This window comes from Drosophila novamexicana, unplaced genomic scaffold, assembly GCF_003285875.2.
Source record: "Drosophila novamexicana strain 15010-1031.04,08,12 unplaced genomic scaffold, DnovRS2.1 tig00001059-arrow-arrow-pilon, whole genome shotgun sequence".
NCBI lineage: Eukaryota > Metazoa > Arthropoda > Insecta > Diptera > Drosophilidae > Drosophila > Drosophila novamexicana.
In genome coordinates, this window is record NW_020824837.1 from 387,319 (window position 1) to 675,676 (window position 288,358).

Genomic DNA, 288,358 nt, shown 5'->3' on the forward strand with positions numbered 1-288,358 from the left:
TTTTTTAGAAACACACGCGCTGTGCAGTATGTTAGGCGTTTAATAGCATTACATAAGCTATTTGCCTAGGAGTTACCCTGTAATATGTTTTGAAGGATGTTATATAAAAATATTTGTTCAAGCGCATTGTGTTCTATTGTTTTTATTTAACACCTCAAATATCCACTTGCGTTAGCTTCAGCTGTAATTGTTTTTAACAAAGCATCAATTTCACTCGTTTCTTGATTCCACATTTTTTCGTGAATAACATTTTGATGCCTAGAATTTTATATAATTTGCTTTATAGGAAATTGTTTTTCATAAATGATATAAGCAGATAATTTGTATATGATAAATTTCGTTTTTCCTAAAATTCCACATGCTCTCGTAGTTCACAATTTATTAAATAGATACCCAGATAGATAAAGAAAGATAAGCCTCATATACCCGCTTTAGACCTTTAGAACAGGGTATTCAACTTATAACTAACAAGTTACTAAAGCCTCTAAAGACTCTTAGAACCTTAGTACAGGGTATTAAACATGTGACTAACAAGATACTAAAGCATTTAAAAACCCCTTTGAGCTTTAGTTTAGGGTATTACATATATAACAAATAAGATACTAAAGCCTCTGAGGTCGCATATACCCACATTCGAATTTGAATACAGGATATAACACATATGGCTAACAAGATACACACACACACACACACACACACACATACATAAGCGCTGCAGAATATTAAAAATATCGTCGCAGACTTTTCAATTTATTGACAATTTTGCACCAGACGCTGCTGCGCTTTAGGAAAAGTATGCTGTGAAGAAGAATTTTGCCGCCAAGTATGCTGCAAAATGATGTAAATTATTTGCGCTTGATAGCGATTGATTATTTGTACATACTTAAATCATTTGATGCAATTCATGAGCAGTTAAATTTGTGAAATTATTATTTAAAGTTTGATTTAAGTCAACATCAGCAGGCAACTGAAATGTTTGGCCCCAGTTTCTGGTTCATTTGCCGTCACGTTTTCCAATGTTGACCAGTTTCCGGACGGCGTTGCCCAACGGCTGCCAAGATAAGCCGCTTAGCGCCCCGTTGATGGATACGAGCTAATGGCTTGTGAAAATGTCTGTAGCCAGCGCAGTCTTGTAAAATATACGAGCCAAGTTGGCTCGCTGCACGGCACAGTTAACTGGATTGAGTTGTTTTAGCCTTAAGCTGGGCGAGGAAGGGGAAGATGAAGTCAGTCATTTGGGCATAGATATGGTATTGCAAAGGAAATATGTTCAGTTAGTCGAATATTTAAGTACCCTGAACATTTAATTAATCTACGGTTTGAACTGTTGGTTGTGGGATATAGAGTAGAATTGCAAGGTGTAGGGGGCACAATGGAGGAGGGTCTAAGACTTAGCTTGTCGAGTGAACGGATTTTTGAGTGCAGGGTATACTATATTGTAGGGTATAGAGTGTAAGCTGGTTCAGGTTTGATTGCAAGGCTTGAATGCCTCTAAATTTGTATACGATATTCTGTAGACTTTCAGGTTCTGTTTGACAAAACTTTACCTCAGCTAGATATATGGTTGGGAAACAGGGAGAGAAAGACTTTAATTTTTTATACAACATTTTGTAAGGTCTAGAGCTTCTGTGGACAAAACCTTACCCTTACCACACAGAAATCTCTAGAGACTTTGGAAATAGTTGGCTGCAAATCTCTTCAAGAACCCATCGTTAACATAGAAATTCGAGAGCTTTTCATTTATCAGATTTGTGTTTCCGAAACAACAAAAATGGCAGCTGATAGTTAAGCAAGCTCTTAACTAAACTAAACGCGACAAAGGACTAGAGTCTTAAAGCTTAACAAAACAAAGCCTGTTTAACTGAGTATAGAATTTGGCCTTATGTTGGAAGTTATTTGTGTAATCGAATATCCTGCATATTTACCCAAAATCGATTAGACGCATCATGTTAACAAATTCAATTATGACATTTTATATATAACTGGGTCATGATAGCACAAATATGAAATACGATAAAATGCCAAACATATCAAATGTTCAGCTCAATAAATGCACACCTGCTGTCAACATCCCCCCCCCCACACACACACACACACAAAAGCATTGAATGCTTCATAATTTTGCAGATTTTGCACATATTTTGTGCTCTGTAATCGTTATCGATTGGCCGTGTAAATTATGCATATGCACATTCCCAAACAAAAACGCACACATACAAACCGAAAACAATCGCAACTCTTTGAATTTATGCACTCTACTAAGCCCCTCCCCCTCACCAGCCCCCTCCGCCCCCTCCCACGTCTTGCACGTTAAATGTTATTAATATACATGGCTAGCTACACACACCCCAACCTCATGCATGTGTATATAAATCGATAAATTTTATTTAGTTCCGTTTGCCGGCTTTCACTTTGCCTCCCACACACCCCTCGCCACCTTCCCCCCGCTGCTCTTCCGTTGCCGCTGTCAGGCTAAGGACATGCGTTGGCGCTTAACCCACATAACAGAATTTTTAGTACAGTGCGCCCCCACTTTATGTGTACATTGTCATATGCTGTACCTTTTTATACCCTGAACCCATTAAAAATGGGTATAAGGGTATATTGTATTTGTGCGAAAGCCAAATGTATTTAACAGGCAGAAGGAAGCATCTCCGACCCCATAAAGTATATATATTCTTGATCAGCATAAATAGCTGAGTCGATCTAGCCATGCCCGTCTGTCTGTCCGTCCGTCCGTCCGTATGTATGAACGCATAACTCTCAGAACCTAAAGGAGCTAGAGACTTGAAATTTGACATTTTTTTCCAAGCAATCGATAAAAATCGATATCGATATCCTGTTTTTTGGGCAATTTTGGGAAATTATAAGAGCTAGAGTCACCAAACTTGACATATAGCTTCTAAAATAGAATATATATATGATATAGGATTTTTCTTCATGGTTTTCCCTCTAGATTAATCTGGCATTCAAATCTGAACACCGATTTTTTAGTCGAAATTCATGTCCAAATCTTACCCCAAGATTCGTATCTAGACATGGGTCAAAAATTACCACCCCCATAACTCGGTCAAATCTCATCCGATTTGCACGAAGCTTGGCTTTTTCTTCATGGTTTTCCCTCTAGATTAATCTGGGATTCAAATATGAACAGCGATTTTTTAGTCGAAATTCGTGTCCAAATCTTACCCCAAGATTCGTATCTAGACATGGGTCAAAAATTACCACCCCCATAACTCGGTCAAATCTCATCCGATTTGCACGAAGTTTGGCTTTTTCTTCATGGTTTTCCCTCTAGATTAATCTGGCATTCAAATCTGAACACCGATTTTTTAGTCGAAATTCATGTCCAAATCTTACCCCAAGATTCGTATATAGACATGGGTCAAAAATTACCACCCCCATAACTCGGTCAAATCTCATCCGATTTGCACGAAGTTTGGCTTTTTCGTCATGGCTTTCCCTCTAGATTAATCTGGCATTCAAATCTGAACACCAATTTTTAGTCGAAATTCATGTCCAAATCTTACCCCAAGATTCGTATCTAGACATGGGTCAAAAATTACCACCCCCATAACTCGGTCAAATCTCATCCGATTTGCACGAAGTTTGGCTTTTTCTTCATGGTTTTCCCTCTAGATTAATCTGGCATTCAAATATGAACACCGAATTTTTACCCCCAAGATTCGTATCTAGACATGGGTCAAAGATTACCACCCCCATAACTCGGTCAAATCTCATCCGATTTTCACGAAGTTTGGCTTTTTCTTCATGGTTTTCCCTCTAGATTAATCTGGCATTTAAATCTGAACAGCGATTTTTTAGTAGAAATTCATGTCCAAATCTTACCCCAAGATTCGTATATAGACATGGGTCAAAAATTACCACCCCCATAACTCGGTCAAATCTCATCCGATTTTCACGAAGTTTGGCTTTTTCTTCATGGTTTTCCCTCTAGATTAATCTGGCACTTAAATCTGAACAGCGATTTTTTAGTAGAAATTCATGTCCAAATCTTACCCCAAGATTCGTATATAGACATGGGTCAAAAATTACCACCCCCATAACTCGGTCAAATCTCATCCGATTTGCACGAAGTTTGGCTTTTTCTTCATGGTTTTCCCTCTAGATTAATCTGGCATTTAAATCTGAACAGCGATTTTTTAGTCGAAATTCATGTCCAAATCTTACCCCAAGATTCGTATATAGACATGGGTCAAAAATTACCACCCCCATAACTCGGTCAAATCTCATCCGATTTGCACGAAGTTTGGCTTTTTCTTCATGGTTTTCCCTCTAGATTAATCTGGCATTTAAATCTGAATAGCGATTTTTTAGTCGAAATGCATGTCCAAATCTTACCCCAAGATTCGTATATAGACATGGGTCAAAAATTACCACCCCCATAACTCGGTCAAATCTCATCCGATTTGCACGAAGTTTGGCTTTTTCGTCATGGCTTTCCCTCTAGATTAATCTGGCATTCAAATCTGAATACCGATTTTTTAGTCGAAATTCATGTCCAAATCTTACCCCAAGATTCGTATATAGACATGGGTCAAAAATTACCACCCCCATAACTCGGTCAAATCTCATCCGATTTGCACGAAGTTTGGCTTTTTCGTCATGGCTTTCCCTCTAGATTAATCTGGCATTCAAATCTGAACACCAATTTTTAGTCGAAATTCATGTCCAAATCTTACCCCAAGATTCGTATCTAGACATGGGTCAAAAATTACCACCCCCATAACTCGGTCAAATCTCATCCGATTTGCACGAAGTTTGGCTTTTTCTTCATGGTTTTCCCTCTAGATTAATCTGGCATTCAAATATGAACACCGAATTTTTACCCCCAAGATTCGTATCTAGACATGGGTCAAAGATTACCACCCCCATAACTCGGTCAAATCTCATCCGATTTTCACGAAGTTTGGCTTTTTCTTCATGGTTTTCCCTCTAGATTAATCTGGCATTTAAATCTGAACAGCGATTTTTTAGTAGAAATTCATGTCCAAATCTTACCCCAAGATTCGTATATAGACATGGGTCAAAAATTACCACCCCCATAACTCGGTCAAATCTCATCCGATTTGCACGAAGTTTGGCTTTTTCTTCATGGTTTTCCCTCTAGATTAATCTGGCATTCAAATATGAACACCGATTTTTTAGTCGAAATTCGTGTCCAAATCTTACCCCAAGATTCGTATCTAGACATGGGTCAAAGATTACCACCCCCATAACTCGGTCAAATCTCATCCGATTTTCACGAAGTTTGGCTTTTTCTTCATGGTTTTCCCTCTAGATTAATCTGGCATTTAAATCTGAACAGCGATTTTTTAGTAAAAATTCATGTCCAAATCTTACCCCAAGATTAGTATATACACATGAGTCAAAAATTACCACCCCCATAACTCGGTCAAATCTCATCCGATTTTCACGAAGTTTGGCTTTTTCTTCATGGTTTTCCCTCTAGATTAATCTGGCATTCAAATCTGAACAGCGATTTTTTAGTAGAAATTCATGTCCAAATCTTACCCCAAGATTCGTATATAGACATGGGTCAAAAATTACCACCCCCATAACTCGGTCAAATCTCATCCGATTTGCACGAAGCTTGGCTTTTTCTTCATGGTTTTCCCTCTAGATTAATCTGGCATTCAAATCTGAACACCGATTTTTTAGTCGAAATTCATGTCCAAATCTTACCCAAAGATTCGTATATAGACATGGGTCAAAAATTACCACCCCCATAACTCAGTCAAATCTCATCCGATTTGCACGAAGTTTGGCTTTTTCTTCATGGTTTTCCCTCTAGATTAATCTGGCATTTAAATCTGAACAGCGATTTTTTAGTCGAAATTCATGTCCAAATCTTACCCCAAGATTCGTATATAGACATGGCTCAAAAATTACCACCCCATAACTCGGTCAAATCTCATCCGATTTGCACGAAGTTTGGCTTTTTCTTCATGGTTTTCCCTCTAGATTAATCTGGCATTCAAATCTGAACAGCGATTTTTTAGTCGAAATTCATGTCCAAATCTTACCCCAAGATTCGTATCTAGTCATGGGTCAAAGATTACCACCCCCATAACTCAGTCAAATCTCATCCGATTTGCACGAAGTTTGGCTTTTTCTTCATGGTTTACCCTCTAGATTAATCTGGCATTCAAATCTAAACAGCGATTTTTAGTCGAAATTCATGTCCAAATCTTACCCCAAGATTCGTATCTAGACATGGGTAAAAAATTACCACCCCCATAACTCGGTCAAATCTCATCCGATTTGCACGAAGTTTGGCTTTTTCTTCATGGTTTTCCCTCTAGATTAATCTGGCATTCAAATATGAACACCGAATTTTTAGTCGAAATTCGTGTCCAAATCTTACCCCCAAGATTCGTATCTAGACATGGGCAAAGATTACCACCCCCATAACTCAGTCAAATCTCATCCGATCTGCACGAAGTTTGGCTTTTTCTTCATGGTTTACCCTCTAGATTAATCTGGCATTCAAATCTAAACAGCGATTTTTAGTCGAAATTCATGTCCAAAACTTACCCCAAGATTCGTATCTAGTCATGGGTCAAAGATTACCACCCCCATAACTCGGTCAAATCTCATCCGATTTGCACGAAGTTTGGCTTTTTCTTCATGGTTTTCCCTCTAGATTAATCTGGCATTTAAATCTGAACACCGATTTTTTAGTCGAAATTCATGTCCAAATCTTACCCCAAGATTCGTATATAGACATGGGTCAAAAATTACCACCCCCATAACTCAGTCAAATCTCATCCGATTTGCACGAAGTTTGGCTTTTTCTTCATGGTTTTCCCTCTAGATTAATCTGGCATTTAAATCTGAACAGCGATTTTTTAGTCGAAATTCATGTCCAAATCTTACCCCAAGATTCGTATATAGACATGGCTCAAAAATTACCACCCCATAACTCGGTCAAATCTCATCCGATTTGCACGAAGTTTGGCTTTTTCGTCATGGCTTTCCCTCTAGATTAATCTGGCATTCAAATCTGAACACCGATTTTTTAGTCGAAATTCATGTCCAAATCTTACCCCAAGATTCGTATATAGACATGAGTCAAAAATTACCACCCCCATAACTCGGTCAAATCTCATCCGATTTGCACGAAGTTTGGTTTTTTCTTCATGGTTTTCCCTCTAGATTAATCTGGCATTTAAATCTGAACAGCGATTTTTTAGTAAAAATTCATGTCCAAATCTTACCCCAAGATTCGTATATAGACATGAGTCAAAAATTACCACCCCCATAACTCGGTCAAATCTCATCCGATTTTCACGAAGTTTGGCTTTTTCTTCATGGTTTTCCCTCTAGATTAATCTGGCATTCAAATCTGAACAGCGATTTTTTAGTAGAAATTCATGTCCAAATCTTACCCCAAGATTCGTATATAGACATGGGTCAAAAATTACCACCCCCATAACTCGGTCAAATCTCATCCGATTTGCACGAAGTTTGGCTTTTTCTTCATGGTTTTCCCTCTAGATTAATCTGGCATTCAAATCTGAACACCGATTTTTTAGTCGAAATTCATGTCCAAATCTTACCCCAAGATTCGTATCTAGACATGGGTCAAAGATTACCACCCCCATAACTCGGTCAAATCTCATCCGATTTTCACGAAGTTTGGCTTTTTCTTCATGGTTTTCCCTCTAGATTAATCTGGCATTTAAATCTGAACAGCGATTTTTTAGTCGAAATTCGTGTCCAAATCTTACCCCAAGATTCGTATCTAGTCATGGGTCAAAGATTACCACCCCCATAACTCAGTCAAATCTCATCCGATTTGCACGAAGTTTGGCTTTTTCTTCATGGTTTACCCTCTAGATTAATCTGGCATTCAAATCTGAACAGCGATTTTTTAGTCGAAATTCATGTCCAAATCTTACCCCAAGATTCGTATATAGACATGGCTCAAAAATTACCACCCCATAACTCGGTCAAATCTCATCCGATTTGCACGAAGTTTGGCTTTTTCTTCATGGTTTTCCCTCTAGATTAATCTGGCATTCAAATCTGAACAGCGATTTTTTAGTCGAAATTCATGTCCAAATCTTACCCCAAGATTCGTATCTAGACATGGGTCAAAGATTACCACCCCCATAACTCGGTCAAATCTCATCCGATTTTCACGAAGTTTGGCTTTTTCTTCATGGTTTTCCCTCTAGATTAATCTGGCATTCAAATCTGAACACCGATTTTTTAGTCGAAATTCATGTCCAAATCTTACCCCAAGATTCGTATCTAGACATGGGTCAAAGATTACCACCCCCATAACTCGGTCAAATCTCATCCGATTTGCACGAAGTTTGGCTTTTTCTTCATGGTTTTCCCTCTAGATTAATCTGGCATTCAAATCTGAACAGCGATTTTTTAGTAGAAATTCATGTCCAAATCTTACCCCAAGATTCGTATATAGACATGGGTCAAAAATTACCACCCCCATAACTCGGTCAAATCTCATCCGATTTGCACGAAGTTTGGCTTTTTCTTCATGGTTTTCCCTCTAGATTAATCTGGCATTCAAATCTGAACACCGATTTTTTAGTCGAAATTCATGTCCAAATCTTACCCCAAGATTCGTATCTAGACATGGGTCAAAGATTACCACCCCCATAACTCGGTCAAATCTCATCCGATTTTCACGAAGTTTGGCTTTTTCTTCATGGTTTTCCCTCTAGATTAATCTGGCATTTAAATCTGAACAGCGATTTTTTAGTCGAAATTCGTGTCCAAATCTTACCCCAAGATTCGTATCTAGTCATGGGTCAAAGATTACCACCCCCATAACTCAGTCAAATCTCATCCGATTTGCACGAAGTTTGGCTTTTTCTTCATGGTTTACCCTCTAGATTAATCTGGCATTCAAATCTAAACAGCGATTTTTAGTCGAAATTCATGTCCAAATCTTACCCCAAGATTCGTATCTAGACATGGGTAAAAAATTACCACCCCCATAACTCGGTCAAATCTCATCCGATTTGCACGAAGTTTGGCTTTTTCTTCATGGTTTTCCCTCTAGATTAATCTGGCATTCAAATATGAACACCGAATTTTTAGTCGAAATTCGTGTCCAAATCTTACCCCCAAGATTCGTATCTAGACATGGGCAAAGATTACCACCCCCATAACTCAGTCAAATCTCATCCGATCTGCACGAAGTTTGGCTTTTTCTTCATGGTTTTCCCTCTAGATTAATCTGGCATTTAAATCTGAACAGCGATTTTTTAGTCGAAATTCATGTCCAAATCTTACCCCAAGATTCGTATATAGACATGGCTCAAAAATTACCACCCCATAACTCGGTCAAATCTCATCCGATTTGCGCGAAGTTTGGCTTTTTCGTCATGGCTTTCCCTCTAGAATAATCTGGCATTCAAATCTGAACACCGATTTTTTAGTCGAAATTCATGTCCAAATCTTACCCCAAGATTCGTATATAGACATGAGTCAAAAATTACCACCCCCATAACTCGGTCAAATCTCATCCGATTTGCACGAAGTTTGGCTTTTTCTTCATGGTTTTCCCTCTAGATTAATCTGGCATTTAAATCTGAACAGCGATTTTTTAGTCGAAATTCATGTCCTAATCTTACCCCAAGATTCGTATATAGACATGGGTCAAAAATTACCACCCCCATAACTCGGTCAAATCTCATCCGATTTGCACGAAGTTTGGCTTTTTCTTCATGGTTTTCCCTCTAGATTAATCTGGCATTCAAATCTGAACAGCGATTTTTTAGTCGAAATTCATGTCCAAATCTTACCCCAAGATTCGTATATAGACATGGGTCAAAAATTACCACCCCCATAACTCGGTCAAATCTCATCCGATTTGCACGAAGTTTGGCTTTTTATATCCTGAACCCATTAAAAATGGGTATAAGGGTATATGGTGTGTTTTTTGGGCAATTTTGGTAAATTATAAGAGCTAGAGTCACCAAACTTGACATATAGCTTCTAAAAAAGAATATATATATATATGCATTTGATGTTGGAAAAAGAGGGTTCAGGGTATTCCCTAGTCGGGAGCTCCCTACTAGAACTTCTTACTTGTTTTTATTTGTTATATTAAAGCCACCCTCTTTATTTTTTTTTGTGTTTTTTCCTTTGCTTTTTTCTGTTTGACTTTGCTTTCCTTTCCGTTTCCTTTATCCTGCGCTATGACAATATTTCAGAATTTTTATTTTGTTGCGTGCTGCGTTTGTTTGCTCCCCATTTTTTCTTGATGTTTTTTATTGTCTCCTCGCCAATTGCCGGTTTTCGACAGCGTTACAAATATATTTGGATTGTTCCATTGTTGCCACAAATATTGTGGCCCAAATAAAAAATTTCTTCGTTCCTTTGTTTTGTGGCTGTTGGCATTTGGTCTTGTTTAAAAGGCTAATAGATTTTTAGGAAATTCGCCATAATTTAGATTTTATGTCAAGTTCATTATGAAAAGACAAAAGGATGGGAAATAAGTATGGATAGATAGATGGATGTACAGATGTATAGATATATTGATAGCCTGAGTATCGACCCTACAGATAATTAGAGAGTATTCGAGTAGTTAAATTTTTTAGTTTTTGAATGTTAGGAAAAGACAATATATAATACATATATAATATAGCATACTTTCCAGCTGTAGTCTAAAAATTATTGCAGTCTTCAAAAAGTATGCAATAATAAAACTAGTTTAATAAATCCGAGTTTCCAGAATTGAATACGCAGAGGTAAATTTTCATCAAAAAAAAAATAAATAAAAATTGTGTACCATTAAATTTATAATTTTCGTGAAAAATTAATAAGAAAAAAACAACATTGAGCCAAACAACATTGGGCATGGATGTTAGTGCATCCACGCCCTCTCAACCGAGAGAGCTGCGACCAGAATTCGCTAAAATGATGAGAATTGCTGGCGCTACACCTGCGGAAATTCGTGAAATGATTTCCCTAAATACTGTAAGTGCTTCAAATACTGCAATTAAGTGCAGTAGTAGCAATTTTGCAGCAACGACATGCACATTGACGTCGACAAACTCCATCTACGCGTCTACCTACACTGTCACAACTTCAAGTGGAGGAGTGTGCACCATCCCAAAAATTAACTACAAAAGTGTAGTTGCAGGCGCACCAGAAAGTAATATCAATGAACTAGGAAAGTCATCAGTTAAATCACTCAGCTGGATGACGACCAAAATAAAACGTAAGCTGCCTTCAAGCTTTCCAAAAGCAAATGGTAAAAAAGGGAGGTTAATTGCATCTCAGATATCGATGGACAGACGTCTAAAGGAGATCCCAATAAACTCAAAAAACCAATTTGCAATACTGGATAATGAAGAGAACGATGATCCTACAGAGGAGGAAATAGCCCATGCCGAGGCACTGGCAGAAGAGATGGAAGTAGAGCTGAATGCGGAAAAAGAAGCCAGAGTACCCAGATCCAGGAAGCCACCCCCCATCTTCATTGAAAATGTAAATAATGTGACCCAGATGGAGGCAGAGCTTGATACAGTCATTGGGTCAGATAGTTATACCCTCCACGTTGGAACACAAGGAAAAGTAAGAGTTCACGTTGAAAACTCGAATACATATCGAAGCCTAGTGCAGTTTCTCAAAGAAAATAATGCACACCACTTTACATACCAACTGAAGGAAGACAAGGCCTTCAGGATTATCGTCCGCAATTTGGCTAGCACCACCCCTGAAGATAGCATTAAAGAGGAGTTTATGCGATATGGACACAATGTCCTTCGTATCCACAATCCTCGTCCTCGTAAGGCCCAACAACAGGAAAACGGTGAAGCTATTGAGGAACTAATACAAAATAATTTCTTTTTCATTGATTTGGCTCGCGAGCCTAATAATAAGGATGCGCTGAAAATCAAGCAAATAGGGCGACAAAGAGTCTTGGTTGAAATACCAAAGAAAAATTTGAATGCCATCCTGTGCCACAGATGCCAAGGATTTGGACATACAAAAAACTACTGTATGAGGCCTTATACCTGTGGAAAGTGTGCTCAAAATCATCCAACAGCTCAATGCAAAGAAACCTTGGTTGAGAATCTTTGCTGTATCAACTGCGGTGGAAACCATGAGGCTTGGCATAAGGGGTGCAATGTGTTCAAAGCTAGAACGCAAGAAAGAAGACCAAAAGTAAGTCTAGGACTTAAAAGTAATGTCAGTGGCAAAAAAGACCGTCAGCAACACATTCCAGCAACCTTAGTGCGAGGAAATATTTCGTACGCCGATACTCTGCGTACTGGGCTGGAAAAGTTCAATAAAGAGACGTCAATTAGGAACCCTACCCCCAAGCACCAAGATACCCCACCCCACAATAGTTCAAGGCTGGAGGCTGCAATAGAAGCACTCACTGTGAAAGTCGACACTCTACAAGCTATGTTTAAGGAACTTCAGGAGACGAATCAGTTCCTAAAACAAATGTGTCTGAGTCTATTGAACGCCAAAAAATGATGCACAATTCACTAAGCCTCGGATTGTGGAATGCCCGTGGTATCTCTGGGCATGTGGAGGAGCTTAAGCACTTCCTAACTGAACATAATATTGACGTGATGCTAATTACAGAGACCTGGCTTCAGACCGGTGTATCCATCTTTATTCCAGGCTACAAAATTCACAAAGCGGATCATCCTAGCGATAGAGCAAGAGGAGGAGCGGCGGTGCTTATTAAGCAGGAGATCGAATATTTCCAAAACGAACCGGTAAGGATGGAGAAATTGCAAATGGCCAGCATCCAGATTGCAACTAGCAGGGGTGAATTAACCATTGCTTCGGCATATCTCCCGCCGCAACTGTCGTGGTCAGCAATGGAATTCCAGCAACTTTTTAGCGGACTAGGAAGAATGTTCCTTATAGGAGGCGATTTTAACGCAAAAAACAGATGCTGGGGTTGCTTTAGAGCTAACGCAAGAGGCACCTGCTTACTGGACGCGGTGCAAAACTCATCATCTGAAATACTAGCGACTGGGCAAGCCACTCATTTCCCGTTTGCCCAAAGTTACACGCCGAGTGCCATTGACTTCTTTATTTATAACGGACTTCACCCAGATGGCTTAAGTATAAGGCCTGAGTTTCAGCTATCCTCTGATCATATCCCACTAGTAGTTGGTTACGACTGTATTCCAAAGGGCAAAACAATTAAAGGTCGTCTGCTGCCTCCTGGAGCCAACATTGCTGCTTTTCGACGAGATCTAGAGGAAACTCTAGACCTAAACTTGGAAATACTTGCACCAGAAGACATCGAAGATGTATATGCGCTATTCCTGAACAAGGTTCACTCGGCAGCCCTCATTTCTGCGCCAGTAAGCCGATCAGAAAGCTCACGACCACAAGTGAGACTTCCGCCAGCAATCCATACACTACTGCTGATTAAGAGAAGGATTAGAAGGCAGTACTGTCGAACCGGAGATCCAATTGTGGACAGGATCTACCGTAGAGTGTCGAACCGTGTCAAAAAGCTGCTGCAGCTGAATAGACAAAGGGAAACCGACCGTTTTTTGGAAAATGTTTCTCCAGATGAATCCTCAAGTCACTCCCTATGGAGACTGACGAGAAGGCACAAACAGCAAGTGTCCCCCAAATTTCCGATCAGAAAGCCTGATGGATCTTGGGCCAGATCCCCAAAGGAACGGGCTGATGCATTTGCCGAAGACTTGGAGGATCGCTTCAAGCCTTTTAATACAAGTTCGGCAAGCATGAACAGAAGGGTTCAACTCACACTGGAGAGCCCAGGCCAGCTAAGCCTCCCAGTTGCTCCAATCACTGTCAACGAAGTATCAGACCACATAGCAGCACTTAAGACAAGAAAAGCTCCTGGCGATGATGGCATCGACAACATAACACTAAAGGCATTGCCGGTCAGAGCAGTCCTATTTTTAGTGTTAATCTTTAATGCGGTATTGAGATTGGGGCATGTTCCAAGCCAATGGAAAAAGGCGAGAATATGCATGATCTATAAGGCTGGAATGAGCCCCTCGTCCCTAGACTCATACAGGCCTATTAGTTTGTTGCCCACGATCGGAAAACTATTCGAACGTTGTCTGCTTACGAGACTGCTGTCTTTGGACAGAATTAAAGAAAAAATTCCCCCCTTTCAGTTTGGGTTCCGAAAATCTCATGGCACACCGGAACAGCTAAATAGGGTGGTGAATTTTATCCTCGAGGGTTTCGAAGCCAAAGAGTACGTAGTGGCAGCGTACTTAGACATAAAACAAGCCTTCGACAGAGTCTGGCATGATGGGCTACTCTGCAAAATTAAGCCCTTACTGCCACCTCAACTATATTTAATAGTGCAGAATTATTTGACAAACCGGTCATTTTCGGTAGTACTCGATGGAGTTGAGTCAAACATGAAGGCCATCGGGGCTGGCGTTCCTCAAGGGAGTGTGCTAGGGCCCACGCTCTACACCCTCTTTACCTACGATATGCCCACTGGCTCTACAATTGAAGTCGCGGACCCCCACGACCTTACAATCGCCACTTTTGCAGATGACACAGCCATCTTGTCAAGAAACGATTGTGTCTACGAAGCTACCGACGTCCTGCAGCAATATCTCCACCAATTTGAAATGTGGGCCAAGCGCTGGAATATTGGCATTAATTTAAATAAATGCGCCAATGTGACCTATGCGCTACGGAGGGACATGTGTCCGGGAGTTTTCTTGCGCGGCCAATTGGTGACGCACTTCAACAGCCACAAATACTTAGGTGTGCACCTAGACAGACGCTTGAACTTTAACAAGCACATCACAAGTGTTTCAGTAACCCTAAAGAACAGAATAAGAAAACTAAGATGGCTTCTGAACAGTAGAAATGCGCTATCTTTGAAAAATAAAGTCACCATTTATAAATCCTGCATAGCTCCCGCCTGGCGTTATGGTATCCAGGTATATGGCATTGCTGCAAAGTCCAGTCTTTCAAAAATCAGGGTGCTCCAAGCAAAAACGCTCCGATATCTGTCTGGTGCCCCCTGGTATATGAGAACCTCCGACTTGGAAAAAGACTTAGGAGTGCCCAAAGTCGGGGACATAATAAATATACAGGCCGCAAATTATATAGCGCGACTGAGAAGTCATCCTAATCGACTGGCTAGGCGTCTTCTGAATAGGCGCAGAATTGGAGGACTCCGAACGCGGAGGAGACTACGAAGGTCTCACCCAATAGATCTCCCAGATCGATTTATATAGTTGACACTGTAAATTTGTATATAAGACTTACCAGTAGAATAAGTAGATTGTAAATATTCATACAAATTTAATTTAAGTTGTTCCAGATAATAACAGAAAAATTAAAATAAAGCTAAACTTAATAATCCAAAAAAAAAAAAAAAAGAATTGAATAAAATACAAATATGAAAATCTTCACATAGGCAATGCCCATTTGTATATGTGTATATACATGTGTACTCCAGACCAAAATCAGTATTCGAGTTGACTTATTATTATCGATTAAATGAATAGATAACCATACAATAAAAACATATATATAGATTATTTATTTACTAAATATATTGTGGTTGTCTGCAACTATTCTTTCCCTATTCTCTGTTCTTTTTGTTGAACGCTTGTTACAGACTGACTTTCCTTAACAGTAATGCTTAACATAATTCTTAACATACATGGGATCTGCTGCCAGAGTGACCGTAAATACTTCTGTGAATGCAAGGCATTTATAAATGTACATTACAACCCACTTAAATTTCTAGATATCTCTCCTTTTGCTTTCCAATTAAAAACTATCATAGACAACTGTTAAAAAAAACTCCCAGATTAATCAGTTATTTATGGCAGTCATTGCAGTCCCCGCTGGATATATTTGCTCATATATATTTGTATTTTTATCTTTGTCAATAATAAAACTTGACGTTATGCTGCGAGAAATCCTTCATTATGGCTATTCCCGCGAGTTCATATCGATGCCATTTAGCGAAACCAGCCCAGTTGCAGCTGCTGCGTGTCATATTGCAATAATTATGGCCCACAGCCAGTGCCACATAGGCTGCTGGCGAAATGAGCAATACGTTCCAACTCCTGTGGGTTTAAGCTAACGCCACGCCCCTCACCGCACGCCCCATGCCGGGCTCAACTTTGCTGTTGATAACAATCATTGAGCTGTGTTGGTTTTGGTTCGCTCAATTCAGTTGGGTTTTTCTGTTTTATGTTGTTGCTTCGGATGAAAGTTTCCACATTTTCTCTATGTGGCACGCGAAAAGTTCAAGGACATACCGAAGGCTTTGCACTTGTGGGCGGCCAAAATGTACCCCAATGCTTGTTTAACTTGTCTGCGCTGAAAATTGCATTTTCGATTAAGCCAGCTATGTAAACTGCATTTTTGGGCACATTTAATATTGCGGCTCCATATACATTATACGTTTGTAGCATATTGTCGAAACTTTTCTTGTCGGCGGCCCCTAAACGATAAGACCGAAAGTTTTTGCGCCCATTGAGATTCGTTGTAAACGTCTTGTTAAACTGAATTATTTCGAGCTTGAGTTCATATACGAGCAGAAACTTGAGTTATTTTGTTGCTTAAACAGCTTGGGAATTGCAAGAGCAGAAGGAAAACAAAAAGCAAGCATGTGTGTCTTTAAGGCTTGCAATTTGAAGTGAAAATTGTAGTAAATAAGTTAAGTTGGACTTAATAATTTTGTGAATAATAATAATAATAATAACAATAATAATTCTTAAATAATTTCTCTAAATATCTTTCGAGTTCGAATCTAGTTTTGTCTTCGCCAAAACACAACTACTGCAAATAAATAAATCTGAAATATCTTAAATTCGTTTTCATACATTTAATTTTCAATAAATTAAAAAATACTTCTAGTTATGTATTTTTATTGCGCTACAAAGGAGAATTTCGAATGATAATTGATGCCACAAAAGTCCTTTGCATAATCATTATCAGCCCCAACTCTCGCCCATTTAATCATCCCTTTCTGGCACAAGCCCCACGTGCTTAATTACCCAACTCCCTTTTCCAACTGCAATTATATAATTACAATGTGCAAATATATATCATGTATGTGTAGATATAAAATTCCATATAGAAGAAGCTCGGGACATGTCGCATTTCGTAAGGAACTCAGCGTAACCAAAACCTGCCCCCATTTAATTATATTAGACTGCAATTAGCTGTGCGTTTAGCTTGTACGTAAACAACCCCAAAGAAAGGCGGGCTGAACAGAGTTAAGAGTATGCGTATATATAGATATCCTGTAGTAAGAGTTTATGAGAAGGCGGAAATAATAATAATAATATTTAAACATATAAACAGAAATGAACATTTTAAATACAATATATATATGAAATGATATTTTCCTAGAGTAGATGGAGCATATTATTAAAAAACTCTTAAGAACTAAAACCATGGTATAGATAAATAGGTAAAGTAAACGAGATTAGTTTAAGCATAATATACCGAAATCATTTGTGAATAAAGCATATGAAAATATGATAAATGCGGAAAATTATTTAAAATCAAGGAACACTTCAACATTTTCAAATATAAACAGATCGAAAAGCTATAATAAAAGGCTTAAGAATGAAAGAGAATCAAATAAAGAGTAGATCGAAACATCTTAGACTAATAATAATCTTTATTGGATATTAACGCTCAATTATAGATAATTATTATCTAAATATCTATATGTATTTATATATATGAACATATTTCGTATGAAGAGCGGCACATTATCGGACTGCATACATAATAATAACTCAATCTGGCCAAAATGACATTTAAACTCCATTTACAGGGTATACAAAACCCACCGAAAATTGCATATGCTGATGACATCAGCAGCAGTCAACCCCTGCCGTTTATGTTGACTGCTGTTCGCTGTCAAAACCCGCTCCCCCAACACGCCCGCCGCCACACTCGCACCGCAGCTACCCTGTTTTAAAGTGCGTTGAACTGATGCCAAGTGGAAACGCCCCAGTGAACTACATTGCAGGGTGGCGCCTGCCAAAAAACACAAAGTCTAAGCACGTGCGAAGCGGCGGGTGGGAGAGTCGAGGGTCGGACAACAGACCAGTTGGCGCCACGGCGCAAAAATAACTACGCACTTTACGATTCGCGGACGCCTGCTACAGGGGGTGGCAAGGGCAGGGGGCAGGGCTTGCGGCTACAGTCTTAGGTCAGCCGACAGCTGTCGCAATCTGTTGAGGCATTTGCCAGATTTGCACACCCTGTACACATTCAAGCGGATATGTAAAAGGGTATATGGGAGTTGTATATTATATACGCAAATCAAGTCTATTTTATGATATCGATAACTCTCGACTTCTCCTAGTTTGAAAAATATGTTTCATTATAAAAGAATATCGATAACTCGAAATCCAAAAAAATGCATAACAAAAATCGAGAAATATCAAATACTTACCTTATGCAGATCAACTTTATTTAAAACTATCGATAACTCAATTTGCCCAAAATCGATAAATTTCGATTATTCCAAAGTTCGTACCCCATATACAGATAGGTTTATAGTTTAACTATCGATCACTGCTGATTTGCTAATATTAATAAATATCGATGCTCTCGATTAGTACAAAACATGCAAATAAAGTTTATAGGTAAACTATCGATAGCTACCGATTTTTTTCAATTTCAATAAATATCGATCAATATAAAAGCTACATATATCATAATCGGTATGATCAAGAATATTAAACTGTTCGGACACCTTCTGACATGCATCTGTATACAAGAATAGAGCTCGCATCCAGGTTATCTTCCAGTCGGACAATGTCGACTAGATGACGATGATAATAATATGATAATAATTGTTTTTGGAGTAGTGTGAGATGTGTGATTAGTTTAAATTAATTCATGAAATATTTTGGTTGTTTATTTTCCTTGTAGGATCCAGCTACGACACGCATACCACGCCTGGATGGCAACTCACGCATACCACCGCCGGGCAGTTTTGGTGGCACCACCTCGCACATACGCCCGCCCACAGCGCTAAAGTCGAGCACACAAATCTTTCGGGCGCCCGCCGCGCCGGCCAATGGGAAGGCGCGTCCCATTAGCTCCTATCATCCGGCGGCGGCGCCGCTGCATGATCTCGGCGCCAGCATCAAGAAGAGCGCCTCCGGCGAGCGGCTGAACAATGCTGTCAGCTTGATTAGCAAACGCACCACCAATGTGCTCAAGAAGTACTTTGGCCAGGGCAAAATGATGGGCGCCAGCGTGGGTGGAATACAGGGAGCAGCTGCATCCGGCCTGATGACCAGTTCGCTGCCACACACCCCGCTGCCCGCCGCCAAGCAGCCGCAGCCGGAGAAGCAGCAGCAGAGGCAACAGCAATGTCTGTTAACCAGCAGCACGCCCATGCCGCTGATGCGCTCCGAGACGTTTGTGTGCGATGAGGAGGAGCAGCAGTTAAGGGAGCGGGAGCCGAAGGGGGAGCAATCACAGATGCAGCTAACGCTCTCGGCCACACCCACGTTGAATCGCACACGCCTGGAGAATACGCGTCTCTCCAGCGTGGGCTTTGGACGCACGTTGGATTTGGATGCAACACTGATCGAATCGAGCTCTTCAATGAGCCGTACTCGAACTGTCATTGTGGACAAGAAGGAGCAGCCGGAGCTGGATCCGAATGCCACACAGCTGGTGAGTCCTTTGAGCTGCACCCGGCTAGCAACTAGCTCTGCTCAGGTGGATCGCACACGCACTGTAATCCCCGCCAGCGTCGAGCCAGCCGATGCCACACAGCTGCTGGCCAATCTCAGCGGCGATCGAGCGGATCGCACGCGTCCCGTAATCCCTGCCAGCGACGAGCCAACCGGACAACCGGATGCCACACAGCTCTTGGCCAATTTGAGCTGCTCCCGTGCGGATCGCACGCGTCCCGTTGTCAGCGAGGTGGCCGATGCCTCGCAGCTCAATCGTGCCGATCGCACGCGCACCTTCAACGCCGCCGGCGGCGAACTAAGCCATGAGCTAAACCTGGACTTGACTAGGAGCGTGGAAAAGCTACCGCTGCTGGAGCACATGTCCATGCCCTCGGGCCTGGATCTGCTGATGAACGGCGTCAAATCGGAGTTGCCGCTGGACGCGGAACTGGACAATACCGAGTTGGATGTGACGCTAACCGCCTTGGCGCCGGACAAGAGCACCATGAAGCTGCCCCTCAACTCGACCATCAACACGGAGCGCCTGCTGGACATCAGCGGGCTGCAGTCACCGGCACGGCACATTCAGCTGCTCAATTTGACGCGCGAATTTCTGGAACAGACGCCGCAACGCTTGCCACAGCACGGCGCCGGAAGTCGCTCGATGCCGCAACATTCGCTGGTCTGCCTGACGCCGCACTCGGCGACAACGACGCCGCATGGCACCGGACGCTATCAGCAGACGCCGGTGCCGGTGCATCTGCTGTCGCCGCTGTTGAAGGCGGCACGCAGCGATCTGGTGCTGCCCACGCGCACGCCCGAGGGTGAACTGTTGCCGCTGGGTGCAGCGGTGCAGCTGCGTACGCCGCGTACGCGCTACAGTTTTGGCCTGGAGCTGCAGGAGAGCACGCTGGACGCCTCCTTAGAGCTGGTCGATAATTCGTTTTCCGCATCACAGCAACAGCTGCAGCAGTTGCAGCAGCAGCTGCTCAAGAAGCAGCACAGCTTCGATTTGGATGAGAGCTTGGGCATCCTGACGCCCGATCAAATGAAGGAGTTCCTGGACTCATCCTCGCAGCACAACAACAGCAACAATCCTAATACCAATTCCAATCTCAGTCATCATCTGGAACTGCAGCTGGTTGCCGCCGCGGCACAGCAGCAACAGCAGCAACATTTTCAGCAGCAGCTGCAGCAGCAGCAACAACAGCAGCAACAGCAGCAACACTTGCAACTGCAACAGCAGCTGCGCCTGGAGCAGACACCTTCGCCGGAGGAGCTGCCTCTCGATCCCATAGAGCCGCAGCTGGCGGCTGCTTTAGCAGCACCAGCGCCCGTCGCCGCCGCCACCGCGGCCGTCGTGGCTGCGGCCGCTGCGCCCGCCGCGCCCAAGCTGAGCAACAGCTTTATCACCAGCGTGACCAGTGTGACCAGCCTGGATACGGGCTATCAGGGCGACGGCGAAATGTCGCGTCCGGCATCGCGCGGCGCCTGCGATCATTCGCCCAGCAATGGACCACATTTGGGCCGCGTCAGCCGCCAGCCCAGCTTTCCGCCCATGCCGGCAGCACCGGCGGCGCCGATGCGTCGTCAGGATCCGATGACCGATTCGGATTTCTTTACCGAATCCGATGCGGACGATGTGCTGCAGCGCGGCGATCGGCGTGCCCAGGTCATTGATGGCCAGCTTTATGGTCCGGCCATGCAGCCCAGCGCCTCGGTGCCGCAGCTCGAGGATTCGTGCATGGAATCATCGGGCATTTTTACGGATGTGGAAAATCGCTGCGATGAGGAAATGCGCCTGCCCGAGCTGGAGCCGGACATCGAAATGGAGATGGAGATGGAGATGGACATGTCGCCCGACGAATCCACGCAGACGCTGCGCAAAGCTCAAGGTCAAGCGCAGAGAGCCGACCACCAGCAGCAGCAGCACTCGCACTCGCAGTCGCAGTCGCTGTCTCAGTCGCAGCCGCGTCCGCTCTCTTCTTCGTCGGCCGCAACGACGCTCTCCAATCGCACCTCCTACTGCAGCGTCGACGGCGGCAGCGCCAAAAGCTTTTGCGACGAAGCTTTCAACCAACAGCAGCAGCAGCAGCAGCGATCGTCAGTACAGCGTGCAGCGTCGCCGCGTCCACACGCATCGTTAACGTCGCTCAGCACAGTTGAGAATTTTAACAGCGCGTCGCTATCTTCCAGCTCGTCGCTCGCATCGCCCAAATCGTCGTGTAAAATAACAACAACAACAACTGCAACAGCGGCACATAAAAAATCGCCCCTAACCGCGCGCAGTGTTAAAACGCCCAATAAATGGGATGCAGTTATGCATAAAATCGCCAGCAATAAGTCAACCATCAAAACTAATTACAATGATGTGAAATCCAAAGTTTCTACCACGCGCAACATGGCCGGATCCGGATCGGGAACGGGATCGGGAGCCGGTGGCTCGGCTCCGCGCAGCCCCTCGAGCAGCAGCGGCAGTCCGCGCATAAGTCCCACGGTTAGGCGTTCGCCTTCGGGCACGCCGCTGGTCAAGCGCAGCAGCAGCGTTAGGCCAACGAATGCCACGCCCACAACGTCGACGTCAACGCGGCAGCCACAGGATAAAGGCTCTGTTGGCGTCGGCGTCAATGTGTTTGCGCGTCTCTCCAAATCGCAGTCACCCACATCGCCCACTGCAGCCGCAGCAGCAGCAGCAGCAAAGCGTTTGCAGCCGGTCTTAGTTAAACGGTAAGTCTCAAGTAAATGCTCCACCTCCATGTTCAGATTATAAGCATTTGTTTTTGTCTTATTGGTTTTAACTCTTCTTGAAATCATTGTAGAGTATATTTTACAATTAACATATTTAATTTGGCTTTAGCTCCAAACATAAGTGCATATTCCACCTCCATGTTCAGATTATGGGCATTTGTCTCTGTCTTTGAAGATCTTCTTAGTTTTTTCTCTCACTGATTTTGTTATGGATATATTCTCTTGTCAATATATTTCATGGGATAACATAGCTCCTAACTCAAGTAAATACTCCACCTCCATGGTCACATTATTAGCTAACGCTGCTGTTTCACAAGTTCTCCTTATTGATTTTGTTTTTGGACCAACTCGTCAGTCTCCTAATACCTAATCATAAATGTTTCCCAGAAATAGTAAAATGTTTTGTTAAGCCTCAAAGCTTTTCATCAATTTCCACTTGGCGTGCATTTCCATATCAAACGAATGTTAATAGGTAGTTCCGTAGTTGTTTTTTTTCCCCACCCTCACCGATCATCTTTTTCGCGTATTTATTGTTACCAAGAATCTTATCTGCTTGTCAAGTGGATGCCTAGTTTATCGAGGCGTCTACCACATACCTTTGCCTGCGTCTTCTCTTATCAGTTGCGCCTGCTGATTGATTTCTTGTGTTCCACTTTCTGTTTATAAGGCTATCGAATTCTCAGTTGATAGCCATCGTTCACCTGCTAGCGATAAAGTCGCACCCCTCATATATATGCGACTAGAATGTACATTAATAAAATTGAGTTCAGGGTCAGTTACGAGTTTTTGAATAAACTGGCGCAACAGGCTGCTTAATTGTTGTTCCCAACTGGAAATTTGACCTAGAGGTTGTAGAGTTTTAACTAAATCTAATTAACATAAACAACTTGATTAAAGGGCAGCGAATTTCATTTCAAATGCCAATTTAGTTGAAATGTTAAGCGTGCTATTTGTTTGATATTAATTAGAAAATAATTTTTAATGTTGAATCTTATAAAACAAATGGTTTAAGCGTTGAGCTTATGAAACGGGCAAGCGCTCGCATTAAAAAAAAATATATATTTAGAAGTTCTTGTTTAAGCTTTTTCTATGCTGATAAAGCTTTTTCGCTGGCAGAGATTTCAATTTCCAGATATTTGTTTTTATGGAATTATCTTACATTTTTTGAAATACTTAAATTGTATTTAATTTGAATCAATTCTAAATTAAATTAAATTAAATTATAAATTAAATTATCTAATTTTCTTAGAACACATATAGAATAATCTCTAAAAACGAACATAGAAAATGTTTCTAATAGTCCCACGGTGTCATCCTTAGCCGGGCAACAGTTACTAATTGCTCAGATCTTAATTATTTATCTTCTCACCGTGACATTATGCACATTGTGGCCTGTGAATGTCAAACATAAACAAATTATCCACACTGGACTAACAGAATGGACTTCAATATGACCAAGAAAAAACGAACCCTTACCCCAAGATCCACAACATAGTTAAACAAAATTGTTGGGCACAAAAGTCAAATTCAACTATGTGCGAGAGAGAGGGCGAGCGAGAGAGAGAAAGAGAAGCGAAGTGCGGGAAGCGAGAAGCCAAAGCAAAGCGACGCCAAGTTTAACAATTTATTGGACCCGTGTCGTGTATAATAAGCATCATTTGTCGGTCTAGGGGGCGCCTAATATTTAAGCATAAATTAGGGCGGGGTTCAAGGAGAGTTATGGAGTGCCTGACTAGGGGCTAACCCAGAGGGAGTGATGGCGAGGGGGGGGGGGAGTTGCGGGTCTAGAGGCTTATGCGTGTGCGCTGTGCTTAATTTCACAGTAATTTTTTTTGGCATTAAAAACGAGACGCACATGAGTTGAGCTCAACATTTGTTTTGTCATGTGAACCAGGCCCCACGCCCGCCTCCCCCCTTTCCTCAACCCCGTTCGTTCCGGCCGAAGGGGCGTATGTGCATTATACAAATTAATACAAAAGGCAACAAAGAGCAGCAGATTGGCAAAGAGAGAGAGAGAGAGAATGGGAGAGAGAATGAGACACATAGATGTAGCAAAAATTCATTCCACTGAACTTTGACTTTTTTGCTGTTTTTTGTTATAGTTTTCTTTTTTTTTTTTTGGGTTTAGTTTAACAGAAAATTGTGTACAATAAAAGCAGAGCAAATGCTCAATTAGTTTAATTGCGCGGCTCGTCGTTTGTGTCTATTTTATTTGTTATTTAATTTTGATTATTTACACATTTTTTCAACAATTGGCATTAACAATTTGATGCTCTGTAGAATTGCAACATCAAAAACGTGGTTAAAGATATATATGTATGCTTATTTATTTATTATATACAGGTAGATATCTACAGGTATATCTACAGCTAATGATAAATACAATGCGCAACCACAATAACAACGCAAACCGCAAATTAGTCACAAATCTTGCATGAACCTGATGCGCCTCTCTCTTTATTTATTGCGTACTCCCCTCTATCTGTCTATCTTCTTCTTATTTATTCTGTCTGAACGATAACGAGTTATGCACTTTTTATTTGTATCCGTTTCTTTTTTTTTTTTCGTAAACATGCCATCAAAATTCATTAGATAAAAGCGTTTTGATTAATATTATCGCATTTGATGCATGCACTTGGTTTTTGCTCAAGTCTAGTACGCTGCAAATTTGGCAAGCAAAATCTACAAAAATTGCTTTGCCTCAATTATGTGCAAAATCTTCAATTATAGCTGTCAAAATGTTGACAATCACTTTAACATGCTGTCAGGTTTGCTTTTGTTTATTTTACGTTTTTGTCAAAATGTCAAAATGAAGCTAGCACACCTTACATTTTTGACATATTAATAAATATGCAGCGTTGCCAGATTGCTAAGAAATTAAAATTTGAAAGCACCTAAAACAGTTTTATAAACATATATACTGGTGTATGTAGCTAGCCAAATTTTCGTTAAGTTGTTGCCAAAATTTTACACAAATGTAAAAATCATAAGATAATTAAATTTATTTTCTAAATTCTTAACTAAAGTGAATGTTATTGGCAAAGTTTACGTGTAGCTCACGGAAATCCACAACAATTTAATAGTATGTTAAAATAAACTGACTGTCAACAGACGTAAACTTTATTGCACATGCAAATTTATTCTTCATTATATTAAACTTGCTGTCAACTTACTTTGGCATTATGGTCACGGCGTTGCCACATATGCTAACCCCTTTATATATTTTGTGAGTAAGCTAGAAACAATTTTACATATATTCTTGTTGCGACATTTATATACACACGCAGCGCATGGGCTTAAAGGTTTAATAGAAACTGAAGTAAGAGTACAAAAATGAGCAAGTACTCAATTACAGAATGAGTACTAAAACAATGTTGCCAGATTATAAGAATTTCTAACAGCTTTTACTATTTTAACAAAAGTTGCTTGTTTCTTTTGTTAACTTATTGATTTACATGCACTTTAATAGTAGCTTGAGCATAAATATTATTTTATTGATATAAATAATAAATATCAATTATTTATTTTATATTATTATACATATTTTTTTTTTTATAAATAAATATTATTTTTTATTTTATTTTATTTGCATTATTATTATTATTATTATTATTATTATTATTATTATTATTATTATTATTATTATTATTATTATTATTATAATTATTATTTTAAATTATAATGTATATTATTAATTTTATTAAACTAGTATTATTTATTGTTACAAAGCTTATAAGCTATCAAAATAATGCGCGTCACGCGAGCTGCGTACCCCGCTTAAGATGTAATAATTCAATGCTGCTTATTATTATTGTGTTGTTATTTTTTTGCTTACATTGAAAACCACAAGAACAACAAACGCAAAGCAGCCGCCAATTACAACAACGGCACACACGTAATTACAATGTGTGTGTACGTGTGTGTGTGTCACATTTGACAGCGTAGTGCGAGAACATATCTCTCGGGCAAAACAATCACAACAACACTAAAAATAACAACAACAACAACAACAACAACAGCTGCTACTTCAACTGTGAATGGGTGTGAATGTATCTTGAAGTGTGCGCCGCGCCGCTTTTGCCTTTTCGAGTGTGTGAAAAACGCCCAAGCTCAAAAACACACACACACACACACTCAACAGTGCTGTGTGTCTCTGTATCTTTTACTATGTATCGGCGTATCTGTTGGATACCGCACTTGGTATCTGCGAATTGGTTTCAAGTCGCAAAAGTTCAGCGCGCGCGACTGTGAAACATGCTGAAGATATTATCTCGGCTCAACTGAAGCCTTAAAATTTGCTATAAATATTTCATATTGCTTTGGCATTTCACATATCATTAAATATTGTATTTATTAATCCGTTATCTTGTGGAATTTATGAATGAATGCCAACATCTTGTGAGTCTCAAGACAAATTAGACAGTCGTTGGAATATGATATCATATGCCCAAAGATATTATTTGCCTAACTACGCTTGAAATGCATTCACAACAATGGCACGCGCGCTGCCTAATGCATTACCTACTATATAATTCAGATTTTGTTTATGACTCAAACAATGAGCTAATATTCACAGCTTTGACCTCCACTCGAGATGAGATAACCAACAAGACACGAGTCTAGCAATGCATGCACTCTGACTGCAATTGATAACAAGTACTTAGAACTTAAAGCAAAAATAAGACATCTACAATTAATCATAAAATAATAATTATCTTAAAAGAGCATACGTATTTAATGTATTATAGATGTATTTGCAAATTTTACTATATTTTGATACATATATTTTATTATTATATTTAAAAATCAACATTATATATTTATTATGTTAATTTAACTGAGCTTTCAGTTTCATTAAAAAGGTTATATTCGTGTGATTTAAGCTTAATGTCTTTCTTCTTCATTTCTGAATATCTTTGAATATATAGTAAACATTTAGCTTTAGATTAGATATTTAAATTTAAAGTCCATCGTATTATGTCGTCTCCCATCGACTTTTGTGACATTTTTTAGATTTTCTAATTTAATTTAGGCTCCTCTTTTACATCTACATAATTTCTTATGTCCTATCAGAACACATTAGAGGAGTTATTCATTAAATCATTTGCTTTATATCTAGTTAATTTTAGTTCAGCTTTACTTTTCTCACATATTTGCAATATTTTCACAAATTCAATTTATTCCTTGCACTGGAATTATTTAACTGCTGAAATTAAACAAAAGCTATCTCTAGCACATTTCTATAGTCCAACAACAAAGTCTTGATGTCACGTCTGTGAAAATTGTGATGTTAACTTTTCTACTGGAATTCTGTATCTTATTAAATTATTAAACAAAAGTTATCCTTAGCGCATTTCTTAGAATTTATGTTCTTTTCATTTAGCAGCAAAGCCTTTATGTCGTTAGTTTTTATACGCTTCTCTTGAAAAATGATTTCGTCTGTTTGATAACATTTGAAAAGAAAATGTGCTCTTCATATTTGCTCATAAGTTTTGCTTTTGCTTTTAGTTCTTAGCCCACATAAAGTTTTGGTTATCGTTTTTATTTCGACATTTACTAAAGAAGTTTTCTAGTCTTTTCACATGGAGCAACATTATCAAACAGTTGATTGTCTGCTCGAAATATATTTCGAATTTCATTTGAACATTTAGCAAAGCGAAAAACAGGCCACAAAAACCAAATGCCATTAGATCCATTAGAGACTCGCATAAGTCCTGAGCTTAACTAAAATTGTCGATACGGAAACATAAATGTGGACAAGAGTCAGAGACTCTGACCAGGCCACGGCACTAATTGCTGTATTTTGCTTTAGGACGGGGCTCGACTCGCTCTGGCCCAGCTCTGGGGATTGGCTCGCAGCACATGCTATCGAGCACGGAGCAGCAACGTGTTAGTTGTAGATAAACACACATGGAAACACAGCTAGCAATAGACTGAACAATTTAGCTAGATAGTAGCATGGATGGGCATGAGAAATGCCATAAATTTCAACAAGGTCGACCAAAGAAACAGAACAACAATTAAGCAACACCAAGAAACACACACGGAGCAGCCCAAAAGCTAAACAAACCAATATTGATTTTAAGTTAAAATAATTGACCGAGGCGTCTGGCAATGATTCGAGCCGCTTTGCAAGCTAAGCAAAAGAAAAAAAAAATAACGAAAATTGTAAAAAATATCACTAATCCAGCTAAAAATTTATGCCTTGTAAGCGGCTTCATTAACACGAGTCTGTGAACAATTTCTTGTTTTTTCTTTGTTTTTTTTTTTTTTTGCTAAGTAATGAAAACAAGCCGCTTATGCCCGATGCTCATACAGATAGAGAGAATGCAAATGTACACTAAGGAAAATTACAATGAATTCTATTGGAGAAAGGTATGGAAAAACTTCTCCAAGGTGGAGTTATTACGCTAGATAAGACAAAACTGAGGCAATTAATGCTTAAAGAGTTGAGATATGTCTCACAATTTATGTCTTAATCTATTTAATAAACTAAGCAGTAGAAGATGGCAGAAATTTTAGTTAGATTCCATGGCAATCTGTAGAAATTATAAGTGAGAAACATTCTTAAACTTTGTCTTTTGTCTTCATGTGCGCTCGCAGTCTAAACTTCTTGCTCGGCGTGTCGTCGCAGGCAATTAAAAAACTATGTTAAGCTTGAGATCATAAAATCGTTGTATGCTTTAGCCACAAAACACACAATTTAAACATAATTAACTGCCGTTACAATCTAAATTTAATCGTAAAAAATGATAAACTCTTTAGGCAGATATCTTTCTTAGACGAGAGACAACATCAGCTTGGAAAAATGTTAAAAGATTCTCATAATTAGAACTAGATCAAGTTAAGATTTAAAACAGATAGAAACATAAGATTAAAGACACCGTCTGTAAAACTGTAAACAATAGACCCTCGACTCACAGACTATAGGGGAGTATTACTACAGAAAATACTTTTCAACCTTTCTAAATAATAATATCTTTCCATTAGGAAAAGCTAGAACCTAAGTTTCCGCCAGACTATATGAGGGGCATTATCTATCTTTTCTAAGTTCAAAGATATTCTATTTATTGGCAAAAAGAAGAAGTAAGACATTCGGTTCCCGCCACACTATATGGGGAGTATTAGCTTTCTAATTTCAAAAATATTCTATTTATTGACAAAAAGTAGAGATATCAAACATTTGACACCAAGCAGCAGAATTCCAAGGATTTAAATTTCATTTAGGCAAATGCCATTCCTTTTGGAATTATTATTACATATCTCATATAAGATTAATTGAATTTCTCTACGTTTTTTTTTCCATCTCATTTTCGTTAGGTGTAGACATAGTTAATAAAAAGTGTTTGTTTGTTTGTTTCTCTGCATCTGGCGGAGTTTTTATGGCTTTGACCTTTGAATGATGCTGTCAATTTAATGTTAATGATCATGACTGCTGCCATACTGGCCATTAAATATCATTGAGGCGGGGTTATTAATAACAAAAAGTTGCCCATCAATTGGTAAAAGTTGAGGCTGCCTGTCGATGACAAAACATTCAATGATAATAAAGTTATCTATCAACGGCACACAGACACAGAGAAAGAGAAGGGTAGAGATATAGAGAGAGAAGGAGAAAGAGTGAAAGAGTCTGCGCCACAGATATGTCTCTGCCTCCTCTTTTGCCATGTCGCCCAGCTCTAAATCAATTGCGAACCCCAAACCCTGACCCCCTGGTCCCAGTCACAGTCCCAATGCCAGTTCCATTCCCGGACCCGGGCCATGGGGGCAAATACTCGTGGCGCTGTTTTGACAAGTGTCGCAAGAGCTGTCAACACGTTCCATTCAGATAAAATGCATGCAAACGAATCCACCCGGCAAAATATGGCTTGAATTTAAATGATGATCGACGGGGAGATGCGCTGCGAGATGTTTAAATCATGAAAAACTAGAAAACTCCATAGAGGGAGAGTACCATAAAAGAGTTTGCCTCGATGAAGCATAAGTTGGAATTATGGGATGTAGAAAACTAGAAAATTGCCAAAGGATGAAAGCTTTCGAGATTTAAGATAAAGTAAAGTTGGGTTGGATGATGTTTATTTAAGGTTAAGTTAGTATAGGTTAGGTTAGGTTAGGTTAGGTTAGGTTAGGTTAGGTTAGGTTAGGTTAGGTTAGGTTAGGTTAGGTTTGGTTTGGTTAGGTTAGGTTAGGTTAGGTTAGGTTAGGTTAGGTTAGGTTAGGTTAGGTTAACCTAACAGGTTAGGCTAGGCTAGGCTAGGCTAGGCTAGGTTAGGTTAGGTTAGGTAGACTAGAGTAGAGTAGGTTAGGTGAGGTGAAGTGAGAACATGATATGATATGATATGAAGGAAAGTAATGTTTAGATTATATAAGGTTATAGAAAACAATCCAATTTTTAGTTAGATTAGGTTTTTATGTGCTTAATAGGATATAAAAGGGAAAGAATAGATTATAATAGGTAAAAATTATTTACCTTATATAAGGTTAATTAAAAGTATTATAGAAATAAATAATAATTAATGTGATTGTAATTATAATAGCAATTATATTAGGTAAAGTAAGGTTATGTTTGGTTAGCACAGGTTTTATAATGTAATGTTAAATCTCTCAAATAGAATATGTTGCTTTACATTTTCTGCACGTTTTCTAACAGATGCAAATATGAAATAAAAACAAAACACAACGAAACACTCCTTCAACGCGTTATCTGAGATTCAAATTGTGAATTCTTTCAGACCTAATCTAATCGGTAGCCTGAAGTATAATCACATTTTTTATTGGCATTATCATTTCTGTAGGTTTCATTTAAAAAATGCTGATTATGGGTTTTGTCTTGCGAAATATTTTGTGGCATTTTTTTTTTTGTTTGCCTCAACTTAGAGAATGTTAGTCTTGAAATTGAATACGACCCGCAATTGGATTGTCTTACATTAGGTTGGGCAATTATGAACCCGAGCTGAAATTCAATTGTGTTTAGTTCTGGTCTGTTATACCCCACTTGTGCTGGGTATATGTATTTTTATCACACAGCCACTATTAAACGCCCACAAAAACTGCAAGCGCGTTGTTGTAATTAAAAATACAACCAGTTTTTTTTTTTCATTTTCATTTTGTAAATTATTTTTTATATTTTGCCGCTTGGCTGTTGTTTCAAACTTAATTTCATATTATGCAACATTTTCATGGGGGGGTTTTTTTTATGCCTTAGTCGTTCGCCCGTCGGGCAAATGCGTGAAAAATGTTAAAAACCGTAACAAGTACGACGCACAATATATATTTTTTTTTGTTAAATTTTTTTTGCCGTCTAACGACAGACAAACGCCCCTCACCCCCTACTCCCCCCCGCCGAACCGCTTCTAACCTGGGGCGGCTTTTTTTAATAGCTGCAGAGTCAAGCGAAAAAAGTTAAAAAGGTAACAAAAACAAATGGCAAACGTGTTTTTTTGACCAAAACGTTGAAAAGTAGCTCCCAATATTCAATACAAGCGGGCCCCCTTCCCCGCTTCCCCCTCTTTATCCGACAATACGCACGTCAGCGCTTTGAGTAATATTTCTATATTTTTTTCTTTTTCACCTTTTGTTTATATATTATCAATATACAATTTAGTGTATACAACTTTTGCGCGAATTGGCGAATTTATAAATTTGCTTAAGCATTTTGTTTTGATAATTGTTTATAAATATTAAATTAGCTGCCAGCTGCTGCTAAATTAGGTTCAATTTTGTATATTGTCTAAGAATTTATGAAGCAAATCTAAAATCGCTAAAGATATTTTTTTATAACGCGATCTTTATCGAAGCCAAAAAGTAAGATATGCGATTGATTCATATGAGCTTTAGAGGCTCTTTGATGAAATTTAATTGAGTCTTTTGAGTTGCCCTGCGGCTTTTTTTCTTCACAAAATGTGAGACTTTTAAGAATTGGCCTGTTCGAATGGAAATGCGCACGAAAATAGCCTTTAAATAGAGCATAGATTGATTTAACATATTGATGAACATCAAATTAAATATGCATGTTCAAAATTATGCAATGTGGTAGCTTGCGTTTTGCTTTAGAAAGGTTAAAATTTCAACTGTTTTGAAATATTATGCACAACACCTTATATAACACACTGGTAAATTATTTATAAGGCGCAAATTTTGTATAAATTCATGCAAATACCAAATGCGACACAAGCGCAGCAAATAGATTTAGTTACAGTTCAATACTCTGCAAATAAACAATGGGTAGGAAGGGGGGAAACGGGTAAGACTGTAGAAATGTTGGGCTGGATACAGATTGGAGATATGTTTGAGTACATATATATATTATATTATATCTATCCTTTGAGCAACAGACAAGTCTTTTAACTCTGGGGTTATAAGAACGAGACAGCGCAAAATCTGCACAAAAGGTTTATTCTTATCAAAAACTTTTTACGTGGTATCCGCTAGTCGAACGCTCTCGCTTGCAGTCTACTTGTTAAACATTGGTTTGTTTGCACAACAAATGAGGTAAAAGTTAAACGATTGTTGGCAATTGCAAGTGCCGAAAAAAGTTTTTTCCCTAAACCAGAAAACTGAAACTTTTGCCACAGCAGCTACCTTGTGGCAAAATGTAATTCTCAAGCGGCCACGCCCACAACGGAAACGCCTTCGTTGAAGTGAAAATTTGTAAGCTCTATTTGCGCTTGTAATTCGTAAGTGAAAAATCAACAAAAGAGTTTTTACGCACAAAACTTGTTTCGAGACAAAGATTTATTTATATACATGTAAATTTATGCAGCTAAAATATATATTATCTATATACTATATGTGTAGCTGTGTATGTGTGTTTATATATCTTTGTTGACCCTGAACTTGCGGCCAGAATGCCGCCAGCTAACCGATTGACAGCTGGAGCCCAAGTTTGGATATCGTGTGAATATTTATACGCTAATCAATGAGCCTCTCTTTATTTATGGGCGTGTGTTTTTTTTTTATTTTTGGCTGGTTAAATAAATTCACATCAAGCGTTTGCGGATTACGTGTTTTGTTATAAATTTATGAGCCACAATTCACAGGTCCAGTCGCAAACTCTGACACGTGGCCCACAGTCCATATTTATGTTTTATGATCTGTTGAAGTTCAACAATTCATGAGCTCTACAGTAGTTAGTTTATATTTGCAGCATATTTTCATTTTATTGAAAGCTTGTAGAACTTCCTTTGTACTTCAAGTGCCACAATGCAGTTAGAAGAAGATTAGATTAGATATGTTAGCTTAAAGCTCCTTTCCATTCAAAACTTTCCGCTGCAACTTTTGCAAACTCTTTAAGCCAAAAAAAGAAAAACTTCCACTTTAATTTAAGTCTACTCTGTTTATATTAAAATTATTCAAGTTTATTTTTGCCAACGCTTTCGAACTTAAGCAACAACTTTTGCCCATTTCAAACATTTCTCGCGGCTTCGCCTTCAGCAGGCTAGCAACATTTTGGCCAGGCTAATAAACAATTTACATTGGCCAGGCAACGACTTGCGGCTAAAGTTTACAACCACCAAAGTTTGCACTAAAAACTAACTTCATTATAATTTCAAATTTGACGTTTCTTATACGCGGAATCACAAGTTGTATTCCCTACACTCGTAATTACTGTGCAGTAACTGAAAAAGGAAGGACGAAAGCAACATAGACCCCTGCATAAATTTTGAATGCAAATTCTATCAACGGCAACGATTTGGCATTTTTTGTGGCATAAAATTGTTTCCAAAAGCGGACTTGAACGTAGAATCCCGTACTTAGCTGGGGAAAAAAAAAACACAGTTGGTGTTTTCTGTGTGGAAATGTTAATTGACATCAAAATGCAACATTGACAAATTGCAACGGGAATTGTATTTCAATTGTTTGGACGTTGATTTTGGTTGCACAAAACGAATTGGCAGAATTAACAAGTCAAACTGAATTTATTGGCTACGTTTCCGATTCAATAAATTAATTACAAAAAAATAAAATAAACAAAAGAAACGAATACATTAAAATTAAATAAAAAAAAACAAGTTAAATAAATAAATATAACAACATAAAAATAATAAATAAAACAAAATAAGAAGTGACATTAAACACGAAAATAATTAATAAATTAATACATAAGATAAAAAATAAAGATATAAATAAAATAGAATAGTACGAAAGAAATATATAGAATAATAAATAGTATAATTTATAAAATTAAATTTAACAATAAAAAAACCAATGGAAAATAATATATAATAAAATAAAATATTCAAAAAAAGAAATAAATAAATAAAATTAAAAACAAAATAAAAAACAAAAATTAAATAGAATAAAATGAAAATAAAATGAATCAAAATGTATAAAATAAAATAAAAAAATAATAAAAATTAAAAGAATATAATAAAAAATAAATAATAAATAAAATAATAAGTACAGATTATTAAAATGATTAAAAATGCTTTTTCTTCACTTCATGCTCAGGGCGCAGAGCCTAACGCGCTACTCAAGCGTCAAAAGAACTTAAAATTATAAATGAAATGTGCTGTTGAGTTGAGTACGCAATTTGGCACTTGTAATTTGTGCTTCTGCTTAATTTCGTCGCAACATTTTAATTGTATAAATGTCGCATCAGTAGAACCGGCTCACAAAAAGCAGATAAATCAGTTGCCCCGGGCCCAAAAGTTGCTCACAAATGAAACCAAGCAATTAATAATATTATTAAAAATCAATGGAAATGGAAATCCAAAACATAACAAAAAAGAAATTGAAATTCAGCACAAAAGGCATATTTAAAACGTTTCTCAATGAAACTCGTTACAGCGCTAAATGCAAATGTGAGAACAAAGATTTATTGTTTTCCATTAGAATGCGTTAAGCCTATGCCATATTTTATATATATATATACAGTTTTATCTATCAATAGTTTTACTTTTATTTTTTGCCAATTTTAGGTCGCCTTTTTCAGCCGTTGTCATTTAGTCATTTATCTCTGGCAAACAAATTGTCTATGACATATTTTACAGATTCAAATTCAATTAGCTAAACAAAAAACAATATGGGCCAAGATTAATAATGGCAATATTTTGTTATACAGGGGAAACTATTAAAAAATGTTCAATCTCTCTTAGATTAGGACATTTATTTACTTATATTTTTTTAATATTTTTTGCTTTTATTGATAATCAGATTTAATTAGGAAAAAACCTTAACTGGTTTAAAGTGTATGGAATATTTATATTAACCCTTATTTATTTGAAAAGTCTGGCAACCTTGGCGTCTGCACTTGACGCATTAATATGTCATTTTAAATTGAAATTTATTCAGATTTAATTATAAAAAATACTGAGCTAAGTGCAAATTAATGAAGTATTTCTTTTGCCAACTTTCTTCTCTTATATTATTCGAAAAGTCTGGCAACTGCGGCGTTGCCACTCGGCGCATTAATATGTAATTAGCAACAAGTGAACCTCAGGCTAAATTAACCTCCAATTTGTTGTTTTATTTTTCTATCACTCAAAATGAAATTAAAGTATCCATTACTTACTTATGCGCACTGAAAGACTCCCAGAGGTCCAATGCAATTTGATGGTATTTTAAGTGCCGTATCCAGAAAACAGCTGCGATATTTGGGCGTCAGCTCATCAACATTATCATCAGATGATACTCTATAAAAATAACCCAGGCGACATTTGCAACGAAAAGCCAAAAGCCGTAGGGAAAAGTCAACAAGATGAGAAAAAAAGCGTATAAAAAAAAAACAACAACAATTTATGTGGCGCGTGAAAACAAATTGCCCAACGTATGGAAAAATTATTGCATACGGAGGCCATATAAACTGAGGGAAACAGACGGGGGGAAGTGGGGCGGGATTGAGTTGGGCGTGAGAGGAAGCGCACTGAGCAACTGCACGCATAGGAATTGATGACAAATCATGAATTTGTCACAGCTCACAACTCAACGTGGGCCACAGCACACACAAACACGCTCACCTGTGCATGGTTTGGGGCATGTGGCGGGGGCAGGGGCGTGCCAGGTAAACAAGTCACAATGACCACTTGCATGCCACATGCGTCACGTGAGGCATTTACGCAATCAACGCAACGGCCTCAGCTTCTGTTGCTGCTGCTGCTGCTGCTTTGGTCTCTGCCCCTGACAGTGCAGTTCCTATTGTCTGTTGCTTGCTATGTTTATTGTGTATACCCTGTAGTAGCTGCTTAAGATGGGCATGCTGAAATAAGCGTGCGTATGTGAACGACAGCAAAATAATTAGCTATTAACTTGTTTTATTAACAGTTACGATTTGTATACAGGGTATGTGAAAGGTTGAGGTGTTTTATAGCTGTTATAAAACTAACTCGATTTGGCTAATAATGAAATGTGATAAGCTTTATCAGTACTTGAATACACTCTAACCTAAAGAGCAGGGTGTATTAGGCTTAAGTAAGATCTAAATTATATTGATATAGAATTCTTAACAAGATTTTGTCTTAAGACAGCGTAAATGAATACTATGAAATAATCTATCAAACGTATTTAGAAAATGTTTAATTTTAATAGTTATTTACTTCATGGAATTCTTCAACACTAGAATTCAGCGAGTACAGGGTATCTTATAGTCTTCAATGTGCATGTCTTGGTGCTTATTGGTTTAATTCTTAGACATTTTGGCTTGGCTACATTTGTGGCACTTCCACACACTGACAAGCACACACACACACACACACACACATACACACATATATACAAATTTTAATGCCTCACATGCGTTTTCGCACGTTTCGCAATCTTCAGTCAACGAGTGTCAACAGAATCTAGACCCCAACTCTGTCAGTTCGAATCTCCCAGCCCGATATATCAGCCCATTTGGCTTCTGTCGCAAGCGCTTTTCGACTTTCTTTCCTTGTATTTGTCGCGGCCAACCCCCTTGCCTCCACTTGCCTCCCCGTACCCCAATTTGTTGTTTCGAAAATGTTTTACAAGTGAGTAAAATTTGTGTCTCTTTTTTTTCCTGCTGCGTCTGTTTTTTAGTCTTAGTTTTTCTTTTCTTTCAATTTTCCCTTGCTGTTGTGATATGTGATTGATGTTGTGCTGCGCCCTCTGCTCTGCTCTTTATAAATTGGATATTAACTAATGAGCTTAAGCGATTCTTCTCCGGGCCTTTGTGAAAGCGCCAGTTGAAAGAAAATACTTATCATCTGTGTGGGGATTATGTGAACTGAGCGATGTGTGTGTTCGTCCGCATAGAAAACCAAATTAAAGAAGCTGTCGAAATATTGTGAAAGTCTTTCGTAAATAGAATATATGCCAATGTAAACTTAAAGCAAAGTTTTTTTTAATACAATTTTTATTTAATGTTGTTTGATTTATGTCTATATTTGTATAATTATAAAGTTTACAGATTTTATTTAAGTTAATTAAATATTGAGCTGGGCGCATAGAAATGTGAGTTTCAGAGGATGCGGCTTGACTCAGTTAAAAAAAAGACAACCAATATTTGAGCAGGTGCTAAAAGAAATAAATTTGCTCTGGTCGGCAGTGCTAGACGAGAAGATACCCTATACATTCCAGCTTCTTTCTATACCAAAACACACATAAGACATACATATTCGCAAGCTAAGCTTCTTATAAAGCGACTGTGCCTCTGCTCTTTGCCACACACCATGTCTAAAAAGTGTATTCTAGAGTAACTTCGTTGCTTATGCTCCGATCCTTATCAAATTAGACTATTCTATGTTAGGCCGAGCAGAGAGGCGGGCCACGTAGCTGTTGGACTGCTGTCGTAGAACGTGGCTCTATAAAGGAAACCTTAAGAGCCCTTTTCCAAGGCCCGGTTGCGAATGGGTCAAGGTGCCGTTGTACCTGTTCTGAGAGCTTTGCCTTAGAGAAACTGTGTTCAAATCCCCGGCCATGACGTGCCTGTTGGCAAGCCTGCCTTTAGTAGCTTTAGTTAAACAGAGATCAGGCTTCTAACACTGCTGCCAGTTCTTAAAACTCACTTAATTCCTGCTTTTATCGTCAGGCAAGTCCCCCAGCCTAACCCAAGGCATCTATTCCAAATGCACCTGCCTGCCTCAATGTACACCCACTTGGGCGCCCACGCAGCAGCTCCATTCACATGCACACAATCTCTCGCTGTCGCACGGGTACTTTGGACATTATTAGACACAGGCATATTGCGAGTTTGGCAGCGTGCAACAGACACATTTAATACGAACTACAATACATAATTCCACACATGAATCACGTGGCGTATTTATAAAATTACAACACACGCGGGGCATCATCATCATCATCATGATCATGATCATCATCCCGAACCAAATCCAACATCAACTCGGACAAACTCTATTTTTGCACCGTGTGTGCAGCTCGACGGGATACGGCCTCGGACTCGGACCCGGACCCGGACGGCGGCCACTTCACCGATGAAGCATCAACAAGATGCAAACAAGCGAAATTAGTTCAAATTCTAAATTTAAAACTAGGACTGCCGGCCAAAATGTTGCACTGCGGCGGCGTCTCGCTTTGCGTCGCGTCGCGCCACCGTTTCATGCCGCAAGTTTTTCCAAGCGTTGGAAAACACTTGTTTCTGGTTTTTTTTTTTTTTTTTCGGTATGTTTGTCTTTTCCGACCGCAAATGTTGTGTGTTGCCGGCATGCATAATGGACACGCGCATATGTTTGAATATACTTGAATATCTAAACAACGCTGACCAGGTAACCGACACAAGGTGGGCATTTGAAACTTTACAGACCGCATAATGAGAGTGCGCTTAACAACTTTATGCATACCCTGTAAAATGGGCAGTTGAAGAGCCCGAAGAATTGTCGTAAAGTTGCAGCTTTTTCATAGAGAGAACATTAGGAATTATAGAATTCGGTATGTAAAGCTTTAAGCTTCAAGCTTAATGAGAGTTCAGTTCGATTTATATCCTTGCAACGCATTCGCATTCACAAACTTGTGGAAATACCTTTTTAAAAGCTTTCGAGAGCTCTAAGTGTGATTAATATGTTTAGCCTATATAAAGTTCTTTGAAATGGTCATTACTCTACCTACTTTTAATCAAAAGCTCGCCCAAGAGCTTGAAATTAACGACGAAATCAACGCAAAAAGCTCTTAAAAGCTTTTGTTATAGTTGGTAGAGTGCTTATACAGTTGATATATTTGATTATATTTGAAAAGCTCGTCCGAGTGCTTTTAATTATCAGCAACTTTTAAAGCTGTTGAAATGTTTAAGCGTAGTAGGTTGTACGCTCATCAAATGGATATTATAATTTCTAAGCTTAAAAAAGCAAAAACAAACAAAACAAAGCTTAACCAATTAATAATAAGATTAAGCTAAACATTTATACTCACTTCCAACTAAAAGATCGACTGACTGTTGAGCAATAAATGCTTTTTGTCGTAGAGCAATTATTAAAGCTGCTTTTAAAGCTTAAATATATCGAATAAGATTTTAATTTATTCGCTTAGATTTTTATGTCCCAGCTCAGAAAGTTTCAGTTTTAATTACAAACCTGTATATATGTTTATGCTCTAAGCCTGTGGCTCATTACAAATTCGTAAGGCTCTGAAAACTATTTCACCCAACGCTAACGGGCATTATCTCTGCCAAGTTGTTGAAATGTTTACGCTCAGTTTCGTTCATTTTACATGGGTAGAAAACATAAACGGGCGCTCAACCAAAACCGACGCCGGTTGTTAAGGCCCAGAATCAATTAAGTTCTTGTTGTGGCTGTGGTTGTTATTTGTGCTACATCCTCATGAATACTTTGCTTACTTTGCTTCACCATTTTTTCCGATGTTTTTCGGGGGGGCTAGCAAATTGTTGTTGTACGTCTTTCAATTAATACGAGTTATGGACACTTTTTGCACCAAAATTTTCGCGCTCAAGTTCCAGCTGAGTGCGCTAATGTTGAAAAGCAGACAGTATTTGTATGCCCTGTATATATTCAAATGGCAAAGAGGGGTATTTTAGTTTGAAAATAAGACAGACAAGACGAAAGTAAAAACAATCGCAAAGTAAGTTGAGAAAACGATAACAGAGCGCTAAGCTTCGGCTATAAGCGATACTCATCGCAGTAAAGACATTGCTAAACCCAACAGGGTATCTGCCAGTCGATCAATCGAGCACATGTTGCTGCTTTTCTACGTTTCTGAGGGCCAATGGCGAACAACAAAACCGAATACCTGGCACTCAGCAGCTAAAATCTGGGCGTTATTTTATGTTTGCACTCAAACAAGAAAATATATGTAAATATATATATCGTATATATATATACGATCCTCGGCTGGAAAACAAAGAAACATAAAATCGGTTACAACCAAAATGGCATTTTGGTCAAAGCCATGCGGAATGGCAGAACAAATAATAATTTTTCGTGTGTTTCTCGAATGGCTATTTATAACGTAATTCTCGGTTGACCGCAATTTCGAATATATCTCCATATGTTGTTGTTGTTGTTGTTGTTGTTGTTGTAACATAAACTATACGAATTGGGGTTGCGGTCTTTGGCCATGTTGCGTCTGGAGCTGATGATGTAATTAACCAAAGATTTTGTTTACGTTTTGCATTTTGGGTAGGGGAACGAAAAAAAAGGAAGGAAGTGCATGTCGTAAAATTGATTCAGTCATCTTATTTAATGGGGCATATTGCGATTGATTTTTGGGCCGAAGAGCTTTAAGTATCGATATTTACTAACCTAACAATGAAACTGGGCAAATGTATGTAACAGACAGAGCGAAGCTATAGAGCATATATACTCTTGATCAGCATCAACAGCCGAGTCGATCTAGCTATGTCCGTTTGTCTGTCCTTTCATCTATCTATCGGGATGTATGAACACTTCGATCTCAGAACCTTTAAGAACTACAGACTCAAACGTGCCCGCGAAGTGCGAGTTTGTTTCTCATAATCGATAACTTGCCACGTCTCCAAGCAATCGATAAAAATCGATGTCAATCTCCCGTTTTTTGAGCGAATCTCTTTGGCCTTAAGAGCTCGAGTTACCAAAGCTCACATGTAGCTTCTCGAATGGCATATACAAATCAAGTACCTTTCATTTTATAGCTACATTTTATTTAAAACTGTAACTAAATGCTACGAACAATTCAATAATTTGCTCCCAGAGAAGTTTTCCCGTGAGCTAACAACAAATATTTAAGTATAAGAATAAACTATTTCTTTTTTCGATTTCAATTTTATTAGAATAATATATAACACTATAATACTTTCTGCACTATGCAACACTAACGCTCCTTTTTCACATCAAACCGTTTTAGTCTTGGCTTAATACCATTCATTGTAAAATATAACCAAAGGGTTATGCGACGCCAACAACATCCATTTCTATTGTCGGCTTTGATGCTGTAAACGCTTTTTTACAACCTGACAATTGTTCCGTTTTATTGATGCCACCGGCTACGTTTTAATTGCTGTCGTCACAAAAATAAAAGAGAGACAAAAAAAAAGTGGTTGGAAAAAAATTATCACTTTTTTATGGCATTGAGTGGGATTTCTTTTTTCTTCTTCTCTTCTTTGGATTGAGTTTTGGCCTCGTTGGCCCTTAAGGAGCCATTCAAATTGATGACAACTAAGCGACTTCCGTGCGCCGTGTTGCAAGTTGCCAACTAGCGCAGCTTCCTCAATAATTTCTGCAACTTGCGCGTCCCAGCAGCGGGACAAAAGCAGTCCAAAAAGAAGGGGGGAGGGGCGGCTGCGAATTATGCAATTCGCTGCAATTTGCTAAGCAGTCGCCCCCAATGCCCTCTCGCAGCCCTCGAACCCAAATACAAGTCGTACGCTTAATGAGCTTCCATTAAATTTAATTGCAGTTGCAACTGTTGGCCAGAGGCAGCAGCCAACTTTGGCTGGGAGGGGGTAGCTGGACGATTGGGGGAGTTGTTCTCCTCCTTCCGCTCACCCTTGCTTTCTCTCTCTCTCCCTGTCTCTCTCTCTGTCTTTTATTTGCCTGTGCCAAACACACACAGAGGGCCTTCAAATTTCTACTGGTCATTTAATTGAAATTCAAGCATCAACTCTTTATACCCTATAGAAAAAAAAGCTGAAAGGAAATACGTAACTTTTAATTGAGCTCATCTTTTTAAGAATACAGAATATAAATATATAGAAAAGTAAATAGAAATAAGGAGAATCTATTAGATAGATTAGATGCAAATTGAAGTTACAAATTTAAAACCATGAAGTTTTCAAGCTTAAGAAATCTTTAAATCTCAAGCAGGACTTCCTCGAATATGGATAGGAACAAGGAATCTTATAAGCAATAAAAATAACATGTTATATATATAATATATTAAATGCCTTGTCACCAATGTTTTAGCCAAGAATGAGTTCTTAATTGATATAAACCTAACGAAATTGAATCTTGAATAGTTATATATTGCTGTGGGGTAAAAATATGTTAGTAAGAGTTCGGAAATTTAGGAAATAAATGTAGAAGATCATTAACTAACCATACAACAAATTTCATTATGCTGGGCCTTTACAATATTATTTTGAAGCTAAATGTAAAATTTTACAATGCTCAAGGATTAAATGATAAATGCTTGTGGTTTGAGTCTTTGCTAAATGTTAGCCAGAGGGCGCCTCGGCTAAGAGTTAGAGACTTTAAACCGAATTCAAACTTTAAAATAGCTAAAGCATGTATAAGGCAAATACTTTTAAGTAATGGGTAACTCGTAGTCGTAAACTCAGTTTGGATTCTGAGTGATTTGCTGCTGGGGCAATTGCTTGAAATTGATTCGAGTGGCTTTTGAAGTTTTCGTTTGCATTTGGAGCATTATTTGCCTTTGTATGGATTTTTATCAGTTTTTCAGTTATTAACCACAATTTGCGTACTTTCACTTTGGACCACAAACAGAATTTGCTTGATTCATTCGCCCCGGCCCCGGTCGGCGCTCTGATCTGCTAACCTCAAGTCTCGGCATAATTTAATTGCCCACTTCCTTTTCCATGGATCGGTCCGGCCGAGCGGCACAATGAGTTCATTATGCGCGTTCTTTGCAAATATTTACATGAATGTGTGTGTGTTTTTCTGCTTGTGAAAATTCACATTAATCAATTCTTTTGTTCTTCGCATAACTAGGTGACCTTTTCGGCTAATTTATATGCTGCTTAATTAGTCAGACATCATGACGGAAAAATTCTTTTCGGCGCTTACAAAGCTTTTTTTTTTCGTATGCACTCAAGATAACTGCAATTTTCTTGAGAATACATTTCAAATATCATGGAACTGCAAAAATGCAAATGTCTACAAACCAAAGAACTCAGCAATTCGGAACAGAAACTCAGAAAATTTGTCTGTCTTTATGCCGACTCTCTCAGTTCTTTCACCTGCCAAGTTTACACTTGCCTCTTCCACTGGCGCATTGTCACGACAGCTTGCAACAGTCTAATTCACAATAGATCATGTGAATGAGTATACTATATGGTCATACAACTTAAATAATTAAGAGCGCAAGTTAGCGAGACAGAGAGGGAGAGGGAGAGGGAGAGGGAGCGGGACAGGGAGAGGGTGTGGGAAAAAGAGGGGCAGGCAGCGGCTATTGCACTAATTTTGTTCAACGCATGAGTTATTAATGGAGCATCAACAGAATTTGAGCTCAAAGTGAAGCACATACAAGCCTCACATAATGGATTACAATAACAAACGGCAAACGGAACTGAATTCATTACCGAAAACCTACTACGAATGCGAAATGCTCTTAGAAGTCTCATTATGAAAGCTTAAAACGAAATAACTAGAAGAATACGGATATAGAGATAGATATTTAATGAGGATATATAACTTTCTAAAAATTAAGGAAATTTCTTTAGTATTTTGGGGGAATGGGAATTGGTATTTTAGATACAAAACGAAAACTTACATTTCATTTCGATATAGTTCTTGTATTCATTGAAATACACTCAAAGAGCTGGGAATAAATATTAATGTTTATCGATTTCGAGAAATATTTTGGAGTTTTGTAATAAAGAAAACCCTTTAGCAAGGCCCAACATTTAAATTTCCTAAGCTATCACTATCCTTAAGAAGAGGACAAACAGCTGTTACTATAAATCGATAATTATCGATTATTTGAGAACCTTTTTGGAGTAAAAAGGGGGCAAGGCTTACCAATTAAGTTTCTCTAGCTCATTATCGTTAAGGGTATGTTTGTTACACCTACAATTTAAATATACCAAGACCTTTTCTTCTATGATTTTGCCAGCCCACTGAAAGGCTTTTGTCTCTGCATTACAAAGCTTATAAAACTGCCATTTGAACTTATGCTTGGTAAGAGTATAAAAGCAGCAACAAAGGCAATTACGATAACAACGACAACAAACTCCCCTGCTACCGGTTGTTGTTGTTGTTGGCGGTGGCATGCAACATTGTCTGCTGCGATAGAAATGGCAAATGTGCAACCTGCTCGCCCGCTTTGCCACACATTTTTTGCTGTGCGTCATAAATGGGCTGTGTGCCTAATATGCGATAGATACTTATGCCATATACACACACTCATATATGTATATTTGTATATTTCTTACAATGGAGCGTTGTCAACACTGGCAGACGGCTGTCAACATTGAGGTTAGGAAAACGTCGCGCATGTTGTTTTTGTTATTGTTGTTGCATTTCTTAATGAGACACGACATGTGCAGTCAGGCGCAGATATAAAATCAACTTCAGAGCCGACCGCCGACTTCGGTTCTCTATTGCAAAATGTGTAAATTGAAATAGCAGCGCGATAAGAAATGGTAATTATTCTGCTGTTGACAACAGTTGCTGTTGCTTGTTGTTTGTTGTCTGGCAGCTAATGTTCTTCTCTGTTTTCTTTATTTTATGTAGTTCAATTTGAGTTGGAGCCATGTTTATCTTTCATTAACAACTCTGTTCTAATTACACCTCTGAATATGGATCAATGGAACGTGGCTTGGAAGTGAAGTTAAAAGTGTGTAACAAAGAGAAAAACTGTCTGTTATTTTCTTGATTTAGCTCAGCTGTTTTTCGAAGTCTTTATACTACTCTGAGCTTATGCAATTCGATGTAATGTAAAGACAGAAAAGCTATTAACTATTGGGTTTTCGTTTTGGTTTCTCTTGCGTTAAGAATCTTGATCACGAATGTTACAAAAAGTCCTTCAATCTGTACAGCATTATAAACATCATTCGTTCAAATGGTTATTATCTTGTCTACCTATGGACTTGATGCTAGGTTCCTAGATGTTCAATCATATATTTTCCAAGATATTTTCATCAAACTCAGTTTGTCCGAGCTTCACTATTTTCACATATCTTTAAAATCTTCAGAGAAATGTTTGGGTATCAAATCGTCGACATGCCAAAGATATCCTTACTTTCTCGCTTTATTTTTATTGATGTTTTTATTATATTTTCCCAGATCACAAATATCGTATTTTCTACTTCTGCTGAAAAACAGAAAAACTCATATAAAATGCAACTTTATAAGCACATAAATCTGCCTTTGTTTAGTTATTTTGACTACATTTTCCTCTCTTGATGCCATGTTCGCTTTTATTTAAGTTCATAAACTTATTTCCTTACAATTCCCATTATATTTTAGAGCTTCAGATTCATTTCTTGCATTTTCTTCAGACACTTTGGCACATTCCGTTCTCCGGGAAAATGGCAATGCGCGCAACCCCATTTTCACTCTGCCCAGCACATTTTCACTGTCAAGGTTTCTGCATTCGTTTTTCTTTTTCTGTGCCGCTGCCCTTTTTAGGGCGCCGCCACGCCCACTGAGATGCAGCTTCCGCAACAGGCAACAGCGAAGTTCATAAAAAGCAGGTAATAAGTGCGAATTTCGATGTGCACCAAGGAAAATGGGGCTCTGGGCAAGCGTGCAGGGAGCAGAGTGGCAGAGGGGTAGGTGAGTGCAGGGTTTAGGAATGGAGGGAATGAAATTAATTATGCAAAACGAGAAGCGCAGAGGAAAAACGCATCGACACGCCGCCAAGTGAACTCAAGCATAAACAATGTGCGGAAATTAAGACGAAGAATTTAAACTTGCACCAAAAGTGTGGGCGGGGGGAGGTCGAGTGGCATAGTGTAGACGGCGAGGGAAGTGCGGCTGTTGAGGGACGGTAGGGCACTGAGTTATAAACAAATTGCACTTTAAAATAGCTCACAAGTTTTGTCTGTCTTCGCATTGCGTTCGTGACGCTTGTTATAAATATTTATTATATCATCAGACACTGAAAATGTAACAGACTGTGGCAAGGGAAGGGGGCATGTGGTTTGCAGTGCGATGTAATTAAAATGCATTATTAATGAAATGCAAATATGAAGAAATCAATTAAATATGCAATAGACGGCGACAACAACAAAAAACTTTGCACCATAGTGCACACACACATATATCAGTTGCAGTCAACCCCCTTTAGAGCACATAAGGGATTGGTTTAAGTACAGGGTGCATCATGCGGCTCGTAAACACCCTGTCCTCGTTGGGGTATGACATATTCCAAGGAATTTCTTTAGTGTTTCCTTATACCAAATGAAAGGATTTACTTAAAGATTTCTTGTACGGCTCACAGTAATTGATCTAGGCCTGTGTTAAAAAAAAAAAACAATATGATGGCAACCCTAAGGCAAACACACTTTTTCAACAACTGTAGGCTAAACTGTACTTTAGTTGCATGTTATGTTGGCAACTCTGCAGCAATGTGTTTCTCAATTTAATCACAGAGTTGACAACCCTAAAGCAAACGCGCTTTTTCAACTAGGCAAAACTGTGCTTCAGTTGTGTGATACGTTGGCAACCCTACCACAATGTGTTTCACAATTTAATCCAAATGTTGACAGCCCTACTGCCTTTTCAACTAGCCACAACCGTATTGCAGTTGTATATTATGTTGGCAACCCTGCCACAAAGTGTTCTTCAAATTGATCAAAATGGTGGCATCTCTACAGAAGAATTACTTTTTCAACGGGACACAACTGTATTTTAGTTGTATGATACGTTGGCAACTCTAACACAATGGGAATTACCATATAACCAAATTCGTGGCAACCCTACTGCCTTTTCAACTAGCCACAACCGTAATGCAGTTGTATATTAAGTTGGCAACCCTGCCACAAAGTCTTCTTCAAATTACGTCGGCAACCCTACCCTCAATTTAATGAAAATGGTGGCAAGCCTTTTCAGCTAGCCACAACCGTAATGCAGTTGTATATTAAGTTGGCAACCCTGCCACAAAGAAACTTGCAATTGAAATGGTTTTCTTTTGCGCTCCATAAAATGTTAAATAGTTTTCTTTGCAACATTTATTGGTTGCACTCAACTTTTTTCCTATTGGATTATATCTTTTTTCAAAAATGTTGATTTATAACCGGATAATAAAAAAGTGGTTTTCTTTAGCGGGCATCTTCTTTGGTGGATTTTTCGCACTGGTTGGCTGACAGCAGGTCCAGATGCATTGACAATTGCGTTATAATTGCATTTAATTATGCGACAACAAGTAAATTGAATTAAATGCCGTGAACGGTGCATTTTTCACTTGTCGCTGCACAAAGAAACCACAAAAAAAAACCAAGGAAAACAAGAAAAACAAACACAGCTTAGCAAGGGTTGTCGACACTTAAATGCCCTTTGCTGGAATATGTGTTTGCATGCAATAACTCAAGTTTAAGCGAAGTTTTCCATAGTAGCTAGAAGATATAGTAGCCCGATCCGAGCTAACCAGCTAGTCCTTTTACTACCTCTTTAGGTAGCTGTGCAAAGTTTTATCATGTATGGCACATTTTGTTCTTCATCAAGATATTTGAACCAATCCCAGTATATACTAGTTAAACCATGCTGCTTATATATAAGTCAGATCTTATCGATATCGCACTACTATATTATATAGCTCAATAGAAAGAATCGGCCGAAAAGATATGTCTGTTTCTCAAGATATGAGCTTCAGTTTCTTCATACATCTGCAAATGCAAATGCCTACGAGGGTATTTGCCTCCTCAAGAAGTTACAACTTCCATGGCAATACTATGGTATCCAATGCAAGGGTATCGAAAGCTGGTGAAAAATGTGGCATACAAGAAAACTGTCGCCTTGTTGACAACTGCGAGCGACGCAACAACTCTGACATTTGCCAGTTGTTGTTGTTGCTGGAGTTGCTTGCACATAAATTACAGTTATGCCCGCTGGCTGCCAACGGAAACGCAGTTGGCAATGCTAATTCCTTTTGGCCATTTGCTCGCTTCTCCGTTTCCTGCTACAAAAAAAATCCCTGCCCAACCAATTTTTTCCCCCTTTTTTCTTGCAGCATTTTCAATTAGCGCAGCGAGCGGAAGTTGCATGTCGAAAGCCGCCGCAAATAAAAAAAGGGAAATTTCAGAGCAACAGAAAAAAAAACCTAAAACAAGTAGCGCATAATTTTTGGGCAAATTGATTTTATCTACTGGCATTTTCCGATTTTCACCTGGTTTTTATGATTGTTGTTTTGTTTTTTTTTCTTTCTTCACTTTTTCATTTGTTTTTGTGATTGTGCAGCGTAGCGATTGGAAAAAAATTTCACAGCTTTGCGCATTTTTGAGTGGGCGCCAGTTTTTCACAATGGGAAATCCAATTGAAAATTCAAGAAATACAATTCATGTGCACGCTCATTAATTTTTGGCAAATATTTTGCACAAAATTTTCATTTCTATTGCATTTTTTGTATAAGCCACAATTAAATTGTGCGTTTTCGTGAATTATAAAGTTAACAGTATTGCTGTTAACATTATGTTAGTAAACAGCACTCGACTGTGCTATTAAGTAGTATATTACTTATGCAATTGTTATTTATTTTGTTTATTACAGTGGTCGCTCCTACAGCAAGGACAGCCAGAAGAGCTCGCACAGCGACCTGAGCTCACTGTGCAATGGCAATGGCAGCGGTTCCCCAAAACTCTTGGCAAAAACTCCACTGCGTAAGTAGCATTTTTTAATTACATAGTATTTTATCATATTCTCGTTTTTAATATGAAAAACAATATGTTAAGTCAACGATTTTGCTGTGAATTTGAAAATTTGAAGATGTTTTGATCTCTTTCGCGCTTAATTCCCTCATGTAATATAGCTGATGTAGTTACTTTTCTATTACGCTTAAAATTATGCTACTCTTTTTTAACCAGCAAATGCGGTGCTGTTCGCACTGCTTGCATGCAAGCAGTTCAATTCGAATTGCGTTGCCTAGTCATATATACATCAGGTGGAAGTCAGTCAGAACAGTTTTTTCAAACCGCACAAAAGTATGCTACAATTTGCAAAGTTCTATGATGCCAAATCGTATGCAAGCAATGCAAAAAACAAATGAAACTGCGTTGTCATGTATTCATTATGTTAAGAACTTAAGTTTTATCTAACAAATTTAACCAAATAACGCTTGAAAGCATGTTATATAAGAAATATTTGCAGCTTGCAGTACTTTTAAGAGTTGAAGTACGCATCATAAAAACTTTTTCACATCAGCACGAAAGTATGCAACGATCGCTGCTGCATGCATTGCATAGGTAAGCAGTTCAAATGGAGCTGCATTTCTTACTGATGTATTCTTCAAATTGACAGTTTAAGCGTTTATAAATAATTGAACTATAATACGCTTGAAAACATGAAATATAATCAAATAGTTGCAACTCGTATTGTTAATACTTCCGAAATAGTTACAACTCGTGCTCCTAACACTTTTACACAGCAGCACGAAAGTATGCAACAGCTTGTAAGGAACGATCGCTGCTGCCCAATCGTATGCAAGCAGTTCAAAAGACAAGCAGTGCACGTGTTGCCGCAACATGTTGGCAACTTAAGAGCATATAAAACTTGTTTTCAAAGCCTTTGGCTTAAAAGCAAGAAACATACCAAGCGGCCAAAGCGCGCTTAATAAATGGTCAATACAGAATAGCCTATAACAACGCGAACCGGCTTTTTGTCTCATTTAGAGAGCTGCTTGCCGCGCAGAGCTTAAGAGTTTTTGTTGTTGCTTGGGAGCGTGTCGTGTGTATCTAGATACAAATGTATCTGCAGCGATAAAAACGGCACAACACAAATTCCATTTGGAGTCTCTTTAGTCTGCGGCGAGTTTTCAATGTTGTCGCGCCGGCAGCGCTCGCATTTTTTCTAGATTTTCTTTTCGCTGTTGCGTGTTTTATGGCGCGTTCTTTTAACCAGAAATCTGCAATTAACACGTGCCTTTGAAGTTATGATAATAAAGTGTTTATAAATTACACAAAAATTTACAGAAGTAAATCAAAATAATAATAGTAAAGAGAGTGTGAATCAAGTGTGAATACCAAGTGAATGTGAAGTGTTCAAAGATGTGCCGGGCTACTAATTAGGTTTCTGCTTTGAAGGGTTTTCCTTTATGATTACTCAACCCCTTTTGAAAAGCTGGCCAATGCAGCCCCTATTTAAGCCAACTCTTTTGTGCTGCCAAAAACAGGTTTCTTTGTTTTGTTGTTGTTGTTGTCTATAGAGAATGCCGGTTTCTCAAATGTATTCAACATATGTGAAACAATCGAAGTCAAAGCAAAAACACCTGAACCTTTACCTAAAGCTTTTACCTGTGCTGCATTTGACGTCATTTTTGGGCTGTAGCTTTGAATTTTTGGTATCAGGGCTATTATTAACATATGTAAAGGAAGTTTATGCCCGATAAGGATCCATGCAGCCTGCCTGGAATAGAATTGCAGTCTTATGGAAAAAGAACTACAATAAGAACTTCTATAAAAAAGTTTTACTTGTTCTACTTTTTGTATTTTGTTGTTTTTTGGTAACCTCCCTCAAGGCGATCGAGTTGCGTTCATTGAATAACCAAAAAGCTAACGCTTTAGCTTGGGCGCCCAAGCAAATAAGCTATCAGTCAGTCAGTCAGTCAATCAATCAATCATTCAGTCAGTTCAGTTCAGCCAGTCAACTCGGCTTGACGCTGTTCTTGTTAACGTCTTGGCCTGGCCATAAATTATGCGGCTAATCATTTTGTTACATTTTACAGTTTGTGGCCAACTCGATTCGTTCTCACGACAGCCGCAAAATTGTTGCTGCCACGAACTGAGCTCGCGCCTGCCTCTCAGTGATGCCCCCCCCCCTGCCTCCCTCCCTCCCTCACTCTTCTCTCTCTCTCTCTCTTTCTCTCCACTATTTGTCTCTTGAAAGCGCCGTTAGCTTTTGTCTGCAAGTTCATTTACCTAGGCAACAGTCTTAAGGCTAGAAACGTGCCTCATTCTATAAACTCCGAGATCAGATACATTAAGCAGGAAGGCTGCTCGAATCCCGCATAATGATCTTAAGTTCTTATGTTTTATACGATATTCGAATCGGTAAAAACAGAGCAAATAAATTCACACTCTGCCATATCTCTTTTATTTAACTACCTCATAATCCAGTCCGAACTTTCTGTCTGCGTTCTTAATAAAAAGAACTAAGAAAAAAAACTTTAAAAAGAAAGACAGAAAAAATCAAGAATTAAAAAGTGAAGATATTGAGTCATAACAGAGAAAAGTAGATATCGTATGCCAAATATCATTAACTGGAATAATTCTTATTTAAATAATGAACAAAACGCTTTGTTTGCGTCAAAATTTCAGGTTTTCATTTAAATTCGTTTCAATTAACAAATAATTTTTAATTACCAAAATGTCAAGTTCCCCAATGTTCAATTTCTTTATGCTTTGATATTTTTCTCAACAGGTTTTAGTTATTTTTAACTGTGATATAAAACGCAATACCCGTTCAGTTAATATTCGCATAATACAAGAATCAGTGCAAAAGTTATTAATTTGTATTTCTTACTTTGATTCGCCAACAAAAAAATCCACTTTAAACAAATTGAGGTTGAAATTGACTTGGCTAGAAACGAGTTCTATAATTGCCTAAATTATGGTATAATATTATATATGAACCAAATTAATAGAAAGGCTCAGCGAAATGTGAAAGTTTTCTTTTAAATATGATTAATGACGATTGATATAAAAATAACATAAAAAAAAAAGAAGAAAAAGAAACAAAAATTTGCCCAAATCAGGTCGAATTTAATGTGATCTTGAGATTTCTTTTCTAGGTTTTATAAAGATTCGTTCTAAGACTAATCCCGCGGCATTTGAGCTCTCTAAGTTTCTTCTTCTTTTGCAGTTGATAACATGTTCTTACGTTTATCGATTTTAATTGATTTGTTATCGAAAATAAGTAGTTCACATTTCGGAATCAGAACTCCGTTCCAAATGTGTTTTTCAACACTAAAATAAAGTGAAGAACATTTAATCAACTAAAAAGAAGAAAAATCTTCATCTAAATCATTTTGATAGAATTTTGTGAAGATTTAAAATTCGAAAATAAAAAACAAACATTTAAAAAAGACGTAAATACAAATTTTGGAAACGAGGCGAGACTCTTCCTTTTACTTGCTAATTAGTTTAAATTAGTCATTAATTAATAAGTCATTTTTTGTTAGTTCTAATTAGTTAAAAATTCTAGTTAGTAATTAATAAAAAAAAGTGCATTGTACTTTCATTTAATTCAGTTTAGAAATTCGTAAAATTTACAAATTTAATTTAGGCATTTTACTATTATAATTGGAAAAGAACTTGAAATTAAACCAGATCAAACTAAATTAAAACAAATTAAGAGCAACAACACAACGTGATAATTTCTAAACTTTTCCCAAACCGAAAGCGCTTTCTTTAATTGCTTTCGGGCCGCCAAAGTGCTCAAGAAGTTAAATCAGAGCACAACACTATCGCCAAGCTATCTTCCTGTTGATAAAGATAAGCAACACTTCAGGGAATAATGATGTAAAGTTTTGTTCTCGTTGTTTTAGACAAGTGCAAGTGCGACACCTGTTTCCGGCATTCGTGAGTTTCTCAACTGCTTCAATTGCAACTGGCTCGCGGCTGTGCGCGCTCTCTCCCCCTCCCCTCTCTCTCTCTCTCTCTTGCTGTTGCTCTCTCGCTTAGCTTTGCTCTGCCGTGATTCTACTGCGTTTTCTAAAGCTAACTGCATCTTGGTGTGAGCGTGTGTGTGCGTGTGTGTGCATGTTTATCATTGTGACGGCTATTATTTTCATTATGCAGTCAAGAGTTGTCTGCGTTGCGGCTTCTTTTTTCTTCTGCTTCTGCTTCTTCTATTTTTTTTTATTTTGCTCTTTCTTAATTTTCACTTGACGTGCTTTGTGCTTTTTACATTATTATTATCATATTTGCATTTTTGCGCTCCCACTCCCGCTCTCTCTAGCTCTCGCTCTCGCTCTCGCTTGCATGCATTTATAATTTACAATCGCGGGCTCAACACAAGCGTGTAACCAGCAGCGGTTACACTGCTTCCACTCGCTCCCTCTCTCGCTCTCTCGCTCTCACTCACTCCTGACAGCTGAGAGCTCAGCTGTCTGTCAGCAGGCGCTTTGTATAGCTGACGTCGGCTTTTGTACCCGTGTGCCAGTGTGTGTGTGTGTGTGTGTTTCTGTGTGTTTATGCTTTCATTTGCGCTGCACTGCTTGCCCTGCCTCTGCTCTCCCACTCGCACTCACGCGCTGATATGCATTTCATTCCACTAGCTATAATTATGTGGGAAATTTGCAAAATGCTAGACAGAAATTTTTTTGCCCCACTCTTATTTTTTCTGTTGGGTTTTCTTTAATTTCTTTTCATTTACTGCTATTTTTTTCTGATATTTTGCAATTTTATTTATTTTGTATTTTTTTCGCAATACGCTTAACTATGCGAGAAAGTGTTGTAGGCGTTATTCACAAAAAATACATGCTCTAAAAAATGTATTACAAGGAAAAAAAAGTACAAATATTTTTTTTTTATTTTTTTTCTTGTTACATTTTCCAGCATGAAATAGTTTGATACTCGACTGAGCGAAAATTGCTTTTAACAATTTGCTTGGGCGCCATGGCAAAAAAAAAAAGGAATTTTTTATAGAGTAGGGCGTCTGGAATTATGGGATTTTTTAGCAAATATTTTGTTGTCATACTTGATTTTCTTTAATCCTTTTGGCAAGGGCCAAAACCTTAATTAACTTATTTTATCATGCATCAAGTTGATTTGCTATAAAATGTAATATTTATTTTATATCTTATATTTATTGTATTTGTTTTGCCAAGAATCGGCCGTATATATATATAGCTTGTAACATTTGTAGCTTGTGTTACGCTAGACTAGAATTTGCCATTATTTTTCTCCAGCATTTCGAAAAAAATATCCAAAAATCCAATTCTAATTTTTTATATATTTTTATAGAACGTTTCTTTATGCAGGTTCCAATTTCACATATTTTTCAACACAAAAGTTTTTATTTATATTTTTATAGAACATTTTCACATAATTAGATATTTTCATAGAAAACTGCTCTAAAGAACATTCGACATTCGAATTTCAAATACTCTTTTTCGCAAAAAATAAACTGTGCTGTTTTGCTCTAAAAAAACATTTTGTTGTTGCCAAAAAAAGGTTTATTTTTTTTTTCAAATCTGGAAAAAGTGTTTCCATTTGATTTCTGCGCCTTGGGCCATATGAAACACTTGTTTTGAAAAGTGGACCAACAATTTTGTTAATCAGCTGGCAACGCCCAACAAATTTGACGCCCTTCGCAATTGTTAAATTACCTCAGGAAATGGCAACAATAACATTATAAAATCTTGCTGTCAACTTTCACTTGAGTGCATATGGACAAAATGCATTTGCTGTTGTAATTGAATTTCTGGCGGGGGGCTGTTGAACGTTGTTTTTGCTTTTTCCTTAAGTTAGCCATAAGCATATTTTGCATAATTCCGTTGGCGTTGCTTTCTTGCATTGTATAAGAAGCAGCAGCAGCGGAAAACTAAACTTAAACTCGGCCACTTTTCATTTTGGCATAATGAAGCGTCCATAAGCCAGCAAAAGGGTTGCTTTAAGCAAGCCGAAGATTGAATACCCTTGCGGACATATAATTTCGTAAGGATTTCATACGAAAGCTTCATTGTTTCTCTAGAGCAGACCTGAGTACAAAGGCGTGTAATTGCGGCGCTCTGTCGCAAGAAATAAAAGAAAAGTTGTACAAGATCTATACATAACTTGATAACTTTTCAATATCGGGCGTCTATATCATGTATAGATCTTGTATGTTGGTTAAAATTTCCCACCTCCATAACTTGATCAAATCGCAGCAGAATTGCACGAGGTTTGACTCTTTGCTCATGAATTGACCTCTAGATCAATTTGGCAGCTAAATCAGGCAATATTATTCTTTGTCGAAATTCATGTGAAAATGGAACCCTCAAAAACATCCTATATAGGCCAAAATTTCCCTCTGCCATAACTTGGTCAAAACTCCATAGATTTTAACGAGACTTGGGCTGGTTCAGGCAAATGTAATGCCTGCAACGGAAAGACGTAACTAAGCTAAGTTTCATATTAAGAGCTTTAAGACTAAGAGAAGAGGCAGACACATTCGACTGGATCGAGTCGGTTGTTGATGCTATATATATATATATATATACTCTATGATTGCAGCTGATGTCTTCTTCTTTGCGTTACACGTTTGGTAACAAAATCATAATAGCTCGCTATAAGGGTAGCAAAATCAGTTAAGAGTCAGCTAACTGAAACACTTTTTCAAAGCGGGCCAACATATCAGTTAACAACAACAACAGCAACTAGGAATTTCTAGTGGTCACTGAACCAACAAAAAACTCGTTGTTGTTGTTGTTGCTGTTGTTGTTGTCTCCTCTAGTGTGTTGATCATCTACACGACAAATGCTTGTTGTTGTTGTTGTTGCTGTTGTTGCATCGCATTTCAATTCTAGCGTGTCCCGAACTATGCCCGCACTTTGCAGCCAAGTGTATGTGCGACTAACTTATAAATTGAGCATGTTAAATGCTTCTTTTTTATCGCTGCGTCTAACTTAACTCAAAAAGCAGAAAAACATAAAAATCAAATTGAAGTAAACGAGCACATTAACAGATTAACAGCCAACGATTCGCTTTGATCTTGGGAGTCAATCGTAAAAAAAAAAATGGGAGACATTTCGAAAATGTAGAAAATATTCAATTTTTAGATTGCAAATGAGGCTAAAATCGTTTTCTGATTTGTTTCAGTTGCATATTTTGATATTTCAGTGTTGTAAAACATGAACTGCAGCTTTTTCTTATGCAGCTTGTAATTCTCAAATAGTTCTAGCTCCGAGCAACATTTCTTCATTCTCCCATTTTATTAAGAAATGTTTCGCAAGCATAAAATATGTTTCTTGGACTGATTTATGTTTCCCTTTGCTTGACGCTCATATATGTAGATGAACTGTATTTTATAGTGTATTTTGTAGTCTTTGTATTTATGATTAGCTTGTTTCTGCATGTTGTTGTCGGCATTTGGTTTACTTTTTGATTGATCGCAGCGGTTAAAGCCACCAGCAGCTGGCTCCAAATGTTGTTTGTTGTCGTTGTTGTTGTTCTCGTTGTTGTTGTTGTTGTTGCTGAATTGTTGAACGGCCACGCGATAAAAGAACTGAGATCCGTTGACTTGTGGCCACAGCTTCGGGGCAGCTGTTGTTGCATTGAAGGCATTTTGTCAGCGTCTCATCAATGCATTTTCTATTGACTTCGATATGCGGAGGCATGCAACGCCTTGCGGCTAATTTGCATATCAAACTGAGTCAACGCGAGGCTTTTAGTGTGTGTGACTCAAGTGGTGCAGAGTGCCGGGCGGGTGCTTGGGGCTAGCGCTCTCAAGTGCTTTCCACTTGGGTTAAGCCATCAAAGTGCATTTGCTTTCAAGTGGACCCTCCTCCCCCCTGCCCTCTTACGCGCTGAAAGCGGCTTAATTTAATAAATTAATTGTGTCGTTAGATGCGCGCACAACTTTTACCCAATGCCACTTCCTGTGGGCCAACTACAACAAAAACAAATTTCATTCATATTGTAATATAATGGCCCGATTGCCCCAGACACACACAACACACACACACTCACACACACAACACACACTCACACAGGGTGCCAAAAGTTGCTTTTGGAGGTCGCACGTGGTTGGATACCATTGTGGTTATTGTGCTTTATTTAACGACTCCAGACAGCCGGAAGCATTTGGCCAATAACAATTACAATAAAAAATCAACTTGTCGACATTCATTAGACAAGCCTAAGTACTCACTGAATATAGATTTGTATAGAGAGAAAATCATGTTTATTGTCAGCATATTCAGAAACCTTACTTACTTTACCGTGGATTAAAAGTCGTTGGCGTTACCAAATAGAGCGCGAGTACTGTGTTTAGCCCTAAAGAGAAGCATTCAACTCATTTCAATTTATACGCATTTATGAGTAGTTTTCCATTTTCACAAAATACGCAAAAGTACTCATGAACTTGAGCACAACTACAAACTGGCTGCAAGTTCCCAAAAATTGTATAGAATAAATTTTGATGATTTTCTTTAGAAATAAGATTGAACCCAAAACATCGAAGGAAACACTGAGGAGGAAACATGAAATTTCGCTCGAAAACCGATCTACTTCCCACTTTCCACTCTATGTGGATTTGGCGAAAAAGGGTGAAACACGTATCGAATAAATTTTCATAATTTTTGTTTCCAATTTTCCAGTCGAGGGCCAAGTTATGCCAGAGGAGAATAAATTGCCTCAAAGATCTTTCAAGCCAAATGAATGATAAACAAAAAATGTTTATAAAAGCATTTTCCGCAATTTTTTCACGTTTGCGAGTGGAATTTGACACAATTCGTCCGTCAGTCAGGCCAAGCTATACGTTTAGGAAATAAAATAAGTCCACATTTGATTTAAGGAATGTGCCAGCGCAAATTTAGATGCTCTCTAGCTTTGTGAATTCCTTATATCAAACGATAAGACATTTTATTTTAATTAAAGAGAAATGCAATGAATTTCTCTTTTCATTACGATGTACACTGCATCAAATTAAAAAATTTAAAAATATCATTAATTACTCTTCTGTGGCCAGGTTCAGCAGGGTTTCTTGCATTCGATCATGGCAGTAAAACAGTAACCGGGAAATTGAACGCACTTCAAAAGGAAATCCGAGATTTTCTGTGGATCGTGATCGCAATATGTATAATAATTGTTAGATAAATTGTCGTATTTTTTCAACGTACGCCACAGGGATCAATGCATTGAGAGAAAAGATAGGTCCACACGTAGAAAAATGAGCACAAATATGCCACAAAGAATGAGAACAACAAGAATATTAGCAGCCAAAAGACGAAATAAACCGGATTACGCATATTTGCAAAACTATATCTGAAATAGAGAATTTTTTGGAACTAAATATTTTGACTGAATGTTTAGTCTAAGGGAAGTCTTAGTCTTTGTTTCGATTAGATCATATTCGTGTATGTCAAACTGTTTAAATATTTTAATGTCATTTCTTAAAGCCTTGAAGAAGGTATTTATCGATATCGATAGGTATATTATCGATTTTATAGCCCTTTCTCTCTCTCTCTCCCTCTCTCTTCTCTCTCTCTCTCTCTCTCTCTCTCTCTCTCTCTCTCTCTCTTTCTCTCTCTCTCTACCATTCTCTCTCTCTTTCTCTCTCTCTCTACCATTCTCTCTGTTTCGCTCTCGCTCTCTTTCTCTGTCTCTCTCGCTTGCTCTCTCTCTTTCTCTCTCCCTCTTGATCCCTCTCCTTCTCTCTCCCTTTTGCTCACTCTCTCTCGATATGTTTCTGTTTCTCTCTGCCTCTCTTCCTCTTCCCCCTCTCCCTCTCTCCCTCTCTCTCCCTCTCCTCTCTCCTCTCTTCTCTCCTCTCTCTCCCCTCTCTCTCTCTCTCTCTCTCTCTCTCTCTCTCTCTCTCTCTCTCTCTCTCCCTCTCTCTCTCTCTCTCTCCCTCCCAGTTTGGTAGCATAAACGGAACCAACAATGAATTATATATTTATTTTTATGAACCCTGATATGCGTTCACATTTATTGTCATTGCTGAATTATATATTTTGAAATTTTTAGTAATAGCACAAAAATATTTGATAGTCCCATAAAATGCAGCACACAAAAACTTGATGAATCAGAACGTTTCCGTATGCTTTCTGTATACCATAAATGATTTTGCTTTTAGCATCTGTCTCTGCACAAGGGCACACAGTCTTTGTAGGTATAAAAGCAGCGACGTGGTAACTGTGCACACCTCCGTATCATATTACCAAAGCTCTATAGAAGAGAACTCAATTAAGATCGAAATAAAATGGGTTTTCTTTATGCTTACCTCACAACCGCTGCACTGTAGAGAATAATATGGAATGAAAAAGCACTGAAAAGCTATGTACCAAATGTACGCAAAAACTATGCACGATAAGGCAACTGAATGGAACGGATAATTCATTTTTGCAGTAGCTTAGTCAAATTTTCAATGAAATATTGGTTGTCCACTGAGAAAATAGTTTTCTTTTCTGTTGATAACTAAACAGTTTTGGAAGTGAGAGGCAAAGCCAACCGAGTTGAGAGACTATTTTATGGCATTTAGTGATAGTTATAGTTCTATCGATTATTCGATTAGTCGATTGTTATCGATACAATTTCTTGGGTAGCTATGAAAACTGCAAACAAATGCAAATGTCTTATGATTCCTTTAATTACAATTCTCTTCAACGAATACCACTTTGTAAAACCAAAAAAAAAAAGCAAAAATTGCAGAGTTTATAATTCCTTTTTTCAATATTATCGTAAAGAAAAATAGAAAAAGATTGATCATTAGTAGAAACCGGTTATATTTGTGTTGACACTCACAGAGTCGAGATAAAGCTGATATGGTATTTATTTTTCGGCTTGGATCTTGACTTTCGATGCTGACGATGATCACTGATTAGTCTGGAAAGTCATGTTGTTGTTGTTGCTCTTGAAAGTCAATACAAGAAATCTTAAAAAAAAAAATAGGTATATATATGCGCAAGTTTCGTGAGGATGATTCTTCAAATAATTAGGTAGAAAGTGAAAACACTTGAAGAAATTCCACGAGCGAGTGTGAGAACTTGAGAGCTGCGCTTGGAAACTGACCTTAGCCGCAGCAAGCGAACTTATTTATTAAGAAAACTTTAATAGTTTTGAAAAGAAAGTTCATAGAAAACCAAAATTTGAGAACTAAAGACAAGAAAGAATTTTTCACCTAGAGCTTTAACTTAACTTTCCTAGTTATTTACATTTTTAAAGCTTTTTAGCCTTACAAGTATACGTGTTTAAAGCTATAAGTGCAAGCTTTAAGTAGTAGCAGAAAATTGAAGGAAACAACAGCTTTTTGTAAAGCTTTTGCGCTTTAAGTATGGTCAGTAACGACTCAATCAGTCTTAAAGCTTCAAGCGCGCTTTAAAGTTGTCTTAAACTGAAATTTAATAAATGCTTTCAGCAGATACTCGAGCAGATTAATGCTTTAAACGAACTTTAAGTTGGGCTTAAACTCGAATACAAGTGAAGCTTTTTTGCAGCAAGCGAGCTTTAAGTGTCGCTTCAACTAACTTAAAGCTCTTCAAAGAGTTACAGTCTTTAAGCTTTTTGCTTAATCAATGCCTTTTATTTTTTTGCGCTTTAAGAATGTTCAGTAAAGACTCAATCAGTCTTAAAGCTTCAAGCGCGCTTTAAAGTTGTCTTAAACTGAAATTTAATAAATGCTTTCAGCAGGTACTCGAGCAGATTAGTGTCTTAAACGAACTTCAAGTTGGGCTTAAACTCGAATACAAGTGAAGCTTTTTGTAGCAAGCGAGCTTTAAGTGTCGCTTCAACTAACATAAAGCTCTTCATAGAGTTACAGTCTTTAAGCTTTTTGCCTAATGAATGTCTTTTATTTAAAAGCTTTTTGGCTCACAAATGTATTTTCGCTGCATTTCTCAGGCCCATTTGACACAAATTAAGCAAATTAGCGGCCCCCACTTGTTGTTGTCAACTTAGTTGGCCAGCAAAATTGAGATTTGTGTCGCTGGCAAATAGACATTTACCCAGAAACTGTGTGTGCACAGTGCATTAGCCAACATACAAAAATGGGCGTATGTTCTGTTGGCTTATAAATTCGCACCAATTTTTTGCCCAATAATCGTTGCGAAAGCGGCAAACATACAGCTACAACATTTACTTATGTCTACATCCATGTTAATCTATGCAAATGGATATTTTTATAACAAATTGCCGCCACTTGCTAGTTGGCAGCGACGATGGCCAGGCCAAAAGTGTGCCAGGAGCCAAGTGCCAGAATCGCACAGAAAATACGTGAAATTATACTAGAATATAAAAAAGAGAAAGAGAAGAAGCAGAAAAAATACCCCCTAAGCGAGATGACAGCCGACGATTTAAAAATAAAATTGCATTATGAATGCATTTGGCTGTGCGCTGCGCCTTTTGTATGCAGTTGCAATTTACTCAACGCTAGACAAAACCAGACAACGCAGGCGTTACAAAGAAAGAGCTGGCGCGACTATTCAATACCCTGTAAAATTTGAAAATGTGCCAAACAGAAAACTATATATATATATATATATATATATTTGAAATAAAAAGTAAAGTAAAAATAAAAAGTAAAGTAAAATTTAAAAATAAAGTAAAGTAAAATACCCACACCCAGGCGCTCATCCAATGTTTACAGGGTATTAAGAACACAAAAAACGTATTTTGTGTTTTCAACGATTTTGTTTCATACAATCCGTAGCCTCTTTTATTTTCGCATGCCCACTCCCTAGTCGCAACTAGCCCAGGCACTAATTTTATGTTTACAGGGTATTAAAGACACACAAATCTATGTCAAACATCTAAATTTGTTTTGTGGCCCTGCGCAGTTTTTATGAAATTTACTGGAGCAAATACGGGAAAGAATAAATATTTCAATGACATCACCGAGTTTTCTTCCTCTTGAGTTTTCCTCAAGAAAATGCAAAATTTGTGCGATCAAGGAATTCTTTCGATTATATAAAGAAAATAAATATAATTATAATACCATAAAATACAAATATATTTAAAAGCTTTTGCTTGTATTTAGTTTATATAAAGGCAGCTGCTCGATTTAATGACTGCTTAACATGGCTGAATAACCCCTCCTACACCCCCCCCCCCTCCCCCTCTCAGAGTACAGTTTATATCCGGCAGACCCCAACCCTTCCTTTTGTTGTTGCTTTTAATGGTGCACAATTTTTTATGTTTATGTGCGGCACATTGATAAAAAAAAATGCTAAAAAAAAGTGCAATGGTTAATTTTATTGACCAGCTGGTTCAGTTGGTTCATTTGGCTGAGCTAGTTCGGTTCATTTCAGCTCAGTTCACTTCAGTTCAGTTCAGTTGAGTGAGTGCATTCACCTCCTGCATTCGCTTTTATGGCTTTGCAATAGTTGTGGCTATTTGAATGTGCCTCACAACTTCGCATTCGTGTCCATTTGAATAATCAAATTTGCAATTTGTGAAGTTCGCTTTCGGTATTTAGTGCGATCATTAATTTTCGCCGGCCAGACATATCATTTTATGGTTGTGTGGGAAATTAATTTCGAGACCGGAAAAATCACACAAATAAATTGAATGCATCATAAAACTCGCAAAGACTTTCTGCATTAAAAGCGCAAGCCACGACTAAATGGATAAATATTCAAGAGAACTCAAGTCTTCAAGTGAAGTCGAGATATTTACAATCTTACCTAGAAGCTACCTTTAATTGTTTTAAAATTAGCATTGAGCCATTTAGTATGATAAAAATGTATAAAATTATTGGCAGTATTTAAAGCTAACAATTTTATTTTCAAATATTTGAAAAGCTTTTTTTTACTTTACAGACTTTTTTTCATTAAAAATATATTTGAGACATTTTAACTTTAATTAACAAGTTTTTGAGTGTTCTTAAATAAGAAATAATACACTTTTATGAAAAATAAATATAATACTGGGAAATTTAATATGCTTCTGATCTATCTGTCTAACTGTTCTGTGTTATTAGCTGGAACCTTAGCTTTTCATTATATCTTATATTTTAAACAAAATGCTTCCCTGTTTAAAAGAAAAAGTGTGAATACTGGCAAATTTTTTATATGTGAAATATTTCTGATAGAAAATTAACTAAGTTAACACAAGTTCTTAATATATGCCTTGGCTCTTCTTTTATGAAAATTTTCTATAAATAGAACATTTTTCTTACTCTTACACGTGTTTATACAAAACATTACTAAGATTTGCTGGAATTTTCATAAAAGCCTCGATGTTACTTAAACAATTATCTTGAATATGATTTGGATTGGACTCAGTATCAGCTTCTCTTTTAAGGTGCTTGATTCGATTTAAGCCTCAGTTCAAGGCATACGAAGTGTGTAAATTTCGTTTCCAGGCTTGTCATTTGCTCAGAGGCTCCACTTCTCTTGGGCTTCTCTCTTCTTTCATCTGTATACCCTTACCATTCTGTTCTGCTGCTGTGCGCTCCATTTATTCCGTTGATTTCTGCTACCTTTTGTGTGGCAATGGTCTCAACAGCTTTTCCACCTGCCTCCTGTGCCCGCGCGCTGGTTGCCACCTGAATTATGCATATTTATGCTCACCTGTGTCTACTGCTTCACACACCTGCAGCCCTTGCTGCCCGCGTCTGCTCAATTAATTACTTTTGCTGCGTGTCTGCAGTTGGTTTTCCTGTTGCTACCGGAAAATTGCTGCGGTGGAAAACTGCAGACGCCCACGCAATGAAGCGAACAACAGCAGCAGCAGCAGCAGCTTGGAAGCGCCAACAACTTTTAATTAAAAGTCAAATTGAATTTCTGCATATTTAATTAAATGGAGGCGGCCGCTCCAGCAGCACTTGTCGTAACTTTGCTTCGATCAGGCAGAGCACTCACTGATAAATGACAACAGCAACAACAACAACAACGGGAGCAATTGCCCTTGAGAATGGGCCGCAACTTCCGCTTTTAGTTGAAATACTTCCGGCATTTGAGGCTCTATTGAGGCTGCCTGTTGGCCGTGCTCAATCATGTGCCAAGCATGTGAATTATGCTCTCAAGTTTTCCAATTGACTGACGCCAAATTTAGAGCTACTTGTGGCTCTCCCTTATATACCCTCCGCGCCCCCTGCCCACTTTCCCCCACTTGCCCCTCCCTTCAGACAACACGCCGCATAGCAATTGTCTTAGTCTCAGTTTCGAATCCGGAACACCTTTGCACAAAATGTGGCTAATTATAGTTCGGGCTGGCCGAAATGTCATTTACAGGGCTGCCACACTAGACTGAATCCATGCGAGGGTTACTCAAGCAGTTTGTGTGAATTGCATGGGAAGGGGATCTATAAATTCAAATCTGTACAAATATGTAGAGGCATTTCCTGAGTAGAAGAAAACTTCGCTCAATATAAGCTACAATAATTTGTAATTATTATTAAGTTATTATAAAAGGAATTAAGTGTGGCAGGAATAATTAGAAAGTTGATCATACAGAGTTTTTTGTTACAGCATTTTCATCTTTTTTTTTTTAAATTTTTTTAAACATATTTTATTTCTAAAGAAATTAATTTTTATTCAATGATAGTTTGTTAAAATGAATTTTTCCTATTTTTTATAAACAATTTCTTAAAAGATTTTTATTTTTTTAATAATTGTAATTTTAATAGATTTGGATATATCATTTACAAGATCCTTTCGTATCGCCCTCGTAGTTCCTCGTAGTTATAAGGAGAACAACCCAACTATTTATAGCAATGAGGTTGCGCTTCGCCTGTCGCACATGAATTTCCCAGTTTTTTATTGTATATATTCTCGTTTTACAAGCTGGTAGGAGGAAATTATTAACGGGTACTTTTTGAGTTGCCATTTGCTCCAAATGCAATAGCTGAAAGCCTTCAAATGCTGGCGAGCAATTTGTCAGCTCATTTCGCTTTACGGATCGCATTTGGCTCCTGCTCCATGTGGCCAATAAGTTATGATGACATTCAAGTGCTGTCAACGCGCAGCGCAGACATTCAGCTCGGGTTGTCGTAAGTTTGCCGAAGATTTATTTGGGGCCTGTTGCAATAGTTTCACGTTTTTCTTTTCTTATTTTTTTCGGGGACTGCACCTGCCAGACGACAGCGCCTGGGTCTGGGTCTGTGAGTTTAAGAAATTGAGGTCGTTTCATCTGCTGCGGCAATTTATTAACCTACTCACACGACATTTGCGTTGCGAAATTTCTGCAGATCCCCCACTCTTCACCCCTGCCTGCTCTTTTGTTAGGGTTTTGGCTGGATTTGAAAAGTAAATATTTGGATTTTTCATTGAGTTATGCGATTTCTTTGATTTTCACACGATATTTAATGCGCATACGCAACGCACATCGAATTTCCCAGGGCATTTTAAAAATGCCATGAAATGCATCATAAAAATGCTTTCAATTAACTGATAAATGTGCAGCAAACGATAGTCGACCAGCAGATACCCTATAGACAAGTCTGAGACAAAGGCAGAACTTGTTCAATTTATTTTTCGATTTATGTTTCTCTCTTTTAAAAAACTGGAGTAGTTCTTATACGAGCTTTGTGAAAATTTGAGGTTTGATAAGACCCAGCCTTATAAAATAATAAATAAATAGTAAGAGAGATTAAGATCAAGAGACTGCCGTCTGTTATCAGTCTAAATATTTAGTTAAAATACCTTTAAGAACTATCTATATTATGCACGTCACATAGTTTTTAACAGGCACCACATACCCCATTGGCGCAGTTTATTGCTATAGGGTATTCAGTGGAAAATTGAGGGAAATAAGTTTTGTGCTTGAGTGCGCTCCTGACCATTAAATGAGGCGGCTAATTGAAACGGTTATTAAGCAATTAACATTTATAAAACATGTCCAAAAACCTTCAACTCTTAATTGTAGTCCAAATTTAAAAGATGAACAACAGAAAATTGTTATAAAACTGCAAAATAAAAGCAAACGGCAACTGCAATAAGTTGCAAATAATAAAATGATAAATAATAAAGACAACAAAACAAAGCAACAAAAAAAAATTGCCTTCAATCAACAATTGTGAGTGACAGCAACAACAAATGAAAGTCCTCTGCGCGGGTGTCGCACATTGTGAAAGCGAGTGCGCGGAGAGCCTCTCTCTCTGTGTGTGAAAGTTTTGCACCACAAACAGATCGTCATTCAGATCTATAGAAAAATCCAAAACATCGTTAAACATATCCCTGAAAAAATAATATAAACCTATACTAAAATGGGCGCCCACAGCTCCAAGGAGAAATTGTCGCGCTCGTATTCCGAGCGCTACATTCACAGCCAAATGATCGAACGGGAGCGTTTCGGCAGCTTTGGCAAGCGTGCGAAGAGCGTGACAAAAGGTAAGTGTTGCGGTCACTTCAATTGCATATATTTTGGCCTTGCTGACGCAAGCACTGATTGCGAATTTTAAGCGAAATTCACACAGTCTTAATATCTGGGAATGTTACGCAAATTAAACATTTATGTCTTAAACAAATCTGCATAGTTAAATCTCTTACGATCTGCTGAGAAATATGCACATATTGTATAACTTTTTACTGCAGATAGAATATTATAATTAATCGGACTGATAAAATCGGAGTTATTATGTGGAAAAAAAAAACCATTGTGTGTGCAAGGTAAAAATATCACACAAGGGTATTCCCACTATATCAGAAAGTAACTAATCTATCTGGGTTTTGGGTAAACCAAGCGCACATAGTCTAGATTATATATTTGTAAAGCTCGAGATCAAGCCTAAAGCCTTGAAACTAGTTGAGCTTACAGAATAGAAGTACTAGGAATTAAAACAATTAGTAAGATATACATATAAATATATAGTATACAGTAAAAGTATAATTAAACTAACCAAAAGATGCTGTTTTTCAAGATATTTTAACAAAGCTCAGCATTTACGAGCCTTACTCTGTTTACATATCTACAAAATCGTTAAGCAAATATCTAAAAGGGTGTTAAGTCGTCGGCTTGCCGTAGATATTCGTGCTTTCTCGTTGTAAAATATTTAAATGAGTTTTAGGAAATAGATTCATGGAACTATCTTGTTATTTTATTGATTATAACGATGAGTCCAGCTCTTTTCAAGCCTAGCTCAAATGTTTATTGGGCAGAGGCCTCTTAACTATGAAAGTCTTTCCTAGATACTTTTCTATCTGACAATAAAAAAAAAGATTATAATTGCCACAGCTTTATTAGTTAGCTTGAGCGTTATATTCTCAAATTTAAAAATAAAAATAAAATATTACTTTCAGCAAATCCAATTACGCCTTGTGGTGCCAGCTGCAAGTTACTTCCGCGTGTGGCTTAGTTTTAAAATAAATTGTGGTTAGCTAAAAAACTAATTACATATATATATATAAATATATATGTATATATCCCATCTCCGGTAAAACCGAAATAATATTCAACTTTCCCGTTTTGAAATGTTATATTCAAAAAGAAAAAAAAAGAGGATGAACTATTCCGCCGGTCTGTGTGGCCGCAATTTTTGATAAGCCCCAAAGGGATTATGTGACTTTAGTGTGTCGGTTAAACGGGGCGCTTGAGGTGTGCGGGCTATGCACAATTTGCACACTGATAAAAGTTGCTGCAAACCAGACACAGGCACACAGAAGCCAAACTCGAGCCATGTGCAACTTGGCTCTGTGGTGCACGTCCGAATCTGAATTCGAGTCCGAGTCCAGTGCAATTAGTCGACAGCTAAAAATAAAATTTATTAGATTTCATGCAGCTGTGCAAACCGCTTTTGTTGTTGTTCTTGTTGTTCTTGTTGTTGTTGCAGCTCCCTTGTTGCAACACGCAGAGATCGTTTAACACGTCGCTGCAACAGCAAATGATGTATGCGGCTCGATAACAAGTGCGGCAAACAACATTGACTAGAAAATTCAATTGAAGTATTATAATTTGTATACTTTTTTTTTTTTTAATATTTTCAACATTTGAAGCATTTGTTTTATAAAAATAATGTTTGTACGTATTTAAATATTCGAAATTATGTTAGGACAAGATGGAACAACTATATTTTCGCTATTTTCGTGAGATTGTTTCTAGGTTAGAGAGGTTTTTTTTTATACAATGATAGGTATAGAATTGTAAATTTTGACCCATGTCTATATAATCTTGGGGTAAGATTTGGACATGAATTTCGACTAAAAAATCGGTGTTCAGATTTGAATGCCAGATTAATCTAGAGGGAAAACCATGAAGAAAAAGCCAAACTTCATGCAAATCGGATGAGATTTGATCGAGTTATGGGGGTGGTAATTTTTGACCTATGTCTAGATACGAATTTTGGGGTAAGATTTGGACATGAATTTTGACTAAAAATTCGGTGTTTAGATTTGAATGCTAGATTAATCTAGAGGGAAAACCATTAAGAAAAATCCAAACTTCGTGGAAATCGGATGAGATTTGACCGAATTATGGGAGTGGTAATTTTTGACCCATGTCTATATACGAATCTTGGGGTAAGATTTGGACATGAATTTCGACTAAAAATTCGGTGTTCAGATTTGAATGCCAGATTAATCTAGAGGGAAAACCATGAAGAAAAATCCAAACTTCGTGAAAATCGGATGAGATTTGACCGAGTTATGGGGGTGGTAATTTTTGACCCATGTCTATATACGAATCTTGGGGTAAGATTTGGACATGAATTTCGACTAAAAATTCGGTGTTCAGATTTGAATGCCAGATTAATCTAGAGGGAAAACCATGAAGAAAAAGCCAAACTTCATGCAAATCGGATGAGATTTGACCGAGTTATGGGGGTGGTAATTTTTGACCCATGTCTATATACGAATCTTGGGGTAAGATTTGGACATGAATTTCGACTAAAAATTCGGTGTTCAAATTTGAATGCTAGATTAATCTAGAGGGAAAACCATTAAGAAAAATCCAAACTTCGTGGAAATCGGATGAGATTTGATCGAGTTATGGGGGTGGTAATTTTTGACCCATGTCTAGATACAAATCTTGGGGTAAGATTTGGACATGAATTTCGACTAAAAATTCGGTGTTCAGATTTGAATGCCAGATTAATCTAGAGGGAAAACCATGAAGAAAAATCCAAACTTCGTGAAAATCGGATGAGATTTGACCGAGTTATGGGGGTGGTAATTTTTGACCCATGTCTATATACGAATCTTGGGGTAAGATTTGGACATGAATTTCGACTAAAAATTCGGTGTTCAAATTTGAATACTAGATTAATCTAGAGGGAAAACCATTAAGAAAAATCCAAACTTCGTGGAAATCGGATGAGATTTGACCGAATTATGGGGGTGGTCATTTTTGACCCATGTCTATATACGAATCTTGGGGTAAGATTTGGACATGAATTTCGACTAAAAAATCGGTGTTCAGATTTGAATGCCAGATTAATCTAGAGGGAAAACCATGAAGAAAAAGCCAAACTTCATGCAAATCGGATGAGATTTGATCGAGTTATGGGGTTGGTAATTTTTGACCCATGTCTATATACGAATCTTGGGGTAAGATTTGGACATGAATTTCGACTTAAAAATCGGTGTTCAGATTTGAATGCCAGATTAATCTAGAGGGAAAACCATGAAGAAAAAGCCAAACTTCATGCAAATCGGATGAGATTTGACCGAGTTATGGGGGTGGTAATTTTTGACCCATGTCTAGATACGAATCTTGGGGTAAGATTTGGACATGAATTTCGACTAAAAATTCGGTGTTCAAATTTGAATGCTAGATTAATCTAGAGGGATAACCATTAAGAAAAATCCAAACTTCGTGGAAATCGGATGAGATTTGACCGAATTATGGGGGTGTCCATTTTTGACCCATGTCTATATACGAATCTTGGGGTAAGATTTGGACATGAATTTCGACTAAAAATTCGGTGTTCAGATTTGAATGCTAGATTAATCTAGAGGGAAAACCATTAAGAAAAATCCAAACTTCGTGGAAATCGGATGAGATTTGACCGAGTTATGGGGGTGGTAATTTTTGACCCATGTCTATATACGAATCTTGGGGTAAGATTTGGACATGAATTTCGACTAAAAATTCGGTGTTCAGATTTGAATGCTAGATTAATCTAGAGGGAAACCCATTAAGAAAAATCCAAACTTCGTGGAAATCGGATGAGATTTGACCGAGTTATGGGGGGTAATTTTTGACCCATGTCTATATACGAATCTTGGGGTAAGATTTGGACATGAATTTCGACTAAAAATTCGGTGTTTAGATTTGAATGCTAGATTAATCTAGAGGGAAAACCATTAAGAAAAATCCAAACTTCGTGGAAATCGGATGAGATTTGACCGAGTTATGGGGGGTAATTTTTGACCCATGTCTATATACGAATCTTGGGGTAAGATTTGGACATGAATTTCGACTAAAAATTCGGTGTTTAGATTTGAATGCTAGATTAATCTAGAGGGAAAACCATTAAGAAAAATCCAAACTTCATGCAAATCGGATGAGATTTGACCGAGTTATGGGGGTGGTAATTTTTGACCCATGTCTATATACGAATCTTGGGGTAAGATTTGGACATGAATTTCGACTAAAAATTCGGTGTTCAGATTTGAATGCTAGATTAATCTAGAGGGAAAACCATTAAGAAAAATCCAAACTTCGTGGAAATCGGATGAGATTTGACCGAGTTATGGGGGGTAATTTTTGACCCATGTCTATATACGAATCTTGGGGTAAGATTTGGACATGAATTTCGACTAAAAAATCGGTGTTCAGATTTGAATGCCAGATTAATCTAGAGGGAAAACCATGAAGAAAAAGCCAAACTTCATGCAAATCGGATGAGATTTGATCGAGTTATGGGGGTGGTAATTTTTGACCCATGTCTAGATACAAATCTTGGGGTAAGATTTGGACATGAATTTCGACTAAAAATTCGGTGTTCAGATTTGAATGCTAGATTAATCTAGAGGGAAAACCATTAAGAAAAATCCAAACTTCGTGGAAATCGGATGAGATTTGACCGAGGTATGGGGGGTAATTTTTGACCCATGTCTATATACGAATCTTGGGGTAAGATTTGGACATGAATTTCGACTAAAAATTCGGTGTTTAGATTTGAATGCTAGATTAATCTAGAGGGTAAACCATTAAGAAAAATCCAAACTTCGTGGAAATCGGATGAGATTTGACCGAATTATGGGGGTGGTAATTTTTGACATATGTCTATATACGAATCTTGGGGTAAGATTTGGACATGAATTTCGACTAAAAAATCGGTGTTCAGATTTGAATGCCAGATTAATCTAGAGGGAAAACCATGAAGAAAAATCCAAACTTCGTGGAAATCGGATGAGATTTGACCGAGTTATGGGGGGTAATTTTTGACCCATGTCTATATACGAATCTTGGGGTAAGATTTGGACATGAATTTCGACTAAAAATTCGGTGTTTAGATTTGAATGCCATATTAATCTATAGGGAAAACCATGAAGAAAAATCCAAACTTCATGCAAATCGGATGAGATTTGACCGAGTTATGGGGGTGGTAATTTTTGACCCATGTCTATATACGAATCTTGGGGTAAGATTTGGACATGAATTTCGACTAAAAATTCGGTGTTCAGATTTGAATGCCAGATTAATCTAGAGGGAAAACCATGAAGAAAAAGCCAAACTTCGTGAAAATCGGATGAGATTTGACCGAGTTATGGGGGTGGTAATTTTTGACTCATGTCTATATACGAATCTTGGGGTAAGATTAGGACATGAATTTCGACTAAAAAATCGGTGTTTAGATTTGAATGCCAGATTAATCTAGAGGGAAAACCATGAAGAAAAAGCCAAACTTCATGCAAATCGGATGAGATTTGACCGAGTTATGGGGGTGGTAATTTTTGACCCATGTCTAGATACGAATCTTGGGGTAAGATTTGGACATGAATTTCGACTAAAAATTCGGTGTTCAAATTTGAATGCTAGATTAATCTAGAGGGAAAACCATTAAGAAAAATCCAAACTTCGTGGAAATCGGATGAGATTTGACCGAATTATGGGGGTGTCAATTTTTGACCCATGTCTATATACGAATCTTGGGGTAAGATTTGGACATGAATTTCGACTAAAAAATCGGTGTTCAGATTTGAATGCCAGATTAATCTAGAGGGAAAACCATGAAGAAAAAGCCAAACTTCATGCAAATCGGATGAGATTTGATCGAGTTATGGGGGTGGTAATTTCTGACCCATGTCTAGATACGAATCTTGGGGTAAGATTTGGACATGAATTTCGACTTAAAAATCGGTGTTCAGGTTTGAATGCCAGATTAATCTAGAGGGAAAACCATGAAGAAAAAGCCAAACTTCATGCAAATCGAATGAGATTTGACCGAGTTATGGGGGTGGTAATTTTTGACCCATGTCTAGATACAAATCTTGGGGTAATTTTGGACATGAATTTCAACTAAAAAATCGGTGTTTAGATTTGAATGCCATATTTATCTATAGGGAAAACCATGAAGAAAAATCCAAACTTCATGCAAATCGGATGAGATTTGACCGAGTTATGGGGGTGGTAATTTTTGACCCATGTCTATATACGAATCTTGGGGTAAGATTTGGACATGAATTTCGACTAAAAATTCGGTGTTCAGATTTGAATGCTAGATTAATCTAGAGGGAAAACCATTAAGAAAAATCCAAACTTCGTGGAAATCGGATGAGATTTGACCGAGTTATGGGGGGTAATTTTTGACCCATGTCTATATACGAATCTTGGGGTAAGATTTGGACATGAATTTCGACTAAAAATTCGGTGTTTAGATTTGAATGCCATATTAATCTATAGGGAAAACCATGAAGAAAAATCCAAACTTCGTGGAAATCGGATGAGATTTGACCGAGGTATGGGGGGTAATTTTTGACCCATGTCTATATACGAATCTTGGGGTAAGATTTGGACATGAATTTCGACTAAAAAATCGGTGTTCAGATTTGAATGCCAGATTAATCTGGAGGGAAAACCATGAAGAAAAATCCAAACTTCGTGGAAATCGGATGAGATTTGACCGAGTTATGGGGGTGGTAATTTTTGACCCATGTCTATATACGAATCTTGAGGTAAGATTTGGACATGAATTTCGACTAAAAAATCGGTGTTCAGATTTGAATGCCAGATTAATCTAGAGGGAAAACCATGAAGAAAAAGCCAAACTTCGTGGAAATCGGATGAGATTTGGCCGAGATACGAATTTTGGGGTAAGATTTGGACATGAGATCCTTGCGTTCATACATACGGACGGACGGACGGATGGACGGACGGACGGACAGACAGACGGACGTGGCTAGATCGACTCGGCTATTGGTGCTGATCAAGAATATATATACTTTATGGGGTCGGAGATGCTTCCTTCTGCCTGTTACATACATATGGCTTTCGCACAAATACAATATACCATTATACCCATTTTTAATGGGTTCGGGGTATAAAAAAAATATAAAATTTATAATTATTTTTATTATTTTAATATTTTTAATTGTATTGATTTTTTTAATATTCCCCATTGAAGCTATATGATGCAGTGGTCCGCATCGAATTAGAAATTGCTCAATAAGAAATGCATTCTGCATTCTATATATATAAATATATATATACATGTACATCTATATCGTTTTGAGCTCGAGATATCTTCATACACGTAAAGTAACCTTTTTGAAAGATTTCAAGTTGTGAACCACTTAAAACATTTATATGATGATATCGCTTGTTGACAAATCTCCCCCTCTCTATGTCTGGGCATTATAATGCTATGTTTGCGCTAATAAAGCGCCCCCTGGCGATAGCTGCATGCACTCGCATAATATAATATAATTTTTCACCCTTTTTTTCTCACACATTGCCCTCAAAATGGGTTGAGAGAAGATACATGGAGATGCGCAGAGCAAATATACTTCAATTATATGCAAGTGCTTTGTTTTAATCGACAAACATTGAAATGCAAATAGAGGGCTTACCTACCCCGTCCACACGAGGGATATTAAACGTTTCAAAGTGCAAGGCGGTCGCTCTTTGTGCGCATTCAAATTTTTAAATGGAAATGTTGTGCACAGCGCCAAAGCACGACGTGTTCACGCATAAATTATGCCAGACATTTTCGAGCTACGTTTATCGATTACATGCAAATATGCGTGAAAATATGACAAGTTTTCTCATACATATTGCAAACATCTTTCGTCTCTTGCAGGTTCGGCCAAAAAGCGGGATGTACGCAACTTGAGCATATCACCCACGGATCTGGGACCGCCGCCAAAGACCCAACAGACAGTCAAGGGACAATCGACCAGGAATAAATCCCTAACGCCAACGCCCATAACTATACGTAAGTTAAAAATTGATTTTAAAGTAAATATTATTGGGTAGAATGTATTGATATCTCTATGGGAATATATCTTTAATATTACCGTGTGCTGACACAGAGCTGCATTCTTAGCGCAGCAACTATCGATAGTAGCGATTTATTATCGATAAAGAACCAACTTTTGTAAGCAATCGATTTTCGAGAGTCGACGGAGTAGTATGCGGAGCTGATAGGTGCCAAGTTTGGGGTTCGAGCCCTCGAGAAAAGGGCAGACCACATATATATAAAACAAATATCTTTACGAAGTGTTCCTTTATAAAAGTTGCCTTTAATCAAAGTCATAAAAAAAGAATCTTTGACTGAAGCTGATTTAGAAACAGGAATCGTATTACTCTAATCATTTCCAAGCTAAATCTATTTATAAATATGAAATGATGCTTATCAAGTCTTTGCACGTTTTAAAAAGTGAAGTCATTTCACTGCTGACAGCTGCAAAGATTTCTCTCGTTCAGAGTTCAACAAAAAACTGAAAATAAAATCAAATAAAAACGTTAATATGACTGACATCAGCTCTTGGCTTTGCGCAATTTGTATATATAGAGTCCACTCCCCAAAAATGATCAAATTCCGTTGAAGTATCTTTTACTCAAACAAAAAAAAAACCAAACGCATCAGTTGCCATTGACACATTCGCAAGTCAACTTTGATGGGGGTCTGTTGAGCGTATCTGTAGCTGACTTTATGTATCTGTAGCTGTAGCTGCAGATGTATCTGTAACTGCGCTCCCCGTACTCCTGCACAGCCCAGATGATGTCGCACTCTGGAAAACTGAATGAGTCAGAGCTGGCGCAGTTGGCTGTGAGTCAACGCGTTTCGGCCAATTCGTTTTGGCTGCTGCAAATGCTGCTTCAGACCATTTCGCACACAGATTTCATCTCAAAAACAATTGTTAGCCCTATTTTTTTTTTCGGCCATGCTGCTGCGCCAGATCTAGGCTACATTAGCCACGCCCACGAAATGGGCGCAGCTTGTGCAAATTCATTGAGGTCATGACCCAAGACACAAGTTGAATATCATCTCAATCACCTGAGCGCAATGATTGCGCAATTTATTTGCCGTTTCTCTAGCCTGATGGCCAAGGGCAAAGAAGAACTGAGGAGAAATGAGAATAGGGTATAGGAGGTGCGTCGAGAGTGAGTCCCCTACTGTGAGAATCACAAAAGTTCCACTTTGATATTACGAAGATTGATTAGAAATAGTTGGGGAAATAGTTTTTTATACCTTCAAATTGATTCTCAGAGAAAACAAGCTAACTTTGGTATGCCCCAGATTAAATGCCCTTGCAGACATATATATATTTGTAGTACTTTTATAAATAAGCTTTATTTCCGACAGATAGGATATTTGAGGGCACCATTTTCACATGAATTTGGATCAAAAATTATGTTGCCAGGTTTGGATGCAGAATTGATCTAGAGGCCAAACCATGAACAAAAAGCCAAACTTTATGAAAATTGGTTGAGTTTTGCCCGAGTTATGGGGGTGCGAAATTTTGAACTATGTCTATATAGGATAATAGCATATATAACCCGGCCTTGCCCGTGGCTCTCAAAGATCTTTGAAAATTATTCTTAAACGGATCGGATGGCAAACAAAAAACTTGTGTACAACCGTTTTCCGCCAATTTGCCATGAATAAGAAAAGGTTGTTCATACTAAAACTTATTTTTGGCCCATCACTCCTTTGACAGCTATATGATATAGTGATCCGATCTGCACGATTTCTACATATGGCATATGTATGTATGAAACAACAGAAAAAAGGGAAAAGAAAAAGAAAGTCGATAGATGTGTATGGGCACGAATACATTGACATGTCTGTATTATAAAAAAATATATATTTAGCAGTATATTATTGGGTCGGAGACGTTTCCTAAGTTTCTCGAAGAATGTTCAAGCTTATAAAATATACATATGTATATATATTTATGTATGCATATATGTAATGCCTGTCTAGTCAGTCAATATTATATATACGTATATGTATATATAGTGCTTCTCAAGTTCTTCAAGTTCTGCAACCATTCAAAGTTGTTCCAAATACATAAAGCAGACAGACATACACACATATATTTACACTGTCCATATTTGCCATTAAGCTTTTATTTCACACTTTTTACGCACACCCAAATGTCTTCATTCAATTGGAAACCTTTTAAAACGCTTGCTTCATTTATCAATTTCCATATTTCAATTTACAATCAGGCCTTGCATAATACATAATTACATTATCTCGTCTGTTATATTTGGCTTCTCATATGAAATAAACACACGAGTGCTTTGCTTTTTAAATTTATAAATCAAATTTTGCAGCTGATATGGAATACACACACATGTATAAATATAGACATACACACACATCCACACACACTCACATCCACACACATCCACTCTAGTCAAATCCAATTAATTGGTGCCCTGGACTATCCAGTTTTCAACTCTTCTGCCGGCAACTGTTTCAGCTTTTGTGCTGATCGCAGCACAAGCATCGGTGGTTCAGTGGTAGAATGCTCGCCTGCCACGCGGGCGGCCCGGGTTCGATTCCCGGCCGATGCAAAATACTTTTTTGGTTCTTGAGGTCCCCCCAAAGTAAATTCCCTTCCTTTTTTTTGCGTTGTTGTGCCTGCGCAAGTTCGCATAAATTACGTTTAATGGGTAAATTTATTGTGTTGCTTGAGCTATTTGCAGTTTCTGTGCCAGTCCCCAGGCAAATTGCTCAAATATTGTCGCATTAAATCGTCGCTGAGTGGCCTCTCCTTCTGCTTGTCGTCTGCCTCCCCCGCCAACCGACTGGACATTCTATTTTTTACCCACAAGCACAGCAAACCACAATCAACGCAGACTAAATTAAATTTACCCGCACTAACGCGCATGTTTTTCCAGTTATTTGCACATGAATACAAAATGAATGAAGAAACCTTTGTCGAAACGTGTTTTGCATATGCTAATTCCCAAGAGAGCGCACACGATAAAACACTGAATTTTCAGCCTATTGTTAAGCTTGGGCATCACGCAATGGCCTCCGTTATTATTTCTTTTGCAATTTACTGCAATTAAAGTCTACAGATATGTATCGCAAACTCAAAAAGTTACCATAGTATGGTAATGTATGCAAAAAAAAAAAATGGTTGCATCGGCCGGGAATCGAACCCGGGCCGCCCGCGTGGCAGGCGAGCATTCTACCACTGAACCACCGATGCTCTTATATTTATGCTGACCAAATATGCAATCATTAAATTTGGATATGTTCAAATATGTGCCAGATGGTAAAATATTAGACTAAATATTAGTGAGTTTGTTGAAGTTGAATGACATTCAAGAACAACTTTTCCAGAGTAAGTTTTATATAATCAAGTCTATTAGTTCAGTTATATAAAAATAATATTTGATTACTGCATTGGCGGCTATCGAAACGATTTTCAATGCCTTTACAGAGTTTAGATTACGTTTATTGTGTACTTTAACCCTTTTATGTTTTGAGAGAAAGACAAAAAAGAATTTTGCATCGGCCGGGAATCGAACCCGGGCCGCCCGCGTGGCAGGCGAGCATTCTACCACTGAACCACCGATGCTCTTATAATTATACTGTCCAAATATGCAGCTATTAAGTGTGGGTATTTAAAATTTAGTATAAGCTCTAGTTCTTGGATTTTCGAGCCAAATATTGGTGGTAATATGGTCTCAAGAAAATACGATAAGCAACTTTATTGCCTACTTTTCATTATATAAATTTAACAAACATGTTTTTTGAATTCTGTCCTAACATTATATCATAAAATTCAATTGAATACTTATTTTAAATGTATATATTTGTCTAGGCATTGGTAGTTCTCTCAAGACAGCTGAGAAGTTGATTAGCTATTAAACATTCCCAATTTTGCGATCAAAATATCAGTTACGGCCTTAAAAATATTTGCTTATGATTATTAGAGCTTAAAAATATTATTAATATAGTATGCGAACTCATATATTTGTGCGCTAGCGCAAAAAAATTAATATGCATCGGCCGGGAATCGAACCCGGGCCGCCCGCGTGGCAGGCGAGCATTCTACCACTGAACCACCGATGCTCTTATACTTCCTCTGACAAAATACCCTAGCATTAAATATGGCTGTTAAAGATTTAGTATAAGTTCTAGTACTTGCAATATCAAGCCACATATTGAGTTACAAAAAGAAAAGTAAAGTAAGTCTTATTGTATATTCAGGATTTATATTTTATGAATATGTCTGTCCTAACAGCATATATCAAAAAATTTACTTGAATAGCTGTTTTGTATATGTATATATATATATCTATATCTATATCTAGGAATTCACGATGGTCTCAAGTATTCTTTATACAAGCATTCACAATGATCTGAAAACATAGTTAGATCATAAGAGCTAGTAGTTAGCTCTTATAAAAATCTCTCTTACGGCATTACAAATATTTACTTACACTTAGTAGAATTTTTACATCATCTACAAGGCATATGACCCCATTTATTTCAAAACTTAAAAAAAATCATTTGCATCGGCCGGGAATCGAACCCGGGCCGCCCGCGTGGCAGGCGAGCATTCTACCACTGAACCACCGATGCTTTAGTATAATATGATTAATTTTCCAAATTGCCAAGTCTGCATCATAAGCTTACCAAAATATTTTGGAAAAGTATAGCGAAAATTAGCCTATTAAAATTTGATGTGCTTATAAATATGCTTTATGCTAAAGTTCATAGGCTTCCAGATTATCTTCGATTAGTCTTGCCAAAAAAAAGAAGCATATTGCATCGGCCGGGAATCGAACCCGGGCCGCCCGCGTGGCAGGCGAGCATTCTACCACTGAACCACCGATGCTTTCTTGGGAAGATGCGCCCAAGACCTGCACAAAAATGCAGCTTTGTCTCTTGTTATTGACTCTGAGTTGTTGGTCGAGCAGCAGTTGCGGCTACTGCTGCGACATTCCAGTTCCCCCCTTGAGTATCATCATGGTCGATAAGACGCTGTTTCTATTTATAGCTGGGCTCTTTAGCCAGCCACATACACACACACCTATTAGCTGGATTTTGCGCACTCTTCAAACGCGTCTGCAAAACGTAACGTAATTTTGCAATTAACCTGCTCAATATTCCGTTGACATGCGCGTAGGTTAAACGTGCCTCTGAATGGGGCCCACGTATGTTTATCGATTTGGATTGCGGCTTAACATTTATTGGCTTAATTATGGCGGCATTTTGTCACCTTCTTTTGAGGAGGCTTTAAAGCTGTCCGCATGCGGATCCTCCAGTGGCAGCTGTAGATTCCGGTTATACTTGATCATTGGCTAATTGCTTATCAGTAACAACTGATTTGCAATCAGGATCCTGGCTAACCTTTAAAATACAGTGGCACATTGCCCCCCTCTCCCTCTATCTTTCGTTCTCTCTCTCTCTCTTCTCTCCCCTCTGTGTCGCTGCTTTAACTTGTTGTTAGCCTTGGCAGCTGCTTTTTAAGCGCCGTCTGTGCCTGACATTGGCCGCAACATTGCAACTTCTCTCTGTTTTTATACCCTGCACGTATTGAAAATATCACGCAAGGGGTAGCATAGTTTTACGTAGAGGGAGGAACCTACGATAAAGTATATATTCTTCGATCTTGCTCTTTCTTCTATCCATCTAGGTAGATATCTTCAACTGGAGTATACGTTATTGTATAGAAGATATTTATCTTTTTTCCATGGTTACCATTTCATCAAACTTGATAAATGTCTCACTTTTGAGCTGGATATACTAAGAGCTACAGGTCCTTAATCAGGGTACAGGGTATCTCCCAGCCGGGCCACACTTCTCTAGAGCACCCTCTTGTTTTGTTTTTTATGTTTTCCTCTGTTTTTGGCGACTTGGGTGTATTGTGCATTGCGGCCTAGACTTGTACTAGCCATTTATGGCTTCTGGCTTGGCTTTGTCTCCCTGCCGCTGCTGCTGCTGCTTCTTCTTCTTCTTTCTGCTCAACCGCTGCTGCGGTTAGCATTGAACAAGCGCGCGACAACTTTTTGTCGTGCATTCGCAAATTAACTAACACAATACAAACTAAGCAAAAAGGTAAAAATAAAAACAATAAAAAAACTAAAGACAAAGCGGAGATAAACGCGTTGCTGGTCAGCTGCTCCCCTCTATTTTGCCCTGCCCAAGCACATGAAAGTAAATTATGTTAATTATTTTTGTAAGGAAACTGGAATGTGCATTGAGTTTCTCAAGAGCAGTTCTCTTAAATTGGCTGCCGGGCAACATGTTGTCGCAACATTAACTGCTTACTGACCAAGCTGCATATGACTTAAGAGCAACATTTCTATACTGTGTGTGTGCGCAGCTCTCTTAAGGCTTTGGCTGATTAACTTCTTAGCAACATGCTGCTGAGATTTACACTGCTTGCGTGTTATGGTTACTTGTTTATTCTAATGTATCACGGCTTGATTTAAGTTTAAATAATTAAATGTTTAAATGGATGGCGATTTAAGTAAAAAACTGTTGAATATATATTGACAGAAACAATCGCATTTTTGGTTGCCTAAGATTTTGCCATTGCGCTGCTTCGTATATGCATTTTACACTGCTTGCGCGTGCGCACCCTTACCAGTCAACTTTACTGCTTGTCATCATGTTGCTGCCATATATTTACACTGCTTGCTCGCGGACCCTGTTGTTCATTCATTTTAACTTTTTAATTTTCTTAAGTCATTTAGGGTTTCTTGGCTATTAATTATTGTTATTTATACATATACATAAATATATTACATATATTGTTAGTAGTCGTTGCAATGTACACATTAGTTTAACTGAAGCTCAATTATATCAACACAGAACTGCTTGCTAGGCAGTTCGCATGCGCTGCTTGCGCACCTTAGCCCAAACTATGGGAAGATCGCCTGGCAACATATTGAACTGCTTGGTCATACACTGCAGCTGTTAGCCTAACCCCTGCTTATCCAATTGCACTGCTTTTCAGTCGTTTGGCTTTGTTGCTGGAGTTTCTAACTTGCCTATCAACATGCTGCACGCACATGTTTGCACTGCTTGCGCTATGCAGTTGCCCCTTCAACAATCTTCTCTTCGGCCAGCAACAGGTGTTTTTTTTATTTACCCTTGTATAATTTATTCTTTTTATTTAGAGCTCTTCTTAAAGCTCTGAAAACTGGCTTAGCTAAAATTTTATTTGACATGTGGTTGGCTTTGTTTTTTTTTTTAATGCTGCATTTCCTGCCTCAGCATTGATAGTTGGCAATTGTTTTTTATTTATTTATTTCATCTTAATTATGAGAGTTGAGAATGGGGAAAATTATTTTCTTCATAGCAGGCAGTGTGACAAATGCTTTTTAACAAAATTTTTGTTGTTAGTGTAAAAAACAATTTTCATGTTACTTTTATTATTTTTTTTAATTATTTCGTATTTATTTAAAAGAATGGAATTTGGGCATTTTATAAAAAGACTGTTTAGATGGTACAAATCGAAATCGGACGCTAGCAACAGCAAAAGTAATCGTGAGTTTATAACAAATGTGAACAAGATGAAGCATTTTCAAAAGTTCATAGATGTCGAAACATAATATAATTAAAAGATATTAGCTTTGATTTAAAATCCAAAGTTATGTCAGAGTTATTCGATTGAGCCCAAAGTTTTGGCATATATCTGATAGTATCTGGCGTATCCGGTCTCAAATGCTGAACAGCTCGGGTTAAATAATTTACATGTATTATCATGCATGATTAAGTTTTCCACCTATCTTTCACCGTTGTGTGTTCTATTTATTGTCAGTGCCTGAACCCATTAAAAATGGGTAAAAAGCTTATAAAGTATTTGTGCTAGTGTATTTAACAGGCAGAAGGACGCATCTCCGACCACATAAAGTATACATATTCTTGATTAGCATCAATAGCCAAGTCGATATATCGATGTTCGTCCATCTGTCCGTCCGTCCGTCCGTCCGCCCATCCGCCCATCCGTCTGTCCGTCCGTCTGTCTGTCCGTATGTATGAACGCAAGGATCTCAGAATCTATAAGAGCTAGATGCTTGAAATTCTAGCTTATTTTCGATAATATCGATAACATTGCCCTTTTCCAAGCAATCGATAAAAAATGATATTGACATCCTGCTTTTTTAAGCACATTTCCTGAGTTTTAAGAGCTAGACTCAGCAAACTTTAGATGCAGCTTCTAGAATAGCATAAACAGATCAGGTATCTTTTACATTGGTTTAATTTTTTAAATTTTTAATTCTCTTATTTCAAAGTTAAGACTTTAGTATTCTTTCTAGTTTTCTTATACAACTTAGAAGTAGAATTTATTAAAACATTAATTGTTGTCTATAAAACAAAACCCAAACCTATTATTTCGCTCTCATGCAATAACTCTCCACCTCTTTCTCGTTGCAGAAAAACGCTCGCAGAGCAACATTGGGGCAAGACCAACAACAACTCCACCAACTACAACAGCAACAACAACAACAACAACAATCGCCACGCCCACTGGCAACAAAGTTCCCGCAAAGACATCGCCACAAAAAGGCGCCAAAAATGCTGCAGGAACTGCAGTTATTAAAAATGTAAATGCCACAAAAACTCTGCCCGCTGGCATTGCAGAAGGTAAGTCAGCGAAATGTACATTAAATATTTATAATATTATGTATATATATTTATATATATATCTAAAATTAACAACAATCAAATTGAATTGGACTTCGAGTTCGGTTCGATTGTTTTGCTGACTTTTGTGAAAGCATCGCAAATGCGCGCGCCCAAAAACCAATTTTGTGTGATTTTTTGGGGCATGTTTCGGCTTTTATTTGACAATTGGTTACGCGGTCTTGCAACAACAACAACAAGAAGCACAAGATTTGCCACATTCGCTCAAATAGCTGAAAACTTTGCGACCGCAAAAATTGTGCTCCTGGGCTCATTTTGTTGCCTGCAAAAGTTTTTGTTGTTTTTTTTGACTTGTCGCAAGTTTTCTAATTAATATTAATGCCTTTAATTTGCCTTTTGGGGCGAGGAAGGCGCGTGTTTCTCAACTTATAGCTACTTGCCACGCTTGTGGCATGCCTCCAAATTTATGCTTTGAGAGATTTTATTTTGAATTCTTTTACCTTGTCGCGCCAAGACACCTGTTTCGAGTGCCAAACGCCTCAACGCAATTTCAATGGCAAAAAGTTGCCAAATTGTGCACTTAATGTAGGTGTAAGGTGTGTGTGTGTGTGTGTGTGTGTGTGCCAAATATTTGTTGTGCATTTATGCTTTAAACTTTTAAACAAACATCAACTTTTTGCTGGCTGCAAGCATGAAAAAGAAAGCGTTGCTAGTTCGCAAATTGTTCTCTCACTTTGTACAAGAATTTATTTTATTATATTCATTAATAATAGTTATTGGCTTGAAAAAATGATAACATAACATATCTTAATATTTATTTATTAGACGACGATATTTGTTCGATTCAGTTTCTGTTTTTGCTGGGCAACTTTTAATTAAATATTTGCTATTATACCCCTGTGGAAGGGTATTATAATTTAATCATGAAATGCGTAACGCCTAGAAAGAGATATCTGCGACCCCATATAGTTTATATATTCTAGATAAGCATCAACAGCTGAACAGCTGTCCGTCTCTCCTTCCTTCCTAAGCCCAAAATATTCAGTTTTCCAAGATATTTTCCTCAAACTCAAAATTTACGAGCTTCACTATTCTCACATATCTGGATTGCAGCTAGGCAAATATCTACAAATATTTAATTAAAGAAATCCTTCCTCATAGAATTTATATATATTTTTTTTTTCAATTTAAACAATGGCTTTCAAATCTAAAGAGACTACATTTGATTTATCTTTACTTTTACAATGTTTTAAACCTTTCCTTCTCTTGCTGAATATCATATTCCAATTTGTTCAATGAAGTCTAGTTTTCATTTATGTTTCCTGCCCTGTTTATACTTTAGTCAGCTGAATTCTTCACTTTCCAAAGTAAGCACAAATTTCATGTGCTTGTGCAAGTGCTCGGCATGTTCTACATAATGCCCCAAAGCGTTGCAGCGCACAGCGCACTTGACAGCCCACTTCTACTCGCCGCCCCCCGCCGCGGCTCCGCCCCTCCCCCCTCACAGCTTGATTACCTACCCACACAAATGTCACAACTTGTTTAAGCCACAAACACGTTGCACGTTTTGCTGCGCGCGGCTCTTTGATGTTCAGCGAGTTGTGCGCCTCGAATATATAACTGTTTCCTTTGGGGTCTTGGCCAGAGGAGGGAAGGGGGCGTGCCGCGTTGGCGTGTGCCACAAATACGCCCTCATCCGTTCCCTCTGTCACAGGCTGCTTAGCACTACTTGTGCCATGTTTGGCTTATTGAAGTTAAATTGTTTGCTTAATGTTTCGCGTTGACTTTAGCCAGTACACACAACCCGCAGGGGCCCACCAGGGCTTAGCCAGTGCAGCAACCCAGCCAAGCGCTCGCATGAGCCAAACAGCTCTAACTCTAAACTAATATAATAATATGCTCAACCTATGAAAATGTTTCTTAATTTAATTTCTCCTGGTACATAGAACACAGTGTTGGTAAACGCATGTTTATGGGATATCAGGGAAATTCTTTGAACACTTCATTTTTTAAGTTAATTAAACGCATTTTATGTATGATTTTAAATTCTATTTTAACCTGCGAAACGACGACAGTAGTATTCAAAGCAGAAGATAGAAAAAGAGTATTGCATTAGAGGGTTATATATGGGAAATTCGGAAACATTCTACCATCATTTTGGAAAGAGTTTATATAATTTTTTTGTGTCTATTAGACGCGCTTTTAATAAGTTCTTATATTTGCATTTGCATTTCGAAACAAGCAGAAGATAGAAAATAGTGTTGATATTCTCTAGCATACCTTCAGGAGAGTGTTGCATAAGGGATATTTATATGGTATATTTGGATATATGTGGCATATTTCTTCACAGTCAATTTTATTTTTAGTTAAATATGTATTTTAACTTTTCTTTACCATTCAAAATGACAACAATGTGCCATGGAAACAGGCTTACATTACGATAACCATTTTTGCAGCACACAATTATCGATTGGTTGCGATAGTTTACACAAAATTTGCAAATGAGCCAACAAATATTTCCCTGACAAATCGTTTTTCAATTGCGGCTGGCAAATTGCCAACAAATTTGAAATTTTATGAATATGAATATAAATATGACCAGCAATGTGCTGTCATATCCGATGACAGTGACGATGAAGACGATGACGATGACGATGACGATGACGATAACGATGACGATAACGATTACGATAACGATTACAGTCTCTGGGCGGGCCTGTTACGCACGACGGCCAAAAGCGAAAAAGTAAAAGTGAATGAAAAATGAAAATCTGAAAATGAAAATGCTGAAAGGTGCGTGTTGGCGGTTTCTTTTATTCGACGGTCATTAACTTGCCGCCTCTCTTTGTTTTTTCGCAAATGATGAGCTTGAGTTTGCTTTGGGGTCACTCGGATGGGGCTGGGCCTGGGGGCCTCTAAACTGCTCCGTTTGGGCGGGACAAATGTTTTGACACAACATTCATCAATTAATCGAATGAAAGCGTGAAAAATGGCCATAAAACATGAGAGAGACACAAGCGAAATCAATGAACTTGGCTGCGTGTAAGTCTATGTTTGTTTGGGCTATAAATTCAGAGTGAAAATTAGATAAAATTAAGAGGCGTGCCACACACACACACACACACGCACACACACAACAGTTAACCAAGCAAAAAGAGTTGGCGTGTTCATGATTTTTCTTTTTCATTTTTATTTGTAACACAATCAAATTAAGTGACAAATTAATTGAGTTCGCATCGCTTTGGGCGTGAAAGCCATAAATAACAATTGGCATTGACGATGCGAATGACTTTTTGGGTGTGGACCCTTATCGCCAGGAAGATAGCTTGGCGAGATGTGGGAAGAAATTTTAGTTGAATTAACATTCCTGAGAAATAACTTAAAATAATAATATATCTTAAAAAATATTCAAAAAAAATATATATATAAATATAAAAAGATATATTAAAAAGAAAATATAGATATATATAAGGAAATATTCGAATCTTTTAGGGAAATCAATATAAAATAATATAAAAATATACAATATGAAAAATTAACATTTAATTATAAACAAAATACAGTTAAATATATATAATTATTTATATATATTAATAGTTATGTAAAATCATTTTATATCTTTATGTGCTTACGCCTTATCGAGTGTTCACTGTCATTTGCTGTGCACTCAATTGAAAAATGAGTTTAAGCCAAAAATAAAACAATCATGTTGCAAGCCCTTTCGTCAACGTTCTCATAAGTGTGTCGCCAAAATCAACAGGTGTAAAAGGCAATTAAACGATTTACTCGCAATAATATTGCATTAAGTATAGATGAGTTTTCGTTTTTGTTTTCTGATTTTTATGGCAAGCAGCTAGCTTTGGCGTATTGCGTTGTTGTGTGCCATATAAGAAACTGAAATATCAGCAAAAATATTTCACAAGCTTTATTGGCATAGCAAATAAGAAGAAGAAGAAGAAGAAGTGGTAGGAAAATAAACATGCACAAGATATTTTTTTTCTCATTTGCACACAACAAACTTTGCGACTTAAGTAAGCCAAAAAGCCAGAGTTAAAGCCCAAACCCAAACCCAAACTCGAAGCCAAAAGTCGATTGCATAAATTGCTTAGCAAAGCCAAGAGTAGGGCGGGTAGGGAGGCTGGGCTGGAGAGGAGCGGTTATTTTTTGTGTAATTCAATTTTTGAATATATTTAAGGGCAGCGTGAGAACTGCTTTTATAAGGCAATCATTTTTTTAAATGTGCATATCTTTAACAACGACAGCAACAACAAATTTTGCAGGTGGGAATATTGCAAGGCAGGTTTTGAGTACGCAATCGGCGTGCAGCAGCTGCCACAGCGGGTGGCGCCACCATTTTGGGCGCCGTTCAACCAACTATTGTCAGATCTTATATAAATGCTCTGCTCTGGTTCCTGGCTAAAAACATTCGATTGGCAATCACATGCGAATATGCATAGGTTTTTTTTGCTTTCGAGCTTTGATATCCGGCACGCTATTCGTGTGCCCGACGTTTCTATACTCTGCTTGGAAGGGTATTACGAGCTGCTTATACAGTTTGTAGGGTCTTAGGGCGTGGCTTTAATTTAGTTAGAATTTACTTCAGTTATCTGTCCTCCATTCACAGTTTATCTTTAAAAATGATTGCTTGCCATTTAAATATGCTTTTGTACCATCCGATCCTCTAACTTTTAATTGCGCTGGTTCGACTCTTAGTAAAAACAAGTATATTTTAAAATGCCGCACTCGACGGGAATACGTTCAAATCAGACTTATATCCAAGCTGTATGTACAGTAAAAACTCGCTTGGAAGGACAACGACCGTTGTAGCTAGAGTTTAGAGACTCATTCATTCGTTGTTTGAGAGAAACTGTCCGCTTAATATTTGTGTTCTTTAACAGATTTGTCTAACTGTTTTATTAATATCAATTTTAGGCTTCTCTGCAATTTGATTTGATTTGAAATATTAGCACAAGACACTCACTCTTCCAGGTTCACATTATTTTGATATTATTCATTTATATTAATATGACAAATTTGAATAGACTTTAAAGAAAGGGAATCATTTAATTTTTTTAGAATCAGCCCCAATTAAACTTAGAGAGCATTTCGTATTCGTTGCACTTGAATTGGTTTTCTCTTCATATACATATTTCTTTTATTATTATTTCTGGTACTTGTGCAATAAGTTTTTAATCAATTTCGAATCACATAATTAATGAATTTGCGCTCATTATTTTGAGGTTTTTATTATTTTTTTAAATTTATTTTTGTTTTTTTTTTTTTTTGGCAATTTCGTGAACAATTTTGGCTTACACAGGAAAAAACAAATTGGGGTCAGTTTGTTTTTGGAGCCGGGCGACTTACAAGTAAATCCCATTCTATTGTTCACAGACATGAGAGCGCAACTTCAATAAAAGCGTTTTCCTCTCTTTTGGTTATTTTGACTCGTGGTCATAATTAAAATGCGCTGCTTAACTTGGCTCAAACTTGGTGGAATCTTTAACTGGAGCGTGGCTTTTAATGTGCAGCAGTTCTGGGCCAGCCACAAGATTTTTTTTTAAAGATCTTTTCTTCTAATTTTATTCAATTTCGCTTTGTTTTTGTTTTTTGTTTGCATGCTCGCGGGCTCGTGCCAGTCAATGGCCAGGCCAAAAACTGATGGCCTTCTCTCCCTCTCCCTCTCTCTCTCGCTCTTTCCGTCCCTCTCTCTCGCTCTTTGTCCGTCTGGCTCTTTGCTGCTGGCCAAGTGTGACGCGAAAGTCACGGCGGCGACTTTACGAAATGACAAAGTCTACAATTACAGCCAACCTTTCTTTCCATATAAAACAAAAACCAAAAACCAACAAGAGTGCCCGACTAGCAGACACCCTGTGATTAGCGCTAAGAATAAGAAGAATTCATAAAAAAGTGTGTTGTAGTTTTAAGTTAACCAACAAGTGAAATATTTAAGATCTGCGTGTGGCATAAGTTTGGGTAAAAACCATATTTTGTGTCTCAAGATCTTTAATTTCCCAGATGTGCCGATAGTAATCGATAAATAAATAATCGATAGAATTGGAAGCTATCGTCATAAAGAATCAGATAAATAGAAGTATGTTGGAGTATTTAGCTTTTATAGATCATTTATTAATTATATATGTGTCGAAAAAATTATGACATTTTTCAATAGAAAGATCGAATTTTAGTCCCTAGCTTAGATCGATGCTAGCATTGAGATGAAGAGAAGTACGAACATACAGAGGACAGAGGAACTGGACTAAAAATGATCGTTCTTTAATATTGATCAAGATTATTATAGATCATATATAGATCAAAGGACTGCAAATGCTCTCTTCTCTCAGTTACATATATTGGCACACGTCTAGTATACCCCTCTTTACTCACTTTCAATGGCTACAGGGTATATGACTACCAAAAAAAAAAAACCAACAACTAGCGAAAGGGGGAAATGGAAATGGAAAAAAAGCACTTTGGTTTTTTCTTCCATTTTGTTGTTGTTTATTTTTTTTGCCAGCCAAGTGAAAATCATGATTAAAACAATATCTATGCGTATATCTATACTCGTACAGTTATGCTAATTACTCATTGGCCATTAAATTCTGTCCCAAACACAATTTAATTGTGCATCTTTTGTTGCTCGCTTAATTTCAATGCATCTCTTAGTGAACTTTGTTGTAGAAATTAAAAAAAATAAAAGTTTGACCTTAATGTGGAAGAGAACTTCTTTGGGAGATATTTCCCAATGTATTCATCTTTCACTTATTCGAGCGCAATCAGAAATTGAAAGGTTATTCCCATATTATAAACCATACTGTCTTTAAATTTGTTTTAACTTGTCCTAAATTCCTTCCTTTATATATATATATATCATTCCAAGTTTTAAGACTCCATGAACTTTCGGGCTTCAAGCCAAGCTTCTGCATGAGCTTTAAAGCTTTTTTCGATCCGAGAACAAATTGTTTCATATTTATCTTATTTTGGAGATTTTACTTAAGCTTTTAAGATTTCATTGCAGCTAACTGAAGCTCATTTAGCTTTAATCCCAGCCTTTTCCGTGACCTTTCAAGCATTTATTGAAATAACTGATCCTTTCATTCTTTTATATTCCACTTTAATCCAAGCCACTCCGTGAACTTTCAAGCTTTAAGCTTAGCTTATACATGAGCTTTTGCGCTTCTAATGAATCTAACTGATCCATTATTATATATGTGTAAGTCTTAAGTTCATTCGATATTAAGGCATTCCCCTTGAGCTTTTGAGCCAAGCTTCTCTATGAGCTCTTAAGCGTTTATTATAGCTCTCCGATCCATCCATTTTTATATATAGCTCATTCGTTCTAAGTTTAAGCCAAGCGTCTCCATTAACGTTTAAGCTTTAAGCGAAGCTTCTTCGTAAGCTTTTTAGCTTGAATCTACGTTATCCATTCTTTCCTTTGTTTAATTCTTTCTTAACTTCATTCAAGCTTTAAGCTTTCTGCGTGATTAAAGCTCACGCTTCTATAGAAGCTTATTGCTCCATTCTGAACTATATTTAAAAGCATATTATCGAATATATATATTGCTCTGTTGATTACTTCTAAATGATTAACACATCCATGCGCTTTAAGCTTACGGTCTTATCTTATTCTTTATTATTATTAATTGTAAATATAGTCATTTATTAAAATGGGTATTTATTTTTAATTTCTTCTAATTACTTAACTTAATCGCGCTTTATGTTTCCGACATTGTTCGCCTTTTCCATTTTGATTAATAACTTTTGCCACTTTGGCTTTGGCTTAGTCTTTGTCTTTAAATAATTTGTTTTATTTTTTTTTTTCTTTATTTGCACAGTTACAATTAAATTCATTTCCCCACCTACTTTTCCTCATAGCAGCACTCACAATTTTTTTTTTAATGTATTTGTTTGCTTTGCTATTTTGTTTTTTTTTTTTGCATTTCTCTTTACATAAGCTTTGAAGTTGTGTTTTTTTTTCTGTTATTTTTTGTTGTTGTACGTTTTATGCTTTGCCGCCGCCGCCGTTGACTTTGGCGTCGCGCGCCTGTGGCTTGAAGTTAGTCGCGCGTCGCGCTTTCAAACAAACGGATGTTGCGCGGGGCCTTTTCTTGTGGAGCGAGAAGTTAGCAGCGAGCGAGCAGATAAGTGCGTGCGTTCGTTCGTGCGTGCGTGCGTGCGTGCGTTTCAGTGAGGGAGTGAGTGAGTGCGAGCGAGCAGGCCTGCGACTGTTGCGCTGCGCTGTGTATAACACTTACCGGACTACAGTTTGACAGTCATTTGTTGTTTGTTTTTGTTCTACGTTGTGAACTGCGCCTGCGTCTGCTCTCAATGAAATAAAAATAAAAACAAAAAAAAAAAAAAATGGGCCTCAACGAGTTTGTCTCTCTGTTCTACGGCTCCGCACAGAACTTGCACGTCAACAGCGACGGCAGCAGCAGCAGCAGCAGCAGCAGCAAATCGGCGTCGACGTCGACGTATTCATTGCCAACGGCCGCGGATGTCAAAGAGTTTCGTCAAATGTTAAAAAATCATAAAAATAATGTGCAGGCTAAGAAATACAGTTACAAGGATTATCCCAATGATATGAAATACGGTAAAAATCTGAATGCGTCGCAAATCTATGCTGCGCAGCCGGCGGCAGCTGCCAAAAAGCTGCTCAACGCCAGCAACAACCATAACAACAACAACAACAACAGCCACAGCCACAGCAACAACAACCACAACAACAAGGCTGGCAAAGCGCCGCCCGCCACAAGGATACCAACAAAACTAGCCGGAGCTGCAACATGCAGCAGCAGCAGCGGCAGCGGCAGCGGCGGCGGCAGCGGCGGCGGCGAAACGGACGTACAACGCGGCAAACACAAATCCGCAACATCCGCGAGCTCCTTTCTGTGGAATTCCTTTCGCTTGCCTCGCAGGCAGAAGGCAGCGTCCGCAGCAGATAAAAAACGCGCAGCCGGTGAGTGACAACAGCAAAAAAAAAAACAAAATAACGCTCAGGGAGATCTGTGAAAAAATCAATTGTCATATAAAAAGAAGCGCGAAAGTGTGCGAATTTGAGATACCCTGGAGAAACGAAATTTAGACTAACAGCTGCAAAAGTTGTTGCGATTTGCGGTTGTGCTTCGTTAACATTCACCAGCTAGGCAATACCCTGTATATACTGTTAAGAAAATACTAGATGCTAGATACTACTAGATACTAGATACTAGATACTAGATACTAGATACTAGATACTAGATACTAGATACTAGATACTAGATACTAGATACTAGATACTAGATACTAGATACTAGATACTAGATACTAGATACTAGATACTAGATACTAGATACTAGATACTAGATACTAGATACTAGATACTAGATACTAGATACTAGATACTATATATTACTACTACATTATCTAGAAGATAATAAATACTAGCTCCAGATACAAGATACTGAATGCTAGATACTACGAGATACTACTAGAGACTAAATGCTAGGTACTAGGTACTAGATGCTACATGCTAGTATATACCCTGGAAAATCTTAGATCGATTAGATATTGTTGGTATTGTTGTAAGTAACGCTTAGAACAAATAAGATATTTAGGCAGGCAACGACTGGTAGATACCCAGTGTCCAGTAAACGACTGGAAAATACCTTAGTCTTCTTCTTACAACGTCTGCTAGAGCGTACAGTATGTACAAACACAATTTTCAAAAATATATACAGACATCTGTGGAAAATGGGTATAAACCTTATATAGGTAACAGGAGGACTCTGCAGTGCTTTTTGTATCTTGTTCCCAAACTTCTCCATTGGAGGACAAAAGAGCGGAGCATACTAATTTTCCCAGCTCTAGCTCTTGTAGTTCCAGAGATTGGGGTATATATTGACCTAAATGTGTTTTTATGCCTCATAGGAATACAAAATATCATTTCTGCTCTCTTTTGTTTTGTGTTCCTTGGCTTACAGGGTATAACAAGCTGCAACTAATTGCTAATGCCCAACATATTATCTGTCTGGCTACATCTTTCGGCCTGACCCATTTCCGTCTTCGTTTGCTCCACGAGCCGCGAACAATGCCAATTGTGAGCTGTGGCCCGCGGCCATTTGGCTAACAAGCGCTTAACAAGAGTTAAGATCTGGCTGAAGTAAGCCAGTAAACTAGACAAGACATGGGAACATGTCTAACGGCAACCCACCTGCAAAATTCTAACTGCTTAGCGGTTATCTAAGAGCTGGAACATCAAATTTAATGTGTGTTATATAAGGTTACACGTTTTGTCTCTCTCTCTCTCTCTCTCTCTCTCTCCCTCGAGCATTACGACAATTTCCTGTCTTCAAACGAGCCGTCAAATTGTTGTCTGCCCGAATAATACTTTTTCACCTCGGCGCAATTAGAACTCAAGATCCCCCTTCCCCTCGCTCTTCCACCTCTCAAGCACCTCTACGAGAGCCCACAACTCGAACTCATAATTTTCTTGTCGACGCTTTGTTGTCTATATTCGCTTTTTGGCGCGTTTCAAATCCGATTCTAACTTTTTTGTCAGTTTTTTTTTTCACTTAATAAAAGAAATAGAAAAAAACTAAATTTTGTATATAATTTTTATTATTAAGTTTTTTTGATAAGTCATTCGTGTTTGTTTTTTGCGCTATAAGCAAAACCCATAAAATCACACGATTTTCAAATTTTATTTTAAAATGAGAAGTTATTATATATATCTAACAGGTCGAAAACTTAATACCCTTCCAGATCCAGAAAAGTTATGCTGAGTTTGATGAAAATGTCTTGACAATGTTTTTAGATATTTTCCCATCCTAAACTCATTTTTCGAACGATTATTCCTATAGTATAGTAGTGCGATATTGACAAGACTTTGCTCAAAGTACCGAGTTTGGTAAAGATATCCTGATAAACCAAACAGATTTCCATACAAGAACCTACTTATCAACCGATTGTGCCCTTGACAGCCTCGGATATAGTGGTCCGTTGCGAAACTTATAAATGCCGAACTTGGTTAAGATATCTGTATAAACAAGTTTACCAAAAAAAAACCTACTTTCCTATTACAGCTATATGATATAGTGAACCGATCCACCCGCTTCCAACTTATATGTACCCCACTTAAGTTCCACATAGCTCGAAAAAGAAATCTCAATCTCTCCTAAGTATAGACCATTATTTGAGGTACATATATGTACTAAGGACTTTTAATATATAGCTTTACATTTTCTTTTAGCAAATATATTGACTTTTTTATAGATCATGTAGGGCAAAATATTAGATTTTAATTTTCCTAAATTTTTTAAATGGTTTTCTGAGTTGTTACTCAGCATCTTGCTGATGTTTTGGATACTCTGCGCATGTACGCATATGTAGGCGCAACAAGAAAAACAAAACAACCTATTTACCGCCCAGAACATCCACAATAACGGGGCATCTGGTGCCCGGCGCCAGCGAGTGGACCATTATTGATTTTTACAACACTAGAGATACTTAAAAAAAGAAGAAGAGGAAGAAGCAGAGCGGCGGCATGCCTACAAGTGCGCTTACAATGTGACGCATGACGTTAGATTTGTTGCTAAGCTCTGCGCCCTACGCCCGCACCCCCACACCCCCACACTCTCACCCCCGCCACAAGACAAGTCAGCGATGAGTCATTCTCACAGGCGACTACCCCAACTGTGGACAGTCACAATAATAACAAACTGTACGAAAAGTGTAAGAGGAAGCAGTGGGAAGCACTTGCTAGCTGCTCTCTCAGCAGCACACAGTCACTTTCTCTCTCGCTTGCGCGACTGCGACGGCAGTCAGCATAAAAATTGCATAATGTGCTTCTTACATGTGTAACTGCTCTGTGCGTGTGTGACACACTGACACTTATTGCTCACTGAGCGCAGTTGACAGCTAAGAGAGAGAGAGTGGGACAGAGAGCGAGAGAGGAAGAGAGCGCGCGCTTAGAACATGCGCATGCAATCAATGGCTGTGCAACTGTTATACAGTGCACGCTGCTGGTTTACAGTGCTGCACAAACTGTCAAGTAAGCTTTGTTTTGGACAACAACAAATTTCGAATGCCCTTTTTGTTAGGGTATTTGCAAGTCGTGCAGGCCATACATTGTTAAGACTTATGTCATGTCTGAAGTGCTCTGAAGTGCGTTTTGCTTTTAAAATTGCCCAAAATTGAAAGCCCAGCAAATCGATTAATTAATAAAGCAAAATAAAATTTATAATGAAATGCATAATTAAATTGGCGCGCTGCGATCATTAACGGTACAGGCGCGGAATTAACAAACTGTGACCGCATGCTGTGGCGCCTCCAGCCAGTCGGCCAGCCGGCTGGCCGCTAATGGAGTCAAGTGCAGGCGACGTAACGGCCAATGTGGCTAATGGCTAATGCCGCGTGGCAGACTCCCCCCCTCACCACGCTCATATGTTGTGCGGCAAAGCGCAACAAATTGTTGCACTCGACTGCAGTGGCTACGAATTGATTGATAACCGCCTTTCAGTCTTTAGTTTGCTGTCTTTCTGCTACTTCTTCTTCTTCAGCTCATTTTGGCCAACAGCCAATTGGCCAAAGTGCCGGCTGCCAGTTGCCAGTTGCCAGTTGCCGGCTTTTGGCCTGCATACGTTGGTACATGCTTATGCATAGACGGGGCGTATGCGCAATTTGCATGCGAAGGCGCGAGCTTCGCAAATTGCTTTTAAATGCTGATGGCACATTTTTCACCATGGCTTGTTATTATTTGTTGTTGTTATTGTTGTTAATTGTTGTTGTTTTTAGTAGATGTTGTTGTTGCATTGAACTTGTTTATTTATCGCATTTACACGCAGTTCTTTTGCAACCCCACCGTACGCCCCTCTGCGCCCCACCCCACCTGCGCCCTTCACCCATTGTGCAAGTCATTGCCAGCCAGCCATTTTTTTGCCAGGCCATAATTAAGGTCGTGTGCCTGTTAAACTGTGCAACAAAAGAAAGGAGTGTGCCACATTGTTTGCAACTGCGTGTGGCATATGCCAGCTCTTAATCGATTTTAGTGATTGTGCAAGATTTTCGCCAAGTGCGACAAATCGAGGCGTCACATTTCATATTCAAATTCATGAGCTGCATCAAATTTAATTCGATTTTGTCTAAAGTAAAAGGTTTTTATACCCTGAACCCATTAAAAATAGGCATAAGGGTATATTGTATTTGTGCGAAAGCCAAATGTATGTAACAGGCAGAAGGAAGCAACTCCGACCCCATAAAGTATATATATTCTTGATCAGCATAAATAGGTGAGTCGATCTAGCCATGTCCGTCTGTCCCTATGTATGAGCGCAAGGATCTCAGAAGCTATAAAAGCTAGCGATGTAGGTGCTCCTAGTTCCCGCGCAGATCGAGTTTGTTTCCGATAATCGATAACTCACTCCGTTTCCAAGCAATCGATAAAAATCGATATCGATATCCTGTTTTTTGGGAAATTTTGGTAAATAATAAGAGCTAGAGTCACCAAACTTGACATATAGCTTCTAAAATAGAATATATTATGCATTTGATGTTGGAGGAAGAGGGTTCAGGGTATTCCCTAGTCGGGAGCTCCCGACTAGAACCTCTTACTTGTTTATACATATTATTTAAATGTGCATTATATGATCTTTTAATGTGGCTTTTTAGCTCGAGGTAAAGCTACTTTTGGAGGACATTAAAATGCTCTTTATCCTAACTCGATCAATTTGGCATTTCTTTATTATATGGCTCTAGAATAGAATCTGTTGCAAATTTAAATTTGTGTACAGATAACGCTTGTATGGTAATCTTTTTTGATTCCCAAGATATCTTACTCAAACTTAGCACAATCGAAATACTATATCGTATATAGTTTCTTCTGTTCTTCTTCCTTAACAAATTCGATTTGGTTATCAGGATATTATTAAATTAAAATTTTAATCATACTAAACAAATTTTAAAATGATATATATTAAAAGTTATACCTATCTTTTTTTATAAGTTTATATAATTTTCTATAATTTAATTATAATTAAAATATGGCAGTTTTTTAGCATTTTATTATAATTATATTTACATTTATAGGCTCGCTAATTGTTATGCATTTTTTTTTTGATTTTACACTGTTTTTTTCGGATACGTCTTTCACTTTGTTACCAAAATTCGCACATAATAGGCCAAGTTTGTTTTCCTTCATGACTTTATAGTTGGCCATGCGAATTAATTAGTTCATTTCCTGACGCTATTTTCTCCACATTCACTCGGCGGGAGTTTTGTTTTTATTTGTTTTTTATTTGTTTTTTTTACTGGATTTGTGGAGTTATGGCAATTGTGAGCTTTTGTTGTTCGCGCTTCGCTGCCAACTCTTAACTCCCAACTGCGGGCTGTTGGTTACTTTTTTTTTTTTTAGTTCAGTTTACTATTTTATAGTTTTCCCTTCTATTTTGGCATATATATATATATATATATATTGGCTAGCCAACTTTGTAGGCCAACTTTCTGCCATTGATTTACGCACTCGGCCCTTGACGTCGCGTTGGGCTTTTCAATTTGTTTTTTATATATTTTATCGTCGTCGCAATTAACACTTGTTGACAAGTTCAGTAGGCCAAGCCTCCATGTGTGTGTGTGTGTGTGTTGTTGTTGTTGTTGTTGCGTGGCAGAGTCAATTTAAACTTAACACTTGACGCCTACGCGTAGACCCCATTTGGGGTCCGACAACAGCTGCGGATTGCTTCTGCCATGATTTGGGGCGATTAAATTTTGATTTATGTCGCACTCATTAATTAGACGCCAGTCTATTGCCTGATTTTGGCAAACAAATTGTACCCATAGGGCAGTCGCTGCACAGTGGTTCACAGTGATTCATTTGGGGGCCCTTTTAATTTAGTCGCATATATAACATATTCATTATTAAATGTTGTTTTTATTAAATGATTTATTTCATGATTATTTATACTTTCATCTAATATATAATTAACGAATATTTGTTGATAATCACTTAAATGTTAGTTAAATCATGTTTTGATTTTACCTTAAGAAACTTTCTATATTGTTTGCTTTTTAGTTGAAGAGCTTAAGCTCCTTTGTCATTTACTGTTTGCGAATATTTTTCCTTTTCAAATTCGTTTTTAACCTAAAAAAGTTTTCTGCCAAGTTTTGACTGGTATTGAACCACTGTGCAGCATAGTGTCAGATTAAATTAATTAAGATTGCGTTCAAACCGCGCCGCTCGCGCTGCTTAAGCTATTAAGTGACCCAGTGAACGCACCGAATAAACACTTGTCAACTGCAATTGTGACCAGGCTACTCTCTCTTTCTCTCTTTCGCTCTCTCTCCCTCTCTCTTGAAGAGCTGACGTCACACTCTCTGCTAATCAGGCGCATACTTTTTGTGCATGCACAGCACGAACGACGACAAGGCATATATTAACGAAAATATGAAAACTCAACGATCGCATATTCAACACACACGCACACACACACCACACTTAGCCGCAGCTACGCACTGTGGTGAGTTCGTGTGCCGCAATTAGCGGACGGCAACCGGCCAAGCGAAATGTCCAATGCGCGCGCCTCTTTATTTTCGTATTGAAATTCATTAACAGTTTATGTTTAGAACAGTTGTTGTTGTTGTTGTTGTTGTTGTTGTTGCTGTTGTTGCTGTTGTTGCGATCGGCGCATTTGGCAAATTCATTTAGCGTTTGTTTTGCTCAGTTGTCGTTTGCTCGTCGACTGACCAACAACAAAAAGGCGTCGCGAAATGTACTGCAACAAAAATGTGCAAAAAAGGTGCAAAACTTTGCACAATTGAAGTGAATGTTTTGTGTTTGTAATCGTTATCGTTATCGTTATGCTTATTATCGAATGTGAAGTATTGACGCGCTGTGAAAATGTGTGAGCCTGCGACAGCAACAACAAATTTCGTTAACTGTGATTATGAAAATGTTGAGGACGAGGGCATTGGCGGTGAGTTTCAAACCTAACGAAACATATCGAAAAACCTATCGAATTCGCGCCACGCAAGATCTACAAGCAAATATTGTGCATAATAAATAAGAGTCTGGCATTAAAAGCAAATTCCCAGAGCAAAACATACAAGCATTATGAGGTCTGACCTAGAGCTGGCCACAGAATAAACAAATGACAAGCTAGTATATATATATACATATGTACATACTAATGCCCAGCATATAGCTATAATATATGGGTATTTATGCCTACATTAAAACATTATTTTTGCATTAGCATGCATACTCTATAAAACAAATGGGGTTTTATGGGTATTTCTATGCGTAAGATCACAGGAAATACATAAATACGTTTTATTGTTGTTTTTCCAATAATTTTTCTTGTGAATAGTCTGTTGTAAAGAAAAGCTTTCAATTTGTAATTGATGTTGAATTTTACGTGTTTTTAGTAAATGTTCTTCAAAACATATTCATAGGTTAATATGTTTAGCCTGTTTATTAAATTAGTCAGTATTCTATTAGGCATATTTTTTACTAGAAACTCGGGTAAATATATATTGTTATCTATGAACAATCAAAAAAGTTAAATCAAAATAAAGATGGAAAGAATTTGAGCTACAAATGTTAATTATTATTTTTATTTCTTACTACTATTAACAAAAGTTTTTGAGAATTCTTTGCTCTGCATTTCGGTTTTTTCTCGATTAAATCTAAAATATTTATAATAATTTTATTCAAAAACATTTGAAATATTGATAAAAAAGAAAAAAACCATCGTTTAAAAAAGAACTTAACTTGATTAAAATTGAAATTCAACAACTTTTTTTGTTTTCTAACTTTTTTTTATTAGTAAATATCTCTTTTCTAGAGCATAACACTCTCCTCCATTATGTCTTAAAATTTTGCACTCTTCGTGTTTTTTCAATTTTGCATTATTCATCATATTTTATATACAACAGTCGCCTTTTTGTGGGCTGCCAACCGCAAAAATAATATATATTATTATATGCCCCGTATATAAACATATGCTTACCAGATGATATAATATATGGTATATGCCCTCTCTCCATAATGAAATTATGAACAGTTCCCTTGTGACACACTCGCCGAATCCATGTAATGCGTTCGCTTTTCGTGATTAATTGGTAAATATTGTATTTGTGTTTGGCTCAAATTCGTTTCGACTGGTTTATTGTGCCAAATAGAGTGAAGACGGCGCACAAACAGGGCAAAGGCGCGTTCCCCAACTTATCTAAAAATAAGCATTAGAACTTGTGCCAAAACAAAAAAAATAAGAGATTAAAAAAAAAAATGAAAGAATGTGACGCGTGGATTTTTCTTTCAATTTGTTTTGCGTTTGGGCGGGGTATCGCGACCTTGAAGTGCGCCACGTCCAGTGCTGTAAAACTATTTCAAAATGTAATACTGGGAAAAGAGAACTTAACAACAAAACGCTTCTCTCTGCTGTAAGTTAACCAGCTGTGCCAGTCAATCATCAATAGCTCAAAAGACTCGCTCATGCGCTTGTCTCTAGACCCTGTCATTTAGGGCTATGTTCATCTTTCTGATTGGCATTCAGCAGACGTTTCTTTCACTGAATGTCTTTCGTCGGGTATTTCTTTTTATTATTTCAATAACTGACAACTTCTTCCGCTCTGCGGTCACTTTAATTGGTTTCTTTCTGCCATTCTATCGCGCTGTTTACAACTGCAAATTGTTTATAAACTTGCTTCGATTTCTATTTTTACATAAAGGAATAAAAAACAATACGCACAATTTATTTAGCACGCAAAATACAGAGTTTACAATTTTTTATGCCAATTTCTGTGGCAGTTTTTCCAATGAAAATGTTCTTTGTTTGCCCGGAGAAAACGCTTTGTAGAATTTTCCTTGCTTAATTGCTTTGTAAAGGCCCAGTTCTTGGGTGAATTGATATTAATGTACACAAATTCATTTTCATTTCCGTTCTACTTTGGAGAATATATAAACAAGCAGCAGCATAGTGTTGCGAACGCCCGAAAGTAGTGTTAAGTAGTGGGGTAAAAGTAGGTTGGAGTTGAAAATTGTGTGCCTAAAGATTAACTTGTGCATGTCCTTGATTTAAGCAGTGTTGAGTTTAATTAAAGAAACACGCGTAAGAACAGTGTTGAGCAGCATAGAAATTGAGTACTTAAAAGTGCTGGATCAAAGAGATGCAACGTCAGCAGTGTTGAGCAGCAACAACAGTTGACAACATAACAATTATCGGTTTGTGCATAAGCGCTGCCAGACAGAAGCTGGCAGCTACGAGCTGCACTTGTGACAGCTGTCAACCATTTAAGATAACATGATTTTTCGCGATGTGGCAACACCCAAACTGGAAATCAAAATAGAAATTTCGCAAAAGCAATGCAAACAGGCGATTTTCTCAATTATACAAACTTGACAACTTAAAGATCATGATGTCAGCTATGCTTATACACATATTTATCGTATTTAAAGCCTCAAATTAAGATTTCCCAACTGCAGATTGTGTTGTATACACATAAGCAAAGTATATATATATGTATATCTATTATATTATTACACAGTTTGCGCATTTTCTTTCAAGCAATTTGTATTAATTCCACTTGAGTATTTCGTTGTTGACGCCCACAGTAAATGCCGCGACTGCTCAAATGGGCGACTGTTAAATTGTGCCCACTCTCTCCCTCTCTCTCTCTCTCTCTCTCTCTCTCTCTCTCTCTCAGGCTTCGTTTACCCCTCTCTCTCTCTCTCTCTCTCTCTGTCATTTGCACTAAACACTTGGCAGTTAAATTGCAATTAAAACATTAAAACGCAGCAAATAAACTGACTACTGGACGGGGCAATAAACCTAGACCCAACGGCCACTCTCCCCCTTCTGAAAGGCTGACTGTCAGACACCCCCCCCCCCCCCCCCTCTCCACCCATCTATTACTGGAAACTAAACAGAAATCTGACGTTGAGTTTTCAAGTGAGTTTCGGTTTTCGAAACGCAGCTAATTGAAATGCCAATTTGCCATTTTGTTGGTTTTCAAATTTTCATTTAAAGCTTTTGGTGTGCTTCGTTTTTCCAGCCTCTTGTTTTGCTAGCTGCCTTTTAATTACAGGCAATGACTAGTTTTTATTGTTGTTGCACTTTTGTGGGTCGCCATGGGCCAAGACAGGTTGCATTTTCCAAATGTGGCCAAAGCAACAAATGCGAATGCGAAAAGCGAGCGCGAATGCGAATGCGGCATATGTGAATGCGCATGTGAATACATCATGAAGTTCAGTCACTCAAGCGGCTGCCTCTAATGCCAAATAAGTTATTTTGGAATTTCAATTATTTTTGTGTCTCTGTGTGTGTGCGAGTGTGTGTGTGTGTGTGTTGGTCAGCCTCTGCCTGCCACACAGCTAAGCATCAGCCCACGGTGCCGCACAGTGTGATGCGTGACAGCAGGCGTTGACACATGTTGATTTCTAGCTGAAAACTGAACCCTGCAAACAAAATAAACCAAAAAAACCCTCATTATGAGCTTGGCTGACCAAACGCACAGAATGGAATAGAATGTGAATGGAATAGCATTGGGATATATAGCTTAATTGATATGGTGTGTTTTTTATCATCGCCAAAATATATTTAATATAATAGCTTGAGTCCTCTTGGAACTCAAGACAGTTTAGTGGGTTCGTTAATTGTAATTTAGGGCTCAGATCACGTGATTTATGTACAGTATTTATCTACAAGCTAGAACCTTTGAATAAAAAGGAATAAAATGTAATCTGATTTTATACAAAGTCTGTCTTTAGACTTCGAAAGCTTCAATTAGATGATATTATTAAAGATATTCTGGGCTCTATAAAGATTACGTTAAATGTTTGAGAAGTACTATCAAAATTCGAAAAGATTGTCTTTCGTATTCGTCCCTTGCATTATCCTTTCGCTATATCCCAAATGTTTCGCACTGAAAACCCACTTGGACTGATTTGTAGCTAAACGCAAGATCTTGGGAAAGTCCGCCCACACACAGGCAGAACTTTTCACACACACCACAAAAAAAAAAGAAAAGAAGAAATTGTGAATGAAACAGGCGCTGTTGGGTATTTCCCTCGAGTCATAAAAGAGCACAGTGAATGCAAAAAAAAAAAACGAAAGAAACTTGTTGCCACATTTTCAGGCGAATAACTACTGAGGTGGTCGGTTAGCTGGCCATAAAATGCACAAATGCCCATTCGCGCAGCGGGCATTTGCCGCCCAATGCGATCCTGTCAGCGACTTGATCCGTGAGAACGGAAAATGCCGCAAAATTCTTGCACGCACTGGCTCAGAAGAGACTCAGTCGCGTCCAGTCAGTGTCATGGCAAATATATACATGATGGCCTTCGGCAATCAAAAATGCCGTGTAACTAATGCCGTTTAATTGCCTAATTGACCATCCAGAATTTTGGAATACCAAAACGAGCCCGTCGTGTGCCACAGCCAAGCAAAACAATGTGCACAAAGCGTCGTCTGTCATTGAAGTGCGACTCGCGACTCGCGACTTGCAACTTGCGATTCACGACTTGCGACTTTCACATCAGGTGTGCCATTTGTCGAAGGTTAATTGCCAAGGGAGACATCTGGTAAACTGACTGTGACTCGCAGGAAATTCTATAAAAACATAAACTATCTGTTATTTAATAACAAAATATGTTATTAATATGCCGCACCTCTCTATCTTAAGCTGTATTAATATATACATCTTTTTATGGTCAGCTATCATCGCATCTAAGTGCACACCCAACACACTGACTGTCAACAGTTTTCGCCCCGCTTCGCTTTTTAGTTTTCTTTTGGCTTGTTTATCGGCTTAAGTCGTTGTCCAGTTCCATTTAATTGGCCAACTGTCGTCGCCTCATCGACAGCCACTTTGAGTAATTGGTTTAATGCTGCCTTTTTCACTCTGCTTTTTTTTCTCTGCGCTCACCTGGGTCAGGTAATTTATAGACAGGTCTCTGATCAAGCATGGGGCTATAAAACTTATAGAGTATACATTTATCTTGAGAAAAGTAACTGAACTGAAGCTAGCCGAAGGAAGCTGCGTGGTAAAATATAGCTAACATTTAGGTCTAGTCCATTTAGTTGAGCTGCTAATGAAGGCAACATTTTATAAGGGGTATTCCTTTAATTAATGCTTGCTAAAGTAATATTTAACCAACTGTTTATCTATTGTACTTTTTTATGGAATATTCCTCTAATTAATGCTTCCAATAATATGTAACTAATTGTTCTTTTGTTTTATGGGCTCTTTTTATCGCTTTCACATATTAGAGGTATTCCAGTAATTGACAAAAAAAAAATAGTTTTAATATATATTTAAAGTGCATACAAAAATGGTTTTAATATATATTTAAAGTGCATATAATACCTAATCAAATTGAGAGATTTTCTGTAATAATACAACCAAGTTCCTATATATATTTTCGATAAGGTAATACCCCTATTGCTTTTTGTTAAGCATCAAAAATAAGAAAATAGGTAATTTGTTCAGCCGAAAAATTATTAAATGGGATTTTTAAACATTTTAAAACAAATTAATACAAATTTTTGTTTGTGGTAATATGCCGAATATTTTTCAACAGTAAAAGTAATAAAAATTGTTGTTAGCTACGAAAATTGCAACTCAAATATTTAAGCAATTATTGTTATTTTTTTTTACCTCCAACATTCACAAGCACAAAAATCAATTTTCAAATTAAGAAATTATTTTCATAAATCAATTGATAAAATATGAACAATTTACGTTGAGGAAATTGATTTACAAGGAAGCGAAAAACAGCAGACGTGCAGAGAGTGTGCACAGTGTGGTGTGTGTGTGGTACAGGTTGTACTGGTTAGCGTTGACAATTTTGTATGGCACTTAGCCATAAATTGATGCGGGAACATGGCCAAAGGCAATGTGTATGGCGCGTGCTTGTAGGGAAATTGTAGAAATTACAGCTAGGCAGGAGAGAGAGAGAGAGGAGGTGGCAGAGTGGGGCGGGAGCGAGGCGTGGTCTGTGTGTAGAGTAAAGACTGTAGCGAAGACAGACAGAGGATCGCTGTCAAGATGAATTGTTCATGGAGTTGGCTCAACTCTCTGAATCTCTTTCTCCTTCTTTCTCTATCTTAGTCTAAAGCTCGACTCTTTTTCTCTCTCTATCTCAATCTTACTCTGATGTCTGGAGGAGAGAGATCTCTCTTTCACTCCACTCAACTTCTTGTGTCTTGTGTTATTGATGAGGCTTTTGGCTGTTGTCTCTAGGCCTCTGACCTCAGGTGTCTATCAGCTATTGTGGGCGTGGCCGTCGCACTTACACCTCTATAATCTGCGTAATTGATGAAGACATGTTTGCTTTCGCTTTTTTTTTCTCTTAATTTTCATAGCTGTTGTTGTCATTGAGATTTATGTCTGCCTGTCTTTGATCCCAGGCAATTTCTTGTGGTTTCTGTGAGCCACAGCAATTACTCATCTGCAAATGACTGAACCGTACTGAACTGAACCGAGCTGAACTGACTCATCATTAGCTCATCATTATTATGATTATCATCAGGCATTTGTTTTGTTTTTTGCTTTTATTTTGTTGTCATTTGATGAGCCGCAACTTTCACTGACTCTTGCCTAATCCAATTGTATATTCAAATATTATAATCCCACACATTCAACTAACTCGTCAATTTTCACTCTACAATTGCAGAATCGTTGCGTTCCGGCGTGGACCAGACGGAACTGCAGGAGCTCAATGGATTCGGGCTTCTGTTGCCCGCTGTGCCCAGTCCCGGCCAGACGCCACGAGACTCCAAACGCGCCTCGTTCAGCAATGAGCTGGTCTGCTGCTGTGGCGCTGACACCGACAGCTGCAACTGCGCCGCCGAGAAGGCGCCCAAGGTGAAGCGTTGTGGCAGCCACGCCCCCGAGGCGTTAAATTCCGTAGAGCCAAATGGCTGCCAGCTGGAGCAGCAACTGTCGCAGGAAGCGGAGCCGCAAACAATTGAACAGCTCAAGGATGAGGAGATTTTAAAGAACCTTACAAACACAGTTTCCAGTACAAATGAGGTGCGTATTTAAAGGCAATTAAATAGGTTGATTGCAGATTTTAAGCAGCTCTCTAGATGTCAACATTTCAAGTTTTTCACCCATTTTCCACCCGCATAGTTGCGTTTTATTCCATTACGCTCTACTTTATGGCTTACTAGCCAATATTAAACTCGTTAGTTCTGATCCAGTGTTATTCTCAAAAGTAAGTTCGTAATATCTCGCCCATCTTTCACCCTTTGAGGTGAAATTTGTTATATTTCTGTGATACCACTTAATGCTTTCCACATATTTTTGACTGACGAATGCAAATTGTTAGACTTAAAGGTTTGAACTGCATATCAATCAATAAATTAGCACAAAGCGTTTCAAAATGGCCAAGCTGAAACTATTCCTTTCTGTTTAATATCTCCACCAGGATCGAAATGATACTCATAGCACAGGAACAATTCAGCCCGATACGGCTGAGGACATTGTCGCCCAAAATCCCGCCCTGAAATGCTACGTGGATAATGGTTATTTGAACTACGAGCGTTTGGCCAAATGCCTCGAGACGAATGACAAATGGCAGGAGGAGAACGAGCGCCAGACTTTGGGACTCGCCATTGTCGTTCAATACATGTCCAAGCAGGTGAGTCTGAACAGTTGTACAAAAGTTGAGAGATGAATGGCACAGAACAGAGTTGTTCATCAGACGGAACAGAGAGAGCGAGAGAGAGAGAGGGAAGTAGAGCATGAGAGTGGCAGGGAGAGGGATTTAGCCAAACTGGCGCCAGGGATTGCGCGGCGAAGCGAAGAGATTTCCGAGTCTCGGAGTCCTGTCAGGCATTCAAAAAGTTTTGTTCAGTTTTATGCGCTGCTGATTCGCTTTGTCCAGCATAGCCAAAGGTCTCACCTGCTCTAATAAAGGACCGAGTTCTCGGGCCCGCAGCACGAAATTTGCCTTAAGCTGCGCTTAAATTTGAGCTAATTTTGTTTAATTGTTGCAGCGCTCGTTAAGCCCTCAACTCAATCCGTATACCCATTCGAAACCGGATCCGGCTCTGTCGCTGAGCCGGGGCCACTTTTTGTGTTTGCACTAATTAAAAGTTGCAAATGTACAAGTTTGCGGCCTGCCTGAAATATCTCAATACCCTCACCTTATACCCTTCCAACTCGTTTGTACCCTTTGTTTTTGTTCATTTTGCCAAAGGGTGTGAGCTCTCCTCGCTCTCGCTATTCATTTAATTGTTATCATTCTCAATGCTTAGATTTCTATGTATTATCTTGTGACACGTGTGAGTTTTAACACGGCTTGTTCTGCCCAGATTTAACAGTTCGCTTTGCTCTATAAAACTTGCGAGCTGTTAAAAATTCAGTTCATATCAATTGTCTTTTAATTCGCATAGGATAAACTCTTACTACCTGCTGGAATTACCTACAAATGTAACCCTTTGAGTTCTTAGTAGAGCACGCTTTTGTTGGTAACATTAAATACTTATATACATCAAAATATTCAAATATATCCTTCAAAAGGTATACGTCTCTTGCATCTTGAAAGCTTGAAACTTATAAAAGAGTTTTTCAATAGAATATCCTTCTTTAAGATAGAAAACCCAAAATGAACAAACTATATAGATTTCGGTAGACTTTGCTTTTTGCTGGCTTTGACAACTTTACTGGCTTTTTATTCTGAATAGATTATGGCATCGAAATTGTTACAAGGACTTTTAATCCTAGAATCGTTAGCAAAGTCTGCTGCTATATAAAATAATCTGGAAAATAATCCAAATACACCTCGCTGCAAAAGACAAATGTCTGCAAGGGTATTAAATCGTTGGCTTGCCGAAGATAGCTTTACTTTCTCGTTTTTTTTTCTCATTAATTTCTTCAGCTTTTCAGTTTTTATGCATTTTCCTTAGCCTTCTGTTTTTTAAGATTTATAGAGTATTGAGATATTCTCATTTCAAATATATATAACTTACATACCTCAATGTTAGTCACAGATCGAGCTAAGGTGGCAAGCCTTGCTTGATTTCCCTCCCAACCCACCTGTTTTTATTTTTCTCTCCAGCTCTTGGGAGTAGCTCTGGTTATGTTCCTAGTTATGTTCCCCTACCTGTTAAAACCTTCGGCTGTCTTGTTTTTGCTCAACTATTAAATATCAATAACAAGATCATAAAAATACGCGACAAACATTATTTTGACATTTGCATATTGTGAGATGGGTTCTCTCCCCCTTCATAAATCGATTTATGATGTTGTTTGTCTGCTGACTTTCCAACCGCAAAAATACAAATGCAACAGGTAGAAAATCAGCTGAGAGAGAAAGAGAGAGAGAGAGAGAGAGGAAGAGAGAGAGAGAGAGAGGAAGAGAGAGAGAGAGAGAGGAAGAGAGAGAGAGAGGGAAGACGATTTGAGAAGGAAAAATAGTTTCCTTTAGATATTGTCTACGGTTTGCTGCTCTTTCTCATTTCTGATGCACAATTGCGTAAATCCTTGAGCAGGATATACCAAAAATTGTGCTCATGTCAGAGCGAGGACAATGTCTCACAAAAATGTGACACTTTCTACGGGTTTTCTTTGCGCAGCTTAGAGTTAAGACAGCAAAGTAAAAGCGAGGATAATGAAAAACAAATCTTGTGCTGGGAATTTTGTAGTTCTAATACTTTGCAAATAAAGTACATACCAGAATATCTCAAAATATTTTTTAAAATGAATAATTCTCTAGTTTCCAAAAGCAGAAGAAACTTTTTGTTGGAAAAAAATACTCCTCCAATAAATAGAAAAAACTACTCGAGACTTCTTAAAGCTTCTTCTTCTTAGCGAAAACTATCGGAGCCATTTAAGAACTTCTCTCGCTTTTTTATTTTCATTAATAATAATTATTAATAATCTATAAATTTTCTGCCAACCAAATTGCATGTGAATTTCCCCTAGGCCAGTGGAATTGTCCCACAGCACGAGGTGAAAGAAAAATTCCCTTTTGCAGTCTCTAGAAATCCCATTGAGATTACACAACATTTAAGTAGTTGAATATTGTTGCCGCAATGTTTGGCTAACTTGTTGCATGCGGTTGGTGCACAAACATTCAACACGCGGCAACTTTTTCCGCGGAATTTCTCGATTGCCCAACTCAAGAAATGTTGTTTCCCACTAAAAGCCTAAACGGCTGCTATTGCTGTTGCAACATAAATATTTATTTAGATATGTTGATCCAGTCAGATTTCACGATACAGTGTGAAAACCGGGAAAATGCACAAGCAAGGACATTCGCTGTGCCTAAGGATATTGTGCGAAGCGTGTGCGCATTTTTATTGATGCCAAATGTGAAGGCCATGCGACTTGTCAATGTCACAAGGCTAGGAAATGCTCTAGAAATGGAAAACTGAACTGAATATATGGACTCCAGTCTCTCAAAGGATTATGCGCAGTCAGCGGCGACGTGTCCTGGCAGCCGAGTCACATTCTAATTACTCAGTTGCTCAGTTGCTCAGGTAGGATAGACATAGACGCATAATGTCATGAGCTTGTCGCCGACATCGAAATCAATAATCACGGCGACAGGCGACGGGCGACGGGCGTGCCTCAATTGCAATCAATGTCGGACTGTCTGAATTTGGGGATCAAATTGTGCCTAAACTGCAAACGATTATTGACTTACCGAGACAGAGAAATTAATGAGGCAGAAATCTGAGATTAACTTGATGAGATAGACTGGAGAGGGGTACATATATATATGTGTAACTATCCTATAATTTACTTGAAAGAAACTTGCTCAAAAGAATGATGAATGAATGAATACTACTTACAAATCAAAACATTCAAATCTATTGCAAATTTTCTTTGTTCTTCTTTAACATAGAACGATAAAGAATAATATCCGACAATACAAATAAGTATTATTAACAAATCAAGACATCCCAATATATTGGAAATTCTCTTTGTATTCTTTGTACTAAAGTTGGGCTTTTATCATAAGTGGCTCTGCAATTGTTCATATCTGATTTATACGCATGTTTCTGTTATCAGCCTTGACATTGTTCTACTCCCGTGTTAGTCAGAGTTTAACTTAGTCACACTGTAAAGTATCCAAATGATTCCAAGCACACAATATGTAAAACAATATATCTAAAAGAGCAGACGTAATCAATGCAAACACAATGTCAAGTGCCTTTTGTTAGTCTTAGCTCACGTACGGAACACACAGACGCTGACGCCACAAGAGCTTAAAGCTCGCAAGAGCAGTTGACACAGAAATCAAGCGTAGCAAAGCTTTTTGCAAACAAAAGCACACTAATACATGCACACTTGTCAATACATGCACATGCACTGGCATCTACTCATGCATTTTCTATAGAGCCTGCAGACTTTTAATATGATTGGAAAAAGGCAAATGCGACTTAACTTTTATTTTCTTTTATATATGTTGATGTATTTTCTTGCTTCTTCGCTTCTTAAAATCCTTCTTGCTACATGCTAACTTCCGAAGAAGTACTTGTCGCACAGCTAATGGCAAACTCTTGAAAAACAAAAACTGCGCTTAACTCACATTTAACTAACATTCAGACGTGTCAATTGCAATTTGAACTAGAGCTAATCAAATTTAGTGCCAAGATTAAAGATACTTAGATACCTTAACTCGTATTCCCTTGAGTAGCTCTAGAAGAGGCGCTCAAACTTCGACACGCGCACGCCCAAATCGTAGCAAGAGGGAGGTGAGCAAATTGAAGTGCATTCAGTCAGCCCTCCGAAGACGCCCCAACTGCCCAGACGCGGGCTGTGACTAATTTTTTGGTTATACACATATTTGATATGCACCCAAACCGCATGAGGTAGCCAGACTAAGCCAGACTCTGCGCAGGTTTTGCAATTTTTCGGCTTGAGGCGTTGACCAAGCAGCCAAAAACACCCTTCGGTCCACCGAGGGCTACACCCAATTTTGTTCTTTTGGTTTGGTTTGCTTGGCTTGGTTTTTTCTTGCTGCATTTCTGTAGTAAAAACTTAGAACCCTTTAACGCTACGTTTCTAAATCCCCTGTAAATATTTTGTACGCCATTTGACCTGTCCACGGGACAGGCCTAGCCTGGCCTGATCGGAGCTATCCTTGGGTTCCTACCTGCTGCCTATAAAAGCAGTCGTAGGCACCTTTCTGTCGTCAGTCTACTTCAAGTATTTGTCGTGTTCAACACGTGCTGTAGAAAATATTTGCAAAAATGTTTGACAATTTTGTGTTCACCAACGAAAAGTTATCCGCCGAGACCATGGACTTCGATTTGATCAGCTGGACATTGCCCAGCTCCGCGAGCGCAAATAGTTATATGGATAATATCTCAGCTGCCACAAGCTACGAACTGCAGCAGGTAATGCAAGTTTACAAATTATAGCTAGGTCATCGATTTTTTAATTGAAAATAGAACTTGTGGTTCAATATTTACGTAATTCTTCAGAATTGTTCTGATTTTTCAATCTATTTAAACAAGTATAGATACAGTTGCAAATGCGTCTGGTTAAAGCGAGACAGCCATATGTGCTTTCTTTTACGCATTCATTCACTTTAAATGTTAAGGTTCTTCAAATATCTAATATCTTAAATCTCACTTAAGATCTTTTAAGGATCTTCCTGACATATGAATATAACGAAAATACTCAAGATAATAATCGCATATTCCTTTAATTAAACTCAGGAAAAGACAAAAGCAAGTGAAAATAATTCCTCTTATATTAACTTATTATTATTACAATAATGAGATTGGAATCTAGAGCATTATTTTTATAGCCACAGCGTGGGCTTACAGTTAGGAATACGCCTACAATGAGAAGTTAAATGCAGGGGAAACTAAAAATATCACCACCCGGAATATTCTTTACTGTCTGCATTAAATATAAAGCGCAAAATATTTGAAATTGAAAATTTGATAAATTCTTGTGAACCCAAAAATATTATATTGATGCGCTCAACTTGTTGCCTTGCTTATTAAATATCAAAGGAATACCCCTGTCAGCTATTTTTAAACTAGCAGAAATTCCCAGCAAATGTCTTCATTAAACTTAAATTATAAAATGCTTAAAAAATAGTTAGTTTTGCAATACCTTTTGCCTGGCTTACGCTATTTGTCGCTGGTCATAAACCACGTTTCCTCGCTTTTATGGCCAAGGGGAATTTTCCCATCGTAAAACCATTCGCACGAACAATAAACCAAGTGCGAACTGCTAGGAAAGCACTTGAAATGCAAATGCACATAATGGCCAGGTAGCCAAATCCCTGGCAAGATCTCTAAACGTGTTGTTGCTCCCTATCTTTTGCAGATGGACATGCTGAGCTGCCAGGAGAGCAAGGCCAAGAGCACGCTGGAGGAGACAATTGCGCTGCTGCAGCAGACGCAGCACAGCTGCGAGGAGCTGCGCCAACAGCTGCACGAGAAGGATGTGGAGTGGGCCCAGCGCCAGCAGGAGCGGGAGCATCTGCAGCGCACCGAACTGCAGCAGGGTAAGTGTCCAGCTTGCCCCTTAAAAGAAAGCTAGACTCAGCTAAGACTTGCCTCTCGAATCGCTTGCAGCACAAGAAAAAGTGCAGGAGGTGCAGCTAATTGCCAAGGAGCGTTTCCGTGAGCTCGAGTCCCAGCTGCAGGCCAAGGACGAGGAGAAGAAGGAGGCGCTGCAGGCGTACCATCAGGAAATAGCCCATCAGCTGCGCCACAAGCAGCAACAGCTCACCATTGCCGAGCAGCAGGTGCTCCAGCTGCAGACACGCCTGCAGGAGCACGAGGCGCAGGAGCAGCAGCTGCGCGAGAAGCTAACACGCAAGGAGAACACGCACGCCATACGCCTGGCGGCGAGCACACAGCGTGAGGAGGAGCTGCAGGAGCGCATCAAGTCGTTGACCAAGGAGCTGCAAACGCTGCGCGCCAGCACCGAGCACAATGAGCGCGATCTGCGCGATCGCCTCGCCCTCTCCCAGGACGAGATCAGTGTGCTGCGCAGCTCCTCGCAGCGACGCAGCCCGCCCAACAGCCAAGCGGACACCAGCGCCGAATTGTGCCGGCTGACCAGCGAGGCGGAGAGCTTGCGTTGTGTGCTGGAGCTGAAGCAGGCCGAGATTTCGGCTTTGTCCAAGCAGAATGCCGAGCTGCAGCGGGAGAACGACGAGCAGCGCGGTCTGGGCAGTCGCCTGACCATGCTGGAGGCACAGAACGAGATGATGCGCACCGAACTGGAGGCCAAAACCGAAAAGGAGAAGTAAGTGCTAAGCCCCAAGCCCCAAGCCCCAAGCCCCAAGCCGAAAGCCCTTTCAAGCTTTTGAGGAATTCCTTACAAAAAAAAAAATATATCAAAAATTGTCTGTTTCGGCTCAAAGTTCAGATCCCATTTTTCGTATCCGTCAGCGGAGTTTCAATAAATAATAAATAAATAAATTTGCACATTTTCAATAAAATTCTAAGAAAAATATATATAAGTCTATGATTAGTTGAAAAAGAGGATTTGAACCGTCGCCCTTCACATTATTTCCCATTTTAGTTTCTGTTCATAGTAAATCGAAATAGTTTTGGGTTCAAACCCCGTTGTGCAGCCTCGACCTTTACTAACTGTTCCTCTTCCATTGCAGAGATATCCAGCGTCAAATGGAGGAAATGCAAAAGGCCTTCAACCATGAGAGCATCAAGCGCAAGCGCCTCACCTGCGACAAGGAGGAGCTGCAGTATCATCTGAAGCAACGTTCCGAGCAGCTGCAGCTGGTGCAGGCGCAGCTGCACGAGCTGTCCAACAGCTCGCAGGACAGCTCCCTGAATCACGGATACAGTCGCTGCAATTCGGCGCGCTCCTGTCTGGAGACGTCGGCACTTAATACATCGAGCACATCGCCGCCAGCATCGCCGGTCATCAAGGGCGTCATCGAGCGCAACGATTCGGTTAGCTGGGTGCTCGAGATGGACGATGAGACGCCGCAGGTGGCCGCCTCGAAGCTGGTGCGACGCGCCGGCTCGCTGCGCAGCACCAGCGAACGCAGCCCCACCCAGCGCCGCCAGCTCTCGCAAAGCGCCAATGCGGCCACCAGCAATGGGCATGCGAGCAGCCAACATGGACCCAATCCGCTCTCTCAGAGCATGTCGGCCACGGCCCTGATGCGCAGCCATGGCAGCCAGGAGTCGGAATCGGCGCGTCCGCTCTGCCGTGCTCGCTCCCAATCCGTTTGTACCAAAGCCTCGATCCAGCGCCAGCAGCAGCTGCAGCGCCAGCGACAGAGCAGCGATGCACTGACTCTGCCCGATTGGCATGTGGACGAGCTGTGCTCCAGCTCGCCACAGTCGGCGCACAACCATGCCGAGATGCGGGCACGCAGCAGCACCATGAAGCTGATGGCCTGCGTGGACGCGTACCCGAAGGCACTGAAGAAGTTCCAGGAGATACAAGAGTCCGCTGGCGAGGCCATGGTTTCTGGTGCCAATTCCGAGGATGAGAGCTGCTCGGCCTCGTCGGAGGATATGCGCAGCTCATCCGCATCCAGCACAGCATCCGCGGCGGGCTGTACGCTCTCCAAGCGGCAAAAGCAGCCGCCGTCGCGCATGTCCATCGAGGAGGCGTTAATGCTCGAACAGGTCAACAGCCTAAATGGCACGCCCATGGAGGTCAGCTGGTCGGAGGATGCCGCTGATGCGGATGTTGCCGCCGCGGCACACCCACTGGCATGACAGGCACCCGTCGAGGATGATGTGGGCTACGAGGAACGGGCCGTCATCGAGCAAATAGCCGAGGCAGCCGAAGAGGCTTATGAAATGGACGCTGATGCGCAGCAGGAGGATCTAATTGTGGGCGGCGACGACGACGACGAGGAGGACGCGGACGCGGACGCGGATGACGATTACGATGATGATGATAGCTTTTAAAGCAGATAGATTGCGCGCATAGATTGTAGAACAATTCGATGGGCAACAAAACTAAACTAAACTAAAGCAAAGCTTGGCGACAGAGTCAAGAAAGTTACAAACAAAATATGAAATGAACAGAAAAACAAAACGCTAGAAATAAGCCTAAACAAATTTGGATGAATTTGCTGTAAATAAGTTCATAAAGGAGCGCTTCAGTGGATGAGCTTTTTGGCGAGGACAACAATATACATACAGGTATACATATATATGTATATATATCTGGTTTTTCATTTGCGGCTATGATTAGAAAAGAAACACATATTACACCTAGATACATGAGCACAGCAAGCGGATCCGTCACAGTCTTAAGAGAACTCCATATGGATTGATAGAAAAGAGAAGAAAAAGGAAACCCAGCCAATCACAAAAAAAAATGAACATGTGTTATATGTAGCACAGTTAATGTTTCGTATAAATCAAAAATTGATGCAAAATAATAACAGTATAACAGTAGTATAAAAGTATAACAGTAGAGCAACTTTTCGAACTACTTCAATGAGAATACAAAACAAAAAAATACATATATATATATTTAAAACAAAATTTGTTTCAAATACGAGTGCACATATTGAGTACGTACCGTATCTAATGAGAGGGTTAGGCATTTAGCTCAAGCAGTATATGAATATATTTGCATTCAACTTATTAACTATACAATACACATTTATATCTAAACATATGCATATTATAATGGTATTCTAACCTAAAAGAATGTGGAATAACTCGAGATATCGTGCATATATATATAGATGAAAATAATGTTAATGTGCCCCCCGCAACCGGAAATCCAAATATAAGTCTAGCCCCCACATATTACCCATTGAGCTCAAACGGAAAAGTTAAGTAAAAACAAAGAAAAACAAAGAAAAGAAAAGAAAAACTCACTTGATGTCCTTAATTTAAATACCTAAAGCCCGCTATAGAAGGGGCTTAAGTACCCCGATTTAATATCTAAAATTGTAAAATCTTACGAAGTTCCCCGTTGTAAAACTTCGAACCTTAAGCTTTAATTAATTTTTTTGCGTGTGTTTTTTGTGAAATTTATTGAGCATTATTTATTATTTAGTTTTTAGAATTCAGATTTAAAAAGAGCAACATCTATGTTAATTGATTAACTAGCCTATACATATAAATATTACATTTAGTTTTTAGTACTTAGCATTTAGTTAACTTTACAGCTTTTAATTTGTTATCATTGATTGTATCTGTATCCGTAAATGTATCGAAATCTTGCAAGTCTTATATATGTGTAAGCTAAAAGGAAACGCAAAAGTTTATAACACGCAGCATTGTCATTAATTTTTAAGTACTATTCAGATACTCTATATTATTTTTATGTGTGAGCCCAGCAGCAGCAGCAGCAACAACAACAACAACAACTGAACAGAAATTGTGTCTATATCTATAAGAAAAGAAAGAAAGATCAGATTGTATAACAGTATAACACAAATTGCAATCCAAGCAAAAACCTACAGCATATTTTTTGCTAAATAATTTCAAAAACCTAAAATAAATAGTAATTGTTTCAAAAAAAATTTAACCAGATGTTCTCTATGGGAGATGGAATAGTTCGCTAGCAAAAAGCTTAGGTATGTCCTTCAGATGTCCTTATGGACAAATTATGTTAATTTTTCTTTCAAGATGTGCAGCCAAAGGAACAAAACTATGCAAAAATTACATCCATAAACATTATACTCTTTCTTTCTTGTTATATCTTATTGAAAAGGGCTATTCTTTGGTAATTTATGCTGAAAAATTTACGGTCGTCAAACTCTCAACTGAAGTAACAGGCGAACGGAAATGCGCAGCAAGTAGCCAAGCATTTTGGAATAAACATATTATTGCATACCCGTAAGGGGCAGTTTTGGAACGTCATATCTCCAGGAGGAGTTATGTCGTTTGGGAACGTCATATCTCCAGGAGGAGTTATGTCGTTTGGGAACGTCATATCTCCAGGAGGAGTTATGTCGTTTGGGAACGTCATATCTCCAGGAGGAGTTATGTCGTTTGGGAACGTCATATCTCCAGGAGGAGTTATGTCGTTTGGGAACGTCATATCTCCAGGAGGAGTTATGTCGTTTTGGAACGTCATATCTCCAGGAGGAGTTATGTCGTTTTGGAACGTCATATCTCCAGGAAGAGTTATGTCGTTTTGGAACGTCATATCTCCAGGAGGAGTTATATCGCTTTGGAACGTCATATCTCCAGGAGGAGTTATGTCGTTTTGGAACGTCATATCTCCAGGCGGAGTTATGTCGTTTTGGCTGGCTGCCGAGAATTTTCTTAAAATCTGCCAAAATACCAGGCGAACAGAAATGCACAGAAGGTCGATAAAAAATATTTTTAGCTGCCGAAAATTATTCATTGCATATCCAAAAGGGGCGCCCTTGTCGCCGGCAGGGTCCCAAATTTTTAGCTAAAATTTCCCAAAAATACCAGGCGAACAGAAATCCCAGAAGGTCGACAAAAAATATTTTAAGCTGCCGAAAAAATTTTATTGCATACCCAAAAGGTCGCCCAAAACATTTTTGTCTGTAGAAATAAAAGAAATATGCATAGAGGAATCAAAGCAAAAGGATAGTTACAGTTACATATTTCACCGAGCAGCCATCATGGATTTTTGATTGACCAATGGCGCGCCGGCGCACAATCCAATTTTATTCTGGTGTCGCGGACTTTTGGCTACCTGCTGGCATTTCTGTTCGCCTGGTAATTCAGCTGAATTTGGTTGAAGTTTTGTGACACAGCCGACATGCCGAATGGAATTTGGCGACCGTTAAATTTAAATGTTAATTGCAACCTAGCAACCGCATTTGAGTAAAATGCGAAATCTGCTTGATGTCGCGTAAGTTGTCTGGATAACCACCTCTGGACCATTTGATTTTTTGGGCATAGGACTTGTCGGAGGTTGCTAGTGTATGGGATTGATATGGGTACTTTATTAAAACGTTTTTTTTTTTTTTTTATTTAAATAAATACCGATGGCAATCGACAGTCGGGATCCGTACGAGAGTATATCACTCCGCAGTCGGACTGTATTTACTCGAGATATGGCAATACGTATTTTTTTTTCGAAAACATTAATTGGCCATATCTCGAGCAAATGGAGTCCAACCTGGAAGGATATGATATCCTCCTTGGGCAGAAGCTATAGCTTTGCCATATCCTTATAGATAATCTTAACAGCGACACTTTCTTATACATTTAATTATCAATTTTTATTGCTATATGAGTAAATGAAATCTGTACAAGAACAAGAGCTAATACTTAAACTCGAACAGCCTGTGCTTGGTCCTTCTTCGCGTGGAAAGTGTCCTCAAACTGTTTCAAGAGCTTGAACTTTTGAATTTTGCCGGAGGTGGTCGTGGGGAATGTATCGACGGTCACCACATACCGTGGCACCTTAAAGTGGGCCAGTTTACCCTTGCAGTAGGCCTTCAGGGCCTCGTTGGTAAAGGACTTGGGATCGACGTCGCTCTCGAGGCGAACAAAAGCGCAGAGCTCCTCGCCCAGACGCTCGTCAGGAACGCCAATAACCTAAACGAAAGAAAGGAGGACCCCATGAGTAGCTGAAGGAGCAAGCGCTGACTGTGGAAACTTACATGAGTCTCGATCACCTGCGGATGGCTGTTTAAAAAGTCTTCGACCTCTTTGGGGAAAATATTCTCGCCGCCTCGTATAACCATTTCCTTGAGGCGGCCCACGATGCGTCCGTAGCCATCGCTCTCGAGCACAAACTGATCGCCCGTGTGGAGCCAATTGTCCTCGGCGAGAATCTCCTTGGTTTTCTCCACATCGCCATGGTAGCCCAGCATGGTCATATAGCCGCGCACGCACAGCTCGCCCGGCTGGCCGAGGGGCACAATGCAGCCCTGTGCATCGATAATCTTGGCCTCGATGTGATCCGTGAGGTGACCCACGTAGTGAAGGACTCGATCATCCTGCTCCCCGGGCAGAGACTGGAAGATGACAGCCGTTGACTCGGTCAGGCCGTAGACGCTGTGGACGGCCTGCACGCGCAGCACCTGCTTCATGTCCAGGACGAGCTGCGGCGAGACTGCGGCGCCACCAGTGATGGCCTTCCTAATATTGCCCAGCGGCAGCTGCAGCTTGCGCTGCTCAGCCACCAGATCCACATACATTGTGGGTGTGCCGTGTATCACAGTGCACTTTTCGTTGATTATTGCCTGCAGCGAGTCCTTCGGACTGAAGCCAGCTGCTGGCAGGACCAGGGTGGCGCCCTTGGCCATGGCCGCCATGATGGTGATGCCCACGCCGAAGGCATGGAAGAGCGGCACCTGGACACAAATGCGTTCGCCCTCGAGCTCGTTGCGGTTGCCCACATGGATGCCATTGTTGACGAAACTGTGATGGGAGAGCACCGCCGCCTTGGGATGGCCGGTGGTGCCCGACGTGAACTGCACATTGCACGGACTTTCAGGCTGTATTTCGCGCTGCAGCTTTCCAATCTCCGCCTGCTCGCTGGCATTGCTCAGATCGAGCAGCTCATCAAAGCGCATCGCGCCCTTCAGGCTCTGTTGGCTGTTGATGATAACGGTGCGCAGATGAGGAAACTTTTCGCTCTTGAGCTTGCCCGGCTCTGATTGAGCCAGTTCCGGGCAAATGTCACGCAGTATCTCATAGTAGTTCTGCGTCTTGAATGTATCCGGTGCCAGAATTGCTTTGATGTCCACCTTGTTCAGGCAGTACTCCATCTCGGGTCCTTGGTAGGCCGGATTGATGCCCACCGAGGTGAGACCCGCACGCGCCGCACCCATCATGCCCAGATACCACTGGATATAGTTGGGCGCCCAGATGCCAACCGCATCGCCCCTCTGCAGCCCCAGCTTGCGTAAGCCCGCCGCCAAGCGGTCCACCTCAGCCAACAGGCTGCGGAACGTATATCGCTTGGCCTCGTGACACGAAACCAGGGCCTCCGTGCTGCCAAACTGGGAGGCGGCCAGCTCCAGCTGTTGGCCCACATTGCGATACACCAGCGGCTCCTTGCCTATGTGATGTAGATAGCTGTTGAAAGCTGCGCTCGATGTGGACAGGCTGCAATGGAGAGATTGGACAGAACATTAGGTAAAATATTTATACCTATTAACAAAATAAATAAAACATTTATAGAAAAAATATAATTCATATATGTATGTATGTATTCGGCGCGAACAATTGTTATCTCTATTACACCCATATTCCACGCCGTTTGGTAAATTTTGCAAAATTGCGAAACAACATTGATAAGATTGGAAATATTTTAGGAACAAAATTATTGCTTAGAGAACCAAAAAGTTTTTTCGAATCGAAATAAATTGAAGAAAAAAAGGGGATTCATTGTGCATATGAAGCACAGCCAATAGGTATAATAAAAAGTAAGTTAAGTTAAGTTATAATGCGGTACATATACGTGTAGAATTGATATATGCCAACCTAATATGCGTGTAGGTTCGTGTCTCTGCTGCGGGTGGTGTGTACTCACTCAAAAGCTGTTCAGCTTGCAAGCCGCTTCAAAAGCTTTCGCCAAAAACGTTTATAGCAAGTTTTTATGGCGCTCTGTTTACAATAACAGCCTTGAAATGGCTGCGTTTTGTTGTTGTTGTTCTAGTTGCTGTTATGTTTTTGTTTGGATTAGCTTGCAGAGCGTGGCATATACATACATACATACTTATTTATGTACATGCATATGTATGTGTTTATATATTTGTAATCACATACACGTGGTACTGGCTTATCTCGACAATTAAAAAGCTATTAAATGTGACATATGTATGCGAAACTAAGTATGTGAAACTATTTAATATAAAAAATGAAATAAATACATATACATATATATTTCCCTTTTGCCAAGTGGCTGAACACCGGCTAAAAATACGCAACTGTTAATGGAAAAGTTTCTGTGCAACAGGTGCTTGAAAAGATTCTGCGCAGTTAGATAAAAATTTGATAGGCAAATTTTAAATGCGTTTACACAAAATTAATTATAACAGTTAGCATTTGGCTGGGTCAATAAACAGGAGTTGTGGGATATACGAATGTTACGCAATTTCTGGTAAGGCGTAGATGTCGACGTGGGGGCAAACTTAGAGGATTCAAGAAACAACCCTTGGAAAATCTTTGAGCTAAGCAAATGTTTGCAGCTGTTGGCATATGCGCACTTGGGTTAATCCTTTGCTAGAGCTGATGTCCTGATAACCTGACCTTTTCATATGTATTCGGGTTTGTGTCCTTTCTAAGCATTTACCTGCGCAGCGCCTGCTGGCCCAAGCTCTGAACGAGCACATGCCTGGACACGATTTGCAGCTTCTTGTTGAACATGTTTCAGACTCTTTTTTTTGTTTTGTTTCAAATACACTTAAAGCACAATTTGTTATTTTTTCATAACTTCTCAAGTGTCAATATGTATTCACGATTTGCGCAGCGTTTGATTCACTTAATAAAACTTCGCAAAAATGCTGCGGACAGACACGTCCACTATTCGCCGCGTACAGACGCGTACTGAGAAGGCGCTAATCGGCGACGTCGATTTGCTAAACTTAAAGAGGAATAGAGATAGGAAGAGAGAGAGAGAGAGAGAGCAGAGTGTGGGCGAGAGCGCGGTGAATCGAAGGGAAGGAATCAACAATATTTAGTTCTAATACCCAGCACAAAAAATAAATGTGTGAAGGAGCGTATATATAAACGGAGCAAATAGGTCACAGCTTCTGCCTCAGGCAAGACGATCGAGTCTAGAGACAAAATTAGTTCCAGAGTATTTAGTACCTTATGAAAATTTCCCCATCACTCGGGCTACATTAAAACAATGAACTTTTTAAGCTGAAGTTCAGACAGCCCATAAAAACTGTCTCGAATACTTAAATATATATATAATTATTGAGTAAAAAAGTAAAAAAAAAGAAATATAAATATATTGTACGCTTTTTGCGTGTTGTGCCTGCTCTGTGCACATATCACGATATATTTGTGTGCAGGGTGTTTGTTAGTCGCGCAATACTGTTTTACACACTCTTACTATAGTTATTTATTCAGTGTGCAGGGTGTTTGTTAGTCGTGCATACTTGTGTTGGTGCATACATTGTTAGCTGTTGCTATTTATGTTTTAATATTTGCATTAGTTTTCGTTTGCCGATCGGCGCCTTATTTTTATTGCGATTTGTTTTGTTTATTATCATCGCTTGTATTTTGTTTCCACATTCTGCACGCGGCACGTGTTGACGTCGACGTCGACGTCGACGTCGACTTTATTTGCTTTACGTTTTTGTTTTTTTTTTTATGTTTATATTTTTATTCGCTTCAATTTATAAAACCGGCATTTGTGCTCTTTTTCGACCGATTTTATTTATTTTTTTTTTGTTTGTTTTCTGCTCGTTTTTTGTGCTTTTAAATTTAAAAAGCTTTGTCCGTTGTTTAGCGGCAGTTTTTTATGAGATCCGCTGAGAATTGGCCTCGCTCTGCTATTTCCACTCTAGGTTTATCAAACAACAATTTCTATTCATCGTAATTGGCTGCTTTCAATATATTCGAATGATTCGTTTTCAGACTCGACTCTAATTTTCCGCTTTTTATTCCCACATATATACAAAATATATATGCATTGAATTAATATATGCATGCTCAGTAGAGTTTAGCATACAATGGGAAAATAGCAAAAAAAAATAATTTCAAATTTTATGATTTTTGCAGTCCCATTTTTATGATTTTTTTTTTATGTACTCTAGCTATTTTCTTTTTTTTTTAACTTTTAGGCAAACACAATTTAAACAAATACATAATTTAAATGATTTCTAGAAGCTATCTAAAATTATTTGTAGCTCCTCTGATTTGCTAATCGAAAATCCAGCTCTTTGTGCTCGTTATCATATCAACTTTCTATATTTTATTGTTGGCTTAGGTCTGCCCACATTTTGGCTGTCTGGAATTTTTTGTATATATTTTTAATAGAATTTTATTTAGTCTTATACTCTGTTCTCAAAACACTAAAAGGGGTGTATTGGGGGTGTGTCTGTTAGACCGCTATTATTATGTCTTAAGGATGTTTTCTCCTACGCACAAAAGTTTGTGGAATAACAGTCTACGCTGAAATAATTAAAACAGAGACATAAATAAGGACTACTGATTATATCCAAAAAAGATTATATAAGTAATATATTAATGTTGCGTCCACTTTTCCCGAAGTATTTTTGCACTAGACGTACAGAGTAGACTGCAGTTGGGAGCATTAAACGCGCTAGTTAAAAATTGGAGTATAATTCCTGTTTTTAAGTTTGCCAAATTGATAATCAAAGAATTTCTTATCAATTTAAGGGGCATTAGCATCATAAATGTACAAATTTTATTGGGCAAGTGTGGCGTGTGTCTGGCCTTATCAGCGTATAGAGAACTGTTTAGGCGAAAACAGGCGAAAAAAAAAAACATTCTTGGCCTTGAGCCGGAGGCAATTGAAGAAATGACCCCAGCATGGTAATCAGATGAGGCCTTTATGCGTTTATTAGTCTAACTGGGTTTTCTTCTTTGTTTCACCCAACAGCATTTGGCGCATGTTGGGGAAGGGTTCGTCCTCGCGCGGCATGTTTTCGATCTCAGTCTCGTCCAGCTCGTAGAGGACGTGGGATGTGTCGGCCACTCGGGGCTCCATCATGCGTATAAAGTCGTGCTCGTACGTTTTGCCCTTATCGAAGCAAAAGTCCTTGATTTCGGTGCACTTGCATTCGGGCGGCACGATCGCCACCTCGTATAACATTGTTGCATAGAGCTCAAGATTCTTCTGATACTCTTCAAGGCTCATGCTCTCATCCGGCTTGCCGATCCATGTGTGTATGGAGCTGAAGGGCAGACCCACCACCTGTGCGTTTTTGGTGCAATACTTGCGCAGCTCGTTCATCATGGGCATGCAGACGTGGACGGTATCCGGAATGGCTGCCTGGACGTTGTACACACGCTCGTATGCGCGGTAGGCGGACAGATTGAAGGGTGCATGCCTTGCCTCGTTTAGCGGCTTCAGCGAGTCCACGACACGCAGATGGGCGGGATGCCCGCACTTGAGCCGGCAATAGGCACAGTCCAAGTGCTGGCGAACCAAAAAGATAACATATTCGACACTCTGATCGGGCACCAGCTTCACGGAGAAATTGGCCCTTATGCGCCTGGGCTTATGGAAATCGCGCAGGCTCGAGTATAAGCGATGCTCCACGCTGTGCAGCACCAGGGCGGACATGCACCAGCGATGCTTGAGGAACAGCGGCTTGGACTGCTCGTGGGGCAGACGTTTCAGATCGTATTTATCCTTGTACTCCATGATGCCCACCTCGGCGCGGCAGAGTATGTCCCAGTCGTGGTGTGTCACGGGCAGCACATGACGCTGCAGACCCTCCGACAGGGAGCTCTTCGGATCGGATAGGGTGTTCATTAGCAAGCACAGCTCCACCAGGGGCTCATGCTTTGGCCTGGTAATCGTTGGGTCGACTTCATCTGTTGTTGAACTCCGTTCGGGCTCCTCTTTCTTATTTATCTCCAATTCAAAGTAAATGTAGCCGCTGTGGCTAGTGGTTAGCATTGGTGTATCCGGTGTGATCCACAGGTTTGTGTTGGTTATCAACAGATCAACGCCCTTAAAGAAAATCTCCCGCTCTTTGATGATTCGTCGCAGGGGCTGATTGTTGCTATCGTCGTAGGTGTTGATAATGAATCTCAGGTTCACCGGCAGATCGTCCGTTTCCTCCATCCAAGCCTGGGTTGCCTGCAACCAGCACAGGACGGGTCCCTTCGTGGTAGTCAATCCATTGCCATAGAGAGTTTCATTCTTTTGGGTTAGCTTGAAGGGATGCTTCATCCAGCCATCGTCATCTGTCACGTTCGGCACATCCACATGCCCATAGACGAGCACCACGTTCTTGGCGGGTGTGGAAAAATAATTGGCGAAGATCACATAATGCGTTGCCTTATCAAGTTCCTCCGGCTTTATCTCCTCGACCTCCACATCGAAATTGAGCTCAATTAGGCGCTGGGCCAAACGATCGATGATCTGCTTTGATGCCTTTTTGTGTTTGTAATCGTTTGATATGTTCTTGATCGCCAGCATCTCGTCCACCTCGTGTAAATATTCGTCGTTATTGAAATATAGACGATCCACCACCTGATCCAGTTCGCTCTCTTTCACCGTAATCCGCTCCTCGGGTGGAAAGTCCCTGATACAGGTATCCCGCAAACAATCACAACGATCATATTTCGATCGATCCACGAAGACGCCACAGCAATTGCGCTCACCCCAGCAAATCATTTTTACTATCTATTTTTCTATAATTCAACTTGGAAATTTCTAACAATTTCAAATTCGAAACTAAAGATAAAAGCTTAAATAAATTATTATCACATAGTTTGACGCAAGGTTGTTAGGAATTGGATATGATAGGCTCAGGATACTGAGTTCTGAAATCTGGTATTTATATCCTCTACCTAGATACACGATTGTGATCAAGTCCTAAAAATAATATTATGCTAATGCATTCGAACTGTTGCTTTTTGAGCACAATTTGGCGTTAAACAGGTTTTCAAGTGGGCAAATCAGCTGAAAGTTTAAGTTCTTTATAGCTGACCAACACTGAAAACGGCCAGTTTTAGCTAGAAAATTGCAGAGTTGACAACACTGGCGTGCTTAGCATCGCACATATTTATTGAAAGCTTTGGGTTTTCAACTCCGCTAAGCTTTTGATCTTCCCATGTTTACAGACTGTAGCTTTGCTGTGGCAAGAATAAAAATGCTACAAACCTTTTAGATTTCATTAGGTCCAGTGCGGATCGGATTACTATATCATATAATGAGCTATCGATAAACAGGTATTTGTATGAACAACTTTGTGGCTTATTCAAATATCTTGACCAATCCTGGCACTTTTTAAACTATGCTATGGTATCCCAAGATATTTTCATGAAACTCAGCATTTGTAAGCTTCACTATTGTCATATTTTTCAACGCCGTTAGGCTAAGGTCTGCAAGGGTATTTGATCTTGCTGACTTTCTTGTTGAACTATACCCTGGACGCAATACGGTTGACAGAGACAAGTAAAATAGATGAATTTAGGCATAAATTCGCAATGTCTGGTTAATATTTACCAAAATATCACAATCAAATATCGATCAACATAGTTAATAAATATTAACCAAACATTGTCAAATGCTCCTATTTAGTTCTCACTGAAATTCAGAAGCAAAAGGACAACAGACAAAGATCCTTTAAACAACAGACAAGTAACACGAATGGGAGAATCCGAAGGACTCCAGGAATCCACAGGCATTATTTTGGCGCAGCAGAGGGCCTCTTCTTGTTGGATTTCTTCATGTGAAATGGAAAACATAGGAATTTCTTGATGGAATTCCTTTTCGGCGCTCTCACAGGAGCCGGTTGATCTTTCTGCTTTAACTTAAAGAAGCTGGTCAATAGATTGCGTTTAGGAGGCACCGGCAGATCATAACCACGATCGGCATCCAGTTTCTCCTTGACGCCTCGCAGGTTGCAATACTTATTGATCAGATCGCATTTGCACTTGGTTCGGAGGAAGGAGAGCTCAAATAAGAGGGAGGCACAGGTTTTGGTGTGCCGCATGAGGTTGTCCTCCTCAATGAACTCGTTCTCCTGCTGATGACGATCCCTGCGCTTGTAGAATGGCATCAGGATTATGGGCTTTTTGATCAGCTTGCCCAGCACGTTGGCAATGGGCAGACAAACGGGTATGCCCTGTGTGGTAATCGGATCCTTTTGGTAGACCTCGCCCACGGCCCGCCTAAGGGCTTTCATTAGCTTGCTCTCCGTGGACCAACAGATCGGTTCCATGTAATCGATCAGATGGACGGAGATGCTGGTTCCAAGATTCAGTTCGTTACGTATCTGCATCATATATTCCCTGACGGCGCAGTGAATCTGCTCCACATCCTGATCGGGCACCAGGCGAATGGAAAACTTGCTCACCACCTTCATGGGCAGAATGCGAGTACAGCCGGGTCGACTGTCCGCACCCTCGACCCCATGCATGGTCAGCGACGGCTTGCACCAGCGACTCTGCAGCACCTCGACCTTATTGCCATCGTGCCGTAGCCGGCGCACGTACAGCTCCTCTTTGTACTCGTAGGCACGAAAGGTGGCCGACTCGAGCAGATGCCACTCGGGAGTCGTCAGACGCCTCACATTGTTCTCGATGCGAGGTATTTGGATTTCATGCTCGTCGTCAACTAGACTATTCATCAGATGGCACAAATCGATCATCGGCTCAAAGACTAGGCCACCGGCCAGGCCGCTCTCCAGGCTCTTATTGGCGCCGCGCACCTCGACCCCGAAGTATGCCCAGCCGGTGAGGCTGCAGGCGATAACGGGCCGATCATTGTTCACCCACGAGTTGACATCGAATACTATGTAGTCGACATCCAAAAAGAAGTCGCTCTTCGCACGCACATAGTCCTGCAGTCCGGTGCTGCCCACCTCGTGCAGCATGTCCACAATGAATTTGACATTTATCGGCAGATCCTCGTTCACTTGGAGCCAACATTCGATGGCATGGATCCAGCCCACGAGCATGCCCTTGCCGCTGGTCACGCCCCGACCATAGGCCAAGCCATCCTTGAGGACCAGCTCAAAGGGATCGCTCAGCCAGCAGTCTGGCTTGGCAGGCAGCACATCCAAATGGCCATAGATCAGCAGCGTGGGCTTGGTGGGCGAGGAAAAGTATCTGGCGAAGAGCACTTTCTGATGCGGCTCCCGAAAGCAATTGACCGGATCGTCGGGTATTACATGCTCGTAGGTTTTAAACTTTAAGTTGGCCAATCGATTCGCTACCCAGTCGAGTGCCAAGCAACTCTCCAATAGAAACTTCGGTTCCACGGACACCGACTTGAACTTCACGATCTGTGCGAGATCTTGAATCACATCGTCCACTTGGTCATCGATTGCTCTCAGCACAGCCGGCTCGTTCTTAAAGGTACGTTCCCGCTCGTCGATCATCTGTTGTGTCGGAAAGCGCATCTGACAGCGCTGGCAATAGCATTTGGTGGGTGGCTCAAAGCTCAACTCCTCGTCAGTCGCTCGCATCGAGGTGCGCGAGTGTCGCGACGTTCTTTGGCTCCTGCGCGACAACATGCTGCGAGTTGAACCTATGGGTCGCACTGAACTCCTGCGGGAGGAGTGGCTGTTCGAACGCCTCACCTTCGTGTTGAGCGACATTTTTTTCCTTTTTTTTTTTATTCTTCACTTATATCAATTTTGATTTCTTTTAATATGTATTGAGTAAATTCAAAGCAGTGTCATGTCAAAAAGTTGTTTGTGATTGAATCACAATTTGAACTTTCCCATAAATAATCCCCGGCACATATGTTCTTCGTGTTGCTTAGTCTAAGATTCGAATCGACGGCTAGTTGCCTCTATCAACTTTTGGCATTGCCTTTTGAGATGTTAATGCCAAAGGAAAGCAAAGGTATAAAAGAATCTCTGGGCTGGGCAACTTGACGAAAGATGAGAGCTCTTCGCGTTGTAGTTTTCGCGCCAAAAAGCGTGTCAGGCATTCGAAGGTGTGGAATCAACAATTGTAAACAAACGCGTGCGCCTCAGAGGACGCCACTTGATGGTGCACCCCATGCCCCTCTGGCACGTGCATTCGTCATGTTGCCAAGGTGCTCGTCGATGGGGCTTGCCAGGCAAAGTGGCGAAAATAATTTCGACTGGCAAATCAGAAACTCGCAGAAGCTCGTGGCAAACGGTTGTTGGTTCGCTTTGCACTCGCTTAAAACTCACTCAAACATTTTCCCATTTGGCCAGAAAGCAGCCAAAAGTGGCGGCGGCGGCGGTTCCGCTAAAGTGAGACGCACACGCAACCCAAAAGGGGAGTCATAAAAATAAGGCTAAACATATAAAATTGTGTAGTAAAAGTGAAGAAAGCGAAGAAAGCAAAGGAAACCCAAGCAATAATAATAGCAAGCGGATGTGTGTGGATGTTGTTGTTGTTGTTGTTGTTCAACAGGAAACATACGAAAAGTGGGCCCAAAGAAACGTTTGTTGTTTCCGTGTGTTGCCAATGAAAATGCCAATTGTTGGCAACAACAAAATATTGGTAGAATGCGGCGGGCCAGCAAAATAAATTGTGCAATGCAAATGCAAGCCACAAACAATGTTTAAATAGAGCTAAAAATATCAAATTCAAAAGCAAACCTAAACAATACGAGCTACAGCCAGAAGCTACATCAAGTTGCAACCGCAAGTTGCAACATCAAGTGGCAGCTAGCCCTACTCTTGTGGTTGTGTAATGGCCAGTGGTCGAGCGTTTTGTTAGGCCCTAAACCCAGAGCATGTCGCAGCCGCTGCGTGGCGGACGCGGTGGGCGTGCCGGCGGCGGGGCTGGCGGTGCTGGTGTTGGACGCAAGACCCCATCCTCGTTGACGGGTCCACCGGACGATTCGGCGAATACCAGTGAACGTGCCACGCCCGCCAGCAAAGCCGATTCGGATCCCAAGGATGATAGCTCCAGCAATGGCGACAAAAAGGATTCAGATCTATTCCCGGCGCCCAAGCCGCCCAGCGCGGGCGCCTCCATCCGGGATGCCGCGAACAAGGTGCTCGCCTTGGCGATGAAAAGCGAATGGACGCCCATGGAAGCGGAGCTGAAGAAACTGGAGAAATATGTGGCTAATGCGGGTGAAGATGGCAATCACATACCGCTCGCCGGAGTGCTCGATTTGGTAAGAGAGAACTACAGAGCGAGCGTGTGAGACAGAGTGAGTGAGAGAGAGAGAGAGAGGGTGTTAGTAGACGACTTTGTAAAATCAATTTTGGAGCCCATCGAAAGCGGCGCAAAATGTAAGTCGACGTCGCCCTTATCAACGTCTCCAACGGAGGCGGCATTTTAGTAGTTGTTGTTATTGTTGGTTGTTTACCAGCCAAAATAACGACACAGTAGCTGTGTGTAGCTGTGTGTGTGTGTGTGTTGTTGTTGTGTGTTATTTGATAGCGCGGCCCAAATGTTTGGCTGCCAAGGCAATGGCAGGCGACGTCCTGCCACAAGTTGCGCCGACTCCCCCGCGGAATAAACTCATAAAGCATCGAAATTGAAGCGCTTCGATTTCAATTTACCATAAAAATATCAAACACAAAAGTCGTTGACATAAAATTATCGTTGCAAGTCTTAAGCACAGGCCCCCCCACAGACGGCAACCCCCGCGGCGACTGACAATAAAATGCAGGCAGGGTAAAAAAAAAAATATATATAGAAGCCAAAAATGTAAATGCCCAATTGGAATGTAGACAAGAGTTAAGGGATCCGGGCAGCAACCAGGGCAAGGGTTGCCTCATGCAAATTATTTTGCTGTGCGAAAGGCATCATTAACATACAACTTTAGTTACAGCTAATGATACCCTGTAGATATGCAAATAAGCAAGGGATTGTATGTGCAGCACACTAACTTTGAGCTAGAATATATTATTAACATTTCGTTTTGCTTTTCATGTGAAACTTGCTTAGATCTACCAAAAACTAATCCGATTTACCATCTTAACAGGGGTTTAAACCTTAATAAAACCATAATAAAAGAAAACCATAATAAAAGAAATTGTACTTAAGCAGGGACCAAAAAAGGGAATTCTGCAATTTTACACTAAAGTCAAAATTTGTAATCTTTGTTCCTTCTTATTTCATTAACATAAACAATCAATTTTGATAACAAGTAATATAGTGTTTATTTGAGAGACAGGAGGTATAAGCCACATTCTTGTCAATCTACCTGCTTTGTATCTATTTATTTATTAATTTAGTTACAGGGTACTTTTCAGCTACACTGCCTTTTTTCTATACAGTTCCAATTTAGCTCATTTGGTGACTATTTTTGGTATATTTTTTGCTGCCAGACAAGGTTAGGAAATACTTATTGTTTTGGACTTGATTTGGTTTTAATAATGAAAATGGCGCCAAGCAAATGAGGTGAAAATTAAGGCTTATCAACGAATGTATGAGAGGAACAAGAAAAGAACTGCAATATTAACCATAACTAAATTATAATAAAAAAAATAATGATGATGACCGCCAAGAAAACCGCAACCAATTTTATGAGCATTATAAATTAGCCTAAGTGCTAAAATGTTTAGCAAGCCAGACAAAAGTTGTGGCGAAAAAACGAATGCCTGAACAGATCTCAAGAGAGTTCAGGTAAAGTTAATTATAAGTCAGAAGTCTATATAGAGAATTGCCCTTAAATGGATGTGAAACCTATCTCTTTGTTATTTAGGTCACCTCAGAAACAGTTTTCAAATATTTCTATATTTTTGTACAAGCCAACGGATAGAATCTCAATCTTAACCCTCTAAAGTAGTTCAGGAACATATTTGGCATGAATTTTAATACAAAATTAAACATAAAAAATTTAATTTTTAGATTTTTTTTTGCTTATTTGAATTCTAATCCTAAAATAAGCATCAGAAAAAAAGTCGAAGAATATTTTTTTTATAAAGTAATGATATTGCGTTTAGAAATCTGTTTAGTTTTGAAAAAGCTATAAGAGTTAGAAAAGAGTTATAAGGGCTAAGTTGAAAGTTCTGCGGGATCGCCTTTAAAACAATTTTTAAAGCGTAACATAAAATTTGAATGAATACTTGAATATATATATGTTTTTTTTGAATCTGTTAACCCTTTTTATTCCACATTTAGCTCATTTTTAAATACATTCCCAATATGCATTTGTTCACGATGAAATCTCTGATGATAATCCACTGCGGTTGTTTTTTTTAGAACACGGGCATGACTCCGCTGATGTACGCCACAAAGGACAATAGGACGGCGATAATGGATCGCATGATTGAGCTGGGCGCCGATGTCGGAGCACGGAATAACGTGAGTATCGGGTGTCGACTTGGGTTTAAGTTAGAAAAGTCGTCTTAAATTACCAAGATATGAGTATTTGGCTTAAGCCAAAGGCAACCAGCTGAGAAAGTCGACAACAAAGAAAAAAAAAAACAATAGAAGCCGCTGCTGGAATTGTGTCAAATCGATAAAAACCGCATAATTAAATCTCACGCGTGGGCGTCATACCAAGAGGGCAGCAGTTGTAAGGTAGCGTTGCAGGGGGGAGGGTGGGGGGTGCGGTCCACGCACTTGCCGCACACGCATTGCCGGGCAAATCGCCGGCGGGACTCGACGCTCGCCGCTCAACTGCCACTTAACAGCCGCTGTGGGTCAACCGAAGAGAGCTTGGCCAACCTTTTGTCCGGGCTCTAACAATTGTTAACAGCTCGGGCGACACGCAAAGGCTCACCGAATTTTGGTTCAAGGGGGCTGTATGGTCTTTGGGGTATCATATTCTGTGATTTATTTTTCACCGATTTTATGCTGCAACCCTTGAGGCACCACGAAAAATTGCAAGGTTATTTTTGGTGAGCAGTTTTTGGAGAGATAGAAGAGCAACGCGAAGTTGGAGTAAAATAATGTATTTTATATGAATATATGATAGGGATAAAGACGTCATATACTTATAGTGTTGTACAGTGTTGTATAACGCAATAAAAACTGGTAAAACTGAAAACTTGCAACACCACACGCCAAGTGTTAAAAGCGAAATTCATTAATGCAAGCAATGCAACTCCCTCAAGGCATTGAAGAACTTGACAGTGTTGTAAAAGTCGCATTATGTGTTAATATAAAGAAATATGTGGCATGGCTAGAAAGTTAAGCAATAAAAACAGGTGTTAAGATTTGCTACTTGGATAAATTAAATGAGTATAAAAGTTCGGATTGGAATCAATCATTTCTTAAGCAGTGTTGTAAAACACTCTAAAATACTCTTATTTAAACAAGAGTATTTAAGAAGGGTGGCTAGGCGTTACGTTGAAAGGGTTTAGTTGACCTTTTTTCTCAATCATGGTAAACAACAATAAGAGGAAGCACAAATTGAACTCCGCGTCAAATATAAAGTGAGCAATTTGGGCCTATTCACCGTCCAATTGGACATTGGGTATTTGGCATTATGTTTGCATGCCACAATTACTTACAACACATTTGGCCACATTTCATTTGGCCCACTGCTCTCGACTTGAGCTTGAGGCGATAAAAATCCTTGACCTAATTACAAAATAATTGTTGCCAAACCAAAAGCGAGCAAAGTCAGCGAATTAAATTACCAAAACAAACATAGAAAATTGTGATACGTTTTTTTGCCCCAACGCAGACTCACATAAAAAACCCGATTGAAGAAATTTTCCCAGCTTGTTTGGCGTGTGAAATGTTAAAGGTTAATTGGTATTTATGAATAATACGGCTTGACGGCGAGTATAAAAATGAATATTTATAATATATGCAGATTAGTTTTTCTATAAAAGAAAAAATATGCTAGACATGGATTCTAATGCTGCTCTCATTCAGGAATGCTGAGAGCCTGAAGAGGTTTGGATTTTTCATCATATGATAACATTTAATTCTTTTATCGCAACAATTGGTAGAGTATATAAATATATATATGTATTATGTTTTACGATCGCAGTTGAAATTCTATCTATTCCTAATATGTGCCTAATTTCGGGAATATATTCAAGATTCTTGCTTTTAGTGTTTAGAATACCATATATTACATATTATATATGGGTCTTACAGGCTTAAACTTTTCTCCTTGTCTCTTTTGGTGCTTTTTAATTTCGTATGCTAATAGTTTTTAACACATAGATCTCATAAATTTGGAATAAGAAATATAGCCTACTTTTTCGCGCGCATTTAGAGTATCAGAAAATTTAAAAGAAAATCCTGACCAGAGCTAGAATGGCAAAGAAAAGTGTGACTTCGGTTTGTAGTCAAAGTAGTAAAGATCGTATCTGGTATACCCCAGCCAAATCTCTAGAGCTTATGACCTGGTAAATTTGAGCTGACGTGTTACATAACAAAAGATGCGTCATGTTTATTTAAAAGAAATCTTAATGATGTTGACAGCTAGTCAGAATGATTTATAACAGAAATAAAACTTACTATAACGAGTGAAGAGTGGCACTTTTAATTAGAGCTTTTTTTTTCTTAACGCATTAAAAAAGTAGCAGAAGCAGAAGAGGAGGAAAAGCAGTTACATATCACGTGTGATGAGGTGTGTTTTGCATTATATAATTTTATGGCTTATCTAAATGTTGGACATCTTTTAAATAATTCGCAACTGGCACGACACTTGCAACACGTGCGGGGCACGGCAAATGAAATGGAATGGAATGATGTAATGAGTACAGGTAATTAACATTTTGAGGCTGTCAAATGAGAGTGTTTACTACCTGAAAGGGGGCTGTGTTGGGGTGGGGTAGTTGGCTAGGGGCACATGTCATTGTGGTTGCAGCCAAATCGAGCCGAAGCTAAAAAGAAGGAGGCGTCAACCGACTTCATTTGTTGCAACTTAAAAGCCAATTAATCAAGCGGCTGACTTTTGAAATACGCCCAGTTAGCACCTGCCCAGATACACCTGTCCGTAACCCTCGTACGTAGCAGGCAGCTTTTTGGCGCTGACCTTTTTCAAGACAAATGGCCAAAACGAAAAGTGGGAGCTCTGCCCAGCTAGAGGCCTTCCTTATGGCTCACATGGCGTCATTAATGTGTGTATTATGCAATTTTAATTAAAACAGAATTCGGGCGCCTGTGCCTTAGCATTTGGAGTAAGTTTCGTATATTTGAGCCACATGCGCGATGACAGCGTGCAATTTTTACATTAAGCTATTAACTGGGCTTAGACTTAATTTGTCAAACGTTATGCGTGAGCGCACGCACAGTGCACAGGTGTGCGTGTGCGTGCGTGTGTGTGTGTGTGTGTGGCACTCAAATTAAGTCTAAATTAATTAATTTAAATTGATGCTATGCTTGCTCTAAAGTGGGCGTGCGCTATGCTAAACGCGCTGACATCAGCTCGGGAAATAATTTAGAAATACATTTTATAATTTCATTTTTCTAAGTGTCTTCTAGCTAGAGTGTGTGTGTGCGGGTGTGTGTGTGTGAGAATGACTTCATGTTGAGCTTAAGAAACTGTAGCATACTTTGTTGCGCTCCGCAAGGTTTACACACAACAAACAACAAAAACTGGGTCGTCTTACAGTCAACCACCCGCCCTCAACCGAAGACTGCGCCAAAGAGGGCCGCAAAAATGTGCTGGAAAATTTGCGCTTCCGTTTTTGTTGTGTTTCCGGTTTTTGCTTTCGTTCCGCAACAACCCAGCAACAATACACAAACGCACACACACACACACACACACTCTCTAGACTTATTTGGAGTTAAAAACTATGCAAAACAGGCGCGTGAAATATTATCTGTCTGGCGTTTAGTTTACGTGTACTTTTGCAGGCCAGTGTAAATTTGCCTGACTTTACGTTACGAACCGCAAAACTGGTAAAACTGGGCAGAACCAATGTCTTTCATCGGGACATGTGTCAAAGACTTCTGCTTCTTATTTTTCATGTGGTTTTTCGCCCATTGGCAACCTGCGTTCTATGCAAATGAGCAAAAGCTGTAGCCAGAAATAGACGCCAAAGCTAAGGAGAAGGCAAAGCCACTTGACATGAATTATGTATACTCTTTGAGATACGTATAAAACCAGAAAGTTGGGCAAAATATGTAATATATGCATATATCTTTTCTTGTCTCGCTTGATATATTTGAGAGAGTTTGGAAGGATTATTTTTTGTATCTTATCTCATCTTTTGTATAATATAGACACCTTCGGAATAAAATCTTTCCATGCGCTCCAAGAAATTTGAATATACTCTTTCATATTAGAACAATATTTCTAAAGGCAAAAATAATGTTCCTCATATACGCTATAAATGCTGGCTCCCTATAAATCCTAGCAGCCCCATGACAGAGCATTAAGTGGCTAATGCATGTAACAAGGCGCCTATAAAAAGCTCGACTCACTTCCGCTTAGCGGGCGCAGCAAAAAAAAAGCCAAAAAAATATAAATAAAAAGAATAAGTAGAAGAAATGTCCACGGGTCAAGTTATAAATTAAGTAAATCCACGGTTGGCCCATGCGGCGTATGTGTAACATATTGGGTTATGGCTTATTATATAAGGCGATAAATGGAAATATGCCAAGTGCCTTCCTTTTTCCCCCGTCCCTCGTTGGGCTCATGTGAGTCACGGGAAACGTGTCGCCAAGTGCTAAGGCAATCACACTTTGGACTCCGTCGTTATCTTTAAATAATTTGCATTGCTGGGTCGTGAGCTAAGCGAGAATTTGGGTTTTGATGCAGTTGTTGCATGTGTGCCACAAACCCAACGACCATTAAGAAATGGCCGAAAGCGAAAGTCCACATGCAAAGATTGCCAGCCAACAACAACAAAAGCCGTGAAAGCTAAGTAATCAGCCGCACCTCTTGGCCTGGCCATGCAAAGTGCTGGCAGAGCATGGGTATGGGCAAGTGCATGGGCAGGGGGTGGGCTCAGGGGCAGTAATAGGGTATTGAGATGGGAGCGCGGCGCGAAGAACTGACTTTGACCCATTGAACAGCTGCTGACCTGTGCCAGTTTAGCCTCGTCGAATGATTTCAGCAATTGATTTAGAGTTTCACCCACCATGAATTTCTCTTTCACATTCTCACTCTCTCCGCTTTTCAATTTGTCTTGCAGGATAATTACAACGCGCTGCATATTGCGGCAATGTATTCGCGTGAGGATGTCGTCAAATTGTTGCTGACGAAACGCGGCGTTGATCCCTTCTCCACCGGAGGTGTAAGTATATATCTATATCTATATCTATATCTATATCTATATCTATATCTATATCTATATCTATATCTATATCTATATCTATATCTATATCTATATCTATATCTATATCTATATCTATATCTATATCTATATCTATATCTATATCTATATCTATATCTATATCTATATCTATATCTATATCTATATCTATATCTATATCTATATCTATATCTATATCTATATCTATATCTATATCTATATCTATATCTATATCTATATCTATATCTATATCTATATCTATATCTATATCTATATCTATATCTATATCTATATCTATATCTATATCTATATCTATATCTATATCTATATCTATATCTATATCTATATCTATATCTCTCAATTTGTATATATATTTGTTATATATCTTAGCATATATTCTAAACGTGTTTTGACATTAATTCCCAAACTAAATCCCTCGGCTTTATATCGAATCCATTTATATGCTCAATTAGGCAGCACTACTTAAAGTTCCATTCGAGTGCTTCAAAAATCGATGCATACTTTTTGGCTGCAGTCACCTTTATTTAATGACGAATTGTTGTTCAAGCACTCTTGAGTCCATTAAACGCATTTTCAGTGTGCAAAGGTCAGCCAAAAAGATGTTGCCGCATGTTGCATGTGACTTTGGCACGTTAGAGGCTAAGGGGCCAATTAGTGGCGACAAGGTTAAGACTTGGGCTAATGCCGGGCTACAGGGACCCTAATTTAAAAACCAGTCCGCCAGCCAAAAGCCAGGGCTAAGGTAAACAAACTGCGGTTACCAAGCACCATTTAATTTCTATGCCAAGTTGAACAAAGATTGAGGGGAGTATGTTACATAGTCTAAGAGTATGTGTAACATAAGAAAGAGAAAACAAATTGGTAAGCTACAATATGCACGATTTAGGTAAGAATGGTATATGGTTAATATCTAAAAAATTTCCAATATATTGTTTAAAGGAACAACATTATCATATGAGACTAGGACTACACATAGATTAGGAATCAATTCTATCAGTTAAGCACTTCTGGTGCTCTATTATAATATTAAATAGTTATATATAATATATTTCTGGGAAAAAAGAAACATGTCGTTTATTTAGCTGTACCCCCTTATTTTAGATACAACTAAAACCAGATACTTTACACGACTTTTGGGTGAGATTTGAGAATTTTCACATATATTTTTGCTTTTGACAGTCATCGTTCATGTTTATGCAGGATATTTGCCAGTCGATCATTTCTAAATTGACTTTTTTCAACATTTTAATTTCGTTTTTTGCCGCAATGTCTGAATGTTGGGGCGTGTCAAGCGCCTCATAGCCCAAATTACTGATGTTTATCAGGAGAGAGCACTTAGAAAGAGAAGGCAATCGTCGAAGTGAGGCAGACAGCTAGAGCTTAGGCACATTAAACACACACACTCTTACAATCTCACACACACATGCAAAGCAGATGTTAACTTTTGTTTTAGCAACAGCCAACAGTTTGAAGTGGGTGTGCGTGGCAAATACTAACACCAACACCTCGCAGCCCCTCTCTGTATTGTATTGTGGGAGCTGTCAGTGCCAGAAGAGAGCAGGAAGTTTATAAAGCGCTGTTGCTGTCAATCTGTGATATGAGACGGCAAAAAAAAAACAAAAACCAAAAAAAAAACAGCCAAGTGACACGAAATGTGCTTATAAGCCAAAATACTGAGCGCTGCTTCGTTCAGTTGCATTTGGGATTTTGAAGTGAATAGTTTTTTTTATAGATTTTCCTGGAGTGTTAACATTAAAAATTGTTGCCTACTTTTCGGCGGCAAATAAAAAATCACATAAAAAGTATTATCTAAGTGCGTGCCATTCACAGCCAGTGTGTGCACACTTAAGTATTCTAATGTTTATTATGCCCATAACAATATTTATATATATTCCATTTTCATTTATTTCTCTTTACAGTCGCGCTCACAAACTGCGGTGCATTTGGTGTCCAGTCGTCAAACGGGCACCGCCACAAATATCCTCAGAGCTCTACTCGCAGCCGCTGGCAAGGATATACGCGTGAAGGCAGACGGCGTAAGTGTGTGTGTGAGACTGTGTGTGCATGTGTGTGTGTGTGCAGGAGCCACAAGTGCTAGTAAATAGCCAAGTTATGAGCTGCTGGCAGTCAACATTATGTGAAGCACACTCAAAACCAGGTGCCAGTCGGTGCCAACGTAAACAAAAGTTAAACGCAAAAAAAAAGAAGAAAATAAAACAACAAATCGAAAACAACAATAACAACAATCATATAAAGCAAACGATTTGTGAAAAATCAATATGTAAAAAGCACAAAGCAAATGCATTTCCGGAACATTAAAAAAATATGAAACAAGGAAAACTCTCGAAAAAAAAACCGCAAAAATAATGTCAGCGCTTTTATATACCCTGTACCTATTAAAAATAATTAAACTGGGGAATTTTGAGCTGTGCAAATGAATGTAACAGAAGGAAGATAACACATTTTGGACTCTATAAAGCTAAAGCAGACGAGACAGACGAGTATCTGTATCTATATGTATATATATGTATCTGTATCTCAAACTTGAAATATGGGTTCTTTCGTAGCACAGCCTATTTGACGTTATCGATAACTTTCCATATTTTGCAGTAAACGATATATATCGATATCTGGTCTAAGTTTATTTAGTTATTTATTTTCTTTGAGGTCTCGAAGACATTTAGAGAAGTTTGGCATATGGATTAACATGACAAGAACTTACATATTTTTATTTAAACTTCCAAGTCCTTTCGTGTAGTCCCTGAGGCCTGTAATTCGTTTAGGCAACACAAAACACAAATGTTGTTTAGGAATTAATCAAGCTGTACGACTAAAAGAACTAGAAGAAACTCTCAGCTTGGGCATGTGTGGAGCAGAGAGTCTTAGCTGAACATAGGGTATCTCAACCCCGGCATTCACGACTAGAGCTTACTTGTTTGCCGATTAACTTGCATTGAAAAGACTTAAGAGCCCGAAACTCTGTAGAGAATCGGCATAAATGCGGAACTATTTGTCGCATAACGTGCAGAAGTGCAAATTTACTCTGATATTTGGAGAACACACGCGACGAGTAGTGCATAAATTTACGGGGGCCTCCCATTGTTTGCCGGAGTCGGGTCGATTGATAGTCTAGACAAAAGACTTGTGCGAGTCGGCAACTTGATTTAAATCAATTAGAGCCAGACCCAAAAACTATCTACACCCACACCAGTTAATGGCGCTGTCAGACAAAATTAGCTGGATAAAGTATTTGGGCGCTATCTTCTTCTTCCGCTCCCGCTTCCACTTCCATGCACATTTCCCATTACCCATTTTGATTTCGATTTGGGCCTCCACAAATAGCTCGACTAACAATGACATCGGCACGCACATTGGCAGGGCTCTGCTTCCTATATGGAAGAGACTCTGTACTCTTCTTCCATGAGGGCGCTCAACCCGTTGCCAACAACAAACACATAATGCAAGAGTTGGGTGTGGGGACAGCCCATCCACAAAAAAAGGGGGTCACAAGTTGCTCTACAACTTGATTTACGTTGTCAGCTGAGCGCGCATAGGCTGGGATTAAGGGGGTTGAGAGGCGACTCTCTCATGCGCCTTTGCCAGTTCAAAGTTCGCGCGAAAAGTTGCGAACTTGGCTAAAAATAGGCAAAAACATGCAGCCATTAACACTTGAGGCATGAATTGGCTAATTGGAATTTACGCGCGTGTGTGTGTGTGTGTGAGGGTGTGTGTATTGCACCCCTAATTATGTTACCAACTAACTAAACCTATGTATCTATATATATTTGTAGCGTGGCAAAATCCCATTGCTGCTGGCCGTGGAGTCGGGCAACCAGTCCATGTGCAGAGAACTTTTGGCTGCACAAACGGCGGAACAACTGAAGGTAAGCAAAAAACAAGCTGCGAAAATACGATGCCATAGGAAATACAATAGATAAATAAATTTCTAGAATAAAATATAAATAATATGGAATTACAAGGGAATTTGTGTGAGCTATAAAGAAAAACTATCTGTTACTTGTAAAGAAATACTTGAAATGCTTTCGAAAACCACTTTCAAGTAGGAACATTACAAAATTATTCTAGAGCTAACAACTCACCACCATAATATTTTTGTCGGTAGAACACAGTCACGTAAGGTAAGATATTTTTACTAAGCGAAGGTTACGCATTATCACTAGCCAATCTCCCCCTTAAGCCAAAACGCACGAAACTGGCATAAATCAAAAGCTAGCATTTGCGTCTTAAGATGCGTCTAAAGATATCAGTTTTCAGCTAATAAAATTACCTGACCAGATGTTATCGTTCTCGTTCCCAAGGGTCACAAATCAAAATTATTATCAAAATGCAAATTGCATTTACACTGTCAAAACTTGACAAATAAATCAGGGAAATGCAAATTCCATAACTAGATGGCAACGCTACGCACATGTGTGCCTGTGAAAATCGGCAACAGTGCACGCAATCTAGAGAGGGGAAGAGAAAGAAAATGCGCAAGAGAGCGTAAAAAGTGCAACAGTGCAAAATGTGATGTGACATTGGGGCAAAGTTTTTAGTGTTGTTTTCAATTTGCACGGCAGACACACACATACACACGCACACACACATACACACGCACACACACACATGCACACAGCTGTTGAGTCAAGAGCAGTGCGTGTTGATGAAATTAACCGAAAAGGGGTTAAAGTTAAAGTTCGAGTTAGTTGACTTTGGGCCAAGCAGCCTGGCACGCAATCAGCCGGCTAGCAAAGTGGGTCAAAAGTGTTGCGAAAACGCAGCTAAAATAGTTAAAGGAGGATAGGGTTGAGCAGGAGCGGGAGCAGAAGCAGGCGTTTAGTCTAAGGAGTTAGCTAAGTTAGCCTTGTTACGGGGCTAACTCGATTTGCATATTCAAAAATAAACCGAGAAGCGATGGCAATCGCCGTTTGCCTCCGATTTGAGCGCTGCAATTTCTTAAGCTTGATATTTTATTTTCGTGATTCGTGATTCGTGACCAGGCAACGACGGCCAATGGAGACACGGCCTTGCATTTGGCCGCCAGACGGCGAGACGTCGATATGGTCCGCATTCTGGTTGATTACGGCACCAATGTGGACACACAGAACGGCGAGGGCCAGACGCCGCTGCACATCGCCGCCGCCGAGGGTGACGAGGCGCTACTCAAGTACTTCTACGGGGTGCGTGCATCCGCCTCCATAGCGGACAATCAAGGTGAGTCAACAGCAGCAGAATAAAACCCATGTTGGGACTTTCATTTTCCCCTCCTGCCTCTTACAGATCGCACACCCATGCACTTGGCCGCCGAGAATGGACACGCTCATGTCATCGAGATCCTGGCGGACAAATTCAAGGCGAGCATCTTCGAGCGCACCAAGGATGGCAGCACACTGATGCACATTGCATCACTTAATGGCCATGCTGAGTGCGCCACGATGCTCTTCAAGAAGGGTGTCTATCTGCACATGCCCAACAAGGATGGCGCCCGCAGCATACACACTGCCGCCGCCTACGGTCACACTGGCATCATCAATACCCTGCTGCAGAAGGGCGAAAAAGTGGACGTGACCACCAATGTGAGTAGACATTGCTTTGATCCTATAAATTGGAAGCGACTACCTTCTCAGCGCCAACTTATTATAAACTTTATCATTTTGTGATAGAATGTTTAAGGGCCTCCTTGGGCATGTAAAGTATTCTTAAATGTTACTTTATAATTTCCGGAAAATCAAATTGTTTACCTAATACAGTTTCATGCTATCATTTTTTAACTATTGGAATAGGAGTTATTTCCTTTTAACTTAAAGTGCTTTTAAGAAACAAATTTCTTGTGTTTAACATGAATTCTTTCAACCAAAGACTTACCTGATGTTAATCCAATTCCTAGTCTTTTCTCATTTTTATCGAAAGGTCGTCCAGCGTTCTATAAAAAGATAAAAAAAATATAAAACTGATTAGGACCAAGCTCAGCCTATAAAAATGAAGTATTACAATAATTATATTATATATTCCCCAATATTGTTAATCCCTCTCCCAGGATAACTATACGGCACTGCATATAGCTGTGGAGTCAGCGAAGCCCGCTGTTGTGGAAACGCTGCTCGGCTTCGGCGCCGATGTGCATGTGAGAGGGGGTAAGCTGCGGGAGACGCCGCTGCACATTGCGGCACGGGTCAAAGATGGAGATCGCTGTGCCCTGATGCTGTTGAAGTCCGGAGCGAGTCCGAATCTGACGACCGATGACTGCCTGACGCCGGTGCATGTGGCCGCGAGTCACGGAAATCTGGCGACGCTGATGCAACTGCTGGAGGATGGCGGCGATCCGCTGTACAAGTCCAATGTGAGTACGAGAACGAGAATCGAAGAGGACTTGCCCAAATGATCAACCACTCTCTCTCTCCCTCCTTTTCTGTAGACCGGGGAGACACCTTTGCACATGGCTTGTAGGTCGTGTCATCCGGAGATTGTGCGTCATCTGATTGAGACGGTGAAGGAGAAACACGGTCCGGATAAGGCCACCACGTACATCAATTCTGTGAACGATGATGGCGCCACGGCGCTGCATTATACTTGCCAAATTACCAAGGAGGAGGTGAAAATACCCGAGTCCGATAAGCAAATCGTGCGCATGCTACTCGAGAACGGAGCCGATGTGACGCTCCAGACGAAGAACGCACTGGAGACGGCCTTCCACTATTGCGCCGTCGCGGGCAACAATGATGTGCTGATGGAGATGATCTCGCACATGAATCCCACGGACATACAGAAGGCCATGAATCGACAGTCGTCGGTGGGCTGGACACCGCTGCTGATCGCCTGCCATCGGGGGCACATGGAGCTGGTCAACAATCTTTTAGCGAATCATGCGAGGGTCGATGTCTTCGATACGGAGGGGCGCTCGGCGCTGCATCTGGCCGCGGAACGGGGCTTTCTGCACGTGTGCGATGCGCTGCTAACGAACAAGGCCTTCATCAATTCCAAGTCCCGGGTGGGACGCACCGCACTGCATTTGGCGGCGATGAATGGATTTACGCATCTGGTGAAGTTCCTCATCAAGGATCACAATGCGGTGATTGATATATTGACGCTGCGCAAGCAGACGCCGCTGCATCTGGCGGCAGCCAGTGGGCAAATGGAGGTGTGCCAGCTGCTGCTGGAGCTGGGCGCCAACATCGATGCGACAGACGATCTGGGCCAGAAGCCCATCCATGTCGCCGCACAGAATAACTACTCTGAAGTGGCCAAATTGTTCTTGCAGCAGCATCCATCGCTGGTGAATGCCACCAGTAAGGATGGCAACACTTGTGCCCATATTGCTGCCATGCAGGGATCCGTCAAGGTGATCGAGGAGCTCATGAAGTTCGATCGATCCGGCGTGATATCAGCTAGAAATAAGTTGACCGATGCCACGCCCCTACAGCTAGCCGCCGAGGGCGGACATGCGGATGTGGTTAAAGCTCTGGTGCGTGCCGGCGCCTCCTGCACCGAGGAGAACAAAGCCGGCTTCACGGCTGTGCATTTGGCCGCCCAGAATGGGCATGGCCAGGTGCTGGATGTGCTCAAGAGCACCAATTCGCTTCGCATCAATAGCAAAAAGCTTGGCCTAACGCCCCTGCACGTCGCCGCCTATTACGGCCAGGCGGACACTGTACGCGAACTCCTGACCAGCGTGCCGGCCACGGTCAAGTCGGAGACGCCCACGGGCCAAAGTTTGTTTGGAGAGCTGGGCACCGAGTCGGGCATGACACCACTGCATCTGGCCTCATTTTCGGGCAATGAGAATGTGGTGCGATTGCTGCTGAACTCGGCGGGTGTGCAAGTGGATGCAGCTACCGTGGAGAACGTAAGCCATGATCTTTATTCCTTGCTAATATTAATTTCATTTTTAGAAAGGCAAGGATTAGCTGTGTCCCCATCAATCACTCAGTGCTCAATCCGGTTGCTAATCGAACTTTGTTTTATAGGGTTACAATCCACTCCATTTGGCTTGCTTCGGTGGACACATGTCAGTGGTTGGTTTGCTTCTGAGTCGGTCGGCGGAACTCCTGCAATCCACGGATCGTAATGGTCGCACTGGTCTGCATATCGCTGCCATGCATGGCCATTTCCAGATGGTGGAGATACTGCTCGGCCAGGGCGCTGAGATAAATGCAACCGATCGAAATGGTTGGACGCCACTGCATTGTGCTGCCAAAGCCGGTCACTTGGATGTGGTAAAGCTGCTGTGCGAGGCGGGCGCCTCCCCCAAGTCGGAGACTAACTATGGCTGTGCGGCTATTTGGTTTGCCGCATCCGAGGGTCATAACGAGGTGTTGCGCTATCTGATGAACAAAGAACACGACACGTACGGCCTGATGGAGGACAAACGCTTTGTCTACAACCTGATGGTCGTGTCCAAGAATCACAATAATAAGCCAATACAAGAGTTTGTGCTGGTCTCCCCAGCACCCGTGGATACAGCAGCCAAATTATCCAACATCTATATAACACTCTCGACCAAGGTGCGCAAGGAGACATGGTTCCTCAGCTAGAATTCAGCCTAATATCTCTCTCTCTCTCTCTCTCTCTCTTATTGTAGGAGAAGGAGCGCGCCAAGGACCTGGTGGCCGCTGGCAAACAATGTGAGGCTATGGCCACGGAACTCCTGGCTCTGGCCGCCGGCTCCGATTCCGCTGGCAAGATACTGCAGGCCACAGACAAGCGGAACATGGAATTTCTCGATGTGCTAATCGAGAACGAGCAGAAGGAAGTCATTGCTCATACGGTGGTCCAGCGATACTTGCAAGTGTGTTCATGATCCAATGGGAATCTTTAAGCCAGATTAATCCTAGAATTAACATGTTTCGACACCTCTGCTTTAGGAACTGTGGCACGGCTCATTGACATGGGCATCGTGGAAGATAATGTTGCTGCTGGTTGCATTTATCGTTTGCCCGCCTGTATGGATTGGCTTCACATTTCCGATGGGGCACAAGTTTAACAAGGTGCCGATCATCAAGTTTATGTCCTACCTCACCTCGCACATATACCTCATGACACACCTGAGCATTGTGGGCATAACGCCCATCTATCCGGTACTGCGTCTGAGTCTGGTCCCCTACTGGTACGAAATAGGCCTGCTCATTTGGTTGAGCGGTTTACTTTTGTTCGAGTTGACGAATCCTTCGGACAAATCGGGATTGGGATCCATAAAGGTGCTCGTCCTGCTGCTGGGCATGGCCGGAGTGGGCGTTCATGTGGTCGCCTTTCTCTTCGTTTCCAAGGAGTATTGGCCCACATTGGTCTATTGCCGTAATCAGTGCTTCGCCCTGGCCTTTCTGCTGGCCTGTGTACAGATCCTCGACTTTCTGTCGTTCCATCATCTGTTCGGACCCTGGGCCATCATCATTGGCGATCTGCTTAAGGATCTGGCGAGATTTCTCGCCGTGCTCGCCATCTTTGTGTTTGGCTTCTCCATGCATATTGTGGCGTTGAATCAATCATTTGCCAACTTTACGCCCGAGGATCTGCGCAGTTTCGAGAAGAAGAATCGCAATCGCGGCTACTTCAGTGACGGTAAGTCCAGACGTTTGCTTTTTGCTTTTCTCTCTAATTATTTTTAAAACTTCTTTGGTTGGAATATTTCGTTTGTGTTTCATGGAATGTTTACGCAACATCCTTTGAGTTTTTGTTTATTCTCTTTGATTTGATTATTAAAGTTCAATGTGTCTTGATAAGTATCTGTATCTGCCTTGAATGAAACTGTGTGCTCAATGTTCACCTTTGAAATACAACTACAACCACAAAATACAACAACAATTGCATGCTGTACAACAAACCCAAACTGAACCAATCCTCTTTGATGTCGTCATGTGTTAAACACCCAACGCCCCTTGCTATATTAAAACCCCTGCCTAACTCCCCCTACTAATTATGCTCTCTCTCCCTCTCTCTATCTCTATCTGTATACCATGCCGTATTATCCCATGCTTCAGATGATATGCCCACCCCACGACCTCCGCCCGTGGAGAGTTATGTCGATAGTCGCTTCAGCGAATTCCGTCGCAAACACAAAGATGATCGTAAGTTCTGTTAACTGCTTTCGTTCAGACTCAATTGCATGGGCCTCTCATATTTATATATGGGCTCTCTCTGTCTCATATAATTCTTAACTATATATATACTCGTTCATAAATTATCTGCAGGTCGGCGGTCCTAGCATATTTTTGGGCCGGCCGGCCGCTGTTCCTCTTGCCTTCAATGTTGTGTGTAAAAGTTTTTATTGTCATATCTTATTTTCCAGTTGTAATGGAAAAAGCAAATGCTACAAATCCCACACAAATAATATACTCTCCTACTCGTTCAGCTATCCAATGTTAGCCTTGTTCTTGTTCTTGTTCTTTAAGTTCCTTTCGTTTCGTTGAGGCATGTTTTGTTGGTCACGGTCAACGGATTCCGTTCTAAATAAATACTATATAATACTTTGTGCATTCTCGATGTTGTGGATCAATCAATGTTTATAGGTATCATCTGCTACATTATTAATATATATTATTGTATATTTTTTAATTGTAAATGTTTTGTTTTTGCTGTTTTTTATGCTTTATATTTTAAAGAGCATGCATTTTTTTGGTTTAAAGTATATATGTAGAATACTTTGGTACTAGAAACTTTTCCGAACTTTTGATTTATGTACACATTACTTTTCAAAGATTCTGAAATTGTTAGTCTTACAAATACAGCACGTTTAGTTTGACGAGTAAACGAAAAAAATGTGTCTCAGACTGAAGTAGTGATATTTTTTTTGACCAGAAAAAGCGTAATATTGTTTTAAGATTAACGACAGAAATTGAAGAATCCAACTAACTTATTACAGCTGTAAAAATTGTAGCAAAAGTCGATCAAACAGTTCTGTATTTTCTTAACTTTTTTTATTCAAAAGAAAAACTTGATTTCAAATTATGGATACAAATTTACGTTTGTTTCATTTTTGAACTTGATTTAAAGCTTAATCATCCTTTATTATATTTTATTTTTTTTAATGCATTTCACACATTTGCGCAACGTGTACAAAAATAAATCAAATTAAAATAAATAATAATAATTCAATATTGCATGTTGATGTTTTGCAAAGTCGCCAGCAAAAAAAAAAGAAACACAAAATATATATATTTATATAAATATTGAACTTCATACAAGATATTTTCTGGGCTTAAAGCTTCTGCCGCTGCTTGGCAAACACAAAAATATGACATAAAAAAACCAAAAAAACAATTGAAAATTCTGCACAAAACGGCGAAACGAATCATATGAAGAAAACCCACACGAAATATCGATAATTATCGATGCTGTCGTATGTGTGTTGGCCGATAACCAAAAAATATAATTGAACAAAATATCGAATGCCTGACGTGTTGTTGTTATTGCTGTTGTTGCTGCTTTAAGCCACCAATATTCGTACGAATTCTTGCACACACGCCTGTGCCAATATCAATATCAATCAATCAATCTAACAATATGCAGCATAAGCAAGCCCACAAGTTGCGCCTCACACAGTTAGCTCGTGTTGTAATGTGTGTTATTTAAAAGAAAACCTATAGAGAACAAAAGAAAACAAAAACCACCCAAAATTCTTTGGACGTTGTTAGGACCCATGACACCATTTCTGGCTTTCGAGCGTCTGTTCTTCGCCGTTTTCGGACAAACGACCACCGTGGACATCAATCCCATGCGACATTTGCGTCCCGAGTGGACCGAGGTGCTGTTCAAATTTGTCTTTGGCATCTATTTGTTAGTGTCTGTGGTTGTACTCATTAACCTGCTAATTGCCATGATGTCGGATACTTATCAGCGCATACAGGTTTGTATTGACAATCTCCACTAATCGCAAACACTCTCTCTCCCCCTTTTTCTCTCTCTCTCTCTTCCCTTAAACTTAAACTTAAACTTAATCAACCAATTTTGATTTGAATTACAATTTTTTTATTGCTGTGATAACAACCCCCTTGACCGTCTATATGTGAAAATTCAACGCAATTGGCGCACGTTTCCGGTTGCTGTTGGGGGTTGATCAATGGGCCCAAATCAAATTCGGATACGAACGCTATTCGGGCTAATTGACCAACCACACACAATGTCAAATGGGCGTCCGTTATCTTTTTATTTTTCAAATCCAATCTGAACGCTGTGCTGTGTCCGTCCTATATTAAATATTGGGGGTTGATAACTGTCAACTGGTATTCGGTATTTCGGTATATATCTGTATAAATGCGGGGGGCATATCTGGTATCTGTGAAATATTAAATTGGAATCGGAATCGGAATTGGAATTTGGAATTTGGTATTTGGAATTCGGAATACGGAAACGCGACACACGACACAGTGCGCATGCATCCGATTAACTCGTTCGAGTTACTCTTCTTCGCCGTGTTTGGCCAGACGACGACGGAGCAAACGCAAGTTGATAAAATCAAAAATTTAGCCACGCCCACTCAACCGTATTGGGTTGAGTATCTGTTCAAAATTGTCTTTGGCATATACATGCTGGTGTCGGTGGTTGTACTCATTAACCTGCTGATTGCTATGATGTCAGACACCTATCAAAGAATTCAGGTAGTATTGCTAATGGCGCTTCATAAAATGAACCACGTTTATTCTTTAATACTCTTTTATGCTCCTCAAAATACCATATCAATATTATATACTTATATATTATCATAATTATCAAATAACTAAGCTATGTATTCAATGATAACTGACTAATTTTCAAGTCTCTTTCAGCAAACAACGAGAGTCCTTAGTTTATAAGCTTAAAAGGTTTAATAATAGATTTTGCGAGGAGCGGAGCGAAACGTGATAAGCTAGAAGCACAAGATGTTAAAGTAAAATCAAGAAACCAGGTGAAAGAAAGAAAGAAAGCAACTAAGGGAGAAGCAAATCAAGTAGAAAAGCATGCAGCAAGGCGACAAGAAGCATGAGAGATAAGTGAAGCGAGAAGCAAGTAGGTTGGGTGAATAAGTGGAGAATGATAGCAAGAAGTAGAAGATCCTCAGCAAGAAGCAAATCAAGATGCTAGGCAAAAGGCGAAACGAGAAGCAAGTTAAGTAGTAAAACAAGAAGCATAGCAAGACGTAGAGCAAGAATAAAGCGAGTAGCAAGGCAAGCCACAAGACAACAAGTATGCGAGTGAATAGCAAAATGAAAGGATCAAAAGAGAGGATAGAAGCAGAAACATAAGTAAAGCGAGAAGTCAGAAGCTAAGCGAGAAAAAATCAAAGATAAACGAGAACCATCATGAACAACAGAGAATTAAGTAATTGAAAAGCAACTAGGAAAACTTACGGCTCATACTCTCAACATTTTCGCCTACTTTAAGAAAGAATCAAAATATATTTCCAACTATTTTTAGCTTAAAAAAATGTATGGCATATTTCCATCAACTGCCCAGACTTGCATCTTCCAGGTTTTTTCCAAGAAATTAAAGCTATCTGTTCGATACATATCCAATGGTAAATTGTATCTGACAGATAAAACACGCGCTTATAGATTAGAAAAAGATTAATTAGTGTGTACTACTCCTACTAAATTTCGTCTGTGTAATTAGCTTTAGAATTAGTTGAAAGCCTAGCGAAAGTAGCTTGTGTGACCAGTGTTGAGCAATACACGTGTCCAGTGTTGGCAAATGCATGCTTTACAAACTAACTGCTGCATGTTTCTGTGTCTATGTCTATGTTTAAGTCTAAATACAAAAAAAATATACCAATAAATGCGTGTGGTTTTGTATAGCAATTTCTCGAGTATCTTAAAGATACAAACGTGTATATAAACAAGTATATACGGTGAAAAATTGTTGAGCAAAACCAATGTCTACATTTGTATATTTCTCTTATTGAAATTTCTCAGTTGCAGCGCTTAAGTTAAATATATATAAACAAAAATAAAAGGGAAACAACAATTGTAAATTGTGAACGCTTGAAAAATCATGAATCTCATTTGTGTAAATCGTCGTGTTCTTGTTCTATTCTATATATCATGTCCCATCATCATATCATATGATCATTTAATGCGAAAAACCTATGAAACACTAGGCACAATCCGACATCGAATGGAAATTTGGCCTATCCAAGCTTATACGCAATATGCATCGCACCACAACAGCGCCATCGCCGCTTAATTTAGTTACCACCTGGTTTATATGGATCGTCGAGAAGGTCAAGGTAAAATATCAAGTGTTCGAGCTAAGACAAAAATATAAATATTATTAAATAGAAAAAATGATATAACTACAAGAACTCTTACTAAGCTGAACAAAACACTTAATCAGACTGTGTTAATCGATCAGAACTCGCATAGTTGCTGACCTTTTCTGCCAACCATTTAAAGCAATTTGGCAACAACTGCAAAACGGGGAAGAAGCCCCATTTTAATTTGCAACCAATGTCAACAAATGTCTACAAATGCTTTAAGTGTGTTGCCTGTATCTGTATCTGCACCCTGTGCTGCACCACCCTGTGAATTGTAGTGTTTTGCACATTTGGTCACACTTTCTTTTATGCTGTATTCTTCAGTTTTTTGCTCTGTGCTGCTTTTGATGTTTAATCAATGTGTTGTGTCTCTTGTCTCTGTATGTCCTGTGTGTCATGTCCTTGACCTAACTTACGCTCACACGCCACAGGCACGCATGAAGAAAAAGAAGCGTCCAAGTCTGGTTCAGATGATGGGCATACGTCAGGCCAGTCCACGCACCAAAGCCGGCGCCAAGTGGCTATCGAAGATCAAGAAAGGTGAGCAATGTATGTATCGTTACCTTACGAGTGAGTTCCCCTGAGCCCCCACCAGAAAAATACGTCTACGCACAATGTTGGTACTGGTGCAAGAGTTTTGTAGCTACAAGCGTTCGTCTGTCAACTCACTCGCTCTTCCTCTCTCTTCCTCTCTCTCTGACTGTCTCTCTCTATCTCTACGTAACTATGACTCTCTTTTATCAACTACAGCTCTCTCTCTCTCGTCTACTCTTTCTACAATTGGCGCGCTCTAGCTCAAAATTTCTTTCTCAACTTCCAACTCTGATTCCCCCTTTTCCGCAAGATCAACTTTAACTTATTCTGTTTTATTCTCTCAGACTCGGTGGCCCTGTCCCAGGTGCATCTGTCGCCTCTGGGCTCTCAGGCCAGCTTCTCGGCTGCCAATCAGAATCGCATCGAGAATGTTGCCGATTGGGAGGCGATTGCGAAAAAATATCGCGCGCTCGTTGGCGATGAGGAGGGCGGCTCTCTCAAGGACTCGGATGCGGAGAGTGGCTCGCAGGAGGGCGGCGGCGGCGGTGGGCCACAAGGGCCGGCACAGGTGGGCAAGGGCAGGGGGAAGGCAGCTGCCAAAAAGTAGAATCAAATTTATAACGCTTGGATTATAAGTTAAGGCTTTTACACATTGGCTTACTAAATGAGTTTCGATTACAGGTCTAAGCATCATCCCACTCTGCCTACTACTACTTCTACTACTACTTCTACTACTACTACTACTACTACTACTTTCTACTCTTTCAAAACTTCTCTTCTTTACTTCCCTGCAAAAAAAAAAAAAAAATCATCTTACTCTTTAACTCTCCAACTCTCCCATCTCGACTGTCTATTTGTCTGTCTTAACTCTAAGTGACTGTAAAGCTAAGCTGCACTCCTGAACAAAACAAAAACTCTAAGCTAAGCTACACTTAAACTAAATGAATTTAGCTAGAATATTGAAATTGTTTTTGATAATTTTTAAGCCTTTTAATTTTAATTTAGTTAAAGAACAAACAATTTGTTATATAACATTCCAACCAAAGCAAACAACAAAACAAGTTTTCCATAATTTGAACTAAGTAAATTTTTTAAGTCCTTTTTGAACTCGATTGAAGTCATCCAATTTGCCTAACTTCCAAGCATTTTAATAAATTATAATTAAGCTTAAACTACATGACGAAGTACCCCTTCGTCGATGATGAAACTGATGTGTGTAGCATTATTTATATTCGTACTTGGTAGCTAGTAAGTTTTTAATATTAGCTTCACCTAACTAAATTTATATCCTTAAGCTTTTCATGTTTGTGGCGTTTTTTTTTGTTTAATTTTAATAATTTTTTTTTTAAATTTTTTCTAGTTCTTAATGTAAAATTTATATGTATTTACCAAAGAAATTACGTCTTAAACTTGTTATGTGTACGTATGTGTAAATAAATAGTCATATTTGAAAAAACAGCAACCCTTTTCTTTTTAAATAAATATTAATTGTTAATATCATTAAAAAGTTCAAAGCAGTTAAGAATAAAGTTTACTGGTGTGACTTTAGACAAATTTCTTACAGTGCAGCCACTCGCTTTGTCTCTTTCACACAGCTTGTTGAGTGCGAATGCGTCTCTAGTTGTTCTGTTCTTAACTGGTAGTTGTCATTGCTAAAAACAAGTTGCTGTAGCACCTTAGTTAAGTTTGTATCCGCCAGATGGAGCCACACACTAGCGCCATCTTTTAGTACGTGGTTACCACTTTTGGTTATGTACATATTTAGTTTGATGTATCACATCATTTTTACTTTTTAAAATATTAAATATCTTTTCAATGCACTTATTTAAATATTATTTTAAAGTTGATTCAGTTATAAATTCTTGTCTCTTTCATACAGTTTGTTGAGTGCGAATGCGTCTCGAGTTGTTCTGTTCTCAGCTGGTTGTTGTCATTGCTAAAAACAAGTTGCAGTTGCACCTTAGTTACGTGTGTAGCCGCCAGATGGAGCCACACACTAGCGCCATCTATTAATGCGTGGTTACCACTATTGATTATGTACAAATTTAGTTTAATATATCACATAATTTTTACTTTTTAAAGATTAAAAATCTTTTTAATGCCTTTATTTAATTATTACTTTCAAGTTAATTCAGTTATTTGAGTTATTTGCTTTGAGAACAATTCAATCAGACCTGTCGCAAATAAGGAAATATTTTGAGTAAACATCACGCGAGTTGTCTTGCTAGCCAATAATTAGCTCACCTGTGACTAAAAAACGATGTATCTATCTAGATATATGATAGATTAACAATCAGTAAAGCTAATTCGCAGCTTATTTGCAAACTGGTTGGCAGTACAATTTTAATAGGCATTTATTTTACTTGAGCGTTAATTTCTGTTCGTTTCCTTTTGAAATTATTGAAATAGTTAAAAATCAACAACTATGGCAATTATTTAACACACACACACACATACACAGACGCGTGTCAAGAGCTTAAATTGACCAAGGTGTTGAACTGAGCAAGTGAATTTTAATTTGGCTTTAACTGCAACTGCAACAGCAACAGCAACAACAACGGCAGCAGCAGCAGCAGCAGCAACAATTGCAGGTGTCACATTTTGGTTGCAAAGTGTTGAAAACGGCAACTGGTCACAAACAAGTTGCATAGTTGTTGTTGCTGTTGTTGTATTTTATTATAGATAATTGGCTTTTGCTGCTGTCACTTGATTGCTGAATGTTGACATTGTTGTTGCCGTTGTTGTTGTTGTTGTTGTTGTTGCTGTTGCGATATTTTCAGCCAGATAGGCAAAAAACAAGTTGTAAAACAATCTTGCAGAGCTGCTTTATGGCCACAAGCCTGTCAAATTTGCTTACAATTAGGCAGTTAATAAATTTCGTTGCTGATTTTAAATGAATTTCTCATACGGTCGAGCAGAATGATTAATGCCACTTTCCCAAGCAGCTACCGAATAGTTGAATAGTTAAAGATCGCTCAGCTCAATGATGAACTGGCCGCATGCTAACTGCAAATAAATTCAAATTCAATGAAGGCAACAGACAAAATGAAATCAAGTCTGCAGTGTAGACTGTTCATCATTCATCAAAAGCCGGGCCAGCAACCAGCGCCAGGAAGCGTGCAGCAGCAACAGCAACAACTGCAACAGCAACAGCTACAACATGTGTGTGGTGTTTGGCACAGCAGGTGACATTTTCAGACCAGGAAAAGGCATCAAAATAAATGTAAAAAAAGAAACTGAACACACACCCAGATGAAACGAACACGACATGAAACAAGTTGTAGTTAGTTGTGGCTTTAATACAAAACACTTTTTCATATCGAAATTTGTGATATGTTTTGATTAATGGCAAGCGACACAAACACTTAATTTGACGCCAGGCGCCTTCAAGAGAGAGAGATACAGAGCGAGAGAGGGAGGCAGCGAGAGCGAACGGCAGCAAAACCCAAACGCATGATCTACACAACGCCAACAGTTGCTGCTGGGAGAATTAACAGGGAGAAAGAGAGATAGAGAGCGAAAAAAATAAATAATCTCGAGCAAGATTAATTATTGTAATCACATCAACAGCAGAGGGGCACCCAACAACAGAGAGAGAGAGAGAGAGAGAGAGAGAGAGACTGTGTGGAAAAGAGAGCGAGCGAAAAATGATCAATGATCATCAGTTCATTTTATACACTACCCTATGGGTATTGCTCATGGGGGTATGGGGTTACACATTTCATTGGCTAATCAAGATGCTAATTGGAAGAAGATTAATTTGTGCGCAACTATCGAGAGCTTGAACGCTGCGACTTTTTTGCCTGAGAGTTTTTTGAAAGATTATTATCTGCTATTTCATGTTAAGAGCCAGAGAAACAGAAACCGAAACCGAAACCGAAAACAGAGACAAATCTGAAGTCTTGTTATTAATACAATCCCAACCTGATGTCGTTGGCTCTTCGTATTTCATTAAATACGCATGCGCTGTTCATTTAGCATAGGCTATACAGATCTCTACACTGAGAGAAAAAGCTGTACTTGAAGAATTAATACGAATGTGTTCCTTAAACTTTCTAGTACACACCTTCTACAATATTCTCTAAGCCAGCATATCTTTAATTAAATGCCAAATACTTATAACAAGAATTTGCACACTTAAAGTAAGGTGTTCTCAATGCCTGTTAGCAATTTCTGATAATAAATAAATTCTTTAGATTAATTAAATAATTAATATGAATGTTATTCACACTTTAATCTTGGCTGGTTTTAAGCTATATTTGCACTTGATTTAACTATAATATTTTTCAAGTGTACAGTTGTTGTTGCTGTCGCTGTGACTGTGGCTGTTGCACAGTGACACGCAGATTAATTGAAATTTTATGAGTAGCGCAGACGTAAACAATCAGCGAGACCACCTTTTGCCAGCCCCTAAGGTCATAAGAGCCTGTCTTCGGTGTTCCGTCTCCTCGTTCTGCTACAGTCTCATGTCTTCAGCCAACGGCGGGTTGATGTTGCTCTTCGAAAGCTGCGACTGTTGTTGTTGTTGTTGCTGCTGCTGTTATTGTTGCTGCTGTTGTTGTTGTTGTCGTTGCTGTTGCTGTTGCTGCTGTATGAGCATGAAAAATGGCCTACTAACTTGCACAGTGGGCACACATTTTGATGTACGCTATGAGCATTACTTTATGGCATTCTATTTGTAGTTCATTTTAGCTTGTCCTCCATGGTCACTTGACTTGTGGGTGTACTTGATGCATTTTGAGCAAAGCCTCTGTTCACTCACTTCTGCTCCATGTCACTTTATTTACACATGATATGTCACAGTTTGCTGTCAAGTGTGCATTGTTATGAGTCCCCCAGGGTCACAATTTTCATATGCATGGGACCTTAGTCTATCACTCGCATTACCTCCATTGTCACTTTATTTGTATACTTGACTCTTTTCAGTTTATGTACCCTCAATGCCAACCTTAAGCTTGTTATGTCCTCCATGATTACATTTTTTGTATATACCTAAAGGCATATCTTGTCTTGACCAAGCTGCTCTCAGTGGATGATAATGTGCAAATCTCAAGTTTTTTTAGTATCCATCTGCTTGAATCTATATAAATGCCTACAAAGCACCTGTCACCCACACATATGCTCCATGGTTACATTCATCTCATATATATTTTAATAAAATATAGACTATTTCGACTCCACTGTTGGTAACAGATCCTGCTGACGCGCTCGCCATGCTAATTGATAGACTGTGAAATTATTTAGCAATGGCTAAAAAGTGAGCTCCATGAGCAACTCCTGTGCTGGCCAGTTGGAGCCGAGAGTCATCAAGAGTCGCAAGATGGGCTCAAGACGACTTCAAGTCGGCACATCGTTTGGTCTGGCAGCCAAGCATTTTAATATTTGGCCCCCGGCCACACAAAGCGGCCAAGGGGGAGCAGGCGGGTCACGGGAGAGGGGTAACCCGAAACCGTCTAAGTGAAAAGTGTTAAAAAGTGCGACTCGTTGCGGCGACTGGGCGACTATGGCAAATTTCAAGACAAATGAGCGGCATCAAAGGAACGGCATTTTTGACATTTGCAAAATTTGAAATGTCAGCCACAACCGAGCGAAGCTCTTGACGAAGGTTCCACTCACTCACTCGCTTTTGCCAGGGTGGGCCCTGGCTCCAGTGTGGAAGTCAGAGATCTCTGGGTAGTGCCAAAAAACTGTTACGGTTAGGCGAATAAGTTGCGGGCATTTAAATTAAAACTCAGGTGAAAGGTTATTAATTTGCCAAGTGAAACTGGGTCGTTGTTGCTGTTGTTGCTGTTGACGCCTTTGACACGGCTCATTTGGTTTAATGCTGATGTGCCAAGCGGCCGAGACGGGCAACGAATTGAAATGATGACGAATGACATTGAATGAATGCGACACAGCGTCTGGTGAGGTGAAATGAAAGCGGATGCAAACACACAAAGCTTTGATCTGGGCCCTGGTGTGCCTGCACACAAGAGAAATTATTGGGCGGACACCCTCAGGTGAGGCATTCACAGACATTTGAAGAAGGTTAACAGAGAACTGAAGCAGAAGAAGACAAGTCTGCTTGGCTTAAGTTTGTATAAATCGTGAATAAGTAGTCAGTATTTCGGGTAAGCAATTTCTATAAATTATACGAACTATGTAATATACCATATGTGTGGGTCATTTAAATCTAAGCTCACATCCTATAAGTTTCTTGAGAAACTTAAAGATTCCTGGGCCCAAGGTAAGCTAGCATGAGTTCTACAGCTTTCTAATTCAAGAAGACTAGTTCCTTAGTATAGAATCCTTATGTTGCTTTAGCCTATTGCACCAGGTATAACTAGCATGAGCTATTGTGCTAACTGATTCCCAGCTCCTTGGCTTAGGATCCATATAATATAAAATATCCGTATTGCCAAGCCTAGAGCTGTCAGAGTTTGCAAGCTGTGTTTGAGCTCAGCTTTAAACGTAATCTTTTGTAATCAATATGGCAAATTATTGTATTTTTTTTTTTTATAAATAATTGCAACCCCTTTCAGCGCTCTGCATAATTGGCCTATTGTTACTATGTATTCCAGCGTATATTAATGTGGCATCAATTTTGATCAAACTCTGTGAGCTTCATATAATTTTCCAATTTAAAAAATGTCCCTAACAGCTAAATCCGCCGACTAGAATTATTAGAAGTACTCGTAGCTTTTGTTTAATAATTACAAGTCTGGCTGATGTAATCCGGTCGAAATTGTTGAAACAATTGTTGGCAATTTGCGTTGTAACTTATGGGCCAGCATCAGTGGCACAATTAAAATCATTTAGAGGCCAATTAAATTTCGTTAGCAGCATTAAAAATGGCAATGGGCACAGAGACAACGCAACTGATTGTCATGGGTCACATGAGAACAATTGCGTAATCGCAACCAGAAATTGTTGAGAGCCGGAGAGAGGCAGATGCAAGAGTCTGGGAAGTGTAGAGGAGGGTTTGTGGACCCATTGCACAGGCAGTGGACAATTAAAATCACGAAAATGGCTGTTGATGTTGCGCCAGTTGTTCTGTAACCGACACCCAGAACCAGCTCCCAGCTCCCAGCTCCAAGCTCTCAGCTCCTCGTCCCGGCTCCAGCTGCCTCTTATCCAGGCAAGGATTGCGTGTGCGTGCTGTACTGTGATTTGGCTTAAATTGTGCCGGACTCCGGCTCTGATGCTGCACTGTGGCAGCTGGACTGGCCATTAGAGAGTGCGAGTGCGAGTGCGAGTCCGAGTCCCCAGTCAAGTTCCCAGAGCATGGGAATTTCAATTAGACATTTCGTAGGCAGTTGCCGGGCAGAGAAATTTTCCCACCACTTGACCAATTATTGTGCAGAATTCGCCAGTTGTTGACTATCACATCATGTGCATGGGCAAAAATATAAAATAAATTCACTGAAAAATTACACATTGGCATCCCGTGTGCCGCCTACGTGTTCCACTGGACGACAGTTTGCTCATTACGAGCTTCATCATCGTCTCACTTAAGTTGGCAGCATTCAATTTCCCGAAAAAAGCAAAAGATTTGCTACTCTTTCGCCGCTACTTTCACAGCTTCTGCAGTAGACACTGACTGCGGCTGTCTTTTGGCTAGCTGATTATTATTTTCTTTTGGCCAACAACATGCACAATTATTGGGTAGCTGCATTTTTTACGCCGCCAAATCGAATAATTTTTGCGAGTTTTGCGCATAAGTTATGGTCACAGTTACTTTACGTATTTTCCTCAGCCGTGTCGTGCGTGCTGAATTTCCCTCGCTTACCGTTACCAAATCAACTAACTAACTATTCCAGCTGGCCAACGGGGCAACGTTGGCTACGGGAACGAGAACGGGCTAACTGAACATGGCCACGGCTCGTTGGGCTACCAACTAAGCGCTAAGGCTGAGGCCGCAGCTAAAGCGTTTGCCTCGGGGCTAAGGCTCAAACAGCTGCCCTTTGCCCACAAATCAACTGGCCCAAGAAGTCGGGGTTCGACTGCAGCCACCCCTTTTTGGTAAGGTTAGCTAAGCAAATTTCACACTTTAAGCAAGAAAAAAAAAACAAGCGCAAAGAAAAACCGCAGTTACAAACAACCCAAAAGCAATAAGGGAATGTCGATCACTCTGCTTAACGAATATTTTTCACTCTTTTTAAAGGACGTAGATTCAAATAATAATAAAAATAATGATGATAATAGCAATATTAATGGAAATCATAATAATTAATAATAATGATAATTAAGGTAATAATAATAATAATAATAATAATAATAATAATAATAATAATAATAATAATAATAATAATAATAATAATAATGATAATAATAATAATAATAATTATAATAATAATAATAATAATAATAATAATAATAATAATAATAATAATAGTAATAATAATAATTACAATAATAATACTAACAAAAATATGAATATTAAAAACTATATTAATATTTTTGAATATTCATAATATCGAAACTAAATTTATTTCAGTTTGATGGGAAGATGGGTTTTCTACTCGATCCAATCAATCAGGTAACTAAAAAAGAAGGTTCCCAGTTTAAAACTCAGGCTAATGTATATTCCCCTAGCCATTGCTATTACAAATCTATTTATAACGATAATAATATTTTTAAATTATTTAAATATTACTTGAAGGCCTTTTTCTTGAAATCTTGAAGGAATGCAATTAATCAATTAATATGTGAGGGTTCTTGATATCTAGACCCAGTTTTAAATACTTCATTTATTTAGGCAACTGCACAAGTAGGATACGGGTTTGTACGCCAGGCTTGTGTAAGCAAGAGAGGTTTATTGTCCTAGCCAAAGGCTGTTAGTTTTAAGAATATCTCATGCAAGTAATACAATAATAATATTGATAATAATGTTTAGTAGATGCATGATTGTTAAGGAGGAAACAAATCACAGTTTTTAGTTATTTTCCCGGCGTACTAGCTGACTTATTGGAGTTTCTCACTTTAAAGCTCAAACCTGAAACGTATTTATACCCTTTCTGGCTGGCTTATTACAATTGCTAAACATTCAACAGTCAGCAGAGTCCTCATCCTCGTCGTCGTCGTCGTCTTTCATTTCCTTTGATCTTGTAGCGCCGATCAAATCGATCAAATGTAATTTTCGCAGCACGAACGTGCGGCATGGCAAAGAGGCAGCTACACAGCGCCAAGTGTTGTGCCCTGCTTGTTGTTTTTGTTGTTGTTGTTGCTTTGGTTGTTGTTGTTGTAGCAAAGTACATTTACACCAATTGCGCTGATCGATCTGGGTGTAAGTTATATGCCACGGCAGCGTCGGAGGCGTCTGTAGCAGCAGCGCCTTGGGACCGTGCCAAATTCTTAATAGTTGCGAGCTTACTATGAGAGCACACACACAGCACACACACAACGCACTCACACAATCACAGCTCGAAATACAGCGAGTGTAAACAAGAAGAAGAACAGTCGAAAACCACAGACACAGAGTCAGCAGCACCATCAGCCACCACTCGCAGCCACACTCAAAAAAAAAGGAGAAACAATTTTTAAGCACAGCAAAACTTTTAGAGATTTAATGTGTTTTTTTTTGACTTAATGTATTTTCATTAAAAAAACTCTTCGTTACTTCAAAAATGTTCTTTTCATTAAAAATATTGAGAAATGAAGCTCTGAAAATCTTACTTTTTAGAATATATTTTCTATAAATTTTTACTTTCTAGAGAATACTTAAATTCTAGCTATCAGCAAAATTATATTCTTTCCATAGCTAAAATAAAGAAAAAATGGGGCTAAGTCCCTTTTCCAAGCGAAATTTCTACATTTTCTGGCGATTTCTGGCCGTTTTCTGTTTTCTGAGTGCATGATAAAAGCGTTTTGTGGTTTAGAGTCCCTCTCTTTGGCGGTTTCGCTATAATTAAGGACTTTGGTGTAATTTGTACACCTATTTAGGATCGCGTTGATTACAGGCCGGCGTTTTATTGCTTTTGACACCTAAAGGGAACCGGCCAAAAGCTGCCCGACCGGCTACAGTCAAAGGCATTTGGAAACTGTGCGAAAAACGCAGAGACTGAGATAGAGAGAGCGAGCGAGTGAGAGAGAGAGAGAGAGGGAGGAGCACTCGTGGCGTACATCTCGATCTCAATCTGAGATCTGGCGTTGAAGATTGCATCTGGCCACAGTTGAAGTGGATTTATTGGCTGACGTGAGTATTTAGTGTTGACGGCATAGAACAAAAGAATCCGCAGCAGCAGCAGCATCAGCCGCCTCTGTGGCTGCTTCTTGGCGGTCACCCGCACCACCTTTGCCTCTGCCACGCCGCGCGCCAAGCTGCAGCTAATCTGCGCCGCACACCTGGCTGGCCACAGGATGGCCAAATCCAGCCACGGCTTCAGCTCCCTTCATATCCAGCTGGAGGGCCACACAAAGCTGCGCTATGACTATTAGCTGAGCTGAGCGCAACTTGTTGACCTGCTGGATCGCTGATCCACAGATTCTGGCAATGCAGAGATGCTATTGGAGCAGGGCGCCAACATTTGATTCTAGGTAGATGAACGCAACAAAAGATACACCTACAAATAATCTAAGGCGAAAGCCATTTTCTAAAATAAGGAAATATTAGTTAAATTTAAGCAAAATTCGGACTATATTCATATGAATCAGAGAGAAATAATTAAAGCAACAAATTAAAGATTCTAAATTTTAACTTTAAGAATATTTTTTTGAAGAAATTCTTTTTAAATTTTCCAAGCAAATAAAGCTTAAATAAATAATCACAAAAAGGGAGGAACTGTTATCAAAATTCATTCTAAAAGTCTAGGAAGAGTAATAAAAATTGGTTTAAATATTATGAAAACTATGTAGAGCAGCAAATGCGCATTATAAATATTGTAAAAGCGAGCCACACTATAATAATATAAATATAAGCCATAATTCATTAACGCATACAGACAGCCAGACAGATAGAACAGCAAGAACAACAAGGGCAACAATATTAGTTAGTCTAGTCCGATAAATGGCATAAAATTATATAATCATAAATAAGTTGTCAGCAGTTTGCCAAATGCGAGAGGCAGGCGCGACTTAATTGACAGCAATTAGTTGCTCGTGGCCAATTTGACAACAGAAATTCGCAGACAAATTATTAGAAATAAATTTCGAAATGGTTTCAGTTTCAGTTTTTGCGATAAACGATGTTTATCGGTCAGCGAAAAACAATCGGTGGCGTGGGCGGGGGCGGGGCTGGTGTTGGTAGAAGCACTGAAAGCTTTTGTCATCGCTTGATTCCACGAATTTGAATGCAGCAGCAGCAGCAGCAGCCACACACACCCACACACACACACACCAATGCACACACAGTCAGCTTACACAAAGAGCTTGGCAACTCTGAAGCCTGCTTCCAGAGAATTGCGGCCAGTTGGGCGTCTCAGCGGGTGGGCGTCGATTTTGACACTTGAACGCAGTCGCGAGTGGCTTAAAAAATTGCGGATATGTCACATGATTTTATATGGCTATATAAGCACAGACTGCAACAGCAACAGCAGCAGCAGCTCAGAGCTCGGGGGCAAATGCTAAATCATTTGTATAAATGTTGCACAGCACAACAGGATATATCATGCCAGGCCAGGCCAGGCCAGTCCTGGCCACAGGCCTCAGCCTCCATTTAGTGGGCATTGCGGGCTGCTCACTTACGTTGATTTCACACCTCGGGGAGTCCTCGAACTCAGTCGCAGTCACAGTCACAGTCGCAGTCACACTCACAGACACAGACACACATTCCTGCGCGTACATGACAGCCTTTGGGGGGCCGCATTTAACATGACAAGGCTGCCAGAGCGCCCCTCAACCTTCTCCTCCTCCTCCACCTCAGCTCTAATAGCATGAACTTGGTGTGGTCTGTGGTCTAGCTGCTCGTCACTTAGTTAGGAGCAGTCTCTAGATTAACGCTCTTATTAGCCAAATGCACAAATCGCATGACGAATGCACTTGGCTTAAGCTGACAAATGAGACTCTGAGTGTTTGTAATGGGTATTACAAGAATTATGGAGAGGCTTTACTGTGTCATTTTCTTGCAAAAGTGTTTGGCTTATTAAAACTAAATCATTTTTAACTGATTTGCAGAAAAACTAAAACTAAGAACGATTGGGCACGCGAGCATATAATTGGAGAGATTTAATTAGAAACTATAGAATCTCTTAGCTTATAAAATAACAAAATTATATTTATTTCTATCTACATCTATATAGTTTAAAGATTGATTATTTGAGTATCAGAATGTCGTATTCCATAAATTGACATTTGAACATGTTGTAGAGAGAGGATTCTTAGCCTCTTCTTAAAAGAGAGTATAGTTAGCCCACTTTTCAATTTTCTCTGCCAAATCTACATATTTGTATTCGTACAGATCTACCAAAATCCCATATAAGTCTTATTGTTAAACAAGTATGTAATCCAAGTAGAATGTTAACCCTAACCACATTGCTAGCGCGTGCCACAGTTGTTTTTTTTTTTAAGAGCAGGCAACGCCATGTTCGGAGTGACAACATTGTTAAGTGTGGCAACCCTGTCTGCAGCTCTCTTGATGATTGCTCCCATTCAACCCTGAAGCATATTTTTGTGGTCTGTTGTTGTTGTCGTTGATTGCCTCAAAGAACACGCAATACTTTTGACTTGTTGCCGCAAGGCGTGGCACAATATTATTGAGCTATCTAGAAACCATTTAAGAGGGAATTTCTGTATATATAGTTGTGGATGGGTTGAAATAAATACTCTTAAGATTTATAATATAAATAAAAATTAAATTTTGAACAATTATTTAAAGTATTTATAAGGCTTGTGTGACATGAAACATTCTATTTTTAAGGGAGATATATTTTTTAAATATTTAGATTTGATTTAATTCAAAGATCCTTACTCAAAGGGAAATCCAACTCAATCTCTTGATGAGCTCTCTTACCTAGGCGATATTTGTCTAGAGTGTTTTTTAAGTCTTATCGACTGAGAGTTCAATAAGTTCAGCTCAAGTCAAGTAACCTTTGCGACCTTTTAGTTGCCTCGCTTCAATTAAAAACTGGACGTGTAAAACAGAGTTATCAAAATTGTTGACCGCAAATCAACTGTCAACTACAGGCCAACATTTAAATGTACGAAATGAAGTTTTGTGCAACTGCCTGCGCCTCGGATGCCTCTTCCCCCTGCTCCCCTGCCCCATCACAGAGCACTTCAATCAAAACACAATTTGGCTGGCGAAGTAAGAGAAAAACCTGTGCAAAACACACGCTCGTCGGCAAATGGCAAAGGCAGCAATCGCAGCACCGCTCCCAACCCCTCGTGACTGCCCCCCTCTCTCTCTCTCTCTTCCTTTCCCTCTTGGCCCTTAGCCCTTTACCTTTGCCATATTCAGGGCCATCTTCACGTCGGCAACGGCATCCTTTGAGCCTTTTGCCAAATTACCGCGCATTTAATTTTAACTTTGATGTTGCATGCGGCAAACACTTGCCCCAGCCCCAGCGAGTGTGTGCGTATGTGTGTGTGTGTGTGTGTGCGTGTGTGTGTATGGGGAACTTACACACAACTCTAACCGGAGCATGAAATGGCGATAACTGGTCAACTGGGCTCTTCCAAGCTTAAAACTGATTTGCATGTAAATTTTTCTTCACATTTGCGCATAATTACCCCCCCGCCATATAAATTGATTAGGGAGCGGCGGGGCCAGGGACAGGTGCATATAGCAAGAAGAAGCGTTAGTAAAAAACATAATCAAACAAAAAAGCAGTTGTATTATAAGCTGAACACAAAAAAAAGAAACGGACGACACGCCCGCAGCTGATTGTCAATTGCCAAAGACGCATTTGATTTCTGGTTAAGGGTGAGGGGCCGAAGGGTGGAGGTGGGCACGGCTTTCGAGCGTTTCGGGCATAACAAAGTTCAATTGTTTGGCTTTGGCGTGTGTGTAGGCCCCACAACAACACAAATTTATGGACATTTTGATTGGTGTTTGTGATGTACACAAAAAAAAGACAATAAAAAAAAGCGCCAGTGGGCACAAAAATTACATTTTGCCGCTCGTCAATTTGGGACCGTAAATGTGTGTGCGTGTGTGTGTGTGTGTGTGTGTGTGTTGCTGCCCCATTGTCGTTGTTGCTTGCGCCACAACGTTTGCCGTTGACAACATGTTGTTGGCGCATTTCGTGGCGGCATTATGATAATTTTATGGCAAATCATTTTGTTTACAACACGTCGCGCACTCAGGTGGGCGTCTGGGCGTTCTTATTTTTTTTTTTAGGGGGGCGTGCCACAAAAGCTTTACACAAAATGCTGTGAATGATTATCGATTTTACATGCCAAATTGCAGGCCACATCTGCTAATGGAGCAAAATCCGTCCGACGGACTGAAAATGCAAATAGTGGCCAAGGGTGGAACAATAGATAATATGTATTTATCTAGAATTAAGTCATGGCGTCTATAAAGCAATCTTTGTAATAATATAAATTATGCTGCAGTGGCTGAAAACTAAAAAATATATTATGACTAAATATGTGTAGCTTGTGTCCGGCAGAGAAAATATTCAAAGAAAAAACTTTACATTTCTTAAGCACTTTTCTAATAAATTAAGAATGCGAATAGAAAATGGGAAACTTCGTGAATACATTTACTAATTTTAATAAGAAGTTTTTGTTTTTTATAAGCTCCAAAACACAAGAGCCCAGTTAGAACTAGTTGAAAGGCAAGGAATATTCTCTTTTTAAAGGACGCCTCATAAAATTGAAATTCCATTTGTCTGATTATTTTAAGAAAAATTCCTTTTTGTACAAATAATTCCCTTATAACAAAATAAAAATACTATTGCAAAACAAAATATTAATAAAATTGTAAAAATTTTATGTATCCAATATATATCCAAAATATATCCAATATATATCCAACATTTATCCAATATGTATCCTATATTTTTAAACAACATTACCACAGCAAAGCATGGCAACTTTTGTACTTCCTAGCCTTCCTAAACATCTCTTCAAGTGCCGTCGGTTGCTGCGCATACGAAAGATTTGTTTAACTAAAATCCACTCAGAAAAAACCCAAGACAAAGATCCTCTAGAAACCGGCCCTAAAGACTCAGAACGTAAAGTAGGCAGTGCCATAAAAGATTCACTCAAAGTGTACACATAGTTGGGCCGATCTGATCCGGTTCAGGTCTGGTCTGGTTGTAATGTTCGGGGCCAGAAGCTGGCAAGGGGGCGGCCATGGAGGCAGCGGCGACTGGTCCAACACTTCAGTTTTGGGAACGAGCGCTAAAGAGCTGCTGATGCCCCGGCCAAGTGAAGAGCCAACTACAAACCAGTTTACTTTAAACACCAAACGAGTTAACAACAACAACGAGCCACATTTGGCCAGTTGAACGAATCAGTGCCAATGAGCTGAAGGCTGGCTAAAAACTGAAGAGCTGTAGAGCTGAAGAACTGAAAAGCTGCAAACGCCAAGCAACGCCCCCCACCATGGGGGCCACATATACGAAAAAATGGCTGCGATGCTTTGATCTTGGAAAAATGTTTTGCAATCCGGATGTTAAATTATTATTCTTAACATAGGACTTCCTTAAGCAGAATTGACAATCAAATTGTTGTTTCAAGTATTTTTAGAAGTGAAGCAATTTTTGTTATTATTGAAATCTTTTAATCGTTGGCGCCTTGTAAAAGTATCGATAATTATCGATGTTGATTGGTTAATCGAAGGATTGAACAACATTTTAAATATATTATAGGAGTTAAAAAATGGATTTTATTACCATTTTTAAAAAGGTATTTTTATACTCGATTGTTATCGATACTCGATAGCGATTGTTATGGAATAATTGAAGCATTGCAAAATATCCAAGGCAATAAATTTTATATGTCATATTGGACATTTTAAGAAAGGTTTGATTCCTATTTCAATTTTGCTTTCCCCTTCGATGAGTTATCAAGTTAATCGAGTACTGAAATCGATGAATTAGATTTGTAACCCATTTATAAGGATGGTTTTGACTTCCTTTAAGGAAGAGTTCCCAATGTAATTCAAATATAAAGAAACTACACTCATGCATCTGGCTTCATTTAATATCTTAGCCAAAGGCCTTGGTAGCTAGTTCTAAATAAAAGCCAGGCTGACATCTCCCAAGTCGTATATAAATTAATAGTTGACTCAATTCGTATTCGATTCATACAATGAACATGCGCCTCCTTAGCCGTTATAGATAACAAAGTTCGTATCAATTTTCATGTAGCTGCCACTGAAGCAGAACATTTTGGGGCATGCAATTAATTTTACTAAAATTACCGCAGACCAAAAAATAGGATTAACCGAGAAAAGCCGAAGGAAAAAAAAAAAAAAACACAGAAAAGAGCCGAAAAATTGTGCGTGTGGTTTTTCACACTTTTTCTCTATCTGTCTGAAATTTTAAAGGTTTTTTTCCAGCTTCACGCCTTGCACTTGCGCCGGGGCGTGTCCTGTGTCATTCACCACAATTTCGTATGCTACTCCAGGGTCTGATCTGGTCTGATCCGTTGGCCTGGCACTGGGAAATGGAACTTTCTTTTGACAATTAAGCACGCTTTATGCTCAATTTTTTGTTCTTTCCAACTTTGACTGCACGCATTTCAAAATGTAAAACGATGCCACATGTGTGCGTCTCTCAGCGTAATGTATCTTCACATATGACTCGCTGCATTTGTATCTGTATCTGTCTCGGTTTGTGTATCTGTAACTGTAGCCGCGCTTGTTGAGCGTAAGATTGATTTTTGCTCGCCTTTCAGTTCGCATTCTTGTGTGTGTGGCATGTTACGTGTTTTCTGTTTGGGGGCCTACACTAATCCCATTAACAAATATGAAATTATTTTATGCACTCATAAGTGCGGAGTAAGGCGAGCGCATGAGGCATAACTATGCGTAGTTGAACTGATTTTAATTTTTGGAATTTTTCATGGTTTTTAAGAGTACAAATTTGCTGCAACTTTAGCTGAATATACCTAGCAAAGTATTTTGAGCATTTATGAAAGATATTTGGAGAAGGCGGAAAATAAATAAAAATCAGTTGATCAGTGATCAGTTTTGAAACTGAGAGAGAGGGATAGAAAAAGAGGCAAAATGGTCAATAGGTCTTTTCGGGTTGCATACAAAATTTAGAAAGACTGAAGGAAATTTAGAAAATTCAAAATTGTAAAAACAATGATAATTATCGATTGTAATTGAATAATCAAGGAATTGAAAAACAATTTTGATGCATTGAAAAATATTTCAAATACATTATCAGAAGAGCCAACTTTTTATTGTTATATTTCTATTCAAAATAGTATTTAAAATTGAATATAATTTTGGATGCTTTGTAAAAGCATCGCTAAATACCGATTGTTGTCGAAAAATATGCTCGTCAATAAAAGAATATATGCATATATTTAAGGATTTGATTTCTATTTCGATGAAACTATTAAACTGCATAAAGCCTGTTTCTATTTCGTCTAACATTTTCATACATTTTCTCAAAGTTTTGTATAATACTTAGCATTGGTAGAATTTATATACCTGTACCCTAACATTTAGATACCTCTACCTTTTCACTAAAAATGTTCATTACATTTTCTCAATATACTGAAACCGTTTTCATCATAAGCATTCGCTTGAAGTCTACAAATAATAATATGCTGCCCAAAATGGGTTTCCATTGGCTCGCATCTTATTGTCATTAAAGGGCAGAAATTACACGCACACATTTTGGGGCATTCATATACGCAATATGCCAGCGGCAGTGGCAGCAATATATGAAGATGCCACAATCTGCGGCGCAACTCAATCTGTGCGGCACTGTTGGGGCTAACGTGCCGCCAGCAATTTGCATACCAATTGCAGCTGCATACGTCAAAAAATGTGAAGTTTAATATAGAAAATGCTCAAACTGTGGCTGCAGCAGGCTCAAAGGCTCGCAGGGATCAGGAACGGGAACGGGCTAAAGGATGTGCCACTGTGGTAGTGGCAGCGACAGTGGCAGCCATTGACTGACAAGGACAAGTCGTGTGCGACAGTTGACAGCTGCTGCCGTTGCTGCCTGCCTCCGTTTGATGGGCACAGATTGGGTTGGGCGGCGGGGCAGACAGACAGACACCACGGGGTTGCGCCACACAGCGCACAGTAGCCAATGGGTGGCCGATGTGGCAAGCGGCAGGCGGCAGGCAGTTGGAGGCGCCACTGGACAAATGACAGTAAATGTTGCAGCTGCAATTGATGAATTTATGCGGTGGCGCACGTCGAGAAATGCATTTTTCATAACTAATTGAAATGAATGAAGCCAACGAACAGCAACAACAACAACAACTGATAAAAGTGCAAATATTTGCCTTTTTTCAATTAATATGCATTTACGAGAATATTTTCAATAATTGTATTGTATTTTTTTTTATATTTTTCGTGGCGTATCTCCAGGAAAAGGGGCGGTGGGGGGCGTTGTCTCAGCAACAAACTGTCAGACATTTTTATCAGCAATTAATCGTGTTAATCAAATGCGTTGTCAGCATCATTTTACGCACAGCAAAGATCCAAAAAAATGAGCTTACGAAATGCGTTACAAGCGCAACACGACGACTTGTTACACACACTTTGTATACCCTGTAAATACACAAAACTGCGCGTAAGGTAGTCTATGCTTGCTTAAATTTGTATGCAGCACATAACAGTGCATTTTTTGAAGCCTACACTCGAATGGACAGACGCAAACCCATCTATACTTAGAGAGAAGAAGTACTTAATATTATTGAAGAACTATTTGATCCTGGAATATATTCTACGACCTCATCGATAAATGTTCTAATGCCGAGTTTAAGATTGAGTGTACCTTTTCAGCTTTCTTCGGACCATCAACTAATCACGCTCTATATGATCACAGACACAATGCTTATGTTTTCTATATCCTTCTTTTAATCAATTAAAATAGATTTTTATTATATTTGTATTCCTTAGAGCACGCTACAGGGTATCTGTGCTCGTGCATCTCATGCTTAGCCAGCATATCTACTTGACACGAGAGTGAAAAGCTCTCCTTTTTTTTATAGAGATTTTTAGTAGCCAATCAATCAATGACAAAGCCGAATAAAAAGCCAGCCGAGGGCAATTTTCATTAGAAATGCATTGCATTTTCATAATACAAATTGTTGAAAATTAAGCGCACGAGTCAACAGCAACGCGTGAAAACAAGCTAAGAGAGGGGGAGGGGGGAAGCGGGGGATCTAGGGTCAGGCAGCAGCGTGACTTGTTGGGCAATAGACAATAGGTGTAAGTACTTACAGCCAGACGAACAAAAAGGCGCATTAAAAAGGTTTTTCATGCTCGTGCCACATGCTTAGAAAGTTGCATGTGGCATTTGTTTCTGACTGTTGCACGTTGCTGTTGTTGTTGTTGTTGGCGCTTATCTTGACTGTGCATCTCAAGTTGTCATGTCAACGCTTCTGATTCTAGAAATTTTTTAGGCCGCATTCCACGCATGTCACTTGGCTCTTGGCTAAAAGCAGGGTTCGAGCCAAGACTCGAGACGACTTCAAGCTCTTGCCACAGATTGATGCCGCACAGTTGGATACGGTTGGAAGTTGTAGCTGTTGCCGCTGCTGCTGCTGCTGCTGCTGCTGTCTGACTTGGCCTCTGACTGATTGTATTGGGCTGCTTGTGGCAGCCGCATCAATGTCAGCATCAGTCGCCCAATATCATCAACAACGTCGCGTTCCGTCAGGTTGATTAATTTGCCTCGTCTTGTGGCCAGTAACCGGCTGTTGGTGGGGCGAAGTGCGGGGGCAACAACTGCCAAGGGGCATACACATTCAACTGGGCAAGTTTAGTGTTTGGTTTCGTTTCGACTGTATTTATTAAAAGCGGATTTAGTTAATGAGTTATTTTTGGTGGCACAGTTCGCGCTCTGCGGCCATCAATTATATACAAAATACTTCAGATACTTTATATTATAGCAGAGTGCGGGTCGCTCGTACGGATCGACACGCAGCGCCTGTCCAAGGTTTAATTTTTGTTAATATGCAATGATTAAAAGTGTCATTTGTTATTGTTTCACAATTCACAAATCTCGCACACACCAAATGCTCAATGCGGAATGCGGAGGTGAACAGATACATTTATAAAGATAACTCAAAACAGATTATATGCCAATGATATGAATACGCTTTAAGCTGTCATTATAAGTATGTATTGTACACACACAAAAATTGAATTATAATAGTTTGTATAGAATAGAATAAAATATATAGTCAAGTATATAGTAATAAGGATATTAATATTAGGGGAAACAAATAATTGTAAAATTATAAGATATAAAGAATATAGCTAAGAAACTGAGTGGAGTATAGAGATTCCCATAGAAAAAAATTTTAAAAAATGTAAAAATATTATAATAAAACCAATTTTTTAACCTAGTTCTCATGCTTTTTGGACCAGGTCTTGACATTAGCTTAATTATCATTAGAAAATACACCTAATAGATATTTTAGAATCTCTTCCCACCAAATCTTTAATACAATTTAAATTTGTATTTGTTTTACCTTCAATTTAAGAGTTGACACATATATCATTAAATATTAGCTTTACATGATTTTTAATAATTTTCGCATATATTTTCAGATGAAATTAGTCGCTTTTTGGCAAATCTAGTCCCAACAATTTTCAAGTCCACAACAATTTAACAAATGACAAAGTGCAGATCGTTTCAACAGAATCAATCTATACAAATATTTGAATACTTCAGTGTTCCACTGTTTTATTTGTTTCCTTTTTTTGGAAATGTTTTCCAAATAAATTAACGCCAAATGACGCAGCGCAAATGCGTTCAATTTGTCGAAAGATGCGACAACGGACAACAAAGCGTTGCAAATTTCATTTATTAAACGGGAAACAACAAAAATCTGCCAAAATAATATTTAAAATTAATGCGTTTTGGCCGGCCAGAGACGGCAGAAACTGAGAAATCGAATGAGAATCGAGGCTGCACCCACATGCCGAACTTCACACCTGTTTGTTGTGCGTGCGTGGCAAGAGGCAGGGACAGAGGCAGAGGCATGAGGCTAGCGCGGCAAATAATGTCAACATGTGGTCTCCACAGGATCCAGCTGTGCGCCGCTTGAGACAGTTGCAACGGCCAGGATTGAGCCCAGGACTGTGCGTCTTTGGTTCCAATATTGAAATCGGTTTGTTTTTTGTTGTTCTTCTCTTAGCTGCGCTTTGTGTGCAAACAAAACGACGCCGCTTTGTCTCCTGTTGTCTGGCAGTGACAGGCCGCAATGCAAACAACACACAACACACACTGCACACACTGCACACACACACAACGAACAACAAAGGCAGCAATTTTTATGCACAGCGAATATGCATAAATATTGCCGGGCCATAAGCAAGTCGTGTTTATAGCAGCCCGAGCCGTAGCCCATTTCCCATATCCTTTAAGGATATTTACTTATGGCTTTTGGCTTATTAATGACCTCGTCCTGTTGTTGTTGCTGCTGCCACATTGTCTGCTGAGACTCAGTCAATGGCTTGGCCCTTTCTATCCTGCTGGCTCTTTAGGTCCTCAGCGCTCTGGCTCCTTACTTTGGTTATTTAGCGCTCTCCTGTTGCTTGGAAGCGTTTGTAGTTTGGCCGCTAAATTAGCAGAAATAACGGTAGGCCGTCTATGGCCGTTTGCTAACGGTACCCAATTGGCTACTGTGCCAGCTACCAGCGCTCCCACGCGCACCTTTTGTCTTTTAACTTGGAATTTTTATTGTTTCCTGCGGTTTCCCATACGATGCTGAGAGTTGTGCTTCCTCCTGGGTCTCTGGGGCAAAATCTTTTGAATGAAACAAGTTGCAAGTCAGTTGGAAAATAGGCCGAGAGAGGGAGTGAAAGAGAGAGACAGGGAGACTTCATATTGAAAATTTAAATTCTTCTTTGTGCGATATCCTTAAACGTGATTTGCTCGTTCTTGTTACATTTCTCATTATCTGATTTCCTTATAATCTAATATTCTTAACTCTGAGCTAAGCAATGTTACAGATAAACATTATCAATTGGTTTTTGTTTGTGTGCAATATTCGGGAACGTTTTGCAGGCATTCATTTCCTTGCCCAGTCAAGTGAATTACTTAAATTTATTTTATTTAACGAATAAGCCAATGAATTTTGGTCTCAGCAGTTTCCTCTTGGGCAGGCATGGCATCTGATAATTTCATATAACCAACAAAAGATGATTACCCAAAATAATTGGTTTACATAATTCACATAATCTCCATATTATTATAAGCGCTCATCGGCCTCACGCACTCAACCCTTGAGCACTCACTCATATGTATATATGTGTATATATGTATATTTATATAATATCCATCGAGGGCAGACAATTTGAGCACAATTTGGCTACTTCTTTGGCATGTCTGTGGGCCCTTATCACGCTTATCATCTGGAATTGATCAAGGCGAACACCGAACTTCGCGTTGCCCAAGAACGTTTGGTGTCAAATTTGGGTGTTGACCACATGAGCGCGTACATGGCAATCAACGCCAAATTATTTCTTTTGGCCAAGAGCCCAAATCGACCCGAACCGCGTCCAAGACCTGGTTCGTAGGTCGCTTCCTTCCGCAGCTGCTGCGCGTAGCTGGCGTCGTGGCTGGCAATTATTTCAGGTAGCCGCCCCGGGAGTGCGACCTATCTATGGCTATATACATATATAATTTTCGGGTTGGCCTGGCCAGTGGAATACCCTCGGCACGACAACACCTTGCGTAGATTACTACTGTAAATAATATTAAGCGCAGATTACGATCGCCGGCGTGTTGGAACCGTTCATTAAATTCATTTTTTTTTTGGGTTTCTTTAGCAAGATCAGATTTCGTGTGGCCCGAAAAAATGAAACCTAACCAAAAGTTGCGCATGCGCAGCGCCGGCGCCGACGTCGACGTCGACGTCGCTGTTCGCTGCCTGCTGCTAGCTCAAAGGTCGCCATTTTGTTTTGATAGCATTTGACGGGCAATTGACAAGCTCTGTCCCGTGGGGGCCTTGCCACATTTATGCGGCATTTAAACCAACTAATTGCGCACAATTTCCCGCTACGTGAAAACTTTTTTGTGTCATGTTTAATTATTTCCACATTTATGTAAATGGCTTTTTTTTTCGAGGTACACCTGATCCAAGTTATGCGCGCAATTAGGCCCCGAAATTGTTGCGTGTGTTTAGGTGCGCGTGAAAATAACAAAAAAAAAAGTAACAAAAAAATAGAGACAATATAAATCGGTTAAACAAAACTCTCGCCATGGAAAGTTTTTCCGCCCCGATTCGAGTCAAATTCGTAAATTATTCAACAAACTGTCACGCAATATTCATCGGCAGCTACCGAAAATCAGTTGAAATCAAAGCGAAAACGTTTATTTTCAATTGATTGGTAGCAAACTACCCCCCTTTCCCCTCTTGCGCCCTACAGCCCCCTTTTATGCGGACAGAGATAATTCTACACGCACATGTAAAATGTTCAACAATTTTTGACAATTAGCGGCACTTTTCATGTGCACAGGCTGGGACTTGGCCCAGAGGGGGTCGTTGGGTTGGTAGAACAGTTGGGGGAGGGGCTGGGGGCAGCTGCTGCTGTTGGCCAGTGTCATATCGACAATTTGGGCGCAAATTTGATTGAACATTTCAATGCCGTCGCTTATTTGAGACCCCAAAGAGAAAAGCTAATTCCGGTATTCTGTGTATACAATGCGTCTATTATTCCAGTATCCAAATAGGTGTGTGTATTTTATCTAATTTTGTGTATTTACGTATTAAATCTAAATGAGACGACTATTTGACATTTCAATTGTATTTGAATTTAAGTCAGCAAGTAATTGGCTACTTTGTTATAGAGCCGAAGGCATATTTAGCCAGAGAAAAAAGGACAAGAACTTCCGAAAAATAAATATAGCTTAAAGAAGAAAATAGGGACTTACCCATGGGGCTGGTTAAGTATTAGAATTCAACGAACTGCATTCCATAATTTCCTAGAAATATAATAAGATAAGTTATGTTTATTTTAAAATATTTTGTTTTTTTTTTTTTAATTTTTAATTCATTTAATCAGGTTTATTTGTCGTATATTATTTTTAATATATTTATATTTTTACCCCGAGCTGTCGTTTAAATTGCATATTTTTGTTTTAATTGTCTTAGCATAGAAATTATTAAAAACCCCCATAAAAATGTGGCTACTTTTTGTGCATTTTGAAACGATTTGTACTTACGCCATAATCTCTTTCGTAAGCACGTAGCATGGCTCTGTCTCAATTGCGGAAGAATAACACATCAATTTGAATATTCAAAATGGAAAAGTACTCAAAAGTATTCACAAATTGCATAGTGCTAGCCACTGACGCATTCAAATGACTCAGAAATCGCCTGTTGAGTGAAACAACAAAAAGCCAAAAGCCACATCCATAAGGGAGAAGTCGTAAAATCAAAAGTCGTAAAAAGTTTACGCAAATTTTTGCCATTGAAAATCCAAAAAGAAAAAACCAATAAAAAAAAGCACAGATATAGTATATATGAAAATGAAACAAAAAAGCGAGCAACATTTTATCAATTTCTTTTGAAATTTACTGGCAAAATGCTTAAACATGGCGTCGATTTGCTTAAAGAAATTCCAATGCGGGGTCGTCGCACATGAAAAGATCACAGATCAAAGAGAAGCCAAAAAGCGGCAGGGAAACGATTCAGCGGGGCGGCAGATTGCTGGCTGGGGTGGGACGTTTTGGGTATAATTTTCAATTTTCCACAATTACCGCGAACAACGACGGACGACGGGCGAGGGACGAGGGCGCACAAGTACAATGTTGTGCTGTGGTTGGAAGCGGGGGAGAGGAGGACTGCGCGGTGAGGCGGTTGCATAAAGTGCAGATAAAATTAATTAAAATTTAATTCAATTCAATTCAATTCACTTGCGCCGGCGCGCGGAAACACAAAGAGATTTATCGCTGATAAACGCGTTGAGAATGGCCAATGGCCAAAAACTCGTTGGCTCGGTCGAAGAGATCAATGGATTCGAACTAGCTTCCTGCAGCCCCGCCCGCTAGACACCGCTCTTAACTTTTTGCTGTACTAGAAAATTGCGGATGGATCAAGCTTGTTGATTAATACGCTATAGTTGTTGTTGTTGCTGTTGCTGTTGTGGGTTTGGGCCATTAAAATGCCATAAAATTATTAATTAAGCCAAAGTGCAAGCCAAAACGCCGCCACTTGCCAGATTTATGGCGCAGCTACTGAAGAGACGATAAAATGCCTTTTGGCCGTCTAAAAAAATCAAGTAAAATTGAAGCGAAATGCCAGGCGCTGATATGAACAGCCTGGCCAAAACAATAGGCACACCTCACCACCCCCTAGCAATGCCCCCGCAACCCAACCGCAGGCCCCCCTGCGTCCGACCAGTCTGCCTCTGAGTGGCCTCGCGGCCGCTCACATGGGGCCAAGCATTATGGATTTTTAACGAGTTTTCAATTTATTTGCGCGCCACCAGCCTGGGTTAAATGTTTCGAGTGCTTTTCATACAGACACTTGACTATCAAGTGCTTTATTTTCCTTTATATTCCTCAGTTTCTTTTACTTTGGTTTTTCCATCTATGACGTGGCCAGTGGCTGTGGACTAGTCAGCGAAATGTCAGCGGAAAAGCAACAGATGCCAAATTCAGCGCAATACGACAAAAAAAAACACTGTGCTACAAGAGAAATGAAATGTTTACTGTTTAAATTGCACGACTTTAGATTCTCTCTTTTTTCCTTTTACCAAATAAAGCAATCCCCTGAAGAGGATAAGACCTATAGTAGCTAATATCCATCAAAATCATACCCCAAAATTTGTATTAACAAATAATAAAGATTGTTCCTTTCAAAATATTTCAAATACCTAACTTCTATATTAGGAAAGTGCAAAAGATGCATGGGAAACTTTTCTGTTTTGGAAGAATCTAGCAAAAGATTGGATATAAAATATATTTACTTCAAAAAGGAAAAGTTTTTACTGAAGAGTAAATTATGGGCATCTTTTTATGCCCCGAATTTCTTTCATAACTAGCGAAGTATTACCTTTTCAATTTTTGTCTTTATATAGGTACCTAATGAGGTGACTAATATAAATATATGTAAACATATTACTTACTCAACAAAAAACTAATTAAAATATTTTAAATCGAACTTTTAAATCATTTCGTTCCTTGACTGCCCACTTAGCCTTACACTCTCAACTGTCCAAACGATTATGCGACTGGCTTGTAACAATAATAATATTATTATTCCGGGCTGATTATCAGGCTCTAATTACTGTACACAGCGCCTAGTTGAGAGTTATTCGAGCTTCATTGCAAAATGTTTGCCTTTGGCAACGGCACCAATTAAAAGGCACAACATTAGCTGCCAGGCGCATATCTGGCGCACATCATCACAGCGAATCCGGCACCAGGTTCGTCCCACTTAGCTATTTCACACCTTATTTATTGGCCAAGCTTGGAGTTGTTCTTGCCGTTCGTATTACCATTTGTTGGGGGGCAGCTTTCGTGCGCTTTCGGCATTTGTGTCAAAAACATGCCGAAAAAAAATTAGGAAAAAAAAAGAACAGCTTGTGAGATGCGCCGTTTGCGATAATTTCTCAGTGGGCTGGCAACTCTGGCAATGGCACTGCAGCTAAAGCTGAAGCTGAAGCTGGAGTGGGAGCTGGAGCTGGAGCTGGCAGAAGCAGGCGGCAACCTGGCCGCACTCGCAAGCGTTAATGTGAATTATTAATAAGACAAAAGGCAGCGGCAAAGGCGGCTCACTTTGATCCCAAGCACTGGCCAAAACACGATGCAACACGATGCGGCAGCCAGAGACCCGATCCCGGCCAGAGCGTCTCCCAGAGTCTGCCAGAGACCAACAATGCCTAATCAAGATGGCGCACAATTGCGCCCGAAAAGCAAACTAATCAGGCGGTGAGATTTAAAAATTAACGTAGCCCCCAGCAAGTTGGTCGTCCGTCCGCGACTCGAGTCGATTCAAGTCGTGGATGGTATTGGAGCATTCGAGTATTGGCTGGCATCGAGCATTGGCTAGTCGGTACATATATATGTATATATATATATGTATATGTATTTATATGGCCAGTGAAAGTGGGTTGATTTAGGCGCATTGCCGATAAGCAACAGCAACACATTAAAAATGCATAAATCAATGCGATAAACATGATTTGCCGCATGTTTTATTGACTATTGTTGCAACTTGCAACTTGCAACGACGGCCTGTTGCTTGCCGCGTTTTGTTGTTGTTGTTGTTTTCTCTTGACTTGGTTTATTAGCAGACACGATTGTTGGCCCTAAGGTCACCCGAGAAATTAATGTACCTATTCTTTGAGTGTCTTCTTCTATTTGTTCGACTCTCGGAGGAGGACAACATGGCTGTTAGACCTTGTAAGTCAGCTCATTAGAGAGATTATATTTTGTATTGATATATATACATATTCTTGATCTGCATCGAGAGTTGAATTTTTATAGCTCTACTTGCTTTGGCCTTAGCCTAAACCACAACTGTATCTAACTCCTAGCGAAGTATTCAAACTTGGTACCTTGATGTGCAGATGTTTTATTCATTAAAGTAATTTATATTCAGTTTGATTTATGGTATTTATATCCATCAACTGTTATCGCTTCAAACATGCTCTTTATTTAGCTATTAGATGCTCGATTCTTGCCACAAATTTCAACTTTTAATGCCGAAAGTCTGTCACATTTGCACGCCGTTCTCTACCATGTGTATTTGCATAGTTTCATAATTGCGGCAGACCTACAAAAGGATTAGAACCTCATTTGCATAGGTAAACAGCAGCAGAAGTTGGAATTCCCTGCCTGCTGTCCTGCTTGAATTATGAACGGGAATCAATGTTCTCTTCTGCTGCCGTCGCATGTGTCAAAAAGTAAACAACTCGCATAATTTGCATAGGCAAATTAAAATGGCTTAAAATGTTGAGCAAACAGTTTCCGATGGGGCATTAACTGGCATTAGCAAAAGGCAAAACGTAGCATACTTTAGAGTGTTCCAGAGAGAGAGCTAGATAGAGAGGGGGTTGGGGGCGGAATGGGATTAGAACGTGCCGCAGCCTGCACAGACAGGAGTTGGAATTGAAGGCGCAGTTTTTATGTCCACTTTCGGATGCCGCCTAATTGCCAGCGGAGGCAAGTAATCAAAGACTCGAGTCCAGGACAACGTGAGTTTTGATTAACAAAAGGGTTTTCCCGGCCACGCAGCAGGCAAATGGGCCCGAATGCATTTTGTATGAGATTTGGTCGTAAATCTAAAGGCAGCTTGCCGCAGCAAATTAATAGGAGAGCTGGCGAGGGTGTCAGAGTGGGGGAACTTCCATTCATTGTGGTCATGTAGCATCTTAGTCGCCATATCCCTTAAATGATGTATACAAAAAAATTGGAAGCGTAACGAGAAAAATACAAAAAAAAAGAAGAAGAAATGGAAGCAGAAGCTGTGTCAGAAAAAGGCCAAACGATGTGGCCATAAATGGATCAACTCGACCGCGTGCACACCTGAGGCCATGTCGGATAAACAGCAGAGTCCACGCTGCTGGGCAATAATAGCCAGGACAGTGGAGCGTTTTTATGGCCCAAACATGCGATGGCAAATACGCAGGGTGGCTGGCTCTCAGGGTGGCTTTGAGGGTTTCGTATCTGGTTCGGGGTCGGGGTCGGGGTCGGGTTCGGTTTCAGCTGCAACAAATCAGTGCAAGGATTTTTTTACGATTAACTGCGTAATTGAGTCGTTTCGCAGTAGCTGAAGCTCTGCCTGAGCAAGACGCACGCAAGGGCACAACATTTAATTAAACTGTAATAAAGCAAATCCTGCCCCCGCCCCCACACTCACACACACAGCAGCCCCGCCTACCCTACGTAATGAGAGCTAAATCAAGCTTAAGCCACTCCACAACTAACCGCCCACAGGAATAGAAACAGAAACAGGAACAACAAATTGACATGGAACTTGCCTTTGATGAAGTTGCGGGCAGGGGCGGGGGATTGTGCTTAAATAATGCAAGTGCGACCACGCCCCTACGCTTACGATATGGCAAATTGAGGCAGATTTATCATCGCCGTCGCCGTCGCCTTCGCCGCGGCAGCAGCAGCAACAGCAGCAACAGCAGAGTGGGTGCCATAAAAAAGTTTATGCCGCGGCCAGGTGAATCCAGGTGGGAGCTGCAGGAAATTGCGGATAAGCGCCCCCAAAAGATGTGCCGCAAAAGAATGCAAAGCAGTTCCGCGAGCTCCTCCCTGCCTCTGGGTTGGGTGCTACGCTCTGAACCGCAAAATGGCTGCTAAACTGACAAGCGAACTTTATTATTTGTATCTTTTTTTTTTCAACTTTCCCCCCTGCGCAGAAAACTTTTTGCCCCAACCCCCATGGAGGGGGGTTGCACGTTGCTTTTAGACAGGCACAGCTTATGGCGCTTCAATGTGTTGTTGTGTCTTCGGCCGTGTGGATGATGTGGCATGTTGCAGATGGCAGTTGCCACTTGCGAGAGCCGCAGCTGTTTTAACTAAATTGCCCTGAACCAAAGACAGCGCCCTTCGGAGTGCAGTTGGGGCAGTTTCCGTTCAATTTGCTGCGAGAAAAAAATGGCAAATGTGTTTATGCGCAAATATGTGAGGGAGGAGGCAAAAAATGAGGGGAGCGCATGTGGCAGCAACAAAAATATTGTCAACTTATTAGTCAAAGTCGTTTTTAATCAAATTACTTCTACTCTCTCAACACTTTACGCTCTCAAGAGATGTTTTGCAAATCTGCTTTGTGCTGCATTCGCAAACGTTCTTCTAATGTTATGTCACAGTAATAAGAAACAGCTGAGCAAATAATAATGTATTGGTTAACGGTCTCGTTCTTTCTCTCTCTCTCTCTCTCTCTCTCTCTCTCTATCTGTATGTCTCTCTCTCTCTATGTCTGTCTGTCTCTCTCTCTTTTGCTTTTCGAATTCTTTCTTGCTTTGCATCCGCAAGCGAGGATCACTTTTTGATTTGCATTTTCTGCAGATTATTTGTATTTTGTAATTTCCTTTTGTGCTGCATTCATATTATATATTCACAAATTTTTACTCTTTTCGGGTGTGGTTTTTTAATTTCCCTTTGCATCGCCCTCCTTAACGTTTTAGTGCAATACGAGTAAAGAAATTTCCGGCTAGCGTGCCTTAGCTATAAACTCTACCATATAAATCTATTCATTGCCTGTCATAAAAAAGCGATTAGAGAAAGCATTAATAATACGTCTTGCATTTGTTTCACTTTTAATTGCATTTCGAGGCTGCCAATTTTCGCATCAGCTTGAATTAAAAAACCAAAAACAAAAATAAAATAAAACTTGCAAACTGTAATTTCAGCACTTTGGCTCTTTATTACGCGCCGGCAATTATTCATGAATACCGAGTGTTGCATTCGTGTGAATTCATTTTACCATTGCAAATACAAAAGTGCATTTTTCAACACTCAAATGGCGTCAATTGTTCAAGTGAATGCAACAAAAATAAAAAAACAGAGCAGGCAACGAGTGCAAGAAATTTCCGCTGTCATATATTGTACATAGATGCCGTTGGGTATTCCGAGTGTGTGGAGTGCCATTTGTGAAAACCTGTTAATTATTAACAATTTTTACCGGGCTCTGCGTGTCTATAATTAGCTGCATTTCCATTGAAAAGCTGCTGCAATTAAAATATAAAAAAAAAAAAGGAGACCAAAGCACGCATCGGCCAAATGCGAAAACGGCAAAACACCAAAGTGTTCAGTGTGCAAAGTGTTGCCAACTTAGCGTACAAAATTATGACACAGAAATCAGCGGACCAACTGAAAGAGCGGGAGAGAGAGGAAGAGAGGGGGGAAGGAGTGAGTAGAGCGACTTAGAGTCATATAAAGCACATAAAAAGAACTAATGGACCACGCTTCAGCGGCTCAGCTCATGGCATTCGCTTTAAGGAAGTTGCCAATGTGGTGCAATTTGCAAATAAATGAATCTACGAAGAGCGCAGAGTTGCCACATGTTGTGTCAGTGCAAAAGCCATGCAATTAAAGCGGCAATTGTAATGAAAAGTCAACTAATTGTGGGCTACTTTAATTGTCTTGAAGATGAGCGCGAGCTAACAGTGCAAATGCAAGTGCTAAACCGCATTTGAGAATCGCATAGAAGACACAAAAACGACTTCATTAGAAATAAGTTAGTTGGACGTAAGTTAGAGACTGTTGAATGCCCTAACAAAAAGAACTATTGAGAGCTGAATGTGACCTTGACTACTCCAGATATAAACTAGCTAATAATAAACTAGCATAACAGCTATAAATCAAAAACTCAAGAAATATATGGTATTTATGGCTGACACCCTAGCCTTTAATGCTCTATAAAACGTTTAAACTCTGCTCACATTTACACACCCATATCAATAGCCATGAGAAAATAAATCTAAGGCCCACACACTTAAATGCTGGTCCAAAAACAGACACCATAACTAACACATTTTGCCACACATAAATTATGAAAAAATAAACAAAAACAAACTGAAATGGAGAAACGTTTAGTGCCACAAATTAATTGGACAACATTAATTTACAAGCAAACAAATAAAAAACCAAAAACTGAAGGCATATTAATAATCGAAAATTGTTGAGTCGAAGGTTAAAATTCCAAATCGTTGCTGTTAAATGCAAGCTTAGAATTTGATGGCAACAGCATGACCAGCATGTCCGCAACACCAGCCAGCCAGCTACGTGGCAGCAACACATTCCATGTGGCAATATGCAACCGCCGCCATCTTCATTTACAACTTCATTTGGCGCCATCAACGGGTTGCGGCGTGTCGAGACTTGTGCCCCTCGCCGAACACTTTCCGCTTCTGCTATAATTATGGCAAATTAAATGCAAAATGTGTTTAATCTTAAACGTAGCCGTAGCTCCCCCTAAGCCCCTCCGGCAACCACCTCAGCTATCCTCAGCTTTTCATTCCAGCTGCAGTGGCTCTTGCTGCACTTTGATTGCCCTGTAAATTTGTTGCCAGCGCCGAGCTGGCCTTTGCTTGCTATACCCTATATATTTATGCATCAGTTGAGCCATATTTAATTGCTTAGTAGGAATGGCAAGGCATGGGGAAATGTGTTCAAATTTGCAGTTGAAGATATTTAAGGCAAAGTGGACGCTTTTTGAATTGTTTAACAATAAATAAGCAAATGTGCTTTATCTAAAAGTTTATCGGGGAATTCCAAATTAATCATATCTGCAGTAAATAGTCATATATAACTTAATATATTTTATGCAAAAATAATATTTTCGATTGGCAAAAAGTAGAGTATATATAAAATCGACTATCTTAAAGCAGTTTGGAGGAATGATCACCTATTATGTGGCTTGGAGAAGCTTTGATCATCTGTATCTGACGCAATCTTCTTCTTCACAACTCAGCTTTTCGATACCAAGAGCTAAAGTTGAGTATACAAACTTCGAGTATCTGGTCAAAATGGTATTTATTTTAATTCTTTTTGGCTTGAGGAACCCTCTGGCATTTGAAGCCATAGTTTTCTACAGATCTCATCTTCTCATTACATAACACCTAAAGTAGAGTATACAAACTTCGGCTAGCTGAAAGTGTAATTCGATCGCTTCGCAGCTATAATTATAGCGGTTCAGCACGCTAATCAGCGTAATGTGCGATGTATATAACTATAGGAAAAAGTCAACGCATAAATAATTGGGTTAGAGGCGGACAGAGTTGCCAAGCATTCCGAGGAGCACAAGAGGCGGAGTTGCTCCAGTCTGGTCAAGATGCTGCGGCAGACGCTTATTGAAAAGCAGCCGCTCAAGAGGAGTCAACCCCAGAGGCGCTGCAACAAGCTGATCAGAGACAAAACCGAAGCGAGCTCTGTGACAGGACAATACAAAAAAATATGCCAGGTTAATTAAAGCAGATGCTGGATGGATGCATTCAGGCAGGGAGGTAGGGAGGGGAGAGTGGAGAGGCTGCCAGACTGCAAGTCGTATATATAATTTATGGGCAACTTTACAAATCAAGCGAGAACATTTGGTAAATGAGAGCAAAAGAGTGTGTGTGTGTGTGTGTGTGTGTGTGAGTGTGAGCTAGAGGGAAGATAGCACCCTAGTGCCTAACTACCCTCTCCCTTCCTCCCGACCAGAAGGCCGCTTGCTGTGTGTGTTGGCATTTCGTGTGGTTGGGCAACAATTGGAACTGAACAATTGCAATGCTCGTGTTGCCTTTTGTGCGGCTCGACTCGATTTTATTACATTTGCTCATTAGTGTAAATAGAAGGCTCTTCCATTGCCCGGGGCTAGATTCCCTAAACCGTCTGCCTCTTTGCCATTTCACGTGAAACTTGTTTGCGGGTTTTGTTTTGTTTTGTTTTCTATTGACACAGCTTGCCAAATGTGTCAAATGCCTTGCCATAAAATTGCCCAAGAAAAAAAGGTGTTAAACTGGCAAAAAGTCAGTCCTGTTCGAAGCGTCAGCTGAATTCGCTGAAAAGCTGAAAATCATTTGACCAGCCTCCGTTTTGTGTTCGTCCACAACAATGGGATCTGGTACTTCAGCAAACAAACTGCCCCCCGCCCCGTTAAAAGGCTCATCATTTATCATACAACCATGTGAGAGAGACAATTGATGGCCTTTGGCACGAACTAGGCGAGTTCGTATAGGAGTGCGTCGCAAAGAGATTTCTTAATGATCAGGGCGTTTGCAGGACCCCTAACTTGGCATTTCATGCGCAATTCAAAGGTAGAACGCTGCGAGCAGAAACTCCATTTACATAAATATCTAGCAACTGGGATTTAAGATGGTATAATGAAGGAAAATAACGAATGTTACAAACGAATATATACGAAATTTTGAAGAAATTTAATATTTTGCTTTGTTATTGAAAAAATGTCCGGGCTTAAAGTACAATCAGTTGCGTATACTTTCTAAAGATTCTCAAGGCATAGAATATCTTTGAATTATCCTAAGCAAACCATGATCTAAGAGCTAAGCCTCGTGCAAATCGGATAAGATTTGACCGATATATGGAGGTGGGAAATTTTGACCCATGGATATTTCGATATATAGAATTAAGGGTACCATTTTCACATGAATTTTGACCTGGAATAATGTTGTCAAATTCATATACTAGATTAAACTAGAGGCTAAGTCATGGTAAAAGAACCAAACCTCGGGGAAATCGAATGAGATTTGACCGAGTTGTGGGGGTGGGAAGTTTTGACCCATGTCCATATAGGATATTTGAGGGTACCATTTTGACATGAATTTTGACCAAAAATAATGTTTCCAGATTTTGATGCAGAATTGATCTAGAGGCAAAACCATGAACAAAAAGCCAAACCTAATGAAAATCGGTTAAGCTTTGACTAAGTTATGAGGGTGGGAAGTTTTGACCTATGTCCATATAGGATATTTGAGGGTACCATTTTGACATGAATTTTGACTAAAAATAATGTTTCCAGATTTTGATGCAGAATTGATCTAGAGGCCAAACCATGAACAAAAAACTAAACCTTTTGAAAATCGGATGAGATTTGACCAAGTTATGGGGGTGGGAAGTTTCGACCTATGTCCATATAGGATATTTGAGGGTACCATTTTGACATGAATTTTGACTAAAAATAATGTTTCCAGATTTTGATGCAGAATTGATCTAGAGGCAAAACCATGAACAAAAAGCCAAACCTAATGAAAATCGGTTAAGCTTTGACTAAGTTATGAGGGTGGGAAGTTTTGACCTATGTCCATATAGGATATTTGAGGGTACCATTTTGACATGAATTTTGACTAAAAATAATGTTTCCAGATTTTGATGCAGAATTGATCTAGAGGCCAAACCATGAACAAAAAGCTAAACCTTTTGAAAATCGGATGAGATTTGACCAAGTTATGGGGTGGGAAGTTTTGACCCATGTCCATATAGGATATTTGAGGGTACCATTTTGACATGAATTTTGACCAAAAATAATGTTTCCAGATTTTGATGCAGAATTAATTCAGGGGCCAAACCATGAACAAAAAGCCGAACCTTTTGAAAATCGGATGAGATTTGACCAAGTTATGGGGGTGGGAAGTTTCGACCTATGTCCATATAGGATATTTGAGGGTACCATTTTGACATGAATTTTGACTAAAAATAATGTTTCCAGATTTTGATGCAGAATTGATCTAGAGGCAAAACCATGAACAAAAAGCCAAACCTAATGAAAATCGGTTAAGCTTTGACTAAGTTATGAGGGTGGGAAGTTTTGACCTATGTCCATATAGGATATTTGAGGGTACCATTTTGACATGAATTTTGACTAAAAATAATGTTTCCAGATTTTGATGCAGAATTGATCTAGAGGCCAAATCATGAACAAAAAGCTAAACCTTTTGAAAATCGGATGAGATTTGACCAAGTTATGGGGTGGGAAGTTTCGACCTACGTGCATATAGGATATTTGAGGGTACATTTTTGACATGAATTTTGACCAAAAATAATGTTTCCAGATTTTGATGCAGAATTGATCTAGAGGCAAAACCATGAAGAAAAAGCCAAACCTAATGAAAATCGGTTAAGATTTGACCAAGTTATGAGGGTGGGAAGTTTCGACCTATGTCCATATAGGATATTTGAGGGTACCATTTTGACATGAATTTTGACCAAAAATAATGTTTCCAGATTTTGATGCAGAATTGATCTAGAGGCAAAACCATGAACAAAAAGCCAAACCTTTTGAAAATCGGATGAGATTTGACCAAGTTATGGGGGTGGGAAGTTTCGACCTACGTGCATATAGGATATTTGAGGGTACATTTTTGACATGAATTTTGACCAAAAATAATGTTTCCAGATTTTGATGCAGAATTGATCTAGAGGCCAAACCATGAACAAAAAGCCAAACCTTTTGAAAATCGGATGAGATTTGACCAAGTTATGGGGGTGGGAAGTTTCGACCTGTGTCCATATAGGATATTTGAGGGTACCATTTTGACATGAATTTTGACTAAAAATAATGTTTCCAGATTTTGATGCAGAATTGATCTAGAGGCCAAACCATGAACAAAAAGCTAAACCTTTTGAAAATCGGATGAGATTTGACCAAGTTATGGGGTGGGAAGTTTCGACCTACGTGCATATAGGATATTTGAGGGTACATTTTTGACATGAATTTTGACCAAAAATAATGTTTCCAGATTTTGATACAGAATTAATTCAGGGGCCAAACCATGAACAAAAAGCCAAACCTTTTGAAAATCGGATGAGATTTGACCAAGTTATGGGGGTGGGAAGTTTCGACCTATGTCCATATAGGATATTTGAGGGTACCATTTTGACATGAATTTTGACTAAAAATAATGTTTCCAGATTTTAATGCAGAATTGATCTAGAGGCAAAACCATGAACAAAAAGCCAAACCTAATGAAAATCGGTTAAGATTTGACCAAGTTATGAGGGTGGGAAGTTTCGACCTACGTGCATATAGGATATTTGAGGGTACATTTTTGACATGAATTTTGACCAAAAATAATGTTTCCAGATTTTGATGCAGAATTGATCTAGAGGCAAAACCATGAAGAAAAAGCCAAACCTAATGAAAATCGGTTAAGATTTGACCAAGTTATGGGGGTGGGAAGTTTTGACCTATGTCCATATAGGATATTTGAGGGTACCATTTTGACATGAATTTTGACCAAAAATAATGTTTCCAGATTTTGATGCAGAATTGATCTAGAGGCCAAACCATGAACAAAAAGCCAAACCTTTTGAAAATCGGATGAGATTTGACCAAGTTATGGGGGTGGGAAGTTTCGACCTGTGTCCATATAGGATATTTGAGGGTACCATTTTGACATGAATTTTGACCAAAAATAATGTTTCCAGATTTTGATGCAGAATTGATCTAGAGGCCAAACCATGAATAAAAAGCCAAACCTTTTAAAAATCGGATGAGATTTGACCAAGTTATGGGGGTGGGAAGTTTCGACCTACGTGCATATAGGATATTTGAGGGTACATTTTTGACATGAATTTTGACCAAAAATAATGTTGCCAGATTTTGATGCAGAATTGATCTAGAGGCAAAACCATGAAGAAAAAGCCAAACCTAATGAAAATCGGTTAAGATTTGACCAAGTTATGGGAGTGGGAAGTTTTGACCTACGTGCATATAGGATATTTGAGGGTACATTTTTGACATGAATTTTGACCAAAAATAATGTTTCCAGATTTTGATGCAGAATTGATCTATAGGCAAAACCATGAAGAAAAAGCCAAACCTAATGAAAATCGGTTAAGATTTGACCAAGTTATGGGGGTGGGAAGTTTTGACCTATGTCCATATAGGATATTTGAGGGTACCATTTTGACATGAATTTTGACCAAAAATAATGTTTCCAGATTTTGATGCAGAATTGATCTAGAGGCAAAACCATGAACAAAAAGCCAAACCTTTTGAAAATCGGATGAGATTTGACCAAGTTATGGGGGTGGGAAGTTTCGACCTACGTGCATATAGGATATTTGAGGGTACATTTTTGACATGAATTTTGACCAAAAATAATGTTTCCAGATTTTGATGCAGAATTGATCTAGAGGCCAAACCATGAACAAAAAGCCAAACCTTTTGAAAATCGGATGAGATTTGACCAAGTTATGGGGGTGGGAAGTTTCGACCTACGTGCATATAGGATATTTGAGGGTACATTTTTGACATGAATTTTGACCAAAAATAATGTTTCCAGATTTTGATGCAGAATTGATCTAGAGGCAAAACCATGAAGAAAAAGCCAAACCTTATGAAAATCGGTTAAGCTTTGACTAAGTTATGAGGGTGGGAAGTTTCGACCTATGTCCATATAGGATATTTGAGGGTACCATTTTGACATGAATTTTGACCAAAAATAATGTTTCCAGATTTTGATGCAGAATTGATCTAGAGGCAAAACCATGAAGAAAAAGCCAAACCTAATGAAAATCGGTTAAGATTTGACCAAGTTAAGATACAAACTTTCGTATAAGTCTCGCTTACCTAAAATGTATGTCTTTATGTTTTTAAGGTTATTAAATCTTGGGAAACCGAAAAAACTTGAATTCTTATTTATTTATTTTTAATACAATTCTCAACGTTTCCAACTACCACGCTAACTCCCTACAGCATATCTATCAAATAGTTACAGCATAAGAGGCTGATTGTTTTTATCACTAAAAAAGTAATTATCACGATATTGAGGTTCAGCTCGCAAGGACTGAAAATTGTAGCTACTTGTTAAGTATGAAGCCTGCTGAAAAGATGAAATTAAATTAATTTATATTTTGAGTAGATTTTTGAACAAACGACTGCGGCGAAGCAGCAGATTTCCTGATTTTAAATAATTGCTTAAGCCAAGCGAATGAAACTCGAGCCCAAAGCCAAATTTGAGCCCAAAACCCATATTAAACGGTAGCTCATAAGCTATTTGTGTGTGTGTGCGTGTGTGTGTGTGTGTGGGCTGCACCTTTTGTATTAAGTAAATGAGAAACGCTTTGAATTCAGTTACAGCTTCGGCTGCGCGGCACTAGCCCCTGACCCTTGGGCTGCCCTAAACGATCTTTATCGCATTGTCCTGCCCAGTTGGCGTTTGTTTTGACCAACAAATGAGGCTAATTTGTCAGAAGTTGCCTTCATTCAAGCTGAATATAGTATAAGGTATATTTCGGGCATTTCTTACCCATGAAATTTTCATTTGACAGGCCTGAAGATGCGTAGGCCTCGACACTGGATATTAATAAGCCAAGTTAGTTTACTTTTTTATTTGGGGGGGCATACAACATCCTGAACTGCGGCTGTCAACTTAGGCAACGCGAGTTGTCGGTTAACAGCAGGCAGGCTCAGGCTCAGGCTCCGAATCGGGCTCGGGAATACCGTTGTTGGACAGTGATTAAGCGAGAATTAAATGTCTGGAATGTTGTTTTTTTATTTGAATATGTTGAGGTATAAGTCGGCAGTCTCTCACAGAGCTGCAGCCAATTGGCCAAGCGTGAAAAGTGGTAGAAGTCGAAGGCAAGAGCCAACCAACTGTTGTTCTGATCCGTCAATTGAGTGCGCCGTGTTGAGGAAATATTACATATGTACAAATACTATATGGCAGATATATGCAAGATGTATTTATAAATGCGAGACGTCAATCAACGCAGCATCAGCTTCCAGCTGCCAACTGGCTGCCAAGCGTTAACAAAAGGCACCGTGCAAAGAGCCAAATATGAAATGATTAAAAAAAGATTATAAAATCGCCAGACAGACCAATATGGTCATATATACATATGTATATATATATGGCTGGCATTTTTTTTTTATATGGCAATGTCAGCATCGTCGTTCACTCAACTCAAATCTTGGACTTGCGGCTCATTAAGCAGCCATGACGAATCCAAATGAAACTGATATATGAATATATGCCAAGTTTCTGGCCAAGACCAGACCGCACTCCACAGACCTCACAAGTCCACAGACAGCAGTTGGCCTGTCGTGTAGCTTTATATGGCAGCTTGTTGGCTTAACAGCCAGAGCTAAAGCCGAAGCCGAACTCAAAGCTGAAGCTGAAGCTGCAGCCAGCCAGACAGACAGACAGAGTCAGCTCCTCGGCTGGCCAATTCATTTGGGTGGTCTCTTGCTGATTTTAAGGTGACTTGGCGTGAATTTGTTAACTTTTGCTGCGAGCTCTTCTGGCGCTTCTGATGCAAACAGAAAAAGCAGCAGCAACAGCAGCAGCCAATCAGTTCGAGTGCCATAAATAAGCAGAAGCCAAATGTAAAACGAGCCAAGACAAACTCTTACTGACGTTTATGCGTGAGCTTATTCATGAAGTTGGATTCACTTTTTAAGCTTTAAGATGCATAGAGAGAAATTTTATGGAACTAGACGAACTTTGTCAACGAATGTCATAAACGTTTTGCTTCTCAGTGGCAGTTCATGCGTGTGCATATCATGAAATTTGTTAGCTTAACATAGTTAACGAACGTTAAGAATTTCACGAATCTAAGAATTTCGTCAACCATTCCGGCTCTATGGCTTTTGCTAAAGGGTATTGTAGTCAGGGTTACCTAAAAGTAGAGTTGACAGTTTAGAACATATATCCCATAATAATACATATGCCTGTCAGTTTTAGAAGGCTCGAAATTTGAACTTTTGTTAACTGTAGATAAAAAATATACAAATATTTAAAATAATGATAAAAATAATAAAAATAATATATGTCTATAAAAACTCATCCTAAGCTATGTTTTTATAATATTTTTTCTTTAGTAAAATTTTCAAAATTTTATACGAGCTCTATTCATGACGATTATCATCGACAATAATATTTATTAAATATTTAAAAAATATTCGACATATTAAAACATCGTTCAATCTATCTGCTGAGAGTTTCTACATAAATTAAATCAAATGATAATTGTTTTTCATTCCTTGAAGTCAATTTTGAATCTCGCTAATAACGCGAAATGGATTTCACGAACTGAGCGTCTGCATAAACATTGCTCAAGTCAGTTGTCAAGTTGCAAAACCTGCCAATTTCCAAGTGCAATTAGCTCGAAGACACAACAAAAAAAAAAAAACAAACAAGCTGCAGCATTTGAGTAAAACTTTCCCTGGCGAGCTGGGCAAAGCAAGCAGGACAGCCGCAATAAAACTGTCCACTAATGCGCATAAGCAGCCTCCTAATGGACGATTCAACGGCGTGTGCCGAAATTTAATCAAATCAGGTAAATTTCACATAAAGCAAAGCACACAAATAAAAAAATAAAAGCAGAAGACAAACGAATAAAAAAAAGGGAGAGAAAACTAATTTTGAAATGGATTTCGTACGCAGTTTTGAGCACAAATTGCCAGCCTCAAACTTGGACTCGAACTCGGACTTGGGTGCTTTATGCTGCCCTCCCTCTCGCTCTCACTCTCACTCTGGCACCCTCTCTCGCTCTCCTTCTTCCTCAGTCGCCCTTGCAAATTATGCGAAACCATTTCGAAATTGAACGCATGACAGGATGTCCCAGCACATGCTACGGCCAGGTCCAACTGCCACCTACCAGCTATTTATCCATTATGACATTGGTCAGCACAAAACTTGCAAGTCATGGAAATGTCCTGCTGCTGGCAGCCGCCCCCCCCCCTCCCCCCTCCCACTCCGCTCCTCACGCCACTAGCTCTAATAATAAAGCAGGCAAGACATTTGCCAGCATGAAAAACTAATAAAACAAAACTTTCTTATTTGCTTTCTTTTTCTGTATTCCATATTTGTTTCTACTTCTTTTTTTTACCTTTTTATGAGCATGCATGGGCTGGGGCTGGGGCTGGGGCTGGGTTGTCCATAACACATGTGTCCCCATGTCAGGACCAATAAGCAGCCGCAGGACTGTTCGAAACTTGCGCAAAAAACCAAGAAGAAGCAGAACTGGCCACTCCAACCTGCTGTTGTTGTTGTTGTTTGTTGCTTGGGTTCGTGATTTGCTAAACTTATGAAATTACTTTACGTGTATCTCAGATTCACGTTCTGTAAGTACCCTTCCGTCCCTTCAGCCCGCCCGTTTGTTGGTTTTTTCTGCAACCTGCTGTTGTCCTGCGCCGGCCATTTGGTCAATTCCTGCGGCTGTCATTGTGCTATTCCGACGCCTTATCTCTTCAGGATTTACATACCATGTGCCCGGTGGTTGGGGCTGGGCAAAACTTTTACGCAACTTCATATATGCTGGATTAGTTGTGTTGTTGTGCGAGCAGGCGGGGCTCGGGGCGATTCCTTCACTAAAAAATATCCCATAAATAGCAAATCACATTAAGTTTCGGTAAACTCTGTCGCTGTCCGTTTCCTTTTGCATATCCACATATATATAAGCACATGGCTCGCCAGATAAGCATTGCCAAAGTTTTCAGTTTACGAGCGACACGTTTTGTATCCAGGCAGGACGAACACACAAAGAAAAAACTTTCATTTTTCTTTGCGTATTGTTTTTATAGACCATGCACTAAGCCAAATTGTACAGCAAATCATACTGATTAAGATTTAAATATGTCGCAATTTATATTGTTGGCCGTGCATTTCGCATTTGATCTTTAAATAAACTGTCGGCATTTACATCGATTTATCGCTCAGATTATACTCGTATTATAATATTTATTATTGTAACTTTGGCCTTATATTAAAAGGTATTTAATTTTCCTTTTTTGCCTCAACCTTAAATTCTCAACACGATTCGTAGGCTTTGGCGGTTAACTTATTTTACTTTTCAGTGCTTTTATACTCTTGCAGAGGACATTATAATTTTGTCACGACTTTTACAAGACTCCAGTGTCTTTTTGCTTTTGAATCTAATAAACTTTGAAAAATATGCAACGAAACAATTGTAATTTATGTTATTTTTTAATCTTAATCATTTGGCTTTCAATTTGATTAAAGTTATCCTTAAGACTTCTCTGCTCGGGCGCCAGCTTCAAATTAAATTCCTTTTACTCTTGTTTCACAATCTTCCAATTTTTAACTTAAGTTGCGTAATCTACTTTTCCCAATTGTTATCAACACTTGCAAAGATAAAAGGAAAACCGATCAATTTTTGCAGCACTCATTCGTTTTTTTTTTGCCATTTGACAACACTGGCACGCTTCTTTATGCTTCGCACACTGCAATTTACGAATTGACAATCTAATATTTTGCTACGCAAACAACTTGCGATGGGCTTAATAAAAGCCCAGCGAAGCGTTAAGAAAAAGCAGTTAGCAGTCCAATTGCCAGTGCGAGCGGACAGTGATTGGAAATAGGCTGAAAAAAAAACCCAGACAGGATAAAGGGATGCCGATAGAGAAATGGGCAGAGATGTGGCGAGGCGAGCAGAGGCGGGCGGCAGGAACTCTTAATTTAAACAAATATTTTGCCAGCGTGTAATATTGACTACAAATGCAAGTGCAAATGTTGCCACGGTCTGAAAGCATATGCGACAGGATCAAGGATCAAGGGGTAGAAGGGCGTGGCACAAAACCAAAGCAATTTAAGCCAAGAGAAAAAAAAAGGGTGTCACATGTGCCAAATGACTTTTGCGTGTGGAAATGACAATGATTTCTGTGTGCTATGGAGACAATAACGAAATGCAAACAAACAAAGGCGAGACATGTCACACAGTGTGTGATTGAGGGGGGAGAGAGGGGGCAGGGAAAGGCGGACATGTGGCAACTTCATCGAAAGCCCTGACATTTGCATTTGCCTGCCATATTTGTAAATGAAATTGCCAAGAGCTCCACAAGAGCTGCCCGAACTTCAAATTAGTTTGCGCCAAAAAGCAGTTTCGACCCAAGCATAAGGATAAGGATTAAGCTGTAGGTGGGAATTCTCCCGTGCGACATGTGCTGTCCTCATAAAACTGTCTCCAAAATGACTTTACAGCTTAATGTGGCAGCAACTGGGGAGCTGTAGCTGTTGCAGCGACATCAATCACATTGCAACTGCCACAAAATATAAACACGTCAAACAAAGCCGCACACCGTGCAACATGCAATGTGCCCCACAGCACGGCTCGGGCGGGCCAGCTCCTTCAATGCCGCCCAGACAGCAGAGCGAACGATGCGCGTGCCATTAGGCAGACCCGCGGCATTAGTTTTGGCCGCAAAGTGAAAAGTTTTTGCCACCAAAATTGGCATTGGCAGCTGTCTAAACGCTGTCTCGCGCACTTTTCGCGACAGGCTTCACGGCTTCAATCCCCGGAAATCGAAGCCCAAAGAAGACCTCAAAACTGACTGGCCAATACGTTGCAAATGTCCACTTACGAGTGGCGCGACAGCCATGTGGCACGTAGCTGTGGCAATGTCTAGGCTAGTTTGATATACTCCAATGAGCCAGAGTCACATTTTGAAGTCGACTCGATTGGCCAGAGTTCTGGAGAGAAGTGAAGGGCAAAAGCTAACAAGTTTGGGAGTAAGACACAAAATAATTTATATTCCCATTGGAATATAATAGAATATAAAAACATAAGCTCTATCTTTGTTTTATATAAAAATCCACTTTAACAATCATTTTGTTAAGTACTTATTACGATCTCTATACATATAATATCAATCTATCTATAAGCCAATGATCGATTTCATTAATCGATATTCCGACAGCAAGCTATAGCGCGATATTAGTCAATCTGTCAAAAATCTTCTTTTGACTTATTGACTTTGACTTGATCTATCATATAAGGTTTATTGTATATAAAAGCAAACTTTTATCCTATCGATAACTCTAGGGAATCGATTGATAATTCTGGATAGTCTATTGATCATCTAAAAAACACCTCTCATCTATTTCAATTTTTAAAAGGAACACCTGACCTGTTGTCAATGATATACAAGTTCGGATTTTGGACCCAATTCAGATCAAGAATCTTAATTGAATCTTCAGCTGTCGCCGCCAAACAATTATTACTAAAAAGCCAGTATTCTAGCTATTTATTTACGTTTTATTCAATTCAATTGCCAGCTTCTCAATTAGCTGGGGCCAACAAAGCGGCAACTGACAAACTCCACTAATAAGACAGTCAAACGTATCTCATTCAATTATTAGATGCAACAGGGTATTATGGGCATTTTTAATGACAGTTTCATATCGCACATTTACACTGCCCCATTGCATGACAGCAACAATAAAAATTGCTATTTCAGCTCCACGCAGGGTACTCCCTATGTAATTAAATAAAAAATAAATCAAAATTATCAAAATGCAAACACTTTGCGCTCTAATTACACAGGCTGCAATAACAACAAACACGACAACAACAAAAGCAACAACAATAACAACAACTTCCAGCAGAGCTAATAAAATTGGCGACATTTTCACTTGGTGGGCGTTTTGAGTTTTCAGTGGTTGCCATTGCGATGCACGTAATGCCCTCAAATACATATAATTGCCACAACAACAGCTCAGATCTGATATGCACACACACACATACATGTATATATCTGATATATATATGTCTGGTATATAGTCGCGTCTGGCCTATAGAGAAATGGCTCGCGTGAATTTGCCAAAGTTTAGAGCTTCATTGCGCGGCGTTTTTTTTGCCATAGTTGATGAAAATGTCGCGACACGAACTTGGCCAGCGGCTAATTGCAGCTGGCAGCGTGAGCTGCAACTGCACCTGCTGGTGGGCGTGGCAACGCCTCCCAATTGAGCTATTCGAATGGCTGCAATCGCGTAGGTTGCACTTCTGTATACCCTGTAAGTGTTGCGATGTAAAAGGGCGTTTGAAAATGAATGAAGGGCGAAAACAAGGCAAAGTTCTTGATAAATTTATATAGATATATTTTTATGATCCAATAGTCTAACACGTATGATGCATGCACATTGCAAAAATAGAATGCATATATATTTAGCTTAGCTGCCAGTAAAACGTTTAAGAATATTACATAAAAGAGAATAGAAAAATATATCGAATAGCTATGCTACTAAGCAACGAGAATAGTAAAACCTTTAAGAATATTGCACAAATGAGAGTTCAAAAATATATTGAATTGTACTGTAAGCTTCATATTGGGCCTTGTCAGATACCAGTACCAATAAAACGTTTAAGAAAATTGCACAAAAGGGAATTGATAAATGTTCAAATTGTTGTGTGTGATTCCAGTGAGTTGATTAAGCAGCATTAACGTTTAAGAACATCAAACAAAGAAGAATTGAAGAAATATTGCGAAGAGTTCTATAAATTGTTTGTGTGTCTTGTTCCAGTCTAAACAATCGAGCATTGGTGCCAGTAAAACGTTTAAGGGTAGCCCACAAAGCAGCGCAAATAAATGCAAAGAGTAACATGAGAAGAGATGAATGAAGAATAAACCAACTTTAAAAGCAATGATACATCTGAGAGTGCAAAATGCTGTAAGAAAACTTGGTTGAATTTCCTCGACGTTTCTCTTTGTAATTTCGTCAGCTGTTGGGCAACTTTAGTAAATCTTTTTAACTCACGAGCTATTTACAGGGTATTCATACAGTTAAGCAGCATAGTCGGCTGTTGTTTGATTGCATCTTTTGTCGCATGTGGCAGTTGCCTGTGGCACCACCCAGGCCATGTAATTTGCCATTGACAGGTTTTTGGTTGCCATTCAACGTGATGGCGTCCAGGGCATTCGGTGGCCATATCCGGATCGCGTGCGGCATGTCAACGCGTGTGTTCGCCCGGCCTCTGCCATGCAATTGTCGAAGTTTTCCATTCTGTGAGTGCGACCAGAGTGGAGCTAAAGATGGCGTTTCGTCAATATTCGAGGAGCGTGCAGTGTGGCCATCAAATGCCGGCAACGCCTTATGATTAATTGCAATGCATGGCAAACGCATGGCAAGTGCATGGCAAGTGCATGGCAAATGGTCGGCAATGATTGGTTCCTGGTAAAGAACGGCGCACGGACATGCCATGCCTGGAAGCTGGCAAACTGGACCTGGGTGCGCTTCCAGGAAGCGCACCTGAAGCTGCCAGACAAATCAGCGTCGCAGCAGCCCCTTTGATTTCATTATTATCTTATATTTTATGTATTTTTATATTTTTTATTCATTTTTTTTTTTTTGGCCGATAACATCAGGCACGTTGCACACAGCGCGATCTTTCTTACACCTTTGACTGAGCCTCCGCTGCCAGTTTGTCTATTGTTTTGGCCTTTTTATTTTCATTTTGTGTCATCTTGTTGTCCTTTCTCAAAATGCTCTTCGATATAAATCGCATTAATCACAGGCAGCCAATACAATGGGCCCTGGTCGCAAGGTGTGAGCCTGAGGTTTTGACAGCAACAATGACAAGAGGTTTTATTTTAGATTTGATTGCAACCTGTTTTTGGTTGCTAGTTCAAAGGAACCTCGCCCCCCTCTCTCCACTCTCTGCCATCTCTCTTCCGACATTGTGTCTGGACCTCTATTGTTTGTCACTTTCCCAGCGCTGACTTTCAGCACACACAACTGTTGAGCTGAGCGCTCAATCAGAGTGGGTGGCGCGAGTTCTCAGTGTCACAAATATTGTATTCAATTGAACTAAATGAATTTGTATTTAAAGAAAACCCTTTTGCAAAGAAAGGATGCTTATGCAATATTTGTCTTTGCAGTTAAAAGAGTTTCTTACTTGATATATATATATATATATCTTTTTATTTCATTCATTTTTTAGCTGCTCCTGTTTCAGATTCCGGTTCAGATTCTTTGAACTAGCCGTTTGGCCGCTTTGTTTAGCTTGTTAATTGCCGCAATTGCCGCTAGTTTGAGCTCATAAATTTTGACAGCAAACGGTTTGAATCACATTCGATTCAGCCACAGGATGCGGCATCGTTAATCTCCATGTTGCATTTCATGTGGCAATTACCGAGTCTCCGTCGCCTCCTCCAACGCCTGGCCGGAAACTGTCAGCCTCGAGCCAACCCAGCGTTCTGGTGCCTTTAAAACAAATGTATCTCAGCATCTGCAAAATGCAGCTCCATCTTCTACTTCAACTCCAATTGCAACTCCGTCTCCATTTGCATCTCTATCTGAGCAGCCGCAACACCTGTGGGCGTGCATCATCAGCAATTTTAGCATATTATCAACGCATCTGTGAGCCGACAAAGTGTTTTCAACGCTTTCAGTAGTGCTCCTCTACTGATGCTGCTGCTGCTTCTTCTTTCCCGACTAGTTGCTGCCCCGCATTGGGCGTTGCCCAGCTGGAAGCTGGAAGATGCCGCACACACAAGCCGCAGCCGCAGCCGCAATCGCAGCCGCAGCCGTAGCTAAAGTTCGATATGTACACTGCGCAAAAGGTTCAGCAACATTTGGCTCAAAATAGCTTTCGTTTCCTTAAGTGTATATATATATATAGAAACCATACGGATTAAATGTATGTATGTATACACAACATCTTTTGTTAAATCTTTATAAGATCTTCTTCAGTTCCGTGCTCTGCACATTAATTGACATAACTAAGACTTCCCATCAATATGAATCTATAAATCATATGAATTTCTTCAAATCTTTGCTCTCCCGCTTTTCTCTCAGTGTAGCTGATGCGCTTGCGATTTCGCTTCGATTAATTTTCGCATTAAGCTCGGCCACAGCTCCGCCCTGTTTTCTTTCATATATATATATATATATATATATATATATATATAGTTTTTGATTTAGTTGTGGGCGCGGTAATGAAATCAAATTAGGCAAGTGTGCGGCATGCCACAAGTGCCGCAAGTGCAACGAGTTGCAACGAAAAGCTCGCGTTCAGTTCCAGTTCCAGTTCAAGTTCGGAGCAGCTGTTAATTGATTTGGCATGGAATGCAGAGCGCACGCCGGTCTCAAGGATAATTGGGTACGAGGCTGCGGCCCGGCCAGATGGGCTGACTGTTGAGGGCGTATTGTCCTTGACTGTAGAGCCGAGGCACAACAACAACAACAACACACACACACACACGCCCGCACACACACCTGCAAACTCAAGGCTAATCATAAAACTCAATTGTTTGCAATTATGTGAAGTTTTTCTTCAGTTTATTTTTTTGTTTTTCTTTCTGCGCAAAGGATTAGAGCATGGAATGAAAAACAATTTGACATGCCACAACTGCATATGAAGGGCCTGCTGTAGGGCGGGGCAGGGTGCCGGGAGGTAGTGCTGGTATACGCACATGTTGCCAGTTTTTTGTGCAGCAATAAAATTGATATATCTAGTCTATGCAATATGCTTGCCACACGGCGCACACAGACACACACACACACACATGCGTACGTATCCTTTTGCGGCTTAGTTGCCGCATATTTTCCGAATTTTCCTTTGGCTGTTGCTGTTGTTTTTCCGACGCGCTTATTGGCCATTTAGCGCACGTAAGCGAAAAAAAAATAGTGCAATTTTGTGATATATAAAAACTAATGGCACAATATGACAACAACAACAAGGACAACAACAAATTGAGTCAAATCTGCGGCCTGCGACTTTGGCCATAATCCTGTCAAAGCGTAAACAAAAATTTCAGCTATTGAACAATTTCTGCTTTCTTCTTCTGTTTTTTATTTTTTTTTTCTTCTGGGGATTGGCTTTTTGGGATTAAATTGCGTGAGTGTCCAATTGAATGAATAGCTATCCAGCGAGCCGCAGCTTGTGGCACACATGCGATTGCAACAGATTGCGGCACGCGTTGCCAATGTAAACAGACTTTGATTTTAGCGCAAAAACAAAATACCAAAATATATCAATGCGATTTGTTAGCTACATGCATATGCAAACAGATATAAGTTGGCATTAATGCAAATTGTTTAACCAAAAAGTTCAAACTAAGCCGGAAATTTCATTTGAGGAGAGAGCTGGGCACGTGAAGAGAGGAGCTCGAACCCCCTTGAAGACAATATCTATATATCTATTTTCTTTTAATTGTAATTATAAACTGTGCTTTTTTGTATATACAAACAGAAGTTTTCCTATATTAATATGTTTGTTATCCAATCAAATTATTGAATATCTTATTAGCTTAAGAGCTCTCTCTTTTTGTTTTTATTTAGTTTCTTTTTTGTTTTTCTTCGCCCAAAAAAAAACTGCTCAAATTACGTAAATTAATCTAAAAACGCGCCCATTTGAACGTGATTAAATGAAACAAGTTCAATTTTTCAAATAGCCAGAAAACAGAAAATGCTCTTTAAAAAAGGCGCAGGAGTCGCGTTTTGGTAAGGGTATCGGGAACGGGAACGGGAACGGGAACGGGAAATGGGCATGGCCACAAAATATGGTGGTCTATGCAAATGAGTTGTCGGTCGTCAGGAAACAAATCATTGAAAAATTGTCACCGAACTTGCGACTCGCAATGCAAACAAAAACAAACAAACCAATGGAGGGAGCTGCTCTGCCCTACCCGATTGCCTACCCCTGCCCCAGACCTTGCCCCTGCTGCTGCTGCTGCCCGGCGACACCTACCCCCTGGCAAGGCCTGGGCCTGGGCCTGGGCCAGGTCCTGTCTCCGAGTCCTGCGGCCATTAGTCGCAACCACGAATCGCATGCAAATGAAACCGCAGCCGCTAAAGAAGACAAAACGAACAAGCGGGCGGGGGGTAGGGGTTTACAGAGAGAAAAAATATGTTACTCCTACTTTAGAGAATTTAACTTTTTTTTTTATAAGGAGAGAAAAGGAGCAGGCCTGATCACACTCAGAGAAAGACATTTCTTCCAGTTAAGAAATTCGATTTCGTTGAAAATAGAAAATTTTGTAATAGAAAATGTTCAAACTATCAAATTAATATATTCTTTAATTAATTACAAGGTTAAACTTATATTAGCTTTAGGCATTTTCTTTTTTAAAATTGAGATTTTACAGATTATTGTCAATATTTGAAGTAAAATTTCTTTAATTTAGAAACATTTTAGAAAGAAACCCATTAAATATTTGTTTGACTTTTTTTATATTTAAAACCTATTTATATATATATATATATATATATATATATATATATATATATATATATATATGGATTTATTCCTATATCCAGAGAAGATTGTCGTGAAAATAATAAATAAAATGTCTTAGAAAAAGTAAGTAAAAATTTTTGTTGATTTTCTAAGGTCCAAAACTTTCTTAATTTTATCCAAAAATATTGAAAAATATATTTCTTGATCAATGAAAGCGAATTTCTTCTTGTCTAGGCGAAATAGGGCTCATTTTTTCTGAGTGTACATTTGGGGTAGGGCGCCGCGCATCCTGTGCCCAGGACAAGCGTCGGGGCGCAGCTGACGAATTGTGAAAAAAAATTCATATATATATATACATATATATACGTGCGTATATAAAGATGGCTGTGTCCTCGGGCAGCCTGGGATCGACTTCTGCTATAATTTTCTGCTGCGTTCACACGCCATCGTCGCATTTTTTTTTTTTTTGTCTTTTCACTCTGCGTATTTTCATTTTGTTGTTGTTGTTGTTGCTTCTTTTGAGTAAACATTTAAATTAAAAACATTTACATATGCAGGGTGTGTGTGCGTGTGTGTGCGCGTGTGTGGGTTGCGCTGATATTCAATTATGATATTATTCAATTGAAGGGTGCGACAGTTTTTCAGATAAACGTCGTGAGTTGTGGAATTGGCTTTTTTTAGATGTCTGAACCCAAAAATGTTGCAAGAAATTTTTATAAAAATTCGAAATGTTTCTGATAAAGTTTACAACTAATAGAAAATTAAAATTTCTTTAAAAAAACACAATACTTTAATAAGTGGACATCTCATTCATGATTCAAAATGAAATATATGTAAGTTTGAGACTTTTTGAGAGTCTGAGAAGAAAAATGCAAAATATATGAATGGAAATGGAACCTTAATTTAAAAGTGTATATATAAAGTCTTGAGTGAATAAAAAACTCTGAAATAATTTCAGAATTGTTTAAAATTCTTCCTGTCAATCTTTCCACATGATAAACAGCTCATTTATCCAGCACTTTCCACTCAACGCTCAGCTAGACTCAACTCAACTCAACTCAACTCAACTACGCACAAAACTGACTCAAAGCGTGGAACGTGGTGGGTAACAAGTGAAACAGCGCGCAACGCAATGGCAATGAAACAAGGCAAACAAAAAATCACTCATGCACTCAGGGCAGAAAAAAATATTTGTAAATAGCCGACGAAATGTACAAAACACACCCCCTCCCAGACACACACACAAACACACACAGGCGCGCACACACACACGCGCACAAAAGCAACAACAACTAAACAGACCAACTGTCAACAGCCGAAAAAACAAAATGACGAATTTATGAACTTGTTTGCGCTCGCCAGAGCGAGACAACACGAGGTGCACGCAGCCACGCGCTCAATTGCTCTGGCCGCTGCGAACGCGCTCAGCGCTAGCAGCCATCTCGCTTGCACGCATGTCTGAGCGTTGGGCCGACGCGCGCGCGCCTCAGCTGAGAGTGTATGGGAATTTTGTGTTCGTATTGGAAAACTGAAAATGAGCATGAATTATGTGTCGACGACGTCGCTGTTCGCTGTCGCTGCATTGGAATGCTGCACATGCAGGCATATTGCCGACTCGCTCGCACGCCCATTGCTCGGAGCAGTTGTTGTTGCTGCTGCTGCTGCTGCTGCTGCTGCTGCGCTGCCTGTCTGTACGTCTCTTGCGGTTAACCGCTTTACGTTGCGTGTGAAGCTTACGTGAGCGCTTTCCCACAAAACTTTTTGGCGCTTTTGCGCGAGCTGCGTAAAACTGCGGCGCCCAGTGCTGTCAGGTATTTTGCGCTAGCCGCGCAGAGCCGGACAACTAGACAGCAGCAACAATAGCAACAGCAACAGCAAGTGCCTTAGACTCAGCCGCTCACACGTTAGTTCGTTAAGTTGTTTGTCGTAACGCGTCACGTAAGGGCGTTACGTGGTGTTGAAAACTTTTCGCCGTAAGAGATCGTCAGCTGTCCGTGTCCGTATCTGGGGCAGGGGCAGGGGCAGGGGCTGGGGCAGGGGCTCGCACTCGCACTTCGGCTTGTTGCGAATGCGTTTACATGGCAAAAAGCAAATCGCAGCCGCCACAAATTCATTCAATGGTCAGCTGTGCGACTGTAAAGCGGTTTTCACGGCAAAACGCAAAAACCCGAAAACGCCAAAAAAAAAACAACAAAACAACAAAAAATATATCGCGTAACGCGCGCCTCAATCAAACAACAAATTTAATGTAACTTTGACGCAGTTTTGCGCTTGTGTGAAATGTGCTAATTACAAGTTTTTCAATTTATACAACAAGGAAAATTTAGTTGAAAATTTAGACAAACAAATAAATATGCTTTTAAGCAATCAGCCGGCAAATGCCAAGCCACAGCCACAGCCGCCGTCGCCGACAGCGCCGCAAAGTTTCAAAGCCAAGTTGCAGCAACAAATCGCAACAGCAGCAGCTGCAGCTGCTGCAGCGGCAGCAGCAACAACTATTGCCAATGGCCACAGCAACAACAGCAACCATCATCAACAGCAACATCATCATCACCATCATCTGAACAATCATCATCATCAGCATAATATTTCCTTTGCCACGGATTTCTCAATTGCCGCGATTATGGCGCGCGGCGGAAACGCCTCGAGCAGCCGCGAGCCATCCGAAAGGAGTCTGAGTGAGTAGCAAAAGTAATTGAGACTTGCCAACTAGAGACTCCACAGACTCTAGCTGCATCTATATATAACCAAAGATATATATAAACAGATATATATATATATATATATATATATATATATAAATATATCTGCTTATTACAAGTTGTAAAACAGACAGAACTTAATGCGCAAGAGACTTGCTCTGTGTTCTCTTGACATTGCCAGGAGATCGAAGCGAATATTAGAGATTACATTTGCATGAACAATAGGAAAAACGCTGGTTCAAATTCCAGGCAGAGGGTGTGCCAGGCGAAGAGTAGGCTATTTATGAGTCAGGCTCTTTGCTTTTATTTAAAAAATAATTAATTATATTATCAGATGTATAAAGGGACATTGAAAGATGTTTTGAACAGTGAATTCAAGAGACTAAATATTTCTGAATAAAGAAAATGCTGGTTCAAATTCCAGTCAGAAGGTAGAAAAACTTCCCCACCATACACATACACAATTTGAGTTACAATATTATCAAATATTATTAATATCTTTAGCGTAGATATCTAAACAGATATCTATTAGAGATTAGATAATTCAGAGTAAAGCAAATGCTGGTTCAACTCCCAGTTAAAAAGTTTGCTGGGCATAGACTAGATGTCTTCATGGGTTGGTTAATTTATTTAGCTTAAAAAGTTCATAATAATATCAGATAAATACAAAGATATTCAATTATTTGGGATTATTTCCGATCAAAGTCCTAGTTTCAGGGCATAAATATGCAACTCGTAGTCGACAGCTATTCATTTAGTTTATTTTAGTTTCAAAATGGAAGTTTAGAATATTTCAATATAAATATAAAGCACCCAAGAGATTTCAGAAGAAACCGAATCCCAGCATTAACTTATTCACAAGATCCGAAAAAAGTCCTTTAATATTATATTACAACCTAAACGAATTTGTGGCAGTTGCTAAAGACTTTCCTATTGTCATATAAATAAAAACTCGGAAAAAAATGTCGTTTTAGATTCTAGTATATTTAGATTCAGAATTTAGTTCTTTAAAATTGCAAATACATTTGCTCTAAAAGCAATTGGTAAAAAAAAATATGAATCAAAAACAAATCAAATAGATTAAATTAAAAATATATAAAAGTGGCTGGAATTAGATACTTGATAATTAGTTAAGATAAGATAATTTATTTGTCGTAAGACAAATTTTATTAATTTAAGTAATCTATTAAAAGCTTGCATTTAGAAACTTCGATGTTCAAAGAAAAGTTTTTGAAGCAGCAAAGGTTCGCCTAGAACAGTTTTAGATTGGATGAGAGTATGGCCTGGCCTTTAATAATAAAGTATATATATATATATATAAGCAGAACGCGTGCTTCGTAATTAAATAAATTTAAGAATAATAGAACCCTTAGAAGTTCGAAAGACAAATAAAACAAAATTAAACAGCGTTTAGCAAAAAATTACAATCAAAAATCCGGTATAACTAATTTTTTAGCTGCTTCATAAATGATTTCTTTTTATTGCCATTTCAACGATTTCGAAGGTGTGAAAAGAGTTTTTAAAAATTGAATTTATGAAGAGTTCAGACATTTTGTGGCCATTTTTTATGAGACTTTTGTTGAAGTCAGCAGCTGCATAAAATAAATATTTAAATGAATTTGAACATTTGCAAAAGAACAATTCAAAAAATTAATCTTGAATACAATTTGGCATGCGATAAATGCCGTTATCTATAATCAAATTAATTCAGTTCATAAAAAGTCAACAAAAGTCTGTCTACAAAGAAAGTTTGTTGAAGCTAACAATATAAAGTGAAAAATGTTGTAAAATAGTTAAATCTTATAGATGCAAAGCAGAAAGGAAAAGAGTTCGCTCCAGCTTAAGGCAAACGCCTATGCATACGCCTATGTCATTTATTATTATTGCTTTTTTGTTTGTTGAAAAATATAAATTTGAACCAGCTGGCTAGTCCGAAGCTCAGCCATCTAAGCCGGGCAGTAGGCTCCAGCTTCGCTCACATTTTAGTGATATTTTATACGAGTTTTGAGCTGGAATTTTGAAAAATCACGTCTTACTCACGTTGAACCCAAGACAGCTTCGATCAAAAATTGTAGCTTTCACGATTTTTGGGGTTTAGCCCCAATTAGTTAGTGATTTAGTCAGGATAAACTCTTTTATATAAACAGAGTTAGTTAAAATATAAATAAATATATTTTATCCTTTTTTTTTTTTAAATATTTTTAAGAAGATTTTCATTGTTTTTAAAAAAGGCAGAGCATAAAACATAAATATTTTTTTTTTTTTTAAATATAATATTTAAAATTTTGGCTGCAAATATATTTTGCCAATATTCAAGTAAAATTATGAAGAGCATATTTCATAACGGGATTTATATAGTTCATATACTCTAAATAGACTTTTAATAAAAAATAGACATAGCTTAAAAAAATGCACCTTATTGAAGTATCGAGATGATGTTCCTCAATATAAAAGTTAATATAAGGAATAGGGACTTTTATTTAACTAGGCAATAATTGTCGATTAATAAAGCGAAAAATATATGAAAATACATACATTTAATTCAAAAATATATATTAAAATTGAAATTAAATATTTTACCATAATAATAACTATATTAAACTTTATCCATTTGACAAAGCGCGGCCTCTATATACGTAAAATACCCGTCATATTATGGCCAAAATTGCTAGCCAAATAAAATATTAAAAAAAAATTAATAATAACAATAATTATAATATTAGCTAATGATAATATTTATATATTAGTTAGTGCTTAAAGTGGCAGCCCATAAATTAGTTAATGATTATGTTAAAAGCTATCCGAGACTGAGGATTCCATTAGTTTAGTCTAGCTGCTGTAACTACGCCCTCTGACACCCACTTGGCCGTGCTTGCAGCTAAATGTTGCACACTTGCACATTAAAGTATTGTCTGTGTGTGTGTATGTGTGTGTATTTTTTTTCATCCCATAAATTGCATATTGATGACAATGCAACGTTGATGACTTGATAATTGCGGCAAATGCGCGGGCAATAAAATAATCAAAGCCTATTTGAATGCAAGCTGGCAATAGCGGGCTGGGTTTGGGGGGTGGCCAGTTGACAGAGATGGGGCGTGGCTGTGTGTGCTGCATGACATGACGAGCACGCACACTCAAACGCACACACACACAGGCACACACACAGGCACACACACAGGCACACACACATGTAAATGTATATGTAGATATTTATCGATTTATATGCATGCGCAAAACTATTTAGATGCCATAATTGGCCCCCCCTCTGGCCACCTACTGGCCCCTCTCTCCATTTGTCGAAACAAAATCCGTGCAACAACAACAACAACAACAATAAAAGCGGACAGCACAAATTAACATATGAAATCGCATTTGGGAGCGCTGAAAATAATTGAATTTTTGTTCGGCTATCTGCAAATTGCATCTGTGCGTCAGCATTTGTGTTGCATGCAACATGTTGTTGCCGCCTGCCAACTTAACAACTCTCTTTAAATGGCCTCTCTCTCTCTCTCTCTCTCTCTCGCTCTCTGGCAGGTCCCTTGTCTGTGGAGCGCTACTCGACGCAGGATGCGGACGATGATGTTGACGTTGACGTTGACGTGGTCGACTGCAGCGACAGCGAAACGCCAACGGCAGCAGCAGCAGCTGCCGCAGCAGCGGCGGCGGCGGCGACGGCAGCGGCGACAGCAGCAGCAGCAGCAGCCGCGCAGCAGCATGCGCGTCATGCATTGCGTGTTGCACAACAACAACAACAGCAGCAGCAGCAGCAGCAGCGACAGCAGCCGCATGCAACAGCCAACAAGCAGCGGCAACAACAACAACAACAACACAACAACAACAACAACAACAATCACAGCAAATCGAGCAGCCATCGAGGGCGTGCCACGGCCACACCAAGTGCCGCCGCTGTGGCAGGCAGCACGCCCTCGCCCCCGCCCCCGTCTCGTGGCGCGCACAGCCCCAGCGAAGATGAGCGCCTGTCGCCGGAGGAGCCCGCGCAGGTACGAACCAAACGCCACAAAGTTAGCACAAAACCAATTCGCGACGCACCTATGAAAAATGCATTTCCAACTAACACCCCTCCACCACCCCCCCTACAATTCCGCTCTCCTCTCTCTATGCCACACAGCTGCCGACGCCGAAAATTCTTGGCACATGCAACTGCGATGATCTCATGCCCGTGCAATGCCATCTGGAGACTAAGGAGCTGTGGGATAAATTTCACGAGCTCGGCACCGAAATGATCATCACCAAAACGGGCAGGTGAGCATATCTAAGGGGTAAAACCCCATAAGGACTGTCACACATAACCAGGCAGGTGTCTGGAAGGGAAGACTCCCATTAGAAGCTGGATTTTTAAAGAAGTTTTTAGCTTGTCCGTCTTGTGGGAGTATAAAAAGACACATTGTCTGATCTTTAGCAACAATTCTTTATTTATTCATAACTCATATATGTTAAGAAACTTCAATTTGATGTTGTAATATTAAGCATTCATACACATTTCTTTATCTGTGTATCTTACTCTCATTGTCTCTATTCTGTCTCTGCCTATGTATCTTACCCTCTTCATCTCTTTCTTCCTCTGTCTGTACTCTCTCCTAATTTTTCATATCTCTTTCTCTCTCTCTTTTCCTCTCACACATTCAGCAGAACATATAAGCTTTTCATTCCTTTTTGACGCCCATTCGTAAAAGTTTCACAGACTCTTCAGTTTCATTAAGAATACTCATTCCTGCATCTATAAACTTGCGTCTCTTTTTTTCACTGCTTATTTTCCTTAATTTTCATTTTCGCTTTGTGCCACATTCGCAAACGTTTCACTGGCTGCAGCACCGTTTAGCCTACAATTCGCACTCAACACAGCTACTCGTCTTTGTGTCTTTCTCTGTCTTTAGCTAATCTCTCATTTCGTTTAAGTTTCCAATTAGCTGCCTTCAGGCACATGTCGCCAGTGGCATAAAAACAATTCCAACCCATCAATCGACGCTAATCAGACACTCGAAAGCGTCGTCGCAAAAAAAAAAAAAAAAAACGAGAAAAAATAACAAAAACTCATGCTGAACTCAAACGCAAAACTTGAACAATCAATAAACTCGCAAACGCCTTTCACTCACTGGCCAGGGGGCGTGGCGGGGCGATGTATTAAACACAAGTGTTCACATTTACATTCACATTCACATTCCCATTTACATTCACGGCATTCGAGCGGCTCGTTTGAGAGTTAACTGCAAAATATCAGCAGCTTTTTGGTTAGTTTCTCATTACAAATGCCGCCACCTCCTCCTACCACACCTACCTGACCCCCCCGCCCCCCCTTGTACACTTCTGCCTGTTCCTGCCCCTAAAATTGATTGACAAGGCATCGAAATAATGTGCCGTCGATTTTCGATTTTCGATTAGCAAGAGGCCAAGCCCCAAAAAAAAGAGAAGGAAACAGACGGAAAAGAAATAAAGAAAAAAGGAGAAGCCAAAGGCAGAGGCAGCCAAACTGGCGGCCGTTTCTTGTCAGCTGTTTTGCAGCTAAAACTCACACACATCCACACACACACACACACTCACACAGGCACACACACACACAGTCGGCGTTTGCTTAAACGACTTTTCATTCGCAACTCAACAAAGTCGACTTCAAAAATTATTGCTTGACGATTTTCGTGCGAATGTCGTATAAAATGCGATATTCGAATGAATAGCATTAGCAGCAGCTAAATGCTCGACTACAGCATACCCTGCAAGTTTACTTTATACCTGCTAAACCAAAGCATGTCTTTAAAGAACTCTAAACATTTTTAAATATAATTTCATATTTCCCGATAGTTTAATTTGCAAATAATTAGCAATAGCACGAAGTTGATCGAATGAGCATACCCTGTATTTTTACTTTATAAATTAAAGCTTAGCCTTAAAATTGCCAAAATTTCCATAAATATAATTGAATATTGCCAGATTAGTCAGAATGCGAATGAATTAGAGCAACAAACAGTTGATCGACTACTGCATACCCTGTATTAATGCTTAAAATCAACTCAATGCAAGTCTATTCCAACTTTCTTGATCAATTTTAAAGTTAAGTAGATAAGAAAAGCAGCACGAGTCAAACATACCCTGTCCAGTTAATATTTTTTAAATATTTTCAATATAATTAAAAATCAAAGGCCAATTGAATTAATGAAAATAATATTGAGTAATATAAAGACTTACCTGCATAATTATATAAGTTCAAGCGATCTTATCGAAATATGCCGGATGAAGCTGTAAGAAGAAAACGATTTTTGGATAGTTTAGTTATATATTACAATAGTAAGATAGCAGGATATAGAGCGAGTTAAGCAATTGAGCAATTGTATTATGCATATTTTCAGCTATTTTCAATGTGCATAGGGTATACTTAGGACAAAGGAAAGTTATGCGACAGTTTGGCATGCCGAACTAGTTCTTTTATAAAACAAATCTATAATTATAACACGCTGCAATGGGATGTGAAATACTAACACAGATACGTGTATATACCCCTCTGCTGACATTTGATTTACAGGGTATGCATGCATGTAACATAAATTTCAGCCGCGTTGCGTTTGTTGCTTTTCGAGTCTCAGTTCTTATGCTGATGACATGCGAAATGCGCATTAGTCTCTAGCTGGTAGTTAGGAGCTGAATATGCTTTCTTCTTCTGCTTCTTCTCGTTTTTTTTTTTCGGTATTTTTTTCCGGCATTCAGTTTGCGTGTATGTGTATTGTGCTTGGCAACTTTTGTTTGTTTGGGTTTGTTGTGCTGTTAACCCCTTTTCACCGTGTTTGTACCTGGCAGAGGACACCCGTCCCCTGTGCCCCTGCCAACCTGCCCACACTCTGTGCGCATTTGCGACACATTAACAAATTTACTCCTTTCGCTGGCTTGCCATTCGTCCTGGCTGGCAGTCAGAGCTCCTGACAGCGCCACAAAGTATAAATTGCAATGTAATAGCTGCCGATTGTCGCGCTAACAACACATTTGCATGTTCTTTGGCTTTACGATTTGTGTTTTGTTTTGTTTTTTGTTTTTTTTTGTATTTTTTCGTATTCGACTGCGACTCCTGTCGCCGTGTATAGCTGCTCTGCCCTGTAATTAGCACAAAGGACCCCAATGCCGCATTGTTTATTTACATTTGTGCGGGCTGGCCAAAGCGCCAAGGCATTGCCCCTTGCCTGATATGCATCTATGTCAGCACATCGTTTGGCTGCCAGCAGCCGCTGCGAAATGCCCTTCACAATTGCAGGCTCTGTTCTGTTTGAGTGATATCTTTTAAATTGCTTAAATATATGCCAAATCGAGTTGGACATATCGTGACACGATACCAACAGCAACAGCAGCAACAGCAGCAACACCAGCAGCTGTTTTATGAATGCTTTCAAGCTGTGTTAATTACGGAAGCTAATGATATATTTTAGAGGAAAATAGTAAATGTGCCTGGTAGGTTTTGTCAGCGGGTTCTATATATAACATGAAGATAGCGAGGCGTGCTTGCATGTGCCATACATCTTTAAACACGCATATTCGTGGCACAAAAAGAGTTAATTTGGTTTTCATTAAGCTATCTTTGTAAGCTGCTGACAAAATTTACAAGCCACATTCAATGCATTGGCCAACATTTACAAGACACACTTAACGCAGAACTTAATTTTGTTTACTTCTTGTGACCTTTTTAATCGGCTGTCAAAATTTGTGTATGTACTGAATGTGTATGCATAGACAAACCCCTTCTCTGAAACTCAAACAACTCTCGAGCGTCGCAGAAGAGAGAAGCAAGTGGGACTGCGTGGAAAAAAAGTGTTGCCAAAACATGCAAATGCGCAGGCGTAGAGCACATCAAAAGTGAGCACAACGCAACCAAAATCGAAAAGAGTCTGGCAAAATGATTTATGATTTATGAGCAAGACCAAGAAAGAAAAAGGATCGGGCCTTTATAGAGAGTTTTACCTGTTGCCAGCGGTCGAGCGAATTGTTCGAGCTCTTGTTGCGGTCATTGAGTTAAAATGTCACGTGGTTTTTGTGGATTTTGTCACGCTGTCAGCGGTTAACAAAAACCAGCGGCAATTGGCGGTTGCAATGAGAGAGAGAAAAACTCGCAGGCGGCCTAATTGTCTCGGCCAAGCAGCGGGCGGCAGACCCAAAGGTCCAGAGTTAGCTGAGATGAGCGGAGTACGAGAGGTACCAGAGGTACGGCCGGCAGCGGGTAGTCAAGAAATGTTTGTCAATATTTTAGCGACAACTCTTCACGCTTGTTAGGTAATTGTTTTTATTCTCCGCAGTTTTGGTTCCGCACAGTTCAAGCCGTGCGGACAGTAGCCCCTTGGCCAAGGCGCGTAGCAATTGCAATTTTCATGCTTTTCTGCAGCGTACACACACCAAAAATGTGGCTACAAACTCACCTCAAGCTAACCTGGGCCGCTCGACAATTTATTAATTTTAAACAATTCTCGTACAACTTCATTAATATTTTATTGTCTGTGGCAGCCTGGCAGCTGAACTATGTGAGGGAACATTTATCATTCGGCCGAGGACAATAATGAAACAAGTTAATCGCCTACAGAAAGGTGCAGGATCTGTGGCCATTCAGAGTAGTCCACACATTTGGATCGGGGGCAGTTTATAGCTTAATCAATGCACTGAGAGAAATTTATAATAATTTATAATAACTGACTAAACATTATTGATATTTATATTCATATTGGCATTTTTTTTAAGTGTTGATGTAAATCTAGATTTTTTCAAACACAAATAGACTTAAAGCAAGTTTAAGTCACAATCTAATATATATTTATATTTTTCATTTATCAAAATATGCTCACTTACAAATTCATTTCTCAGAGTGTAAAATTGTCAAGTCTTTTGCCTAGGCTGTTTTTGCTAAGTGTTTGTAACTACCAAATTATGAATTAATTAAATAATAAAAGTGAGTGAAAGAGAAATAAATAAGAGGGAGATAGAGAGAGCGAGAGGGACATATATATAAAGAGAGAGAGAGAGAGCGCTGTAAATGAGCTGCGCTTCATATATTTTTACAAGCAGCGATAAAGATCGCCCAGTTTTAGTCAGGTTAGCTGCAACTGGGGGTTGCTTTAAGCGCTTGAGAAGAACGGCCAACAAAATTAGCATTTAGTTGCATTTATTAACTCAAAGCTGCCGGCTTAATTTGCTGGAACTAAGGTGTTGATAATGAATTCGTATGGTTCCCGGGGCGGAAGTGCGGATAAGTTGCGGCTCATATGGCCCCGGGCGGTTAGAGAAGAGCCCTCTAATTGGGCGTGAGTGCGAGAGAGAGGGAGAGCGCGAGCTGAGGGGGGGGGGGGGGGGGGGGAGGGGGTCTACCTTGGTCAAGCCAGCTAATTGAAAGTGTGGACCCCAACGTGTAGGGTATCGCAGCTAACCCTCTATGGCAAATGGTGTGTAAACTTCCTAATTGTAACCTTTGGCACCTAAAGCCAACCAGTCTGGGAAATGAGTGAAAGCCCTTTCCCTAATTTTCCCATAAACAAATACATAAAATCCACACTTGGACGCATAGAGCAAAATAATAATAATGCAGGGCAAGAGCAAAAAATAATAATAATAAAAAAAAAAAGCGACAACAACAACAAGCAAATACGTGTGTATATAAAACGGTGCCACGCCCACCACACCACAACGTCCGTACAGTAGACGTGGGCGTTTTGGGCAGGGCCCGCAGGCGGCAGCAGTTGCCGCTGAGTTGGCTCATAAAAATGTATGTAAATGTTGGAAATATGATTTACGACATTTCCGCTAGTAAAAGAAGGGCGACTGCCGCGGGGATGAGAAAGGGGAGAAATAGAAAGGAGGGGGCGGCTTTGGGTTTGTATTAGCTGCTGCTGGGCGTGGCAGCGTTGCGTTTGGCATTTTCACACATTTATGGACACATTAGCAAGCTATCAAAAGTGTTTGAAATTCTTCTCAACACTGGCTGTTGATTTCTGCTCGCAATTGGATTTGTGGCCAGAGTTGCCAGCACGTCAGGCTCGAGTGCAGTTGCCAGTAGCAAAGATGGCAACTCCGCGATAAGCTGCCCCCTACAATGGTGCTAATTGTGGCATGCAACCGGCAACTGGCAACTGCCACAGCAATGACAGTTATTACTTGCGCAAATATACACGTGTGCGTTGGCAACCCTGGCCACAACATGCGCCCAGCATGGCGGCCAAGTGCACCAGACACGCCCACACGCCCACCCGTTACGCGGGCGCAACCAAATGAATCCATCTGCAGACATACATATGTATCTGTATCTATCTGTATGTACTCGGCGCAATTTATGGTTGACATTATAACAGAAAATTATTAACAATTAGACGACGTACTGCACGATTTGTATTGGCATAGACAGCTGACGAACGGCTCGGGCTGTGATTTATTGCTTTCATTGGAAATGTGTATTATCTGTGCATTTAAGTATAGTTTAATACCAAGCCCTACTCACAGCTAGCACAGCCAAGCCCACGGCAATGCCATAGCTGGCGCTTCGATCCAGAAACTTGTTTGTTGAGTTTGCGCTTTCTTGCTTTATATTAACTCTCAATCACTTGAACATTATTTGATATTGCTTTTGATATGTATCACAAGCAAAAAGCCTAAGACTTGTACAATAATATATCCAAACATTAGCTGGGTATTAGAACCCGAAGCGGGGTCTGTCATTTTCATACTCCTGTAGAGGGCGGAAACCTTTTTTATAAGAGTAAGAATCTTATCGAAACTCGGCATATATGAGTCTTACGATGCTCCTTATATATGAGGAATATATTATTGCAATACTAGATATAGATATAGGTTTTAGGAAGAAAAAGAGGTATATAAAGAATAAAATTGCAACCAGGCATTCCATCATTTTATCCCTTCCACATAATCAAAAATGAAAATTGACGCCTGAATCCAACTTTTATTATTTATTTAGTATTCATGAAGCTTAGCCTAAGACCCAATATTTTCTCCTAAATTATAAGGCTTTACAAGTTCTGATAGCAATATAGTTTCCCAAATATCTTTTTCGTAGTTAACCAAAAATTATATTTATATTTCTATTGTTAATTAGTGGATTATTATGACAAATGTTGCAACATTCATTCACAACTCAACTAAAAGCCACAACCTGCACACACACACACACGCACACACACACACACACACAGTCAGGTAGGCATAAAAAAACAATAGGGCAACCAGAAGACAAATGACAAAAGAACTGGGCTGGGTCATTAGCGTCATTTACACTTAGCTGGCCGCAACTGCGAGTCGACTCGACTCGAGTTGAGTCGAGTTGAGTTGTTGTGGTTTGTCAGGGTGTTGGGGGTTGCGGGTTGGGGATCTTGGGGGTGGCTACTTCGTCGCGGAAATGTGTCAAAAACGTGCTAAAAGTCATAAAATTAAATATGCGTCTTATTTACATACAACCACCGCGGGGCACAATGGCGGGCAATAAAAAAAGGAGCTGGAACAGAAACAGGACACATAAAACTGTAGCGCAGTTTTCCACATTTTCTTGGGGCATGCAACATTCTGGTTCCCGTTCATTTGTAGATTTAATTTTCAGCATTTGGCTTTTTGGTCTACTTTTAGGCGCATGTTCCCCACGGTGCGTGTGAGTTTCTCGGGCCCGCTGCGTCAAATCCAACCGCCGGATCGCTATGCCGTCCTGCTGGACATTGTGCCGCTGGACTCGAGACGGTATCGGTATGCGTATCATCGCAGCTCCTGGCTGGTGGCCGGCAAGGCGGATCCGCCGCCTCCGGCACGCATCTATGCGCATCCCGACAGCCCCTTGAGCCCGGAGGCGTTGCGCAAACAAGTCGTCTCCTTCGAGAAGGTGAAGCTGACAAATAACGAAATGGATAAGAGCGGACAGGTGAGCACAACTGCGGGTGTGTGTGTGGGTGTGTGTGTGCGGGTCAAAGGCTGACTGCAAAGAACGTCGACTGCAGCAGAGAGAGAGAGAGAGAGAGAGAGAGAGAGAGAGAGAGAGAGAGAGAGAGAGAGAGAGAGAGAGAGCATTACCACAATGTTAAGCGATAGCTCTACGAATCGATGGTTCACAATAAAAGTTGTGAACATGTTTGAATAGAGGGTGGAATTCCAGAGAGCAAACGTGCTTATTCCTATATAAAATCGACTACAAGTACTAAATATTCGTTAAGAAGAATGCCTGAATAAATTAAGAAAGAGACTGTGAAAACTTTAGACAAGTCACAAAAACAGTTTGGTTTTGGCCCAAAATTTTGAAATCCTCTTTTAAAAAAGGATCTAAAGCGATTTTCTCAATTTTTTTTTTTGAAGAAAAGTGTTTAATTCGCACAAAACCCCTTCTACCCAATTTTCAATTCAGGTTCAGGGTATAGAAACAGGTCGGTTATAATTCTTCTATTACAAAGAAGTACATTTTGTCGCAGACAATTTATTCGAATTGTTTACTTTGCTGAACACCTAAAATATCTAAATAATATCTATCAGAATATACACTTACTATTCGCACTACAGTGCAGCCAAATAGTATGCCTACATTTTGAAGGCAAAGCAAAGAAGCCGCGAAAATTCGTAGCTATTATCAGGCAGCAGTTCCTTAAGCATCCTGGCCAACAAAAACATATATGAATAATTTAGGCAAGACAAAAGACATAAAAACCGCGGCGACTGGGTTGCCATTGTGTGAAGGGTTCAGAGAGAGAGAGAGAGAGAGAGAGAGAGAGAGAGAGAGTGAGAAGGAGAGAGAGATAGTGCCTGTCATACAGCCGGCATATGCAAATTCCAAAAAATGAATGAAAATTGTTGGCAATTTGGTGGCAAATGCAAAAGCCGCGTCCAAGGCAAGCTTCCCCTATGCCTACCCCTATGTGCCCATATATATATATAGCTGTATACCTGCTGCTGGCCCTATATCATATATGCCTGGCCATATAACACGGCAAGTGGCGACGCTCTGTTTACGAGGCAGATACTTCTCTTCCTTTTTTTTATCGCTGCCATAAAGGATGCTGGCCCGGAAAAGCGTCAAAACAAACGCCGACTACTTTTTATAGTTGTAAATTTTTTATAAGAGCCCGCCGAGAAGTAAAAACCTGAGAAAAAATTTGTTTTTTTTTTTTTGCAGGTCGTGCTGAATTCAATGCATCGATATCAGCCACGCATCCATTTGGTGCGTCTGAGCCATGGCCAAAGCATACCCGGCAATCCCAAGGAGCTGCAGGATATGGATCATAAAACCTTCGTGTTCCCGGAGACTGTATTCACGGCCGTGACGGCCTATCAGAATCAATTGATTACAAAATTGAAAATCGATTCGAATCCGTTCGCCAAAGGATTTCGCGATTCGTCGCGTCTGACTGATTTTGATAGGTAAGTAAAAAAAAAACAACAAAACAGACAAACAGAACTATTTACAAGACTGCGGGCGGAGGCGACGGGTTTTGAGTGCTCGTTACGCAACTGCAAATAGTTGTTGACCCCCAGCAATTTTATGAGGCTCGTTTGCTGATTTATGAGCTCATTTACGATGAACCTCTGTCGCTTCGGTTAGCCGGAAAAATCGTACAGTAGCCCGAGCAACAGCCGTTGATTAGCAAAAATGTGTGAAAGTCTGCTGCAAATGCAATGGAAAATGTTGGCAACAAAATCAATTTCAATTAGCGACTCTTTAAAGTGGAGCAGCGGGTATTTGCGGCACAAAATTAAACAACTTTTCCGACAAAATAAAAACCAAATACATTTGTTGCTTGATTCCGTTGGAGACTTCAAAATTGTAGCCAAGTAGCATAGCATCTCCTCCTTGGAAGGACTTGCGAAAGAGTCCAGCCTTTTTGGTAGCTTAACATTTTTTAAGGAATTTATATTTTGCAATATTTGCTAAAATATTTGTTTATGTTTTTAGTTATTTATTCATATTACCCTTTTATAGGGTATTATAATTTTGTCATGAAATACGTTACGAAGAGAAGGAGACATCTCCGAGCTCATAAAGTAGATAGATTCCAGATCAACATCAACAGCCGAGTTGATGGATCGGACCCGATCGGACCATTTTATTATATAGCTGCAATCGAAACGATCAGCTATATATATATTTTTTTTGTAGTAATATATAATTAAGCTATTATATATTTCTTTGTAGTCTGTAAAGTCTTTTGCCAATTTAGGCCTGTATATAGATCTAAAATCTTTGTTCCTTAAAACCTCTGTTAAACTTGGTCTTAATACCCTTTCTTTTAGAATATTTCAATAGTGGAAACTTTAAAAAAAAACTTCAGGTTTAGATTTTCTTTGGTAAAATAATTGTTTAACAGCTTTCCAACATTAAATGTCCACTTGCAACTTCTGCCAGCAGCAACATGTTGCATGCAGCAAGCGCACAGGTTGCACAGGATTCCCAACAGCCCGCTGCAAAGGGAGCTGCCCTTTTAAAATATAATTTTTCTTTTTGTTTTCGACAGCGATGTTAAAAGTGTTGCAAGGCGGCGGCTACGTGTGCTATTAAGACAGCAAACGCAGACCAGCAGCCAGCAGCAGCAGCAACATGGACAACAGCAACATGGGCAGCAGCAGCAGCAACAACAGCAACAACAACAACAATAAGAACAACATTGAATGTTTTAAGCCGGCACGGCGGCGTCTTAAGTGGCGTAAATTACAGATCGGCGCTTTTAACTTTGAAGCTGATTCGTACATGAAATGAAAACACGAAAATAATGAGTGAATGTTGTTGTTGTAGCCGCTGTTGTTGCTGTTGTTGTTGTTGCTGGCGTTGTTTAGTGTCGGCAATTGGCAGTTACTTTCAACGTAATTATGTTATTGCTCTTTGGCGTTGCCTCCGTGTTGCAGCAGCAAGAAGTTACCCATCTCTCCCTCACCCTCACTCTCTCTCTCTCTCTCTCTCTCTCGAACTTGGCCAACCTGCTCTTTCGCTCTTCTTGTTTCTTTTAGAGATCCGATGGACTCGTTCTTTTTCGATCAGCACATGCGCGCCGCACCGCTGCGCTTCTTTCCGGATCCGCTGATGGCGCAACTGACGCCGCAGGAGGCGGACGCCGCCTCGTTGGCGCTGCTGGAGAAGGCGCGACAGCATTTGCAGATGTTTGGCCGTTCGCCGTATACGGAAATGTTGCTGCCGCATTTGTATCAGCGCGCCGCGCCGCCCGCACCGCCGCCGCCGCCCACATCGCTGGGCGCCTTTCAGCTGGGCATGTGGCAGCAACAGTGGCCGCAGCTGACCGCCGGCTTTTTGGCCAGCGCCAATCAGCAGGCGGCATTTGCGGCCGCCGCAGCCGCGGCAGCTGGGGCCAGTCGCACGCCGCCGCCGCCGCAGTCGCAGTCGCAGTCGCAGTCGTTGCTGCATGCACCGCCAGCGCCTGCCACGCCCACATCATCATGCGGGTCAGCGTCGCCGGATTTGCGGATCAAGACGCAGCTGGGCCACTATCCGCAGCGCTTCAGTCCGTATCAGGTGCCGCAGCAGCAGCAGCAGCAGCCGCAAGCCGCCTCCTCGCCGGCGCCCTCGATGCGCGCGGAGAGTCCCTAAGTGCCCCCGCGCGGCCCACGCCGAGGGGCACAAGTGCGACCCCGAACGCAAGGAATATAATAATCAAATAAACTACACGAAATGTATGTGCAATGATCGAAAAATGTTTGTAAATAACCCCCCATCCCTGCCCAAACACTCCACACTCAAAGCTGTGTAGCTAAACATGTTGCAGCAACATGTGGCAGACACTCAACTTAGCAGCTCGTTTATGAGATGCAGCTGAGACGTGTCTAGAAATTTATTGGAATTTAATTGAAATTATCAAATCTTGCAAATATTTAGAAGAAATTAAATAACATTTTTTTTGAAGAAATCTTGTTGAGAAACTGAATGAAATAGTGAAAGAAAATGAATAAATATTATTGAAATATTAGAAAAATTCGAATTTCAAGCATTATGTGAATTTTTTTATGAAGTTGTGTAATAGCAACATTTTAAGTGTCAAGCATTCCACTGCCAAACAACATTTGTTCAATCATTTTATCCTGATAAAAAGTGTGCAATATATTAATACAATTTTAATATAGAATTTGTTGTAGAAGAAAAGAGTAAATAAATAAATAAATAAATAATCAGACTGCTTAAATTAAAATAATAAATAAAAAACTTATTCGGCTAAAGTATTAAAAATTAAATAAAATACAATATCCGATCTGTTTGTTTAAATAAACAAATATATTAAAAATAAATAATAACATTTAATAGCCAGGTTATCTACGGAAACTGAACTCAATAAAAAAGCAACTTATTTCTTAAAATCACATTAAAAAAAAAAAATACTGTCGAAAATTGTTAGGAAATTAAATATTTTTCTTATATCAGAATATATTCATGTTTAGATGAAATTGACCAAAAAAACTTTATAATGTACTTAAAAAAAATTTAAATTGATTTTTAGTTATATTTTTTGGCTAATTAAATTTTTGAATTAATTTTTTTTTCTGGTAAAAGTTAACAAAACAAAACAACAGAAACAATAATTCCAAAAAATATTGTCAAAATAAATTTTTGTTATTTTTATAACTTTTGAAAATCTTGAAAATTCCAATAAATTTCTAAACACATTGCAGCTGCTGCTCGTAAGCCTGATATAAATATAGTATTTATATGAATGTATATGTACTTAAAGTAGTTCGTAGTTTTAGCCGTGTAACAGTATTAGTTAATTTAATTAGGCTTAGAACTAGTGCAAAAATGTCGCTTGTGTTTCAGAACTTAACTCAAATTTTTTTGTTTCTTGTCTAAATGTTCCTAACTGCAAAAAAAATATATTGTAAAAAGTGCAAAGCTAATGTACACTTTTGGACACGCCCCCCTCCCACAGCCCCTAATGAAAACTGAAAATCAAAAACGAAAAAAAAGGAAACAAAATGCAAAACTATTTAAATTATGTGCAAAAATAATAATAAACAATTTATAACACAAAGGAGAAGATGAAAAAAGTGTTGTCCGTGGCGAGTTCAACATCTATCTCTAAACAATTAATAAATGATCATCATCATGATGATGATGTTGATGTTGTTAATGATGATGATGATGTGCAGTCGACAAAGAAACTGCAGCCGCACGTGATGCGCAGTCGCGCGTGGCAGAGCAACGCTTGCAGCAGAGGCAGCGGGGGCAGCAGGGGTTGCGGGGGCAGCGGGGGAAGCAGGGGCAGCAGGGTTGCCACTGACATTTATGCCGCGCCAAATGGAATATAATTTATAGAATTGTGTGCTCTTTATGAAAGTCTAATTAATTACAAGTCCCTGTTTTATACTCCTATCATATCATTTCCACTTTTCAAGTCATTTGTAGCCGCGCGGGGAGTGAGAGGGGGGGCTAGTCAATATAGTTAAAGGGTTGCCAGTTCGTTGTGCAGCGCATGCAATCAACGATGGAGATGCCAGAGAGAGAGAGAGAGAGAGAGAGAGAGAGAGACAGTCATGCTATGCAGCAGTGGCGGCAGCGGAAGGGGTAAGTAAGTATTCGATGTTGCAGTTGCAGTTGCACGCGACATGCGTCATCAATTTCTAATGATGTATGTCTTCAGCACGGACATTTGTTATTAATTGTTAATTGTTGTAGCTTTTGTGCGGACATTAGTTATTAATATTTTTTAATGCACTTTTTAATTAGTCACTAGCACAGATAAAGCACTAACAAATGCAGAGAAAAGCTACCAAGAATATGCTCTGAGGGGGGACTATTTATACATTGCATATAAATCTTTGAAATAGTAGCAAAATCACTTTGGATACAAAGTGAGCTAAGGTCTGTCGTGTCCCTCCTCTATGCCGGTCAGAAGGCTTTGCAGAAGAAAGCGTTTGACTCAACATCTAGTTTAACATTTCGATTTAAAATTTGAATTAACATATAACTTAACATTTGATTTAACAGTTCACCTTAACATTTCAATTTAACAGTTGAGGCAACATAGATTTTGTAATTTCGAACACAAAGAAAATTGTAGTGCTTTGTACATTGTGTGGATTTCCAAAGTATTTCTTGTATTTGCAAATGTTTCAATTTGTAACAATTACCATTTACATACATGTTACACTTACAGCATATTTAAAACTTGTGCTGTCAATCATGTATAATTACAAGGCACACACACACACACTCGCACACGCGCGCACAGCGTTGCCACACAAGCGCAAAAGGCCCTAGCATATGGTATATGGCCCGCATATGATAATAACTTAATTTTTATGCCCATAGGAAACGAAACAGAGGCGCGCAGAAAGAGAGAAAGAGAGAGAGAGGCGCGGCCTACTTCAGGCTTTTCGACGGCATATTTAAATATGGCTTACATAACAGCGAGTGTTTAGGGCTTACCTGACCTAACCGATAACTAACTAATAATTATACACTCACAGCTTACAATTATAAAATCATTTTTAAGCAACTAAACAACTTTCCAAATATCTTAATTAACCCTCGCAGGTTTTGAGCAGCCCCTGTCGACTTTTGCTATTGGAAGTATTGTGAGAAAGTGTCACATTTCTATTATGTATTCATGAGCAGCGTGTAAATTGGGTTCTTAACATTTTAATTATTGCCTGAAAGCATTTTAATTGCTTGGAATTCCGATTATTCGACTGTCCGAGCAATCATTATGTATTTATTGACATGTTTGGTTTCTATCCAATACCATTATTAATTATAATTCTACCATGGAACTTTATTGGTAAACAGAGCTTGGCTTGGCATGGTCTTTAGAAGTGAGTTGATGGGGTATACCCTAAATGATGGGACACCCTATACAAATTTAAAGGAATACATTACAACTTGGGTTATTTGGGGTGTATAAAATATATTTGCAATTTGTTCGAAGGCTTTAACAAAGTGTGTGGAAACATTTGGCCACATTTTAAAGATGATCTCCTTGTGTTTTCTCTAGGAGAATTCACATACCAAATTTACTGACTGCAGCTCCTAAAGACCCTGGATTCGATGGGGTTAGAGAAGATAACTCTTTCTAGCTGCTCGACACATTAAAGAACTGCCGGAATTTAGGCACGCTCAGACATATTTAAGCAAAATCTGATGGAATACGCGTAGACCTCACACCCCGAATGGTAGATAAATGTAGATTAGCTGCAATTTTCTCACTCACTGCGACAAAGTCGTACACAAATTATCTCGCCACTAAAAATTTGCCTAATTTCCAACATAAATATGAAGGAGAACTTATCAGAGGCGACCGATCTATGTATACCTCAAGCATATCTATGTAGCTGTCCGGGCAAAACGTCGGCAACCTTTTCTCTAGACTCTCTCGTGTTGTTGTTGTTGTTGTTGTTGACTAATTTTTGTGTGCTCTAAGCCTAAGCCTGGACACGGGGCGAGCAGTAGCTGGCGCGAGCTGGCATAAAAAATAACAAAACACCCTCAAAAAAACATGGAAATTGGTAGCCAAACCTGCCCAGGCGCTAACAAATTTATGTCTTCTTCAGGCTTAGACAACGCAAAAGGTGCCACTAAATTAGCTGAGCAAGAAAAAGGTATTCTTTTTTTTTGAGCGGCAAAGGCAGAGGTAAAGGTGCAGGCAAAGGTAAACGCCGCTCAGCTCATTACACACAATTTGCAGTTAGGTGCGAGCATATAAATTTTGTCTAGTCGGGTCGCCAGCTCGGGGAATATCCTTATCAAAATTATGCACACTTTTATCTAAATTATTATTTTGTATATCTTTTTTTCCGCCTTCTTTTTTTTTGGTGTAGGTGTGTTTGGGGCAGGTACCTTATAAATTGTATAAAGTGAAAGGGACTTCTTTTTTCGGTAAAAATTTCATTGTGAGCAAATAATTAATTTTTAAGTTCCGAAATCTGGTAAGTATTTGCTAAAGTGAGCATATGGATATTCTTGGGCTATACACCGCAAATGTATTAAAAGTATTCCATAGATCGTAAGAAAATAAATATATTACATAGATTATAAAGGCAATTTTACTTGCAATGTTAACAGGGAGGACGCGTCTATATTGAATGAATGTAGTATATCAGTACAAATAAAATATGCACAATATTATACAATAATATTATTAAGAGTCACACATGAGTAATAACTAATGGAAAATACTGGTAATAAAAATGGTTTTCATCATTTTCATTTCAGTATTTTATCTGAATATCCAATATGCCACCCCAGTAAAATACTCATATCGAATGCTTGGAATCAAAATATTTTCCAATATTCATTCATAAAAAATCTACAATCTATCTAAATTAAATACCACTCTTTAATAAAATATACCATCGCATTAAAATACCATGCCAGAGTCCGAAATTCTGTCACCTAAAGTATAGTACAGGTACTTTAAACAAGCCGTTTCACCTGACGAGCGCAACTGTGGACATTCTAATTGCCCCGCTTTGGTTCTTGTTTGTTTTTTCATTTTGTTTTTTTTTGTGGGCGTGGCATTCGCATTAGGCATGAACATGAGTTAATTATACCATAAAAATGTTTATTCAATTTATCAAAGCAACATGAAAACCAACAAGCGTCAGCTTGTCAAATAACAAGATACGTCTACATTGAACCAGCGACTGCACTTCACTCTCCGCTGTGTATGCCCCCTCCACCAACCCGCAGGAGGGCTCACTTTACGTTGTTTTTGTTTTTCCTCCCCGACGTAATGCTACCATGATTTGGCAATATTCTTGTTTATGGGTGTTGCTTTTGATATGCTATGGGTACAAGTACTTAGCGTGTGCTATGGATCCCCTAGAGATGGCAGTTGGGCGAGATATAAAAGTATCTTTACGGCAAAAGAAACTAACGTATCTTAGAGATACTAATTATTATAAGAATATGTTTATGATCACAGAACTATTAAAGAATTTACTTAAATTGTTGTGTAATCTATTTATAGACAACTGCATCAGGTTAGAAAAAGTATCTTTTAAATAGAAAAGTAGCATATAGATAGAAAAGTATCTTAAGGAGAGTAGGCACAATTTTTTACAAAATGTTGTGTAAATCATTAATTATTGCTTTTATCGATTATGTGCTGTACATGGCAACAATTCAGATAGAAAAGTATCTTAGGCAACGGAGAGTATCTTAAAGATGGCAAAACGGCAAAAATTTGAACAGAAAAGTATCTGAGGCAAGGGAGAGTATCTTAAAGATAGGCAACATTTATGCAAAGAAAAATTTGAAAAATATTTTATATATTGTCGTATATTATAGTATTTTACTGAGTTAAATGGAAATACATCTTATGAAAGAAAACTGGGCAAATAATGAAAGTTTCGAACTCTTTAATTATTGTTTAACAGTTCTCTACAAAATACCTCGTCGGCCATCTCTAAAAGGTATACAAATATCGCAAGCTTGTGGGCACAAAGCACAAAAACGCCTCAATGCCCGACTTTATGGTAATTATGGTTATTTTAATTTTATATGCATAATATGTATGAATATACAAATATATACATTGTAGTAAGAGTCAAAGACTTTTAACAAGCGCCCTGAAAATTGCCATGAAATTAATTTCCCCAACTTTCAGGGTGTGTTGGGGCCGGAGGGAGGGGGGGGGGGGGGCGAGTGCGCGTCATGTGAATCGAGAATTATGCCAAAGGCCTTCGTCGCGAGGCGTCGTGTCCAGGGTACAAACAAGCGATGCCTACATCACACTTCAACACAATCCGGCAATTTCATCGAATGCCAGGACGCAGACAAAGTAGCAGCAAGCGGAGTGGGGAAAAGAGGGAAGGGGGGGAGGGGGGGAAGGCAGTCAACCCCTTTTCGAATAACCCAAATGCATTTCACGTTACGCCAGTTGAGAATTTTCTCCTGTGCAGGCATGCATGTACACAGTCTATCTCCCTCTCGCACACGCCCTTATTCTCCTCCTCTCTTTCTGCCTTTGTCTGCATATTGAAAATTTGCATGTTTAAGCATATCCTTGCCAACACTTTCCATGCCGGCCATACTTGCTTGCCCATATATGTATCGGCACAGAGGCGTAGACGGTGGGGCTGCCTTTTATATATTGAATAATATACGAATTTAAATGGAATTATGTTTTTGATTAAATTAATTTAATTTTAAGCTGCACAACACCTTTTTCAACACTAAAAAAATCATCTAAATCTCTTTGGCACATAACCCTTCCCCTTCAAAGTTTGGATAATAAAAAATATTTATATAATTATATAATAATTTATATATATTATAATTAATTATATTATTTTATTATTATTATTATCGAAAAATATATTAATGTGGTACATTTATAAACCACAATTATGTTCATAAAGTAATAGAAAGCTTTCATATAGATTTTAACCCTCCTGCTCCCTGAAAAATGTTTCAACTACGCCCCTGCCTCTGGAAATCAAGCCCTGTGAGGGCAAAGGGAGCTGCAACATGCCGGAAGTGCGCGCAGTTTAAAGCTTATCGCTGCAATTTAAATTGCCCAAGGATATGCGCTCCTTATTGAAGGCAAATCGGGACGTGTGTAGGTGGGGCAGGGGCGGGCGCAAAGGCGGTTTTTTGGGGGCTGTACACTGTGCATATATCAAATAAATAAAATATAATTTCCGTGCAAATTAGTTGCAATTTTGTGCACGGACGACGACGTTCAATGAACTCTCAAGAAGGAACTCAGCTTTTGGATACGCATCTTTAGTGTGCGGTTCATTAACTTTTCGACACAACTGTCAAGATGCAAAATGTTGATAGCAAATAGATATATATATATAGTATATGGGCTAACTGTTGATTGATCAGTCGAGTGTTTTGTATCTTTAAGATGACAAAAATGCTCATCATTAGGCTGGCAACTTGCTAATGACCATTAATAAATGACAACTGCGTGTGTGTGTGTGTGTGTCAAGTGTGTGCACATTGTGTGTGTGTGCATTAACTAAATGCAATGCTGCCTGCAATGAAAAATGATTATTTCATGGCCAAAAGTATCTGACAGATACGCACACAGCCATGCCATGCCAGGCGTGCAAGCGCAGGGGCAGACGGGCGGGCGGAGGGGCAGACGGACAGACTATTGCTCAGTTTGGTGTTGACACTTGAGAAATTTGTAGCTCATCTTTTGCACGCATATCTCGATGCTGGCAAAAAGGCCACAGACCAAAAACTGCAGACGACAAAACAAGCCAAGGGGTTAGAGGGAAGGCGGGGGGAGGGGGGGTGTAAGGGGTGACTGCACACAGCTTTGCCACTAATTACAAATACACACACTCACACGCACACACACATTTGGCACACATGCCAGCCACACAACAGAGTGGAAATGTATCTTACAGATACAAAGCGCTCGCAACTGGGCAGCTGCCGCTTGCCTTTGCCGGCCATTGTGGGCGTTGTTGCAGTCAACTTAATAGCTCTGCTTAAATATATATATTATTATTCTTACTGTTTTTTTTTTTTTTTTTGGCACTGCTTGTAATAAGATGTCAACGCTGTTTAAATCATTTTCAGATATATGCAAATTTACAGCAATTGAAAATGTATCTTGCGCAGCTCTGCTGTCACTTAAATATACTGGACTATATATATTTATGGAGCCAAGTTGATATAAATAAAACAAATACATTAAAATAAAGGATATTAAACATAAGGAATATAATTAATTTAAAATACCTATTTTATTTTATCATATATCCTATATCGCATATGAATACAAAATAATAAATAATGGTAATAAATGAAAAATAGATACATAAAATGTGTATGGAATATTTCTAAAAATAATTGATACTATAAATAATAATAATAATGATTATATAATAAATCGTATATAACAGTTAATAAATAATATATAATAAAATATAAATAATATATAATTTATAAATATTAAATAATAAATAAAACAAAAAATTAGTTTTGGATATTTTTAAAAATAATTTTCCCATCACAATTTTCTATTTCTGATTTTTTGGTAGACCCAAATATATTTATGCACGCATTTATCAACAGAGTAAAATATGTTCTGTACGGCACTTCGTTAATATGATTTCGAACCTAATTTCCCATATTTCTTGTTCCGTGACATATTAATAAATATTTATCTTTTAGCATCGCTTCGATGAGCTGTCAAGTGATTTTAATGGCAACAGGTAAGTAAAAATCAAGCACACGATTTTCTTTCTTCAGAAGTAAACATTTAAAAATAAATATTTTCGCTCTACTTTTCACTGGCCCGAACATTTTTTATGGTCTGTGAATTATGTGTGTGTGAGGGTGTGTGTGTGTGTGTGTGAGGCGTGGCATTTAAAAAATAATAATAATGTGCGCGAAATACGAATAAAACTTAATGTTAATCAGGTGCGAAATATACGCGAACGGACATCAAAGTGAAAACGTGGGCTGCAAATAGAAAATAAACGAGAGAACGCGCGCGTCAACCCCCCCTCCAACACCCTGGAGATGGGTCAGGCAGTTGCGGCGAATATGAAATACGAAAAGCAACAACAACAATGAGAGCGAATTAAAAGTCGAGCGACTAGTTTTGAGTGAGTTTGTAAAAGGCGGCCATTTTGGGCGGCTCAAGCTCAGCCGCAAAGGGAGAGCGCGAATGGAAGAGACAGAGAGAGAGAGAGAGAGAGAGAGAGAGAGAGAGAGAGAGAGAGAGCGAGCGAGAGCGGCATTCCAGTGAGCTTTCCAGGCGACAGGCGCAAAAAAATACGTGGAGGGGAAATTGTGAGCGAAAATTGTGCGTGCGCGTGTGTGTGTGTGTGTGTGTGTGCTTTGCTAAACAGCCGGATGATTGAGGGCGTTGCTTGGCAAAAATGGCAGACAATGTTGAAAGCTTTAACTACAGGCAGCAAGAGAGTGAGTGAGAGAGAGAGTTGGAAGGTGAGACACAAAACGAAGATGGTAGTGTTAAGGCAAGAGGGGAAGGAGGGATACGCTGAGTGGGCAGACAAGTTGCAACTTGTCCGTAGCTTGTTAACAATTGCAGCACTCAAATAAATGAGAGAGAGCCAAGGATTTTAGAGTGTGTGTGTGCATGTGTGTGTGAGTCAGAGAAATTAGTTTTGCCAAGGCGCACAAGAAGCTGGAGCAAAGGGGGAGGGGTGTCGGCTGCAGCCCTTGTAACAGTTGCCTGGCTGCAGGCAATAAACTTAATTAAAAGTCGCACGAGACAAAAAGCCACACAAAATGTGATTAAAAACAAGCAACAGAGTAATTTCTTCTCCTTTTTTAAGTATATATATATATATGTGTGTGTGTATATATAGCAGGCAGCGACTGCTGTGACAACAACAACAACAAGAACAGCAGCTCCTGCAATTCCAATGCCAAATCCTCCCCAGCCGCCTCTCACTCGCAATTGTTTGTCACTCAACAGCGTTGTCTTGTCTGCGCCGCGCCGCCTTCTGACACACGCAAGAGACGGGCGGGGTGGGGGGGTTCTTACACATTTCACTTGCCACATCAAAGTCGTGTTGTTGTTGCTGTTGTCGCTGCTGATTATTCACATCGATTGGCATTTGTGAAATTTCACGAATTGGCACTTTTTACCACTTGGGTGGTTCGCGCTTTTCGCGCGTTTCTCTCTCTCTTTCTCTGCGCTAAATTTGTACACACTTTTTTGTTGCTATTAATCGTATATGTTGTTGTTGTTGTTGTTGTTGTTGTTGCTGCTGCTGTTGCCACATTCCCCAAATTGCATTGCAACCAATTGACAATTCGTTTCACACATCAAAGCTGCCTTTTTGTGTGGTCGCTGACAGCGCAAAAACGAACTACAAAAATAAGCTAAGTTAAAGGCTACACTGAGCAAAATAATGTGTACCTAACATTTCAGAGTCTAATATTATAATAAATGCAACATTTTGAATTCCATTATTCATATGACTGCAAATAGAACAAAGTTTTTCAGTACAATAAAAATAAATCTTTCTAACTTTCTTTCTATTCGGGCTTACAGCTAAACCTGCCCATACTATCATGTATATATGTATATTAAGGCTTATAGACAATAAAGTATTAAGCATATAATTATATATATTTATATATATTAATACCTAAGCCCCCATACAGGATAATCGCTACACTAGCCATAAGCCATATTGCCAAGAAAATATAGTTTTCCTTATGGAGAACATATCCTATGTCGGATCCTCTGCAGATCTCCTTGAAATGCACCCCAGTAAAGAGCGGAAAAAGAACTGTCTCAGTTTGTGATGACTTTACAAGTCGTCGACTGCCCACAGCACCTGCACCTGACCGCACGCTGAACCGCTGACCCTCAACCCTCTGGAAGGGGGCTCCACGGGGCACCTCCTGCAGTTTTTCCAGCTAAAATGCAAAAGGCGAAGGGCGAAGACTGCTGCAGGTCAGTGTTTAAATGACGATCGATATAGCGCGCAGATAGATCAAGCGGAGGGCAGTTGGGCATTAAAAATACAAAATATTATAGTTCAGTTTTTACGTTTAATTAATTACAAATATTTATTTAGAAGAGGCGCGCGCGTGCGCGATGCAAAAAGACAAATTGATTAATTGTGAAATGAATGCAGCTCGGGAAATTTATGTGCATTTTGAGAACTAAAGAAATGAATGTCGAAATGGGAGTCGAAATAAAAATATGCACCTGTTTCAGGCAAGGTGAACATGTGCTCCGATCATGGAATGATGATGAGCATGAGGAAGAACTATAAATAGTGACACACACACACACGCACACACACGCATGTTGATTAATCGCGCAAAATTAGACGCAAAACTTTAAATTTAAGAAAATAAATGATTATTTATGTGAAAAAGCGACAACTGACAAGCGACATACACAAAAATATATCAAATTTCGTTTTTCAAATGCGCACATTTTAATTATACAAAAAATATCTTTTGATTTTAGACCCGATTTAGTTAGCTGACGTCACAAGTTTTGCGCACGGGCAACTCTAGAGATTCTCCTCAACAATCTCAGAGTCTGGCTGAGAGAAAGGCCACACACAGTGTGGCTGCCACATTAAATGCCCTGCAAGCAGCGCGTAGCGCACAACAAATTCAGTTGCAACAATGAATAAATTATATTCAGTGTGCCGAAGTTTAAATACCCTTGTAAAAATTAGAAACATATTCGATAGACTTACTCTTGATTACCCTTCATTTTTGTCCATTCGTTCTTACATTGTCCATTCTTCTTTTAAAACAGTCGTCTAACTTATTTATACCAATTTCGAACGGATTTTTCATATATATATTTTATACCTATTTTAAATTTATTTTATACCTATTTTATAACTATTTTATACCTATTTCATACCTAACTCCTATTTGGTTTATATTTTATATATATTTAATACCTATTTGATACCCTTTTTATACCTATATCACTTTAATACATCTTTTATACCTACTTTATGCCTATTATGACAATTGTGTGGCAATTTTATGCCTCGCAGAAATGCAGATTCCTTAAGCTAGTTCTGTTATGCTTATTTTATCCAGCCTTCATACCTCTTCCTATTATATGATACCTATTTAAAATATTTTTCATAAATATGCCATCTTTACTTGAGATCTATTTCAGTTTTTTCTAGTCTTTCTGTCGTTGTTTTTTCTCCTGTTTTATTAAAGTCTTGTACCAGATTTTTATAATTCTTATACCAGTTTAATTCCACTTTTATACCAGTTTGATGCTGCAGCCCGAACTTGTTCGCTTTAATTTTGCCCCACTAATTTCCTTCAACTTTAAACTGTTCCACCTTCAAGCCATAGCTGATAATGCCCCGTTTGCTCTGCAGCGGGATTTATATGCAGTCGCAACGCTAATGAGCGTAACGAAATTTATGACATTCCAGCAACAACAACAACAAGAACAACAGCAACATTTGTCTGCTGTAGGTTGTTCTTGCTGCTGCTGTTGGCTGCAGCATTGGATCGTATAATTCTCACACTTCGACAGGCCGCAAACGAAAAACAAATATAAATTGAATGCCGCCAAAGTTGCCACGTTTGAACGTGCCCAATTTTCATGGCCCCTCTGGCCCCTGTCCCATCCCTCACACACACAACACATTGAAATGTCAAATTTAGTTGACAATTCATAAATTATGCGACTGGGCGCTTAAATGGCGCCACATCGTGCGAGGGCCGAGACGCAGGCGGGAGCTGGGGGCGGGGCACAATACACACACACATTTTCATATTGTCATTAATTTTAAATAATTATGAGGCAAGTCAGCCGCAAATCACAACAATGCCCCAGCTGGGTGGGCCATGTGTGGCACCAAGGAGCTGCGGCAGGGAGCTGCTCGCGTACACTCAGAGAAAATAGCTAGTAATTTGTGTTCGCATGAAGTAAAAATGTGGTTAAGGTCAAAATATGTAGCCTAAACAGGCTCAAATACACAATTTAGGAAATGTTGTGCTTCAATTGAAGAGGTTTTACGCTTAATTCGAGCATGGAAATTCTTGTTACAAATATTGTGTACTTAGTCTTAAGTCCCGAAACTTATTTATACTATACTCCAAGTACAAATAGTTAAGTAGGATACACTCTTTAAATCATAATAATATATTCCTTAAAAGCAGAGCACAAAACTTTCACCTCTTTTGAAAAAATACAAATACTTATGAAGTAATACCTAAAATTAGGAACAATTTTCTATAATGACGATTTTTTCCATCATTTTTTTTTTACCAAAATTTACAATGTTTTTTCTGAGTGTAGCTGTTGTTTAGTCGCGACTCTTAATTAACTGCCTGCACATATCCTGCGCTACAAATTGTTCACACTTCAACGTTTTTGATGCCCGCCCAGCCCGCCAAGCACCCAGCCTCCTCCTCCACTTCCTGGCCACGTGTGTTGCGCTTAATTCGTAAAAAATGTGCTCCTCTTAGCAACTGTTCGCTGCAAGTTTGGGCATCTAATTGACATGTTCGTGACACATGTTGCTCGAAACAGCTCCTGGGCAGACAGGAGAGGCAGAGAGACAGACAGAAGAGAGAGAGAGAGAGAGAGAGAGAGAGAGAGAGAGAGAGAGAGAGAGAGAGAGAGAGAGAGAGAGAGAGAGAGAGAGAGAGAGAGAGTCGCTGGGACCTCACACACGCGCCGCCTCCAGCGCAAATGTCAGCGATATGCGAGTCGATGATATATGATTAGGAAGTCGTGGTTCGTTAGCGGGAATATATGTCTATACACATATATATACATATATATATATGGACATGTTTTGACATTGTCAGAGCAGGCCGAAATGTAGACGGTGTCAGGTTCTACAGCTGAGAATTGTGAGAAAAAACATCAAAGTATCTTATAAATGAACTTCACATCATTAGCAACGTTTGTCATTGTCCCCCAATATTTAGTTTTTTTTTATAACAAAAATCGGACTTTCAATAGTATTTGAATTGTTCTCTATATTCACCTAAATTTATACTTTATTATTCTCTGATATCTATTTTCTTAGCTAATATTTGAAAGAATTTAGTTTAATATTAATTTTCATAGTTACTTTTTTGTATCTTTTATGTGTATATGCTGTGACATATGAAATCATTATAATTGTTTGTTTTATGGAATATATTTTTTATTTATTTAAATTAATAACAAATTAATAATCATTAATTTCAATATTTCAATATATCTATTAAGCTCTAGGTTTACTTTTTTAATTGATATTTTGTACTTATATACTTGTCTCCTCCATGGTCAATCTTGATGTCATACGCGCTTCCAATTAGCAACGCTAGCCAACCCTAGCCCCATATATTTTACAATAATGTCCATTAAAGCTATATATTCTTTTTTATTTCTAATTTGTACTTAATCAATTTCGAATTTATAAAGTTATACTTGTTGCCTCCATGGTCACTTTCGCAGTCACTACATTCCAATTAGAAACGTTATCCAACACTGCCTCCACACAAGAGAATCTAGCTAAGCTAAGCCTCAGTCGGTCGCTCTTCAGCGCCTAATCCATAAAATCTGCGCTTTTCATAGGCCATTAAAATTAACTAGCACGATTTTGTGTGCTGAGAGGAGCAGGGCGGGGAGATTTGGGCTCGTTTTTCAATTGAATCCGCATTTTATACGCACAATGCACAAATCCGATTCGAATTTTTAAGGCAGCAGCAACAACAAGGCCAAAGCCAAAGCCAAATCCGGGCCATGGCGATAATCGCCATTGGGCCCAGGCAACAACAACAACAATAGGAACAACAAAATTAGCTAACTACAACAACGACAACCCGCCCGCCCATGCGGCACACGCCCACTCACTTACACACACACACACACACAGACAGACACACGTGTCAAGCGGCTGTCTGTCTCGATGTCTCTCTCACTGACAGCTACAAATTGCGCTACAAGGCTGAGCTTGCCGAGTGGACAGAGGCGGCGTAGTGGGGGGCTTAACAGCCAAACCCCCCTCCCCCCTACACACACGCACATCCCCTCTTGCCCAAATCTAGCCAGTCAAAAAGTAAGCGTCGACGTTCGTGTAACTTTCAGCATAATGACCCAGACACGTGGCTGTCTAATGTGACCAGCCGCCGTCAAAGCCGCACAGAAAGTGTCGAGAGTGGCCAAAGTGGCGTACGCTGCGGAAGGTTGCAGGTACGAATTCCCTTTGTTTTTAGCCAGCATTTTTATGTTAAATTCGTGCATTGAACGGGAGATTTTATGCGCCCAACTCTGGGCTCGTTTTTAATACATTTTATTGCAGTTTGGGATTTGGTCGCGTTTTCGGCGCAATTAAATGCGTGCCAAATTGTTGGGACTAATTGAAATTGCACTTGATGTTTAATTAAATTAAGTACATTTTCCAGATTTTCATACAATTGCTTTTCAACTCAATGATTTTCGCAAGGGACGTCAATGTATTCATGCTTCGATAACTAAAAAAAAAAGAAGCAATGTGTAATATGAGGGATACGAGTCCCCAGTTTCAACTTTGGGTGTTGCCATATGCAGTTGGCAAGGTGACGCAAGAGCTAGTGTATTTAGTACAAAATCTGATCATAAGATTAAATATTTCGAACCTAGCACCAAACTGTCATTGTAAACATTTTAACTTGTTTCTTCTTTCTTTATATTTTACAAAGAATTTGAGGGGTAGGCTTGACTAACTAAGGTATTTATAATCCGATCTTTATGAAAATTGTGGGTTTTAAATTTTAGATTAAAAAATTGGCGTATACCAGAGAACAAGGCATCAACTTAAAACACATGGTTTTTGTGAGTTTTGGGGAGAGTAAAGGAAGTCATTTGGAAAGTGAAATATGTTTTCTTTAAATTAACTTAAAAGTCATCTACGTACCAAATTTGGTGAATCTAGCTCTTATAATTCTCGAGTTATCCGTAAATAACCAAATATCAAAAACGATTTATATTGATATTATGAAAATGTAGCCCTAATACTAACTATAACATTAATTTCTGCTCGACTCAACTAATTCCTACAGCTATCCAGAACAACTCTATTAGTAGGCCAAAACTTGATCAGTTGTCAGGTGATATGATATGATAGAGAAGGAGCAGAGGGGGGGAGGGGGCATGTAGAGCAATCCATCAATCAAATGTTAGCATATGATGTCAAGTCAAGGGACAAGCAGCTAGATGCCAATCGTATTTGGGACTGGCCAAAAAAAAAACAAAAAAAGGTTAATTTATTTATAATTGCCCAACACGCTGGCCCAATACACTACAGAGAGCTGGGTCAGTTGAGTGTGTAATGACTTGTAATTCTGTTGTTCTGCTAATGAGCAGAGGCAGCCGAGGCTCATAGAATATCGCCGACGCGTTACGCCTGTGCGATAAGAACGCGGGCATTTCAATTAGCTGCAGAATGCCTCCAGTCGGGATCCAGAACTCATCCTGTCGATATTAACGCGCAATAAATTAGCACAAGCTGTGCTCCCCCTGGCCAGTGTCTAGTTCTTGGGTAACTTGTCGATCGGCGGGACATTAACATGCAGAACCAGATCGGTTGTGATGCGTTGCGTTGCGTTCCGTTGCGATGCGCATAATCTTTTACCCCAACTCTCTTTCGACGGTTAATTTCAGTTTGAGATAATTATAGAGCGGCTGCCACCAAAGGAGGCCCAGTTCAGTGGTTCGCAATGTGCCTGGGACACGGGCAGAAGGGGGGCACAGGGGGGCCGCTTGCACGCGCTCGAATTTATTATTAGGCCTCAAGAACCCACCCGGCCTGCCCCCTCACTCCGTGATCTCTGCACAATCAAGTTGATGCTTCTGCGCATCGGAACAGGGCGTTGAGTGTAGTAAGTGATAGTGGGCAGCGGCAGCAGCAGCGTCAGCCAGTCGAAGGTAAAAGCGGCAGCCAATGCTTTGACCAGTGCATAATTATACACTGCATTCGGGTAGGGCATATGGCAATACTTATGTAGTTGGTAAACAAGTTTAAAATCTCTGAGTGGGGTATAGGCCATACTTATGTAGTCGTATATTAAAGCTAAGGTATACTTATTAGTCGGGAATAGAGTCCAATAATCCCTAAGACGTTTAACGTGACCTCAAAATCCTACTCCTACTTGACCTAAGTTAAGTTAAATGGCCTTATCTCAACTTCTCAGCTTTGCAACTGTTGTCTGCTGCCTTATCTAACCATTACGCTTAGTTTTGAAGGGTATTTTGAGGCCATTCTTAAGTAGCCGGCAATTGAGTCCAATAATCCTAAAGTCGTTTGCTAAGCTCAACTGATATAACCTTCACTTGACCTAACCTCAAAGTTCATTGTATCAATCAGCTTTTGCCTGCTTTTGCCGCGAGATACACTCCATTTTGTCACCTATCAAATCGATAAATATCGATTGCCAGAGCTAGAAATTCAAATAACTGTACTTAAAGCAAATCAATTAAAGTATTACTACAATTACCTTTCCTCGTTCGAGCTAATATCATAAAAAATTAAGAGCTAAAGCATTTAATTTTCTTAGAGCATTCCTGCGTGCCATTTAACCTGCTCGGAAGCTGACGTATTCTTTCATAATTTTAATAGTTATATTATTTTCAGCATTCCGTGCGATGCAGCGAGTGGATGTGCCGCAAACCAAAGCGAAATGCCGACAAATATCAAAGTCATATGCAGCCACGCCCACCAATGGCATGTTGATCTTCATCAAGATCGCAGCGAGAAGAGACCCGCCAGGGGAAACGGGAAAGGGGAAAGGGGAAAGAGGAGCTGCTGCTGCGGCTGCCTGTTCTGGGTCTGGGGGCTGCCCTCCATGGAAGCTAATCAACAATTTTCTCACCTCTTTTTCGTGAGCAGAAAAAGCAAAAAAAAAAAAAATATATATATAACGCCCGAACGAAAAGAAGAAAATGAAAAAAAAAAATATGTTTGCGGTAGGCGTTTGTCGGTTTGAATGTTCTGTCGGCAGAGCTCGATGCAGCCCGCCCTCTGCCGCCGTGGCAGCCTTTGTTTTAAGCCGCGTATATATTTTTTTTGATAATAAGACACCGTGAGGCAAGAGTATCGAAAATTCCCTCAACCTGTTGCATGTCCGCACAAATCGGGTTAATCGATTTTAAATCGTTTTGTCGAATGTTTTCATTCTTTTCATTTCTTTTGGTAGATTCCAAGATTAATCTGCTGTTAACTATTAGAAGTTCGTTAGAGCTGGGCGCGCTTAAAAATGAAAGCTCGAACCGTTTGCTTTTTGTCTGACAATCGCGTGAATTATGGCGCTCGTATTATTGCGGTTGCCGGACATACGTATGTCCATTTAAATCAATTCGAATATATGGCATCGTTAATGGAAATTTATACGCGCAGTTACTTGCCACACCACCCGAGAGAGAGAGTGAGAGAGAGAGTGAGAGAGAGAGAGGGAGAGACCACACAGCAGACCTTGCAACATACACAACATTCGCAACGTGCAACGTTTGGCTACCAAATAAAACTTGCTGAATATTCGCACAGCCAGTTGCAAATTGATGGACAACCCACCGCGCAGAGACACCCGTCGAATCGAGCACCACACGCTTCCCCTCCACCCCTTGCCTTCCTACCCACTCACCATCTCTTTCACACGCCTGTAGGCACATTGTATGCGGCTGTATTTATTTATAGCATCCGCTCGCTGTGCTGATTTTTCAAATACTACACTAACTGACAAACGCCTCGAGCTTAGCCACCGGCCCTCTGTTCGGTGTAGGGGTGTAGGGCAAGCGGGCGGATCTGGAGCCCAGTCACAAGTTGGCAGCAGCAGCAGCCTTTTGAGCCATACACCACACACATGTAAAGCTTAAAAAATTACGTTTTCTCAATAAGTTTTGATAAAAATCAACATCATTTGTGGTCGACGGGCACAGTTGGGGGGAATTCCAATATGGTAGCACAAATGGCAACAGAAACAGCAGCTGTCTTTGAGTTAGGAGATGGATTCGATTCGAACTGAATGCAAGATGAGCTACATACGCAGAACTACAAAAAGAAAATCAAATAACTGAAGTGGAGAAAGCTCAATGAAACGAGAATCTTTACTTAAAAGGAAATTGAAAATAGATTCTATTCGCAATTCCGTGATATATAAGCTATTTAAATCGTTTATATGTTCTTTAAAAACAGAATTTTCCAGCAGCATACTTTTTCAATTTCGAATAGTAGGCCGTTTAGAACTAACATTCTTTTCTTACTTTATTTTTAATTTTCAACACCCTCTGCTAATAAAGTACGTTTTCCAACACTTGATCTGGCTTCTGTGTCTAAAACATCCTCATGGATGTATTTTCAAAAATTCAACATCTTCCAACACTGAAGTTAGAAGATAGCCTTGAAATTCACGAATTTTTTTTTTATAGAGCTCTCTCAATCATATTTTCCACTATATATTAACAGCCCAGTCGCAGTTAATATTTTTGTATGCTCCTTAGTACATAATCCTTTAATGCCAAGCTCTTACGTCTAATTTATATTTTGTTTATAAGATTGTCGACTTTCCAACACTGCACATCCGCCAATCCCCAGCCCACACATATATGCCACACGTGCGCCCATGTAGCGTATCGAATTCAGGGGACCGTTTGCTCATTAGGCTACTCGAACGCCCCTCATGAGATTAAAAAAAACCAGTTAAAAACAGCTCATGAGCAGCTCCTCCTCACATTGTTGCTTCCTCCTGAGCTCCTCGCCTCCGCCGCCGCCGCCGCCTCCTGTTGTCAGCTTAAAGCTAAGCCAAGACGCCAAAGAGAACTTCCCTGACTAACTGACTGACTCACTGACTGACGGACTGACTACCAGCACAAGCACAACCGGTGCTGATCCCGGGTTTGCACCTCAACCTCCCATCCTCCCATCCTCTCAGCCGCATGCACAGCTCTCAGCTCAACTCAGATCTCATGCTCATGTCTTACGCTCGTCATTTGCGCGATTTTTAAGCTGATGATCAGCGACAAACGATCTTTCACTCGCCTTATGATGGATTCATACCACCAACAAATTTGCCACTGATGAATGGATTTCTGTCTGGGTATCTTTCACAGTGCCCGTCATTCTCTCTCTATCTCTCTCTTTCTCTCTCTCATCCCGCTCTCGGTCTGCCTTTCCGGCCATGTCATTCACAGCAGTTGCGCAGTCAGCCGATAAACGCCAACATGGTGTAGAGATTTTGTTCAGCTTCTGGAATGCGTAGCAAGTTGTGGCAGACACGACAGTCGCCGTCGCCGTCGCCGTTGCCTTCTCTTAAATCAGACAATCTCCTCCACGAGTCTAGTTGAGTGTAGTGTGTGTAACAGTTTGTAACAAATTGAAATGGCATTTGTAGCGACAGCCACAAGAGCTGTCATTGTAGAGCACTTGGGATAATGCTAAAGATTAGGATGGTTTCAGGCCAAACAGAAAGAAAGTCATTGCACGTAATGTGAGGCTAAGCTGAGCTGGCAATCTTTCGTAATACTGAATAGAGCCCAAGGAAATTTATTATAACAACATGATATAAGGGTTAGGTTAGGCTGGGTAAAGCGAGTTCTTCAAGTCAGTATTCCCTTTGCTTCTTTAAACTGTCGAGATACTTTTGTTGTCCATCTAACTAAGTTAAAGGAACTCTATGAATGGAAGCGAAGAACTCTTGGAGAAACCTTAAATTCTTCATCATACCTGTCACTATTAAAATGATATAGCTATAGGAACTTAGTCAAGATGTCTGAGCCTCAGCTAACACGGAATGCTGACTTTATTTGTGCTACAGAAAATCTCTCTGATTCAACTCTTTTCAAGTCACATTATTCCACACACAAATCAATAAAGGTAATTTAAGCACGGGCTATTTTACGACCACCCACAGCTCACAATGGTCATCAATTTGTGCCAGCACTTTGACACTTTCTACGGACATTTCTTTGATATGCAAAGTGACCAAAAGCTGCACAAAGCAAATGCCGCCGACAATTGTCAGTTGATATGCTGTCTGCTGTCTGTCACAATCACTCGATATTGAAATAGCTAAATTACCAGGCACAAAAACAGTATATATATGTATATAGAGAGAGAAAAGAGACAGAAACACAAAGAAATAATATTGCCACAGGCTAATGTCGAACATCAGACGAGAAGACCGACCGAGTGAGCGCGTTTAATCGCCACTTTTGTCAAACGCGTCAATCAAAATTTTGATGTCTGGCTGAATACACCACGCCTCCTCAGAGCCATTTCCAATATCGAATGCTTATGGATCTTTTATCAATGCGCACAGTGGTTCAATGGTATTTGAATAGAACAGAAATAATTTATGGTTATGATGAGCTATAAATCAGCTATTGGCAGCTTGTTAAAAGTTGTCACATATCGAAGGTCTGAAGCCCAGCAAAAGTTACTATTTAATATTTTCCAAATATATTCGAATAGAGCTTAGAAAATGTCTAGTGATGGAAGGTTGCTGGTTCAAACCTTATACTTAACATTTGTAAGTATAATTCTTTAAACTTATGTTTACGCAGTCTTCTATTTTCATTATTTGTACATTATAATAAAAATGTTGCAGAAACAATTTTATTTATAAAAGGGAAATGGTTTATTAAAAATTTGTCAGATCGAGCATCGAGTTCTATATCGAAGGACATTTTCATTTCTTACGTTTTTATTAAATTTTATTTTATTCTATTCTTTTCTATTCTATTTCTTCTATTCCATTCAAAACCTATAACTTGTTGAGAATTGCAACGAAAAATTCAAATAGGGCATACTTAAGGCATACCTATTACCCATTTAGGAGTAAAAATTGCCTACTATAGCTTAATTCGCCGGCTAGCTGAAGCTTTAGTATTTGTACAGATTCTTATAGATTGGACTTTAACTCCTCCCCTTTGTGTTCATTTCGAAGGGGTTCAAAGCACAGGAGCTTAGTGCAACTATATGCTAGTCGAGGACTCGAACCTTTAACCTCCTCAATGTACTTTCTTTAACCAGTGTGCTGTGCTGTGCTGGGTGTCACAAGACAAAAGCGGAGCTAGAAAAAAATTAGTAACGTTTCAAATTACAAAAGCAGCGCGGTCAGAGTGTGTGTGCGTGTGTGTGGAGAGTGTGTGTAGGGTGTTTGTGTGTGTGTGTGAGTGTGTTGGCGTGTAAAAAGCGCCGCGCGTTGACGTGTCAGAATTTTCATATGCATGTCAAGTGTCAAATGCTGAAAATCGCTCCATAAATTGCACCAGGCACAACTACACCAGCCCGTGTTCCCCTCTAGTTCCGCTGAGCGAACGACCCCCGCACGCACCTATCAACCGCTGATTACGGCAACTCTTGTTGATTTCGTTTGATACGTCGCTTGTCTCATGTCAGTTTTGACAGTTGGTTAGCCCGACAAAACGAAAAAAAAAAATAGGAAAAACTATGGACTCGTTTTCGAGGCTGACGGCTGATGCTGGTTGGGATGGGATGGGGTGGGGTCGGCTGCTGCTGCTGGTCGTGAAACTCTGGCATTCGTTATGCTTAAGTTCAATTAGAGGAATTGAGATTTTTTCCTGCTCACACATCTGCGACAGCAGCAGCAGGGCCTAGAGGCTGGGTCTGGGTCTAGGGGGCCGGCGTTATGGCCACATAATTGCCATTAGATTAGCTGTCATGTTTTGGCGCGCTTTTGTTTTCTTTTCTCATACTTTGATGACAATGACACATTTTTACTCATATATATCTCTCTCCCTCTCCCTTTCTCTCTCTCTCTCTCTCAGTTGAAGATTTGATTTGACATTGATGTGTCAGCCCGTTAAATGAGCAAATATGACAAGAGGGCTTGTTATTGTGGTTTCACTCTCTGGCACCCCTCTACATTTTAGGGTGGTTCTGATTGCGCATTGTGTTGCCTGTATGGCTTACTGACTTTCTCAGGATTTGTCAGTTGTTGAGCTTGATTTGATTTGATTTGATTTTGATTTGGATGTTGATGCTAACCTTCAGAGTCTAGTTAATTGCAGAGCATTGCCAAATCTTGTCTTAGACAATGCCCAAAGAAAATTAGCTGACTTTGTTGAACCTTCAATTGAGGTTAGCTTGGCTCTGAGTAGCTAACGATCCATGATGCTGCTTTTTTGCATCAGTAGGTCAACTAGAAATTGTTTACGATTGTGAAGTTTGAGATACTCACAAATAGTAGAGGTCGCATAGGACACATTTACTATTATCCCTTGCTGTTGTTTAGTTTTAAGAGGGTTTCTTTCTTTTTTGTTGCATTTGTATTTAATTTCTATGATTATGAGAAAATAGCAGACAGACTCGACTGTTTCTTATTAACTTCAAAAGTCTTTGCTAGTTTTTCAAAAACACTTTCTCTGTATTTTATACAATTTCTGAATAAATATATAAACCAATTTAAGCTTAAAATATTATTTTGATTTAATATTCATATAAAAAATTCAATTTTTTTATTATCTTTTATGTATTTCACTTTATTCACTTCTCTTCACTTATTTTCTCTTCCTTGAATCCTTGAATTTTTAAAAGTTTTAGCTCCCACTCAAAGCTACTTCTTGCCTTCTATATTTGTCATGCATCAAATATAAAAAATCTCTCTTTCCCTTAAGAAATAAAGACTCTTCTAGAATATAGGGAAGTTATGCTGAAGTCTATTAAGTGTTTTAATAGATTTCTTAGTTTCCGTGAGGGTCTGGTCTTTATTTTTGCTCTCTATATATTTAAAAGGCATCAGCTTATGATAGCAAGAAAATATCTATTTCCCCAAAATACCATGAAAATAACTCGATAGTCTGCTGCAAACTTGTCCACTTAGTTTTCTAGAAAGCCTTGAATCTGTAAATTCTCTTCACTTATTCCTTTTCCTATTTACTCAGCTATTTGTTAAGTATAAAGGTATTATTTCTTTCCCTGATTGTCTCACATAACGTACGTTTAGATCCGCCTGCTTCATTCTCAGCCGAGCCTAAAAACTAAATCCAGCCTAAATCAATAATTCAGCTACTCGTTAAGCTGCCGCAATGCAATTGCCCTAGCTGGGGATGGGGTCACATTTAAAGCATATTAGATAACTTGTGCCCGAGACATGGAAAATAAAGCGTAAAATTTCGATTTCATGGCGATAATCATGAATCGTGATTTATTTAGCGGAACAATTTGTCAGTGCGGTGGCGTTTGGTGTCGCTGCCCGGCCCGTTCCCTCGGCCACGTTCTGATTTTCAGATAGCCACCGGCCACAGCCCACCCAAAAAAAAGGAGGAAAAGGGCGAGGGAAAGGGGAGAGGGTAGCAAAGGGGTGGTTACAGCCAAACACATTCGTATTCGCCTGCCCGGCTGTCTGCCTGCTGTTGACTTGTGAGTGCTTTGCACCAGGGCACGGTCGCGGATGCGGATGCGGATGCGGATGCGGATATGGCGAATGATACTCGACAGTCGCTTTGGCTCTGCGCGTAAATTCGTGCAACTATTTTGTCGGGAAATTCGGCAACATAAAATGTTGTTATCTATGGTCTCATTATCATCAACACTAAACGCTGCGAGGGTGCAGCCAGTCCACCCTTCACCAGCCTTCACCCTCCCCCCTCTAGCACACTCTCTCCCACCGTATGCAGTCAAGTTGAAAATTAATTTTGTCACAGTTGCGCATCGTCAGATAGTGTCATTATGATATCGATGATAACCGAGAGAGACCACGACCACGAGAATGATGATGATGATGCTGCCGAGCATGATAATGATTATGATTAGCCGCCGTCTGGCGTTGCCAATTGCTAAGCATACGCCGCCTGGTAATGTCTCCTGTCTACCCGCTCGGACGCCGCCGCTTGATAATTTTGTCCCTGCCGCTAAATTGAAAAGTTGCGTTGCGTAGGTCGCGTGATTTCAATTTTTTCGGAATTCGCTTCTCTTTAGTTTTTTTTTTAAGCGATTCGTTGCGCTCGCAATTCGCTAGGAAGGCTGGCTTTTTAGTTAGTTGGGCGTACGTGGGAATTTGTAAATTAATTTAAATGAAATTTAGATTTTATTAGCTGTGCAAATTGGCGCACACTTTGTTGAAATGCGAGGGCATGAAAGCGAGCTTAGAGGCGTGAGAAACTGATTTACAGTGAACTAAAACATGGGAAGCTTTAGATGCTTTTAATATAATCCTTGCCAAACAAATAAGTCTTATTTTTTGCTAGAAAACGCCTAAAGGCAGCATTTATGTTAAGGAACTAAGGATCTTAACTATGTGAATCTTATCAAGAGAATTTTGCAAGAACATAAACAGTATTTAGAGAAGATTTAAACCTTTCTCTTTCATCATTTAGCTTTATTCATTGTTAATATGTGCCTGAAAAAAAGTTGTGTGAATATGCGAAATTTGCCTGGGAAATATATCATCATATTATTGGGCTGCCTTTATCGCCTAGAGTACGTCTTTATAGACCGCCAGATGAGATAAACATTTCATAGAAACCTGCTCTTACATCTGTTCTATCAGCTGCCTAGGCTAGCCTAATCAAGTCTAGATGAGAATTTCCTTGGGAATTAAAGAGAATATATATAGCTTAAGCTCTTAGTTTCTCAAAAGAAGGATTTCCCATCAATATTACCCAGCTCCATCAGAGTCGAACGTCTATGCTGTACATTTTCCAATATACAGCTCACATTAAAGTGAATTTAAAACAATTGCCCGAAACAAGTCAACCCGAAAATTCCACACTCAAACAGCGAAAAATGTCGGCATCTTTAGAAGGCGCGAGAGAGCTAAGAACTACTTGACACTTTGAACTAATCGCATCTAATTTGACAGATTTACATAGGGATTAGGCGAGACAAAGGCGAGTGTGAGAGACGAGTCGAGGTCGTGGTCGAGTGGCCCCGGTCAGGGCTAAGTATATATTGATGACTTGACACTGACTGACTGTCAAATGTCAGTCACAAGACCGGGCGAGAAAAATCGACGGTCATATGCGATACGAAAGTGAAGGATTAACGAGACGCGAGGCAAATTTGGTAAGACGAGTCGACGCCAAAAGTACACTCAAACTGACTGCGTTGACAGTGGGTGGGTGCATCAGGCGACCCTGGGCTAAGGGGAGCGCAGAGTGGGGGGTATTTATTGTGTAGAGGGACCCAGCACAAGTGGAAGTTCAAGCTCAAGCGTAATTCACACTTTTGTCACGGGCAGTTGGTCAGAACTCTATTGAGAATCGCACACAGCGAGAATGGGAGAGAGTGACTGAGAGCTGAATGGAACGGATATTGATGACACAATGTTGCACATTAAGTCATTCAATTCGAAACGTTGCACAGCTGTGACGATTTTTAGCACCCATCAGCAGCAGCAGCAGCAGCAGCAACAACAACAACGACGACAGCAACAACAAATCAACGACATATCAAGCGCGAAAAAAAGGGGTTTGGTTCGATGTGTTACGGTCGTCTATGCCTTAGAGATGGCCAAAAAATCGTTTGGCTTAAGACTTAACAAAACGAACTTATATTAGGAATATATAGAATAAAATTTTGTGTATAGCAATATAATTTTTTTAAAACTCGTATATGTTATGAAAATAAAAACTTCTTATTGAGTCTTTCGTATACAAAATATAGACTTGTAAAACCCAAATAATATTTATCTAGAACCCAACAATTTTTGTTACAAATATATTGCTTGGTCATAAGATCTTTTGGGCTGTGTTGATGTTTGAGTAAAGTATTCAATAAGGTTTATATTTTATGTTTCTTAAGTTATTTGTTTTTATATTATGTATTGTTACTTTTTCATATCCATAATTTATAATTTCATGCTCTATTTGTAGAAACAATCGACTTTTGGTTTAATATTTTGTTTAATGTACACTCTCCGCCTGATAGTCTCTTCCAAGTCCTTACAATACTTTAAGCTAGCCTGCAAAAACGATCCTTTTCGCATTTTTTTGAAACGAACTTTCGTGCCTATCGCGTGCCTAATAAATCATGCCCCGCTCATCTCTAGCTGGTTGACTGGCGCTGGGGCGACTTCATTACTCTGCGTCATTAGGCACTCAAATTGTTCTTGCCCATAGAGTTCAACTCTTTTTTTCCTATTTTTTTATTTGTGACTACGTTGTATTACCAGGTCGGGGTAAAAAAGTTATTGAAACGGTTGCGCTTCAATGCTAAACGGAAGTGCTCGTCTCCAGTTTGCACACTGAAAGACCGCTGTCCAGAGTCCGGCTGTCTGGGCATAAGGTGCGTCAATATAGAGTGACAAAAGGTTGCGCTTGGTCTGACTTCTCGCCGAGTGGCTCAATCGAACGAACGAACCCAATCGACAAACCATTCGAACACTGCGCTAATATTGTCGAGTTAACTGGCGCTGTTGTAGTTATCGTTCCTACGGCTGTTGTTATTATTATTATTACGATTCTAGCTACGTAATTTGCTTTTAATTTTTATGACTCTTGCACCCTTTTTTTTGCTCAGCTGTCGATGCGTTGCCATCAACGCTCGCGGGGCGCAGCAAATTAACAGCGTTAATGATCGATTTTATAGCAATCGATAAATATGTGCGCGATATTTGTGTGCAATTATGTATTTCACATTCGTCAGTTGGTCAGTTTTTAATGGGTGTGCTATCAATGTATTGGCTATTGACATTTATGGATTTTCTCTACATTTAAGTTTGCGATACAGATGTTAAGATAGGGTTATGAATATGGATATGCTAGGAATTTGCTTTACCCTTAAAAGCTGACTTCCCCGTTTGCCAGCCAGAGTTACCAAGCTAAGCAAATACTATTTGAAACTCGCCCTTCACTCGCCTTGCAACAGAAATTATTCGAAATTCTCGTCAATTTATTTATAATTGAAAATTATTTAAAGAGTTAAGAGTTCAAAATTATCAGGAGTTCAGGTTCTTAATCAATCAACTAGTTAGACAGGCAATCAGTTGAATATATTTTCATACATATAGATATATAGATATATACAGTTAAACATATATAGATATAAATATAGTCAAACATACCTCATAGCATTTTATTGAAATTTGAATGAAAAGCCGGCACACAAAGGAATCTTACGATCAAATGCTAAAAGGAGAGCAGAGTAAAAATAACAGATAATTATTAAATGAAAAAATGTATATATATTTAAAAAAAAAAAAACAAAGTTCTTGCGTAAAGTCGAAAAAAAGTATTAAAGATATATTCAATCCCCCTTTGTTATATAAGACAATAAATAATTGAAGTTAACATCTCAAAAGAGGACCTACAATAATTCCCAATTGGTTTTGGCGCACATTTACTTCTCTCCCAATGTGGCTAATTTATTCTACAACATTTTTAAGGCGTATTCATCGTAGATGCCTAATTGATGAGCTGTTAAAGCATTTGAATTATAAATTCAATAATTCATATAATTTATTATACACTTGCAGCGCACTTATGTAAAGTAACAATTAGCATTAGCGCAAAATAAATCATTTATCAGTGGAATCGTTTATGAAAAACAGTATAATTAACACAGGTTCCATCTACACAGCGTGATTTATGCCTGTACTTATTGAATTTTGTGCTTAATTACAATTTCAGAAGAGTCAAGAGCATGCGAAATGGCCCGAAATTGAACGTTATTATTATTTGACCCACATTTCTGGGACACGACATCCAACAAATTACCATGATAAAGTTATTAATGCCACTTCTATTTCTTTTTCTATACTATCTGGAAATTGCAATCATTTGGCGAACTAGTTCGGTTTGCATATATGCGAGAACTGGATTTTTTGCTGCGGCTGTCTCGTTCCCGTAAGCCGTTCCATTAGCCTTAAAGACTTCCGCAGCTTCTGTTTTGTTGCTGTGTGGCAACCGGCTCCAAGGAAAAAACCAAACAAGTGAAACTGACAGGGAGTGATAGACTTTAAGATATCCTTTACAATTAAATGAGGTTACAAATTGGTTAGGAACTTTGGCCGATTGGTTAGGAGCTTGCGATGATTGATATGATTGAAGTGATCAACTTTCAGATACTCTGTAATCAGATTTATTAGCGGATCGGTTAACAAATTTCGGCTTATTCGGCTTGAAGATACCCTGTAATTAGGCTTGTGAAACCTTTAGCATAATTTAATTACATACTCATATAAGACATTAAAATACTCCTTAATCAAACTTATAAGCCAATAATCATGAAACTCTTAGGATATTTTGGATAGCATACTTTAAGATCGTATTCAAACTCTTAGAATATTTGGATAGCATCTTGTAATCAGACTTATAAGCCTATCTTCATGAAACTCTTAGCATCTTTGGATAGTATACAACATTGTGTATATACCCACTAAAAGGCTTTTGTGTGACTGTTATCAGATTATATTAACATACCCTCTCTGGTCGCAACTTGTATGCTTACAGGGTATGCGCTGTTCGTGTCACAAACATCAATTAAAGGCCATTGAAATTCTAGAAACTTTTCAGCAACTAACAAACGCGTTGCACGATAGTCTAATTTGCAAAGACACGTACCACCAAAAAAGAGAAAAAAATAAGAAAAATGAACAACAGCCTCCGCAGTGAAACCAAGTCCAAGTTCGAGTTCGAGTCGGGGCTCTGTGGTCGGTGGGGTTGCCATCATTTGCATTTTGTGTGAAGGAGCCAGCTGACAACTTTATTTGGTTGACCAAAATGGCTTCAAATTACAGGCAACGAGGCCAGAGAGTTGGCTTAGAGAGAACTGGCTTGAAGAGCTGTTGCCTGGTGCCTGGTTCTGGTTTTTTGTTGTTGTTGTTATTGTCTGTTGCAGTGTTTGGGGCGCAGGCGCAAAAATAAAGTTAGCGCCCAATTTATCATATTTGCGATATCTTTTTGTTGCCAACCAACTCTGGCGCCGCACTGGCACAGACGACAAGACCCGACTGCTGCTCGTCTCGCTTGTTGAAATCATGTGCATACGCTTGTCTGGGCCTTCACAAAACGTTTGTGCAGCTCAGTTTGGATGAAGTCTGTGCTCTGAGCTGCCCCACACAATGGGTGGTGCTGGGCCCATTGTGTATGCCACTTAATTACACGGAAGTTTGCCTCAGCTGCAAGCTGGTAGCTGCCAAGTCGATTTAATGGTTCCCTCTTTCGCTTTGTGGCGAGTTGGCGGTTCAAGGTTGAGCGTGGTAAACTGATATCCAGCATACGAATCACTCGCTGGGTGGTGATGCAAAAACTAATTGCAACAAGCTTGCAACGTGCTGCAAGCCGGCTAACACACATATGGCGTGCCAAGTGCCAGCAACAGCAACAGCAACAACAAAATGTATCTCAGCCAATAAATCAGCAAATATTTCAGCAATAATTCAGTTTGCGCCGATCCTGGGGCTCAGGTGCTAGCCTGTTGACGCTGGTATTCACGCCTTAAGCACGCGTCTGCCCACAGATCTGCTTGCTAGCTGCACATACTAGGTAATTAACGGGGGGTCGGGTAACCAGCTAAGGGAGCGGGACCTACACCGAAAACAACAACTGTATGCGAAATAAAGAATGTTCATTTGATTATATTTTGAATCAAATGATCAGATTTAGAGGAAACAGCAGTGAAACGTTTACGAAAATGGCACAAAGAAGAATTGACAACCCCGAAGAGCGAAAGCGAAGAGAGTGGAAGAGTCTATCTCAAATATGGGATGCAATAAATGTAATATCAAAGGAGCACAGAAACGTTTACGAATAAGGCACACATAGAGTAGAAGAAATACCGTTTACGAAGGAAATCAAGAAAAACAGACAAACCGGGTGTGCTCTCAAAGAAGTTAATAGTGAATAACATAGATGAACAGCATTTGAAGTAAGTTTACATTAAAGGGTAAAACAGCAGAAAAACGTTTAAGAAAAAAAAGAAGCATTGAAAAAGAATGCACAAAGGAAATTCAAAAAAGCTCATTGTGTCAAGGAAGCTAAGAAATAATCTTGTTTTCGTTGGGCAAATGTCTGCTTATAAAAATTATAGTTATTTTACTCCAAAATTATTTCTGAGTACTGCTGCCTGATCATTATTTACAGTGTATTCGTGCATCGCATGCGACAACTGCTAGGACATGCAGCGAAACCCTTTTCACAATTCGCTTCTCGCGCCATTTGCGATTAATCAAGCGAGCCCCAAACAGAAAGAAACAGAGAGTCCAGTTCGAGAGCTCCAACTCTCCAGCTGTGCCTTTGACACTGGCTTAAAATGTAATGATTTAGTTGCAGATTCATAATTAACGTGTTCGGCGGGACAAGCGCATGAGTCATGGCTACACATGGAGCTGGAGCACATGGTCTGTCTGTGGCCGCGGGCAAGTCGCAGTCGTCGTCTCATTAACTCTCAACTTGCTGCAAGTTTGTGGGGCATTAGGCGGCTTTTTGTTTTGTTTTTTTTTGTTACTTTTTGACCAGCCTAATTGAATGTCGGCATCATTTCAAATGCCAGCGCATCATTCAGGGGTGGAGCTTTGGCCTAATAGCCGCCGCACAAAACCTGAAATCCCCGTACGAGTACGCGTACGAGTAATTCCGGTGTTAATTTGTGCGCAAGATGCCCATCAATCACATGTAGGTAGCTGGCGGTGCTCGAGGGAGACCCGGCTATCTAGATACTTCCCTACCGCAAAAAGTGAACGCATTTTTGTGGGCGTTGGCGCGGCACAAATCTTTTGTTTTCTGTTATTGTTGTTGTTGTTGCGGATTTCGGCAAAAGGAGTAGCCCAGACAGACGACCAGGCGGCCCCCACAGCCAATTGTGAAGCCGCGTGAGAAAATGAGACCCAAACGGAGAGGCTCAGAAGTGAACGCAACTTGAATATACAAATTTTAAGGCAACAGGGTGGTTAAGTTTTTGTATATATATAGAAAAGGTATCGATTAGGATATATATACATATATATATATATAATTTGTGATTAAATTTAAAATTAAATACGGCTTGATTTTTAAATACCTAAACAAGCTGTTTATTGTGGAACTACCCTTTTTATGTAGATTCTCTTATTCTTTATTTAAAATATACTCCTTGACTTATGTTTTCAAATATTTGATAAGCTATTTCGTGTGAAACTACGCCAAAGCTGTTAAGTTTCCATTTTTCTTTATTCTTTATTTTATTCGCGTTCTTCTAAAATTATAGGCAGACACTAAGTTTCATACAGTTTGAACTTTCACCCATAGAATGTCAAATATATTTGAAAATTAAATAAACTATTTAAAAACAAACGTGAAGCAAGTTTCACAATGATAGACCCACAAAAAAAAGAGCTTCCAACATAGTTCCAAGTAATGAAAGTGTGTTAAATGTCATAACAGCGACCACTTACAGCAGCTGGGATCGTGTCAATGATGTGCGACACACACACACACACATTCAGGCACAACAAGCGAACAAGACACGAGACATGCAACCAAAATAGGCGCAACAAACATGAATGGAATTGTCATATATATGAATATATTTGTGTACTCTGTGGGCCAAGACTAACAATCAAAGCCAAATAATTAAACGACTGTCAGAAGAACATGCGGTGTCAGACAGCCAAACAAGCCAAGGGAATCAGAGGGTATCCAAATAAGAAGAAGCACTCCAAACAGTGTGGCCCACACAGACAGACACCAGAGTTGACACAATGCGGCGATAAATTTGCTCATCATTCACTCATTCAGTCTGTAAGTCATTCACGATCGCGCTCGCCCAGTCTCAGAATCAGCCTCAGCCCAGTTGGCCCGCCTCTCGTTATTGCCGTTGACTATAAATAAAGCGGGCCTCATCAGTCAAGTTTTTCCACCCCGTCCAACAACCTAATGTGGCACCAACACTGAACTGAACCGAGGTGCCAATGATAGTGGCAGGGCGACATTTCCTCATTCCACTTGGCTGCTGCTGCTGTTGCTGTTGCTGCATCCAATTTGCGGTGATCATTCATGTAATGTAACAAGATCATTTGATTCCCTTCGTGGCGCTGTGTGTGGCAGCAACGAGTAAAAGTGTCAACATTTACAATGTACCAAATGTCAGCTCTACGGAGTCTGACAGTTCGGCCCCAAAAGGAAAACAGAGCAGCAACATCTACTTATTGCCAATTGGGCAGCAGCAACTGTTGCTGCTGTGCACGCGAGCAACTTCATGGAAATTGGTACATCAAATTTTTACCTTTTAATTGCATTTTACAGCCATATGCTGCACCCACTTGGCAAGTCTTCATCAGCATACACTGTTCTTTTTCATACCCTTTAAAGAGGATATTATAAGTTCGTCGAGAACTTGGTAACAGTTCTTCAAAAGCTATGTCTAGTGCTATATATGTATCATATTGTAATATATTACTCAGAAGATTACGAGTTATTTATCTATTTGAACCCAGCTTCCCGTGCGGAAGATATCTTAACCAAGCTTGGCATTTAAATGTTTTACAATGCTCCTTATATATAAGCAAAATCTTCTCAATATCAGGAACGCGTGAAAATCCGTTTTTGTATGAAAAACTTTACTGTCTATCAAAATATCTTCAGCAAACTAAGCATTTAAAGTTTTCATTATGTTCCAAACATATAGAAACATATATTATCATTATCGACCTATAGAAAAATATTCTTATTATTATTATTATTATTATTATTATTTATTTGTTGCTAGTATTTGGTTCAGAATCGCATTTCTTATATGCTAGAAGGGCATTAAATCTTCAGCAGCTGCAAGCTAAGCTGCACCTACTTGTAGTTTGTTATGTTTTTCTTATTTTGCATTTCGATTGGGTTAATTGTTTTTGTGCCCGGGGTGCCACTGACTGGGGTATGTCAAACAACTGTCAGTTAGTTCGTCATCATCAGCAGCAGCAACAACAAGGGGAACAGCAGCAGCAGCCGGGTCTGAGAGATCGTGATCCAAAGCATATGATTAATTTGCAGTCGTTTTAGGCAGACGATCGACTGGCAACGTTTCATTGTTTAAACAAAGTATTGACTCATAAGTTTGTTGATTAATTAAACTCACCAATAAATCAAAAGGTTGCCAGAGACAGAGAAAAAGAGAGAGGGAGAGCGAAAGAGATAGAGGGGGTGAGAGAGAGAGGGCAGAAACACCTCAGCTGATGAGCATCAACACCGCTGGCAGTGTTAAAATATTGACACCACAGGTGATTTTATATGGAAGTCAATAATTTGTTTTTGTTTATTTGTTTCTCTGCTTTTTGTTTGTGCCTTGTTACACAAATTAGGCGCACAGACAATGCCTCAGCCCGGACTTGTTGTTGTTCTTCTAGTTTCTCTCAGCCAGACAAAGATAGCTCAGGTGAATAAACCGCGTCCATATGCTGCGCAGTGGCAAGAACCAAGCGCCATGCGGGCTTGACCCCAGGGTTAAGGGTCAATTAAATATCGAAAATCAGCATGTTGTATGCATATCGGAAATACGCCAAATGTAGCTCATTAATTTACTGTCTCTTCGGACTAATCGTTGAATATTTTATGGAAATGTCTACGCATCATATGAAATTTTCAATTTATTGATTTTTAATAAGACATTTCCTCCCAATTATAACACAAAGAAATACCCTTTGTTCGTCTCAAATATATGTTAAGCAGTTGAATAGATACTATGTTGAGGCTATTTAATATTGTAATTTATTATTTATTAAAGCATTTCGTATTTTTTTGCTATTCCAAGAAGGAAAATAAATATTTATTAATATATATTCGACATTTAGATAAATGCATCTAATATTATTCAGTATTTTGTGAAAAACGAATTTATAAATAAGTTCGATATTTAGGGAACCATTTTGACATGAATTTTGACCAAAAATAATGTTTCCAGATTTTGATGCAGAATTGATCTAGAGGCCAAACCATGAACAAAAAGCCAAACCTTTTGAAAATCGGTTAAGATTTGACCAAGTTACGGGGGTGGGAAGTTTTGACCTATGTCCATATAGGATATTTGAGGGTACCATTTTGACATGAATTTTGACCAAAAATAATGTTTCCAGATTTTGATGCAGAATTGATCTAGAGGCAAAACAATGAACAAAAAGCCAAACCTAATGTAAATCGGTTAAGATTTGACCAAGTTATGGGGTTGGGAAGTTTTGACCTATGTCCATATAGGATATTTGAGGGTACCATTTTGACATGAATTTTGACCAAAAATAATGTTTCCAGATTTTGATGCAGAATTGATCTAGACGCAAAACAATGAACAAAAAGCCAAACCTAATGTAAATCGGTTGAGATTTGACCAAGTTATGGGGGTGGGAAGTTTTGACAAATGTCCATATAGGATATTTGAGGGTACCATTTTGACATGAATTTTGACCAAAAATAATGTTTCCAGATTTTGATGCAGAATTGATCTAGAGGCAAAACCATGAACAAAAAGCCAAACCTTTTGAAAATCGGTTAAGATTTGACCAGGTTATAGGGGTGGGAAGTTCTGACTATGTCCATATAGGATATTTGAGGGTACCATTTTGACATGAATTTTGACCAAAAATAATGTTTCCAGATTTTAATGCAGAATTGCTCTAGAGGCCAAACCATGAACAAAAAGCCAAACCTTTTAAAAATCGGATGAGATTTGACCAAGTTATAGGGGTGGGAAGTTCTGACTATGTCCATATAGGATATTTGAGGGTACCAGTTTGACATGAATTTTGACCAAAAATAATGTTTCCAGATTTTTATGCAGAATTGATCTAGGGGCCAAACCATGAACAAAAAGCCAAACCTTTTGAAAATCGGAAGAGATTTGACCAAGTTATAGGGGTGGGAAGTTTCGACCTATGTCCATATAGGATATTTGAGGCTACCATTTTGACATGAATTTTGACCAAAAATAATGTTTCCAGATTTTGATGCAGAATTGATCTAAAGGCAAAACCATGAACAAAAAGCCAAACCTTTTGAAAATCGGAAGAGATTTGACCAGGTTATAGGGGTGGGAAGTTCTGACTATGTCCATATAGGATATTTGAGGGTACCATTTTGACATGAATTTTGACCAAAAATAATGTTTCCAGATTTTGATGCAGAATTGATCTAGAGGCCAAACCATGAACAAAAATCCAAACCTTTTAAAAATCGGATGAGATTTGACCAAGTTATAGGGGTGGGAAGTTCTGACTATGTCCATATAGGATATTTGAGGGTACCAGTTTGACATGAATTTTGACCAAAAATAATGTTTCCAGATTTTGATGCAGAATTGATCTAGAGGCAAAACCATGAACAAAAAGCCAAACCTTTTGAAAATCGGTTAAGATTTGACCAGGTTATAGGGGTGGGAAGTTCTGACTATGTCCATATAGGATATTTGAGGGTACCATTTTGACATGAATTTTGACCAAAAATAATGTTTCCAGATTTTAATGCAGAATTGCTCTAGAGGCCAAACCATGAACAAAAAGCCAAACCTTTTAAAAATCGGATGAGATTTGACCAAGTTATAGGGGTGGGAAGTTCTGACTATGTCCATATAGGATATTTGAGGGTACCAGTTTGACATGAATTTTGACCAAAAATAATGTTTCCAGATTTTTATGCAGAATTGATCTAGGGGCCAAACCATGAACAAAAAGCCAAACCTTTTGAAAATCGGAAGGGATTTGACCAAGTTATAGGGGTGGGAAGTTTCGACCTATGTCCATATAGGATATTTGAGGCTACCATTTTGACATGAATTTTGACCAAAAATAATGTTTCCAGATTTTGATGCAGAATTGATCTAAAGGCAAAACCATGAACAAAAAGCCAAACCTTTTGAAAATCGGAAGAGATTTGACCAGGTTATAGGGGTGGGAAGTTCTGACTATGTCCATATAGGATATTTGAGGGTACCATTTTGACATGAATTTTGACCAAAAATAATGTTTCCAGATTTTGATGCAGAATTGATCTAGAGGCCAAACCATGAACAAAAATCCAAACCTTTTAAAAATCGGATGAGATTTGACCAAGTTATAGGGGTGGGAAGTTCTGACTATGTCCATATAGGATATTTGAGGGTACCAGTTTGACATGAATTTTGACCAAAAATAATGTTTCCAGATTTTTATGCAGAATTGATCTAGGGGCCAAACCATGAACAAAAAGCCAAACCTTTTGAAAATCGGAAGAGATTTGACCAAGTTATAGGGGTGGGAAGTTTCGACCTATGTCCATATAGGATATTTGAGGCTACCATTTTGACATGAATTTTGACCAAAAATAATGTTTCCAGATTTTGATGCAGAATTGATCTAGGGGCCAAACCATGAACAAAAACCCAACCTTTTGAAAATCAGATGAGATTTGACCAAGTTGTGGGGGTGGGAAGTTTCGACCTACGTGCATATAGGATATTTGAGGGTACCATTTTGACATGAATTTTGACCAAAAATAATGTTTCCAGATTTTGATGCAGAATTGATCTAGGGGCCAAACCATGAACAAAAGGCCAAACCTTTTGAAAATCGGATGAGATTTGACCAAGTTATGGGGGTGGGAAGTTTCGACCTTCGTGCATATAGGATATTTGAGGGTACCATGAATTTTGACCAAAAATAATGTTTCCAGATTTTGATGCAGAATTGATCTAGAGGCCAAACCATGAACAAAAAGCCAAACCTTTTGAAAATCAGATGAGATTTGACCAAGTTATGGGGGTAGGAAGTTCTGACCTATGTCCATATAAGATATTTGCGGGTACCATTTTGACATGAATTTTGACCAAAAATAATGTTTCCAGATTTTGATGCAGAATTGATCTAGGGGCCAAACCATGAACAAAAACCCAACCTTTTGAAAATCAGATGAGATTTGACCAAGTTGTGGGGGTGGGAAGTTTCGACCTACGTGCATATAGGATATTTGAGGGTACCATTTTGACATGAATTTTGACCAAAAATAATGTTTCCAGATTTTGATGCAGAATTGATCTAGAGGCCAAACCATAAACAAAAAGCCAAACCTTTTGAAAATCGGATGAGATTTGACCAAGTTATGGGGGTGGGAAGTTTCGACCTACGTGCATATAGGATATTTGAGGGTACTATTTTGACATGAATTTTGACTAAACATAATGTTTCCAGATTTTGATGCAGAATTGATCTAGAGGCCAAACCATGGATAAAAAGCCAACCCTAATGAAAATCGGTTAAGATTTGACCAAGTTATGGGGGTGGGAAGTTTCGACCTACGTGCATATAGGATATTTGAGGGTACCATTTTAACATGAATTTTGACCAAAAATAATGTTTCCAGATTTTGATGCAGAATTGATCTAGAGGCCAAACCATGGATAAAAAGCCAAACCTTTTAAAAATCGGATGAGATTTGACCAAGTTATAGGGGTGGGAAGTTCTGACTATGTCCATATAGGATATTTGAGGGTACCATTTTGACATGAATTTTGACCAAAAATAATGTTTCCAGATTTTGATGCAGAATTGATCTAGGGGCCAAACCATGAACAAAAAGCCAAACCTTTTGAAAATCGGATGAGATTTGACCAAGTTATGGGGGTGGGAAGTTTCGACCTTCGTGCATATAGGATATTTGAGGGTACCATGAATTTTGACCAAAAATAATGTTTCCAGATTTTTATGCAGAATTGATCTAGAGGCCAAACCATGAACAAAAAGCCAAACCTTTTGAAAATCAGATGAGATTTGACCAAGTTATGGGGGTAGGAAGTTCTGACCTATGTCCATATAAGATATTTGCGGGTACCATTTTGACATGAATTTTGACCAAAAATAATGTTTCCAGATTTTGATGCAGAATTGATCTAGGGGCCAAACCATGAACAAAAACCCAACCAAAATCAGATGAGATTTGACCAAGTTGTGGGGGTGGGAAGTTTCGACCTATGTCCATATAGGATATTTGAGGCTACCATTTTGACATGAATTTTGACCAAAAATAATGTTTCCAGATTTTGATGCAGAATTGATCTAGGGGCCAAACCATGAACAAAAGGCCAAACCTTTTGAAAATCGGATGAGATTTGACCAAGTTATGGGGGTGGGAAGTTTCGACCTTCGTGCATATAGGATATTTGAGGGTACCATGAATTTTGACCAAAAATAATGTTTCCAGATTTTGATGCAGAATTGATCTAGAGGCCAAACCATGAACAAAAAGCCAAACCTTTTGAAAATCAGATGAGATTTGACCAAGTTATGGGGGTAGGAAGTTCTGACCTATGTCCATATAAGATATTTGCGGGTACCATTTTGACATGAATTTTGACCAAAAATAATGTTTCCAGATTTTGATGCAGAATTGATCTAGGGGCCAAACCATGAACAAAAACCCAACCTTTTGAAAATCAGATGAGATTTGACCAAGTTGTGGGGGTGGGAAGTTTCGACCTACGTGCATATAGGATATTTGAGGGTACCATTTTGACATGAATTTTGACCAAAAATAATGTTTCCAGATTTTGATGCAGAATTGATCTAGGGGCCAAACCATGAACAAAAGGCCAAACCTTTTGAAAATCGGATGAGATTTGACCAAGTTATGGGGGTGGGAAGTTTCGACCTTCGTGCATATAGGATATTTGAGGGTACCATGAATTTTGACCAAAAATAATGTTTCCAGATTTTGATGCAGAATTGATCTAGAGGCCAAACCATGAACAAAAAGCCAAACCTTTTGAAAATCAGATGAGATTTGACCAAGTTATGGGGGTAGGAAGTTCTGACCTATGTCCATATAAGATATTTGCGGGTACCATTTTGACATGAATTTTGACCAAAAATAATGTTTCCAGATTTTGATGCAGAATTGATCTAGGGGCCAAACCATGAACAAAAACCCAACCTTTTGAAAATCAGATGAGATTTGACCAAGTTGTGGGGGTGGGAAGTTTCGACCTACGTGCATATAGGATATTTGAGGGTACCATTTTGACATGAATTTTGACCAAAAATAATGTTTCCAGATTTTGATGCAGAATTGATCTAGAGGCCAAACCATAAACAAAAAGCCAAACCTTTTGAAAATCGGATGAGATTTGACCAAGTTATGGGGGTGGGAAGTTTCGACCTACGTGCATATAGGATATTTGAGGGTACTATTTTGACATGAATTTTGACTAAACATAATGTTTCCAGATTTTGATGCAGAATTGATCTAGAGGCCAAACCATGGATAAAAAGCCAACCCTAATGAAAATCGGTTAAGATTTGACCAAGTTATGGGGGTGGGAAGTTTCGACCTACGTGCATATAGGATATTTGAGGGTACCATTTTAACATGAATTTTGACCAAAAATAATGTTTCCAGATTTTGATGCAGAATTGATCTAGAGGCCAAACCATGGATAAAAAGCCAAACCTTTTAAAAATCGGATGAGATTTGACCAAGTTATAGGGGTGGGAAGTTCTGACTATGTCCATATAGGATATTTGAGGGTACCAGTTTGACATGAATTTTGACCAAAAATAATGTTTCCAGATTTTTATGCAGAATTGATCTAGGGGCCAAACCATGAACAAAAAGCCAAACCTTTTGAAAATCGGAAGAGATTTGACCAAGTTATAGGGGTGGGAAGTTTCGACCTATGTCCATATAGGATATTTGAGGCTACCATTTTGACATGAATTTTGACCAAAAATAATGTTTCCAGATTTTGATGCAGAATTGATCTAGGGGCCAAACCATGAACAAAAAGCCAAACCTTTTGAAAATCGGATGAGATTTGACCAAGTTATGGGGGTGGGAAGTTTCGACCTTCGTGCATATAGGATATTTGAGGGTACCATGAATTTTGACCAAAAATAATGTTTCCAGATTTTGATGCAGAATTGATCTAGGGGCCAAACCATGAACAAAAAGCCAAACCTTTTGAAAATCAGATGAGATTTGACCAAGTTATGGGGGTAGGAAGTTTCGACCTACGTGCATATAGGATATTTGAGGGTACCATTTCGACATGAATTTTGACCAAAAATAATGTTTCCAGATTTTGATGCAGAATTGATCTAGAGGCCAAACCATAAACAAAAAGCCAAACCTTTTGAAAATCGGATGAGATTTGACCAAGTTATGGGGGTGGGAAGTTTCGACTATGTCCATATAGGATATTTGAGGGTACCAGTTTGACATGAATTTTGACCAAAAATAATGTTTCCAGATTTTTATGCAGAATTGATCTAGGGGCCAAACCATGAACAAAAAGCCAAACCTTTTGAAAATCGGAGGAGATTTGACCAAGTTATAGGGGTGGGAAGTTTCGACCTATGTCCATATAGGATATTTGAGGCTACCATTTTGACATGAATTTTGACCAAAAATAATGTTTCCAGATTTTGATGCAGAATTGATCTAGAGGCAAAACCATGAACAAAAAGCCAAACCTTTTGCAAATCGGAAGAGATTTGACCAGGTTATAGGGGTGGGAAGTTCTGACTATGTCCATATAGGATATTTGAGGGTACCATTTTGACATGAATTTTGACCAAAAATAATGTTTCCAGATTTTGATGCAGAATTGATCTAGAGGCCAAACCATGAACAAAAAGCCAAACCTTTTAAAAATCGGATGAGATTTGACCAAGTTATAGGGGTGGGAAGTTCTGACTATGTCCATATAGGATATTTGAGGGTACCAGTTTGACATGAATTTTGACCAAAAATAATGTTTCCAGATTTTTATGCAGAATTGATCTAGGGGCCAAACCATGAACAAAAAGCCAAACCTTTTGAAAATCGGAAGAGATTTGACCAAGTTATAGGGGTGGGAAGTTTCGACCTATGTCCATATAGGATATTTGAGGCTACCATTTTGACATGAATTTTGACCAAAAATAATGTTTCCAGATTTTGATGCAGAATTGATCTAGGGGCCAAACCATGAACAAAAAGCCAAACCTTTTGAAAATCGGATGAGATTTGACCAAGTTATGGGGGTGGGAAGTTTCGACCTTCGTGCATATAGGATATTTGAGGGTACCATGAATTTTGACCAAAAATAATGTTTCCAGATTTTGATGCAGAATTGATCTAGAGGCCAAACCATGAACAAAAAGCCAAACCTTTTGAAAATCAGATGAGATTTGACCAAGTTATGGGGGTAGGAAGTTCTGACCTATGTCCATATAGGATATTTGCGGGTACCATTTTGACATGAATTTTGACCAAAAATAATGTTTCCAGATTTTGATGCAGAATTGATCTAGGGGCCAAACCATGAACAAAAAGCCAAACCTTTTGAAAATCAGATGAGATTTGACCAAGTTGTGGGGGTGGGAAGTTTCGACCTACGTGCATATAGGATATTTGAGGGTACCATTTTGACATGAATTTTGACCAAAAATAATGTTTCCAGATTTTGATGCAGAATTGATCTAGAGGCCAAACCATAAACAAAAAGCCAAACCTTTTGAAAATCGGATGAGATTTGACCAAGTTATGGGGGTGGGAAGTTTCGACCTACGTGCATATAGGATAGTTGAGGGTACCATTTTGACATGAACTTTGACCAAAAATAATGTTTCCAGATTTTGATGCAGAATTGAGATTTGACAAAGTTATGGGGGTAGGAAGTTCTGACCTATGTCCATATAGGATATTTGTGGGTACTATTTTGACATGAATTTTGACTAAAAATAATGTTTCCAGATTTTGATGCAGAATTGATCTAGAGGCCAAACCATGGATAAAAAGCCAACCCTAATGAAAATCGGTTAAGATTTGACCAAGTTATGGGGGTGGGAAGTTTCGACCTACGTGCATATAGGATAGTTGAGGGTACCATTTTGACATGAATTTTCACCAAAAATAATGTTTCCAGATTTTGATGCAGAATTGATCTAGATGCCAAACCATGAACAAAAAGCCAAACCTAATGAAAATCAGATGAGATTTGACCAAGTTATGGGGGTGGGAAGTTTCGACCTACTTGCATATAGGATAGTTGAGGGTACCATTTTAACATGAATTTTGACCAAAAATAATGTTTCCAGATTTTGATGCAGAATTGATCTAGAGGCCAAACCATGAACAAAAAGCCAAACCTAATGAAAATCGGTTAAGATTTGACCAAGTTATGGGGGTGGGAAGTTTTGACCTATGTCCACATAGCATATTTGAGGGTACCATTCTGACATGAATTTTGACCAAAAATAATGTTTCCAGATTTTGATGCAGAATTGATCTAGAGGCCAAACCATGAACAAAAAGCCAAACCTTTTGAAAATCGGATGAGATTTGACCAAGTTATGGGGGTGGGAAGTTTCGACCTACGTGCATATAGCATATTTGAGGGTACCATTCTGACATGAATTTTGACCAAAAATAATGTTTCCAGATTTTGATGCAGAATTGATCTAGGGGCCAAACCATGAACAAAAAGCCAAACCTTTTGAAAATCAGATGAGATTTGACCAAGTTATGGGGGTGGGAAGTTTCGACCTACTTGCATATAGGATAGTTGAGGGTACCATTTTAACATGAATTTTGACCAAAAATAATGTTTCCAGATTTTGATGCAGAATTGATCTAGAGGCCAAACCATGAACAAAAAGCCAAACCTAATGAAAATCGGTTAAGATTTGACCAAGTTATGGGGGTGGGAAGTTTTGACCTATGTCCACATAGCATATTTGAGGGTACCATTCTGACATGAATTTTGACCAAAAATAATGTTTCCAGATTTTGATGCAGAATTGATCTAGAGGCCAAACCATGAACAAAAAGCCAAACCTTTTGAAAATCGGATGAGATTTGACCAAGTTATGGGGGTGGGAAGTTTCGACCTACGTGCATATAGGATAGTTGAGGGTACCATTTTGACATGAACTTTGACCAAAAATAATGTTTCCAGATTTTGATGCAGAATTGAGATTTGACAAAGTTATGGGGGTAGGAAGTTCTGACCTATGTCCATATAGGATATTTGTGGGTACTATTTTGACATGAATTTTGACTAAACATAATGTTTCCAGATTTTGATGCAGAATTGATCTAGAGGCCAAACCATGGATAAAAAGCCAACCCTAATGAAAATCGGTTAAGATTTGACCAAGTTATGGGGGTGGGAAGTTTCGACCTACTTGCATATAGGATATTTGAGGGTACCATTTTAACATGAATTTTCACCAAAAATAATGTTTCCAGATTTTGATGCAGAATTGATCTAGATGCCAAACCATGAACAAAAAGCCAAACCTAATGAAAATCGGTTAAGATTTGACCAAGTTATGGGGGTGGGAAGTTTTGACCTATGTCCATATAGCATATTTGAGGGTACCATTCTGACATGAATTTTGACCAAAAATAATGTTTCCAGATTTTGATGCAGAATTGATCTAGGGGCCAAACCATGAACAAAAAGCCAAACCTAATGAAAATCGGTTAAGATTTGACCAAGTTATGGGGGTGGGAAGTTTTGACCTATGTCCACATAGCATATTTGAGGGTACCATTCTGACATGAATTTTGACCAAAAATAATGTTTCCAGATTTTGATGCAGAATTGATCTAGAGGCCAAACCATGAACAAAAAGCCAAACCTTTTGAAAATCGGATGAGATTTGACCAAGTTATGGGGGTGGGAAGTTTCGACCTACTTGCATATAGGATATTTGAGGGTACCATTTTAACATGAATTTTCACCAAAAATAATGTTTCCAGATTTTGATGCAGAATTGATCTAGATGCCAAACCATGAACAAAAAGCCAAACCTAATGAAAATCGGTTAAGATTTGACCAAGTTATGGGGGTGGGAAGTTTCGACCTACGTGCATATAGGATATTTGAGGGTACCATTTTAACATGAATTTTGACTAAAAATAATGTTTCCAGATTTTGATGCAGAATTGATCTAGGAGCCAAACCATGGATAAAAAGCCAAACCTTTTGAAAATCAGATGAGATTTGACCAAGTTATGGGGGTGGGAAGTTTCGACCTACTTGCATATAGGATATTTGAGGGTACCATTTTAACATGAATTTTCACCAAAAATAATGTTTCCAGATTTTGATGCAGAATTGATCTAGATGCCAAACCATGAACAAAAAGCCAAACCTAATGAAAATCGGTTAAGATTTGACCAAGTTATGGGGGTGGGAAGTTTTGACCTATGTCCATATAGCATATTTGAGGGTACCATTCTGACATGAATTTTGACCAAAAATAATGTTTCCAGATTTTGATGCAGAATTGATCTAGGGGCCAAACCATGAACAAAAAGCCAAACCTAATGAAAATCGGTTAAGATTTGACCAAGTTATGGGGGTGGGAAGTTTTGACCTATGTCCACATAGCATATTTGAGGGTACCATTCTGACATGAATTTTGACCAAAAATAATGTTTCCAGATTTTGATGCAGAATTGATCTAGAGGCCAAACCATGAACAAAAAGCCAAACCTTTTGAAAATCGGATGAGATTTGACCAAGTTATGGGGGTGGGAAGTTTCGACCTACGTGCATATAGGATAGTTGAGGGTACCATTTTGACATGAATTTTCACCAAAAATAATGTTTCCAGATTTTGATGCAGAATTGATCTAGATGCCAAACCATGAACAAAAAGCCAAACCTAATGAAAATCAGATGAGATTTGACCAAGTTATGGGGGTGGGAAGTTTCGACCTACTTGCATATAGGATAGTTGAGGGTACCATTTTAACATGAATTTTGACCAAAAATAATGTTTCCAGATTTTGATGCAGAATTGATCTAGAGGCCAAACCATGAACAAAAAGCCAAACCTAATGAAAATCGGTTAAGATTTGACCAAGTTATGGGGGTGGGAAGTTTCGACCTACGTGCATATAGGATATTTGAGGGTACCATTTTAACATGAATTTTGACTAAAAATAATGTTTCCAGATTTTGATGCAGAATTGATCTAGAGGCCAAACCATGGATAAAAAGCCAAACCTTTTGAAAATCAGATGAGATTTGACCAAGTTATGGGGGTGGGAAGTTTCGACCTACTTGCATATAGGATATTTGAGGGTACCATTTTAACATGAATTTTCACCAAAAATAATGTTTCCAGATTTTGATGCAGAATTGATCTAGAGGCCAAACCATGAACAAAAAGCCAAACCTTTTGAAAATCGGATGAGATTTGACCAAGTTATGGGGGTGGGAAGTTTCGACCTACTTGCATATAGGATATTTGAGGGTACCATTTTAACATGAATTTTCACCAAAAATAATGTTTCCAGATTTTGATGCAGAATTGATCTAGATGCCAAACCATGAACAAAAAGCCAAACCTAATGAAAATCGGTTAAGATTTGACCAAGTTATGGGGGTGGGAAGTTTTGACCTATGTCCATATAGCATATTTGAGGGTACCATTCTGACATGAATTTTGACCAAAAATAATGTTTCCAGATTTTGATGCAGAATTGATCTAGGGGCCAAACCATGAACAAAAAGCCAAACCTAATGAAAATCGGTTAAGATTTGACCAAGTTATGGGGGTGGGAAGTTTTGACCTATGTCCACATAGCATATTTGAGGGTACCATTCTGACATGAATTTTGACCAAAAATAATGTTTCCAGATTTTGATGCAGAATTGATCTAGAGGCCAAACCATGAACAAAAAGCCAAACCTTTTGAAAATCGGATGAGATTTGACCAAGTTATGGGGGTGGGAAGTTTCGACCTACGTGCATATAGCATATTTGAGGGTACCATTCTGACATGAATTTTGACCAAAAATAATGTTTCCAGATTTTGATGCAGAATTGATCTAGGGGCCAAACCATGAACAAAAAGCCAAACCTTTTGAAAATCAGATGAGATTTGACCAAGTTATGGGGGTGGGAAGTTTCGACCTACTTGCATATAGGATAGTTGAGGGTACCATTTTAACATGAATTTTGACGAAAAATAATGTTTCCAGATTTTGATGCAGAATTGATCTAGAGGCCAAACCATGAACAAAAAGCCAAACCTAATGAAAATCGGTTAAGATTTGACCAAGTTATGGGGGTGGGAAGTTTTGACCTATGTCCACATAGCATATTTGAGGGTACCATTCTGACATGAATTTTGACCAAAAATAATGTTTCCAGATTTTGATGCAGAATTGATCTAGAGGCCAAACCATGAACAAAAAGCCAAACCTTTTGAAAATCGGATGAGATTTGACCAAGTTATGGGGGTGGGAAGTTTCGACCTACGTGCATATAGGATAGTTGAGGGTACCATTTTGACATGAACTTTGACCAAAAATAATGTTTCCAGATTTTGATGCAGAATTGAGATTTGACAAAGTTATGGGGGTAGGAAGTTCTGACCTATGTCCATATAGGATATTTGTGGGTACTATTTTGACATGAATTTTGACTAAAAATAATGTTTCCAGATTTTGATGCAGAATTGATCTAGAGGCCAAACCATGGATAAAAAGCCAACCCTAATGAAAATCGGTTAAGATTTGACCAAGTTATGGGGGTGGGAAGTTTCGACCTACGTGCATATAGGATATTTGAGGTACCATTTTCACCAAAAATAATGTTTCCAGATTTTGATGCAGAATTGATCTAGATGCCAAACCATGAACAAAAAGCCAAACCTAATGAAAATCGGTTAAGATTTGACCAAGTTATGGGGGTGGGAAGTTTCGACCTACGTGCATATAGGATATTTTAGGGTACCATTTTAACATGAATTTTGACTAAAAATAATGTTTCCAGATTTTGATGCAGAATTGATCTAGAGGCCAAACCATGGATAAAAAGCCAAACCTTTTGAAAATCAGATGAGATTTGACCAAGTTATGGGGGTGGGAAGTTTCGACCTACTTGCATATAGGATATTTGAGGGTACCATTTTAACATGAATTTTCACCAAAAATAATGTTTCCAGATTTTGATGCAGAATTGATCTAGATGCCAAACCATGAACAAAAAGCCAAACCTAATGAAAATCGGTTAAGATTTGACCAAGTTATGGGGGTGGGAAGTTTTGACCTATGTCCATATAGCATATTTGAGGGTACCATTCTGACATGAATTTTGACCAAAAATAATGTTTCCAGATTTTGATGCAGAATTGATCTAGGGGCCAAACCATGAACAAAAAGCCAAACCTAATGAAAATCGGTTAAGATTTGACCAAGTTATGGGGGTGGGAAGTTTTGACCTATGTCCACATAGCATATTTGAGGGTACCATTCTGACATGAATTTTGACCAAAAATAATGTTTCCAGATTTTGATGCAGAATTGATCTAGAGGCCAAACCATGAACAAAAAGCCAAACCTTTTGAAAATCGGATGAGATTTGACCAAGTTATGGGGGTGGGAAGTTTCGACCTACGTGCATATAGGATAGTTGAGGGTACCATTTTGACATGAATTTTCACCAAAAATAATGTTTCCAGATTTTGATGCAGAATTGATCTAGATGCCAAACCATGAACAAAAAGCCAAACCTAATGAAAATCAGATGAGATTTGACCAAGTTATGGGGGTGGGAAGTTTCGACCTACTTGCATATAGGATAGTTGAGGGTACCATTTTAACATGAATTTTGACCAAAAATAATGTTTCCAGATTTTGATGCAGAATTGATCTAGAGGCCAAACCATGAACAAAAAGCCAAACCTAATGAAAATCGGTTAAGATTTGACCAAGTTATGGGGGTGGGAAGTTTCGACCTACGTGCATATAGCATATTTGAGGGTACCATTCTGACATGAATTTTGACCAAAAATAATGTTTCCAGATTTTGATGCAGAATTGATCTAGGGGCCAAACCATGAACAAAAAGCCAAACCTTTTGAAAATCAGATGAGATTTGACCAAGTTATGGGGGTGGGAAGTTTCGACCTACTTGCATATAGGATAGTTGAGGGTACCATTTTAACATGAATTTTGACCAAAAATAATGTTTCCAGATTTTGATGCAGAATTGATCTAGAGGCCAAACCATGAACAAAAAGCCAAACCTAATGAAAATCGGTTAAGATTTGACCAAGTTATGGGGGTGGGAAGTTTTGACCTATGTCCACATAGCATATTTGAGGGTACCATTCTGACATGAATTTTGACCAAAAATAATGTTTCCAGATTTTGATGCAGAATTGATCTAGAGGCCAAACCATGAACAAAAAGCCAAACCTTTTGAAAATCGGATGAGATTTGACCAAGTTATGGGGGTGGGAAGTTTCGACCTACGTGCATATAGGATAGTTGAGGGTACCATTTTGACATGAACTTTGACCAAAAATAATGTTTCCAGATTTTGATGCAGAATTGAGATTTGACAAAGTTATGGGGGTAGGAAGTTCTGACCTATGTCCATATAGGATATTTGTGGGTACTATTTTGACATGAATTTTGACTAAAAATAATGTTTCCAGATTTTGATGCAGAATTGATCTAGAGGCCAAACCATGGATAAAAAGCCAACCCTAATGAAAATCGGTTAAGATTTGACCAAGTTATGGGGGTGGGAAGTTTCGACCTACGTGCATATAGGATATTTGAGGTACCATTTTCACCAAAAATAATGTTTCCAGATTTTGATGCAGAATTGATCTAGATGCCAAACCATGAACAAAAAGCCAAACCTAATGAAAATCGGTTAAGATTTGACCAAGTTATGGGGGTGGGAAGTTTCGACCTACGTGCATATAGGATATTTTAGGGTACCATTTTAACATGAATTTTGACTAAAAATAATGTTTCCAGATTTTGATGCAGAATTGATCTAGAGGCCAAACCATGGATAAAAAGCCAAACCTTTTGAAAATCAGATGAGATTTGACCAAGTTATGGGGGTGGGAAGTTTCGACCTACTTGCATATAGGATATTTGAGGGTACCATTTTAACATGAATTTTCACCAAAAATAATGTTTCCAGATTTTGATGCAGAATTGATCTAGATGCCAAACCATGAACAAAAAGCCAAACCTAATGAAAATCGGTTAAGATTTGACCAAGTTATGGGGGTGGGAAGTTTTGACCTATGTCCATATAGCATATTTGAGGGTACCATTCTGACATGAATTTTGACCAAAAATAATGTTTCCAGATTTTGATGCAGAATTGATCTAGGGGCCAAACCATGAACAAAAAGCCAAACCTAATGAAAATCGGTTAAGATTTGACCAAGTTATGGGGGTGGGAAGTTTTGACCTATGTCCACATAGCATATTTGAGGGTACCATTCTGACATGAATTTTGACCAAAAATAATGTTTCCAGATTTTGATGCAGAATTGATCTAGAGGCCAAACCATGAACAAAAAGCCAAACCTTTTGAAAATCGGATGAGATTTGACCAAGTTATGGGGGTGGGAAGTTTCGACCTACGTGCATATAGGATAGTTGAGGGTACCATTTTGACATGAATTTTCACCAAAAATAATGTTTCCAGATTTTGATGCAGAATTGATCTAGATGCCAAACCATGAACAAAAAGCCAAACCTAATGAAAATCAGATGAGATTTGACCAAGTTATGGGGGTGGGAAGTTTCGACCTACTTGCATATAGGATAGTTGAGGGTACCATTTTAACATGAATTTTGACCAAAAATAATGTTTCCAGATTTTGATGCAGAATTGATCTAGAGGCCAAACCATGAACAAAAAGCCAAACCTAATGAAAATCGGTTAAGATTTGACCAAGTTATGGGGGTGGGAAGTTTTGACCTATGTCCACATAGCATATTTGAGGGTACCATTCTGACATGAATTTTGACCAAAAATAATGTTTCCAGATTTTGATGCAGAATTGATCTAGAGGCCAAACCATGAACAAAAAGCCAAACCTTTTGAAAATCGGATGAGATTTGACCAAGTTATGGGGTGGGAAGTTTCGACCTACGTGCATATAGCATATTTGAGGGTACCATTCTGACATGAATTTTGACCAAAAATAATGTTTCCAGATTTTGATGCAGAATTGATCTAGGGGCCAAACCATGAACAAAAAGCCAAACCTTTTGAAAATCAGATGAGATTTGACCAAGTTATGGGGGTGGGAAGTTTCGACCTACTTGCATATAGGATAGTTGAGGGTACCATTTTAACATGAATTTTGACCAAAAATAATGTTTCCAGATTTTGATGCAGAATTGATCTAGAGGCCAAACCATGAACAAAAAGCCAAACCTAATGAAAATCGGTTAAGATTCGACCAAGTTATGGGGGTGGGAAGTTTTGACCTATGTCCACATAGCATATTTGAGGGTACCATTCTGACATGAATTTTGACCAAAAATAATGTTTCCAGATTTTGATGCAGAATTGATCTAGAGGCCAAACCATGAACAAAAAGCCAAACCTTTTGAAAATCGGATGAGATTTGACCAAGTTATGGGGGTGGGAAGTTTCGACCTACGTGCATATAGGATAGTTGAGGGTACCATTTTGACATGAACTTTGACCAAAAATAATGTTTCCAGATTTTGATGCAGAATTGAGATTTGACAAAGTTATGGGGGTAGGAAGTTCTGACCTATGTCCATATAGGATATTTGTGGGTACTATTTTGACATGAATTTTGACTAAAAATAATGTTTCCAGATTTTGATGCAGAATTGATCTAGAGGCCAAACCATGGATAAAAAGCCAACCCTAATGAAAATCGGTTAAGATTTGACCAAGTTATGGGGGTGGGAAGTTTCGACCTACGTGCATATAGGATATTTGAGGGTACCATTTTAACATGAATTTTGACTAAAAATAATGTTTCCAGATTTTGATGCAGAATTGATCTAGAGGCCAAACCATGGATAAAAAGCCAAACCTTTTGAAAATCAGATGAGATTTGACCAAGTTATGGGGGTGGGAAGTTTCGACCTACTTGCATATAGGATATTTGAGGGTACCATTTTAACATGAATTTTCACCAAAAATAATGTTTCCAGATTTTGATGCAGAATTGATCTAGATGCCAAACCATGAACAAAAAGCCAAACCTAATGAAAATCGGTTAAGATTTGACCAAGTTATGGGGGTGGGAAGTTTTGACCTATGTCCATATAGCATATTTGAGGGTACCATTCTGACATGAATTTTGACCAAAAATAATGTTTCCAGATTTTGATGCAGAATTGATCTAGGGGCCAAACCATGAACAAAAAGCCAAACCTAATGAAAATCGGTTAAGATTTGACCAAGTTATGGGGGTGGGAAGTTTTGACCTATGTCCACATAGCATATTTGAGGGTACCATTCTGACATGAATTTTGACCAAAAATAATGTTTCCAGATTTTGATGCAGAATTGATCTAGAGGCCAAACCATGAACAAAAAGCCAAACCTTTTGAAAATCGGATGAGATTTGACCAAGTTATGGGGGTGGGAAGTTTCGACCTACGTGCATATAGGATAGTTGAGGGTACCATTTTGACATGAATTTTCACCAAAAATAATGTTTCCAGATTTTGATGCAGAATTGATCTAGATGCCAAACCATGAACAAAAAGCCAAACCTAATGAAAATCAGATGAGATTTGACCAAGTTATGGGGGTGGGAAGTTTCGACCTACTTGCATATAGGATAGTTGAGGGTACCATTTTAACATGAATTTTGACCAAAAATAATGTTTCCAGATTTTGATGCAGAATTGATCTAGAGGCCAAACCATGAACAAAAAGCCAAACCTAATGAAAATCGGTTAAGATTTGACCAAGTTATGGGGGTGGGAAGTTTTGACCTATGTCCACATAGCATATTTGAGGGTACCATTCTGACATGAATTTTGACCAAAAATAATGTTTCCAGATTTTGATGCAGAATTGATCTAGAGGCCAAACCATGAACAAAAAGCCAAACCTTTTGAAAATCGGATGAGATTTGACCAAGTTATGGGGGTGGGAAGTTTCGACCTACGTGCATATAGGATAGTTGAGGGTACCATTTTGACATGAACTTTGACCAAAAATAATGTTTCCAGATTTTGATGCAGAATTGATCTAGAGGCCAAACCATGACCAAAAAGCCAAACCTAATGAAAATCGATTGAGATTTGACAAAGTTATGGGGGTAGGAAGTTCTGACCTATGTCCATATAGGATATTTGCGGGTACTATTTTGACATGAATTTTGACTAAAAATAATGTTTCCAGATTTTGATGCAGAATTGATCTAGAGGCCAAACCATGGATAAAAAGCCAACCCTAATGAAAATCGGTTAAGATTTGACCAAGTTATGGGGGTGGGAAGTTTTGACCTATGTCCATATAGCATATTTGATGGTACCATTCTGACATGAATTTTGACCAAAAATAATGTTTCCAGATTTTGATGCAGAATTGATCTAGGGGCCAAACCATGAACAAAAAGCCAAACCTTTTGAAAATCAGATGAGATTTGACCAAGTTATGGGGGTGGGAAGTTTCGACCTACTTGCATATAGGATATTTGAGGGTACCATTTTGACATGAATTTTGACCAAAAATAGTGTTTCCAGATTTTGATGCAGAATTGATCTAGAGGCCAAACCATGAACAAAAAGCCAAACCTTTTGAAAATCAGATGAGATTTGACCAAGTTATGGGGGTGGGAAGTTTCGACCTACGTGCATATAGGATATTTGAGGGTACCATTTTAACATGAATTTTGACCAAAAATAATGTTGCCAGATTTTGATCTAGAGGTCATACCAAGAAAAAATTTCAAACCTTATGAAAATCGGTTGAGTTTGAGATCGAGTTATGGGGCTGAGAAATTTTGACCCAAGTCTACAGGATAATATGTAATAGGTAACTACGGTGAGAATTTCAGCTTCGTAGTTCCTACGGTTTAGGCTGTGCGTTGATCACCAATCAGTCAATCAGTCAGTCAGTCAATCAGGACAAACAGTTTCATATATAGAGATATACACAAGACTTATATCTCCTACATCTCCAATTTTGTACACCTTCCAACACACATTTAAAATCCAATATAAAATGCTTCTTTTTTATGCGAAATAAATTACCCTCGGTCAATTTGCTGTCAGCTGTTGCCATTAAATTTTGCTCTCAGCCCAAAACACACGACAATTTTCCAAGTTATTTGAATTTGAATTTGAAAGTCGTTTCGCGGCAAGTGGTAAAAACTTTGTTTGGTACAAGTTTAGCTGTACCTAAACTAAAATTACGGACAACCGGCAGCTAATTATGTCGCCATTTTAAATAGGAAATTATTGTATAAATAATTCAGTTGGCAAATTAGCCGCTGGTTGAATGAATGTTCTGCACTAGTGACAGTCGTGACAGACGTTATAAAATGCACATGACAGTGTGACAAATTTCACATAAAACAATTGCCAGCAACAACAACAACAGGAACAACAACAACAACAGGAACAACAACTGTCGCTAAATAACAAACGACAGGCAGTCAACGAAAAGGAGAAGCAAAATATTTAATTGAATTAAATTGTTTGCTGCTGTTACCAATCGCAATTGGCCAATTTGGGCAAACAGCTAGACAAAACGCAAAGTACAAAATTGTTAGCCAAATGAAAGGCGCCCCCTCAACAAAAAAATAGAGAGAGTGCGAGAGAGAGAGAGAGAGAGAGGGCAGTTGGGGCCACGACAAAGGTGGAAAGTGGCGTCGAGTGTCGCTTTTATTGTTTACTTTCAATCACTTTTCGTCACGAAGTAACAACGAAAAAAAAAGAAAAGCGAGCCGCATATATAAATGAAAAGAAAGAGCAGCCAAGTTCGGCTTGCCGAAGTCTTAATACGCTGACGAAACAACTATTCAATCTATATTAACTATATACATATGGCGACTTTTCCATTCGATTCCAGCTAAATAAAATTTTATAAAACGGATAAATACAGATTGATAGACTAGAAAATAATATAAAATATAATTATTTTAGAAATATATATACATATATTCCATCTATATTTTATGTATTTTTTTTATTAAATAGTTGACACAGCGTAATAAAGCCCTCAGTTTAACAGAAATTTCTTGAAGTCCTCATTGTGAAAGAAATTAAATTTTCAAGCGATTATTATTCTTATGGCATAGAATAATATATTATTCCAATGTTGATCGAATACGTTAGGCGCATAGGTAAAGGTTGGAATTGTGAATTTTAGTCAATCTATCGTATCTTATCTCTTCTAACGGACACGCCTATTAGGCGTACACCTCTCTTGGGCAGGAAATTGCTCTTAAACCATATTGAATTAGGTCTTGAGTCGCCAAAAGTTACTCGAAGTTCGCTGTCAAGAGAGTTATCACTGTACATGCATTGTAGAGTATTGAATATGACTTATCCAATGCGTTGCATAACTAACGACAAAATCATATTGCTCTCTGGTAGGGTAAGCCACATACATGATGGCAATAGCAGGGCGGTTGTCTAAATGTCCGCTAAGCCGGGGGCGTGTCTGGTGTGTGTGTGTGTGTGTGTGTGTGGCGGGGGTGTGCGGCAATCGGTAGTTGGAGGCGGTGCGGCATTTGCATAGCGCAAATCACAGCAACACACACATGCACACACACACACAGCACACACGCTTGAGTGAATTTGTGGACATTGTTGACAAATTGCACATAATGACATCAAATTGAAAATGATTGTGTGCAATTGTTGTTTTGTTTTATTTTTATTTTCATTTTATTTTATTTATTTCTCTTTTTTTTTTTTGATTTGCCTTTTTCAATTGCTGCCATCTTGCTCACTCCCTGCAACAATATACCTCTTACAAATTAAAATTAATGGGCAACGCAGTGGCGCGTAAAAAGCCCAAACACGATACATCACAGACACAGACACGCACAACAATAACAACAGCAGCAACAAACACACCCACAACAACAACAACAACAACAACAACAACAACAGCAACAACAGCAACAACAGCAACAACACGTGCATTATAAACAGAAGCTGCACTTGAGATCCAAATGGGATGTACTACCCAACCTTCTGCTTCATTCCTCTTCTCGTTTTTTCCACTTACACAAAAATCATTTCACTTTGCCTAATGTGCAATTAGAAAACGCATTTTCATTAGTTTTATCGCAACAATTTAGTTTCAGCTGTGTTGCCACAACAACAGCAACAACAGCAAGAAAAGTAAATAAATACAATTCGAAGAAATATCCAAAGTATAGCACGAGGTCTTATGTAAATGGACCCGATAAGCTTTCAATGGGCAGCAGCAGCAGCAGCAGCAGCCATCGCAAGGTATTATTTGAAAATACGCTTAATTTGCTTATCGCTGCGGAATGGAGCAGCAGTTGAAAGAGCCAAAATAAACAAGAAAACCAGATGACTAAAAGCATTTGGCGTCTATAATGAGGATCATTATAATTATGATGGGGGGGCGGGGGGCGGCAGAATGGAAGAGCTCTGGAGTGTTTGGCGAATTGTGGAGGAGCGAGACGAGAGACAGAGAAAAAGTAGCTATATCAATTCGGCTATTGATGCTGTTCTAGAGTATATATTTTTTGGGTTCGCAGACGTCTGCTTCTATGCGCTACACTCTTCATGATGAAATTAAATAAACCCTCTACAAGGGTTTTATACAGCACATATATGTTCATGCTCAAAGGGTTTGTTAGGGCTTGCCAAGAAAATGTTAACAAAAAGCGAACCCCTTCGGCATTATCCCTATCAATCTATGCACACCTATTAAACTGGTCTAGTTCATATTTTTTTTGCATAGAGAAAAACATGATATATAATTGTTTTGGCTTGCTTATTTGTGTATTCGCGTATAATTTCCACATTTATTTAATTATAGTGATCTATGCGTTTGCCATTTCCATTTCCATTTCAATTTCTATGGCCCAGCAGAGAGTTCAATGTCTTTGCTGAAGTTGCTCTCACTTGGCTCGCAAAACAGCCAAACAGGCAAACACAGCTTTCGCCACAAACTCGCCTCAAAGCAGTTGGCAAATTAGCAGCAACAACAGCAGCAGCAGCAACAATCACAGCAGCAATTACAGTGCAAACAGCAGTAACAACAATAAATACTTATGAATAGGTATTTACGTTAGCTCAAATCATGGGATCGTGTGAAATGCTTTTGATCATTGGCCATCTATCAATATTTCAATATACTGAAACAGCAAATGTTGTTGCTGCCAACGTTTAATTAACGTGATAAATCGTTTGTAAATTTCTTAATTATTACGTAGCCGTCGTGTGGTCAGTCAGTCGATCGATCTATCGATCGATCGGTCAGTCCATGAGGCTGTGGCAATTTAACATTCAATTGTCTCTCTCTCTCCCTCTCTCTTCTAATTTGTTGCCATTCACCTTAGCACTTGCACGCGTATTTATTTTATAATAATTTGCCAGCGCTAACTATAATTAATTTCATGTGCATTTGCAGCAACAATATTGAATTAGCTGCCGAGTGTCGCAAATTGTTTATGAAGTGAACAACAACAGCGGCAACAGCAACAACAACAACAACAACAATTACAACAACAGCAACGAGAACAAGCTGCGCACAATTATTTTATAATTTTGCTATTGGGAAACTGTTAACAAGTTAATTAAAAGTTAAAAAATAAATAAATAAATGATATATAAATATAAAACAGGTAAGAATATTGAACGAATGTGCGACTGGTAGTTTACCCTGGCCTGCAATTGACTATCGAAATTATCGATAGTGGAAGTTATCGACTATCGAAACTACCAATAATACCAGCTTTTAATTATCGACAGTGCTGGAAGCTATCGAAGCTAACGTCCATTGAAACTATCGATTGGTGCGTTATCGATTTTATAAATCCATATATTGGCCAAATATCGAATACAAAATTATATATTCTGTCAGCTAGCGATAATAGAAACTACTTTGCTTGGAGAGATCATCAAAATTTTGCACGCTGCCAGCTTTAGAAAATTTGAACGATTATTAAAATAATCGATTAAGTGCACTTATATACCCTTTCCTGCAATTACAACTATGGATATATATCTTTGAAGAAGGAAAACAATGTATCAATGAAAATTTTGGAGATTCTTCACATATCTAAAGACCCCTCGACGTATAACTACAGGGTATATTGAATAAATATGCAATTTTAGCTGTGCTGTGTGTTGAGTACCGGCTCACGTAAATGCCATAAATGGATCTGGTCATTAAGCCAGAATTATATAAGAGCCAAGCATTTTATCTAACTGCTGCTAAATGTACAGTTCAAGATGCTTTAACTGCTGCTAAGTGTATCTATTAGCTGTGCTTTACAGTTATTAAATGCCAAGTGCTCTTTGGAACGCGTAAATTAGCTATGAAATTGCCAGAGAGATCATGGTATAAGGAATGCTATAAAATCAAGATAATTCCCAATTCTAGTATAATTATATGAGATAAACTGGATTTCAATCTTAGTTTTGGCAACTGAAGCACACTTTAAATCGGTTAACATTTCGTTTACATCAATTATTTTATTGAAAATTTGCTGCAAGCTTTAATTTTATAAAACTTTGAAGACTTTAACAATATGGCTTAAAATTTTCTATGCTGCATTCACAAAGTTGCCAGCAATTTATTCGATTTTGGCCGAATTCCAAGACGTTCAATAAATGCAGCTGCCAAAAAGTTATATATTTTCTGGGCGAAAGGACTAAAACTGAGCTGCGAGCGAGGAGCACTAATTAATTAAAAGCAAAACTGAAACTGGCAGCAGTAGCAGAAGCAGCAGCTACCCGACTGGCTGGCAAAGTTGGTTGGGACAGACCTAACTGAGTAAACTGCCTTACTAAGCGCCTTGTGATCCTTTCTTAATTGAAAAATGTCGTCACAAGCAGCTGGCGGCAGGAGTAAGCATTTACCAGGCAGCATTCATTCAGACAGCCCAAACCAGCAAAATCCTTGTTAATCCTGCACTGAAATTGGAAAAACCTGCAGCACCAGAAACAGAGAATGTCTTACGTGTTTCCCCAACCCGCTCTCCCTCAATCTCCATCTAGTGGCTCCCCGTTTGCCGACTTGGCTCGTAAAATCAGCTCTTGAGCCGCACACGCAGCCCCCATTAAAATTTGTACAAAATTATGTAATAAATGCAACATAAAATTTGGCTTTGGCCACACTAATTGGAATGCAATGCAGCAACAATTTGTTAAATAGAAACATTACAAGTTCCCCTAAAAAAAAAAAAAATAAGCCCCACACTCTCCAGCTCTATATATAATCCTTTGCTCACAATATAAAGTGTCACAATATTACACTTTCACAACAAAAACTCGTCTGGAAATACAAATCGTTTTTGTATTCTGAGTCACAGCACACACACACACACACACACACACAAAATAATAAAAACCAAAGAGATTTTCTAGACAAAACGCTGCAGACTTTATGTCTTCTAAAGACCTGAACGGGGGATCTTTCCGCCCGGCTTTCATTCATAAATTGCTCAACGATATTGCCCTGTAGCTGCTGGAACAAAAGAGGTCGTCACACCTATTTCTCTTTTTTCTTTCATTTTTTTTAGTTTGTTTGGAAATCAATATCTAAACAATGCAAGCAGCAGCGGCGGCCCTCGACAAATTTTCTGGCAGCCTAATAAAAAGACGAGCAAGTATGGTCAAGCGGAGAGTTCACGACTAGGAGATACCTTAGTTTAATGAAGTCGGGGCAAAAGGGGTTTGCGTAGGTTGGATAGATAAGAGGAGGGTCCTGAATATCTGGAAAGTATTGTGATATTTGTCGGATATTTAAAGTAAAAATCAACTAATTTTGCATAAGACTTAAAAAATTCATATACCAAATTTTGTAACTGAAGTTCCTCATGTCACTCAGATCGGATGGATATTTGTAAGTGAAATAAATTAGAATTTCCCCAGATATAATTCATATACCAACTCTGGAAACTCAAGCTCTTATAGATGGAATGGATTAGTTAAGCACAAGACCTTAACTCGATTCATCAAGAATATGCTAGACACAGTAAAACTAAAAGAATTTTCAGCTAATGCAGATTTCCATAACGCAATCATGCCTCCCTTTAACTGATTTGATGACTACAGGGTGTACAAAATTTCTTTCACCAACAACAAGCAGAAGTTTTGACACTTTTTATGGCCACGAAAAGTTTTGTGCGTGTATTACGAGCATTATAAACTTAGGAGGCAGCTCCGACAAATGAGCCCGCCCGTGTGGCACAGCTCGCCGGAGTGCGAGTGCGGGTACGGGGCAGATCTTGGACCGCCGCGTCGCATTGTCTATGGATGCTGGTCATCTGTCTGAGAGCGAGAGCAGAGCCAATGATTCGATTTGATACGATTGGAGTTCCATTTCAAGCAACTCATTTGCATGAAAATTTGTTGAAAACACATTTAACTGAAATCGAATGCTTTTGAAAATACGTTGAAACGGTAATTTGTTGGCCAGTTTAGATGTGTTATTAGCAGCGTTTATATGCAAGTTACGCCCAAAACGCGACAGAGAAATAATAATAATAATAATATTAATAATAATAAACACGATACGATATCCAGATAGTTCAGCTAGATTTGGTTTCTTTCAGTTTGGTTATTTTGTGCTCTAATTTATGCATTCCAAATTGGGTTGGCGTATACTATTCAACGGCAGTGTAATGTCTGTATTCGTGCCTGTTTAAAGTGCAATAAGCGTGGCTAAGTCTGATCTATGGGCCAAGATATTCGGCCAGAGATTGACATTTGAATTTACATAGATGTTACGACTATCTTTTTTTCTATTTCTCGATAAGGCTTGCAGTCTGTAGTCTGATATCGTAATTTATTGTAGCTGATCAATCAGAAGCGAATCGGAGCTGACTTTTGGGGACAGTTAAAAGACTTTTGCCTATCAAATAGCAATAAAATGGCTAGATAGTTATATAACATTCCAGGAAAATAATATTTAAAGCAGCCAAATGTTTATAGATATTCTAAAAACCTGAGCCGCAGTAAAATTGCACTCGGAACACGTATTTAAAGTGGGTAGAGTTTATATAAAGCGCGTTCTTTTAACTTTTACAAATATTGCAGAAATTATACTAATAGAAACTATATGAAGAGCAAAGCTAGATATATTAAAAACGCCTTCAAATTGCTTTTTATACTTAAAAGTAGAAAAAGTAGATCATTAAAAATAAATGTTCTGATATTCACAATCTATTCCTGATTTGACTTCATAATTTATTTAATTGACATTTGTGAACAACTTTGTTTTTTATATATTTTTGCTTTCCTCTAACTTTATTCTGTATTATTTTAAGGCTTTAATAATAAAGAATAAAGAATAATAATACATCTTTCTGCGCCTACATTTTTACAAAGTCTGTAGCGTGTCGCCCTCAAGAATCTGCTTATATAAGCCCCCACAGCGCATGCGATATTTTCAGCCCCGGCCTGTTTCCTTGTGCTAAACTTTGTGATATACGTAGGAAACGTTCGTGTTGAAAAATGTGATGTTTAATTTCGCACATTAAAATCAGAAAATTATCAGACACGAAAAGTCATAAACCGCACACCGAATGCCGTCATAAAGGTAACAACAAAAATTAAAAAAAAAAAAAAACAAAACGAGTCTAAACGACTGTCAAATGCCCTACAAAAAGTTGACCAAAATGTAAATAGAGTATTATAAAGCAAACAATTATTGAAATAAAATTTATGCACTACTATAAAATATATAAAATATTATTTTTTAAATATCTTATCATAAAAATAAATGTACAATAATAAAGTTAAAATAAAATAAAATATAAATTAATTATAATTAATTAATATCAATCATAATGCATAATAAAATAATTATTAATTAATAGCATTAGTGTATAATAATACATACTGAATTAAATACAATTGATTTTAAGAGCTTGCTAATGAACTTCATAACTACAAGAAATAATTATAAAATATAAAATAATATAATTCATTTTATTAATTTGCCCTATTTCAAAACCAGATTCGATAATTGTTTGATTATTTTGGTTTATATTCTTTAAACTTTACTATGCAAGATATTAGATAAAAAGTTTAAATACTGAAATCTTTTTTTCAATGCCTATTTTTACTTTTACTCAGGATAAGAGATTGTTGTTATTATTATTTTGAATACTTAATATAAGCTAAATTAATTAAAGGTATAAAAAAACTAAAGTATAAAAAAAATAAATACAAAATTATAAATACGCAATAATATAAAATAAAATACATACAACTGAAACTACTTTCGACCAATAGGGTATACTGAAGCCTATCTAGGAATGCCCGGGAACGAGAGCGTGGGGGGAGAGGAGACACTCCGCTCCGAAGACTCTGCGGATTCTGCAGACTGGGCTGCTGCTGCAGAAAAAAGTGCAGTGAGCAAGATTAAAATCTTCTGAGAATTGTGTACAAAAGCGAAACGGGCAAAAGGTAAGTAACATAAATGAGTGTGGGGCAAGGCGAAACAGAGTCAAATCGATATGGGCCCCAAAAGGTAAACAACAAGAAGCGCACGAATCAAAACTGGAAAAATGCACTGTGGCAGAGATCAAGGAGCTGCAGCTGGCGGACGGAGGATGGAGGGAAGAGGAAAGCAGAGGAGGCAACGCGAATGTCATGTAAACAAATCGATTTGTTTCATTGATGACATTCTTGCCGAGATTTTTGCGCAAAATGTCATAAAGTTTATGACTTAAGTCTTTTGTTTGACGCTGACGGCGACTGCGACGCAGACTGCGACGGCGACGGCGACGGCGAAGGCGAAGGCGAAGGCGACTGGCTGCTCGGGCACAAAAATATCATTATTAAATGTGATCGAACCGCAAAACGAACCGGTTTGAAAGCAACAACAACCACAACAACAACTGCAAGCACCATGCTTAACTTTATATGAAGATTTGCCAAGACTTTTTGCATTCACACCTACAAAAGTGTCATCCGCTTGGCATTTGCTGCCATTCGAGTCGGTTCCCCGACTCTGGACAGTGTGTTTTTTTTTTTTTTTTTTTTTTTCTTAACCACAAATTTAACGATTAAGACGTGTTAAATTGTTAACAAGCCACTTGCAGTTATTGCCAATAAGCTGCAAATTTACGAGTCTTGGCTCAGCCACAGCCCAGCTTTGGCTACGTATTCATTTCTTGCTTTGCTGTTTGACTTCTTGTTGCTGTTGTTGCTGTTCTTGTTGTTGTTGTTGTCTAGGCCCAACGTCATTTGCATGTGAAAGCTTTGTGTGTGCAACTGGCAAATGGGCTGAGAGGTGGCGGCTGGGTGCAGCCTGGGGCCATGGTTTTTGTGAACTGCTCGAAATGCTCAACGAGCCATCGTCGTCGGTGCTGGTGGTGCGTGCATTTCAAATGTCTGATCCGCTTTTCATGGCCTGATTTATAAATCAATACACTTTATTGTTAGCTTTAGTTAAGCCTTTGAGGGCTTACGCATAATTTAACAAGAGTTTTGAATACTAAAACATAAAATTTAACAGAATAAAACAGAATTCAAAACGTTTGCGAATGCGCAACAAAGAAGAACTGGGCAATAAAGTGCTGTTCAGAGGCGGGCACAGAAATATTGCTTCAGCGTTAAAGAATGCATCACAAAGAGGAATTTATGTATTAGCTGGGGTTGAGAGGTTGCAAGAGAGTGAAAGCTATAAATATTTGCCAATACCTACATGCAGATAAAATAGGGCAAACATTTACGGAAGGAGTGCAATAGAAAATTGAAAGTCAAGTCAAATTGATGGCGAGAAACGGAACACAGCCATTTTCATCAGGATCAGTGAAATATTTACGAATGCGATGCAAAGAAGAATTGAAGTTGTTCAAATTCTGTGCGAGAAAGAACCTATTACGTTTACGAATGCGACGCAAAGAAGAATTGTAGATAAATAGATTTTATAAAGTTTTGCTAACAGGCTACTAAGGCTTACAGTCTCAAAGATCAAGTAGGAATAATTGACAATATATTAAGTATAACAAAAAAGTCTTTGAATACACAGATATTCATGTTATGAGGCACACATTAACAAAGAGAAAAACTTATATTTAAATTGAGAAAATAAGGGCATAAGCAAGTCAAATTGTTAGCTTCTGGGCTTGTGCTTATTATAAATTGATTATAGCTTTTCATAAAAGACACCCAAATATACCTTTTCTTCTTTTCTTTTTTTAGATAACAGTCAAGACTTTGCAATCTATTAATAAGATGCCCAAACAAGAATCAACTCAACTGATTTATGAAACCAGTTTCATAATTTAGCCATCAATTCAAAAGCGATTTACATATTCTCCACGGTCAAAATAAACCCCTAATGGTTAAAGGAAAAAAAAATATATTTGGTGCCATTGGCAATTGTGAACATATGTAAAATGGTAAAGAGCGGCAAAGAACTACCAAACGAGCTGAAATTAATTTTGAAAGACCAAAATAAATAAAGACAGTCACAAATTATGCCCAAATTAGCAAAACAACAGCAATAGCAACCACTTGGCCATGACAAAATGCCCAAAAGCCAATTTCTGGCGAGAGAGGGTGGCCTAAGGGGCAGGAGGCGATATTGGGCTGGAGTGACAAAACGCACAAGTGTCGACTTGCCAGTCCGTGACAGGCAATGCGTATGCGTATCTATGAGATACGTGTTACATGTGTTGCATAATGCCAACACAAACACAATTACGAGAATTGTTAGAGGGGGGGGTTGGGTTGGGGTGGGGTTTCGGCTTGTTACAAGCAATAAATACAAACCGCATAAAGGCGACGCGGCGGTCGCTTAATCCCGGCAGCAGCAGCAACAGCAGCAGGCCAAAGTCACCCCACAGTGTTATTTATACACACACCCAGCCCATCCCACCCTACTCCTCTCCCCGCGACTAACCTAGCAACAACCCCCGCCAAGCACCTCACCCACACCAAGCAGAACAAACTGAGCACCAATTACTCAACATGATTTCAATGAAATTACCGCACACAAAACAAAGCCAAAGCTGTTGGAGCAGGCAAGAGATAGAGACAGAGACAGGCTAGTATACAGGATACAATGTACAGTAAATACAGGATATGAGTTACAGCTGCACTTGGAGAAAAACTGTTCCAGAATTTTGTGCTAAAAACAAGTAGAAATTATGTTAGGCAAAGCAAGAAACGCTTTTTTCAAACTCGTTTTCTCTTTTTTCTTTATCTAAGACTTTGTGTAATTTTTTTTAAGGAATGTTTTTGCTTACTTCAAGTAGGTTTATGCTTAAAATAAGTATTTTTTCATATTTTTTAAACATTAATGAATATTGACACTAATTAATTAAAGCATGAATCGCCTTTAAGTTAAGCGCAAATCTGACTTACAATTTTAGCCTGGTTAACTAGAATTTATGGGGCTTTTCTTTGAGTGTACAGGAGCGCTTGCAGTTTAAGCAACAGCAACAACAACGACAACATCAGCAACAACAACGACAACAACAATAACAACAACATCAATCTCAATAACAATTCATAATTCATGTTTAACATGCGCTACCCGTGCACTGCCGCTGAGCAATTTTGGCAAGCAAAACCCACCCCCACCACCCGCATCCCTTCTGAGCACACCCCACACACAAACACACTCACACACACACAGAGGGTAAACAAGGCCCTTTGGGCCACCCCTTTTCAAGTACAATCGCCCACCCCGACACCGGCCTGCTGTGCATAAATTGTTGATTGTTTGTCTATGCTCGGGCGTATTTATGACACGAGTTGAAGTCAACTTTTTTGTTGGCTCAATAACAAATGACAACAACTGGGGGTGGCCCGACGACAACAACCTCCTCCTCCCTCCCCCCTTACAACCTACTGGCTGCTACTGTTGCTGCTGCTGCTGCTGATGATGATCATCCCTAATTGGTGTTGAATGGAGTTTTTTTTTTGCGCACGTTGCCAAGGGTGAAAGGTGGCAACCTGCAGCGGGTGGGTGAGTGGTTGGCCAAAAAATAAGGAAGCTGCGTGTCACATGGCAAGTGTAATTTTTTATTGCCTGCCGGTGTGTGTGTGTGTGTGTGTATGTGTGGGCTGTGGTGTGGGGTTTGCATTAGCCAAATGTTGCGGACGGGCGTGAATCTGATTAACATAATTGAGCTGTTTGTTTGCTTTGTGCCCAGCGACTGCTGCAGTTGGCCATATTTTCTGCTGGGGTGACAATCAATTTGTGCGACAACCGGAAATTCTATAAGACATAAAGCTGTTTAGGCAACTGCCTGTCCTGCAGAATGAAAGATACTTGATCTGTATATACTATTCTATTCTGTCTATTACATACCCTTTTTAGCTATATCGAATGGGATCAAGGTATTGTATGGAAATTGTAAATTATTCTCAATTATAGAACGCCAACAAAAGGTCAACAACTAATTGAGCACTTTATTGCTTTTACATTCGGAAGGTTGCCAATACTTGATTTGATTATGAATCTCCTTAAGGATTTCATCAGTTTTCCGCTTGTGAATGTGAATTTAAGCATATTACTTGATATCTTTAAAACCACTTATAAAATAAGATAAGCTACTAATTAAGCACTTACTTAAGAGTTAACATTGAAAAGGTCGCGAATACTTGAGTTTATTTTGGAATATTTTGCAGGCCTTAAGAGGATTAACCAAAATAAAGAAACGCACTGAAACCCCATTGAAAATATGCAGATTTGCAATGCGCTGAAGTTAGCCAACTTTAAGCGCAGACTTTTAAGTGCGACATTTATGAGTTGAGTTGTAATTTTTCAAGAATTTATAAGCGATTTGGCTTACGCACAAAGGAATATGCCAATGCCCGACGAAAGACGAGCAAGAAATACAGAAGAAAAAAAAAAAACATACAAGAAATGATATAGGCTGCAAAGAAATCGACGGAAATCGACAGAAATTGTAATCAGAATGCGACAAACGCCGCGGGGGAGATTTAACACGTGCGTGTGTGTGTGTGTGTGTGTGTGGAGGAAATTAGCATACGTTTATGTTATAATTTAATTATAATTTATTGATTTTAAATGTCTCTTTTATTTATACTTTTGTATCGTTGGCAACTTTGTGCGGCGGCGTTGAAGTCGCTTTGTTTACGATCTGTAAAAATGGGAATTTTATGGCGCATTTCATTTGTCAAACTTATCGCAGAAAAACCGGAGAGCGTAGCACTAAAACTGAATTATGAATGAGTGCTACCCAAAATTAAATATCCACACATATATTCATAAAGCAAGACAGTGTGACCATGTGTGTGTGTGTCGGCCAGTGCTGCCAACTGACTAGAAAATATATAAAGTGCCAACCGCTGCCACCCAATTACCGAATGACATGACAAAACCGCTTAAAGGCGTCTAAACAAAATTGCAAATTAGAAACGAGGCACAAAGAAGACAAAAACAACAAAATAAAAGAACATAAAACTTACAAAAAGAAAAAACAGGAGAGAGATATTCAAAGGCAGGCAGATAACTGCCATAAGGAAAAATTGGGTGGAGTTGGGTCTAAACAAAAAAAAATATATGTATATACAAACAAATAACATAAAACGCTGGCAATAAAAAGAAAACAGCTGAAAAACCATGAAAATGTAGCAGCAAGCAAAAACGAGCGAGAACAATTTGAAGAAAGTGGCACGCGGCAAGCCGAATATTAAATACTCTGTGCAGAACTCATGGTTAACGGTAAGTGAGAAGAACAGTTACACTCGTCGCTTGGAAAACATAATACTGATGTCATCCTATCGAAAGATTCTTCCTATGTGATATAGTAGTGCATGCTTTCAACGAGGACTTGGCACATATATGTAGACAGTATGTTCTCGAAATAGAACTTATTCTTCGACCGATCGTCCCTATGGTAACTATATGATAAAGTAGTTCGATGTTGATAAGTTATTGCGAATACGGAGCATAAATGCAGAGTTATAGTAAGATATCTTGATAAAACAACAAGTTTTTCACACAAGAATCGACCGATTGTTCCTGTGAAAGATATATGATAAAGTAGTCAGATCCGGCTGATCTCCACTTATGTTATCCCAGCAACAGCTTTATAGTTTTACTAGTTCGATTAAAAACAGACAGACGGACATCGAGTCCTCTGATCTAGAATATATATATACTTTATACAGTCGGAGATGTCTCCTTCTGTGCATCGCACATTTTCTGTCAAAATTAAAATACCCTATACAATGAAATAAAAAAAAACTTTCCGCAGCTTTTTTTTAGCGTTTATTTTATTTTTGCTTTTTTTTTTGTGCTTATCTTTAACTGCCATCAACAAGATGGCAACTTCCGTTCGCGCGCCATAATGTTTTCTCTACACAGAAACAAACACACAGACAGAAACACACACAAGCACAAGCACACACACACGCACACACACACACAGGCAAGTCACGCACACTGAGCCGCATACAGAT

General features: G+C 39.2%; 7 protein-coding genes, 2 long non-coding RNA genes and 6 other non-coding genes across 17 annotated transcripts; 6 read left to right on the forward strand and 9 right to left on the reverse strand.

The window, feature by feature from the left end:
- The first annotated feature begins 17,100 nt into the window (after nucleotides 1-17,100).
- LOC115765856 lies at nucleotides 17,101-21,808 on the forward strand. The gene is made up of 5 exons (XM_030709585.1): nucleotides 17,101-17,112; nucleotides 18,904-20,592; nucleotides 20,644-20,802; nucleotides 21,055-21,556; nucleotides 21,693-21,808. Exons 1-5 carry the CDS (start codon nucleotides 17,101-17,103, stop codon nucleotides 21,806-21,808), a joined length of 2,478 nt encoding a protein of 825 aa, XP_030565445.1.
- Nucleotides 21,809-22,034: 226 nt separating this feature from the next.
- LOC115765849 (trichohyalin) lies at nucleotides 22,035-116,648 on the forward strand. 3 transcript variants are annotated; one of them, XM_030709575.1, is made up of 9 exons: nucleotides 22,035-22,388; nucleotides 49,202-49,311; nucleotides 74,468-74,602; nucleotides 83,030-83,239; nucleotides 105,885-106,243; nucleotides 106,641-106,853; nucleotides 112,511-112,691; nucleotides 112,762-113,440; nucleotides 113,808-116,648. In XM_030709575.1, exons 1-9 carry the CDS (start codon nucleotides 22,063-22,065, stop codon nucleotides 114,889-114,891), a joined length of 3,297 nt encoding a protein of 1,098 aa, XP_030565435.1. In that variant the 5' UTR covers nucleotides 22,035-22,062; the 3' UTR covers nucleotides 114,892-116,648. The 3 variants fall into 3 exon arrangements, with proteins under 3 accessions (XP_030565435.1, XP_030565436.1, XP_030565437.1); XM_030709576.1 differs by lacking the exons at nucleotides 22,035-22,388; nucleotides 49,202-49,311; nucleotides 74,468-74,602; nucleotides 83,030-83,239 and adding an exon at nucleotides 99,013-99,183; XM_030709577.1 differs by lacking the exons at nucleotides 22,035-22,388; nucleotides 49,202-49,311; nucleotides 74,468-74,602; ... (1 more) ...; nucleotides 105,885-106,243; nucleotides 106,641-106,853 and adding an exon at nucleotides 111,388-111,564.
- On the forward strand, nucleotides 77,126-77,196 carry Trnag-gcc. Its single transcript has one exon. It is a non-coding gene; the product is annotated as a tRNA-Gly (tRNA).
- Nucleotides 77,770-77,840, reverse strand: Trnag-gcc. The gene has a single exon. It is a non-coding gene; the product is annotated as a tRNA-Gly (tRNA).
- Nucleotides 78,142-78,212, reverse strand: Trnag-gcc. Its single transcript has one exon. It is a non-coding gene; the product is annotated as a tRNA-Gly (tRNA).
- Trnag-gcc lies at nucleotides 78,639-78,709 on the reverse strand. Its single transcript has one exon. It is a non-coding gene; the product is annotated as a tRNA-Gly (tRNA).
- Trnag-gcc lies at nucleotides 79,152-79,222 on the reverse strand. Its single transcript has one exon. It is a non-coding gene; the product is annotated as a tRNA-Gly (tRNA).
- On the reverse strand, nucleotides 79,408-79,478 carry Trnag-gcc. The gene has a single exon. It is a non-coding gene; the product is annotated as a tRNA-Gly (tRNA).
- LOC115765850 lies at nucleotides 100,056-101,473 on the reverse strand. The gene is made up of 3 exons (XR_004018158.1): nucleotides 100,960-101,473; nucleotides 100,219-100,892; nucleotides 100,056-100,159 (listed from the first exon to the last, which is right to left on the reverse strand). It is a non-coding gene; the product is annotated as an uncharacterized LOC115765850 (long non-coding RNA).
- Nucleotides 116,649-118,327: 1,679 nt separating the features above from the next.
- Nucleotides 118,328-121,609, reverse strand: LOC115765914 (medium-chain acyl-CoA ligase ACSF2, mitochondrial). The gene is made up of 3 exons (XM_030709660.1): nucleotides 121,373-121,609; nucleotides 118,731-120,183; nucleotides 118,328-118,665 (listed from the first exon to the last, which is right to left on the reverse strand). Exons 1-3 carry the CDS (start codon nucleotides 121,444-121,446, stop codon nucleotides 118,396-118,398), a joined length of 1,797 nt encoding a protein of 598 aa, XP_030565520.1. The 5' UTR covers nucleotides 121,447-121,609; the 3' UTR covers nucleotides 118,328-118,395.
- A 2,007-nt stretch (nucleotides 121,610-123,616) lies between these two features.
- LOC115765857 (cytosolic non-specific dipeptidase-like) lies at nucleotides 123,617-125,404 on the reverse strand. The gene has a single exon (XM_030709586.1). The coding sequence runs from the start codon at nucleotides 125,402-125,404 to the stop codon at nucleotides 123,617-123,619; it is 1,788 nt and encodes a 595-aa protein (XP_030565446.1).
- A 1,015-nt stretch (nucleotides 125,405-126,419) lies between these two features.
- Nucleotides 126,420-128,336, reverse strand: LOC115765858 (cytosolic non-specific dipeptidase-like). Its single transcript, XM_030709587.1, has one exon. It carries the CDS (start codon nucleotides 128,334-128,336, stop codon nucleotides 126,420-126,422), a length of 1,917 nt encoding a protein of 638 aa, XP_030565447.1.
- A 1,118-nt stretch (nucleotides 128,337-129,454) lies between these two features.
- Nucleotides 129,455-152,400, forward strand: LOC115765912 (serine/threonine-protein phosphatase 6 regulatory ankyrin repeat subunit A). Its single transcript, XM_030709658.1, has 18 exons — nucleotides 129,455-129,844; nucleotides 131,884-131,985; nucleotides 136,731-136,832; nucleotides 138,791-138,907; nucleotides 140,663-140,755; nucleotides 141,872-142,085; nucleotides 142,152-142,447; nucleotides 142,909-143,211; nucleotides 143,287-144,714; nucleotides 144,836-145,372; nucleotides 145,450-145,656; nucleotides 145,733-146,426; nucleotides 146,846-146,932; nucleotides 148,499-148,710; nucleotides 150,937-151,065; nucleotides 151,524-151,632; nucleotides 151,971-152,194; nucleotides 152,308-152,400. The coding sequence occupies exons 1-18, from the start codon at nucleotides 129,455-129,457 to the stop codon at nucleotides 152,311-152,313; spliced, it is 5,250 nt and encodes a 1,749-aa protein (XP_030565518.1). The 3' UTR covers nucleotides 152,314-152,400.
- A 51,978-nt stretch (nucleotides 152,401-204,378) lies between these two features.
- Nucleotides 204,379-220,208, forward strand: LOC115765913 (T-box protein H15; the record flags this gene model as incomplete). Its single annotated transcript, XM_030709659.1, has 6 exons — nucleotides 204,379-204,703; nucleotides 208,262-208,728; nucleotides 208,857-208,990; nucleotides 216,335-216,620; nucleotides 217,860-218,104; nucleotides 219,686-220,208. Coding segments are annotated over exons 1-6 (1,980 nt in total), but the record flags the coding sequence as incomplete, so codon positions are not given.
- A 59,032-nt stretch (nucleotides 220,209-279,240) lies between these two features.
- Nucleotides 279,241-280,492, forward strand: LOC115765919. Its single transcript, XR_004018162.1, has 2 exons — nucleotides 279,241-279,806; nucleotides 279,869-280,492. It is a non-coding gene; the product is annotated as an uncharacterized LOC115765919 (long non-coding RNA).
- Nucleotides 280,493-288,358: the final 7,866 nt, after the last annotated feature.

What these genes read in the sequence shown, in the direction of transcription:
- LOC115765856 (XM_030709585.1), top strand. An exon ending in ATCATCTGGAACTGCAGCTG is followed by an intron (nt 20,803 to 21,054) that starts GTTGCCGCCGCG and finishes GCCGCGCCCAAG; the next exon opens with CTGAGCAACAGCTTTATCAC. An exon ending in GACGCTGCGCAAAGCTCAAG is followed by an intron (nt 21,557 to 21,692) that starts GTCAAGCGCAGA and finishes CTCCTACTGCAG; the next exon opens with CGTCGACGGCGGCAGCGCCA.
- LOC115765849 (XM_030709575.1), top strand. Translation starts at nt 22,063, where the DNA reads ATGGCCGGATCCGGATCGGGAACGGGATCGGGAGCCGGTGGCTCGGCT. An exon ending in CAGTTTCCAGTACAAATGAG is followed by an intron (nt 106,244 to 106,640) that starts GTGCGTATTTAA and finishes TATCTCCACCAG; the next exon opens with GATCGAAATGATACTCATAG. An exon ending in GCCAAAACCGAAAAGGAGAA is followed by an intron (nt 113,441 to 113,807) that starts GTAAGTGCTAAG and finishes CTTCCATTGCAG; the next exon opens with AGATATCCAGCGTCAAATGG.
- LOC115765914 (XM_030709660.1), bottom strand. Translation starts at nt 121,446, where the DNA reads ATGTTCAACAAGAAGCTGCAAATCGTGTCCAGGCATGTGCTCGTTCAG. An exon ending in GGCCAGCAGGCGCTGCGCAG is followed by an intron (nt 120,184 to 121,372) that starts GTAAATGCTTAG and finishes TCTCCATTGCAG; the next exon opens with CCTGTCCACATCGAGCGCAG. An exon ending in CGCAGGTGATCGAGACTCAT is followed by an intron (nt 118,666 to 118,730) that starts GTAAGTTTCCAC and finishes TCTTTCGTTTAG; the next exon opens with GTTATTGGCGTTCCTGACGA.
- LOC115765857 (XM_030709586.1), bottom strand. Translation starts at nt 125,404, where the DNA reads ATGATTTGCTGGGGTGAGCGCAATTGCTGTGGCGTCTTCGTGGATCGA.
- LOC115765858 (XM_030709587.1), bottom strand. Translation starts at nt 128,336, where the DNA reads ATGTCGCTCAACACGAAGGTGAGGCGTTCGAACAGCCACTCCTCCCGC.
- LOC115765912 (XM_030709658.1), top strand. Translation starts at nt 129,455, where the DNA reads ATGTCGCAGCCGCTGCGTGGCGGACGCGGTGGGCGTGCCGGCGGCGGG. An exon ending in AAGTGGACGTGACCACCAAT is followed by an intron (nt 142,448 to 142,908) that starts GTGAGTAGACAT and finishes TCCCTCTCCCAG; the next exon opens with GATAACTATACGGCACTGCA. An exon ending in ATCCGCTGTACAAGTCCAAT is followed by an intron (nt 143,212 to 143,286) that starts GTGAGTACGAGA and finishes CCTTTTCTGTAG; the next exon opens with ACCGGGGAGACACCTTTGCA.